General features: G+C 43.3%; 10 protein-coding genes, 1 long non-coding RNA gene and 1 pseudogene across 18 annotated transcripts in view; 7 read left to right on the top strand and 5 right to left on the bottom strand.

Annotated features, from left to right (window-relative positions):
- nefma (neurofilament medium chain a) overlaps positions 1-4,725 on the top strand; it is a 5,610-nt gene extending 885 nt beyond the window's left edge. Inside the window, exons 1-3 of the mRNA XM_086135707.1 lie at positions 1-266; positions 822-946; positions 2,238-4,725. The exon at positions 1-266 is cut by the window's left edge and continues 885 nt beyond it. Coding sequence (XP_085991833.1) covers positions 1-266; positions 822-946; positions 2,238-3,903 — 2,057 coding nt within the window. The 3' untranslated portion in view covers positions 3,904-4,725. The remainder of the gene's footprint in view (positions 267-821; positions 947-2,237) is intronic.
- Positions 4,726-6,610: 1,885 nt separating this feature from the next.
- pgam2 (phosphoglycerate mutase 2 (muscle)) lies at positions 6,611-9,424 on the top strand. The gene is made up of 3 exons (XM_086135264.1): positions 6,611-7,568; positions 7,656-7,836; positions 8,965-9,424. Exons 1-3 carry the CDS (start codon positions 7,152-7,154, stop codon positions 9,132-9,134), a joined length of 768 nt encoding a protein of 255 aa, XP_085991390.1. The 5' UTR covers positions 6,611-7,151; the 3' UTR covers positions 9,135-9,424.
- A 1,003-nt stretch (positions 9,425-10,427) lies between these two features.
- On the bottom strand, positions 10,428-14,191 carry LOC147192052 (syntaxin-2-like). 2 transcript variants are annotated; one of them, XM_086135261.1, is made up of 8 exons: positions 13,857-14,187; positions 13,687-13,786; positions 13,340-13,414; positions 12,112-12,185; positions 11,850-11,958; positions 11,534-11,607; positions 11,299-11,439; positions 10,428-11,193 (listed from the first exon to the last, which is right to left on the bottom strand). In XM_086135261.1, the coding sequence occupies exons 1-8, from the start codon at positions 13,905-13,907 to the stop codon at positions 10,969-10,971; spliced, it is 849 nt and encodes a 282-aa protein (XP_085991387.1). In that variant the 5' UTR covers positions 13,908-14,187; the 3' UTR covers positions 10,428-10,968. The 2 variants fall into 2 exon arrangements, with proteins under 2 accessions (XP_085991387.1, XP_085991388.1); XM_086135262.1 differs by lacking the exon at positions 13,340-13,414 and having other exon boundaries at positions 13,857-14,191.
- An 8,450-nt stretch (positions 14,192-22,641) lies between these two features.
- On the top strand, positions 22,642-25,100 carry LOC147192051 (neoverrucotoxin subunit beta-like). The gene is made up of 3 exons (XM_086135118.1): positions 22,642-22,729; positions 22,800-24,269; positions 24,565-25,100. Exons 1-3 carry the CDS (start codon positions 22,642-22,644, stop codon positions 25,098-25,100), a joined length of 2,094 nt encoding a protein of 697 aa, XP_085991244.1.
- Positions 25,101-26,468: 1,368 nt separating this feature from the next.
- LOC147192050 (dynein axonemal intermediate chain 2-like) lies at positions 26,469-35,687 on the top strand. 4 transcript variants are annotated; one of them, XM_086135605.1, is made up of 13 exons: positions 26,579-26,710; positions 29,605-29,687; positions 30,692-30,853; positions 30,938-31,059; positions 31,158-31,300; positions 31,380-31,493; positions 31,649-31,788; positions 31,857-31,979; positions 32,064-32,287; positions 32,525-32,660; positions 32,742-32,888; positions 34,052-34,282; positions 34,497-35,685. In XM_086135605.1, exons 2-13 carry the CDS (start codon positions 29,616-29,618, stop codon positions 34,734-34,736), a joined length of 1,854 nt encoding a protein of 617 aa, XP_085991731.1. In that variant the 5' UTR covers positions 26,579-26,710; positions 29,605-29,615; the 3' UTR covers positions 34,737-35,685. The 4 variants fall into 4 exon arrangements, with proteins under 4 accessions (XP_085991729.1, XP_085991728.1, XP_085991732.1 ...); XM_086135603.1 differs by lacking the exon at positions 29,605-29,687 and having other exon boundaries at positions 26,469-26,710; XM_086135602.1 differs by lacking the exon at positions 29,605-29,687 and having other exon boundaries at positions 26,469-26,710; positions 30,692-31,059; positions 34,497-35,687.
- Positions 35,688-52,845: 17,158 nt separating this feature from the next.
- LOC147192049 (D-aspartate oxidase pseudogene) lies at positions 52,846-53,403 on the top strand (annotated as a pseudogene).
- A 1,069-nt stretch (positions 53,404-54,472) lies between these two features.
- On the top strand, positions 54,473-97,168 carry LOC147192048 (matrix metalloproteinase-17-like). The gene is made up of 10 exons (XM_086135585.1): positions 54,473-55,336; positions 73,264-73,396; positions 73,497-73,632; positions 77,556-77,842; positions 87,889-88,065; positions 88,423-88,525; positions 89,733-89,815; positions 91,683-91,835; positions 93,560-93,817; positions 95,046-97,168. Exons 1-10 carry the CDS (start codon positions 55,187-55,189, stop codon positions 95,369-95,371), a joined length of 1,806 nt encoding a protein of 601 aa, XP_085991711.1. The 5' UTR covers positions 54,473-55,186; the 3' UTR covers positions 95,372-97,168.
- Positions 97,169-106,194: 9,026 nt separating this feature from the next.
- crkl (CRK like proto-oncogene, adaptor protein) lies at positions 106,195-112,973 on the bottom strand. Of its 2 annotated transcripts, XM_086135535.1 has the most exons (4): positions 111,836-112,973; positions 109,528-110,002; positions 107,701-107,872; positions 106,195-107,560 (listed from the first exon to the last, which is right to left on the bottom strand). In XM_086135535.1, exons 1-3 carry the CDS (start codon positions 112,144-112,146, stop codon positions 107,738-107,740), a joined length of 921 nt encoding a protein of 306 aa, XP_085991661.1. In that variant the 5' UTR covers positions 112,147-112,973; the 3' UTR covers positions 106,195-107,560; positions 107,701-107,737. The 2 variants fall into 2 exon arrangements, with proteins under 2 accessions (XP_085991661.1, XP_085991660.1); XM_086135534.1 differs by having other exon boundaries at positions 106,195-107,872.
- A 2,351-nt stretch (positions 112,974-115,324) lies between these two features.
- LOC147192046 (coiled-coil domain-containing protein 74A-like) lies at positions 115,325-118,710 on the bottom strand. Of its 3 annotated transcripts, none has more exons than XM_086135257.1 (8): positions 118,186-118,710; positions 117,464-117,511; positions 117,164-117,236; positions 116,843-117,032; positions 116,666-116,766; positions 116,518-116,568; positions 115,936-116,043; positions 115,325-115,834 (listed from the first exon to the last, which is right to left on the bottom strand). In XM_086135257.1, the coding sequence occupies exons 1-8, from the start codon at positions 118,475-118,477 to the stop codon at positions 115,825-115,827; spliced, it is 873 nt and encodes a 290-aa protein (XP_085991383.1). In that variant the 5' UTR covers positions 118,478-118,710; the 3' UTR covers positions 115,325-115,824. The 3 variants fall into 3 exon arrangements, with proteins under 3 accessions (XP_085991383.1, XP_085991385.1, XP_085991384.1); XM_086135259.1 differs by having other exon boundaries at positions 116,843-116,993; XM_086135258.1 differs by having other exon boundaries at positions 115,325-116,043.
- An 840-nt stretch (positions 118,711-119,550) lies between these two features.
- ulk1b (unc-51 like autophagy activating kinase 1) lies at positions 119,551-138,668 on the bottom strand. Its single transcript, XM_086134664.1, has 27 exons — positions 138,478-138,668; positions 136,620-136,712; positions 136,320-136,361; positions 133,490-133,522; positions 132,708-132,744; positions 132,438-132,611; positions 132,268-132,341; positions 132,061-132,162; positions 131,529-131,587; positions 131,243-131,325; positions 130,302-130,355; positions 130,082-130,176; positions 129,761-129,926; positions 129,586-129,640; positions 129,383-129,466; positions 128,090-128,233; positions 127,856-127,998; positions 126,908-127,170; positions 126,597-126,802; positions 125,482-125,594; positions 125,267-125,392; positions 124,588-124,772; positions 124,127-124,311; positions 123,174-123,292; positions 122,927-123,084; positions 122,381-122,516; positions 119,551-122,295 (listed from the first exon to the last, which is right to left on the bottom strand). The coding sequence occupies exons 1-27, from the start codon at positions 138,565-138,567 to the stop codon at positions 122,240-122,242; spliced, it is 3,075 nt and encodes a 1,024-aa protein (XP_085990790.1). The 5' UTR covers positions 138,568-138,668; the 3' UTR covers positions 119,551-122,239.
- Positions 137,832-139,277, top strand: LOC147192044 (uncharacterized). The gene is made up of 2 exons (XR_015103462.1): positions 137,832-138,066; positions 138,666-139,277. It is a non-coding gene; the product is annotated as an uncharacterized LOC147192044 (long non-coding RNA).
- Positions 139,278-148,137: 8,860 nt separating this feature from the next.
- LOC147192043 (matrix metalloproteinase-17-like) lies at positions 148,138-200,413 on the bottom strand. The gene is made up of 10 exons (XM_086135648.1): positions 199,965-200,413; positions 174,104-174,236; positions 173,389-173,524; positions 163,792-164,078; positions 157,685-157,861; positions 157,376-157,475; positions 155,704-155,786; positions 154,344-154,496; positions 153,955-154,212; positions 148,138-150,546 (listed from the first exon to the last, which is right to left on the bottom strand). Exons 1-10 carry the CDS (start codon positions 200,046-200,048, stop codon positions 150,221-150,223), a joined length of 1,737 nt encoding a protein of 578 aa, XP_085991774.1. The 5' UTR covers positions 200,049-200,413; the 3' UTR covers positions 148,138-150,220.
- Positions 200,414-202,594: the final 2,181 nt, after the last annotated feature.

Genomic DNA, 202,594 nt, shown 5'->3' with positions numbered 1-202,594 from the left:
AGATCCGCAGCGAGCTTGAGGGCCACTCGGACAAGAACCTGGAGCAGGTGGAGAGCTGGTTCATGTGCCACTACGCCAAGTTGAACGAGGCGTCCGAGCAAAACAAAGATGCCATCAAGAGCGCTCGCGACGAGATCAGCGATTACCGGCGCCAGCTGCAGTCCAAGACTGTGGAGTTGGAGTCGGTGCGCGGCACCAGAGAATCCCTGGAGAGGCAGCTGGGCGACATCGAGGACCGCCACAACAGCGACCTTGCCAGCCTGCAGGTAATGAAAGCACCGCGACGTGCGCTTCCACAAAACGCAATTCCTCTAAAGTAACGAACGCCTTGACTGCACTTATGCCTGCGCACAAATTCACTTGAAAACAATGTAGTCCTTGTGCTTACTGTGACGGGTAAATAGTATTGCCCCGTGTACAACGCTTGTGTAATTTTATTCCATTCCTGTCATTAAAAAAAAAAAGGAAATTATAAATAGGTTAATGCCTTAAGGAACGTTGCAGTGACTCCTTTTAAAGTCTAGCGAAAGAGTTAAAAGGAAGGACTGCAACAGAATCAATCTCTCGGCCTCACTCTCGCGCTGGAAATTTTTTGCTGAGTAAGAATCATGGCGCAATGTCCTCACTGGCCACGTCCTTGCGTCACACCACCTCTCCTCCAGGGTGGGGTGCATATATTGAAAAGAGGAGACATTGGGAGTATTTAAATATCTGCGTCAGAATTTATTCAATTCAAAGTCACGTTCTTTCATTCTTTCTCTAATCCTGAAACAGAAGCATACAATTTTCCATGAAATCCAATGTTTGTGTATGTTTTCCAGGAGACCATCCACCAGCTGGACAATGAGCTCAAGAGCACCAAATGGGAGATGGCGCGTCATTTACGCGAGTACCAGGATCTGCTCAATGTCAAGATGGCCCTGGACATTGAGATCGCTGCATACAGGTGAAACATTCGCGGCTGCACGTTTAGCACATTTGAAGTGAGAAAAGGCAATCACGAGATGTTTGTTTTGGCAAAAACTGTCATTTTTCAATTGCAATCGACCCGCGACTAGTCCTGGTGGTACTCCAAAATTTGCCTCTATTCAGCTGGGGTTTATGGTCCAACTCACCCGTGATTCAAACAAAAAAGGACAAATTAATCTAAATCGAAGGAGGACTAACACTACAACAAAATCCAATATGCAAACACATATATTTCCTCATAATGGAACTAAGTGTGTTTATTTACTTAACTGCAGAGAGTACCAGGCATTTCTTAGCAACAAGGCCAATATAAAAAGAGACAAACATTTTTTTTTTTTAAAGTAACTTAGTGAGCTGGAGCCTTTCCAAATTTAGAGACTTCAAGTAAATATCAGGGAGACCACGCAAACTCAATAAACGATGAGTTAAAATGATGCACAAGGTGCTATGAGCTACATCAATTCAGATAAAGAAGACTGTTGCACCTTGTAGCTGCAATAAAACTCACATTCATCCATTTTTCAGCCTAAAAATCATTATTCAAGCTGAACTCCGAACTTTTTGACGTTATATTTGTTACACTGTTTGTAGAACGCATGATTTGCCTAGCTTCGCGTCTCCTTTCACATGAAGTGATTCAGGTCAGTGTATCATAAGAAGTGCAATGCGCACCCATGGCCCTTTTTAAGACAAGAAACTAGAGAGGAAAACTTTTTTTTAAATGAAGACGAACAAAAAAGGAGACACTGGGAGAAAAAAAATCCTTATTTGAACCCTTTCATGCACCCTGTAACCTGATAACATGATAAGCAGTCCCTGAAAGGGTTAACAAACAATGTCGCAAAATGTGACAAAGTTAGAAAAAGTAATGCTGTCGTATAATTACAGTATTGGATTTCGAGACTCTGAACTATGAATTAAGGATTTCAAAGAGTGAGGCAAAAAAAAAGTTATATGTAAAGCTTTTTGGTTACATTTTATTTTGTATTAATGCAGTGCTCACTGTATGTAATTTATACACATACATACCAGACACGAGTGTTTATTATTTTGTGCGTATAATCCACTAGTGAGCAGGTAAAAGAATTCTGCCGGCAAGGCGGAATCAACTGAAAAAGAAGTGAATGCACTTGGCCGCAACCAACAGAGGCACTGTTGATTCAGTCTAAATTAATTAGCCTTGAGATTATAATGATTCTCACATCGTCAACGAAAGACAATTCGACAAATGGTAATCCTTGTAACGCACTCATTCACAATCCCGTCAGGAAACTCCTGGAGGGCGAGGAGACCCACTTCAGCACCTTCGCCCATCGGCCAGCCGTTTCATCCGGCAGAATCTCAATTACCAAATCAGAACCTCCCAGGATGAAGGTGCAACACAAGTTTGTGGAGGAGATCATCGAGGAGACCAGGGTGGAGGATGACAAGGCCGACATGGAGGACGCCCTGGATCAAATAGCCCAGAAGCTCTCGGCCACACTCGACGGCAGCGGAGGCGAGGAGGACGAAGAGGAAGGTGAAGAGGACGGCGAGGTGGAGGAAGAGGAAGTCGTAGCTGCAACTGGTGCGAAAGTGAGTTTGAAGGCGCCGGCGAAAGAGGAAGAGGGGGATGATGAAGAGGATGGGGAGGAGGAAGAAGAGGCAGGTGAAGGTGATGAGGAGCAAAATGAAGAAGAGGAGGATGAGGACAATAAAGAAGAGGAGGAGGCGGGCGATGAGGAGGACGGGGTAGAGGAAACTGTCCTGTGCTCCAAATCTCAAGAGTCCAAGACCATTCCTGGGAAAGTGAAGACCGGAGAGGAGGAAGAGGCCAGTGAAGAGGAAGCTGATGCCGCCGAGGACGGAGACAGAGCATCCAAAGATGGAGACGACGAGGAAGAAAAGGCAGATGCAGACCAGGGGAAGAAAGAGGATGAGAAGGTTGCCGTTGAAGACATTGTGACAGAAACAATTGTAGCCAAAGTCCACGTTCAGAAAACAGAAGCTGCAAAACCTGAAGAACTGACAAAACCAGCATCTCTTAAACCAGAATCTCCAAAAGCTGGTTCCCCAAAGTCTGAATCCCCAAAAGCTGGTTCTCCAAAGTCTGAATCCCCAAAAGCTGGTTCCCCAAAGTCTGAATCATTAAAAGCTGCTTCCCCAAAATCTGAATCCCCAAAAGCTGGCTCCCCCAAAACAGAATCCCCCAAAGCTCCTTCCCCTAAGACAGAATCTCCAAAAGCTGGTTCCCCCAAGACAGAATCCCCAAAGCCAGAATCACCTAAGGCAGAGTCCCCTAAATCAGAATCTCCCAAGCCTGGATCCCCCAAAGAAACCTCTCCTAAAACTACTCCCCCAAAAGCAGAGTCCCCAAAACCGGAAGCCACCAAGGCTGCATCCCCGACAAAAGACTCACCGAAGGCTGGCTCCCCAAAAGAGGAGTCCCCTAAATCTGAATCTCCCAAGCCCGGATCCCCCAAGGAAGACTCACCAAAGGCTGGCTCCCCAAACGCAGAGTCCCCTAAATCTGAATCAGCAAAACCGGACTCGCCAAAGACTGAATCGACTCAACCTGATACCTCCAAACCTGCCGAAGACATAAAGAGTGACACCACAGACGACAAGAAGACGAAAGACGCCGCCATGAATGGTGACGTGGACAAGAGCAGCCCGAAGGAAGAGGAGAAAAAGCGGGTCGAGGGGACCGACGTGATCATCAACGGTGTGGACGAGAGCCCCGTCAAGGACGACGGCAGCCAGAAGGTGGTGATCACCAAAACGGTAGAGACCATCACCACGGGGGGCGACGGCTTGCAGCAGGTCACTAAGTCCGTCACGGTTACCGAGACGGTGAAGGAAGTTGAGGACGTGCTGCAGGAGAAGTTCGTCTCCACCATCAAGACGGAGAAGCACTCCAGCCAGTCCATCAAGCAGGTGACGGAAGGCGATTGAGGAGGCGGGGCTCAACGTGGACGGACGGCGGCGGTCGGCGTGACGAACAAGCAATCAAGCAGAACTAACATAAGAGAACACCATACAGCTAGAGCGACTTAATAAAACATACACAAACCTTAGAGAGAAGCCAAACGCTACAAATGTTAGAAGTGCATGTTTGCAGACGCAGCGGGGGCAGGGGGCATCTTTCTCTTTTTCCGTTCCTGCCGCAGTTCAACTGATGGGATTGCGGTTTTCGGGGGTGGGTGGGGCTTTGCATGCTGGAGCTCAGGGGCCGGGAAGGAGGGCGCTTTCCTCTCCTATGTATGTATGGTCAAGAGAGAAGATGCTGTATGCTTGAGGATTCACTATTATGGGATGACTTTTTTTTTTTTGGAGCGTAAGTAAATGAGGGAAGGATGATGTCGGTGGGGGCGGATGGGGGTGGGTGGGGCTCCTTTCCACGCACGCACATGCCGTGCTGAAGTAGCCTTATTCCTAACGTGAACATAGCAACTCAGCCAAAAAAGAAACGGCAAAGCTGCCGCGGCGAATGACAACAGGACGCTCAAACGACCACATGCAGTTCCCAACGAAGCCGGACAAAGCGCTAGCCTTAAAATCATGCTTTTGAATCCGTTATTTTTAACCCGGGTGCAAACGCAGAAAAATACTGTGCTCGTGCTTCGGGTCTTGCACTCTTGTGTATGCATAGGAACCCGACTTGAAATGAAAGATGGAAACTATATGAGGTGCTACTCGTTTGCAGTCCCATCACCTTACTCATCACCGACGATTTCCCAGCCGCATTTGCTCAATAAACGTCATCATGAAGTTAAACACCACCTTTTCCTGTCTTTTTTTTTGTACTGCTGTGTCAGCATTTGAACAAACATTGAACAGAACAAAAATTGATTTTGCTAGAACAGCTAAAGTATATTTGGGGTTTATCAGACGCACTTTAAATGATGGCAGGTGCATTGCTGATTCCTGTCATATATGAATTTGATTATGATTGGTTCATTCCAAACAGACAGTTCGGAAATGGGAAGAAAGAAAACATTGAAGTGAAATACAACTGAACTGTAGAGGGAGCCAGCAAGGCACATTTTGAAAATCACTTCAAAAGATGAAAAGGTTTAGAAAACAGCACCTCGTGTGTCATGACCAGGCTATTTTTTTCCTTTCTTTCTCATCGTGTTATTTTTTATTTTATTTATTTTTTGCCTGCTTGTGCTATAGCTACAACTATACAACTCCAGATGCATTGCGCGATATGTTTTCGGCATGCCTCTTTCTCCCCCTATAGGATTTCGTTTTTCTTAATAGTGGTCACAAACACATGAAGGATTTTATTGCAATAATTATAAGAAGGTGCACTGCCCCCGCCCCTCTCACCTCTTTTTGCTTCTCTTCACTTCCCTGCTGCTCTTTCGTGACCTTGTTTGCCCTTCACCACCTCTTCATCCCTGGACGAGTGGGGAGAGGGGACGGCCTCTGTTTACTGGGTGTGGCTGCAACGGGGCGATAGTGACTTTGATTCTGAAAAATGCCATTGTTCATTGTAATTGACAGATGTGACATTTCAGGGAGAAAAAAAAACGTTCACCCGTTGCTGAACCTAACCCTTAATTCATAAATATTACGAAATGTATTCCAAATGATTCTTATCGTGAAAACCTGACACGCTAGAGAAGAAATGAGGGCACATTTGGAATCCATGAAAAAATGTACTTGCCTCTCTGATTTTAAAAAATGTAGTAAAAAAAACGATCCATTATACTGCTTTTGCATCACCTGCATCCTGCAATCTCAATTTCCAGAGCCATCACGATAATGAGATGGTCCTGTTTTCCCTTCAGGTGGTGCCGTTTCCTGTCTGGTCTGGACCAGATGCCGCTCTGACTTTTGCAGTGGCATCCTAAATTGAATTTGAAAAAAAAATCACACACGAACAACATTGCCAGGACGTACAAGTCGACATGGAGCATTTCAATTGTAAACGTGGCAATGCGGCTTTCTTTGAAGTGTGCTTCTCAACGAGTTCGTGCACTTGATTCGCCTGCAGTCAACGATGACTCTGCATTCAGCAGCCTGCAGCAAGCAGGGCAGGAGCAGCCTGCGGCACTCTCCCGCTGCTTTCATCCTTTGTGCTTTTTCTGCCCTCTCCCTACAACTCAGTCAGCAACTAATCCTCACAGAGATCCTGCAAGGTACCGTCGTGGTTTTTTCTACATTACATCAAAGCAGGGTATACACATGCAGATTCTTAACATCTCAATTTATTTTTGGGGGGGGGGGGGGGGGGGGGGTTGGGAGGTGAAAGACAGCAGAAAAAAAAGTGCATCGAATTTGGCGTTAACCGCTAAAAATACAACTGGTCATAATATAGGATTCACTTTGACACCCAAGGATAACGTAATAATAAATAACGCGCGTCAAATCATCTGTCAGTGCACAAACTGAGCTATGATGATTGTAGTTGTAATGTTACAGCGGTGTCGAGCTGCACTTGCATCAATATCATATCTCTAAACGAGACAACCTGCAATGCAGCAAGTGTCACCGCTGCAAATGATAAAAGTGTCATTCACTTTGATGAATGTATACGTCTCGATCTGTGTCAAATCTTCGCATAACTATCCTCGTAAGAACATGAGCAATTTTATTTCAGAATATGTGATTGCAATATTGTATCACTTGCATATGAGACGTGAATGAAGCATCCGGTCCGATGCCGTGACACGTTTCCGCGACATTCTGCATCTCTCCACGATTCAAAGTATATGTCGTGTCATCCACGGAATCCCAACCTTGTACACGCTCTGTCCTGCACGCTGAAACTTTACGCTGGAACTTAACAGACTCCCGTTGCAGCATAAAGCTGACCAAATATCACAGCAATCTCGGTCACTTTTCACCAGAGTTCAACTATCTGAAGCCAAGAGCGTCGTGTCCGATCTTTACACTTTTGTTCGGCAGACCTCACTTGAAAAGTCATGTTGCTATTTTGGCTCAATAGCTAACCCCTGGCCTTCCTAAGCAGCACATTGAAGCGTCTACTCCTATTGGCCGAGTGGGTGTGTCCATCGCGGTCGGGAAAAGTCTCCCACAGGTGGAACATGAAGGGGGCTTGCCAGTCACTTGGGGCCTGCCCTCGCGCTGCTATAAAAGCCAAGTGGAATGTCAGGCGGGCCTCACTTTGGGTCAGCCGGAGTGTGTGCACAACTTAGAAGGACTGAGGGTCACGTCAAGTCGCTTCGAACATGGCCGCTGTTCATCGCCTGGTGATCGTCCGCCACGGGGAGAGCGCCTGGAACCAGGAGAACCGCTTCTGCGGCTGGTTCGACGCCGATCTCAGCGAGAAGGGCGTGGAGGAGGCGACGCGAGGAGCCAAGGCAATCAAAGACGCCGGCATGAAGTTCGACATCTGCTACACCTCTGTGCTCAAACGTGCAGTCAAGACCTTGTGGACCATCATGGAGGGCACGGACCAGATGTGGCTGCCCGTGATCCGTACGTGGCGCCTCAATGAGCGCCACTACGGGGGCCTCACCGGTCTCAACAAGGCCGAGACAGCCGCCAAACATGGCGAGGAGCAGGTGAAGATCTGGCGTCGTTCCTTCGACATCCCACCTCCACCCATGGAGAAGGACCACCCTTACCACTCCATCATCAGCGAGGTGAGCCAACAGAAAATTCAAGTATAAAATTAGGTGCTTGCTTGAAATGTGCGCTAAATCGTGGCGCGCCGTGGACTCGACCTCCAGTCCAGACGCTACAAGAACCTGAAGCCTGGCGAGCTGCCGACGTGCGAGTCGCTGAAGGACACCATCGCCCGTGCGCTGCCTTTCTGGAACGACGTCATCGTGCCTGAAATCAAAGCCGGAAAAAACGTTATCATCGCCGCCCATGGCAACAGCTTGCGGGGAATCGTCAAGCACCTTGAAGGTGAGCACAAAACAAGGACAAAATAAATTGACGGTTACGTGTAGATGTCAAAGAGTCTTGCGCCATCATGGATAAAGTCATTCTGGCAAACGCACTCACAGACACAAGGACACAAAAAGACAGTCTCACACACACACACACACACACACACACACATACAGTATATAAATAGCAGCCGTGGGCTCTGGGGACAAGAGAGGGGGTCACAAGCCTGGTTCCCATTACAGTCGTGACCTTTATGTCGAAAGGTTTTCAGGAGCGATTGGAAAGACTTACACATGCGGAAAGCTACAACGGCAAAATGAAATGTCGCTCAAGGCAGACAAAAATAAGGGACAGTAAGAGTCCATTTATGTCCCTCAAGGCACAAGCATTAAAGTACATTTGAAGTCTAAATAGCATTGGACTTTGTCTTCCTGCTAACTATTTCTATTGTTTAAAGTGGCAGAATTAAGCCTTATAAATGGTCAGATTGACAGTTAGACTGATGACTTCCATCCAGCCATTTTGCAAAGCGCTTGTCCTCATGAGGGTCACGGGTGAGCTGGAGCCTGTGTCAGCTGACTCTGGGCAAGTGGCGGGGTACACCCTGGACTTGTTGCCAGCCCATAACTATTTCAACTCACATTCACACCTATGGACAATTTCGAGAACCTAGCATGCAAGTGAAAGCCACACCAAAAAAAAAAAAAAAAAGAGAGCGAGAGAGAAAAATTGCAAAGTCACATTTGCCTGAGTTGGGATTCAAACCCAGAACCTCTCAACAATGAGGCAGACATGCTACCCTCTACACTAGCGTTCCAACAACTTTGGTTTAAAATAATTAAATAAATAAATAAACATTGCTAACTTTGTGCTTTTATAGAATGTTTATAAGTGTCACACCCCAATCTTAAATTCATATGCCATTTTTCTGGAATTGTATATGACCGCTTTCCAGCAAGCTAAAGTGTACTGTAAAAGAACGCCTTCCAGATACATTTACTTCTACTGAGTGACTTCTAATGAGTGCAATAGGATCCCAAGCACACATTAACATTAAAAGATGTTTGAATGGAAATTGCTGTAGACTGTGCACAACGCATATTTTGAGGACGCTCACTTGACCCCGTGCGTGCGTTTTCTCAGGTATGTCTGATGCCGCCATCATGGAGCTCAACCTTCCCACGGGAATTCCCATCGTGTACGAGCTGGATGCTAACCTGAAGCCCGTGAAGCCCATGTCCTTCTTGGGCGACGAGGAGACCGTGAGGAAGGCCATGGAGGCCGTGGCTGCCCAGGGCAAAGTGAAGAAGTGAGAGCTTTGCTGAGAGTGAGAGGCAGACAAACAGAGACGGTCCTTAGCTCCCATTTGAACATCCATCCCTCTTTGTAGTCCATTTCAACATGGGGACACTTGGGTCTTGATAAGGACGACCTGTCAACTTAAAAACAGGCCTACAATATACACGACCATCTCAAGCAGTGCACATCGCTCAGTTGTTTTAAGTTGTCACCACCAATAAAGAAACCGAGTTTTATACAGAAAAAAAAAAAGTCAGTTTCCTTTTGGAAGTCCAATACAATTAAATGCCTCTTTCCAGGTTACCGGTATATTATTCCTGTTACCGTATTGGCCCGAATACAAGACGGTGTTTTTTGTATTGAAATAAGACTGAAAAAGTGGGGGTTGTCTTATATTCGGGTTCTAAACATTATACCCATTCACGACGCTAGATGGCGCCAGATATCATTGAAGCGAATGCTGAACTTGACTCCCAAGGCCAAAGTGAACCTGTCACGAAGAATAAAAATAAAAATAGCGGTAACACGAAGAATAAAAAAAAAGCGGTAAAAAAGAAAAGAGAAGAAAATAATAGAAGAGATATCAGAAAATGGAGAAACGTAGCGACAATCTGGAGAAAAGTGGGTCGAAGATTGGCCAGGTTAACCAGCAGCTGAGAAGTTATGATGTAATTTACATTTCAAAAACCAGAAGCCATTCATTTACGAATGTGATCGCATTTTAGTTTACATATTTAAATGTTCAGATATTAAGATTTGAATGAGGCAAAATAACATGCTTCTTCTCTCAAATATATCGTTATAATGATTTGTTTCAGATGTACTGTAATTATTTTCTGTATAAAAATGTATTTGGTGTTCAAAAAGTCTTTTTTCAAACTTGAGTCTTAAAAAAGAGGGGGTCGTCTTATAATCAGGGCCGTCTTATATTCGAGCCAGTACAGTACATCGTCCACCTCATATTTTGCTTCATTTGCTCCCCATTTAAAACAGGAGCCTTCAGCAAACTGCTGTGAAATCTTAGCCAGGGCGCTTTGAGATGAGAAGGGAGAGGAGTCACTCGGTTCAACCTGGCAGCATTCCCACGATGCAGGGACAAGGCTGATCGCTGCCATGAAACTGAGTTACTGCAGTGCTGGTCTTACATCAAGGAGCGGAGGCAGACAATGGCTGGACACGGTAGAACTATTGTAACGGGACACTGCAAAGGAATAATAATTTCACTCTTGGTGGGATGACATCTCCTGTATTACGAGTTGAACGTTTCAGGTAACGACACGCTCAAGAAGCAAGTGTTTTATTTGCCCCCCCCCCCCCCAATTAAAGTACATGCATTCCATCATGACTGAAATTAAAATGTAACAGGTCACAAACGGAATTAGGAGCTGATTTGTAGACCTGAATGACAGGCTATATAATTATATTTAGGGACCACAGGGAGCAACCCATATGCGTTGCAAAAAAACACTTGCGGAAGGTGACGTGGCCTCGCCTCGCTGTGCTTGTGTTCTTCCGCCACCTATTGGCCAGACAGTGGTATCACAGACCTCCAGGTTGATTTTTTTTTTTGCAGCTTGCGGGTCTCACTCACAGCGACGGCGCATAAATCCACATCCTCCCTAAAATTTGACCTTGGTGGAGGCCAATGGTCTCCAACGGCTCTTGTTTTGAAATGGGAAAGGAGCGTTTTGTATTCTTAAACAACATATATATTTTTGTTGTTTTCTAAACTTGGCCTTAACCACCTTGATTCATGCGTCTTTCAATAGGACTACGGTGACTATTTAATTTCAAAAGGAGTATTTTGACCGGTGTGGTTGAACGTGTGAGTCATGGTGTTGTCAGGGTTTAGTCAGCATTGTTTCTGTCATTGTGGTTTTGGTCTGAGCTGTTTGGCCCTGTGACTGTGTTGGCTTCCCTTTTCCTCCTGAAGGACTTGAAGAATCTCGGCAGGGACACTATCTTGTAAGGGTTCTTCTTGTACGTCACTGCTTTGAGCGTCTCTTCTCGCGACTCTTCCACATATTCTGCGGCACTTGCCACATTCTTTTCTATGCTGTTCACCAACTCCCCCTGGTGGAAGGTAAAAAAAACCCACAACTAACGGCTTAACTGAACGCCCATGATCCTTTTGAGATCTTATCGCAAGAGATAACCAGTTTATGATGTCCATCACACCTGACTCTCCAGAAGCATGGCGGTGTCAGCCAGGATGTCGTGCAGCAGTCGGATGGTTGCCTCCAGGTGAATTATGTCCTCGTGACGAGACTTGATCTCGCTCAGGGCCTTGCTCGAGAGAGAAGCGCCAGAGTCGACGACCTGGAAAGCAAGAAGAGAGAATTTTTTTTTTAACATTTCATCCTTTTGACATTTGAGATGGTAACGTCTCAGATGTTCCAAGTGTGCAGCTCACATCAGATATGAAGATGGTCACGCTGTGGCAGTTCAGCATCTCCTCCAACTCCTCATCTGTGGTCACTTTGTCCACTGAGCAGGAGACAAAAACACATTCAACTCAAGGCATTTATGATTGTTGCCTATAAACGCCATAAAATGGCAGCAAAGCACTCCCGTCGTAAACACGGCGATGGCCTGAATGAATTAAGCGACGTCCCTCACTTCCACTTAGTGGGTTGGCACCCAGATGCCAAAGCAATACTTTTATACGGCGCTAGACTTTGGCCGGAAAAATGAACCCCCCCCCCCCCCCCACACCCACACACACTCACCAATCTGCAGTTGTCTCTGAATACGGGCTTTGCATTTCTCTCTGAAGGTCACTTGTGCGTTGTGGTGACTCGTCATGAGCTCGGCAAAGCAGCGAGTCAGGTGTGCATGCTGGCATCAAGGACGACAGCAGTTAAGAAGACATAACTGGGTTGGGGAGGGCTCACCAAAGCGCATCACCTGTTGTCCATTGGTGCTCGTGACTTTAACCGTGCACCTGGCTCATGTGCGATCAATACATCAATTAAAAAAACAAAAAAGAACCTGATTGCTGTTCATGCGTTGCATCACGGAGGCACCGTTGCCACTGCAGTCCGCTGGGAAATCATCTTGCAGTGCTAAGAGAAACACATTCATTCTGTAACTTTGGCTGGTTTTAACTTGAAACATTCACAAAGTTGCGGTGCTTTGCAGGCAGGGCACGGACAAATGATGAGCTACGAGCTCGTTTTCCTTGTCTGGCTGCACTATTTGCAAAACAAATATTGGCACCAAGAATATGCGCAAGTGCAAAGCAACGTTGGTTACGGTCGTAAACAATGACGCCTTGCAAGCACATGCGCATTTTTGAACAAACGGCCCATTTGCTGCATTACGTAAGGCCATGACGCAACGAGTATATTTACTAATAATGTGAATCCTGAGTGTTAGCATTGTAGCAGTCAGCATATCCCACCCTGAGAAATCTACAGGTGCATCTCAAATGAATATTTTCAAACATTTTATTCATTTTGGGACACTACACAACCTGGAATATTTAATTTTATTTACATTTTTTTAAAGACAGATTTTTCTTACAATTACGATGATTATAATTTACAGCAAAGGAAAATGCAAAATTCACCATCCCAAGAGAATATTAGTTTATTTTTAAAAAAATACACGCGTTTCAATTTTTGAATCAAACTAATGAAATTAATGACCATTTAAATATTCATTCATTCATTCATCTTCCGAACCGCTTCATCCTCATTAGGGTGGCGGGGGGTGCTGGAGCCTATCCCAGCTGTCTTCGGGCAGTAGGCGGGGGACACCCCGAATTGGTTGCCAGCCAATCGCAGGGCACACAGAGACAAACAACCATGCACGCCCGCACTCACATCTAAGGACAATTTAGAGTGTTCAATCAGCCTGCCATGCATGTTTTTGGAATGTGGGAGGAAACCGGAGCACCCGGAGAAAACCCACGCAGGCCCGGGGAGAACATGCAAACTCCACACAGGGAGGCCGTAGCTGGAATCGAACCCGGTACCTCTGCACTGTGAAGTCGACGTGCTAACCACTGGACTACCGGGCCGCCCCCATTTAAATATGCACCTGTTATTAGTGCTAAAGCAAGCTAGTTATTGTTTAGTTGCTTTGTGACTGACCATATGTCAAATACAACACATGTTTACTGCACCAAAATGTACCATTCCAAGTCACCGCTGCAGGATATACTGAAATTGACACCAACCACTTGAAGTCTACTGAAAGCAAAAATGGCACCCACTCTTTAACTTGGCTTGGAACAATTTTGCATCTGTCTTGATTTTGGTGTTTAGTAGCTCCAGCTCTTCTCTGCATCCTGTCAGAGCACAACAGTGATGACAGTACAAGCCAGTGGACTCAATGCTTCGAGTTTGTTTTCATGTAGTCTCTACGTGCAATTAAGCATCAACAAGGTAAGTGCAAACAAGCGTTGACGAAGAAGAAAAAGACGAATGAATATTTTTTTTTGTAACCAACACACAAGCTCTTAACTTCAGTTGACGTCATTCAACAAGTCTGTGGCTGTTGGTTGAATCATTTCTTGGAGCGTCAATGTGAGGAAAACATACACAAAAACACATCACTTACTCTTGTCTGCGTTTGAGGAGGCAAGAAGGGAACTTTGTCTTTTCTCCACTTCGTCGACTTGGCAGGATATCTTCTGTATGAGGCTCCTCAATTCCTCAACCTGTACACACATAAATGTCAAGACAGCTGAAGAGACAAAAGAGGAAAAACACGAACAGCTGCAGACGAACCGTTTTGAAAAACTCATCCATGACGACTTTGCCTCTGGCTGCATGTGCCATAATCACCGAATCCTGTCTTCGTTGCAGCTGGAAAGGAGCAAATACAGCCGTAGTCTAAATAGCACCACCTGTTACACCAGACAGGGAAGCCAGATGCGACCCTCTTTTGACGACGCTTTCTTCGGCGTACCAAAAAAAAACAACTTAGCTGTCGTTATAACAGAGCCCTACAGAGTCAATAAGACATTAAAATGTGGATTCCCGTCACCTGCACACGAGCGCGTTCATGTGAGCGTGCGGCCGCGATAAAAGGCAAACAAAGGACACGACTTCCGTAAACTTGTTGCCTTCACAGTGAAAAATGTAGAAAATGAACACCAATTTTTTGACCAGTGTGAAGCATATCAAACATAATTGCGTCAGAAAGAAGTTATGGAAACTCAAGCCTTTTTTAAAATTTGGTTTTGTTTCATAATTTTCACCTGTGAGCGGATCGAGTAAGGGGCGGGGTTAGCGGTAGATGACGTCAGAACAACTCACGTTTGCAATGCCTTTTTCATGCACGGCACCAACATCTGTTTCTTGTGAACAATTATTTAGAAAGGACGAAAGTGGTCTTTTTAAAATTATTTTAAAACTCTGTAGCCTTGTGTGAAACACGAGTGTCTTTTCACAATCTTTAAACTGCGACAGTAGCCTGTTGCTGTAAAATGAAATGTTGCTGCCGTTATGGACAGTGGATAATATATATAATATACAGTATATAGAAATGAAGCTTTTGTGAATAACCGAACCCACCGAACCATCTTCTGATCTGCTTATTCTCACCAGTGCCGCGGGTGTGCTTGACCCTACCCCATTTGTCTCCAGGCAGTCGGCGAGGTACACTCTGAACTGGTTGCCAGCCAATCGCAGAAGTACCGAACCATTTTGCATCATTTGATTTAAAATTATACTGTAGTTCATTTTGCCAGTTACAGCGACCCCCTCTGGCGAAAGTTAAGACTGCATTATTATTTTCACAATGAGCTGGAGAGTAATTTCGTTTTCTGATAAGGCATTTTTGCCTTTATCACCGACTCCCACTCTCACTTTAAACGTGAGAGACGACAGAATGAGGACCAACAGCGAGAGCAAAAAGCAGATTTATTGTCCATGCAACCTCAAAAGAATTAAGTGACATAGAGTCTAGACTAGAGCAGTGGTTCTTAAACTTATTAGAGGTACGGAACCCAACCAGCTCATATGCACATTCATCGAACCCCTTCATTACTGAAAAATAAAAATCGGAATCAAGAAGTGTTCCTTCAGTTTTGCCGGTGCGGGACTAGAGTTGCTCAACTTGGCATGACAAATCATGCGGATAGGATGCTGAGTCCCATTATGTTCAGTGATGCATGTGAATCCACGTTGTAATCATTTAAAATAATGTTTACATGATTCTGAATTCCCGCTGCTACTGCAAGAAGTGAACATTTAAACAGCTGTAGTGAAATTTCAGCAGTACGTGTCCTATAGATGGTGGTAGTGTTTGACTGTTTTTCATGGATGAGCGGTTCAGAAAAGTAAAGTCGAGTAGTAATGCGAATTCCAAAGTGGTGCCAGCTGCTTAATACGCGGTACGGTATTCATTTTTGCCACAGAGTTGAAAATAGAGAGGGAAACGGTTTTGTTGTGCTCATATGTCAGATAAGCATAACTTTTTTTTTTGTCATAATGGGCAACACGTGCGTAAAGGGCCGCGTCGAAATGTTTCTCTATAGTTTGCAAGTGTTTCATCTTGTTTCCTGAGACACCGTAGAAGGAAATGGCAGTTCCGGTAATGTCGAGAAACATTCCTAGCATGCCATTGCAGGAAGTTGACCACAACGGAATTGAAACAAAGCATGTTTCTGAAACTACTTCAAATTTATGGCTTGTCTGTACGTATTCCCCCAGAAATGAACAAATCCATGAATTGTCGATTATGACTCTCTGTCTTTTTCGTCGTCGTCATTTCCCTCTTGCAGGGGCGGTTCTGGATCAATTTCACTGAGGGGGCCGGGCTGGGGCCAGGGGTTTTGATGGGGGGGCACATTCAACCCAGGGCTAAAAAGACAGATTCGAAATCTTATTTGACTTTTTATTTCTTCAGACTTTGAAATTGTAGTCATAACATTACAGTGATGAGAAAAAAACAGTATTAGGAGGGCTAAAATGTCTGCAAGCGTAACAATACGTCTGTTGAGAATATTCAAGCCAGGGGATGATATGGTACCAGCCTGCCGGGGACAAAAATTGCAAATACACTGAAGCTAGATGTTTTACATGCATATAATTATCCAAATTTTAAAAGGCAATGTCTTATATATTGATCCTGTTAAATAAAAATTAAAATAAAAAGGGAGACTAAAAAAGTTACACACACACACACACACGCGCGCGCGCACACACATGCACACACAAACACGCGCGCGCACACACACACACACGCACACACACACGCGCGCACGCACACGCACGCAAATAGCACTGTGTCGTGGTAATTTCCTTCTCTGCGGACTGCTTCTCATTTTCCCGCTCATTTTTAAGTGGCGCAGCGCACTAAAGGGTCCGACTAGAATGTTAAATCACGCACTTTGTTTCCACCTTTCGCGTCGGCGACTCGGCACGACTGCGTAATCTGCGCTCGGAGGGGGGGCCACAGGGGGGGCCAAAATCGGTGCTACAGGGGCACTGGCCCCCGTTGCCCCCCCCCCCCCCAGAACCGCCACTGCCCTCTTGTCCTCTGACAGAGTGAGGTTTTTGTTGGCAGTATTTTTCGTCCACTGTAAGCTCAGTAGCATCTGATGGAAAAATAAAAGACCATCATGCTACAGATCACAGTTGGCGTAGATTGATTCGGAAGTGAAAAATGAACAAACCGTGAAGTTGTGTAGAAGGCCGTCTTTGTAATGGTAGACGGAAGATCTCTTGTATTTCATATTAGACATAGCAGTTATAGGGGAACTTGATACTGCTGCTATGCTTCAGGGGTTTGGCATATTTAATGAACCCTTGAGCAGATTCTTTCATTTTCATGACGACATCATTTTATTCATAATTTCGTAGCGGCGAGAACTGTTTCAATGTGATGTCAGTTTGAGTGAAAAGCAAATGGCAAAATGGCCATCCCCCTGTGTGGAAATTGGGACTGAGCCAAAAGTGAAACAAAAAAAAAAGTTTGTTTCTTTGATGATGAACAGCGTGACCTTACCTTTTCGAACAAAGTCAAAGTCAATTGCGAGGCATTGGAGTAGCCGTAACCAAAATGACAGTGAGTGGACATCGATGTTCATTCCAAAATAGGTAATAAACGGGAACCTGTCTGATTATGCAAATTCTGCCCTCACCCCCATGATCATGTCTTAAAATGCTGTTTTGTGTGAGAAATACCAGTTGAAAATGTACATCAGATGCTGTCACCTTGTTATCAATTTGAATATGATAGATATCATTTGGGCATGTAAAAAAGGATGTTCATGGAAATTTGTGCCGTCGGACAACAATTGGCTTGATTTGGGTTTCACCAAGCAAAGCAGCTTTACGTTTTTTTTTCTATTTTGTGTCTAGCGCAAGTCTAGTGCAAAAGTACAGTGTAACTGAGCACATGGGTAGAGTTAGAAAGGGGCAGTTGGGCCACTTTTGGGCATGAACACACCCAAATAGCGTGCGGGCTCATGGAAGTAGCTCCCATCACTCCCTTTAAATTCAAGGCAGGAGAGGCACACTCAGTCTTTGACGTTGCAGAAGCAGAAATAGACTCACTGGAGTCCATGACGAAAATCAAAGAGCACAAATTACATTAATAAACAGCAGTTAGCAGACCTCCATGGGTGGATAGCCCAAATTTGGCCAGGGCAATCAATCACACATCACTGCTGTGAAGTGGGCACTTGGAGACCGTCTTCCACCCTGATCGTTTGTCTTCGTGTGTGACACCGTGCGAAAGAAAATGCTCATCCAGAACATCCAACTTGACTTTCACCATGATGAACATCAAAATATGGCAGTCCTAATGCCAAACACGTATGCATTTTCCATGAAAATAGAGCCCCAAATATTTTAAAACTTCAGCGTTCGATGTCACACTGTACTGTAACTTTTGGTGCAGGGGAAGACTTTTAGTGTTATCATCTTGTCTTTCTACATGTGTTGCTTCTCCCTTTGTGCTCAGATACATTCTTTAAAGAGCTATAAAACCTTAACACCGATGCTATTCATTAGCCCATCCATGGCCGTTTTGCATTGTTTGTCAATTGAGCGAAACAGACTTTATTTTGGCAAAGCCGTGTGACTGTTTTTAAATATGTAACATGGAATTGTCTTATGCGGAGTGTAAATTCTCTGTGAAATGACATGTTGTGTATGGATAAAAAGTGAACATGAAAAATGAAGCATAACTAAAAGAAAGATTTTATGTGTGAACCCCCGTCAACGTGAGGAGCTTTTCGTATGTATTTTTTAAAGTTGCTTCAAGTATCCCCCTTACTGTGCAAGCGACTCAAAACTGAGAGTATTGGCAACATAAACACAGAACAGCTCTCAAAAGTTGCATTAGTGCCGCGCTGGGGGGAGGGCGAGCGCTGGCATCAGCAGCATCCACAAATGCAAACAGCTGTGAAAATAACCTCCACCAAACAAATAAGACTTCCACCAGCGAATCCATCCACCCTCAGTCTATCGAGCCATTTTTCTGTTTTGTTTTTTAAATGAATGTGGTGTGCACAGAAACCTCACTCAATACTGTTTCTTTGTTTAAATGTCATTCGGTGTCACTATTTTTCGGAGACACGTCAATATGTGGGTATGGTGACATTTTTGCGGATGATGCGAGCTACTTCAGTCCTGCGTTTCATAGTTTTATAGTTAGTTTGGAGGTCAATCAAAAATGTGCAAACTCTTGACCATGCATTTTGCCATTTCAGTCTTATCTCCCCCCTTCATTTCTGTTATTTCTATTCCCCGTTTCCTGTCAGGAACTGTCTGTCTTGTTTCCCCAATCGAACCGTAATAAAGATAAGCACGTTTTGTAGGGTGGTTACATTAAGAAGTGGGAGCAAAGCGTGCATGCTGTAAGGCCCAGGGGTGGCCAACCCGCGGCTCGCGAGCCGCATCTGGCTCTTTGGCTGGTTGAATGCGGCTCCCGGGCTTTCACACGACAAGCGTTGAAAACGCCTCGGCAGTGGCAATGCCATTCAAACAACGGCGCTAAATACACAGAACGTAATACGTCAACCTATCATCAATCCCGTGACTTGATTGACATAGAGGGCAGAGGGCAACCAATCAGATGACTGAATCACCACACATGCGCCAACAACGGCGCCAAACGCTAAACTCGTCAGCGAATTACCTCTGATGTCAAGGCAGGGGTGCCTAATACGTTGATCGTAATTGACCAGGAGCCAGCGAACTGGTCGCAAATCGACCGCAAGGGGTGGGGGGGGATTTGTGTGTTTGTGTCTTATGCTTTTGGCCGTTCTGGCTGTTGCTCATCGTGGTGTGCGTGTATATGTGCACGAGTGCATGGTTGGCTCTTTGCAGTAACACATTTTAAAAAATGGCTCTTTGTCTCCGACTGGTTGGCCACCCCTGCCATCTGTGAACCTCCTTTCCGGATGGAATGCTTAAAGTCCCCCCCCCCCAACACACACGTAATTGATCACAATTATCATTCATTAGTTGCATTGAAAAAAAAGCTTGTGTTAATTTGTATGCGCTTTCTCTCAGCGGCATCCCTGTCACTTCTGCCTTCTGCTCATGGCCTGGAAGAAAGATGATGTGATTTAACAAGAGTTGTCATTAGTCGCACACAAATTTGTTATAGACTGACGGCACAAGTTGCTCCGCTGTGCGGTTGTTACGACCCCTCCACCTGACGTCAGATGGCAAAGGTCTATGGAATTTCTCGATGTCTCAGTAACAAATGTGTTGCTTGGTCATCGCATTCGGAGGACACCATTACTGCCTGACAAAGTAGCAGATGTCAAATAACCCAAATTTCAGCATCAAACAATCCATTCGCAAAAGCAAGAAAAATCAAGAAAGAAATATAAGTGTTGAGTCCACAGTTTAAGATACTATCATAGCACAAAGTATACATCAGCCAAGAACTCTTGATGAATTATTCATTTGTTCCTCTCACTAAAAGGAAGATAAAATATTCACATTTCCCCTCTGTCTTAATCCAATTCTTTAGCCTTTCTTCCACCTCAGCCTTAATTTATTATTCCCGTGTTGTTCCGCAATTTCCCCGGTTTTTTAAATACATTTTCATCTTCATCAGGAAGCAAATGATATTAAAATGTACTGTAGGTGTTAACAAATTATTGCTCTGCCATTCACTCGTCAAAATGAATGAAAAAAAAAAAGTCAAACCAAGACTTGTCATCAGGAAATCACCTAAAATTTGTATGATTGAAATGATTGAAACCAAGCAAAAGTCATTCGAGATCAATTAAAAGATAATGTGCACACTGGGATTAAAACAAGAGACTAAAGGGGCGGATTCACGAGAATGCTGCAGGAAACAATCAGGTTTTCAGGCCTGATCTAAAACTGTTTGAGCGGACCAAAGGTAATCGAGGAGTTTGTTCCACAGGTGAGGAGCATAGTAACTCAATGCTGCTTCACTTCGTTTGGTTCTGGGAACACGTGAGAAACTCGTCCCTGAAGACCTGAGGGGTCTGGAAGCCACATCTTGCATGCATTTTGGTCCGAGACCCTTTAGAGCAGGGTGTCAAACATACGGCCCGTGGGCCGGAACCAGCCCCAAAGGAGGTTGAATCTGGCCCGCAGGATAATTTAAAAGTGAAAAAATGCATTAAAGACAGAATTAATATTTTTAATAAAATGCAATTCATGGATTATCCGCTAGGGGCAGACCGTTTTGATCAGAGTAGAAGACAACATTGTTTTGATCAGAGAAGAAAACAGCAGTCTCAATCTGTCCCTGAAACAGACCCAACACAGCAGACAGTATCAATGCGCCAATGCTTCTTTATACTGTACCAAAACGAAGGAAAGACATGATATTTTGGTTCTTTATAGCACAGTATGGTATACTGTAATGTTAATGGTCCGGCCCACTTGTCATTCACCGAGTCCGTATGTGGCCCACAATGGGAAATGAGTTTGACACCCCTGCTTTAGAGACTCATAGACCAACAGCAAGATTTGAAAATCTATTCTTTGACTTCACAGGAAGCCATCGTATTGATTTAATTACAGCTGTGATGTGGTTCAGTTTCTTCTTGTTTGTAAGGACTCTGGTGGTAGCAATTTGGAGCATCTGCAGCTGCCTGATTGATTTTTTATTTTTTTTAAAAGATCTCATAGGTCACCATTCGAGTAATCTAGCCTATTGAAAATAAAAGCATTATATGTTGTTTTTCTGTGTGTTGTTGAGACAAAAAAATATAATTAATTAGAGGTGCTCTATGTTTTTCGGACGCACTGTATGTTTTTCGGCGGGTAATAGGCGGACTGCAATCGGAAAGTGACACGAGAATATTGCTAAATTGCCCGTGGCTGCTGGTCCAATCTGTTGAACGCGGCGTGAATGAACGCATCAGTCTACCCAGTGTCAGCAGCACCAGCTTGATTCGGCGCGATGCACGACACATACGCCGTGCTTCTCGTTAAGCCCTCAAGCGGAATGCAAGCACGTGAAAGATCGTTTCTGAAGTAGGCTCCCCACGACTCGACAAGAACACTGCTCCTCCATTTTAAGGCCCCTCGGCTCAGTGGAAGGAGCACCTGCTGGAGATAAATGTGGAATCGGATGTGCGGGGCATAAAAGTACTGCTGAGATTTCAGAGGCGAGTTGTGCTATTCTGTCATACGAACAAGCAAGCCCATGGTGGAGCGGGGGTGAGGTGATTTGTGCTACCTTTAGCATTGAAGTCACCCAGTAGAACGAGGGAGTGCCCAGAGCAGCCAACCAACTCCAAGGACTCCAAAAAAAAAGGGGGGCGGGGGGTACTCTGAGCTACTGCTCGGTGATTCGGAAGAAAAAAAAAACCAAAACCAAAGGCGCAGTGAGGCAACCCTCTCGTCCACTAGTGTGAACCCCAACGTACAGGCACCGAGCTGGGGGGGGGTGAAAGAGACTCCAACCCCTCTCCTGGTTATCAGAGCCCAAGCTGTAAGCTAAAAGCTTGTGTAGCCACAGATCAAATTCTTATTTACATTGTAGCTATCGATAAATGCATTGTCCATATATTTGTAACTGGTGTTGCCAATGTTGTAGAGAAGAAAGTTGAGAGTTTTGTCCGAAGGAAGGTCATCACACATGTCCAGCCGTGTGAGCTGAAAAACGAGATTCTGCTTGTTGATTGCATTTCTGACAGACCAAAATGTCAGACTGCAGGACGAGGCGTTTCTCCTATTCTTCTTCCTTGCAGCTATTGACGGTTGCGTGCGTTCATTTAAAGTAAAATAATCAAATTATTGAAATGATGCAACCTGGGAAAATATAGAGAACATGCAAAATACCGGTGGATTTCAAATATAAATAGGACTGCGAACCGAACTGACGATCACACCCGACTAGGCTCTCCCTGGCTAGACGTCAAGAAGACCATCAAACAGCTCGGTTGCTCATCCCAGGTGAGTGATGATCAGTAAGCAGTGGTACGAGTTGCGCGTTGACTACATGCTGAATCTGATTGTCGGAAGTGTGACTTCACTGCCTCTTTTGTTTTTTGTTGTTGCTGTTGTTTTTTGTTGTTTTTTTTAAACTCCTTGTCAGCTACTCCATATATCCGCAAACATGCCCGACACCATGAAAATTGCTGCTCTGGGTCAGCCCTTCACCATGGGGATGCTGTATGATGCCCGCTCAGATGAACTCATCCCAGGTAGAACAACTTGAAGCGCGGTGTTTATTTTGGCATTTATTGCACTCATATCACGTGTCTGTTCCTGCAGGTTTCTCTCTGTGGGATAAATCAGTTCTGGAGAGCCAGACCAGTGAAACGTCTCAAAAAAGCAGTTCCTTTAAGATTTCAGCCTCAGATACCATTGAATCGAGGTCTTCTCTGATGGATATCGAAGCTTCTCTGAATATGAGTTTCTTGGGTGGCTTGGTTGAAGTCGGAGGATCTGCCAAGTACCTGAATAGTCAGAAGAAATTTAAGAATCAGAGCAGGGTCACTTTTCAGTACAAAGCGACGACCACCTTTAAGGAGCTGTCTCTTCCCGCCCTCGGGCCACTAAACAGCACCCAAAAACAAGTGATCGAGAACTGCAAGGCGACGCATTTGGTCACGGGTATCCTTTACGGGGCAAATGCAGTCTTTGTCTTTGACAGTGAGAAGTTAGAGGCCAGCGATGTTCAAGATATCCAGGGTAACATGCAAGCGGTGATCAAGAAGATTCCGACGTTTAAAATTGAAGGAAGCGCGCAGATAAAGATGAGCGAAGAAGAGCAAAACCTGACCAACAAGTTCACCTGTACATTTTTTGGAGATCTCATCCTTGAAAAAAACCCTGCCACCTTCGTCCAAGCAGTGGAAACCTACTGCGAGCTTCCGACACTGTTGGCAGATGCGGACAATAACGCTCCGCTGTTCGTCTGGCTGTATCCTCTGCAGGCGTTGTACAGCAACGCTGCCGTGCTGGTCCAGGACCTCAGCGTCTCGCTGTCGAGGGAAATTCAACAGGCTATGGAAGATGAAAACCAAGTGAAAATGAGGTGTAACGATAGCCTGTTTAGCAGCGCGGCGCAACATTTCCCCTTGATTCGCAAAAACCTGAGCAGTTTCCAAAAACTTTGCTCTTTTTACAAAGATTCACTCCAATCGGCAATCGCCCAAAAGCTTCCTTCCATTCGCGATGGCATAGAAGATGAGAGCGCGTTGGCAAAAATCTTTCACAATCGTCAAAACTCTCCATTCCAGCAAACCTACCTTAACAACTGGTTGGAGAATAAAGAACGCATCATCAATGTCATCGAGTCCTGCGTTAACATGATACTGAAGGATACAAACGCTCGCGTCGTGCGCACGACGACAGAATTGGATCGAGTGGTGCTCTCTCCGGGTGTCACAAATGTTCTTTGCTACGTATTCACCGACTTGGACGTAAACGACCCCTTCATTGATAGCATGGCCAATTACTTGGACACATCCAAGACCGGAAGACCGGATGAAGGATATCAATCTTTCGCAAACGAGGTCATCATCAAAATGAGAGAAACCGCCCAAGAGTTCATTAAATATGCCAAGCCTCTGAAGCGCAGCAGCAGTGTCAAGTTCCTTATCACCGCGATGCCTAATAACAAATACAAGGGAGCTTCCATCTACCATTACAAAAACGGCCTGCTACACAGTGAAAAATTCACCGTGCCATCCGTCCCACCAGTGAAGACGATCACAGACAGAAACGATTTAATCTGGCGTAAGTTCCCTTTTTTTTTCTTTTTCTTTTTTTTTTTGTGCTGCTGTAAATTGAGGGGTTCGTAGGTTTTGAATGGATGGGAATGGGCAAAAAGGAGAGATGGACTCCGTTTGAACGCAGCTTTTATTTATTTATTTTTAAACGTCTGCTGCGCCACTCCCGAACGAACGGGACCACACCTTTTTTCGGCGACTTAAACACTTCCTGGTTTACTTCAGCCAATCAGATAATATCAGTATAAACCTGTTTAAGCAATTATTAACCCTAACGTGTTTGTTTTTTGTCTTTCCATCAGGTGCCGTGGAACTCAAACTGAACCCAAGTACCGTCCACAAAAATCTCACCCTGTCAGAAGAAAACACCAAAGTGACATACGGCAGTACCAGGTCGTATCCTGCTAACTCGGATAGGTTTCTGGATTTTCAGCAAGTTCTATGCCATGAGGGGCTATCGGGTCGTCATTATTGGGAGGTGGAGTGGAGGGGCCACATTTGTGCGGTGGTTGCGTACAATGAAACTCCTAGGAAGTCTGGCGATGGCAGGCGCCTACCCTTCACCGACATGTTCAGTTCTTGGGGAATGCATGCAGACAATGATTTTCAAGTCATTGTAAAAACCAGCAATATGAAAATCTGGTTGTGGTTTGCGCCTACGAATGGCGTGGATAAATTTGGGGTGTATCTTGACTCTCCCGGGTGCACTTTGTCCTTCTATGGTGTCTCCGGAAGCAAATTGACTCACATCTATACTTACAACAGGCCTTTTGAGGAGGAGGTCTACCCCGGTTTTGCCGTTTATTCCAAACAAGGCTATGCGGCCCTGACGTTTTAGCACGGCTAAAACGCATAAGCCCACGTGATTGTAATCAGCTCTGCAACACTTTTGCGCCATTATTTTAAACAGCTTTTCAAGGCAGTGGGCACCGCTTCATAATTCACATCATCGCTCCCCTCATGATCGAGCTTTGCACATCATTTCCTTAGAGGACACTCTTCAAATGATGAAATTACACAACGATTTGAATGTTAACTTTGAGGCACTTGGGTAAAACATCCTTTCTAATTCAACAATAGACAAATGGAGATAATGGACAGTTTATTTGATTTGGGTGAAAGCGATTTGGTTAGTGTGTTGCTTATGGCTTTATGTCGGTTTGTTGTTAAAGTTGAGAAAACTCATGGAACGAATCAAAGTTGTTGTATTTTTCAGGAAAATATTACCAATTTTTTTTTTGGGCTGTTGTTGTCAGCCACATATCGAAACCAGGTCTGCCTCTCCAAACAATTCATCTCACTGAAAATCCATTCCCAATTGATGTAACAAGGGAACGTATTGACATATGTGAATGGTGAAAAACAAGAATATTCAACTTTTACGTCATCGGCCTGTTTTTTTGGGGGGTTTCTTTTCTTTTGCTTGTTCGTTTTGGTGTAGTGGCAACAGTTTGCTTGATGATTGTCTTTCGGTAGCCTTGCAATAATCATAGCATCTGCTCTCAAAAAAATTGTGACTTTGAATAAACTTTTATTGTCACTGCAAAAACGTCTTTCTCTGATCTGTTGGTCATCATTCTGTCTCCTCTGTGATTAAAATGAGAGCGGGAGTGGATAATGGAGAATGGCTCGGAAACAAACACAAATCATATCACACTCCAGCTACTTGTGTTACCACTGAGGTTCACGCAAAACACCAACACACAAATAGTTAAATTTAATTCAGAACATTTCGGAAATGCTTCTCCTGCATTTTACATGCATCCAATGTGTCAGATTACCCATTCGTCATCTATCCGAACTGGATCTGATTTCAGTTGGACTAGAGCTGGTGGCCAGTCAAAAAAAAACTAAACAAAACAAAACAAAAAACGGATAAATATTTAGTATTTTTCTGAAAACAGGGTGGAAATTAAGGGGGGGGGGGAATTCCACATCAAAAATATTAGATTTTTTTTTCTTTAATTGAGAGCCATCCACTGTATTTCGAAGAGGCCACTGGAACGTTGACCAAAAGAAGAAAAAAATAGAATTCTCATCATTTCCTCATTCCATTTATTGGCACCAACAAGAATCTTTGAAATATTTGCGTCTGGTTTGCTGTGAGTGTAACGTTAAATCAAGCTTGAATCTCGTCGCTAAGAGACTGAACCTACTTCCGTGTTCGCGGCGTTGCTAGGAGACGACAGCGCCATTGCTTCTCTATTTTTTTTTCCTCCCCCTTTTTTGAGTTTCGCTGGGTGTTTTTCGGCAGGATTGAGCGCCATGGAGATTGTTCATGAGTACTCGAAGCCTCGCAGGGATTTTGGCCGCCAATGTCTCTTCTCTGACCGTTCGGCGGAGCTTGTTGCGGACGTGCCTCCTAACCCGGACCTGGCGCTGCAGTTCATGCCGAGTGGGAGCAGCGGTCAGGCGCTTCAGTGTTCTCAGGACATGTCCGAGCATCAGGTGGTCTTCCAGCTTCATCATGTTTACTTTGAACGCGTACTTACCGTGCTAAATACAGTTCCCGATTGAAGTCCTTAATTTCAGTACTTGAATTGAGAAAGTGAAACTCATGCAATTCTCTTGGTTTTGTTTTCTTTAGTATCGTCGCTTTATTGTACGCAACCCACAGCTTGTGAAAACACAAAAATCACAATCTCACACGGATATTACATCAATATTTTTGATCATAAAAATTAGGTAGGAATTAGATATCTGCAAAGTATTTAAGTCAAGTCAAGTCAAGTCAAGTCAACAGTATTTATAGAGCACTTTCAAACAGCCATCGCTGCATACAAAGTGCTGTACATGGAGCAATTTAACATGCACAATAAACAGTAAGACAAATCGGTAATAAAGGCGGTAGAAAGCACCAAACAGTAAAACCAAGAACAAATCTAAGTCATGCTGAGTCGAATGCCAAAGAATACAAGTGAGTTTTGAGGAGGGTTTTGAAGATGGGCAGCGAGGCGGCTTGCCGAATGTTCAGTGGGAGGTCATTCCAGAGAGAGGGACCAGCAACAGAAAAGGCTCGATCCCTTCTGAGCCTCAGTTTAGTTCTTGGTACTTCTAATAAGGTCTGGTCCGCAGACCTGAGGCGCCGGGCAGGTGTGTAGGGGCGGATGAGCTCAGAGAGGTAAGGTGGCGCGAGATTATTCAGAGATTTGAAAACAAATAAGAGGATCTTGAAAATAACTCTAAAATGAATGGGGAGCCAGTGAAGGGATGCCAGAGTAGGAGTTATGTGCTCCCTCTTACGAGTACCAGTCAAGAGGCGAGCAGCGGCATTCTGGACCAGCTGAAGGCGCTTAATGGAGGACTGGCTGACTCCAAAGTAAAGGGCATTGCAGTAATCGAGCCGGGATGTTACAAAGGCATGAATTACTGTCTCAAAGTGTTCATGTGAGAGGAGAGGTTTTATTTTGGCCAGCTGTCTAAGGTGAAAGAAGCTGGATTTAACAACGGCACCAATTTGCCGATCGAGTTTGAAATCACTGTCCAGTTTAAGGCCCAAGTTTGAGACTGTTGACTTAAGATAAGGAGACAGGGGCCCAAGTCTACAGGATGGAATGTACAAGGGCCACTGGGACCAAACAATATCACCTCTGTCTTCTTTTCATTGAATCTCAAGAAATTTTGTGCCATCCAGGTTTTGATTTCTTCCAGACAGGATAGGAGTGGCCTTAATGAGAAGGCGTCTTTCTTGCTCAGTGGGACATAGATCTGGCAGTCATCTGCATAGCAGTGGAAGGGAATACCATGTTTCCTTAAGATGGAACCCAATGGGAGCAGATACAGAGAGAACAGCAGATGCCCCAGAATTGAGCCCTGTGGAACACCACATGACAGGGGAGCAGTGCGTGACTCAGAGCAGCCAAGGCTGACACAGAAGGTTCTGTCAGCTAAATAGGACCTAAACCACTCAAGAGCACTGCCACCAATGCCCACCAAGTGCTGCAAACGAGTCAGCAGAATACTGTGATCCACTGTATCAAATGCTGCAGTTAAGTCCAATAAAACTAGACACACGTGGTCTCCAGAGTCATTTGCCAGGAGGATGTCATTAGAAACGCGTAACAGGGCTGACTCCGTGCTATGCATCGTCTTGAAACCTGACTGGAAGACCTCCAAGATGTTATGTTCATCCAAGAAAAATTTCAACTGCATGTGCACCACTTTTTCCAGAATTTTGGAAATGAAAGGCAGTTTGGAAATGGGCCTGAAACTTGACAGCACATCTGGATCAAGACCAGGTTTCTTGATCAAGGGTTGGACCACAGCATGTTTAAACTGTTGGGGAACTACACCAGAAGAGAGGCTGCTGTTGATGATATCCAAGACTGATGCGCCAACACTCGGGAGAACCTCCTGAAAGAAGTGCGGGGGAAGAGAGTCGCAAGGGGAGCCAGATGGCTTCGTCTGGCGAACTACATCCTCCAAAAGCGCCAAGGACACAGTTTCAAAAGAATTTAGCACAGCTGAACATGGAACATGGACAGAGGGGTCAGATGCGGTATTTGAGACTGGAGTCCTAGCTGTAGAGACCTTATCAATGAAAAACTGAAGGAATCTGTTGCACATCTCGGGTGAAGAATCCGAGCAAGTAGGCAGAGGGGGTTTGAGTACAGAATCTATCGTTTTAAATAGTGCGCGTGGGTTGTGACGGTTAGCTTGAATAAGGTCCGACAGATATGCTTTTTTGGCCTCTTTCACTGTGAGCTGGTAGTTACGCCAGCAGTCTTTCCAAATTTGATAAGAGACATGCAATTTGTCATTTTTCCACTTGCGTTCGGCTTTGCGACACCCCTGCCTAGCTGCGCGGGTAATGTCGTTAAACCATGGCTCGGGTTTAGGTTTTGGGAGCACAGTTTTTGAAGGAGCCACCAAATCCAGGATGGCACGGCATGATGAGTTGAACCAAGAGGTGAGTTCCTCTGTGTTAGACGAGGGTACGCAAAGGTTATTAAAGGCATTAGAGAAACGACTAGCAGTGCGAGGGTTAAAAATTCGGCATTTAAAACTAGGAGCGGCAGATTTCACAGCAGCATGCGATAAGACTATGTCAAATAAAACTGCCATGTGATCAGAAATCCCATTTTCAAGGACTTCCAGATTTGACACCGGTAGACCATAAGCAAGGACAAGGTCTAAAATATGTCCTTGTTCATGTGTCGGGCTGGTCACATACTGCACGAAATTAAAAGAGTCGATAAGGCTTAAGAAGTCCTTTGCTAGCGTTTTTTCCGGACAGCACACATGGATATTAAAATCCCCCATTAGGAGGATATGATCATATCTCAGCCTGATTTCTGCAAGAAAGGTTGAAAAGTCGCTTAAAAAGTCTTTGTTGTATTTAGGAGGACGGTAAATGACAGCACAGAGCACCGGGAAAACACGACCGACTTCAAAGAAGGTTGCTTCAAAGCTGGTGGCCGATGTGGTGAATGTGCACCTTTTACATTTAAAATTGTTCTTAAAGATGCTCACCGTTCCTCCACCACGGCCTGATGTCCTCGGGGTATCGAGGAAACCACAGTCAGGTGGCAACAATTCAAGCAAAGCGTTGTACTCACCAGTACCTGCCCAAGTCTCCGTCAGACACAGGAAATCCAAGTCATTAGAAAGGAAATACTCCCTCAGAATATGGGTCTTGTTCGTCAGCGACCGGGCGTTTAACAACGCGATCCTTGTGGGAGTAGCAACGGGAGGGATTGCCTCTTCCGATCGCCGAGCCCGGGGAATTCCCTCAAAAGCTTTCGCTGGATTCCTCCCCGAGAAAGGCGTGGGGGGTAGAAATGCCGTGGCGCGATGGGAGAGCCAACGACTGTTAGCAAGCACGAGGCGACGGGGTCGAGGGCACACCACGCCGGAGCGATCGAAGTGTGTCTCAGATCCCGTTTTAGCTTCACGAGCTGACCGCTACGTTTGCCGCGGCGGCGGCGGCGGCGGCGGCGCTTCTGTGAAGGGGGCGAGCGAACGCGGAAGAGATTAGCCGGCAGGTTAGCCAAGAACGGAGGTAGCGTCTTTTCACCACCGTTTTGCCAAAACGCGGCCGAATCTCCGACGTGTTGTTGAATCAATAACAACGATCGGCGATCATAAACCAACCGAGACGCTGTCAGGGAGGTAACAAGCATTGTGAAAAGTAAAAAAACCCGAAATGGCAGGAGCGTCGTCGAACACACTGGCGCACAAGCGGCCATCTTGGGCATCATATCTTTAATGGGTATAATGATTAACTTATTTTTGTCAAAATTGAAATGAGTTAAATTTTAGATCATGTTCTAATTAGAATGAAATAACAATACCATTAATGCAGACTCACTACCGCCCACTCTCTTGATTTTCTAAAAAAAATTGTATTTATTCATTTTTAAATCATTGTTCAAATGTCATTGAGCATGACCCACGTTTGTGTTGACACCGGTTTAATTATGTTTCCAGATAAACACAGAGAGGTTTGACTCAGAAAGCCGTGGAATAAACCACGTGGAAGGGGGCTGGCCTAAAGACATTAACCCCCAAGAGGTGGAGCAAACCATTCGTTTCAGGAAGAAGGTTGAGAAGGATGAGAGTTACTTGAACAGCATCGCGCAACTCGGCACCGTAAGACCCTCTGTTGTCCCACACTGCCTCGATTTAACCCTGAAATCATCCTGCACTCTATTATGTCATCTGTCTGGGATCCAGGTTATAGAGCACTGCGTTGAACAGAACACCGCCGTTGACATCTACCAGAAGTACTTTGAGGATGAAGATCTACTGGACGAAATTCAGGATCCGCCATTGGCTAATACTATCTATGTTTTCCGGTATCTGATGACAAAACCTATCCTGCAGGAGCTCCTGTACCGATTTTGAGATGTCAAACTTCCACTTGTCGATGTCACACTTTGGATTGTTTCAATAGAGATCCAAACCGGGTGAAGCGAACCGTTAGCTCTCTATCCTGGCACCCCGACGGAGGCAGGAAACTGGCCGCTGCCTACTCATGCCTGGACTTCCAGAAAGCTTCCGCAGACATGAGCCCCGATGCATACATCTGGGACCTTGGTAAGCGCGACAAACACAAAGACAGGCCAAGGGGCCAAAATATGACACAGTCCCGATTGGATATTTCTCTCTTTTCCAGAGAATCCCAACAAACCTGAGTTAACTCTGAAGCCGGCGTCTCCTCTTGTCTGTTTGGACTACAACCCAAAAGACTCGCACACTCTCGTCGGCGGGAGCTACAATGGCCAGATTGGTGGGTTTGTGTCAAAGATGGATCAATACTTCTCACGTGTCGCATAATTATTGAGAAGTTAGCACAGTCCGGCAGACCAGGATAAATTAAGCTGTCCATGCAACGGTCCATCGGACTTCTTGTGTTTATGTTCAATAAGTCTTGGTGTGTTTTAGTGTTCTGGGACACCCGTAAAAGCGGTCAGTCCATGGATGTTTCCTCTCTGGAGCAGAGTCACAGGGATCCGGTCTACAAAACCATTTGGTTACAATCCAAGACCGGGACAGAAGCCTTCTCTGCATCCACCGATGGACAAGTCTGTTAATTTAAATCGACCTTGAGGGGCTGCTGTTTGACGAATCTGAACGCTGCGTTTGGTGCCAGGTTCTGTGGTGGGACGTCCGTCGGCTGAGCGAGCCCACGGAGCAGTTAATTTTGGACCTGGGTCGGGAAGGGAACCTGGACCGGGCTTTGGGAGCTATCTCGCTGGAGTTTGAAGCCACCATGGTGTGTTTTGTTCCAGCTATTCAACGCTGAATGAAAGTAAGCGTCTCTCAGTCCGTCCCTTAAAATGTCCTCTTGTCTCTCCAGCCAACCAAGTTCATGGTGGGGACCGAGCAGGGTGTTGTTGTGTCCTGTAACAGGAAGGCAAAGTCTCCGGCCGAGAAGATCGTGGGTACCTACGAATGTCACCATGGACCTGTCTATGCCCTGCAAAGAAATCCCTTCTTCCCCAAAAACTTCCTCACTGTGGGTGACTGGAGGGCTCGAATTTGGTCCGAGGACATAAAGGACACATCCATCATGTGGACTAAGTAGGCTCCCGGTTTATTTCCTCCAACAAGGATGTGGATTGTAATTCTGACAAGATTGTTTGAAAACAACTCAACCACATTTCCAAGAACACATCTCTTACATTTTAGCCGCATTTTTGCCTCTTCTGTGTGTATTCTTGTTGTACAAGATTGTGCCATTATTACGTATGCTCACTGCTTTTTCTTTTTTTTTTTTCTTGGCCATGTCCCATGTCGATATAATTTGACTTTGATCAGATACCAGATGTCATGCCTGACAGATGCCTGCTGGAGTCCGATTAGACCCTCCGTCTTTTTCACCGTGAAGATGGATGGCGTGCTGGACATCTGGGACGTCTTGTTTAAGCAGAACGACCCCACGCTGAGTGTAAAGGTAAAGTCATCCCTTCTGCGTGCGCCTCAAGCCAAACAGCATTTTCCTGTGAGCGGCTCAAACCAAGTGTTGTTTTTTCAGGTCTGTGATGAAGCTCTGTTTAGCCTGCGGCTGCACGAGAACGGTCGCCTGTTGGCTTGCGGATCTCAGCAGGGTGCGGCTACAATACTGGAGGTCTGCTCGGGACTGTCCAACCTCCAGAAGAATGAAAAGAGTCTTATGGCCGAGGTGAGACCCTCAAAGTCAAACATTTTCTTTGCAATAATACGTCGTCGGGAGTACCCTGACAAGTTTAAACACGGTGTTCTGATGAAGGTTGTATTTTATGGAATAAGAATCGAGAAGCTACCTGTTGCTCTGCGGGCACTATGTTGGTGATCTTTGAGTTAAACACACATGCTGACTTCCTCCACTTCAATTAGCAACAAACTAATTTGGCTGAGTTCAGCAGAGACTCAGATTGTAGTCGTGAATGAGAACAGGGGTCCCCAACCACCGGGCCGCGGACCGGTACTGGTCCGTGGGACATTTGGTACCCGGCCACACAGAAAGAATAAAAAACTTACATGACTTCCGTTTTATATATTTAAAATCTGCAAGATGTTTTATTTTGAAAAATGACCGGAATCTCTTTTACATCCGTCTACAGTACGCCACTCTTGATGCACTTCTCGGTCACGCGATAGGTTAGCACTAAAATGAAACCCAGGAGCTAGCAAAATGAGTAAAAAAACAAAACAAACGTCTTTGGAAAGTTTCTTTGGGAATGGGAAAAGGCCCAGCCAGGAGACAGAAGAGGAGCCTACGACTTTCAAGCAAAAGAAGGCTACATTTAATAGACAGTATCAGGAGTCTGACTTAAAATACGGATTTATCGCAACGGGAGATTCCCACACACCAAGCCCACTCCGCATCATATGCGGCGATGGTGAGTCGTATTTTTCATGCACTTTGTATTTGCGGTCTATCTTATTTTGAAGTCACGTTTAAACATTACCATAGCAACCACAGAGCCTTGCGGCCAGCTAGGACATTCCTTGTGTCATGATTCGTGTTTATTATTATGTTTCGAAAATACCACAGTTTTCATGCAGTTCACATCATATTATTTTGTTGTATTTTTCTGTCACATTAAAAGCCGGTCCCTGAAAATATTGTCTCACATTAAACCGGTCCATAGGGGGGTTGGAGACCGCTGATCTAGAATACAGAGCAAAAGTCTCCACTAGATTTGGAAGCTTTATTTAATGTATATGGTTGCTCACACGCTCCATGTTCAAACCATCCACGATTGGCGATCCACACGTATCACCACAATTGTCCGGTGCCCTTCCCGGTTGAGATTCCAGAAACTTAAGGAGCTTCCTTGTGTCAATTGTGTGCACGTGCAGATGTTGGAGCGCGAGGCGAAGCGCGAGAAGATCCTGGAGGCTCGTCAGAAGGAGCTGCGGCTGAAGGAAAGGAGTCGCTCTGAGCAGAGCCGAGAGGACGAGGCGGGACGAGTCGCGGCCGAGCGAGAGGAGTCTCCCGAGCAACTGATCGCCAGAGCTGAACAAGACTTCTTCAGCATGGTGGAAGCAGAGAAGAGGAGGAGGAAGGAAAAGGAGGAAGAAAAAAAGCAGGTAAGGACTGATGGCCATCAATTCATCGTAAGCCATATTGTGGATTTATTCACAAAATAACACTTTACCAACACATCCAAGAGCAATGTTGGTGCTTTCTCCTCTTCTTATAATGCGACACCGAGGATCTTATTAAAATCTAATCTTAAACCATCTATTCTCACTTTCATTTATATGTATGGTTTTTTTCGTCTGTCCCCTTATCTTAGATTAGCTCGTAGACAGGAGGCGGACAACAAGAGTGGACCAGAAGAGCTCGGCTGGGTGGGAAGCGCAGTTTGTCCTAAATCAGTCTAACCAATGGGACGTAGCGTCACCATCCATATTTTTTCTTTCGTGTTTGACCACACATATCAATCAGCCAGCAGTCACTTTCCATCATTGCAGTACCCGCAATTTTGAACATGCATCGTTACTGTACGATTGCAGGAGTTGTGTGTCTGCCATGCAGTGACAAGGCAGCAGAACCTTTTCTTGTAATGGGCTCAGAAAAAAAACAAAACATCCTACTATTACAGGCGGCATCAGAGGCACAAATCATCTCACCTGGGCAATTTCCTCATCCATTTGCGTCAAACACGTTCTCTGGCATCTGAGTCAGAGAAGAAAGCACAATAGAAAAGTAAATTTTTCCATGTTCTTGTGAGAGCTAGTGCTGCTGATTGCAGAAGCTACGTCATCAGTACTGTTTGTCTAACATATTTTTTTTTTTTGACAGTTCAGCCTTGACTCTACTCAATGACATTCTACTTGTGGGATTGTTCTTTATAACCTTGTACAACTTGGACAGGGTGGGCAAACTCCTGTGCTCAAGCGCCACAGATACCTCTATAGTTTTGTCCTTATTTGGGTTGTGTGTATGCCAGGAGACTTTGTGTTAGAATTGGGGTACACTTTTGAATAAGTCACCATGCAGTCATTCATTGGGCCCACGCGTAAAAAAAACAACCACCATGTTGGCCATGTTCCAACTGCTTCCAGCAGATGGCGCTTTAGTTTAAACAAAAAAAAGTATGCACTGCATTATGATTGATTTCACATATGATGAATCATTTAGGGCCGAAAGAAAACGAATATTGTAAAAAGACTGCACATTGGCCTGGTGGTTAGCATGTTTGGCTAGTAGTTCTGATGCACCATGCACACAAAGTATGTTCCAGGCCAAGAATGTCCTCATAATAATTGTCTGTTTCCAAGTATGGACGACAAATATTTTCAAAATGTATTGATAGCCTCTCTGAATAAATGGGCAAGTAATCGGACAGCCGCTCGTGTCTTGTCCAGGTGTTCCTTGTTGTCTTGTTGGTCTGCATCAGTTCATTGTTTCTGTTGCCGGCACACATCATATAGCCTTGGCCTGGGTGGTGAGCTGGAGAATGATTTCGTTTTTAGTGTTACTCTTGATTTTTGATTTGGTGGACTTGGATCACGTTGTATTTTGATTGGTCCCAGTATCTGGTTTGCCTTTTTTTTCTCCTTCTTCTTTCTTCCCATCATCTGCTGCAATGTGATGCTGAGGAAACCTCACGATGACTGCTGTAAAAGGTGGCCCCCCCCCACCATCGCATCTATTATTCACAAAAGCATGCGAGAGCAGCTGTTTCCAGCCTCATTAGACGAAGATCACACCAAGACGTGTGAGACAATTGTCCATCTGATTGCGCTTTTTACGTACTTGCCGGGAAGATCAAGCAATTTGCAGTATAGCTCCGAGCACGACATCAAGAAGGAATAAATGATTAGAAACAAGAATATTTCTCATATGGCTTGGAAAGCAAATAACTTGAGGAGACACTTTCCAAAGATCTGTCCCAGCGGATTTGAGCGTTGCAAATGCGTCCTTATCGAGCTGGCAATTCCCTTAACTGCCCTGGCCTGTCACTCACTTAGATTTGGCCACTAATTAAGAAAATTGCAACAGAAGGGGCTTCTCGGTTCACATCCATACCACACAAATCAATGAGGTTGTCTATTGAGGCTACACAGTAGTCAATATTTAAGAAATATCCTCTGATTTAAATAGGGATGCGGGGTGCTTTTTTTTTCTCCCTCCACTTCCATTTCATGTGCGTCGAGTTGGATTCTGCTCATTGACGTCTTTATTGCATCTCAGCGTTGATTGTTAGTGCAGATTTGTGGCCTCATTTCTGCTGCTCCAGTGCGCAACAGCCACATGCTTGTGAGTGAGATTCATTTCGAAAAGTGGATGAAGATGGAAAACTGGAAGTTGGACGGAAGTGGTGAGCATGACGGAAAAGAGGGAGAAAGGAACGACAGAGCATCATCCTACGGCTGCGTTCTCGTCTCCACAGAGAGTTGGTGCAAACTGAGGCAATTCTTTACACAGCTGAAAAAGAGTTGTGATAATCCAATTAAATGAAAATGGAAACGCCAGATGATCCCCACCCCAGTTCCCTCATATTCTTATAAATCCTCTCTAACACCGACGCAGCCACATACACACTAAATGTTGCGGATATCATTAATACTCAGTGGGAATAATAACTTACTTAGTTCTGCAAATTTGAAATATTCTGTTGGGGGATAGGAATGATGTTGTGTGGAGGAATTATTATTATAATTATTATTATTATTTTCACATTTTCATTCATTGATTTCTGTGTGTATGTGGAATTAGAAGGTAATACAAAAATGTGGAAAAAGTCAAGCATTTTGATTACTTAATGGATGGGATCTATGGAAAATATGCAAAACGGACCATTTCCTATGCTATAATATTGTATTTCATAAAAACATATGGTTATGACAAAGAATGTAAAGCTGCCCCTCCCCATTTTAGACATACGGATAGACTGCACATGGAAACGGGCTATGCTCTTCAGTATTGGAATAAATGTAAACATTCTTCACAGAGGATAAAGGATATATGCCATTGAATACTGTTCTATTAACTGTTAACATGTGTTGCTCCACCGTTTGTGTCAAATATGCATTGCTGAAACATTGATGCTCTTCGTAAATCCGTCTATGACCTTTCCTATTATGTGTTGAGATAAGGTTAGTGGACTTAAAGGCAAAGTTAGGAGGTTATTTTGAATAATAAGTATGTCTATTTATGTTTAGCTTGACAGTAAACTTGAAATCGGAGTGAACTGAGTTCACTGCCAAGATGCAGTACTTTTATTTTGTAAGTTTTTACCAGCAGTTCACTCATATCTTAAGGCACCACTGTCTTTTCTTTTCCTATTTTTTTAATCTAATTCACTTATGCACAGGAATGAATGGAATTTTTTTAAATAACTGTCTCAGAGAGTTCTACAACAATGCGCGTGTTTAATTGTCGGTAATATATCGCGAGATTAATACCTCTCTGCCAGTGTCACTTCTGCTCACGTAACGGACCTCATTAGTTTGTGCGGGAGTACCTAATAAAGTGTCCCATAGGTGATTAAGGGGAGCCCCCCCCCCCCCCCCCCCACACACACATACGTCTGTACACGTTAGCGTGTTGGCCAATTTACGATGAAACCAAGGCGATGGGTTATCGCTGCAACTACAGTTTTATGAATTGAGAATGTTTTGACGGAGTAACTGGTTTCGAATTTAGAGGCACAAACAGTACGGTTGCCTGTCCGCCTTGTTCTCCGTGTCTACTTCAGGGTTATCGGAAATTCAAGACTTTTATGGCAGTTGAAGGAACTGAATTTGCACCCAGTCATTACACTGTCAAAGTATTTATGCTTGATTTCTTTCCGTTTGAGCTTCTGGAGCCGGTGTTCGTGCGTGTGAGCGCGTGTTTGAAAGGGGGCTGCAATACTTTTCTCCTGTCAATGTTTCTGTACAGCACCGTCCTCAAAAAAAATCGCCATGATTTAAAGGTTTGCGGGATTAGTGGTGACATTTTTATACCAGCAATAAAAGCAGGGATGGAGGGCCTTGCTCTTTTGCTTTGGGACATCCGCTGAGGCCAGTGAATGAGTGACGGATGTGCACCAGCGTGTCTGGCAGACCTTAGTGCAATTACTGAGAAAAGTTAGTGATCCTTTTTCCCTCCAACAGTGCGAAATCAACTCAAGACTTCATCAAGACAAATCAATGGAAGGATCGTGTGTGTGTGTGTGTGTGTGTGTGTGTGTGTGTGTGTATACGTATATGTGTTGTGTGGTTTTCTAAGAGAGAAAAAATTACCAAATGCACAAGTGAACTCAAACATACACTGGAAAATAGAGTGTGTTTAATTTTTTCAAGTGGTTACGCACACCAAAAAAAAAACATCTGGCTCCAGATGCATTTTTTAAGTAGACTGCACATCGACTTCAAAATAATTAGTAGTACATATTTGAGTGTAACTGTAACAATAGTAAAAATAATGATGAGACAGGGTTGAAATAAAAGACTAAGCAGCTCCCGACACTGTTACTCAGTCGTCACTATAATCACAACGCTTCCCCAAATTATGACTTTATGATGGTGAAGCAGTTCACTTGACTGACTTGGTGGATTTTTAAAAAGCCATCACATAGTCATAGTGTCCACGGAATGGACATATAAATGCCGCTGATGTTAGGCAGCTGCGGCAAGAGCCAGATGGCTTCTGTCAAAGCTTTTTCGGATGTATTCTGCCCCTGCCAAGAGAAGCCGAGCAGCTCCACTCCGCCTGCCAGTCACGGTGAAGCTCAGCCAGGTTGCGACCTCACTGGCGGGCTCCGGTGTGCAGACGAGGGGAGCGGCTCCGTCGACTTGGACTGACACGCGAAGACGGCTGATGAATGAGAGGAGAGAATGTGATCACGAGGGTATCGATTTAAGAGACATGCTTGGTGTCTCCCTAATGTCCTCTGGCAGCAAGCGAACGGGGGGAGAGGAGAAAGATGTCGGCTCGTGGGTCACGCTAACAAGAGTTTTTCATCTCAAAATTCTCCACGGCGTTGCAGATAGAACAGTTGAAGATAGGTTCAAACTATTTCCTTGCACTTGCTCGAGTTAGGCACTGCAAATGACAGAACTTTGTATAGTTTATTGGGATGTGTCAGTCATTAAAATGTACAAATGATTTCATGTTTGTGTTATTTTTCACTTGATGGCTGGGCAAGCAGTACTCTTTCTCTTCAACTGTTGGACATGTGGAGAATTTTCACAGCTCTGGAATGTACTAATAATAAGTCTAAAAGACACATGGCAGTTCTTGAGTTGACAACAATTCAATTAAAAATTGTAAAACGTAAACACAGCCAAGTTAAAATAATGAGACAGAGCCCTGCAAATGTTGTCAGCTCAAAGTACAGTTTGAAATCATATTCTCGTGATAGCATTTTGTTAATAATGAACATATTTTGTGCATGTGGTTGCTTGATGCAAAATAAATACAGTATTTGTCAATGACTGTTGTTTATGATTGTGTCGAGAACAGGTGTGTTTAACCAGTCGGAATGGTCCAAATCGATCAAGGGGGGGGGGGGGGTGGTAAGAAAAAAATAGATGTGATTCCGTGTGCGTGTTATTAATATTATATATTTTTCTGATAGTGTATACTGGAGCCTAAGTGCTATCCGTTTCACTTTCCCCAAAAAGCATTAAAAAATCAAAGATAATAAAAAACAACAACTCCCCTTTAACCTACAGTGGCGCTTGACCAGCATCACCGGAAGTAGCTCGGCTTCAGCACTCGGCAATTGCAGTTTGCGAACAGAGCTGCCGAAATATATCTTTTGTTTGTTATTACGGAATTCCGATTCAAAGTTTGTTTCATCTGCAATTGAATGGGAATCTGGAGTGACAGGAGAATCGTTTAAAAATGGTTGTTCGTGCCATTAACACGCTGCAAAAGTGCGTCCCATGTCGCCGAGTCAGGTCTCCACTCCACTAAGGTAGGCAGGAATTTCCTTTTCACAAACTATTGCACTTTTGTATTTATTTGAAAATGTTGCTTTAGGTGTGAAATATCTTATTTAAATGACATGTTCTGAACGGAAAGAAATGAATTATAAAGCTTCTAATTAATCTGACATAACTTGAAATGGAGTTCCATGCCTTGCTTTTATCCCTAATAAAATAAGTTAATCACAAAATGAATATGGAATAAGTCAAAAGAGCAGGACGCTGCAGAGAAAGCACTGCTTAAAACTAAGATTCAAGCAAAGTGGACATATGTGATCACATCATGTATTTGTTTTGACTTGATGAAGCAGCATGAGGCTCACGGTTATACCTGATTGTTATGTTCCAAGTAACTGCCAACAATTATTTTTGTTTGGGTTTTATCACAAGCTGGTCAAAACAGATCTGGAAGACAGCAATGTCAATGTCTTGACATAAAGACGTCTCTTGACATAAAGATGTCTCTTGTTATAGTGACAAGTTATTGAAATACTGAAAGACATATTGGCCAATTTTTTTTCAGCTTAAGGGAACAAGTTTTGGGTCTACTTCTTGAAATAAAACAGTGGTTCTAGAGAACTCCAGGGCGATGTTACGGAATAAAATCACCAGGACACGCCCAAGCCCCGGCGCTCCTCTTTTGTGTTCAGTCGCAGTCGGACTGACTGCGTTGAAATTCGTCGCATGCGCGGAGCTGCGCAAATGCTCTCCTAAAACCAACACGGCAGCATCAAGCCCACACACTATCACATTCAGTAGCTAGTTGGAGCACCTGAATCCTCCTTTTTCTCTCCACCATCTGTGACCCGGTCTATCCACTGTCACCTAACTCTAAACGGCTCTGTTTTTTCCCCATCCAAGAGAAATAGTCCTTAGAACAACGAATCAACCATTTACCAAAACTTGCTCTGCCATATATACGAAGCACACTTATTTTACCTTGTTGCTATACCAGCAGGAGCAACACGAAAGAACAGGGACAGTTTGTAGACCTGCACACAGCTGAAATGGGTTCCAAAAAAAAAACATCAGTCAAATGCTTTGTGGAACTATTGGACTATTTTTTTCTCAAGTGGAAGACACAAAATGTTTGGAGTTCCATGTAAGTGAAGTGAAAATGAAATCTTGGCAGTACCTGCAAGGCCCCATTGCTCAAAAAGGCGCACATAGAGATTTGCCATAAATTTGCCAGTGAACATCGAAATGACTCGCAGAATGCTTTGAAGCGCGTGTTGTAGTCAGATGAAAGCAAAGCTGAGCTTCGGTGCAAAGAATCCCGCACATTGGCTAATTAGGCAACCTGTATTGCAGTCCTCTTTCTTATTTTTTTCCCGCACCTCTGACCCCAAATTTCCAAAAAATGTTTACTTTTCTCTTAACTGCCTCGATTTTTCACGGCAAAGGCAAAAAGTCCTTCCCTGCAACAGTGCAAAGGAGTTATTCACATAGTGCAGCAGAATTAGAAAGGAGCTTGAAATAGAAAAAAAGGTACCGTATTTTCACGACCATTCGGCGCACCGTATGGTTGGGCGCAGTCTCATTAATGGGTGCTATTTCTGTATTTTACACATAGACAAAACGCACTGTATTATTGGGCGCAATTTTAAAGTGGTAAAACATACGCCAGCTTAAACATACGGCATGCATGCGCGCACGCTAAAAACACGTTAGCTTGAAGCATACGTTAGCATGCCAAGACATACAGATACAAGCTAAAAACATGTTTTTAAAAAGGCAACGGAACTAAAACTGAGTTCCGTTGTATTTTATTTAGCCATCGTACAATGTACTCACGTTTTTCGATCAATCATCACCCAGAAATCCATCAAAGTCCTCATCCTCTGTATCAGAATTGAACAATTGTGCAAGTACCGGTAATCCATCAAAAACGCCGTGTTCCCTCTCGTTGTCAGTCACTCTCATTGCCATGTGGCTCCACAGAAATGATGCCGGCTTTGCCAAAAACTCGAACAACAGTGCAAGCAGACACGTTCGTCCAAGCAGCCACAATCCATTCGCAAATTGTGGCGTAACTCGCCCGGCGCTGCCTCTCACTCTTTGTAAAGTTGTGTTTGCCATCGATCATCCATTGTTCCCATGCCGTTCGCAACTTTACTTTGAACGCCCGGTTGATGCCGATGTCCAGCGGTTGGAGTTCTTTAGTCAAGCCTCCGGGAATAACGGCAAGCTCAGAGTTCATTTGCTTGACTTGGTTTTTCACCGCTGCTGTGAGATGGGCACGCATGCCAAAAGCATAACCGATGGCTTGAAGTTTGAACTGAGCTTCGTAGGCGTGTCTCTTTGTAGAATTTATTTTCGGGGGTTCTTAGAATCCAAAACCGAAGTTGTTTTGCAACAATGCACATAGCCACACTCTATACAGGTGTTGGTACCTGCTTGTAGCGTCCCTTTAGCGTCCACTTACACGCCCACCCTTCACTCATTGGCGGACCGCTTCCCCGCATGCCTGTCACTCACGTCTGCCTTTTCTCGCTCTTTCTCTCCATATATGTGTATATATACACGCCCACCCTTCACTGATTGGCCGACTTCTTTGCCGCATGCCTGTCCACAGTCACTTCTGCCTTTTCTCTATATAAACAGCGTGTCGGCTGTCAGTCAGGTTTTGGAACTCAGCGCATACACAAGACGCTCCGCATCATAAGGCGTCCTGTCCATTTTGGAGAAAATTTAAGACTTTTAATGGCGCCTTATAGTCGTGAAAATACGGTATATAATAGCATCAGGAAGCACCTGGCACAAAATATTCCCAATGCATCACTCTGCAGAAAAACAAAAAGCACAATACTTGAAGTTATTCCATTTTTTATATTTAATGTTTAAAGTCCAAATGGTAGCTTTTAGACCCATTTGTGAAACTCAGAAGTACCTCTTTTTTTCTGATCGATTCAGCTTCTACTCGTACATCAAAATAATAAAGTGCTATTTAAATTGCTCTTGGTGTCTCTTTGTATGTTTGGAACACTTGGTGTTTTTGTTGCTGCCTGTCTTGGCCAGGTTTCTCTTGAAAAACAGGTTCTTAATCTCTTGTGGAGCAACCAGAGTCACCAATTTCCAATTGATATATTGGAAATTCTACTGATTTACCGCACATCAAGATAACATGCACCCTAACATTCGAGGTCAAAGTGGAGACACAAACAGGAAGCAATTTCCCTTTTCATCCGTCTCTGCGAATTATAACATCGACACGGGTCGTCAAACAAATGTCCCGGTCGTAAATGTAGTTCAATTGATGGAAAAATCCAGTTTCGTTAGCAGATCATATGAAAGGCGCGGTTTCTGGTGGTCGATTGAAAGAGCTGAGGAGCAGAGCGGCGAAGAGAACAGCTGAGACACGCAGGGAAAATAAAACGGGTCATCCTGGGAAGCCGCAAAGGTGTTGAAGGGAGACAGCTGGGAGAAGGGATGAGGGGGGCAGGGGGAAGTGAGTGCAAAAAAACAACAACAAAAGGGAAGCCCCCTGGCCGGGATTCTGCAAAATGTACTATTTCTACATTGCTCTTTTTTTTCGGCCAACAAAATGCAATATCATGAATTATTTAAGCCCCTTTCAAATTCCCGGCTTCAAAACATGTGTCAACCGGGAGGAAACATGACACTTTTCATGTGCACTCGTGAGGTGAGCTCTTTTGAAATTCCGACATCCGCGGTGGAAACGTAAACACATACATGACAACGATATACCAGACGGGAGCAAACTTCGATGGAGAAAGCAACGCGCTTTGTTCCTCGACGACTTGACTATATTACCCGTGCCAAGCATGTAATTGCGGAGATGACAAGTGTCATCAACTTGCAAAAACTGATGCCCTGTGTATGGTCATTACGGTAATATTTCAACCCCAAAATGGCTCCTTGCTCGAGGCATGCTGACAACGCAGAGTTCAAACTTAAGGTGATTGGTTACGCTGTTGAACACGGAAATGGAGCAGCAGCAAGAGAGTTCAACGTTAACGAGTCAATGTTGTAACTTGCTGTTGGTTAAGTGAACTGTGTCGCTGCTTTATTAACTCATTCAGTACCAGCCAATTCTAGACCAAGTCTGATAAAACGTTTAAAAACGTCTTTGGGAGTGAATGAGTTTTAAATAAGTTTTACTGACATCTAATGGTTCTGTTGGTGTTTCCTTGAGCGTAGCTCCATCTAGTGGATGCATTGTAGATTGCGTCTTATAATGCGGTGCACACAATGTATGAAAAACAAATTGGCAAAATAGGCCATTCGTTGAAGGTGCGGCTCATAATCCAGTGCACCTTTTAGTGTGGAAAATAAGGTATAATCCTTTGCAAATGCCTGGTAGCTCTGCCCCGTTAAAAGGCACCCAGCGGCGTTGCGTTTTCGACTCTCAAGAAGCATTGTCTGTTATAATGGATCGATTGAAAAACAAGTCAGGGTGGTGACACGGGGGCATTTTCTTTCACGAGTCGATTCCAGCAAAAAAAAAAGTGCTTTGTTCGGCGCTCGAGCCTTTCATGATCATTTTGATCGACGGTGTCCGGCTCGTATTAATTGAACAAAATGCTTCTTATTACGCTGGTAGTTTACAGCGGTATGAAACGTACACCTGCTATTGGCTGGTAACCAGTTCAGGGTGTTTACCCGCCTCCTGCCCGAAGACAGCTGGGAAAGCCCCCCGGCAGCCCCGCGACTCTCGTGAGGATATACGGATTCGAAAATAGATGGATGGATGGATGAAACGTTGACATAAAAAATCTCATCAAAATAGCAGACCCAGCGCTCTGTATGATAATCTGTCGGTAAATTGCAAACATCGTTTATATTTCCGATCCACCTCTTGTGATTTGCATGCAGAGAAACACCCGTTCGGCGGTCATGTTTATACGGCGGCGGTGAACATTTTTCATGAAAAATACACCGACGTGTATCATGTGAGGAACGCGCATGACTTCAAGGAAAACAGAAAACTCTCTAAAAGGTTACGTTTGATTCTTCGGGGGTTGTGTGGGGCGTACGGCAGAACGTATCAGATCTATCTGATTTACAACTTCGCGGCAAAGATCCCGCCAGCTTCAATCTCGGATTCAATCTGTTGCTGCGCGTGAATTTGTACGAGACACAGCTCTGCCTGTCGGCACTGTGCGAGTACGACGGGAAACTCCAATATGCCTTCAACGGTTTCTATCATGTGGAAAAACACACGAGACCCAGCGTGTTACACACATTTTTTTTTAATCTTAATAGCCTCACATTCTTGTACAATATAATGCAAATACTATTAATTGGAACATCCCGAATTCAGGTTTTCCTGGAATCCATTTTTTTTTTTTTACTGGAACTGATGAATAAATTTAATGTGTGAGCCAAGTACGACACATTTCACCAGGAACATCATTCATATTCAAACATGCATATGAATAGGAGGAGTAGAAGCGAGTTCAAACGGAATCAGGAGTTTATTCACGGATGGGTGGATGGAATAGATTGATCGATGGCTAGATGGATGAGTCAACCGTTTCGCCCACATAGAATGAACAATTTCGGGTAAATTGCCTGCGCTTGCCAGAAATTCCTGCAGCCCTTTTCATGTTTTTTTTGTCGCCTCGTTGACAGCCCCCCTTGACCACTTTTATTCTTTCTTCCATCCACCCGCCCGTCTTCACTTGGGTGATCAGGAGCCTCAATTCCAGCTGACCTTATGCAAGGTAAGGTACACCCAGGACTAGTCGCCACCCCTCCACAGGGTGATGAATGTTCACTAAACCTAATTGGCATCTCCTCTCCCCCAACCAAAAAAAAAAAAAGAAGTGAAGTTTAGTAATTGCCTTAGCATGACACACGTCAGTACTATATTTGACGCACGAGCTAAGTCGTGACAAGTAACGATACTTTCGTGTATTTGACATCGTAATCACATCAGGCTGCTCTCTGCAAAACGGGGGGGGGGGGGGGTGGGGGGGGGGAGATGATGGTGGACAAGAGGTCCCCCAAGGATGAATCATCTGCAAAGAACATTACATGCTGTATTAGCTTTTTCTGATTCCTACATCGGCATTCGTATAAGAGGATTTCTGAAGACTGTTCACCTTTGATAAACGGGTTGAATCAAAAATGCGACGATGGAGGTGTTTCGAATTCCAAGTCGTGCTCTTATGACAGCCACGAGAATCCTACTGAGCAAGTTATGACGAGGTGAGTGCGTAAAAGATCATGGTTGAGACATTGTGCCTTCCCTCAAAGACAGTTCATAGCGTGGCCTCCACCGGTAATGTTTGAACAGTAAGAAATCCGCTTTTCTCTGAGGGAGAGCTGTCAACGGTGAAAGCCATTGAAAACACTTCTGACTGAAACCGATTTAACTGGTATTTGTCGACGTCGAAACAGTGCTTGTTGAGATCCTTAGCGTGGCTTTGCAGGGCAGAAGTCGCACAGCAGGTGCTGCAGGGAGGACTTACCATTCCTTCGGGCTTGTTAAAGGAACTGATTGAAGGCCTGGCCCAAGCACTGATGAGAAAAAAAAGATTAATTAAAAAAAAACCTTGCTGACTATTGAACTGCTTGTGTGCGGGGAACACAGCGTCCTCATACGCAATTACACCGTCGCATGACATGAGGCGGCACGGTGATCGAAATTGTCCCTCGGTGTCATTGTGAGCACGGCTGGTTGTTGGTCTGCGTGTGCCCTGCGATTGGCTGGCAACCGGTTCAGGGCGTCGCCCGCCTACTGCCCGAAGACAGCTGGGATAGGCTCCAGCGGAGTTGATGACGCTATTCGACTGTATGTGTTCTTCTCAAACAAGACTTCTTCAGGAAATAAAATAAAGGAAGATGCTTAGTTGCAATCTCCACCGTGAGGGATATGCGGCAAATGAGCTGTGAAGTGTGTCTGCTTCGGAAACAGCGGGGAAATGCTGTGAAGTTTGTTTACTTCCGCTCGGATGGTTCCATTAATGGTAATTTAATAGAGGATTCAAAGGGAGAGTTGAATATTTTTAAATCTCAAAGCCGAGCACATCCATCTGATGTACGTTCCTATGAATTAGTAATCGCAAATAAAAAGAAAAAAATATCTTTCAAAGGGAACCGACTCTATTGTGCTCTGGTTTTTCTCTTCAAATCCTCTTTTCAATTAAAAATGTGGCTTATAAAACATGGGTTAACATTCAATACGTACAAATCAAGATGTGTTTTTCCCGATGGCAGTTTTTTTTTTCAAGTCGCAAAGTATTTCTGATTTCTTTTCCATCTATAATGCAAATGTTGCCTGTTTAATTCCCATAGGAAGGAGAATGAATCCGTTCTAGGGCGGCGGCATAAAGTCCAGTTCTGAAGTTGGGGTTTTGAATCTGGCGTAGAGTTTGCACATTCCAAGGGCTGAGGCACGCTGAGCAAAACTTGAATTGCAGTTGCACGATGTAGCGCAATTCCGAAGCCGTCAAAATGCATATCAGAAGCTTTCACACAGGCAAAAAATCAATTTCTGGGCCAACCACGCGCCGCCAAGTGCTAAAAAATACAGTATATGCCGTGTACATTTTTTTTTGACAACAATACTGAACCATATTCATAATTTCATATCTACCCGTGGATGAAATAGTGAATCTTGTGGTAAAAATAGACGTGAGTGGCCTACATGCCGTGCCGTTTACTTTGGGACCGAGCACCGCCTTTTCATTATCGCCCCATTTTTTCACCTTGATCCCCACCCATTTCCTTCCTGTGGCAACTTGCGTCTTCCAAGGTCAAGGTCAAGGTCATCTTTATTGTCAAATATGCTTTGTGTATGACATGCAGCATAGACTGACATTCCATATTCTTATGGATTAAAAAAGTGATACGTTATAACATTGTATTTGGGGTTTCGGAACGCAATAAGGCCTCACGCAGTTCACATTGCAAGGAGTCCATCCATCCATTTTGGGATCTGCTTATCCTCACATGGGTCGCGGTGTGTGTTGGATCCTCTCCCAGCTGTCTTTGGCCAGTAGGCGGGGGACACCCTGAACTGGTTGCCAGCCAATAGATAAACAACCATTCGCGCTCACACTCACACCTAGGGAAAATTTGGAGTGTTCCATTAACCTGCCACGCATGTTTTTGGAACGTGGGAGGAAACCGGAATACCCGGAGAAAACCTACGGCGGCACCGGGAGAACATCCAAACTCCACACAGGCAGGCCAGAGCTGGAATCGAACTGTGAACTCTGCACTGTGAGTCCAACGTGTTAACCAGTCCAGCACTGGGCCGCCTTGCAATGAGTTTAGTGCTAAAGTTCACATGCTATCTTAAGGCACCTTTTCATTGCGCTGGCAACCCTGTCACTTCCCTTTGCAAACGATGCCTCGTTTGCAAAGAACGTACATTTGTGGGATGTACAGCGCAACACAGGATATAAAAGCTGGTGTTTTCAGTGGCATCCAGAAACACTGCTTGCTTTTTACTGTATACACAAGGAGTTAGAATTGAGAGCGAGCCGGTAGACTGATCCAAACAGTACATTCATTCATGATGCACGACTTGGCAGCAACCCCTGCGGTGCACCAATTTGTTTTCTGTCACGGCCACATCACAACTGGACTGCACAAGTAGCCTTACATATACAAGGATGTAAAAAAAAAAATTCTGCTGACCAAAGGTAGCATCATGACGAGTTCTTTTTCATTTATTTATACATTCGGACATTGTGTGTGACTGTGGGATGTGGACTTGAGGCTGAAAGTTCAAAGATGACATCTCGGAAGATTGTTCATGTGCCTCGGGCGAAGTTTGAGGGGATCACTTCCGATGAAGGATTCTCACTGAGACCAAAGAGGATCAGGTTTGTCCTCCAATCAGATTGCCCTGCAATCGGAGAATTCGTGTTGGTCAACTCAGTAAAAGGAGGAAGAAATGAAGAATTCCAACGCAAACACATTTTTATTTTACATGCAATGTCACCAATGCAACGCCTAAAACATGCAGCCTTGAGATGTACCATTTTCGAGGTTTTCATGATCGCAATACAATTATGCTGCCTAATTTAATGGGGAATGCTAATCTCTCTGCGTGGAACTCTGTTACATTAAGCATGGAGAATCCAATAGGAATCAAAATGCAGCGAGATATTGTGCTGTCAGAGTAACATCCGCGCCCTGAGTTGAAAACAGACAAGCAAAAAACAAAAAAACAACCTGTCAACCAAATCAGCATACTTGCAAGCTAGCAAACTCAGACTGCTTCTTTCCGCATTCCAAACACATCCTGTGTCGTGAACTGAACGCTCCAAATCATGCACGGCGACCAGTACAAAGACTAGCCCACTTCTCTCCCGAACGTCACTTGGGAATCGGCTCCAGCTCAACCGCGATCCAAATGGGGACAGCCGATAGAGAACAAAGTTCATACAGTATCGCTAAAACTTGAACTGAACCCCCCCCCCCCCCCCCGATATACTCTCAATAAATTGCACTGCATCATAATAGACTTTGACTAATTACAAAGCCTCTTATAAATTGGATTCAATCAAGTCCCTAATCATTTCCTAACCAAAAGGGGACGTGTCGGGAAAATGCATAACATTAAAAAAAATAATAATTAAACATCTCCTTTATTGGTTTGTGCTGCTATATAGTACTCACTATAAAGAGTGCACTTTATTGTCTGGAATTAAGCAAATTGCATTTTGACTATGTAGTGTTGCGAGGAGTACTTAACCAGGATTGGCATTATTCATAAACTGGAGCTTCTGATGTGTGTACTCGTTGGATGCTATTTACCTCAAGGGTGACTCACCGTTGTCCCATTTTAATGGAAAAATAATATGCGATGATATCATTGAAATGAATTGCAAACATTTCATACGTGCCTCTCGTTTTGAGGTGAATGTGTGTGTGTGCGGGGGGTCTCAATGGATCATTCACACGGTTACGCCACAGAACAAGTTTGAATTTCAGATATAATGTCAAATTGTTGTACAGCGCTACAAACACAAAGAAACTACAGAATCTGATTTAACCACTTTTCACCAAGAAATCATCGGTGCCATCTTCATACCAAAACCCACCGTCAAAGACCCTCTTGACCTCAGCTTCTGCTTTTGTCCTCTCAGGTCTCTACGGCACATGTCCGCGTTGCTTCTGGCCGGCTTTAAAAAACATCTTTATGGATGTCTCCGGCGGATTTTCATTGGTGGTACACGGGTCTTCATTCTTTGTCTCTTCCTGCTACCTCCTTTTTCTCAACTCCGTCCATTTTTTTTCCTTAATGTATTGTCCTCTCTCCTTTGTTTGCCTACGCTATAGATTTTCTCTTCGCTACTCTCCTAGTAAGGCTCCATATCTTCTTTTTCTACTTCTAAGCTAAAGCCCCTGGAGATTTTGTTTCATGGCTGCTCGGTGCTTTAAGTCGATTAAGTCCCTTCGGGGATGCTGTAATACCTGTGATTCGGGAACAGGGGGGCTCCGAGGTGCCTCCTTCGAACAGCGGGTGTCCAGGAGAAGTTCTGAAGTGACTCCGGTCTTTTGAGAAGTGACATTTTGCTTACCAGACTGTCGATTTAGGGCACTGAGCACATCTTGTGAATATACCGTATTGGCCCGAATATAAGACGGTGTTTTTTGCATTGAAATAAGACTGAAAAAGTGGGGGTTGTCTTATATTCGGGGTCTAAACATTATACCCGTTTGCGACGCTAGATGGCGCCAGATATCATTGAAGCGAATGCTGAACTTGACTCCCCAGGCCAAAGTGAACTCCTGTCACGAAGAATAAAAATAAAAATAGCGATAGCATGAAGAAGAGAAATAAAAAATAGCGGTAAGAAAGAAAAGAGAAGAAAATAATAGAAGAGATAACAGAAAATGGAGAAACGTAACGACAATCTGGAGAAAAGTGGGTCGAAGATCGGCCAGGTTAAGCGGCAGCTGAGAAGTTATGATGTAATTTACATTTCAAAAACCAGAAATCATTCATTTACAAATGTGATTGCACTTTAGTTTACATATTTAAATGTTCAGATATTAAGATTTAAATGAGGCAAAATAGCATGCTTTTTCTCTCAAATATATTGTCATAATCATTTTTTTCAGATATACTGGAATTATTTTCTGTATAAAAATTTATTTGGTGTTCAAGAAGTCTTTTTTCAAACTTGAGTCTTGAAAAAGAGGGTGTCGTCTTATAATCAGGGCCGTCTTATGCAGGTATTCGGGCCAATATGGTATCTCATGCCGAGTGCAAAAAGGGTGATTCACCTGAAATTCAAATGGATTTAAACAATTTAATTCAGGGGACAGATGATAAAACAGCTGCTTTTGAAGACGGTCTGATACGCTTTCCTGCTGGGGTAGCTTCAAGTGGAGGACAGCTGACTGATGCAGTGTATTTATCCAGGGAATGTTCATTCATCCCTGAACTCAACTCCCTCATCCCTGAACTCATCCCCAACTCATCCCCAACTTTGGAGAACTTGTTGGATGATTTCGGTTTTTGGAAGACACAGGGGGGCCCAGGGTCCTCCTCAGCAAGAGAGAGGTATGTGTCCAGATAAAGCCGTTCTGGCTAGATCACTTTCAGAGTGCGGAGAACTTCCTGAGCTATTGACAACAGAATGTGGACTTACTACACTTGATTTGTCTTGCTTGGTGCTTGTGCTGAGGACCAGAACGATTGTCGCCACGGGCGCCGAAAAAACTGCCTCTGCCATATGACTCTGTAGTGTTTCCCAGCTGGCGGAGTGTGGAGTGGAGAGGACATGATTGACAAAAAGTAGGCTTAAGAGTTCAGCTGATGAAAAGTGATTATAATTTGCGGCCATGACACAGGACTGGTTGTGATCTTGTGGAAAAACTTTCTTTGCTCAGCAGTAGGGAGAGTTGTTCTGGTGTCTCTGGAAGTTTCAGGAGAGAACGTCCACTCAGAATCTCAGGATGGCCGGCCTGTTAAGGGCATGGGAGTTCTTCTTTTTGTATATTTTACAAATCTCATCTCATTTTCCTGCTGCCTCAGTGATTCCATTTTCTTTGGCAACGCTTGTTGCGAGGACATTGTGATTGTTTTTCTAATATGTCTATTGTTTTGTTTTCCTTGGCATTCAACACCTCCGTCTTAATTCCACATTTAATATCCAGTTCTTGTCTCACTTCATTACAATTTCTTTTGAAGCTTTCACCTTTATTTCCATCTTCAACTTGGCAATTTCAACGTCTCCGGGACACCGCATTTTGACATCGACTTCGATCTGTGTCCGCGTTTCAATTTCTTCTCTAAATGCCTCCAATTTGAACTGGGTCAAAAAGTGTTCATGCTCACTGCCACAATCATATTCCTTTTCAGTCATTTTCATCTTCTCAGAAGGAAACTCACACACACACACACCCTCACCCCCCGCCCCCATTTGTGACACCGGCTGTCTGAGTTGAAGTGGCTTGTGAAGACAAGGTATATGATACTGCACCACGTGTTACAATTTGGATTAAAAATCCTTGATTATTGGCGTCTTCATCCACGAGCAGAGATCTGGAAATGAGTGAAGACTAATTTCAAGAAGCTCAAGAATGTCTTTGCTCCCCCAAAGCTTTAATTTTAGGATAGTGCACAGAAAAAGGGTAGTCATACCCTGACGTATGAAGATGATTAGCAACAATGCTTTTACCCAAAGGAAAGTGTGATTTGACCGGCACTGGCCTACGGGCCGTTTTTTTATTTTTTTATTTTTTGATACATTGAGTGTCCAGTGTGATTTGGGGCATTTCCTATATTTATCCTTAAAGCCGGCGGTAAACTGGAGGAGAAGAAAGTGTCCAGTCTCGAGGAGTTGAGCCCGGACTACCACGTCATTGTCAACTGCTCGGGCCTGGGCTCCAAGGAGCTGGTGGGAGACGTCGGGCTCGTCCCGGTCCGGGGCCAGGTCTTGAAGGTGGACGCCCCTTGGCTGAAGCACTTCATCCGTCAAGAGGGAGGGAAGTCATACATCTACCCCGGCTCCAGCTACGTCACTGTGGGCGGCACCCGACAGGAGGGAGATTGGCGCCTGGCGGTCGACCCCGGGGACACCGAGGCCATCTTGGAGCGCTGCACCAGGCTGGAGCCATCCCTGTGTCGGGGTAGAGTGCTGGGGCAGTGGGTCGGGCTCAGGCCCTCCAGGAGGAATCCAAGGGTGGAGAGGGCGGGACAGCGGCTGGGCGGCGGCCGCGGGGCCCATGTGGTGCATAACTACGGCCACGGGGGCTACGGCGTCTCTCTGGCCTGGGGGACGGCCGTCGACGCCACCAGGCTGGTCAGGAGCTGCCTTCAAGAAATGCATCTACAAGCCAAACTGTGATCTCCCGATGCCATTGAACGCATCATCGCGGACGAACCAGTGGGGCTAAACGATTTATATAATCTCATTGTGAGTTTCAAAAAATATTTATTATGTAGGTTTGTTTTAAAGAGGTACCGCTACTCTTTTTCCGCATATTTTAAGAAACAAGCCATGAATTAATCAGTAGTACAATGTACAATATCCGATTTATTATACATCATTGTTTTGGTAGGCGGCCCGGTAGTCCAGTGGTTAGCACGTCGGCTTCACAGTGCAGAGGTACCGGGTTCGATTCCAGCTCCGGCCTCCCTGTGTGGAGTTTGCATGTTCTCCCCGGGCCTGCGTGGGTTTTCTCCGGGTGCTCCGGTTTCCTCCCACATTCCAAAAAAACATGCATGGCAGGTTGATTGGACGCTCTAAATTGTCCCTGGGTGTGAGTGTGGGCGTGGATGGTTGTTCGTCTCTGTGTGCCCTGCGATTGGCTGGCAACTGATTCAGGGTGTCCCCCGCCTACTGCCCGAAGACGGCTGGGATAGGCTCCAGCACCCCCCGCGACCCTAGTGAGGATCAAGCGGTTCGGAAAATGGATGGATGGATGGATCCTTAAATCTTTTTGTGGGGAGTGGACATCGCACAATTGAGGTGAGATTTTACTTTTTACTTTTGGGAAATATTTAATATTAAAAGTCCTTTTTACTTTTGGGAAATATTTAAGTGTCCACTATTGCCATTAACAATGCACTGAGGGGGCATGCGAAGTAATTCCGATTCAAAAATCCATGTTTTTATTTTTTAAAAGACAAGATATAAAATACCATTCACACAGGGAATATGAAATCAGGAAAACCAATGGGAGAGAGCCAAAGTACCGGTAATGAGCTCTGTCAGCTCACCCTGCTGCATTTTAAAGAGCCTGTCCCTAAGCTCACTGGGAAGATCAAGCATCTTCCCTGGTTGACAACATTTTTATTGTCAAGTGTGATGGGTCCCCAAAGTATACCTTTTGATTTTATAAATGTCAACCAAAAGGATTTTCATTAAAAATGGCAATAGGAATAAGCCCGGGAGCCTTCCAGTTGTTTTGATCAGTGACCTCAAAGAGATTAAATGTGAAGTGCATCACAAAGTCCAACTTCAAATCAATTTGATGCCACACTGATTTGAAGTTGCATGACTATCCTTGCCATTTTCTTGATCAAAAAATATTGAGTGGAAAATGGGCAGTTGTGTCCTCCAAGATACCTTTTAAGTAGAAAATAACAGTACTCTTTTGTCATTATAAATCATGTTACAAATTTTGAGGTTTGACATTTTATGGCGACTGGAACTGATTAATGGCATTTCCACTCATTCCGGTGGTGAAGGACGATTTGAGATAGACCCTATGTTGCTGTTGTGTGTTTTTTGTTAGTTTTTGATCTTAACCCACAACCATCTCGCATTACTCAAGCATCCCCCCGCCCACTCCCCCCTAGTTCTCCTCTTGCTCCCCCCTCGTCGAATCCAACCTCTCCAGTCCACTCGTGTGACTTCGAAACGTGTATGAGGCACAAAAAGCCCACGCAGCGCAGCTGCTTCCATTTGCTGCTCGGGAGACGGAAAGCAACCGAGCCCGCTGCAAGTCGCTCACGATGGCCACTTAGCTCCTCCTCACCCGGAAAGCAAACTTCCTCGGCCACCTGTTTTTATGTGTTTTATGTGTTTGCGCTCCACAGTGAGGTAGCCGGTGAAGTCTTTCTAAATCTTTTTTTTTTTTTCGGTTTGTACGCGCGTGACGCCGGAGCACTATCCCGCGACGTGGATGGTGCTTCGGGGACCAGCCTGGCTCCGGTTATTTTCCGAGTGGACGAGGAATATATGCGCGGAGATGCTGCTTCTGGTGCCCCTACTGTGGCTTCTGCATCTGGGCCGAGCGGCTCCCCCGCAAACCGTGCGGGAGGACACCGGGGTGGTAAGAAGTTTGTCCCTTCTTTTTGACGTTCAAGTAGATCCGGAGGCTTTTTACTTTTTTTTTTTTTTTTTTTTGGAATGGATGTTAGGTGGCAAAACTCTCTGAATATTAAGCAGCCCGGATGTTGATGAGAGGAGGAATCAAAAGGGCGCTCCAAAGCAAGTGATGGAGAGCCGTGATGTGAGGTCGCGCAATAAATTGGATCTGAAGCTCGGAGTAAATAAATCCACGCACACACGTATGATGTCTTCTATTTGGCTGTCGCGCAGCCCGCTGACACGAAACGAGGCGCATTTCCAGCTCTGTGACAGCGCGAGACAATGCGACTTTATTGGATATGCCATTTTCTCTCAGTCATGCTTCGGAAATGTGTCACGAAGACACTTTGTGTGCGCGCGCGCGCGTGTGTGTGTATGTCCATTTTATCGCGGATCTTAGCGGCAGCCCATGACATTATGTTGATGAGCATGTTCTCAATATTAGTGAAATTGGATTAAATCGTGTTATGTATGCGTAAATTGGGATCCAAAAGTTGTGATATAAAATCATTTTGTGAATGCATTGCTGATTCGAACTGTACAAAGGAGCGTTTGAAACATCCTGGGGGGGAAAAAAACGAACGCCATAATAGGGAACTTGTAATTTTATGAAAATAAAACTATACTGAGAAGACTGTTCTAGATTTACAAAAACAGCTGTACATTTTGTAATGTACATTGCTTGTTAGACTCAATCAAAACATTTGGATCCATCATGATTTTGTAAATGCTGAAATTCAAACATTCAAAGTCGTTTACATTACTCCGAAAACAAAACTCGACATTAAAGTCATAATTTGTGAGATTAAAAATGTGTATGTAAGTGGTATACAGCGTTCCATCGCTACTTTGCGGTTCGGTTATTGCGGCTTCACTCAATCGCAGGTTTTCATTTGTGACCAGAACTTAATCTGCTGCTGTTTTGTCTCGCTATTTTGTATGTTTTCTTGCTATTTTTCCATTCTTCTAAATCAGGCTAGTCATTTTTTTAAGCGGAATTGTGTTTTACAAAGATCGAGAGCATGAACATGAGATAGCTCTTCATTGCGTTCAAAAATGGGAGCTCCGCCTCCGCAGGACACAAGGAAGACAAAGCACCTACATACTAACCACATGAAAGTATTCCTTTTTAGCTTAAAATGGCTTACTTTAACCAGAATCTCGCATCACATTGCAGCCAAAGCTACAATCCTGATGGATTAACATGCCTTGTGAATCCTTGTGGAACTCGAAAACCAAGTTGCCATGACTACTGTTCTGTACTTTTCTGTCCTGTACGTTTGCGTCTTCTTCGTCTGCTTTAGAAGAAGCCGGAGAAGAATAAGTCGAAGCGTAGCGCGTGTTTTTATTTTGCATGCAAATGCGATTTTTGCCGTTTTGACCGAACTCTACGTTTAACGCACTCCCATTTTGCTTCAAATGCCTCAAGATGTGATTTGTCGCCAATCATTACATATTCCCACACCAACCTGGCATTTATAAACCCAATCAAATGTTTGACTTCTCCTGCAAGAACATGTCGACAGAAAAGGGATAACGGGCAGTTATGCCTTCGTATCGACGCCCTATAAATACCATTTTGAAAATTGCGTTGCGGGAAACCAGATCGAACGTTTGAGCTGCTTACACTCGGATGGTCCGACTGACTACGATCCGAGCGCTCACACTGTGCGTTGGAGTTCTTCAGTCACGCATTTGTCAACAGTCGCTGCAAACAAAATATGAAGACGATGCCAAGCGCTCTCAAAGCGGCATGCTTCACTTAACACGTCTGCCTTGATATGTGATGTGACTCCAAAGAGACACAGACCCATGTAGGATGTGTATAGACGCTTTGTGTTGTAATTCAAAGATGTCATATTTTAACAGGAGTTATATCATCCGTTCACTTCTTCCGTTGATGGTTTCAGCAAATCAACAGCATTTATAGACGATACCCGAGTCCACTGACATTTCGAAATCGTGTCAGGTCATAAGTTTAATAAGGGGACAAAATGTTACGGACTGAACTACTGCAGACATCGTACTTTTCCGAGTCATGGCTTTTGTAGCAGATGCTTTTGTCGAACAAAATCACGCCTCGAGCCACTAGAACGCTCGCCCAGACGCTCTTAAGCATCTGGCGGGGTCTCAGTGTCCCTCCGGTGTCCATCTTTTGTTCCGCCTGCAACCACATTTTGATTACGGACATTGTCTTGGCTCTTTTGCATTGTTTCCAATTCCCAGGGAACTCCTGCCCTGAGATTTTATGTCTGTTGCAAAGTTGGCCGAGCCCCAATCACGAGGCAATTGTGTTCAATTTAGTCGTGTTCAAATCAGGGGGTGGGGGGGGGGGGGCGATTGGGGGTCACTGGACCAGGAATTTTGCTTTGAGTAACTCCAGCATAGCTACAACTACTTGTCCTATATTTACGTGGACGCCGTCTCCACAAAGACACGAAGAGATTTACACAAAGCTAGATGCAGCAGGGTTTCGAATACAAATGCCAGCAGTTATGATGGGGACACATAATTTACCCTGAATTGCTCTCATTTTATGAGTCATGCAGACTCCACATTGCACCAGGTCTCAGCTTTTTCTTCCCCGTTTGAACTGTTTGATTATCCTCTTTCCAAATATTACTGTAGGAAAGAGAAAAACAAATTGTATCAAGACGCGGCTGCGTGATGCCTCGTGTAAGACATCTCTGCCTTACTGTTTTATGGTTTGGGGGATCGGATATCAGAGTTGTGGATTTTGCATGGTCTGTCTTTCTGTTTTTGCCCATATTCCAAAAACACGTGTTGGGTTAATTGACGACTCAGAACTGTTCGCAGGTATCAATGTCATTTGTTTAATTTGCTAATATGTTTCCTGTGATTGATTGGTGGCCAATCTCGGGGTTCGGCTAACCAGGGCTAGCGCATTAGAAAATGGATGGATGGATGAATTGGACTTGGGGAGGGCATGTTTCAACAAAGGCAATTTGTAAATAACAGAAGGGGGATTTTAAGAGCCAGATGGGCCACAGACACCATCCCTCCCACCAGTGACCTTCTTGATGGATTGATTAAAAAAACAAAGACTCCTCCCCACCGATCAAGCTAGCCTCAGCTGGTGGGAGCAAGTGGATTCAATTTTCATCGAAGCTTTTAAGGGGTGTTCCTTCATCTCGGCCTAGTGGTGCTCATAACTGTTGTCCATTTGAGACACGGTCCACAAAACTACCACCCGCCCAGAGAAGCGTGTCGTCCTCCACCTCTTCTGAACCCCCCGCCATTATGATGCATCGCTTCGCTGTTAGCGAAGCTTGTGCGCCGCTGCGCCGCTATCTTTGAAACTAATTAACTGAACCACAAACTTTAAGCACAGCACTGAGCCATGCATGCTTTGCGCTTATCGCCGCGCACCGCTCCGAAGTGTTTATCATCCTTGTGTCAGGCGGGGGTTTCAACATAACAGCCCGTATGCTGTATGATCTAAACTAGGTTTTTTTTTTTTTTCATCTTATCATATTTCGTTCGGGATGATTCTTTTTGATGGTTCGTTTTACGGCAAGTTCAGTGGTGTACTGTATTTATCAGCTGCAGACGGAAAAAACCCCAACAAAAAGGAGCTTTATGGCTTCATTAAATCACTTGGTACATGTGTTTTAATTAACAGTATCTGCGTAGTCGTCGGCAGCTTTTACTTGAAGGTCTGTTAGATGCCTGCTGGGAAAATCATCCCAATCTTCCTGACCAGGACATTTCTGGTCCCTCTATCTGATCGCATGTCCACCGACGTGAAGGAACATGCTGGGCTTTCCCACGAGTCTCGCGTCATATGTCTTCTCAGAACTCGCGCCAGTGCCTCTCATTAGCTTTGCTGTTCGTGATCGTGCAATTTCAAAAGAATCGCATTCTGTTGCCCGACTTCCTTGAGGTTAGTTCTTCCAATTGTGGCTTCCTTATACCAACATATTGCAAGTCTTGTGATTACATCTAATATAGACAACAAAGAATTTACTGTTGGGGTTTTCCTAGATCTAAAAAAAGCTTTTGACACAATAGATCACAGTATATTATTGAAAAAACTAGAAAGATATGGCATTAGAGGTGTAGCTTATAAATGGATAAAAAGTTATTTAGAAAACAGATATCAGTACGTGCAACTCAACAATAAAAAAACGAATCAACTAAAAATCACTCACGGAGTTCCTCAGGGGTCAGTGCTTGGTCCAAAACTATTCATCTTATATATAAATGATATCTGCAAGGTCTCAAAACAATTTAAATGTGTCCTATTTGCTGATGATACAACTTTCTACTGTTCTGGAATAAATCTGAAACAGCTCCTGACAACCGTAGAAAACGAATTAAACAAATTAAAAAACTGGTTCGACAGAAATAAATTGTCACTTAACCTGAAAAAATTGAAGTTAATTGTTTTTGGCACAAGACCAATCAAACACCAAGCTAAAATTATGGTAAACTCAATTGAGATAGAAAGAGCGTATGAAACCAAGTTTCTCGGATTAGTAATAGACTCAAAACTATGTTGGAAGCCACATATCGATAACGTAAAAAGAAAAATAGCCAAAACCGTAGGGATCCTCTACAAAACCAAGGAAGTGCTAAATAAGAGATCTTTGTACACATTATACACTTCATTATTATTACCATATATGACCTACTGTGTGGAAATATGGGGAAATGCCTGCAAAACAAACACACTCCCTATTCTCAACCTACAAAAAAAAGCAATAGATCAAAATATACGGAACCCACAAATCCACTATTTATCAAATTAAATACGATGAAATTTTATGACCTGGTTGACTTTAAAATCGCCCAATTAATGTACAAAGCACACAATAACCTGCTCTGCCAAAACATTCAGAAGTTTTTCGAAATTTGAGAAAGCAGCTATGATTTAAGAGGTACCAACTTATTCAAAAAACTCAAAACAAGAACAAACATCAAGCAAAGAAGTGTATCTATCAAAGGTGTTAATCTGTGGAATAATCTCGAAACGGACCTGAAAATGAGTAAATCGCTTGCTGAGTTCAAAAACAAATTCAAAAAAATAGTACAAACAACCTACATCAATCAGAGTTAAAATGATAAATTCAAAACATTAAATATAATGATAAATCAGAACTAAGTTGATAAATAGAGAAAGGTATATAAATATCCATTATGAATACAAGAGAAAATTGACACAAGAGTGTCAGGGTGTGGAAGTATATAATCCCGATACAAACCAAAAGTTGTAAAAATATCACGGTTAAGGGTAAAGTATGAGCCTTAATGGAGACTTCTTTCTTCTTACTTTTTTCTTTTCTGATTGATATAAAAATGATTCATTAGATACAATCACATAACGGGGTAGGACTAGATAAGTTTTTTACTTCTTCCTACTCCCTTGAACATAATAACTGTGTTGTATGAAGATTGATTTCTTTCTTTTTTTATCTACCTTATTTTCTGTCAAATTATTACTGTATATATGTTTTATGTTCAATAAACAAAGATTCATTCATTCATTCATTCATTCATTCATTCATTCACATCCGAAAGCTGAATAAAGCAATAAGGTTGAAGAGGAGAGTCGGCGATGTCAAGCTATAACAGAATGGAGAAACGTTTGCGTTGAAATTCATCAGCCAGACGGGGTCAAGAAAGTCATTTGACTGCCGTAATGAAGAATTCGAGCAATTACTTTCTTGTGTTGCTCGAAGGTAGCCCTGTTCAAATGTTAGGATGCTGTCACACCAACAGAGCTTTTTCAACAGGTCCGCAATACGATATTTCGAAGCGTTTAGTTTGTCACTTGAAAGAAAAGGTGAAACGTGATATTTAATCAACGTATGACGTTAAAGGGGGTAGTCTGCAGTACTAAAGCTACCTAGCTAGCTAGATTTAAATGTACCAAATTTTCACGAACATGCGATACACCGTATTAAAAGGCGTAGTGTTAGTTACGGCTGCTATTTCGGCATTGAGCACATACACAAGCACATTGTATTATTCGCTAGCAGGGTAAAACGTACGCTAGCTTAAAAAAAAAAGCGGTAGCATGCATGTGTAACCCGTGGTGTCAGACTGCGTTGTGTTTAAGAATATTGATGAAGCACTGCATGATTTCTAGTGTTGGTTTGAAGTTTTTAATGGTCTCGTGGAACTGAGAAACTTTTATTTTGAAAAATAACCGTACTGGAAAATGCACTTATGAAAAAACGAATCAATACATCACATACTAGTCCAAATGCATCGTTCTGAAGAAGTAGGAGACTTTTCCTCTGCCGACATGTTTTTTTCTCAAGGAATGTGACCTTTTCTGTGTGCGGTCTTGTGCTATGGTCTGGTTAATGAGGGCACTTTTGTTGAAAAAGTTCTCAGTCACAGCTTCTTACTGTGCACCGATTGACAGTAATGAGTGACAGTTTGGTGTGTAACAAATTCACATTTTCCAGTGAAGAGTGCAGAGGAAGCCAAATAGTTAACACGCTGCTATCCAACTCGTCACAGCTTTGTTAAATGTGAAACTACTGCCGGGGCTTGTTTTTTTTTTGTAATGAGAATGACAGAATTTAGCATATCTTAAAAGAACAATTCGACAAGCATCTGATGTTTAACTGGCTGCCGTTGAAGCGTGGCTGATATTTCCGACTGAATATAAATCACTTCTTTTGGTTTGGTTGTTCAGATTTGTTTCAGGTATCATTTCTTCAAATCCCCATTTAAGAATCCTCTCTGGCACAAGGGTTCTAAAGGTGCATGGTGAAGGGAAATGTTGGGTCACACGGGTCGCGGGTCGTGTTGGAACCTATCCCAACTCTCTTCGGGCAGTAGGTGGGGTACACCCTGAACCGGTTGCCAACCAATCGCAGGGCACAAAGAGGAAAAACAACCATCCGCACTCACACTTACACCTAGGGACAATTTAAAAGTGTTCAATCAGCCTGTCATGCATGTTTTTGGAATGTGGGAGAAAACCGGAGTACCAGGACAAAACCCACGCAGGCCTGGGGAGAACATGCAAACTCCACACAGGAAGGCCGGAGCCGGGATCGAACCTACGACCTCTGCACTGTGAGTTCAACGCGCTAACCACTCGCAGCCGGCAATATAGCAAAAAAAAAAAAAACTGATCATGAAGAATTCTGCCAGTTGTATGGGTTCACTAGTTCAGGCACAAGTGAAGAGCAATGCCTGATTGAAACCAGCAGAGGTGCTGGTGCTTGCAATTTTTCAATCAGTTTGCGGTTGAAAGAACATCAGCTGAGGGAAGTTGAGTTGAATCAAGACAAGTCTGCCATGTTGCAACTCCTCAGGGCGCCAATACTCTTATCGCTACGACACTGGCAGGGTAAACAGGAGATCAGAACATTCTCTCTCTCCTCCCATTTAACAGGATATTTCCAAGAAATAATTGGTGGTTTCTTCACACAGTGCAGGATCGCCGGCATCCTGGATGCATTTCATATACAAGTTCTACTGATTCTTTCTGGGTTGTTTTAACCAGCACTGTGATGACACTACCTCATGGAATATTGCGGGTTCCCTAGTCGAGTTTATTTCAAAGTAAAAATCTAAATAAAACTTTCTTTTGAGTCACAAGCTCAGTTTGGCTTTGACTATTTTCGTTTGATTTGTTTCCCCAATTCTGTCGCATTTTCATATCGCGAGTGGGGCTTCTCCTTCGGAACTGAGGCTCACGCAAAAGCTTTTTCCATGGCGACTCCATTACAAGTTGACCCCACTGCAGAGCGGCCCGTATAGGGAAACCTCAAATCAGCTCCATGTGGACGGTTCTATTTTAACTACTGTGGCACCGCCCCGCTTCCTCTTTGACAAGATCAAAGTTAGGCTCTGCTGCTGCTTTTCAAAAGATTGTCCGGATCGTATAAATATGGGGGTTTGTGGTGTTTGTGCTGGCTTCGGTGCGGACGCCCAGAATAATCTATAGCTTTTGCCATCCAAGCTGCCAAATAGCCCGCTTTAATAACACGATCAAGAAAAGCCGAAGGAACAGCAGCGCCGCTCTCAAATTACTCGCAGAAACTGGCAGAGCTATCATAGAAGTGGTTTGTCTGTGTGCAAAAACATTTCTGTTTTCCACGTGTCTTTGATATTTGTTCACGTTTGTTTGACCGAGTGCTGCCACATGATCTCAACCGGTCTTTCCCTAACGTGTCTCAGGTGCGTGCATGCAGGGGGGTCGGTCAGGGGAGGTGCTTCTCTGGCAAGCACACGAAGTATATACACTTCTCAAATCTATCGGAAGTACTCGTACATGTTTGATAAAACAATTCTGAAATTTGTTTTGTGCTCAATAAGAAACCGATCAAAATCGTACTTTTTGAAGGAGCTGTCCTCATTTATGTTGAACACCAATTGGACAGGACACCATGATGTCACATGTATAAATACGGCGGTATTTCCACCTGTAAACCAATGGCATTTCACCAAAAGCTGAGACGTTGCGAAAATAGAGGAAATGGCTCAAATAATTATAAAAAAAAACTTTCTTCATTCCCACCATAGTCTGTGAAGTGTCAGTTGGGAAAAAAGATTCAGACAGACCTGATATTTATGTCTAAGGTCAGTAATTACAGGCAAACCTCGGTTTTCGAACGTCTCTGTTCTCGACCAAATCGGTTTTTGACCAGAAAATTCGAGATTTTTCACCTCGGATTATTAAGTAATGCTTACTCGTGTAGCGTTCATTGTGAGCAGGTGTGTTTGTTGTGATTTACGCAAAGCTGACTGTTTTTATATTATTTCTGCAGAGTGTATTAGCCGCTAATCATCTGCGAATAAAATGGTTTCGGATTTCGAACAAATCGCTTTTCGAACAGCCTTCTGGAACGGATTATGGTCGAAAACCGAGGTATGACTCTATTTGACTTCACCAGGGGCAGGATGGCCATCGTGAATTTTGGGAAAATATTGAAGTTGTTCCGAACTGCAAGCGTATTTACAGGCCGGTCGTGGGCTTCATGCTCCTCTTCGAGGATGATTTTTGGGCACGTTCCAACTGCGGCCGTCGCCGATTACGTTACAGCGTGTGATGGCCCCGTCGATGACTTTTCAATGCATGACGGCCGCATCCAAATCGACCAAATTTTGTTCCCAGTATGTGGACTTGACTGTTGCTTGGATTGATGGCACCAAAGAGAAATGTATTGTGTGACATCACATACTTTGGACATTTTTGGGTTAGGGTTCGAAGAGGCTTACAATCTCTGTCGTTCATGCCAAAGGCGTTTGATGGTCAGAGCTTGAATGATTCAAATATATTTTCCTCCGATTTTTGTTCATGTGGCGTCGGGTTCGGTGGGTTAACGGAGCAGCACAAAATGTAGCGCACCCCATGGCTGTGGCCAGCGGGGGCGCTGTTAAGTCAGCATCAACATCTTTGTGGTCTGAAGAGAACAACACAAACAGCCGCCATGTCCATGATCACCTCCGCTACAGTGGTCGCACAACTCCGAGCCTCGAAACAAGAGACCAAAGCATTCATGGCAGCGCTTATCCGAGCCGTAACTTGCAAGACTGAGTAAGCTCTAAAAATAAATCCAAACATATATAGACATACGCCCTTGTGCACGTGCGTTGGCGTATATATGTGTAAGGGTACGTAACAGCTGTTGTAATTCCTGAGCTGACACCAGAAGGATGTGCCTCACGGCGAGGATCACAATGGTCGAACGCATCGTGTGGCCGTACGCAAGGGCAAGGACGCACGATTGTCGCATTCTTAAGCCGCGCGTGCTGGTTCAAGTTCCAGACTTTGCTAGGCCCTTGCGACAATTTGCTTCAAGATGATGGCGACGATGTTGAGCCTTTCCCGAAACCTTTGAGAAAGTTACGCAGTGAAAGACAATTCAGCTTCAAGAGAAAATGGAAACGCTTGCCAAAGTTGGTTCCCAAAAGATTCGATCGATATTTTGAGAATGCTTTGACATTTATGAAGACGACGCTTGACATGATGACGGCTCAGAAAAGTCTATGCAGAAAGAAAGTGGCCGCAATTCCATCAAAGCAGTCATGATTGGAGGAACATTTTTCAACATACCATACATTGGCCAGGCGATCATATCAAGTTGTCTCAGCAGAAACGGGATGTGGTGAAAAGAAAATGCAGAAAAGTTTATAAATGCGAGAGGGGCAAGCGCTCGCCGAGCTTCATATACATAACCACATTCCACTTATAAAACGTTAGCCACGAATGCGTTTATCGGTTTTCTATCAAATGCAATGAAAATTCAAGGCGAGGTTTTCAAAAATAACACGCCCCAAAAAAAAAAAACGGAAGGAAGGAATGGATCTACCAGCAGCAGATGGCATCAATGTCCTCTTGTAACTCCAAATTTAGTTGGAGGCCCTTGAAATAAATGCACCTTTATTACTTTTGTCCAGCTGTGGATTTAGGACAGAATGAAATGGTTACACAGATGGGACTAGATGAGTAATTCTTTTTCCATATGAAAATGTTGAGGAAACGCCATTCACAAACTCTGCACGGAACGGCAGAGTGAGCACATTTTTTTATTTTCAAAACCTTCCACATCCTTTTCTCCAAATCAGACTGGTGTCTCATTATATGCACTTTGGTACCGCAGCGCAGCCAAATACTTCCTGGGGTGAAGCGACGGAGTGCTCGGGCAAAAGATGGAGATCGCATTCGGCACACAACATGCACGGAGCAGAAATCTAAACTCACGGCTGCTTCAGAGTCCATCTTCTTTCTCTTTCAGTTCACTTCATATGGTCCAATTAATTCTCATTGATCCTAATGACCAATAAAGTCTCGGTCTAGATTAAAATGGGATGAGATTTGGCCTCAAGCACTGCTCGTGAAAAAGTCTTTCCGAGAGCATTTGATAAATGGAGCTGTCTGCTGGGTATGTGTGGAGAGTCCCAATTCTACCCGTGTCTTCCTGTTCTTGATTTGTATGCATTATTGCTCGTGTGTATCGCCAAGTGCATGTTTGTAGATGCGTGAATGCTTTTAGAAATCAATAAATGTATAACGTGATACATTCCGACACGCCTTTAGTCACTAATAACAGTTCTATGTCAAACTCGTTGTGCTTAAATGTTTTTAAATCTACAATCCATACACCTAAAAGAGTTTTTTTTCGAATGTACTCAATTTGTATTTTGTCAAGCACGAAATAAAATCATCCGGATACAAATGCGTTTTTTTTTTTAAAGTAGATTATATGACTACCTTATTTTTCGCACTGTAAGGCGCACCTAGAAGCATTCAATGTTCTCAAAAACCGACGGTGCGTGCGCCTTATAATCCGACGCGCCTTCTATATGGATTAATATACTAATTTCATGGTTGCAGTATTTTAAATGTTCTGTAAAGCGCTTTCTTACAGCTGCAGCGATTGTAAAAACTCGACATAAATAAAGTTGTATTGTATCGTATTGTATTCCATTTAGCGTAGCTCCATCTAGTGGATGCATAATGTATTGCCACTATTGTAGATTCTATTCTATGCACCTTATAAAGCGGTACGCCCTATAAATGAAAACAGTTTTAAAATAGGCCATTCATTGAAGGTGTGCCTTATCATCCAAAGTGCCTTATCGTGCGGAAAATACAGTACTGAATAAAGGTGTCTGTATCCTGATGGTTTTATTTTGTGCAACCACGTGATGAAATAAAATTGAGTACATTCAACCCATTGTTTTTTCAGTGTAGGTAATGCAACGGACACAATAAACGTGGATGAATTTCCTTTGAAAATTGTGCAAAGAGTTTTACCAATCTCTACTGCTTATACACAATACCCTAAGTCAGTGTTGTTGACTGTCGATGAATTTAATTTCCTGAATGTTGTCTCACTCCAAGTAATCGAATGATTCGGTTAATTTGCCTTCCTTAAACCTGCAGTCAGGTCTAAATTGTAAAATGTCACATCCACTGGAAAACAAAATGAAACAAAACAAAACAATATTTTGTCTATTCTGGTGTAGGCCAGTAACATTTCAAAGTGGCTGCGATCGCTTGGAACAATATCAACACATTGATCGACTATGTGGCTCCATGACCCTCTGAGAGTCATCAAGTTCAAAAGGTGAAATTTCTCTGACTGGGTCATTTCCTGTCAGTGAGGACAAACATGAAGGGAGCCAGCAGCTGTGCATCAGGCTTAAACAGGGAGGGGTTTAGGGGCCGGGGAGGTCACATGCAAGAGAGGATGCTTCACAGAGTAGTTGCCGTGGTGACACCATAGCTACGGAACTTGTTTTTTGCGTGAGTGAGACAGCCATTCATTAAAGGCTATGATGTCAGTGTCACAAACAAAGGTATGAATGTCTGTGTGGTCTGATTCAGTTAGCGCGAACAGAAAAGCCATTATCGAAAGGAATTCATGTTTGGGGTGGGTGGAAGGGGTTCTGTTCATTTTTTAACATATTATTTTACTTTGTTGCTAATTCATTTTCTGCTTGTTCTTTCGAGATGTATTTAAAATTGAGTCTGTAGTTGAATAGATAATACATTTTGATATCAATTAAAAATCACGTTTATTCATTGTGATTTGAATAAGAACCCCCCCCCCCCCTCAAAAAAAAAAGTCGCCCAGCCCTAGAGATTACATAAGATAATTTTAGGTGATTTTCTGAGCCGATATACAATTTTAAAAAAATAGTAGAAACAAACCTTACAGCAGGGGTGTCAAACTCATTTTTGTCGCGGGCCACATTGGAGTCACCGGTTCCGTTTCCCTTGGACGGCCATTACGGCTGTCAAACCATATGAAGAAGTCAAGAACAATGGTTTATTCAACGATTATTGAAGTGACTGTCATGAGGGCTTTGGTCACAAGAAAATGCTTACAATATATGTTATTTATTACATGTGAGAATTTGAAATTTTGCAAGGTTTTAGCAAGCATCAATCACGGAAGGTGACATGTTTGATTTGTTTTCGCGGGCCACATAAAATGATGTGGCTGGCCAGATTTGGCCCCCGGGCCTTGAGTTTGACGCAATTGCCCTACAGTATGTACCTTCATTAAAATCCATTTTCCTTCCTGAATAGAGCCGAGAACTCTGGTCAAAGGAAGTAGCCGGTACCACCTTTATATCGACCCGTGACTACCCCGCTGTGCGAAGCATATATGAAGGGATCACTTGCAGATTTCCACTAACTCTCTGGAATTGCTTTTCCCTGCTGCCATAGATTCACAGGGTCGAATAACTTTGGCACTCATTAGACCTTTTCACGGCCAGCCTTCCTTCCAGCGATTCAGCTGTTTTCGAGGGCAAGCCAAATTTCGGATAGCAGTCCCTCAGTTAAAGTCAGGACAAAAAAAAAAAAAAAATCAAAATCCTACTTTCCTCCGAGGTTTCAAACGTGACATTGATGCTCAATTTCAGCACCACACCCGCGTGAATCGACATCTCTCTATTTTGCGCACAAAGCGTGGGTTTGTTCTTCGGATGCGTTTGCGCTGAACAAGCAGATGTCTCGGCGAAGGAAATGTGATTCACCCTCAGCTGCATATCAATAAACACGTAATGTCGGGGAGAGGATTTCCTTCGGTTTCGTATGGGCGATGTCAGGCACCACCGCCTCATGGACTAAAAGCTCTTGCGACGTACGTAAATGCGTTTGTACCATAAAATTGCTCTCCCCCATTTTAAGATACATGAATGCATCTGCAATTAGAGTATAGATCGTAATACCGTGAGTTTCAACACTCAATGAAGTGTAAGATATACACCTCCATGAGTTCAATGCTAAAAGCTTGCTGCATACTATTTACACGCGTAGGCACTTTGCTCCGTGATTCATCATTTCACTCTGTATGTGAATGTCCTTTTTTTTTTCTTGCTTTGGATTTGAAGCTTTTCGCTGATGCCAAACGTTTTTTGGAATTAAAGGATTACAGGTTCCTGTGTCCAAGATTACCGAGGTGCAAACATCCTCCTATCCGAGTACAGTGGCGAAGAATGGGAGTGTGTCAAAGCTTGCAGAGAAGCTGCTTAAGCCTAAATGAGGTGTGCATGTGGAGGAGAGTGCAAGACCGAATATATTTGTGCCGTGTGCGTGTGTGTTTGTGTCGCCGAGTTGATTTTATTGTTGTCGTATTACTCCTACTACGACTAGTACTATTGTTATGTTATGTTGTTTGTGCAGAGAGGAAGTATATTATCATGCAATGAAATATAGATTAAAACACACACACACACACCAAAAGCAATGCATGTTTTATTTGAAATGAAAGCAGTATATCATCAGCAATTCAGTTCTTTTGGCACTTGGGAAATGAATTTTCATGTATGTAATACTCCAAGAAATTCTTTCAAAATGGCGAACAGGCAACTTGTCTTCTTGTTAAATTTTTCGCCCTATTTGTAAAAGAAGATCATGTAAAAATGTCCCTTCACATTGCCACCTGTAACATTCCATTTTTTTTTAAATGGCATTTTAGGAGGTACTCACCACTCATTTGGTATTTTTAAAACTGTACTTGAGCAAGGCAGCCCGGTGGTCCAGTGGTTAGCGCGTCTACCTCACAATTACAGCTCCGGGCTCCCTGTGTGTAGTTTGCATGTTCTCCCCCTGCCTGCGTGGGTTTTCTCCGGGTACTCCGATTTCCTCCCACATTCCAAAAACATGCATTGCTGGCTGATTGAACACTCTAAATTGTCCCTCGGTGTGAGCGTGAGTGTCTGTGTGCCCTGCGATTGGCTGGCAACCGGTTCAGGGTATCCCCCGCCTACAGCCCGAAGACAGCTGGGATGTCTCTAACACCCCCCACCTACCCTTGTGAGGATAAAGCGGATCGGAAAATGGATGGATGGATGTACTTGAGCATTTTTGGGGGGGGGTCTCAGGAATGTATTCAGTATTTTGTATATGGACTATTAAAAATGTGATGGGTGCGACATAAAATGTCCTCCAATTCTGGAATCACCCACATATTAAATCACAGGTTTGAATGGGGGGGGGGGGTAATTTCACTATTTTTCAAAGTTGTTGAGCCCTGCATGTTGGGCATATTTGCAAATGTCACAGTATGACATCTCATAAGATTTTTATTTTTTTTTTAAGACAAGATTCCTCTACCCTGAAGCCAACCAGCCCTAGGAAAGAATAACACGAAACGAAACACCACCCACCTTCACATGTGACCTTCCATTAAAGAAATCGACCAATCAGCAGCCGATGAGAGGCGAGGATCAATCTTGTGGATGCTTCGCTAGACCTTCCCGTGAAATTGTGAGGCTTAATACAATTAAAGTCTGAGGAGAAATCAATGAAGATTAGCGGCTCAAAAGTGTCTGCACCCTTCAAGTGCACAAAAAAAAACATATTGAATAGGGCGTGTGTTGTGTCATCCGCACCCTTGTCTGACCTGTATATAAATCGCAAACGGCTCACATTTGACTGGTTTATGTTCTGAAATCTGTCCGCCGTAATTTCATTCCTTCACAATCTCGATTCACTGACCCTTCTGAGATAGGCGCGCATGACTGTCGTCACTGGATGTCATTCAAGTATTATTGCTTGGTGCAGGCACAACGATGCTATCGCTCCACGGATAGGAAAACTCGACTTCAATTTCCATGTTACCATCACCTCTGGGAGGTACACAGAAGGTTCGATCTTCCGCTGAATTTGTATTTGTATTGTATTTGAATTGTTTACGGTGTTTCATCACAGTTGTTCAGAGTTCAGGTCATGACCAATCACGGCTGAGCTTGCCAACGGCACATGCCCAAAAGCAGAAAATAGCTGTGCCGTGATTGGTCATTAACTGAGTCCTGAGCAACTGTGATGTCATTTTCAACTGACATCAAGTGGGCTAAATGGCCACAGTCTGAGGTGGATTTTGATGTTTAATTCATATTCCACAAACGCGATATGTCGTGATTAGCCAGTCGCAACAGGACCACTAGCAGCTCTTTTCGATGTGACCACCTGTCAAGCAGCTTTCTTTCTCTCTTTTTTTAAAATATTACAAAGTCAGCATTTTTTTCTTCTTTTTGTACTGTATATCACATATCTTTACTTTGACTTGAAACAGTCTTTACCCAACACACACACACACACACACACACACATGCAAGTCTTGAGTCCAGTTGCAAATGTTTTTTTATTATGTGGCTGTCTGTGCTGAGATTCTTTTCCGGGTTCATACTGTGCCCCCCCCCCCCCCCCCCCCCCACTTTAAAAGAGCAAAGCTCGATCCTTATTTTTTTTCTCCTCCCCTTTATTGTGTTTTCCTTTTTCAACGGGGGCACTGACTTGAGCAGCTCTCCGGGGTTCCTATTCACTTTCATTCATTATGAGTGTCTGTAACATACCTGTACTTGGCGGCACGGTTGTTGACTGCATAGCACGTCGGCCTCACAATGCAGAGGTACAGGGTTCGATTCCGGCTCTGGCCTTCCTGTGTGGAGTTTGCATGTTCTCCCCGGGCCTGCGTGGGTTTTCTCCGGGTACTCCGGTTTCCTCCCACATTCCAAAAACATGCATGGCAGCCTGATTGAACACTCTAAATTGTCCCTCGGTGTGATTGTCAGCGCGAATGGTTTTTGGTCTATGTGTGCCCTGCGATTATCTCGCAACCAGTTCAGGGTGTCCCCCCGACTTCTGCCCAAAGACAGCTGGGATAGGCTCCAGCATGCCTGTTACCCTTGTGAGAAAAAATAGATTCGAAAATGGATAGATGTAACATATTTCCCCCCCTGGTGGCTAAGACCTGCACACACGAAGAAGCAGGTTCACTTGCCATATAAAATCATGACACAGAAGCTGTTTGATTCTTTACATTCTGTTAAATTAATATTTCCATTTGTTTTTATAAAAGGTACAATTCCCGAAAGTGATATTTTTTTTAGAATACATTTTTGTTACTATTTTCATGGGGTCAAATTTATTGGCGGTAACACTGTTTTGTGTGACTAGTATGGTCACAAAGGGAACTAAACTCGTAAATCAAGGTACTTTTGGATTAGCTTGGTGAAAAAGTGCCATTTCAGTATGTGACTATCCCTTTTATTTGCAGGCAAATTGATCAATTACAAGCATGCCAGATTGTATTACCGAGAAGAGTTTTTTTTTTCACTGATTACACCTGAACTCAAGTGTGACGTTCCCGTTTGCGAGCCATCTCTTTTTAATATCGCTTTGATTTAGGAGAATACTTTCAGACGTCTTCTGGTAGAACATCATCTTTTTGAACCAAAAAATATATATATAATAATAATTCCTCTCCCGAGGCAAGCCATTTATAGATGTTATTGTGTAACTCAGTGTGTCGACCCCTGCCGGGGCAAGCCAAAAGCCGCAACAAAGTGAAGTGCTTAAAAGCGTATTTAAGGCAAAAAAAAAAAAAAAAAGCCTCCAAAAGGGGACATCTGTGAGTGCGCTTGTCAGGTCATTTTCTGTTTTATATGGTGGGATTTGGTCCTGTTGACAATATTTTGCGAGGAATAGTAATTATTATTGCTCTGTTTTCATCCTACATACAACTGTACTGTATATATTCTCATATTATGAACAAGTGATTATACATTCTATTTAGTTCATCATCATTATTTAAGATCCAGGAAGTGTTCATTGCAACGTGACACAAGTTATGAGCTCACTGGCCAGTAGCCAGTGACATTTTCTTTTCTATGGTTCTGTAGGTGCCATTAACGTGCACTTAGCGGCGATAGGGCAAAGTTTACAAGCAATTCATTGGAAACTGTGGCCGACCTTATGATTGGAACCTGTTCAGTAACTGTAGGGTACATAAAAAGGATCATAAATAGTTGGGTGGATTTATTTTTTTTTTTTTAAATAAAGATGCCATAATGTGCTCAGGTCAGGTCCGGTGTTGCACTATATCTGGAGATTGCCGGGTCCAATTTATGAGTGAATCTTATCGTTTTCGCCTTCAGGACTGGCTGAGCAAGTTTGGTTACCTCCCACCGCCTGACCCAGTAACCGGCCAACTTCAGACCAAGGAGGCCCTGACCAAAGCCATCAAAGCCATGCAGAAGTTTGGAGGACTCAAGGAAACTGGAGTTTTTGGCAAGTGGCTGAGTTTTAGCCTTCAGAACACCTCCCCCCCCCCCCCAAAAAAAATCTCAATTATCTTAAAATCTATCACACAATCATTTTTTCTTTCCAGATCAAGCTACATTGGGGCTCATGAAAACACCCAGATGTTCTCTGCCCGATGTCGCTGAAACCGAAGTGACAGTGGGTCGCAGAAAACGAAGTCTGAGTCCTCCCAACAAATGGAAAAAAAGGCATTTATCTTGGAGGTGAGAAACCAAAACACTTTCCTAACACAACTAACAGGTATGTTCAACGAAATGTTTTCATTTTAGAAGGATTTTTAAAAGCCCTCGTGCCTTTTAAATCACGTTGCAACCCGTACAATTATCACAGGCTGTATTATGGCTGTATGAATGGATCCACCGGTGGGTTCCAGTTGTTTGGTGTCAGTGATGGTGTAGCGGTTCAATCGGCGTCGGTGCAGGCTGCAATGCTTTCTTTTCCCGCTTTGGGACGGCGAGGCTCTAAGAGTGAATGATTGATGATGATGTCTGTCTCTATAATTTCACTGTGTTATAACCGAAACTGCATGCAGGGTGTACCCGCCTTTTGCCTCAACTGGGCTTGGCAGTCCCGAAAAAGGAAATGGACGGATGTCAATTTGGGTGGGTAATTGGATAGCCAGTTTGTTGGGAAAAACAAACAAACAAAAAACATTGTGTGAAATGTCCTGCATTTAACTTTGTTGGTCATCACTGCAATAAGCAACATTTTTATTTTTACCGCAGCTGCTCCAGCTGCGCTTGGACCCAAATTACACAGTTCTTCCATTTGTCTTATCCATAGTGAGCCTTGTGTGTGTGTGTGTGTGTGTGTGTGTGTGTGTGTGTGTGTGTGTGTGTGTGTGTGTGTGTGTGTGTGTGTGTGTGTGCGTGTGCGTGTGCGTGTGTGTGTGCGTTTCCTGATCTCCTCCCACAAGGCCAGTTCCTTGCAGGTGAGCCACTGTAGCATTAGCTTTTGATGTGTGAGTGACTTGGCTGCAACAAGCAGAGGCGCTTGTCATCGAATCGTCACGCGCATGACGTCCGCTCTGCAAAAAGCTGCGCGACAGACCACCGCCTTGCCCATTACGACACTGGCATGAAAACTGGACTTCAGAGGACAAAGATCCCATTTTAAAAACCTTTACAAAAAAACTAATAAATAAATACTGTACCGTATTGGCCCGAATATAAGACGGCCCTGATTATAAGACGACCCCCTCTTTTTCAAGACTCAAGTTTGAAAAAAGACTTTTTGAACACCAAATTAATTTTTATACAGAAAATAATTACATTTACATCTGAAACAAATGATTATAACAATATATTTGAGAGAAAAAGCATGCTATTTTGCCTCATTCAAATCTTAATATCTGAACATTTAAATATGTAAATTAAAGTGCGATCACATTCGTAAATGAATGGCTTCTGGTTTTTGAAATGTAAATGACATCATAACTTCTCCTCAGCTGCCGATTAACCTGGCCGATCTTCAACCCACTTTTCTCCAGGTTGTCGCTACGTTCTCCATTTTCTGTTATCTCTTCTTTCTTCGCTTTTCTTTCTTACCGCTATTTTTTATTTTTCTTCTTCGTGCTACCGCTATTTTTATTCTTCGTGACAGGGGTTCACTTTGGCCTGTGGAGTCAAGTTCAGCATTCGCTTCAATGATTTCTGGCGCCATCTAGCGTCGTGAATGGGTATAACATCTACACCCCGAATATAAGACGACACCCACTTTTTCAGTCTTATTTGAATGTGAAAAAAATACCGTCTTATATTCGGGCCAACACGGTACCATTCATTTTCTCCATCATCAAGCAAGAAAATTTAGCTCAATGCCATTCCAGAGTAAAAACGGAGCAGGACTTGCCAATTTACTTTAGTTCTGCATTAGCCTACTTTCCTGGCCAAACCTTGTTTGAATATTTTTTTTCCTCGAGGTTGGTTTCTTTGGATCCAAGACTGTTATGTGGGGGAGCTGAATGAGAGTGTGAAGACAGACAGACAGAAAGAAAATCTATTTGATTCTCCCTTTGCGTCCGCTAAAGCCTCCCTTGCATGCCTCAGATTTATAACATCCCAAATTCAATTCAATTATTACCCTCTGCAAGAGCTTAATGGGAGGAACATTCATTTCAATCAAATGTGGTGACACCAACAAGCTCCCCCACCCCACACACCCACACCAGGACCACGATTCAGATCCCAAATCCGACTGCGCGCGCTTGCCTCTTTAGTCACGCATTCATTTTCTTAATGAAGCGAATGGGCGGTGCTCCCAGAACATTCGGTCAAGAGAAGGTGGGGGGGGGATACACGGGCTGTCGGTCCACGGCGATATCGCTGTTTACCTCATTAATGACAGTTCAAGTCGCTCAGGCAAGGACAATTTAAAAAGAAGTCAGACCCGACTGAAAGTCAAAAGTAGTCGCTAATGAGGGAAGGGTAACCACAGTCATAAGTCAGCAGCAGGGGTCCGTCATCATGCTAATTATAGCCATAGCTCACAGCTGTTAGTGACTGTCAGGAAAAGCCACAGCTGTATCCAAAGGGGCCGCTGATATGCCGTCTATGCAACCCTCTCTGACTATTTCAGATAATAACGTGACACCGCTTGCAGTAAGAACCAACACCGGAGCATACAGACATCACTTTCTTCCCTTTGGAACCTGTGCAACATTTAAATGCATATTATCGACGCGGTCGTTATTTTGGGACTGTGTCGGAGCGAGTCAGGGATTTTGTTGGCCTCCAATTGCCGCAAAAATAAAATGGCGTTGAGTTTGTCACTCTACACCTTGCCAATTTTCAAATGATACCCAACACACACCACAAGCCAATCTTTTTGAGACATGTTGTGGATAATGAGGCTTGACTTAAAATTCAGCTTGATTATTAGTCTGTGTGCGCAGCCCAGGAGAAAAAGCCATCATTTTTTTTCCCCCCGAAGTGTCAACTTTGAATTTGACTTCACGTTGCGCATGACACATCAGACAAAACAACACAAAAAATGGCCTTATGTTATTCTCGTTCATCTGCCTGCTGCTCATCACGAGTGACATTTGTGATGGAGATTTAAAAAAAAAAAAACGTAATGTTTTTATCTCGCATACCCATCTCCGTTGGTGATGAATAGTGGTGATGGGCGAGGAAACAGCAAAGAGTCAGAAGCAAAAAAAAAGCGAGAGACATGACAAGTGGGAAGATCCATGCGGAGCCTTTAATTTTCGAAACCTTCATCCTCAACCCGAATGATGAGACTTGTGGCTGTGTGTGTGCATGTGAAACAGGAATGTGCTGACTCTTTGGTAATACACAGTACAGAGTCGCATCGCTGTCAGCGGAAGAGTTTCAAATGTGTGAGCGAGAGTGTCATGAGTGGGTGTGGCCTTGCTGTCGCGCTCTCTCCGTCGAGCTGCACAGCCACAGGAAATAAAAGGATCCTGATTAGGTGAAGGCCCCTACCCGAGTGTCTCCTGTTCCACTCAGACACTCAAAAGATGAAATGGGAAATTGCATGAAGGAAGTTAGCGCCTCCTGTTTAAAAAAAAAAAAAAATCATAAAAAATGATGAGCAACAACTTCTGGAGATTCTCAGACTCCCACAGGAGCAGATGTTCACCACTCTGCAAAAACATTTTTAAAAATGGCCGCTGGCTAATTCAACCATATTCGTCATCATATAGCGTGCAGTCATGCGGATTTGATTGTGTTTTCACTTGTGGAGGCAGCGCTTTGTCACCAAGCCACTGAATTAAACTCCGTTAAGTAGTTTGCAGATGCGGCACATTCGGGAGACGCAGCGGCAGGCGCGAACCTCCACATTGAAATCTGAGTATGTGCTGGTTATCAGAAGTCAATGGTGGCAACGCTGTTAGCTAAAAGCTGATCTGTGTGTGCTGACACTGCAGCTCCTGCTGCTTCGTATTGGCGACTGCGTCCCATCGACAATGGCTGATCTAAGATAGCTGCAGAGTCATGTGCGGAGAAAATTAGTGTGGGGTGTGGTTCATATGTAAACAGGACGATCAGAGACATCCCTAATTTGCAATATTCAAAACAGCTCACTCACAGACACACTTTCAGTAATAGGCAGAATCTGACGACTTTCTCTGTATATCTTTGTTTCCGTTCTCTTGTCTCAGAGTGAGGACATTCCCCAAGGACTCGGCATTACTGGGCAGAGACACCGTTCGAGCACTCATGCATTACGCCCTGAAGGTTTGGAGTGACATCGCGCCGCTGAACTTCCACGAGGTGGCAGGAAACGACGCCGACATGCAGATTGACTTCACGAAGGCCGACCACGATGATGGATATCCCTTTGATGGGCCAGGGGGCGCCGTGGCCCATGCCTTTTTCCCTGGGGAGAGGTTCACCGCTGGGGATACGCATTTCGATGATGATGAGGCGTGGACCTTCAGATCACCAGGTGAGAGAGACAGAGGTCATTTCCCAAGCTGTGCTTCTAAAACTTATCACACCAATTGTCACCTCAAATAATTCTTAGCTCTCCAAAAGCCTCTCCAAGAATCTGTCTAAGAGCGTACAGTCAAACCTCGGTTTTCGAACATCTCTGTTCACGACCAAAAATTTCAAGTTTTTTATGCCTCGGATTATGACTGAAAATCAGTTCTCGACCAAACTGAGCGCACTTGAATGCGCCACTTGACTCCTCTCACCTTCCTTACACGAGGAAGTGACGCTTCCTTGTGTAGTGTTCCATTGTGAGCAGACATGTTCAATAAAGATTTTTTTTTTTTTAAATAGAGCGTGGTTTCGGTTTTCGAACAATTTCGGTTTTCGAACAGCCTTCTGGAATGTATTATGGTCAAAAACCGAGGTATGACTGTTTTTTGTTCCGGAGATGACTGAATTCTAGCTAGCTTTTTGCACATGCAATAGCGATTGTTCTGGATATGTAAAAACCAAAAAATGATGGGGTCACACTGTTCAAACAGGATCAAAACCAGCAAAGATACTTAATTGTAAATAGTTGCGACATATATGTTTGACGACTCGCTAATTGGTGTTGTAGTACTCCACTAAACTCATTTGAATAACTCATTATGCATTTCCACTGAACTCTCTTGGAAATATGTGTAGCTGTCTTCCGTAAATGATCATCAAATGTATTCATGTTAATCATATCTTGATTGATTCATCGATTTACAGAAAGACAAATGTTGATGGCCATTTCAAATGTTTTCAGGACATGGACTACGGGCAAATGCCACATGTTAGCGCACTGTCTATAATTACAGCATCAATGCTTTTATTTTTAGAACCGGATTATATTTCTCTTGACACAAGTTGATTGTGTGGTTCTGTTCTGAGCATTTATCTTGATTGATCAAGCCAAACTTGTTTCATCCAACACTGCTCGTTTGGAGGAGTGACGACAAAGATGCAAAAGCTTCCCGAAATGGGAGCCTGCCTATTTGTGGTCTGATCTGGAAAGCGCAATATGCTCTTTAAATGTTTTGAGCTTACAATGTTCTCTTATCCCTCCGTCATTCGCACTACTTTTGGAATTTGCTATCCCCCTGATGAATTTTTGGCATTTTTCCTGATGTCAAGCACAGAGGCAAAATTTCAGCAGCTTTGGAAAAATATTGTTAGTGACAGGGAGGAAGTGTTTTCCTTTGTTTATTTATTCATTTTTTAAAATCAATAGATAACGTCTCACCTGTCACTTCCAGTGTTCCTCATTTTCCTGTCATGAGCCTTTATGTAAAAGAAGAAAAATGAAGGTGCACTATGAGTCCACTCATCCAGATGAAATGAGGCGATGGAGTGATCTGTAATCGTTGCCCTGACTGAACTTGTCATGTGGCAACGTCTCGGCGCGGTCACACAAATGACAGCTATACCCTTTCCTTTCCTTTCCTTTCCTCTGAATTTGCTATTTTTAGTGTCCTGTTTAGTGAACTTCACTCTGACCTTCAACGTTGGCACCGTCCTCCTTATTGCTCCTGATAAATGATGGAAGGAGAGGCGGCAGAAACAAGAACGCTTAGGAAAGTCTGAGAGCAGGCTGTCAAAATTTCCTTCTTGAACTCAACAGTGCGCGTTTTAAGAAGACAAAAATTCGACTCTTTGTTCTTTCTTGAGTAGAAGTAACACCACAACAAATTCTAAGGGTCCTTTTGGCTTGTTTTTCGGCTTGTTTGTCGGTTTTCAGGTCAAATTTGTTAGACACGTGCAAGGTAGGCTTAATGGTAACTTCAGGGTATTTTCAATGATTCTGTAGGCTTTTAAATCACACCGGGTTGTTCTGCGCAAAATTATCTTGATTTATCAAGCACAACATGTTTCATCCGAGATTGCCTGCTGCGGGAGAGCTGCTGATTTGAAATGAGGACATGATGCTAGGCGCCTTCTAAACGCAACGCAGCCTGCCAAATCCCGGTCAGTGCTGGAAAACACGACATGTTGTCTTGACGCTTGGAGCTCGGCACCGTTTTATATGATTCCAAAGCATTTATGCTGACAGCCTCGCAGGGCGATGGGAATTTTGCTGTGTTTCGTATGACTGGCTCGTTATGAACATGACAAACAGAACATTTTCAAAAATGTTTCAAAAGTTTGCCTGTTTGTACTCTCACATTGTATCCACTCTCGCCCACTGGATTTGTGAAGCAAACACTTTTTCCAAACAAACCATCTGGCGTGTGATGCTGCAAGGGTTGGGCCGGTGTACAAAAAAACGGAGAGTTGCTAACCCAATGATGGAGGTTGCTCATTAGAGGGGGACAAAACATGTTGGAGACTGACATCAAATGGTCTTGAGTCAAACATCAAATTGAGGAAGCTGGCCTGGCCAACGCAAGTCCTTGAGCTCTTGATCGTCACTATTATACCAATCGAAGCTGTCGGAAGGTCGCAGCACCACCTGGACGTTTCGTATCCGGCTTTGAAGACATATTGACGGAACTAAGAACCTTACGCTTGCAAGATTAACACTCCTCACCAGAACTATGTCTACTTTCATGCGGTTTACTCCCTGTTTTGGTTTCTTTTCACGCAGTAAAAATAAATCCCAAATATATCACACCAGATGTTCTTTTATTGGTCACAAAAATGCAAACAGTAATCGCATCGTATGGATGCGAGAAACTGCACAAATAAAACATTTCAACATTTGTCGACAACGATGACAATCTGCCAAGCTAATGCGCTCTAAGGCAGTGGTCCCCAACCCCGGGCCGCGGACCGGTACCGGTCCGTGGGTCATTCGGTATCGGGCCACACAGAAAAAATGCATAACTTACATTATTTCCTTTTCATTCATTTTGGAATCTGTTTTATTTTGAAAAATTACTGGATTTTCTGTTACATCCGTCGACAGTATGTCACTCTTGATGAAGGTCAAGGTGCGCTTCTCGGTCATGTGATAGGTTACAGTTAAAATGAAACCGAGTAGCTAGCAAAATGAGTACAAACCAAACGTCTTTAGAAATTTACTTTGGGAAGGGGAAAAGACCCAGCCAGGAGACAGAAAAGGAGCCGACGACTTTTAAAAAAAAGAAGGCGACATTTAATACACACTATCAGGATTTCCTACTGAAAATACGGACTTATCTCAATGGGAGATTCCCCCGCACCAAGCTCACTCTGCATAATGTGCGATGATGGTGAATCGTATTTTTCATGCACTTTGTATTTGCGGTGTATCTTATTTTGAAGGTACGTTTAAACGTTACCATAGTGACCACAGAGTGTTGCGGCCAGATAGGAATTTCCTTGTGTCGTGATTCGTGTTTATTATTGTTTAAAAAAATACCACAGTTTTCATGCAGGTCATATCAAATTAATTTGTTGTATTTATCCGCCACACTTAAAGGCCGGTCCCTGAAAATATTGTCTGACATTAAACCGGTCTGTGGGGCAAAAAAGATTGGGGACCGCTGCTCTAAGGTGTCATTTTGAGCAAATGATCCTTTTTCACGGCGCGAAAACTAGATAAGCTGCCATCAAACAAGATGCGAACCGCACACATGATAAATCAAAGATGTGTTTCGTAGGTCATTAGCCTGTAGTTAGCGCGCCGCCATAAAGCAGGTAAGGAAGTTTGCTTCCTTGACAATTGAATCAGATGAATGTCCAAAACCTCTGGCAACAGAACATCGTTTTGCCTCTGTCGTCGCCCACGTTTGATCGTTACCACAGAACCTGCGGTCGAGCTAAATTTGATCAATGGTCAGGTGCCAATGTGAAAGCATCATGAGACAGCTTCGTAACTCGTCTCACAACGCCCCATGCGTCCTTATCAGTCATTTCATTTGGCACTGAGAGTGAATTGATCCCGCGCCAGCTGCACCAAAGTCAGCTATGTAAACAACCACACTGCCAATGACTCCTGGGCAGGATTTTACCGAGTGGTTCATCCCTCTTTTGTCACATTTCTCATGCGACACTTTGTATGCTAGAAACAATTCAGCCAGTGATCCTTCTCCAAGATCAAAACTCAGGCTGAAACCATCAGGATGTTGTACGGCTGTGTCTCTGCTGAGAGACATTTGATGAGGAAAACAGTCCTTGAAAGGTGGAGCTACGCTGTCAAAGCACGTGTGTGTGATGAATCCGACTGTACCCAAGGTCGGTGGAGTGCAATGATACAAAGAGCGCTCATTATTTCCTCGTTTCTTATTTCTGTCCTGCACTTACTGTATATTCTGGGTTACTGCGGATTCCCACCATGGATGGCTTCATGTCTGACCAGTTCAGTGTGTGGGCGCATCCTCGCCAGCTGCACAAATGGGGGAGGGGGCGGAGTAATGAGTGGAATGAAGTGAAGAGTCCAGGGGTCATCGGTGTCCATGTGACTCTATTCAATTGTTGTCCGACCACTTTGATTTCACCACCGCCTCCTGCAAATGAATGACTTCAGCATGGTCGAAGAAGAAAAGATGATCCGAAGATGATCTTAGTCAAAGTGCCCCAGTTGCAGCTTTTTCCTCATTCAATTGTGATGGAATTGTTATCGGTGTAGCATTTGGCTCCGGTCCACTGAGTCCATAGAGGTCCCTTTTATCAGGAGTCATTTGAGAAAACAAGGTCCTATTGATTTTTCAATAAAATCGGACACAAAATGGCACAAGAGGCAGCTAAGGGCAGATTGGTCGCCTGTGGACGTTTTTCAAGGCTTTGTTATCGCATCTAAAAGACCGTAGTTGATGTTTGAGCAAGTTAAAAATGAAGGTCAAAACCGTATTTTTCTCTCCCCGTACTATTAAAAAGGCACCTTTGTTTTGAATCATTCCCCCACAAATGACAGTTGTTATTTCATGTAAATTTCCGCACACACCGGAACATTGGAATGGTTGCTTCGTCTGTGACTGTTTTCTTGTTAAAGGAACTGAATTGAATGTGAAATAAAAACACAGCGGGCCACAAACCTCCCAAAATGCAGCGCAGCTTCTGCGTTGCATCGTGGCATTAAATGGTGATTTTAGGCAAAAAAAAACAAAACAAAAACAAAGATGCCTGAAGTGGCTCAGTAGCACAAAAGTATTTTTGCCATATCGGTAAACTGAGTCGATGGAAAAATGAGGCTTCACGGTACAGGGGAAACTCGCTTTTCATATGTCCTCTTTGTCCCGCAAGGATACGTCCTTGGACCAATTCTGTTTTCATTGTCAATGCACCCACTGGGTCCGCTGTTCAGCCCCTTTCATGCTCTGACGATGACACAGAGAACTGTTATCCCTGCCAAACCCAGTAACTCAAATTGATCTCCCTTCTTGAATGTTTAGCTAACAAAGAGTGGAGGACTCAACATTTTCTTGATATTTACCCGCACAAAACCAACGTTATTTTGATTGAAACCTTTTTCATTGCTGCTACTCCGCATCAAGATGTCACACATTACTGCTGTTCTCGCGTCCTCTGTTGGCTTCTGGGGAATTGAGAATAAAATAAATAAATCGGGGGTGCCTCACTGGCAACCCGTAAATCTTCCCGCTCTTGTCTCGGAAGATCCTGTGGATTGCTTAGGAAGCACGACCTGATCTCACACCTAACTCAATTTTGGAGCTGCTGGTTCCTTTTGTCCCTTCCTCCCGTTTTCTTTTCTTTTATTCTGGTTCATTTCTGTGTGCCATGTTTACTACCTTTGTCAACATGCTCGTGTGTTGTCATTTAAATTAAACCTTACTTGCCAGCAAAAAAAGCAAAACAACAGAATGTGCGCGGCGTCACGAAAAGAAGTGTGTACTTGAACTGAGATGACGCTGCGATGTTTGACAATTTTAAGTGCCGTGAGCTCAAAAGTTGATGTTATCCTCATCAGCCTTTAACTATTTAGTGAGAGTCAGTGGAGGTAGGAAGTAAAATTCAAGTGGCCTTCACTTTGTGCACGCGCGTGTGGGTGTGCTTGCGTATGAATCATCGAGCTGTGCAAGTGGTTCCCGCTTTTAAGCCTAACCCCCCCGCTGTGTTGGAGCCCCCTCAAGGGTGAAATTTGCATCCGAGTGCATCAGACCTTTCAATCTAAAAAGCAAACACACATCTACGCATGGGTTACGCACTAGTTGGGAAAAAAAAACACCTCCTGAAGTCAGCGTATTGTTTGACTTCAGAAGGTGCCATTTTCACCACACTTGGGCTGTAGCTGGAAATATAGAAACTTAACAATAAAAATCTTCAGTCATTCAAGCACTGTATCATTTGGACACATTATATGACATTCTAAAACAGTGCGAAAGACTGTTCCACTTTGAAGGCCCCTTCAAAAGTTGGCTTCTTTCGTTTTTGTTTTTTTAATTAAGGGAATACACTGCTGCTTAACTCCTTATTTGCCTGCTGCCGCTCATTCACAGAAATATTTCAATATTTACAATACAATACAAGTGGCCGTTATGACGGTGAATTTTGTGAAAATAAAGATGTTGAATCACCTCCACATATGACATAAAGTATACAGTACACAACACATTAATGGATTTAAAATCAAAAGTCAAGAATAATGCTTTGTTTAAACATTGTTTACGTTAATGTAAAAAGGGGTTTGGTAATGAGAAAATGCTTACAATATCATATGTTATTATGGATTACATGTGATAATTTGAAATTTTGGTTCAGACTTTGGCAAGGATCATGGAACTTGACATGCTTGATTTGCTTTCATGGGGCACATAAAATGATGTGGCGGGCCAGATCTGGCCCCCGGCCCTTGACTTAGACACCTGTGGAATAGAGAAAAAAACAGTTCGAACTCACATGCACACCAGTGGACAATCTCCACATCCTGAGGTTTGGACACTTAACTTTTTGAGGTCTTTTGGCTACATTGAGCGCAGCGGCTCTGTCCTCGAAATGTTGCAGCCGCTCAATTGGGGCGTAGCTAATGACTTCAAGTCACACGCATATTGCAGTCGCATATTCGCTTGCGATCCCACAACGCCCTCCTCCACCGTCACCAGACGTGTTTATCACGGTGTCTGCGGATCCGTCCAGACAACAGATGCGAAACTCAGCTGTGCCGCCGCCGAGCTATCTGAGCCGTAAATTGTTCAACTTTCACAAAAGGCAAGCCGGTGCCTTGAAAAACTTGTTAGGTCATCTGAATGTTAGCGCCTCAGCTCTCTAATCATCTCGAGAGAAATGGACCTTATCGGATAAAATCCAACGCTGAGTAATTGCCTTTGCTAATTCCCTTCCACCCTCTCCCAGTACATTGTTCTCAGCGGGACATTAAATCTTTGGTCCGCTAAGACCAACTCCTAATGTGTGTGATGATGCTGAATAGTGGAATATTAAGCAACGCATTCACTGGACCAATTCACCACTGCTGCTGTATCTGACTCCCATTAAGTCCGGCGAGTAACATCAAATAAGACGAGATCCAAGACGTGGTCTTTTTGCTCTGATGGGCAACCCATGAAGCAAACTGCCGCCGACTGCTAATTATCTCGAGTGAAATAAAGGTCTCGTTAATAAATAAGCAGATGAATTGTTCTACTGCGGTGTACCTGCATAGAAACTAAAAAAGAAAAACCGAGCGGTCATTTCAGTGTGTTATTTATTACTCACCTTCCAACGTCTTTTCACTGGAATCCCGTTGCGATGAGACCATTGATCCAAAGTGGTAAAAATGTCGTAATTGTGCCAGCGTCGGGGACAAACACTTGGTTTATTTTTTAATTTATTGCATTCATCCTTTTTTTTCCCCGCAGAAAGTCATCTCATGTTTTGATGATTCTATACAAGGCTTAGAAAGTTCTGGCGTCATTTCTGCACAATAAAAGCATTCGGGCTGATGTAAGAGCTACTTAATGACTCACTCGTGAATCTTGTCAGCGCAAAGCTTTTGACTGCTAAATATGAAAGAACTTTGATTGCCTGAAGAACTTTTCAAAGCTCACTCTGCTGTTACGTGCCAAATTCTCTCGGCTTCCACGCTGTCCGCCGGCGTGCGCTCCATTCGTTTAGCCTCACATGGGTCCAAAACACGAAGCCCGGTACACGATGAGTTCAAAGCCCTTGTTCTCTCTCAATCCCTTCTTTTGTTCCCTTTTCCTGTCTGCTCCCATAGATTACAGGTGCTATTTGTCTTGCCATGGTCCCAAGTGGGACCCGGAAGGATGAAAGTGTGTCCCCTTGTAGTGCCAAACGAAGGTTACAGTCTTCAGGGGCTACGCGCGAGGTTAGCTTTGCTTAGCTTGAAATGCAAGTGATCCGCATTTCTGACGAACTTGAGTCGTGTATAATGTGGAATTTGCGAGGCTTTTTCTTTGGAATGGTCGGAAGCCGCTCCCGAGGTGTCTCCCTGCTCTCTGGTTCTGACTGGCAACCCCGAGAGTCAGGCAGGCTTAGCGAAGTTATCTCTCTTCTGCACACTCTGCAGTGCTAGAATCCTCCTGATTCTACCTGCCATGCCTCTTCATTTATTCAGTAAGCAGATGAACGTCCATGACATTTAACACCTGAACTGGGTTTGAAACACGTCAATCTAGGCCACCATCCACAGGAAAAGGTCACATTGTCGGTAACATTCGCACCAAAACTAAGGATATGCTGAAGCGCTTAGTCTATGGTTCATTTCAGTCGAATGTGAGATGCATTTTTTTGGTGTGCCCAAAGTTAAGATTTCCAAAAATATCCGACTTGTACCTGTATTTTGTTTGGAATACCCACCACAGTTTTACAGTACAGTAGTTTGCTGGTTTGTTTGAGAAGCGATTGTACGAAAGGAATTGGAATTGGAATTTTTTTATTCTCATCTATACATGTCCTGTAAATTGACTGGCAGCAAGCCCACGGCATAATTAGGCATGAGCTAATTGTGACAGTATGATAACCATGAGAAAAAAAATTCACAGTCTTAAAATTACAGCTCGAAAATGTCGTCTTTGGAAATATTTGCGTAAATAAAAACAGACGTGCTAGAGCCTATCCCAGCTGTCTTCGGGCAGTAGGCGGCACCCTGAACTGGTTGCCAGCCAATCGCAGGGCCTTATTTATTTTGTTCAGATGGAAAGGAATACATTTCGGAATTAACGTATTTTTCGCACTATAGAGCGCCTCAGAGTATAAGGCGCACCTTCAATGAATGGCCGATTTTAAAGCTGTTTTCATATATAGGGCGCACCGAGCGCATAGAATAGAAGCTACAACAGTGGCTTTCGGTATTCATCAACTAGATGGGGAATATTATACAATACAATAGAGCTTTATTTATATAGACCCCTAGCTGCCGTTTTGTTATGCATCCACTAGATGGAGCCAGGCTAAATGGAATACAATACAATACAGCTTTATTTATATAGAGCTTTCACAACCGCTGCAGCTGGAACAAAGCGCTTTACAGAACATTTCAAATACAACGTCCAAGAAATCAGAATATTGATCCATATCTCATTCACTCCCAAAGACGTTTTGAAACATCTTTTCAGACTTGGTCTAGGAATTGGCTGGAACTGAATGAGGTATGTAAGGCACGTCGGATTATTAGGCGCACTGTCGGCTTTTGAGAAAATTAAATATTTTTAGGTGCCCTTTATAGTGCCAAAAATATGGTAGATGGATGTTCTACTTGGAGCAGATGCGTGCACATTTTCAGCATGGTGTCTCTGATCCACTGGTGAAAGAAGACTTTGATCCTCTCTTCTTTCATCTAGAACTGCTTGAAACAACAAAGAGTATGCAGAAAAGGGGTTAAGATTGCATGACTGTCTGTGTTTTATGTGTTGTGTTGTATTATTTTGTTATTATAAGTTCAAGATGGTGCCGCGAGAGTGGCTGCCTTTACAGCAGCTCCTATACTTTTTCTTCTTCTACTTTGTTCCTTTCATAACTTTGCTGCTGTAAATTGGGAATTTCTCCATTGTGAGACGAATAAAGGTTTTCTTATTCTTATTCTTAAAAAAGTATTCGATTTGATCTTTGATGCTCTGAACATGAGATTTTAATCAGGGTTCAAGTCTTTTCCAGTGATTCCAATCATCAGTCACCCATCCGCTCTGCTTTCCTCAGACTCTCACGGGATGGACCTGTTTGCGGTCGCCGTCCACGAGTTTGGTCACGCCATTGGCCTTGTCCACACCTCGGCCATGGAGTCCATCATGAGACCGTACTACCAGGGTCCTGTCGGAGACCCTCTGAAGTACAACTTACCCTATGAAGACAAGGTCCGCGTCTGGCAGCTCTATGGTATGATGGACGATGCTCGCTTTCATCATGAATGTTTTAGTCCACAGTCTTCACTAGGCCGCGGGTGATTTGTTGTCTTGCTCCTCGTCTCGAATAAAATTCCTCACCGTGAACAACAACCACGTCAAGAAGTCAATAGAGGAGCGCTTGTTTTCCTCCATTCTTATCCTTTGTCGGCGTGTGACTGACTGCGTTCAATGCAGTGTGGTTTTCTGCATTTTTCGCACCCGTGTCGGGTCTGAGCACTGGGGGGGAAAAAGCCGCGTTAGGCAGTCTTTTGCTTTATGGAGTTCTTTCTATTGAATAGAACATTCCAGCTGCACAAAGATTAACTCAGACTCATTCACCTTAACCTAGGTGTCCGTGATTCAGTTTCACACACAAATCAGCCAAGCAACCCTTCCCAAACGGCCGAGCCACCTGTCCTGATGGACGTTCCAGAAAACAAATCCATTCTACAGTAAGTACAACTTTTTTTTTTGTTCCCGATTTTAATCTTTGAAGGGAATTGGGGGGAAAAAAACATGGTGTCTCAGCCTACACTCGAGAATATTCACCTCGCAAGCAGTTTAGATTAGATCACATCCCATTAGGATAATGACTTTTGATGTAGTCTGCGATGTCACAGTTTACTGTAAGTTGATTTCGACTTTCGACAAATTTGCAGAGCGGCAGAATCGCGCCTGATGAAGCCAATCATACAACTTCACAAACATTGCACTCATAATGGGCTGCTCACGAGGCGAAAAAGTTCGACTTCATTAAAGGGGAATTCACATTTTTATGGCTTTCTGTACTCGGGTTTCCTTTAATTTTATTTTATTTTTTATTTTTTGCCACCACTCATGCTGAGAAACAGATGTAATGAAGCCATGCAGGAATACTCAACATGGCCTGCAAAATCAGGGTTTGCATCCTAATGCGGAATAATGATATACGGAGAGTGCACTGGTAAGCGCGCTTGGGATCCAGCTTACCTAATTAAGAGATTCCCCGAAGAAAGTGGAGCTTCTTTCCGACGGTATCTTCTTTATTATTAAGGATAATTAGGCTTAAGTTGATCCGTTTATGAATCGCATACACTCCTGAGTCCTAACGTGTGAGTAGGGCAACCACATGCAATCATGTCAAACTTGTGGGGCCCTTGGATAGATCCGTCAATGGCAGTTTCGAGACATGTCATATTCAAAGAATGTCAAAGGTTCCACTCTAGTTCTTTTGGTGTTTCGGATAAATTTCCATTCATTGAGTCTGGCTCCACGAGGGCAGTCGAAGTCCTCAAGATGGATTAGTTCAGACAAGCGTGCCGATAGCTACGTTAATTGAGAGCTGACCGCAGACCCTGCTTCGTTAGTCGAGGGCCTTTTATTTTCGGCCTTGACAATCGCTGTCGAGGACGTGAGCCACGTCATAAACCCTCTGGTGAAATTCCCCTCGTCAGCCTGATGGCGACCACTCGTTCTTTTAGGTCTGATCGGTCTCCTTCATGCACAATATGAATAAATCAGGATGGAGAATGAGATCTTGAAAGGGATGAGATGATTCGACCGGAGAAAGGAGCATACGTGTTAAACCTCTGAAAGAGCTGATAAACGTCCACTTTTAGCTGTTGTTTTTTTCCCCCTATTTTTAACAGTCTCTCTGTTCTTTCCTCTCATCTATCTCAGACTGGCGCGAGATGCCCCAGACAGATGCACCAGCTACTTTGATGCAGTGGCCCAGATTCGAGGGGAGGCCTTTTTTTTCAAAGGTAGCCAAGCACAAAAAAAGACAGAAATGACGGCTGCAGAAGCCGCACCGGGCGGGGCAAATAAATGAGCAGAATGAGCTTAAAAGATGTGGGAGATGGGGTTAAAAAAAGGGGGGGGGGGTTGAGGGAGAGCGCCGGACGAAAATGGCTGAGATAGCTTTTGCATTGGATGCCCAACTGAGACGCGCTGGGAAGCGTCAGGCTTTCATGTTGGCCCTCTTGAGTGGGCGCAGCCTCCTGCTGACAACAGCAACAGGGAACAACTTTTGTCTCCTCACAAGCACGATGTTTACTTGAGTTGGCATTTCAGCAAACCTTCAAACTGATCCCTGTTACAAATGCGCTCCTACCTTTTAAATCTCTGATCAAAGTGGAGTTTTCGTTCCAGTTCGTTAAAACGATTCATCTTTAAACAGTCCGTGAAAATCGTTTTAAAAACAAAAATGCACGTATTCATTTTCCACTATCGCCTGTTGTAATTTGAAATCAAAAGCGTCAAAGACGAACGGCTTAAACGGTTGGGTGTGTTCCGGAGCAATTTCAAGTGTGTTGTGAAAAAAAAAGGATGCTAGCTTTTCTCATATTGTTGTCTTCCGAAAATAATTACTAAAGTCACTTCTTTAGGGTGGTCCAGTGGTGAGCACGTCGACCTCACGGTGCAGAGGTGATGGGTTCCTGTGTGGAGTTTGCATGTTGTCCCCGGGCCTGCGTGGGTTTTCTCCGGGTACTCCGGTTTCCTCCCATATTCCATAAACATGCATGGCAGGCTGATTGAACACTCTAAATTGTCTCGAGGTGTGAGTGTGATTGTGGATGGGTGTTCATCTCTGTATGCCCTGCAATTGACTGGCAACCGCTTCAGGGATAGGCTGCAGCACCCCCACCCCCACACACACCCTTGTGAGGATAAAGCGGATCGGAAAATGGATGGATGGAAGTCACTTACTTACTCACTTATGTGTTTATTTTTGCGTCATTTGTCTCCTGCTGATGCTGGCCAGTGCCACCTCTGCTAAAATTCCGGATATCCTCGTTTCACCATGATACCCCTGAAATTAAATTGTGATGAAATATTCAGTTTTTTTTCATCACCAATTTATGATGAATAAAATGCTTGAGTGAGATATTTGAAATCTATTGTCTTCATTGAGAAGGTGATTCACTCGTCCCATGAGTAATAAGGTTTGGGGAAGGCGGGAAAAAAAACGATTGAGTGTTATTCTTCCTTAAGGAAATCTAGTGAAACGCCCATTCTTAATATTATTCTTACTGATGAATTTTTTCAGTCCCATAATTATTAAAGATTGAAGAGGGAAGAGAGTTCTTAGTGTGGACGTGTGAAAAAATTGAGTTGAAATGATGACTTCGAGCTACTGTAACACCGAAAACGAATCACTCTGGGTATAAGACTGTAGAGCAGTCAAACTCATTTTTGTTACGGGCCACATTTTAGTTACCGTTATGGCTGAAACCAAATTTGAAAAGGGCAATGATAACAGTTTATTCAACTCTTGTTTAAGTTTCTGTAATGAAGGGTTTGGTTACAAGAAAATGTTACAATTTGTCTCTTATTTATTACATACGAGAATTTTAAATTTTGGTCGAGATTTTAGCAAGCATCATGGAAAGTGACATGTTTGATTTGCTTTCGCGGGCCACATAAAATGATGTGGCGGGCCAGATCTGGCCTCCGGGCTTTGAGTTTGACACCTGTGCTGTAGAGACATCCCATAATCAGGCCTTTGTTGAATTTGACCAGAAGAGAGGAAAATTAGGCCAGATTAGACATTCGACATTTGTTCATGTTGATTGTTGGGAAATTAACGAAGCTTCTATTTTTTTGTTTGTTTTCTTTTTGTCCTTGTAGGAAAATACTTTTGGCGGCTCACTCGAGAGAAGCACCTGGTTTCTTTGCGTCCCGCTCAGATCCACTGGTTCTGGAGGGGCCTGCCCGCTAGTCTGGACAGCGTGGACGCCGTCTATGAGAGACCGGGCGACCATAAAATCATCTTTTTTAAAGGTGCACTTGCCAAACTCTTCAACACCTCCTTTGAGTGCGAGTAAAATATCAATACTTCACATCGTCACACTCCCGTACAAGAATCAATTCTCTTTTTTGTGACAATGACTGTAATTACCGGTATGTTATAGCTGAGTAAAATGAATCAATGCTACCAGCTAGCTTGCTGAAATCTCTGTGAGGGAAGACACAAAGTAGAAGTGCACAGATCTGACTTACTCACGGGAAAATGCAAATTTCTAGACAGCCAGTTTCAAGTGTGTTGCAACTTCTGTCTTAGCTGGCATCAAATTGTACATTGCCGTTTTTCCATGTCTTCCGGGAGCTCTAAAGAAAAATGCTCGCTAGCACTGCTGAAACACTCAAACAGAAACTACTTCATAAAAGTTTGTACACCAGTCTTTTTTTTTTTTTGGTTTTGTTTATGGACCACTTTTGGTGTGAAACGTTGGAAAAGCCTCTCTTGGTTTGACTGAAAGCCAGTTGGATCCGTAAAACTTGCCAAGCTAACAGTGAACACCTGCTAGTCGCGTGGGAAAGGAATCGAGCCCAACCGCAACTTGTGAATTTCCACAAATTATATTTGCTCCCCTTAAAAGCGAATATCAATTGCTTCTATTCACAATTACCGGTACCATAAATAACATCCATAAATGTACCACTAACTAAAGCACTCCAATGGCATTTTTGAAAGTTTATAGATGGCTTACTTATAATTGTTGCTACCTCCTTAACAATGCACTCCATTAAACCATTTACAGCTCAGCACGCGTAAATATGAATGTGCAGTACCAAGCACGTACATGCTAACAATTCCGATGACGATTTTAACTGGCGCTACACTGATCAGTTGACTGCACAACTAAGCGCACGAGTTAACATCGGTTGTGCCAGTACTCTGGGAAGGTTTAGCTAGCTACAAGCGACCCAAAAAATGGTTAGCATTTCAGCAGTGACAACATCAACTGTAGGTAAATAGGTTTAGCGATGGGCCACTGAGCTGTTGTTACGGTTTCCAATGTTTTAGATGCTGTGTTTAGTCCTACTTTGGCCCTCGACGAATGCTGTGTTTAGTCCTACTTTTATGTATCTACTCCTTCTGCCTTTTGTCAAGGAAAGTTTAGTTCAGCGGACGGCTAGGTTTTTACGTTACATTTTTTTTTTGTGTCAACTAAAACAATGAGAAAATAACAGACAGACGTTTAGGCAGAAATTTGCCAGAAAAATACTTTTAAAAATACAGTAATCCCTCGTTTATCGCGGTTAATGGGGACCAAAACCACCCGCGATAAACGAAAATCCGCGAAGTAGCGTCCAATTAACATAAACAGGTTTTTTTAAAAAAGTGTTTTTTTTTTAAAAGTCCGCAAACGGTCCGCGAGAAGCAAAACAACAGCGAGTCACATAGAGCAACATATACAGTACTATACTCATATATATATATATATATAGATATATATATATATATATATTTTTTTTTTTATATGTTTGAAAAAATCCGCGATGCACTTAACCCGCGATAAACGAACCGCGAAGTAGCGAGGGATCACTGTAATTGACATTAGGCGATAGACAAGTTTTGCCACAATGAGCGGAGGAGAGGTTCCGGTCGGGGTACAACCTATTTTAGATAGCACGCTCATGTTTCCTATTAGCTTAAAGTATTAGCTCAGTGCTAGTGAAAGAATAAACATTTGTTTCATTCTCTTCGCTTGCCCATTCAGGACTCAAGTACTGGGTGTTTAAAGACAACGTCATGGAGGAGGGCTTCCCGCGTCCAATCAGTGACTTCGGCCTACCTTTGGAAGGCGTGGACGCGGCCTTTGTGTGGCTCCACAACGAGAAGACTTACTTCTTCAAAGACAGCCGCTACTGGCGCTACGACGACCACCTGAGACAGATGGATCTGGGCTACCCGAAGGACAGCACGCTGTGGAAGGGGCTGCCCCCTCATCTGGATGACGCCATGAGGTGGTCTGATGGTCGGTAGTCCACCATGTGAATTTTAAGAATGTTGACCGTAAATGTGCGGGTGTTCACTGTCTTTGTAACGCTGATTTTTATTATTTTGAACACATTTATGCAAATGTAACATTAGCTTGTACATTTTTTTTCATTCTATTTTCATTCTTTTCTTTTGCAAAGGCCAATTTTTTGATACAATTATACCAAATGGTGTGGCTGCTGAGTGCATTCGCAGTCCAGAGTATATGACGCGACTTGGGTTACTTCGTCAACTAAAAAGATAGCTCATTTACTTCTTACGTAAAAGCATGTAGTTTAACTTTTTGCACGCATTTACATGGGCTATATTAAATAGTTTTTGGGGGGGGGGGGGTTCATTTCGAAGAACTCCAGAAATGAATGAAATTCGTCTTTCTAGATCCAATATTTGCTGAACCATCTAAAATGAATTAAATGCTTCTCAACGCGAGTGAGCGTCTTCCTTTCAAACGACCCGTGGCCAAATAGACATTTGAAATGAAACCTTCACATTTGCTCCGAGAAAAAAAATCAAAAACCTCAAACCCTTGTGAAACTTAAAACATTGACATTCAGCCAGCCCGGTGATTCATGTCGAGTCAAACAAAGACGTCACGTCGCATCTTGTATGCTGACAGCACCTGCAGCAGCAGCACAAATGCTTTTCTCTTCGCGGTCACCAACTTCGATGTTTTCACTATACTCTAGCAAATTAGTAGTCTTTGTCTTGTTAGAAACTTTAGGGAATAAACCGTGCCACTCAGCCTCCTATTGGGCTCACTCGTCCCTGAATAGCAATGCCAAACTATCTATCTATCCATCCATCTATCTATCTATATCTATATATATGGATATATATCTGCATCCACACCCGACCCCCTGTGTATATTTCGTAATCTGCCCATGTCGCATACGAATCCAGCCGTATCTGTAACATAAGGCGCACCACAGGCTGGAGTAATGAGAACGAAAATGTAAACAGTTTGAACGCCGGATCAGTGATTCATGAAATTAAGCCCTTGATGATATGTGTACTGTTTTTGTTGCGAACGCTTTAATGAGAGCAACAGACGACTCAGCATATCTGGCATGCAAATTTTTTTTGTCGTCTTTTCATTCTGTTGCGCAAGAAACAGAAACACGATCAAGTTCACCTCAACGTATCCCTCCCTACGCCCTCAGTTAACGTGTGAGTGAAAAAAAACCTACTCCTCTCTCCCCACGCAGGTTCGTCTTACTTCTTCAAGGGGAAGGAGTACTGGCGCGTGCCGAACAGCGACATGGAGGCGCAGGCGGACTACCCACGCCTCATCGCCAAGGACTGGCTGCTGTGCACAGACATGCAGTCGGACTCGCCGGGCGCGGAGGCCAAGAGCACCGAGAGCCGGGTCAACGTACACCCTCGCCCGGATCACGCCGAGAACGGCTACGAGGTCTGCTCATGTACGTCGGACGGCGCCTCGCCTTTCGGGGCCAGGCCCTCCCCGTCACCCTTGTGGCTGCTGTCGCCTCTTTGGACCCTCTCACTGGCCCTCTGCCCTCTAACGCTATGATGCCAAATAAGACCAAATCAGACTTTGGTTGTTATTTATTGCTCAATCCTGAGAGCAACTTCTTGACATTTGGGGCATTTGAATGAAGAAGCGCTACGATCACTCTAGCTTCATATATTTGCTCCCCAACATAAAATGTTCTTTTATTGCATCCAGGATGGAAGGAAAGATATGAGAACTTTCTTGGATGTATTGAGACTGAGCTTCAACAGTGACTTACATTCAAATAAGTTTTAAAATCCTTTTAAGGAATGCGTCGTTTTAATTTAAAGTACATATGAAGTACTGTATAGCGATGGCGTTGAGTAGTCACCGTTGAGTTGTCATGGGATTTCAAGAGCTAAGAACAACACCGGTTGGTGTTGCCTTTCGTGTTATCTGTGTCAACAATTTTGTGATTTTTTTTTTTAATGTTCATATGAAAAGACAATAACTGATTAGCAGCACACGAAAACGTTCATCACATTTTTACATACAGTGGAACACTTTAAGATTCAGCACAGTCCAACTGATTTTTAGTTGGGACTGCAATCCGTTTTAGAATGCTTGTAGCATGTTCATTCCCTCGACTGGTCACCAGACAATCACACATTTCTGCCACAATTTCATTTATTTTTTTAATGTGTGTTAAAATAGTAATCATCACTTTTAATCATAAAAGTTAAAAACCAAACACTTTCCCTTAAAAACTCATTCACTCCCAAAGACGTTTTTAAACGTCTTTTCAGACTTGGTCTAGAATTGGCTGGTACTGAATGAGTTTTAAAGGAGGAGATTGCCGTCAAAAGAAAACCACACTTATTGTCATATTTGCTTAAAACGGTCATTATGACTTGACAATAATGCACGATAAAGAGGATCTTTTGCCTCTAATTTGTTGAACAACAAACCACTACACCTGAGGAAAAACAACCAATCAGACGACAGACGACGTGACATCTCAGAAAATTGCAAACCCCTTTTTTAACTTGATGTGTATGGTGACGCTAGTCTCTTACTGCTTTGAGTTTTATGCGACTTCTGCTGTAAATTCTCACCACGTGAACCTTGTCGCGGCCCCTTCCTTCTTGTAGGATGGAGCCGAAGATAAAAGCGATTCAAGCGAATCCTTCCACGCTTGAAGTCCCGTGCATTAAATTCAAATCCGATGACATTTAGATATTCTACTGTGGACTTGAATTTCATGTGACAGTGTCGATATGCTAATTCCGATGCATTGACACCCACCCCCCAAAAAAACAACCTATTAGTTGAATGAGGATTATTATTTCCATCTAAAAAATAACACAGTGAGCCAGTGCGAAATCAAATCATGCAATGCTGAATGAATGGACGGTCTGTGTCAACAAGAGCAAAGGATTGTTTTTCCATTGCATTTCGTATGAGTGCGAGAACTCAATCCACAGTAGCAGTGTGTGCCAGAACATCTGCCTTCTGCTTTTTGCAGCCGGCCATCAACTTCCAAATGGTGGCGAAGGGAAAAGCGCTGTCGCTAACAGATCCCTTGCTAAAAGCCCCTCAACTTCTCCCCTGTTTGGTATTTCCAGCCGTTGATCATTTTCACATCTGCTTCAGCTTTTTTTGTTTTTTTTTTGGGGGGGGGGGTGATTATTCCCATCCGCCGAGGTGACAGCACTGCGCCTGTAAAGTTCTATTTCTCTATTAGACTGATATACAGTACCGTGAATGACTTGAAGAGTTGAAAAAAAAATCAATTGTATATTTTAAGTTGCATTTTGTAATGTAAGATATTTTTGTAGAAAAAAAAGTAAAATGTACGTGAACGACCTCGGTCGACTGAGACGATTTTTTTTTCTTCGTCAAGGCACATGAGCGATGGTGTGGCATCTTGTGGACGCCAAATGGTGGGAGAGGTGGTGGTGGTGGAGGGGGTGGGGGGGGGGTTGTACTTCTCTGTCACAGTCTGTGCTGTGTGTCTTCATCTTGCATGCAGATCTTGTCAATCAGCGCGCGCACACCCACACACACACACGCACACACACAGAAGAAGCTTTAGTAGCAGACTTGCTGGCAGAGGATCACACGCAAGTGCATCAGAGTGTTTCTTAAGGGAAACAAATCAGACGCTGTCACTGTCACACATCTGAGTTCAGTTGCTCTTGTTTCTAACAAAGTTATAGTTATATACAGTATATATATATTTTTTTTTTCTGTGATATCACGCACACTGAAGGTTTCAAGTTTTGGATTTGCTTTTGAGGCCTAATTTTCCCGAAAGAATTTACACGCAAACTAAAGCGAAGCAGAGACAAATGATGGACTCATAGCAATGAAAAATTAGGCCAAGATAAACAGGGGGAAGCAAACATTTGAGGAAAATGACAAGTCAAGGAAATTAAATGGGTTTTTTTTTCAGGAGAGACAACTGACGGATGAGGAAGTAATTAATAAGCTCGAAGTTTACTGATTTTTATTTTTATTTTTTTTACTCAGCCATTGTAATGCATTGTTGGTGGTCCCGTTAACTGCTCTTTGCCATTCTTATCGAGTTATTCGGTGAAATGCCTCGGCGCTGGACACATTCAGGGAAACAATATTTCAGTGGCCAAAAGAAAAGAATAACTTATTCATGAGTTTACGGCAAGATGACTGACTTGTGCTCGATATACGTAAACGGTGGACTTTTTTTCTTCAAATCAAATGACACCAAAATCATTCACATGCGAGCATGTCATCATCATCATCGTTGGCAGAGCTGCTGTGGGCTGAGCGAAACCAATTAATCAGCTTGATAAGAAATAGACAGCAAACACTGAGCATCAAATTGGAAAAAGGATATTGGCCATGTCAAATATGTCAAATGTTCATCCTTTTGGTCAAACAAATGAATGATCCTGCCGTCGATACCGAGACTCGTGATGTGTTTGTGGTGTCATAAACAAAATCGAAATTACATGAACGCTGTGTTCAGCATAAAGATGAAGTGGTACAGCCAGACTCTTATTACAGGCAGACATTTTAAGCGACTATCTGTTCAAAGTGTGTACATTTTACAAATCAATGTGCAGTCATTTGCAATGGTGAGAGAAGCACGACCGTATATCATGCATGTGCAGGCTCAGATCCACGTGTGGTTTTCTTCCTTTTTCTCAGTGTGTGAGCTTCTCCGTAAAATTTCAGGGCTCCACGAAACCAAACGCAAGTGAGCCTTGTTTGGGGTTTTTCCTACAATTGTACAATCATGAGTCACATGCGGCGTAGCTCGTTTCAAAATGTCACTGTGTTGTCGTTCATTCATTCAGGGAAAAAGAACATGTTTTTCGATTGTCTTAATTTCTACACGTCTTAAAGAAACATTAATACTGAATGTGAATTGAACACTTGGAGAAGAAAACATCGTGTGTATTTCGTGTCTTTTGTCTCCATCTAGTGGACATTTAGCAAATTCATTTTTGCACAACGTGTCAAAGAAAGATGGCCGTATGACCGACCAGTTATGGATTACTCGAGTGTGGAGACCATCTGATAAACATTGGTCTTTCATCTGCGATTTGGAAGTCCAGAGGCTCTCGTCCTGGAGAGATTGCGAGTGTAGAAAATAAATAAAAATGAGTGGACAAAACTTAAGAAGTTTACAAAGAAAATTCCTGCACGTATTGATGGGAAGACCGCAGTTGTGTGTGAAATACATTTTGCACAGGGAAGGAGTGGCCAGTTCCAAAGGATCCCACGCTGGGGTGAGAGGTTGTCCCGGCTGGTCGTTTTTTTTTTTTTTGCAGGGGGGGGGGGGGGGGCTAAAAAGGCCTTGCGATACATGGTCGTTTTTTTCTGCAAAAAAAACGCCTGACGAAACTGGTCGTCTTTTTGGTTGAAAACGCCTTGATATACAGTACATAGTCGTTTTTTTCCAGCAAAATACACCTTTGTATACATTGTCGGTTTATTTTCAGCTGAAAATGCCTTACTATACAAAGTCGGGGGGGGGGGGGGGGGTTTCGGCAAAAAACGCCTGACTATAGATGGTCGTTTTGTTTTCCAGCTAAAAACTTATGATACATGGTCAATTTTTTTCAGCGAAATACGCCTGAGTATACATGGTCGTTTTTTTCAGCGAAAACGCTTTAGTATACATGGTCGGGGTTTTTTTCGGCAAAAAACGCCTTTCTATCCATGGTCGTTTTTTCAGCTAAATACGCCTTAGGATACATGGTCATATTTTTTCAGCGAAAAACGCCTTACTATAACAAAGTTGGGGTTTTTTCAGCTAAAAATGCATTAGTTTAGATTGTCAGGGGTTTTTTCAACTAAAAACCCCATACTATACATGGTCGTTTTTTCAGCTAAATACACCTTAGTATACATGTTCGTTTTTTTCAGCTAAAAACGCCTTACTATACATGGTCGTTTTTTTTCAGCGAAAAACGCCTTAGTATACATGGTCAGGTCTTTTTTTGCGGCAAAAAACGCCTTACTATACATGGTTGTTTTTTTCAGCAAAAAACGCCTTACTATACATGGACGTTTTTTTCAGCTAAAAATGCCTTACTATACATGGACGTTTTTTTCAGCTAAAAACGCCTTACTATACATGGTCGTTTTTTTCGGCAAAAAATGCCTTACTGTACATGGTCGTTTTTTTCAACAAAAAAAGCCTTACTATACATGGTCGTTTTTTTCAACAAAAAACGCCTTACTATACATGGTCGTTTTTTTCGGCAAAAAAAGCCTTACTATACATGGTCGTTTTTTTCGGCAAAAAACGCCTTACTATACATGGTCGTTTTTTTTCAGCGAAAAACGCCTTAGTATACATGGTCAGGTCTTTTTTTGCGGCAAAAAACGCCTTACTATACATGGTTGTTTTTTTCAGCAAAAAACGCCTTACTATACATGGACGTTTTTTTCAGCTAAAAATGCCTTACTATACATGGACGTTTTTTTCAGCTAAAAACGCCTTACTATACATGGTCGTTTTTTTCGGCAAAAAATGCCTTACTGTACATGGTCGTTTTTTTCAACAAAAAAAGCCTTACTATACATGGTCGTTTTTTTCAACAAAAAACGCCTTACTATACATGGTCGTTTTTTTCGGCAAAAAAAGCCTTACTATACATGGTCGTTTTTTTCGGCAAAAAACGCCTTACTATACATGGTCGTTTTTTTCAGCTAAAAACGCCTTACTATACATGGACGTTTTTTTCGTCTAAAAACGCCTTACTATACATGGTGGTTTTTTTCGGCAAAAAACGCCTTACTATACATGGCCGTTTTTTTCGGGCTAAAAACGCCCTACTATACATGGTCGTTTTTTTTTCGGCAAAAAACGCCTTACTATATATACATGGTCGTTTTTTTTCGGCAAAAAACGCCTTCCTATACATGGTTGGTTTTTTTGGGCTAAAAACGCCTTACTATACATGAACGTTTTTTTCAGCTAAAAACGCCTTACTATATACATGGTCGTTTTTTTTCGGCAAAAAACGCCTTCCTATACATGGTCGTTTTTTGGGGCTAAAAACGCCTTACTACACATGGTCGTTTTTTTCGTCAAAAAACGCCTTACTATACATAGTCGTTTTTTTCGGCTAAAAACGCCTTACTATACATGGACGTTTTTTTCAGCTAAAAACGCCTTACTATATACATGGTCGTTTTTCTCGGCAAAAAACGCCTTACTATACATGGTCGTTTTTTTCGGCTAAAAACGCCTTACTATACATGGTCGGTTTTTTCGGCAAAAAACGCCTTACTATACGTGATCGTTTTTTTCTGCAAAAAAAGCCTTACTATACATGGTGGTTTTTTTCGGCAAAAAACGCCTTACTATACCATGGTCGTTTTTTTCAACAAAAAACGCCTTACTATACATGGACGTTTTTTTCGGCAGATAAACGCCTTACTATACATGGTCATTTTTTTCGGCCAAAAAATGCCTTACGATACATGGTCGTTTTTTTCAGCTAAAAACGCCTTACTATACATGGACGTTTTTTTCGTCTAAAAACGCCTTACTATACATGGTGGTTTTTTTCGGCAAAAAACGCCTTACTATACATGGCCGTTTTTTTCGGGCTAAAAACGCCCTACTATACATGGTCGTTTTTTTCGGCAAAAAACGCCTTACTATATATACATGGTTGTTTTTTTTTCGGCAAAAAACGCCTTCCTATACATGGTTGGTTTTTTTGGGCTAAAAACGCCTTACTATACATGAACGTTTTTTTCAGCTAAAAACGCCTTACTATACATGGTGGTTTTTTTTCGGCAAAAAACGCCTTCTATACATGGTCGTTTTTTGGGGCTAAAAACGCCTTACTACACATGGTCGTTTTTTTCGTCAAAAAACGCCTTACTGTACATAGTCGTTTTTTTCGGCTAAAAACGCCTTACTATACATGGACGTTTTTTTCAGCTAAAAACGCCTTACTATATACATGGTCGTTTTTTTCGGCAAAAAACGCCTCACTATACATGGTCGTTTTTTTCAGCTAAAAACGCCTTACTATACATGGTCGTTTTTCTCGGCAAAAAACGCCTTACTATACATGGTCGTTTTTTTCGGCTAAAAACGCCTTACTATACATGGTCGTTTTTCTCGGCAAAAAACGCCTTACTATACATGGTCGTTTTTTTCGGCTAAAAACGCCTTACTATACATGGTCGGTTTTTTCGGCAAAAAACGCATTACTATACGTGGTCGTTTTTTTCTGCAAAAAAAGCCTTACTATACATGGTCGTTTTTTTCAACAAAAAACGCCTTACTATACATGGACGTTTTTTTCGGCAGATAAACGCCTTACTATACATGGTCATTTTTTTCGGCCAAAAAATGCCTTACGATACATGGTCGGTTTTTTCAGCTAAAAACGCCTTACTATACACGGTCGTTTTTTTTCGGCCAAAAACGCCTTAGTATACATGGTCGTTTTTTTTTCGGCAAAAAACGCCTTCCTATACATGGTTGGTTTTTTTGGGCTAAAAACGCCTTACTATACATGGACGTTTTTTTCAGCTAAAAACGCCTTACTATACACGGTCGTTTTTTTTCGGCCAAAAACGCCTTACTATACATGGTCGTTTTTTTTGGCAAAAAACGCCTTCCTATACATGGTCGGTTTTTTTGGGCTAAAAACGCCTTACTATACATGGTCGTTTTTTTCTGCGAAATACGCCTGAGTATATATTGATGGGTTTTTTTCCAGCTAAAAACACCTTACTATATATACATAGTCATAGTGACATGGTTAGGGTTTTTTTCGGCTAAAACCGCCTGACTGTACAAGGTCGTTCGTTTTTTTCAGCTAAATACGCCTCAGTATACATGGTCGTTTTTTTATCGGCAAAAAATGCCTTCCTATACATGGTCGTTTTTTTCAGCTAAAAACGCCTCAGTATACATGGTGGGGGGGTTTTCGGCAAAAAATGCCTTCCTATAGATGGTCGTTTTTTTGGGCTAAAAACGCCTTGCTATATCTATATACATGGTCATTTTTTGGGGCTAAAAACGGCTTAGTATACATGGTTGTTTTTTCGGCAAAAAACGCCTGACAAAACATGGTTGTTTTGTTCGGCTAGAAACGCCTTACTAAAATATATTTATATATAGTAAGCTGAAGTCAGCTGGAGCCTATCCCACATGAGTTCAGTAGGCAGGGTACACCCTGAACTGGTTGCCAGCTAACTGCAGGGCACACATTGAACAGACAAAAAAAACAATTACATTCCACAGTGGCCTCATACGTCTTCTGTACATAAATACAAATTCTTCTCAGATGACCAAACTACTCCATGAATACAGAATTGGTTGTTTCAAAATTCCTAAAAGTTTTAGGTTTTTTCATTTATAGGTGGCCCAATACTTTAGTACAGATCGTGAATTTATGCTCACTCAAGAAAAACGACATGTTTTTTTTCTTATTTGGGGAGGTGGGGCCGTCGGAGGGGGGGGGGGGGCACAATCAAAAGCCATTGACTTCAGCAGTGTGAGATCAAGCATCATGAAATCTTCCTTGGGCAGATGCTGAAGTGTCAAAGCAGAATGTGATCATTAGCTTTTACACGGAGCTGCAGTTGAAGTCGCCCCCGGGCGCGAACATTCTGGATTCCACCTTCACATGTCTGGTTGGTTAAAGCAGAGGTGCAATGTTTCAACATGCCTGCAGTCCTTCCTGAGCACTCATAAAATATTGAATCCTTTCAATCAACTGTTGGGAAAAAAAAACAAAAAACGTTTCAAACCATGGAAACGTTTCCAATGAGGCCTTTGTGCTTATTGTCTGACTGACACACTCTTTCATGTGAATGAGGTGCCAAGTGCTCCGTCCAGGAGCACCCTTTCTCGTCCCAGGCTGTTGAGTAGTTACAATGAGGGAGGGGCGGAGGATGGGGGGCGGTGCTTGCAGGGTCAACTGGCCTCATGGGATGTGCGTTTTGTGAGTGAAGATCAAAATCATGATCATCGCTTTTATTGCCATCCACATACATCATTCATTGGGAACACTGCACACGACATTTCATTTCAGGTATCATTCGGACAGACATGAGGCCACCAGTATTCGACAGCGTCGGCTTTGCAGTTTTTCTAAACACAATCATTCTTAGGCTGGCCTCGCCACTTCATGCGGGAATTATAAAAATAATAATTGTATCTACCATTAGATAAGAAGGTGCCGTTTTGTCCCATTATGATATGCCAGTGACTGTTCAAACACAAAGTGAATGCCAATGGCATACAGTTATCGGTTGTGTAACATGTAACGACATGTTGCTAAATGTCACAGGAACACGACGCGCGGCATGAAGAGCTGTATTTAAAATCCTAGCAGCGCACATATTCTAGCAGCGTCTGTAAGATGGAGAAGTGTCAGACAGATTGAGCACTGGCAGTCTGGCACAGTTTCTCCCGGCAGAAGGCACAAGCATCTGGACCGTAAATATTTTACATCACATGTATCTGGGACATTTAGGAACCTCCCGGCAGAACAATAGCCAAGTGACATATATCTTCAGCAAGAGGTTTTAACAAACAGTGAAAGGTGCATTAGCTCATATCTCATCCTGTGGAGTCCATCATCTCTTTTCTACAGCGGTGTCTTTCGGCTTTGGAGGGTGGGGGGGCTAGCTAACCCAGCTAGCTAACCCTGAGGCCCACTGGCAACCAAATTGGTGACCCCAGAGCTCAAAGAATAGGAGCTAAAACAAGCTGAGAGAATGAGTTAAATGTTAAGACCATTCTACGTACTGGAAAAAATTATTTCAAAGCTTCCGTGTTCAGTGGAAACAAAATAACGGACATCCAGTCAAAATAGTCCTTTCAAAGCCTGTTCGTTCCAGAATTGGACGCAATTCATCACAGCGCCAGTAAACGTGCTGTGGTGCCATCAACAGACATGTTTCCAGCTTGAGCTGCTTTCCTTGTCATAGATACAGTCTATACACCTACAGTCGACTAGTGCAAGCCAAAACGCGCGACACCGTGTCGGCCATTTCCCATCAAAAGCATGTGCATATGTGGCGGCCATGTTAGCAGAGGCAACCGGACCATAAGAGGTTATGGAAAGCATGGACGCTAGCTTAGCATTGCTATAAGCACTCAGCTTAAAAGGGGCATGTCACAGCTACCTATTCATATCCGCAGCTGTTTTTTTACTCAGGCACAAATCATGTACATGTCTCTCAAACATTCCATTTTTGTTGCAGTACTTGTTTTATCATCAAATCGTAACACAGGTGACAAGAGAAAGCGTGAACATCAAAGCTCATGAACACAACCAGACACACGCCCGTTATCTTTCACCCAAGCAGCAACAAGGTAAGTTTGGATAAACTAAAAACAGTTTCAAGCTTTTTTTTTCACATTTATTTGCAATAAATTTGTCCCGTAGTGGGCTTTTTTTTTAGGCTAGGAATTTTTGCCCTGTAATGGGTGTTTTTAGGCCAGGAAAAGTGGACAATCAGCTCAACTTACATTCACACCTATTGACAATTCATTGTTCAGTGAACCAAACAGGGATGTTTTTGGAATGTGGGCGGGAGCTGCAGCACAAAGAAAACCCACACAAGCACTGAAACCATGCTAGCATGTTCGGATACAACGTCATAAATGATGACAAACTAGCTAAATGAGAGGGATGGGAAAAGGGTGCAGTGCTTAATGGCTTGCATCGACTGCGCTGTACTCACTCACAAAGTACCCTGAGGAGAGGTCAGATTTGCTTGAATCAAAGTGGGGTCACGTGACCGCAGAAGCAACCAATCACTGAATGGCACTAAATCGATTTGATGGCAAATTAGAGCTTCTGTCCCCTTTCTTTGAGAATGATCTCAAAGAACAGGTGTCAGTCAGCAGTGTACAATCAACAAGATATAATTCCTGACTGAATGTTATTCCAGTTGCTTTACCTGAAACTTTGAGACACGGGACCCAAAATTGTGCATTCTACAATCAGATATTAGTTGGGTGACAATGTTAGGACCACGCAAATTGTTTTCAACACAACAGTGCAGGAAAAGCTCGTGTTTAGTATAAACTAGACACTCCCATCCCGGCTTTCCCTCAAAGGCATAATCATGCCACTGTGCTGAAGTTTTGAGAGCCATTCCTGTTGGTTAGAGGTGATGGGGGGGAAAAAAAAGAAAAGGAAAAAAACTCCAAACATGCGTGTGACACTGCCCTTGAAAAGTTTTCCATCTGGCATGTCTGGGTCAGCTGACTTTCTTTTATTAGCACCTCATTAAAATTCATTAATTGCTTCCTTTCTCCGGGGCACAGCCACAAAAAAAAAAAAAAAAAAGTGGAACTGTCATGTATTCGTGCACAATTGGCCATGTTGCGCTCTGAAGAACACACCAAAAGCTGCAAGTAGTAGATGTCAATTTTATTTATTTGTTCTGTACATAAAGGGTCAATACCGGCACAGGTGTTAACCATGGGAAATATGAACACGTGTCAATGGTTGAAGAAAATAAAAGGCACAATTCTTAATCCTTAAGTAAAACACAGGCTTTCCTAGGAGTCTGGGGACACAGTAATACTGTTAATGCCATTAAAAACAGCTCAGAAGCACGAGAGGTTCACCTCGGGGAGGGTCATTGACAATCGGGTTGTATTGCTTAATTCGTAGACTTGATCAAGTGTGAACGCCGCTAGGCTGTAAAAGGGAAAAAAAATAAAATAACAGTGAAGATATAAACGACAAAGCGGCATGTGGCCACAAGCGTCTCCTTGTTTCCCTTTTATTTAACAGCATCACTCAATCAGTCACAGCAACTCATCTGACCAAAAAACAAAACAAAAAAAAAAAGATGTTTTGGGGGGAAGCTAGTAGCTGACTTTAAAAAGGCAGGTCATCATTATTTTTACAGCAGATATGTCAAGTGTGCGGGGCCTCCTCCAGTTAAAATAGAATGAACAAAACTGACATGAGGCAGCTTGCATAAAGAGATCAACCGCTGCGCAGGCCCACGATTAAAAAAAAAACAACAAAAAACAGCTCATTAAAATCCTAGACCAGGAGGCGTAACATTAAAAAAACAACAACAAAAAACACTGAATGCAACAATTGAGGCATTTATCATGCTCTCACAGAAACAAGGCATTTACGGGCTCTTATAGAAACTTGGGGGGGGGGGGGTGTTTCTCACCTGCACATCATGTCACACTTGAAAGGGGGAGGGAAACGTTTTAGTTTCTAGTCCTCTGAAGGCCGTATTCAATTCATGACAAAATATGACACAGCAAGCTGATGTCTGTTATATATTATGAGCAAAGTTTGGTTTGGGGCGGTTCCCCAGTCACAAAGCTTGGCGGCGTTAGCTTGCGGGGCTCATCCCGAACGCATAAAACGTGCGCTCGGAGACAAGCCAAGAGACCCCCGCCAACATACATCATGTCCATCGCAAATGAGACAGAAATGTTGCGCAAGTCATACAAATTGATGTCGATTGGGATTAGCAATGGATACACATGAACTCTTTAGGCAGCCGTGTGGGTGCTTAATTAAGGTTAAGAAGGACTCAACTTGCGTTGAGAAAAGATTCCATTGCTTCACTGCCCCCCCCCCCCGCACTTTGTACAAATAAATCACAACAAACACACATTCAAAACATGTCATGTGCTGAATATACACTGGAGGTGGGGAAATGAAATGGGACCCGGTGTACGAACACTGCTTGTCAGGGAGGTCCGGGGTGAGATTGGATGGATCCGAGGATGGAAACAGTCAAAGCCTTGCAGCAGTTGGCAACAGCAGTGGCAAAAGGAGAAAAAGAGGAGGGGGGCCCGGGGGGTAGTTTTCATGATACAGCTCCAAGCAGGAAAACCACACGGTGACACTAGCGGGTGGTAGACGGGGGGGAGACTCACGTACAGCTCAGCCCAGGCCAGGAGCTCGACTCTTAGCTCAGTCAGTCACTCTCATCCGGGTTCTGGGGGTCTAGGATTTTCACGTGGGTGAATGGGAAGAGCCCCCTACGTCCGTTCACCTCACCCTCCCACTGACCGTTGATGTTCATCCGCGTCACCTTGACTAAGTCGCCCACCTGAGGAGGGAGACGGGAGGGGGCAGTTAAAGGAGGAAAAACGGCCACCCGCAACATGATATGCAACATATGTCTTCTGTGATCTAGTGCTACTGTTAAAAAAATATATATAAAAAAAATACATCTTGAATGTTGTCAGCCGTGTGACCGCGTGAGTTCGAACCAATCAAAACAGACTTTTTGAAGAGAGAATCGGTTTTACGGAGTTGACGGCGGGCTGCCGCTCAAGATGCGTTTGTGACACCAAAGCGACCCCGCTCTGGTTGCACCAGATGGTCTTTCGCAGGATTACGGTGAGCGAAAAGCCACACAGAAGCGCATGCGAAGGCACGCCATTTGGAAACTTTGCCTTGAATGACATTTCAAGGACATCGCCTCTTACAAGTCTGTCACGGCACAAGGAAATGACGAGAATGCTGATCATTGAACTTGCAACTTCAAGCTCATGATTTTGCCTTGAGAGGTATTGATAGGATTGATCATTTTTTGTACCGGAAGGTTTTCATCCAAATTTCAACCGTGAGGCCTTGTACACTTCATTTCCTTCACCATTGTAAAGCCGCCACCATCATTATAGTCTCTCCGAAGCGACGTCTCACGAGTACAAGCGACAATATGCCAGGTGTCATTTTCACTTGAATCCAATTTGCCAGTTGGAGTCACCGTCAATTTTTGTCCGGCCCAAATCTATCACAGCATCTAATCGAGTACGTACTCAACTGGCAGCCGGCCGCCCACCGGGTGGCGAACGCATGGTTAAATCTTCTCTAAGCTGCCTAAATGACACGCAAGATACGAGCATAATTACTCAGGCAGCCCGTGGTAAGTTTCTAATTGTCGTGTAAATGTTATTTTTAAGAATCATTTAAACAATATGATCATCCATTCATTCATGACGTTTCATTTTGCACTCATTTTGTTTGTTGAAAAGTAGTGCAAGAAAAATAAAGATGCTTCCCTAATGCTAGGAAATAGGAATGTATTATTGTTTTAACTTTTGGGGGGTGGAGTTGTATGGTTCCTTGTTTTACACAAGAACAAAGGCCTCCTAAAACAAACACACACTTAAGTACATAGCCAAACTTCACTGAATCACGAGGCCCAGGGCTATGTTTATTTGTGTAATTAGCAAGTTATTAAGTTTCAACTGTGGCTCCTTGAACGCGACGCAAAACAAATCCACAAACTCTCGTCATCCAAATTCCAAGTTATCCCTCGCCATGACTTTCTATTTACAGGCAGGGTTAATCGCATCGTTCAGTTTTATGTCCAATATCCTTCGATGTAGGATTAACGTTGACATGGATGCCAGCAAAGGTAGGAGAGCTCCACGTGTCGGGGAATAGAATGAAACCAAGCACCTTGGAGCCCCCCCCCCCCAACCCCCATGCATGCGATCTGTGCACATTATGCATCATATAACACGTTTCGACATGTAAGCAGCAGTGGAAGCCGCTCTGAAAATGACGAACCCTTTCCTGTGAAACACAACAGCGCTCATGACTACCAATGACGTCTTTTGACTTGATTTTCTTACTTTTCTTTTCGCAATACTGTAAGAGCTATGATAGCGTGGGTCACTATAACCGTTCATTGGAAATTTCCGTAACGTTTCATCGCTATTCACCACACACGGAAATGATTTTCTCTATTACCTCCAAAGCAAGAGCCATCTTGTCATAGGCGCAGGGCACTCGCTTCTGGATGGCTTTGGCCATGACGGGTCCATTCTGCAAGGACGACAGCGGCATGTTGACGGCTCCAGGAGTGCCCGGAGGCAGTGGCGACGGGGTCTGGGGCTGGGCGTAGGCGTGGACGAGGGTATGCGAGGGCTCGGGGATGCCGTAGCTGTTGGAATTGCGGGAGCCCATGGTTGGCTGGCCCGGGTGGGGCGAGGGTCGTACCAATTTCTCCACGTAGGGAACGGGGATCATGCCGACGCGACCGTCTTTGCTTTTGGCACTCCACCACTGCTCCTCAGGCTTCTCGAGGATGATGAGAATCTCGCCCTTCTTGAATGGAAGGTCCTCGGCGTCGCTGCCAGTAAAGTCATATAGAGTCCGAACATACTCCAGGTTGTCTTCTTGGCCGCCCAAGGGCTGGATCGGACCACTCACTGTGCTTGGGTACCTTGGGAGATGATGAGACAAAGGCGTTGATTGCATTCAAAATGTTGACAACTACTTGGGCTGATTGCAACGTCAGGTATATGCTGAAAAACGTATTTGGGTATTGTCGTACGTAAAAAAAAAAATGTCTTCGATGCTGCTCAGGAACGACAGATGGAATGCTACCCACTAAGCTAACTTGCTCCGTACCAGCTATGAGCTGTAGCTGGCTAATCAGACGACACACCGAGCAAGAAGAGACGTAGCATCCCTGCTAACGGTTAACTCATTCAGTACCAGCCAATTCTAGACCAAGTCTGAAAAGACGTTTAAAAACGTCTTTGGGAGTGAATGAGTTAAGCTAAGAGAACATGCAGTGTTATGAATCAATTAGCAGGGACATTGAATGCGTGTCTCGAGAGAATGCCTGTCTTCGTTATAACGAAGCGGGGAAAACTAACCGCCGCCACCACCTTCCTTATGAACATCGCGGGATCCCCCACCGTTGCTTAGCCACGCTACTGATCGACCCGTACATTGTTGTACTTCCAGAGGCACGGCGCGATCCTCTGGAAACATGTCTGGTAAACGGAAGCAAATCTCGCTGCCTGCGAAGGCTGAAATTGTCTCTCACTTTGGAGAGAAAAAGGGAGTCTCCCAGACAAAAGCTCAGCCGAGACGAAGAATTGGCAAAGTCAAGGATTTCGACAATCATCCGTAACGGCAACAAAATCAGAGTTTGAGGACAACTGATTGAAAGATGATCGGAAACGGCTTTGGGGCACGGCACATCCTGAGTTAATGGAGGCACTTTTCATTTGCGGACTGACCGTTTTTCGAGATGAAGTAGGAACATTACAGTTGTTTGTTTCACGTCTTTATAAAATCATTTTTGCTTCATATTGTTTACATGTAATTGACATGCTTATACATTGCAACATTTTCATTGCGATATGTACCATTTAGTGTGAAGGGATTTAATGTATACCATATGAATTTTGGGCCATATTGCCCAGACCTGACGACCACAATGCGCAAGGGGTCCCTGGGTTACGATGAAAGTCCATTCCCAGCGACATATTCTTACTAAAATTTGGATCGTCTTTCAAAAGTACTTCAAAACATGTCTTAGACTTAAAACCATTTATTGCGATCCAATTTTTGGTTCATGCTGATTTGGACCCTCAGAACTTGACAAGGTGGGAGCGACACATTGTTCAAATTGTAAGGCTCGAGATAATGTTATCAGTGGTAAGACAAAGAGGAAATTTAAAATAATGATAACACGAAAACAGGAACTTCTCGCCAAAAGCAGTTCTCCGAAGTAAGGTTTGCTCCACGTTTGAATGTGTTTCATTTGCCACGACTAGTTATGAGTATGAGTTCGTGACAATTGACTCATGTGGCCCAAAAAAATGACCCGCGCTTCATTTCAAAGGTTTATTTTGATGGGATGTTAAGGATAGTGAAAACAAGCCACATGCACTTGTTAACCCTTTGATACCGAGTTTTTCCAATCGTCGCTCAGGTCCCACTCAGCATCCTGATGGCACACAAGTGACGGCAATCGCAAGCTTTTGAGGCATGATCGATCACAAACATTTCGGGCTTTGATGAAAAACAGTGACAGGTTAAATGGGCCAATAAATTATTGGATTTCCATTCATCTTGGAGCACCACATGTGTAGTTGTAGTGCAGCCATGTGCACCAGTTTCAGATCTGTCTTGATCCTTCATGACATAACAGTCTGCAGCCTAAGTGAAAGTAGGTTACTTCTGATAAAAATAGCCAACCCAGATAAAATGGATCTGCAGGCAATCTTACATGGCAGCATGTATTTTGTGACTGTCCTACCTGGGAGCTGGTTCGATCAGCGTGGTCGTGTCCAGGTAGTGGATTTTGTAGAACTCCAAGAGGGCGGCCAGGTGCTCAAACTCCTGGTCTCCGATCTTAAACCTCTTGCTGGGCAAAGAGTTGATGATATAGTGAGACACTTTGGAGTTCTCAGAAACCGACAGCACATAGTCCCCAGGACAGGTGGACGAGTCTCGGACCAGGAACATGCCATGTCTTTGTCCTTGTAACCTATTCTGTGCCTCTTGGCGGGACACAGGTCCAAAATACCAGGCTGAACGATCAGATGAGTCAAAGCGAGCAGTGGACATCTCTGTCTAAAAATAAGTTAAATTCAGTCTCCACGTAAGAAAGCAACAAACTGGGCTCTGTAGGAAGACAACTGATCACTGCAAATTGGGAGGTTGCAGGGCAGGTGGTTCGAGCCTCCCTCCACCTTTGGAGGGTGTCGCTCTTCAGAGAAACCCCCCTGCCCCTTACCACCAGCAGCAAACTAGCGTACCAGACGAGCTCACAAACAGGCTGGTCCGAGCCAACTTTGGACCATGCTGTGGTTCCTGTAGTTAGCAGGCTCGGTCGAATTGGTCAAGAAAGACAAAAACAACAAAAAACTAACACCAAACCAACAAACAATGAATGAAGATTCCCCTTTTGCTTCCTCCTTCCGAGAAGACACCGGAAGATTCTCGTCTGGTAATTTATCTCCTTCGGTCAGTGTCGGTTCTGAGAAGAGGCGGAGGGGGTTGGAGAAGTGGCCTCAGTTGTTCCTCTGATAATTCCTCATGTCGGCTGAACGTCGCCGCTGGGAAAATGACTTAGCAGAAGCTCCTCGGCACACGCGTCGCGGAAAGGCCTACTCGAAGCCCCCGTCTCGAGTCGGAGCGGACTTTGGAGGCGGCGGAGCAGAAAAATGGCGGCCCGCCACACGTCGTCTTCACACCACAGACGATTTCACAACAGCGGCTCGACTCGTGCGCGTGCATGTCATCACGTGACACCGGAGTGGTGGCGCGCGCGTCGCTAGTATTCCACGGGGACGTATTTCTGCACTACTTTGCTCTTCTTCGCGCTCGACGCGGCCGCCGACGGGTGACAGTACGAGACGAAAAAATGGCGACGGGAGGGCAGGTCCCGCTCTCGAAGTGCACGTCACTGACGCCCGGAGGGGGAGGTGGGAGTAGGAGGGGGTAGGAGAGGAAGAAAGCAAGGAGGGAGGGAGGGACGGAGAGGAGAGGGTGGGCGGGTGACGAGGCTGAGCCGGTGTGAGCTGTCAATCATAATGGCATGACACAGCGATGACGTTTCAAAGTCCCCCCCCCCCCCCCAAGTCCCACATATTAGTATTTCACTCACCCCAAAAAAAACTTAATTCCAGTATGGTGGTAACTTAACTGTGTAAAGTGAATTCAGAGATTTGTTTCTAAATACACTAAAAATATTTGAAGATAATTGCTGAAAGCATGCAGACGGACGGCCGTGTCGCACTCAGTTGAGGAGAATACCCTCACTACTGTACTTAGTGGTTCCGTTATTGAGATTTCAGTCTGGCTGGGACTTATTTCATTTGTGGCCAAAACTTCACCCATTGAAGGTTTACTGGTACAGTACTGTATATTTTCATGGCTCAAATACAGTATGTTGTTCTCACATACTCACCTCACTTTACTCCTTTAAATTGCCTCCAAAAGAGGCAAAGTGTTGTCATTTGGATGGAAACCCCATGATTGGCATCACTCACCATTATTAATAGCCGCAAGACGCGGGCCCCCAGACCTAGCGAATCGTGTAAAAGCTGAGGAAGGGGTCACCTGTCGGTAACTGCACCTCATGCGGTGATTGAGGAGCATCAAATATTGACATAATATGCATTTTAAGCACACATAGTCCGAGGCAACTTACAAGCTTAAAATTGAGGGGAAAAAAAGCAAAAGCATAACTCAAATTCATTGTTTTCATATTTTAGAATACGGTTTGGCACGATCTACTCTAAGTAATGACAGTCAGTCAGAACGAGAAGTTTGAATTATCTTCTGCGGTGCAGCAAAATTTGACGATGATGTGAAATTTGGGTGTATGGGTTGCGCAGTACGCTGTTGACTGAAGGGTGCACCAAAAATACGGGCCCTTTGGCACTATTTTGTCAAGGCCCCCAAATGACCTGCACATACAGACATTTGTACTTTAGCCATGACTTTAGATGTTTTTGCCGGGGCAATTTTTGACAGACGAGTTGGCGAATAACGAAAATATTTATCACGCCACTCCCCATTTCGTCATCGGTGGCGTGGCGAATAGGGAGCACCCCCCCTGCTTATACTCACAGGTACTAAGGGGCATACTTGGCCAATAAAGATGATTCTGATATTTGATACTCTACTGACCTGAATTTATTATTATTGCACAGCAGTCACGCTATTTCTAGTTTTCTTCCAGTTCTATCTGAGGCAGGGTTTAGCTGCATTACATTATGCTGTGGGGAACCCATTTAAAAGGCAACAACTTCATGTAAGATAATCATAGTTGAATTTACATTCAAGTAAAAGCTGGTGGGAATTGGGCATAAAGCTGTGAAATCCAAGCAAATTTGCAATTTAATATGCTGAAGGGAGGCAAAAATGAAGAAATGCGGTTCCTCTGGTTTTGAGGTTTCAGTCATCATTTCGGTGGTGGCTGCAGCTGCCACAGAGCAGCTCTCAGCAATGCAACACGATGTGCATGTTAATAAACTTGCGCTGACTGGCTAATGCCAATGCAAAGGCCGCGACGCCGCTACAAACTGGGTGAAAGAGAAGAAAAACAGATCACAACGCCTCCACGGATAAAGGTCAAGCCTGACTTGTTTCATTGATTTGACTATCAAGAGTTAATAAAGTGGTTTCTTGAAAAGGATGTTCTTCAGAAACAACACCTCCTCATGGAAACACCGACCGACATCACACTTTTTGTGTCATTTCCCGCTCTCGTAAAGCTTTGTCGTAAGAAAGGAGAAAGGCCAAAATGGCGATCCAACTGATAAGTCTGTTTGAAAGATGACAGGATCCCGTCTATGACGGGTAAACGGGCGCCTTCGTGGCGAGTCGTGGGTGACAAAGTCCAAAGGACAATATCAGAACAATATGATTGGCACAATTACATCTTACAGCAATGCACGGACGCAGAAAAATTAATTCGACTGGAGTTACACAGCATGGCTGAAGTGGCATATTTCCATTTTGGGGCGCATCATCTGGAGATGCGTGGGGGGTAAAAAAACAAAACAAAACCCAGACATAAATATCTTTCATCAGAATCAGGTGTCTTTACAAATATATCAGACACCGATTAATGGTTCCACACCTATGTCTGCACAAACAGAAACAAGAGTTAAAAAAAAAGAATCAAGATAGCAGCATTAACTTGGTGCTAGGTACTTGGACGTGCAGTGTAAAGCCAGCCCTTGACACGTGCTATCTTAAGTGTGTAAAGTACGGCTAAAATAAGAGGTGCGTATGAAAATCAAGCAAGACCAACTTTAATAAAAACATGTTTTACAACATCTGCAATGAATTTCTAGATTTGAGACGGTACTCCTGTTGAAAACGGAAAGCGCGCTTTGAAGACAAAAGTATTTGGACGACTGACATGGAGTGAAAATGGAAGAAAAGACCACAGGTGGCTGCACTCTACTGGGAAGATGTTCTCCAAGATTTTGGAGTGGATCTGGGATTTTTATTTTTATTTTTTGTCCATTCATCCAAAAGAACATTATTGACCCATTGGGTCTGGGTGGCCCAAGGTCTGGGGTTCATGTTAGTTTATCCAAAGACAACTAAGTGTCAACAAAGTATAAAACTAGCACTGATCTGGCCAGCCCGATCCCTAATTCATTCACTTGGTGACGTACCAAGAACTTTGTTTATGGTACTAATCCTTTGGGACATCCCCAACAAGGTAACACTGAAATACCTCCATCAGTCTGCGGCTGGAAACACCTTCCAGATTGTATTTCATCATCTGTGACTTTACATGTCCAGGGACACAAAAAAAAAAGAAAAATATATATAACAGTTGCTTTCCTGACAATGGATGGTGCTGGGAGATGATAATCTGAATCTTCTCACCGTACTGTCGTTTTGACATGGCCTCTGTGCACAGCACGACTCCTTCGCGGGCGCTCCGCCACGGAGGAGCTGAGGCTCTGCGTGAGCGCGGGCAGGGTCACGCCGGTCCTGGTAGGAAAAAAAAAAGAAGAGCATTCGTCAATGCTATGTCATGGAAAACATCTGTTGTCATCTACACAGACTGTTTCAGGGGCACTCGGAAATCCGACTCACATTTTTTTTTTTTTGGTAAAAAAAACCCTGGAACAGACTTCTAGGAAAAGTCCAACCGGCGCGGCTACTTTGCCCAAACCAAATTGATCGACTTTTTGTCATATATTTTCCCAGTCATTATGCTTCTTAGATCTGATTTAAACAAATAAGCCGTTGACCGTCAGTGACAATTGATCCCTCAGACTGGCTGTTAGCTAGCGAATAAGTGCATGAGATAAAAAGTGACAAACACGGTAAAGAAAAACAAAGTGGGTTGTGAAAGGAAAAAAAAATTGCAGAACCGCACGCAGTGTGTGCTGTGACTAATAAATTGTCCACTCATTTTTTTCGTCAAACATGACACACAGTGAGGGAGACACAATGACATACGTTTTTCCTGTTTGCAGGTCCAGATTAGGAAACGTGTTGTCAGAGGATTTGCTGAAAACAAAACAAAACAAAAAAGATGCTTCCAATAAAAACAATGCTTGTCATTTCCATGTTAGGAAGAACACAACAATGTTCTCGAGTGCTTCACCAGATATCATCCACAAGGTAGGCTTTGGTCAGATTGTAGTTTTCTGGGGTGATTCTCTTGTGGAGCACAATATCTCTCAGCAATTCCTTGTAGCGCACAATCTAGAAGACATAAATGTCGGCGTGAGAGTTGAGACACGCATATGGATGGCAAACACTTTGGACTGCGACCCCTCACTTCCTGAGACTGTAAACTGTTGGTATTGTACAGCTGGCGGATGATAAGCTCGCATTCCCTCAACGTGGACGCACGTGGTGGGTGAGACAGACCGTTGTGGATGTGGAGAGGCTGCAGCGAGGTGGCTAACTGCTCCGACCTTCGATTTGCTCTGTAGGGTCCATGAATGTCAACACAGTCTCCCATGCTTCTACGCCAGACATAACATTCTCACGTTATTTCACATACATTTGTTGATTTTTAAAAAAAGCAGACAATTGCCTTCTGTGGCGTCATATGTCAAGATGTTCTCATTTTAAACCATTTAAACCAGATATTCACCTTAGCATTTGGTTCTGTGTGGGTTCTCTCCCCCGAACGACAGGTCCAACACCCACTTGGCTATGTTTCAGAACTAGAAGAACACAGTGTAGGCATATCACAAAGAGATTTACTTGGGTGCTTGATTTCACACTTGATAGTTGGCCAGGTCCTCTAGCTAGCCAATGATTTATATCCAAACAATTTAAAAAAAAGGCAATTTTCCATAATATGCTCCCTTTAAAATGAAGACGAATTATTACAATGTGCATTGTTGTTACGTTTCCATTTTTGCATTTGCTGTGTGATTCTTCATCTTACCTTTCCTATTTGGCTTTGGAGACTCCATAATCATCTTATACTTCAACTCTGCAACAGACAAAATAAGAGGTCAGGGTTCATTATGGAGAAACAAGACACCGGGTTAGTATAAATGACACCAGTCAGATGTCCACCTCCAACAGAGAACATCACGCACTCACCTTTCACTTAACTCAATTGAAACCATGGCGTTGCTATGAGACTAACATACCATGTTTGTAGTTCTTTCCATATTATCAAAATCCAAAAGCCTTTACTGTCACTGTAATACACAACAAATTTGGAGACAGCAGAATTGGCAGAAGTAGTGTAAAAATAAAATCTTCCCTTCGTGTTCTGGCGTGGCCGCTTTAGAGTGCCTCATTGTAGACGGAGAGTGTGCAAACTTCACGCAGAGAAAAACAGCATAGTGAGGTTTGATCGATTTACTTTTTAACTGAGACATTTGACAGCCAGCGGGCTGCGTGTGGACTGGGGCTTGCGTTGCCAATTCAGAGTGCCTCATTGTTGCCACGCATGTTGCAGAGAAGGTGAGTGAGGCAAAAAAAAAAAGCTTCTCTGCACGACAGAATCTGAGTAGAGAGTAGCATTTGTTTTCAAATGTAGGAAATCAAACGAAAAGAAACACACAAAGCACAGATACATGAAAAATCTACTTGATGTGTTTCCCCAATTTGATTATAAAAGGTAAAATGATTTACTCAGATTGGATAATTGGTCACCTTTATTCTCCCTTCTGAGAATATCCACTTCTTGGTGAAGTTTGTGCAGCGTTTCTTGGTGTTGGTATTGCAGAAACTCGATGTTCCTCTGCAGTGATGCGACGCGGGCGTCAGCGTCGACAGGACCCGAGCCCGTCGTCGCCCTCGGGCCCCCTCGGTCCCCCGCGGGGAGGACAGGCAGCGGCTGCAGGCGGTTCGCCGGTAAACGTCGAGGCGAGCACGGCACTCCGAGACGCCCGACTCGGCTCCACTGTGGCAGGTGGCGTACCGGCGGGAGGTTTTTGCTGGACATAGCCGTGCTTCATTCAGCTAGCTTCGCTTCGCTTTGCCCTTTCCTCGAGAAAGTGAACGACAACTTGGTCAAAGTAGCAGCAATATTTTCCGTGATACCATTGTAATAATAATTTTTAAAAAACATGCAGTTACAGTCCGTGTTCTTCAGCAAAACAACGTCTGGCAAAAGCTTTAATACTCCAAGCAATCCGACAATTGATACTGCCCCACTGGTCCTACGCCAGTTACTATGGCGACAGCCCAACTTTTTTTCCGATGCCTTCCAGTTGCCTCGAATTAACGACGACTCCCCTTGCTCTCGTAACAAAGAATAAACGTACGGTTCACGACACAAACATTAAATACGAAAGAGTGCCCCACATTTTATACATAGAAACACGACAACAACTCGTCCATAAGGGATATGCCGGACTGTAATTACTTAGTGACACTTGATTTTGCTTTTTTTTTTTACTCAGAATTGAGACGAGTAATTAAAAATAGGATGACTTATACTATTGAATCATAACTTGTGGAAATTGAAAACAACAGTTAAGGATCATGTCCGACTTTACTCGTTATAATTCGATAAACTAGCTACAATTCAGACTTTTGTGACATTACGCCTCTTAGCCGTACACGTCACCTCGAGTCGGAACTCTTGACAGATGCAAACACCAATCAAGTGAGGCAAAACATGTCAATAGATCATTCTGATTGGTACATTATGTTGGAGGGCGGAGCAAAAGTGTGGGACAACAGAAATATTACAGGTGTATATATCACGACAATATTACAAATGGTACTGTACAAAATCTTTGAGCCCCGCCCCTCCCTCCAAAAAAACCTGAAATAACATCAAGTAATTCTACATTTATAATTTTAAAACGGCCATCCAATTAATAGATGCTGTGCTAATTTAATTCACATCGCATTACTAATATCGGCATATCAGCATGTAGGGGTGTAAAAATTGGGGTTTGGACTTCACAGTAAGCAAGAAGCCTAGTCTGTCTGTGCCACTTTTAAAATGCATAAGAGTGATGTGGGAAAACAAAGTTTGAACAGTAAAAAACACAGCGTCACTACAACTCCATTCCTTTAACTTTATTCATGTTGCAACCAACAGTAAGGGTTATGTTACACACAGGGACATTGAGATAGTGTCTTGCCATACATGACAATGTGAAAATGCCTTGCTGGTAGTTCAGCAGAAAGCCTTTTCTTTGGAAAAACAAACAACAAACATTATTAAATGGTAGGGTAATCTTCCCTCTGCACCCGCAGAGCCATAAATACAATGACAACAATAACTTAATTTACAATTCCTAGAGGTGATGCTAAACACAAATAAATGATGACATTCGGGCATGTTTTTACACACAATTTAAAACTCTTGACTCCTTGCAGGAGATTGTGAACCTTCGCGATGGTTGCACTTCATTTTAGCTTCATGGAAATGCTCGGAACAGCAACCACGAAAATGGCAGCAAGTCAACATCCTGCTCAGGGACATTACAACAGAACACAATACATGCCCTCCCGCCCCCACCCCAAAGTTATCTCAATGCACGCACACATTCTTTTCATGGTGACCCAAATTGATAATTGGGATGGCCAGTAGCAATGATTGTAGGGGGGGTTAATTAAAAAAAAAAAAGATACATGCATCACAGGTGCTAGCCATTGTACAGTGAGTGAGTAGGACAAAAGCCAGGATGAGTCGATATTAGGAATGTACAACTCAACCATAAAAAAATGTATATTTGAGAATAAAATGCCTCAAAGCAAATTAAGTATCTTTAAAGGGGGGAGGGGCTCTTTCATTCTGCTCTACTAACAGTGCTACTATACTGGATCTCTTTGTAAACGATCTTCAGCTTTTTCAAACATGAACACGAACTTAAGACGAGGAAAAAACAGTGTAGAGTTATGAATGAGCATCGTGGCCACACTGGGTGGGTGGGGGCATTATTCAATAAGAATTCAGGATAAAGTAGGAATGTTAGGATAAATAAGTCAGAATGTTAGGACAATTATTTTTTGATATTATGAGTAAAAAGTAACAATAAGTTGTCATATTATGTGGAAAAAAAACTAATGCTCAAAGGTTTGTTGTAATATCACACTTGATTGCAATTTTCAGTTTCATTCTCAGATTTTTTTTTTTGAGGGGGCGGGGGTATCCCTCCTTTGCACACGGAGGAATCCCTTGAAAGTGGACCTTTCCACTTCAAAAGCAGACGTGAGACTGTGTCTGGGTCATAATGAATCCCTTTCTCTCCACAGCCATCAGTCAAATTGCAAACTAGCCTCTCCACACATGCGAACATGCACATAACACTGTACACCTTTGAATGCAGGCAACACAGACATCGACCATCTGCGGCTCACTACTGAGAATTATTAAAGGAATCGGTTTGGGATTCAGAATTATATTTCAATTAAAAAAAAAAAAAAAAAAAAGAATCAGAGGAAAAACACCAGCACTCCAAATTAAACATTTCAAAATCATGACAGAATCGCCACCTACTGACTACTCTCAAGCAGAACACAATATATATGTATTTTTTTTTTAAACCTAACCCTCCTCACCGTAAAGCTTTTACCGTATTTTTCTTTTCCGCGTTCACAGCATCCCTCTGTTAATGAACACTCTCACACCAAACACACAGTAACTACGATACAACTGCACTCCATGAAAAGGAAGTGGAAATAGAAAGGAGCTCATCAGTCAAAGTATATCCAAACAAACAAAACAATACGTGACACGTGTAGCATGTTCCACTCTGTACAGTACTTCAACAGTGCAAAAAAACATTCGGGCACATGCCGCCGAGCAGCCCCCAACATTGACGCGGCTTCTCTCCCATCCTATACATTCGCATTAGCGCCGACGATGATTGATTAAAATACAATGATGTAAAGAAGGAAGAAGGAACCACGTGGGGTGGGGATGGTGGTCAAGGACTGTACACAAGACAAACATCCTCCAGTTAGTGTGGCATCGCCAGCGCAGTTCTAATCAGAAACTGCGAATCGTGCCTCTTCCGCCTGTTTGGACCCACGCGACACACTGTTGGAAAACATTGTTCTCCACCAGTTGTCGCCTTCCTTATGAAAAGCAAGTCCGTAAAGTGTCAAACCAACCTACTTACTTATTATAGAGCTAAAATCAAACGCATTATAAAAAGGCTTTGTATCGTCTTGGCAGAAGTTGTCATCCACTTGTAGCAATGTTATGTACACTATAGCAAGCAACTCATGAACTGCTTTGAAACACACACACACACGAGGAAGTGGCATAATGTGCACAAAGATAATATGAGAATGATATTTGACTTCCTCCAGCTTTCTTCAACATGTCTACTGTAACTGTACCTCCAATGTAGGCGGACAGCTCAAAGTACCTCCATAAAGATGAACCACAAAGGCTTGTTCGGTTGTCCACTGCAGTAGACTGGTCCGTCTTCAAAATATGTCATGGTGAGTACTGCGCGTGGGGATATATGACTACTTGGCCGTACGTGCTCCTGCAGGTTGCCTCAAATGGGGGTGGGCTGGCGGGGAATCTTAATTGGCCAAACGGTCTCTCACATGAGTCAGAATGCAGCAAGGTGCATCACGACCAACATCAGTTTCACTTTAGGGAAATGGAGGCCGTAATCCAAAGCTTAAGTTGTCAACTTTAGGAGAGTTTGTGATTTTTGACGCGACCTGAGGTGATGGGATGAAGTTTGTTGGTAATGAGCCGATAGGTGACATCATGTAGGAGGGGCTCTCAAACGCAGAGCCCGGACTGCAAGGCTGTGAGGCGCCGCTCAATACACTCTTTACCTGTACGCAGAGAGAAGAGAGATGGACTACAGTGAACTGGGATGAAGGTACTGGGTAACAATTTGGGATTGGTCTCTTGACTTACATTTGCTCACACTGAGAATGTCTTCCTGTTCGGTGAGAAGCAGAGAGAGGCCCTCCATCAGCAGGAGGGCTTTGTGGTAACGATGGACGGATGCCTCCCCCTGGTGGAACATCTCATCCAGAGCAGCAGACTGAACCTACAAAGAATTTCCTGCATGTTTTTTATCCATCGTCCAACCGTTTTCTAGTTCTCAATCGCTTGACTTCATTCGGATTTCGTCATGTGTGCAAGGTGCCGTACAGGGAACGCAAAACTGGATTCAGTGGAGTCATATTAAACTCATTCAGTACCAGCCAATTCTGGACCAAGTCTGAAAAGACGTTTAAAAACGTCTTTGGGAGTGAATGAGTTATGGACTGACGCCTCAAAAGTTACGGTGACACTACGGGCACGCAACTGGAAAAGCGCAAATAAATAGCTGTGCCCAAACCTGGTATGGTACGCTCCCTTTATTTTGCTGCGCCTTTACAACCTTTCACAATGAAAACAAATGAAACGGCAACAACGATCAATTTGGCAGAAACGGGGTTCCTTTTTCCGGCTTACCATCTGCACGGTGTGGCTGAAGAGCAGCCTCTCAGCCGTTATGGAGGTGATTTTGTCCATGAGTCGGTGCTTTTTGGAAAAGAAGCGCTCCAGACGTGTGCTGAGAGAGCGACACGATGCCACGCTGGATTTGTACAAGTCATTCAGCCTCCTCACAACTAGGAATGGAAGACCATTTCATTCAGGCGGTGATCGTTTGGGCCAATAATCACATTGGAGGTCTTTCCTGAAGCGAACGCCGCGTTACCTTGCTTGACTGTAGCCGACGGGTAAAGTTTGCCGTGTTTCACTTGCTCCATGGCTGTTTGTATGGCGGTAGACAAGAGTTCTGCAGTCTTGAGGTACAGAACCAGCTGTTCTGCGTGGCTGGTGAGACAATAACATTACAAAAGGTGAACACGAATATGAGTGGGAAAATTAAAAATGCATTCACTTTTGATCACAGTCAAATTGCCGTGAACGCAACCGATTCATTCAGGTTTGCTAGAATTTCCGTCTTGTTTCCATACTAAAGTGCTGTCAATTCATTTTCATTATTATTATTTTATTCTTGGCATTGCCGTAGTGCAAAAAGCAAGCATAAAGGAATTCAGTGCATTCATACAGATGCATTCTTATGAATTAGCATGTCATATAAATGTTCCTTCACTGCACAAGCGAATTCAAAAAGCAAAACATTCATTCAAAACGGGAAAATACTTTTCAGGAGGCCTATTCTTTCCTAATTTTTATTCACAGAAGCGTTTTTGATAGTTCCTGGCGTCAACTTGAATTGTAATTTCTTAAAATGGCGAATTTGGAGTCTTCCTTAGCCGCAAGCTATACATCCATCCAAAATATAAGAAACTTAATCAGAAAATATCTCACAATTATGTGTATAGTGAATCTGTAAGAGCTGCTGAAATCAAGTCAGTTTTCAAGCATATTGAAATGTATTGAGGTGCGCTTGTGTGCCCTTGCATCCATTTGACTTGAGAAGTTCCATGTGAAAATGACTTATAGGTCATTCAGACACAATTTGACTGCTAAAGAATAAAAATGTATCGTGGTTCGGTGCGTCAACCTTGTCATTGAGTCATGACTAGAATTGCGTCTGCCTCGGCAGCAAACCGCTTGCTATAAATAGGCACCAAGCCGACACCAGAAAAACGGTTTTGCCTCCTACAAAAGAGGTAAGTAGCACGGATGATGTGGCCTTACGTCCACTCTCGGCTCAGGGAGCTTATCTGATCCGCCACCAGGCTCTGCTGCTGTAAGGAGTGAGGGTGAGCGGGATCAACCGGGACCCCCATCAATGTGATGCCGCGGGCCCCGGCCACCTCCATCAGACAGCAAGCGAAATCCAGCGTGAAGCGCAGGCTCTGCACGGTGTCTGTGTGCTCCTGCTGCACTCCCAGAGACGGCACACGCGCGCGCACACACACACACACGAGGACAAAAGGGGGTGAGCACTTTAAACTGAGGACACGCGGTGCCATTTTAGCACTTTGTGGGCTGACCACAGCATCAAGTTCACTCTTATCATTCAGTAACTCCTTCAGCTGTTCCTCTTAGTCTCTCCACTTTTTGGTTGGAATTGATCTGTCGCTGCACCAGTACTAAGAGCAGACTCCTCTTTTCTGCCACCTTTTGTGACTTGTCTAAGAAAGCCTTTATCTCACCTCCATCAGGGTCTCTTCAGGAAGCTCAGGGGCCTCGAAGGTGATACGACCGCCCATGTTGGCCGTGATGGGATCAAAAAAATTGTAACGAGGGCTGGAAGAGGCCTCAAAGCCGTCGCCGTAGGTGGCCGCCTGGGGATAGCGGCTGGTGAAGGAGCCCGCAGGGCTGACTGATGCAAAGGAGCCTGCGGAGGGAATACACAGAGATAAGAGTTAGAAACGCTACTTGCCAAGAACATAGACCACTTGAAAAATCGGGCATAGTCGCGAAAATGCATCAATTGACAATATTTAAACTAATATCGATGGACGCTGCTGCGTTTTACCCAAAGCTGTGACATACACTGTATTCATATGTAGAATTCTGGATCATTGAGGTTTTTTGGAGAAAGCGTGTCAGATACTATTAGGACCCCTGTTCTCTATTTTCACGCGTGCAAAAAATGCTTAAAGAGGAACCCGCGCTGCAATAATGGCCCCACTCGTGTAAACATAGTATGCCGATTAATATTGAGTACATAGTATACTGTTTTGAGCCTTGACATTTTATGCAGCTGTCGACTGAAACTGGCATCAAAGTGCCCTTGAAACTGGGCTGCAACATGATCACGTCTTAAAGCCAGAGAGAGGAGTCATGTGTCATTCGCGTTCATTCAACAGGTTTACAAGTTGGCGTTACCGGAGTATTTCCTCTGTCTGGAGGCCTGAGGTGGGGTGCCGCCACTGGGAGGCGAGCCGATGGTGAAGACCACCTGCGCTGGGCTGCACGAGCCCGGTGCCGGACATAGGACACCACCGGAGGGCACTAAAACCAGAATTTTAAAGTATTATTGGGGTGACCCCAGAACGAAGACCAACAAATGAAAAAGGAATTAAGGGCCATGAAAGACATACCTGCTATGTCCATAGCTTTTTCACAGGCCAGATTCTCTGTGCTGCCTCGGTCACTCACTGTTCCAAAGGCTGCCATCAGCAACATGTCGGACAGGAGGCCGGCGCTCTGAGATCTGTACCACACAACACTCAAGCTTTTAGATTTGATTCCTGAAAGTATATTTGTTGAAGTTTCATATATATTATATATATATCATATAGAAACTGAGGTCTTTTGGGGTTCAGGGGTCGCTCCTTAAGACTTTCTATAACTCGGTGGTGGCCTCGGCCATCCATTATGGCATTGTCTGTTGGTCAGGCAGCATCTCAGCCCGGGACAGAAAGAGACTGGAGCGACTGGTCAGGAAGGCCAGTTCTGTCCTGGGCTGCTCCCTTGACACTCTGGAGGAGGTGGGCAACAGAAGGATGCTAACTAAGCTAAAAGCTATGATGGACAGTCCCTCCCACCCCCTCCAGCCCGCCCTGACAGCACTAGGTAGCTCCTTCAGCCAGAGACTGTTACACCCGCGCTGCAGGAAGGAGAGATACCGACGCTCGTTCCTACCAACTGCTGTCAGGCTGCTGAATAAAAAATAGCAACAATAATATTAATAATAATTACATGATGTGGAAAACAACTGTAAATAGCACTGTGATTTATCCATTTGTATTTATATTGCACTTAATTGAACGGTGTTTGTTTTTTCTTCTTCTTTCTGCCTACATTCTTGCTGCTGGAGGCTGTAAATTTCTCCAGTGTGGGACAGATAAAGATATCTTATCTTATCTTATATCAGGACTGTTAAGTACAGCTTAAGTTCAAAGTTTGTCTGGTCTGCCAGCGTAGGGAAAAAAAATAAGATAGTCATAAAATATTTTTTCTGTGACAACAGACAAAGGTGTTACATAATTGCCTTGCCCGTTTTATGTTTTCACACTCTGAATTGTCACACCAGTAGAAACGAATAGCACAACAAAACAATAACACCCCCCCTCCCCCATATGAATGCATGCCAATGCGCATACCACTGGTTTGACAGTTTGTTTATGTCACATAACTTCTTTGGCATCTTGCTTTTTTTCCTCAAAAACATGCTCTCATAATTACTTGCACCTAGTGCCGTTGCAGCGCTCACCTTCCAAATCCCCTGGTATCATCATTCATCCTGTGGATGCAGTGAGAAGGCTGAGGGCACTGCGTGGGCGTTGGCTGTCCAGCGTCTCGGGGCTCGATTTGCATAGGCCTGCTGCTGGGAGAGCCCACCACTAAACCCTGCTGTGTCAGGAAGTTGACAAGGTTTGGAGAGCTTGGGGGTTTGGGGAATTCAAACGGGGGCATAGTCTGCAAACAGAAGAAACAACGGAGCCACGACAGTGAAACGGTTACTATTCATATGCCGTAAATAAATAGTACATTGAGCCCAAAAAAAAAAAAAGAAAGACTCACCCTCGAGGGGGAGCCCAGGATGGTGGGCAGTGGGCTTCGCTGCATCAGCTCACTGAGGCGGGGGGACGAGTGCAGGGGGCGAACCGTCATCAAGCCAGCTGTGGGGACCACCACCGGGTCTGAGTGCTGCTTTCGGATCTTCTGTCTGCCACCGCCAGTGGTACACTCTAAAAGACAGGGGGCGCTGTGGAGGCGTGTCCCCAATCCTGTTGCCACTGGGGAGTGTTTCTGAGTCGTCGGCCTGGATTCAGCATGCTGAGCTGCTGCAATGGGTGGTGAAGAAGGTCAGAGGATTTCTAAGAATGGACGGTTGACGGTAGAGCACCAAAATATCATTCAGGACAAATAGAACACATCTATAATTCCTGTTTGGAAAGCGTGTCGACGTCACGTGGCAGATGACAACTGGGAGGAAGAGGGGGAAACTGCTCGTACTTGCCGATTTCATCGTACAATGAGTCGAAATGTGAAAACACCGGCACAACTACAACATGGAACTCGCACCTTGGTCTGCAGTGAATGCTGACATACTAAGAGTAAAGGGTCTTGCCGAGGACCCAACTGGGTGCTACCCTTCATTCACCCTGACCAGGATTTGATACCCAGTCATCACTAACCGAAGTCAGGGGTGCTTCAGGGTGACCCACCTAGCCGAGATTCTCAATTATCTTAAATTGATGTTTTTAATATCGCTTTATGATTTTTTTTCTTTTCCTCATGAGACATTTCATAGCTCTTTTATAGCAACGGAAAAAAACACATCTTTGAATAAGTACCTCATTAGCAATAAAAAATAAATCAGGCAGAGAACACTTATCTGCAATTAGACCCTAAAAAAGACAAGCAGGTGCCTCTCAGAAGGTAATAAATCATGCAATAATCATCCATTCAGGGAGTAGTTTCGGTGAAGGAAGGGCGTCTGCAAGAGCATAAGAGCCTCTTAGCTACCTTGAGGGGAGAGCTGAAAGGGTCTTGCTCCTCCCAGTGAGAGCCTTCGGGTGGCGGTCACTGTTCCGTAAGGTGGAGAAGGCCCGGTCCTCGCAAAGCCCAGCGGACTTCCACTGCTGCAACGGTGCACCGGAGTGGACAGCCTAATGATGTGTGTTGATTGAAGTGAAAACTTGTCGATAGCGACAAACAAATTCAGGTGTTTGTACAACATGCAAGCGAGTAGACACATACCGGGGCGAGCCTTCCTGTTTGGTGGTATAAATATGCTGCTCCAAGCGCTGGTAGTTGTGCACCTGAGTGGGAACTGGGATTGGCAGGGAGTGGCCGTGATTTCCACCGGGGCCGGCATAGTTACTCCCCGAGGACTCATTGGGCCTGCCAGGAACAGAAAAAGATTGCCCCCGAAGAATCATTAGATCGGATTTTGTGTGCATACGTGACAACAAGAAAACACAACTATCACTGCATGGTTATTGACGACCACAATGCATCCCACCAGGATATGTCGCGGACTCATAAAAAACATGCCATCCATTTTTTATATTGTTTATCCAGTTCAGGATCACGGGAAACTGGAGACTACCCAAGCTGACCTCGGGCAAGATGCGCAGTACGCCCTTGACTCCCCGTCACAAAATCAGCCTTTCACACTGAACAGTGTCATAGTGCAAACAAAACATTTGAATGTGCGCAGATAAAAAAATATAATAAATAAATGACTACCGTATTGGCCCGAATATAAGACGGCCCTGATTATAAGACGACCCCCTCTTTTTCAAGACTCAAGTTTGAAAAAAGAATTTTTGAACCCCAAATAAATTTTTATACAGAAAATAATTACAGTATATCTGAAACAAATAATTATAACAATATATTTGAGAGAAAAAGCATGTTATTTTGCCTCAATCAAATCTAAAGTGCAATCACATTCGTAAATGAATGGCTTCTGGTTTTTGAAATGTAAATTACATCATAACTTCTCCTCAGCTGCCGGTTAACCTGGCCGATCTTCGACCCACTTTTCTCCAGATTGTCACTATGTTTCTCCATTTTCTGTTATCTCCTCTATTATTTTCTTCTCTTTTCCTTCTTACTGCTATTTTTTATTTTTCTTCTTTGTGCTGCCGCGTATTTTTATTTTTATTCTTCGTGACAGGGGTTCACTTTGGCCTGGTGAGTCAAGTTCAGCATTCGCTTCAATGATATCTGGCGCCATCTAGCGTTGTGAATGAGTATCATGTCTAGAGCCCGAAGACGACCCCCACTTTTTCAGTCTTATTTCAATGCAAAAAAACACCGTCTTATATTCGGGCCAATACGGTATTATCAATCCTTTGTCCGTGTTGTACACATACTAGGACCATATTCCGTAAGCAACAGGACACTGTTTTTAACAGGGTGAATATTGTCAATTTCTCTTCTTGGGATTTTTCAGGATGATTTTGCATGCTAATGTGCACAGTTTAACTGGGTGCTAAATAATGAAATTAATTTACTCAAGACAATCCAGCTCTGTGCTGTTACCTGACACGACTGGGGGAGCCACTGTAGGAGGGCGAGTGTGGTGGCGATTTGGCTTGGACACACAAACCAGATGTCAGGAGGGAGCTGAACAGAGGAAATGAGAAGAAAAGTATTTACTATGCATAAAAGACATCCGTACTTTGCAAGCATTTCACTTCAGTGTTGTTGTTGTCTATCAAGACAAGTACTGAGCTTTTTCTTACCCGCTGTTCATGAGACTGTCCTGCAGCACTTTACTCTCACTCGTCAGCTCACCCGCTGCAGCAGATAACCACATATCTTATACATTTATGACCTTTTATATTGGACTTATATATTATTGGTACAATTCTACCGCTTGGGGGAATCATCGAAAAGAAAAACAAGTCTCTCGCTTACCATTGAAGTGAGCAGGCACAATGACAAAGTCGTCCGTGTCACAGGAGGAGGAGTTCTTGCTGCTGCCGCCTCCTCCGGATGAATCCTTGAGGAGAAACCCGGCGGCCTCTTGGGTGGGGGAGGCCAGCGCTTTGGCACGTAAATGCTGCGCATCACCAAGAGATTGCTGCGGAGGCAGGTGAGAAAGTGCAAATGAGAGGGGTGATTAATTAGGTATGCACTGGGGTGGCCTCTTGGGGTCACAAAGACCTTTGGTTAATCATTTACACACGGGGGAGGGGCGGGGCATACATATACATTGAAGATATGCTAAACACAGACCGGTGGAGAGGCCAGGTGCGAGGTGGAAGAACTGCTGCAAGAGCTGGCTGAAGCGGAACTTGGGAAGCAGGTCATGGTCACTGCTGGGGGAGTTGCTGCAAGGAAAACAAGTGTGTGAAATGACATACAATATTTTTGTTTTTGAACACAGCTTTCATCTAGCACGTATTTCATTATCCAAACATTGACAGCACCACGTTCGGCAAAAATTGGAACTTACTCTTTTTTATGGATGAGCTGGTGGCCTCCAAGAAGGGATGAGAAAAAAACTCATCTGTAGAAAGCACAGGTTATCAGATTTATTTTGTACTTTATGTAGTGGTTGTATTTTGTAGGATTTTGTCTTGAACCAGCTCTGGATGTGCAAGGTGACTTAGGAGAGAAAGCCGTTTTCTCCGCAAACGATCAATAAAGTACTATTAACTGCCCTGTTTGAATAAGAACTGGAAAAAAAACGGAAAGGTGAAACACAAAGGCAAACAAAGCCTGAGGCTCAGAGCTAAACCGCACTGCACTGAAATCCAGTCCCAGTCAACTGATTCTCGGTGGGGCTTGGAAAAGCTGCCATCTTCAGATATTTGTCGTCTCGATATTAACACTACTATGCAAAGAAGACAGAAGCCAGGAAGGGGGCAAATACTTTTTTCACGGCATTGTACTGAATATGTGGATTTATATTTTTTCGGAAACATCATAGCTGTAAATTATAATGCACTACAAAATCCGTATTGTGCAAGCTTTGATAGATCACACCTAAAAACAATGAAAATATCTCAAAAACCCGATGTACTCGGAAAAAAGTAGACATATAAAATTGAAATACATTTAGGACACAGGGATCCAAAATTCACTGTTGGCTAGTGTTATGGTTGCTCACCAAATTTGCCATTTTCCTGTTCTCATTTAATTTCGAGGCAGCCGGTTCATAAAGTCAGCAAGCTAATTGCGCCGGAATTAAAAAGGGCCCTTTGCTATATGCTGCCAAGTAGCGAAATCCATCGTGCCACCATTGATTTCAATGCAAACCGACTGAATAGGCGAGTGAATTCCACACTTATCAAAAAGTCATACAGATTGATTGCGCAAGAATTCCATGACTGTTGCCGTACCTCCAGTATGTCACCCTTCTACGTGCAGTTTTGCGTCAAGACTCCCACTCACCGAAGTCCATGCGGTCCTTGTGATTGCGCTGGAGCAGGCCCCGTAACAGATGCCTCAAATGGCTGGAAGTCTCTCTGGGAATGCTGCAAAATGACAACATGATCATCACTGTGGTGTGGAGGAACCGAAGCGACGGATCTTGACAAATAATGTCAACATGCCGCAGGTATTGTCGTCTTGCCTCAAAACTCTAACCCCATTTATCCCAAACCTGTTACCAACACAACTTTTATTACATGCAAAGAATGGACAAGAATAATGTGGTTATCTCATTGCAACGACTCACTTGGGGCTGAGATTCTTGTTTTTCTCGTAAAACATCCTAAGATCCTGGGGACTGCTGGCCTAAAGGTGACAGAAAGACAATTTCGTGTCAGCGCGACTCTCCCCATTGTAAACCACGGCAATGAATTTCAGCGCGGTTGTCAAGAGAGGTGAAAACAGAGACAAAAAGGAAAAAAAAAATCAACTACGAGAAACAACAACTTTGCTATGGGAGCAGTTCCCGGAAAATGTTTGATATGATTGTCAATACACCAACTAAACAGCATTGAGCGTATTTTACCATTTGTTGAACTGACATTTCATTTCCTTCAAAGTTGACATGTCAAACACGCTTGCAAAAATGAGCTGCAGCTACCAACGATGAACATGCAGCAGGAGTCCAGCACATGCGCCCTCTGGTGAAGTCCAATATTTGCTCTCTAGTCAATCCGCTTTTTGGCACGCTTATGATTTTAGAGTACATGCGCTTCAGTTATTTTGTCCCAAGCCGAGAATGACGGCGCACAGTTTTACCACATCGGCCTTGTGTGTACCTGGAAAGGAGCCTTGCCAGTTAGGCACTGGAACACGATGGTCCCGATGCTCCACAAGTCAGCCTTGGCGTCGTAGTTTTGGGACATAATGACCTCGGGTGCCTTGCGAGGGAATAGAAGAGGGGAGGGTTGTTTTTGAGAGTAATATTTTTATGGCGACTGCTTGCTTTTTGAAAACCTTGATGATGTGCATGTGTCCTCATTTACCATGTACATCGGTGACCCGCAGAGAGTTGCTGCCATCATGTTGTTCTGAAGGTACCTGGCAAAACCAAAGTCGGCTGCGGGAAGAGTTTAAAGTGATGAGAAACAGATGAGTGCGTTGCTCAGGATTCGCGAGTCTTTCTGGTTGCGGTCAAAAAGTTCACTCTGCCTACCAATTTTGATGCAGGTGTTGGTGGAGTGGGATTTCCGTCCGGGTGGGTAGGAGAGCAGAATGTTCTGTGGTTTGAGGTCCCGATGGATGATGCCTTTCGCCTGCAGGACCCGCATGGCACCCGCTATCTGCTGCAGGAAAACTCGAATCGTGTCCTCGCTCAGCGTGCCTTTTGCTGTGAAGGGGGAAACGTTAAACAACGCCGACAGCCGTTGGGCATTCATTCGCTCTTGTCAGTCACGTCGGTCGGCCTTTGAAACGCTTCACTTACCGTGCAGGTAGTCGGCCAGGTCACCGCCGTTACAATACTGCAAAGTGAGGAGAAGAAACAGAATTAGGAGAAATGGGCGCCCCCCCCCCCCCCCCCCCGAGTTCAATTCAATTTGGTATTAGCCTAAAAAAACCAAAAGTCATTTGTTGTATCTAAACTGTACAGTGATGAGCTAATGGGATTGTACTTGTCGGCGAAGTGTAACCATGGTGAGTAAGTGTGTCTGAAGCTACAAAAGAGCATCAGCTGATCAAGATATTGACGTGCTGTGGAGGAAATTGCGATTCCTGATGCACGGCCTTGCTCCTATTTGGGGGATTAATATGAATGAACACAGGAAATTGTCTCCTCCAAATCACTTCTTACGACCCCAAAATAGCCTGAAATGTTAGGATCAGATGTCCCCTCGTCACTGGAAGTGGGCAATTTGATTTGGGCGTGAAAGACAAAATTATACAAACAAGACAACGGGGTTTACAAAGAGCTACACAATGAAGACTTTGGGTCAAAAAAAGTGCCGCAATTATAAACTGATGATCTATTTATGTGGATGTTCTTAATGAGCCTTCCTCTAATGATAGCATTCTTTCACCGCAGCCAATTCTGCGTCCACGTACGAGATAAACATACAAGCACAATCAGCTGGATTGTGCAGCAGACGGCAGCGTGTGGGACGAGCGCTGCCCCCACCCTTGGTGCCTGAGGACTGGCCTAATTTTAGCTCAAATGCTGACATGGCACAGCAATGAGCAAACAAAGGCCAAAGGCCGCGGCAGGCTTACCTCCATCACTAGGTACACCGAGCTTGCAGTTTCCTGAGAGGGGGGTGGGGGGGGGGGGGGATGGGGAAAAAAGAAAACATGTCAGAAACAGACAAAAGACAGGAACAGGTGGTTCTTGAGCAGACAGATCGTGGCTAAGTGATTGAGAAAACACGCCGCTTGATTGAGACAAAAACAGGAAATATTTCAAGTTTTACGCACGCTAACAAATAATATTGTCAACTGATGTTTTGGTGTGACGTCACATGGAAAGGTACCCCATATTTTTTGTCAGGAACAGATTTGTATATTTTTGCCATGGACAGTACCTTCGTCCAGTGAGCATGGGTCACGTGACGGTGCCTACCCCACCCCCCAAAAAATAAAAAAATAAAAAATGATGATGAGATGTATTCATTATCGAGCTTCCCGGCTTGGAATATACTCCCACCTAATGTTTGAAACACCAGCAGCAAATCATCTTTTAAAAAGTTATTAAAACAGAAATGAATCAGTTCTATATGATTCGGTTGGCTGTCATGGAATTGGATTTATTATTTAACCCCTTCAGGGATTGTTTGCTTGCTTTCATACTATTTGTTGACTATTGTATGTTTTGTGTTTTTACTTTTTATTGTATAGATGAGTTTTAATCTTTGTATGTCTTCGCTGTGTTAACTTTCGACCCCGAGAAGACTAGCGATTACTTTGGGGAACCTAATAAGGACTCAAGAATAGACATATACCGATGCATACACTTGCAATTGAAACAAAACAGGCTAATTGCGAGAGTGCCTTGGCAACATGAATAATGAATCAAAATGTCACCAGGTGGCTCCACTGGGAGAGGAGCGAATAGTATCCAGTAATCATCATTATACCAACAGTGCCAAACAAAGAACCTCCATGTTCACACAGTGACGGCAGACAGCAAAAATAAAATATAGCACAACTTTGACCACTAACGAGAACTGGAAGTTCCTTGAAAATTGACAGGGGGGGGGGGGGGGGGGCTGCTCAGGGTGGCTGTCACGGAGAATTTCTGTTCAGTACACGTGACAACAATCTCACATCTTCTTCACTTGTCTGACAAAGAAAAAAAATTCAAGCCTAGCTAGGTTTTGCTAAACCACACTTGACGTCTCTCCCATCTGCTAACGCCATTCCCCCCCCCACAGTGTCGTAGAGGTTGTAGGGCACATTCAAGGGGGGAAAAGTTTTGACATGGTTTATCTCGGTCTCTTCTTTAAATCACAAAAAAGCGGACATTGGAACGAGGGTATGTCAGCTTTTTATAGCTACTGGGAGACGAAATGAGTGCCGCCCTCATCGAGACAACATTGCGTCTTGGTAAAAACAAACTCTTATCACATGGCAACAGATGACTTGGTCTGGAAGTGTCACGCTCCTGAGGTTGTTTTTTTTTCTTTTTTCTTTTTACATGACAGCTCAGGTGGAATCACAGAACCCAAAATTTAGAGTTTATTCTATTCAATATAGATAGATAGATAGATAGATAGATAGATAGATAGATAGATAGATAGATAGATAGATAGATAGATAGATAGATAGATGTGTATTGTCCTCCCACCACACAAACACAGTTTAGGTTGGAGTCACATTCTCAGAAACCCATTTCATATCAGATTTTTAATTATCTTTGAAAGAGATTCAACTCCAAGTTTAGAAAATCCAGTTTTGTGCGGTTTATTTTTATCTCGGCGCCGCCATGACGCATACCGAAGCTGTGAGAAAACAAAATGGTGTCAATTTTAGCGTGTAGTGTAAAATCCAAACGAAGAATAATGATTCATCTTCCGGAAAGTATGGGAAAAAATAAATAAAAAAAACAATGTGTCAGTGGTCACGACCTTCTTGATGCCTCATTTGCATGATGAGTACCGATCAAAATAAGGTCACGAAAGACCAATGCAATAAATCTCCTGCTCCTACTAGCATTGGAACATGTCAGACAAGTATAATACATTACAATCTCTTCGGAGCCTAATCTGGAAACAGTCGCGGTGCACACAAGAGCACCTTTGTACGTTTCAAAGTGGGCGGACGCACTGTATTGCCGTGTGACAGCATCCACATTCCTGCTAAACTTGCACCCGCTACAAGGTTCAAAAGTGTAAACAAAGTCATGTGCTCCCCAACGGATCGCATACGTGATAAGATTCAGTGACAATTTTGTCTTGGAGGGGTGGGTGGGGGGGGGGGGGGGGATCAACGTTGACAACCTGACCGTTGTGTTCCAAAAGGTCAACTCCCTGCATAAGGTGAGATGAGTAGACCATGTCAGGTTGTCTCGACGTCGTGTCACGTATGTGTGTGTGTGTGTGTGTGTCCAGGCCACAGTGAATGCCAATGCGCGTTGCTAAGCTGCAAGCACCCGCGACTATCGAGTCCTAAGCACTACCTCTCTGCAAGCCTAAGACCTTAATGCTGCTAATTTTTAAATACACGCACATACACATTGACACGAAGCAGCACATCTAGAATCACAAAAAGTTGCAAAACAAAAAATGCGTCATGGCGAGGTGAGCCACCAAAGTACTGACGGAGCAAACCCTGAAGGTAGACACAAGATAAACAGCGTCGGAGTTCAGCAGGGCAAAAATCCGGAAGTGAAACGTTTCAAAACAAAAGGCGGTGTTTTGCTGCAACGTCTCATTGAAAAAAGAAAAAAAAAGAAAACCAAAATGGTCATGTTGCATGAGACCGAAATGGGTCATGTGGCCAACCGTCCTTCTGCTCAATCTGGTGTGCACAGACTGAGAGCAAATTGGGACAGCGTGCAGCGACATAATTAGGTGTGCAAACAGCATGCAAGCATATTATTTCATACCTGAAAGTCCAGTAATGCAACTATGTTTTCGTGCTTGAGTTCCTGCAAACGAGAGCATTTAATTTTTTGAGTTCATCTTTACTTTCAAAAATACGTGCTAAATTTGACTTCTGCAGCCAACTTTAAACTTCATCTTCATCTATTCTGAAGAAAGACCTCAACGCTAGCACATGAATAGAAAAAATGAATAATTGGGCAGCAAATTATTGAGGGACACGTTATTGAGTCTAAAACATTTGTATTTTTGTCTCACATGGAAATGCTTTGGATATAATGCATCATGATCGTTATAATAGTTACCTTGAGTATTTTGATCTCCTTTCCCAGCAGTGTCTGGGATTTGGCCAGGTTCTTCTTATTGATACATTTGACTGCCACTTCCCAATCATGTTTCTGACAAGAAGACAACACACAAATGAACACATAATCATTACCTCACACAATGATTTGGGAAAGGATCAGAAATGATGTGAGAAAATGCTTCTCATCGAATAGTCGCCTCAGCTCTAATTGACACGGCGCCCCAATTAGTTAGCGTACCACATGATGGGTGACGTTAGTGAGTAATTTGACAGAGACGCAAGACAAACATTTTCAAGCAACTGAATAAGACATACAATTATGTACTTTTGGGGGTGGATGCAGTATTACCATTTTGAAAAACAATACAACACAACTTTATTTATAAAGTGCATTTCACAACAGCTGCAGCTGTAACGCAACACCAGATACAAAACAAACCCCACCCACCCCACACTTTTTTGTAATCCGTTTACCCTCACAAGAGTTGCGGGTGTGCTGGGGCCTATTCCAGCTGTCTTTGGGCAGTAGGCGGGGGACACCCTGGAACTGGTTGCCAGCCAATCACAGGGCACACACGAGGCGAACAAACATTTGCGGTGCCAAATCACACCTCAGGACAATTCGGAGTGTTCTATCAACCTGCCTTGCATGTTTTTAGAATATGGGAGGAAACTGTAGGAAAACCCACGCAGGCACGGGGAGAACATGCAAACTCCACACAGGGAGACCGGAGTCAGAATCAAGCCCTGCACCTCAGCACTGTGAGGCGGACGCCCTAACCATTGCAACACCATGCCGCCACAAACAAAACAACATAACGATAATACAACAACAACTGTGAAAACTGTCAATTACAACACGAATGATACTAACACATACACAATAGACACTTATATAGCTTGGCTCTCTCCGAAGCCAAAATATATTTTTTACAGGGTGCGTCCTATGCAAAGTACATAGCCCGCTTTACCAATTACTGTACTAGGTTTTGAAACTCAGCCATTATGTGTTTGCAAACGAATCATACCCTTAGGTCGAGAAACACTGTTAAAACTGTGACATTAACCACAAACCAGCATATATGGTCGCACCTCCCCCTTCTGGCGGGGGTTTGGGGGAAGGAGGGGGGGGGGGGGGTCCCACGTGAAAGTTGGTCCCCAGAACACATTACATAATCGCTTGCCAAGTGGAATAAACGTGAACGTTTTCAACTTCATCTTTTACAACATTTCCTGTGCTCTGATGCAATGTGCTCGTGATGGGCAGTGAAAAAAAACCGAACTGTACAGGCAGGCACGTTATGTGTAAAGTGAAAAAAACTGGGCAATCATGCGATTGTTATGTCGTTGTCTTAATCTATGCACCGATGTGAAAGGAAAATACTGGAGCAGACCTCTTCGGATCAGATTAAGATGACACCTGTCTTCACAAGGGAATATTACCGGTTTGTGTCTGAATCATAGTCTTTATCATGGCAGTTGCAGAACATGTTTCAACATGTTTAATAATAAACGCCTCGCTCATCATGTCAGCCAACAGAGGCAAAAACGTCTCAAATTAGGTAAATGTGTGACCACCTTAAGCGGGTAGCTGATATTCGATCACATTCCAAATGGTGACAACCATTCGATTTGATGTCCGTATTTCTGTTTACCATATTATTTATGCTCAGGAACATCCCGTTCGAGTAGCTAGGCCTCTTAAGGTCGCACCACGACAACAAACGACGAATGGCCAATTGCTCGTTTTCTTTTTAGTCCAACACATAAAATGCGATTGCAAACGTTCTCGACCCAAACCGCAGAAGTCGTGGCGACGCTGAAAACGCGTAACCGTCCGATAAACGAACACTCACCTCCCGGTTTCGGCCTTTAAAGACGACCGCAAATGCGCCATGTCCGATCAGGTCCTTCCGACTGAACTCGAATCTGCCCACCGTCTCCATGCTGCACCTCAGTCCGCTTAAGCACTATTTGGACCGGGTCAGAGAACCGGGGGGCCTGCGGTCACCCTTTTCGCTAACAAGCTCGCCTCTCTCCTCAGTCAAGCGGGGACAGCAGCAGGGACGGTCACCCCCTCTTTCAGTCGCCAGGAGCTGCCGTCCAGACAACAAACGACCCTCCTCGCTCATGTTCGCTCGTTACGGAGTTTCACTCCAGACGAGGCCGAGCGAAGACTTCCATTTTCTGGACACCGAGCTCCTCCGCGTCGAGCTCGCCGAAGGACCAAGCTGGCCTGGGAGCCTGCTCTCGTTGTTCCAGCTGTCGCCGATGACGTGCCACCTTAAAAGCAGCTCGCGCTGTGTTTTGTTTATATACAGGAGATCCTCGCCTCTGTCGTCTCCGGCGTCAAAGACAAAAAAAAACTGTGCTCGCTACTACCTTAAATCACAAATAGGATGTTGAATAAGTAGCTAACGCTTGACGCTACTCCATCGCCGGTCAACAATAAAAGCGCAGTCGCTGAGAGTCCCAGCAGCATCAATGGTCCCAACAAAGCAGACGGTGTAGTCGGGGCTATAACGCGCATGCGCAAATCGAGCACAGCTGTAGCTTTGACGTCACAGGAGTTCTTGGTAGTCGAGTGACATTATGGGCTCCTGATGTCAGGAACTTGCTAAATAAACATGTTAGTTCATACAAGGCGAGACACAAACGCACGTCTCTTTTTGTTCGTTCTTGATATCGTTCATATTGTGAGACTTTGAGGTTTGCAAAATGCTTCAGAGTGTACAGGAAGCTGTTGCAAAATTTGCTTCTATGTAGAACTACGCAGCCCGGCGGGCCAGTGGTTAGCACATCAACCAAACAGCACAGAGATACCGGGTTCAATTCCAGCTCCGGCCTCCCTGTGTGGAGTTTTCATGTTCTCCCTGGGCCTGCGTGGGTTTTCTCCGGGTACTCCGGTTTCTTCCTACATTCCAAAAACATGCTTGGCGGGTTGATGGAACACTGGATGGAATTGTCCCTAGGTGTGAGGTTATTCGTCTGTGTGCCCTGCGATTGGCTGGCAAGCGGTTTAGGGTGTCCCCCCGCCTACTGACGAAGACACCTGGAATAGGCTCCAGCACACCCCGCGACCTTTGGATGTAGAAGGACTGAATTTTTTTTTAAGTGTGATAAAAGTAGAAACACTGCTTCAAATCTTGTACTGTACTGAAGTAAAAGTTGAAGTACAGACTCTGAAACGTAATTAAGTACAAAAGTAAACAAAATACAGTCAGTAATATACAATACGCATTTCGATGAAGTGCCATAATGAAAAACCAAACTTCTCAAAATTCACAGAATAGTTTCTGTCTGATTTTAACTATATAGTGCTCACACTGAGAAGAAAACGAACATATTTCGAGGGATGTTATTTAACATTTATTGAGTCTAATTAAGTTTGAGTATTCGTTGTGGTAAACTTAGGCGGTTAAGCTCACAAGGGTCGTAGGAATTGTTTATCTAGGGCTATTGTTTGAATAAATCTTGAAAGTATAAAGTAGCAAGAGCTATAGCCAGCTGTAAGAGAACGGTGTTACTCAGAAACACTAATGCGATGAAACAATGAAAAGGTACATTTTCCTTCACAAATCATGATGTAGAAAACGGATAAGAGTCATAAATATTTATATTTCATGAAATTGTTATTGAAGATAAGAACTGTGTACGCCGTGAATGAATCGAGAACCAAGAAAACAAATCCACACCACTTGAGCTCTGCAAGTATTCTCTCAGGAAGGGATTATGGATCTTTTTAATCATGGCAGAAACATTCAGACGTATTTTGTTGCATCTTTTCATAATTATCATACAGCTTTTCCTCCCAGGAAAATAACAAGTGAGGCCACAGAGGAGCAGGAGATGGAAATCATGTTGTGTATGAGGCCGATCTAGACGTGCAACAAAAAGAAAAAGCAGAATTGAGAACATGAGGGGAGGGGCTGCGGAGTGAGGACAAGTGGTAAAAGGCACTTGAAAGTTTTCAACAGGAAAGAATGTCAGGCGAGAGAAGCTTGGATGTGTGGTAGGAAACGAAATCGGGACAGTTCCACACCCATAGCACCAGAGAAGACACTGGCAACAACATTTTGAGAGGATCGTGAAATGGCATGTCAGCCATAAACCGTTCACCAGGCTGTAATTACGTCAATCCTGCATCTCTCGAAAGGTTGATATTTGGAATGAGAAGTCACTATAATGCTTCAAAGTGGAGCACAATTGAACAAAAACAGACTAAAATGTTGTGAATGAACAACTATTCATTGTACACATATTCATTGTGTCACATAATTAAATTTCCTGTTTAATCCACCAGTAATTTTCCTGTTTTGGCATCAGACACGTTACCGTCTCCCCCTAAACTAGATGTCTGTTGTAGTACCGATACTGACCTTTGAGCGACAGCATGGTTGGCAAATACGAAGAAGACGACATTGAAGAAACGAGGCTAACTGTTAGCTCTTACAGTAAAAACATTACAGTTGTAAACTCTTATTGGTTTTGGCGAATGACTTGCGAGAAAAGATACACAAACACTCAGCACAACCAGTTATTTCTTTATTTGCGTCTGGCAAAAGGTGTGAGCCTTAGCAAATTTCCAAATTGGCCTTTCACGTCACGCACAGAGTCCGTGGAACACTCCATTCCTGAACGCTGGTCAACCCTGCATTTGATCGGACTTTTAAAGCTATTTTTGCAATAGGATATACATTCGTTATTTCCTCAAATCGTGACTTGTCCTTCACATAAGGCTATGTCGCAATTTATTGCTATGTGCATCACCAGCTTCAAACAAATAAATGCCTTCACCTCAAATCTCCTTTTCTTTTAGTACTAACTGTAATTACAACCATTGTTCACACGTGGATATTGGAGAGTTAACTGCTGGGCCCATTTCAACTTGATTGTGAATCAAAACGGCAACATATCACCACTTCCTGAAATTAATTGTCAGCCCATTATTATATGTGCTGTTCCTTTTTGTTGCAATGCTGTCACTGTCAATGATAATTAGCTTGCCAGTATACTTACAGGCAGTCCTTCCACAATGTTGTGCTATGTTCCACTAAGCAACTTATTACTGTAGTTCCATTAAGTCTGCCTTGGTTCTTGTCATTTATTTGCATTTCTCCATAATAGCCTTTTTAATTTTTTTTTAAATTTGTGGCCCTTCCCCTGTAAAAAAAAACAAAACAAACAAAAAAACTCTGAATATATCCATCCATCCATTTTAAATCATGCTTTTACTCACCAGGGCAGAGGATGAGCTGGAGCCTATCCCAACCGACATTTGGGTAAGAAGTTGACTACACCCTGGAATGGTCTGCAAGAGTTTTAACTCATTCACTCCCAAAGACGTTATTAAACGTCTTTTCAGACTTGGTCCAGAATTGGCTGGTACTGAATGAGTTAATACTGTACAAAAAAAAAAACTCAATTCTCTGCCAGAGGAGGGCGTTGGACGACAAAGTTCTAAAAACCTTCGTAAAGCTGAAAAAAAAAATCAGTAATCATCTTGAGTCGTTGTGACATGCTGCCATTTATCATGTTTCCTCTGCAACTAATGGAGTACTTGGATATAAGAATACAGCATCAGGGTAGCAGGCAGAATGTCTTTTGGGATGTCGAATGGTTCCGGAAACAGCACGCAGGGCGCGGGAGGACCGCTTCTAACAGCTAACCTAATGTGACATCAACAAGCTATGTTACCGCGGCTGACGGGACATCAGATAGCAGCCAGTCAACATCAGCCAGCAAACACTTGCACACACATCGAAGTTCCTGACATTCCCTGGTCGGCGCACTATTAGACTGGTGCTGTGATGCATACAGAAAGGCTGTATTGTGTTTCACTGTGTAAGGGAGGTTGGTGTGTTCCGCTCAAAGTGCACCTTCTCTCCTTTTTCGCAAACGTTGACTCTGCAGGGGTTTTCAGCCGTTTTTAAATATTTTAGTCGTTTTGTGCCTCGCTCACTCAATGATTGATTGCGTTTGGTGCTCTAATCCGACTATCTGTTAGTGGCAGGTGGCGCAAAGGGCCTCAGGTGTTCACCGCCGGAGATGCTGTCATCGTTATGCCACTGGCATTTTTGGATAGAAGTAGTACACTACGTCGTCGGAAAATTACAGTAGGTGCGCTCATTGTCTGATATGTTCTTTTTATTTTTTATCTAATTGAGCAAGCTGTGGTGTGTGTATTTAGCGAAACTAATCAGAGGGGTGAACATATCATACAACAGATAGCCGATCAGAGGACGGAAAATTGCCGATGTCACCCTCAGCATTCATGAAGGCGCAGAACAGTGAATCTTAAATCCAATTGGTTTAATAAGGAAACAGCCATTTCACAGTTTTGCGTATGTGTGTGCTCAACACCAGCACTTAGGCAGATTGTATTTACAGGAAATGAAATCTGAATGATTGGGTAAAAGGAAAAAAAATCTACATACTGTATTCTGCGCACATCTGCAAGCTGGGCGGCCCAGAGACGCGCTATGAAATGAAGATTATCGATTGTTGAATGAATTGAATAGTTCATCTTCAAGTTGCAAATGGAGGTTCGTGCTTCTGAATGAATACGATGAATTGAACATTTTTCAAAGAAGTCTTCTTCAAGTTGTAAATGTAGGTCAGTGCTTCTGACTGTTTGTGCCAGCAGAGAAGACTGACTATATTTTCCTCATTGCTTTTTTGTTTTTGAACCAGTGCGAAATCCTTTTCATGTATTTATATTTCTAGTAACGTTCAGAAACAAGTTGACCTTGGAGTAGAGTTCATGCACTCTTCACATCACCAACACCTCTTTACTCAATCATACGTTGTGGATGAGTCACGCCCCTGGGCTGAATGTTAGCCAGCGATTGCCTGCCACCGTGAAGGTCACCGCCTCTTACAAAAACCGTCTCGGTGCCGAAATGAACTTTCGAAACTTGATCAGCATTATGGTTTTGTCTGCCGTCTCGTATTGCGAGTTGTAGCGTCTTCGCCAATAAGGTCAATGGCAGATAATTAAAGTGAGAAGACACGGAAGGAAACTCGATAGCCCGTTTACAACCGGGAAGGAGCCTCTGACTCAGGGCTCTTCAAAGGATAATGCTGGGAAATACATGGTGTTAACTACTGTATGCCACACTCTATAAAATAGATACCCGGCGATTGCACTCAAAACTATTGTGCGTTTGTTTCACCATTTCAAACATTCTATAGGTCAGCCTCTTTGATTGATGGCGAGCCTGTAAACACTCCCACATCGGCGCAGCCTCCCCACCCGCAGATCAAGCAGGCTGCACTTGTCCCCGATATTGCCAACAAAGCTCTCACCAACCCCCGGCTCACAGTTGTGCCACCCGCCGGATTTACATCTGTCACGAAAATAGAGCCCAATATGTCCCCTTAATGTGAATTGATGAGTTAATTAGACCACGTTAATTAGACTGTTTTGGTGTTCCTTGACTGCAATGAATAAGACAGAAAGAAAAGTGCAAGAAGACCAGACGGCTGCTGAGGCAAAGTGGAAGCTACAATATAATACTTGTGAACTCCCGCCATCTCAAGTGATGAGGACGGAGCTCTGCTGGAGTACATACAAATCAGCGAATAATAGAGACAGCCTCTAAAATGGTTTGTAATTGCCTAATATGTGGAGGTTCACTGAACTGCATCATCCAGCATTGAGGCACAGCAACAGAGTGTGCTAATTTAAGCATATCTTTTTTTTTTTTTTAAGATATGGAATGAGCCACCATTTAGTATATGCGAAGGTGACAAACGACCTTTCGACCGTTCAATGAATTGAAAGGTGCCAGTTGTAATCTGTACTTGTGCTATAGACGTACTTGCACATCGGATGCATTTGAGCCGAGGTAGACTTCCCACATAAGAAGAATAACAAGCAGCGGGCATATGTGCAGCTGCTACAATGTTTGATCTGTGCTACTTTAAAGGGGTTGTTGGGAGGTCTCGTCACTCCATGATAAGATGTGTCAAGATGCTTACTGGAGAAGCTTCAAGTATTCCTATCCGAGTGGTGGTTTTAGCGAGCAAAACAACCACATTTCATATGAGGAAAAACAGCAGAACATCTGATGAGTGTGTGTGTTTTTAAATTCCAGTTTATCCCAGATGAATCATACTTGATTCATTGTAAAATTGCACAACGGAAGTCATATCTGAGTGATCCGGCAGACGTCATAAATGTGATTGGATTGTAAATTGGTTAAATTGGTTCTCTAGCTTTTGACTATTCCATCTTATTGTTTTATTGACACAAATATACATTTATAGATTTTTTTTTAAGGAAAATGGGGATCGTCTAGCTCAAAAAATTTTTAAAAACGGAGATAATTTTTGGAATCTGCATCCAAAAATGTGTTAACTGTCATAGCTAACTCCAAAAAAAATGTGTACCCCGGCGTAATTCATTCCGCATAACTGACTAAATTCTTAACGATCGAGTATTATTACTGTGCGATGATTTCTCAATTGAATGGCTGCTATGTATTAAGTATAAAATACACATTAGAACAAAAGGAATCAGCAGCATCTGAGACGACCCCTAATACAGTGTCTCCATGGCCTCTTCGAATAATCATTTAATTCTCGACTCTCAGTCCAAGCGTGGCAAGATTTCAAGACAGGGGGTCGTCCTTGAGTTCAAACACGTCTGGACTGACAGGAAATGAACGGGTGCGCCTTTCCTTCCTCCACAGATTGTGTGGGCTACAATCGGATTGAATTTCTTAGAATGCGGCCGCCGAGGATTGTCAGAACGGAGCACGAACGACTCCGACATGTGTGTCAAATGATCGTTTGCTTCAGGAAACCCTGTCACGCTGTACATCTCCTTGGGGATGGACGACACTTTCCACCACCGCTGAGCTCCATCGGTCAACTTTTCCACAGGCTACTGCAATTGGAATCAGCTTGTAAAAATGCATGAGTGGGGAAAGGATCATTAATCACATTTGGACTTCAGAATAATATGAATAAATCTTTGGAAAAAAAACGGGTTTGCAGACAACACTCCGAGTGTGACGATATGTGCAAAAGCCTTCAGTGGGGTCCACACATCATAATAATTGAGCATTTTCCAACGCTTTTGATCAAAGTCAGCAAAGGGACCGTGTGGCAGTCTCAAACAGATTATCCTGATGAGGGCCGGACTGATTAGAATTTTTTTTTTTTTGGGAGACAGATGGCGAGTCGGATATTTTGCAGAACACACAATTGTCTAATTCTTCTTTGGCCCCTTAATGCTGACAACAACAAAGATATGAAGTTCAGCCAGAGCATAAACTGTTTTACAACACTCTGTCCTTGAGTATTTGTTTTGTACAACTGAGAGGACATTTCAAGTACAAAAACGCACAGAGAAGTGACGTTAGTGGCAAAATATTATCTATGCAACCCTCTGATGTCCTTTCAACATTAAATCCACATCTCCTATTCGCTGAAAAACTCGGCTATTGCTACTTTTGGTCCTCAGGCTAAAGCCCTGACTAATATGAAAGTATTGTTTTGATGAAATCTTGTGGCATCCTGGTCCAAAGGAACACTGTTGAAGTGACAGAGTGAGCTTCTTTTAAAGCTCTGCGAAGACACACTTCTTTTTCCTTTAAATTATCAGAAAATCTGAAACCCCTGTGGCAACATGCTGCCTCCTACAGGGCAACTGTGGTACAACAACAGGCATCTGGTTTGTGGGTAATGAAAACCCTTGATTGTCGGTAAGGATCGTGGTACGTCGCGTTGGTCATATCGAGTGCACCACATGTGTCCCCCCAATGTGTGTGCGGTCTCTCATATTTAAAGAGCTAACAGTTGTCAGCCGTCTGGTATCATTCCAAACATGGGATAGTAATGCCGAAAGGTGTTTTTTGTGTTTTTGCTTAACGACTCAGTTTATCATCTGGGGCAACAGATGTTGGCTAAAATCAATTGGGATGCTTTTATGACAGAAAACAATCACCCCTCAAGGTATAATGCTGGATTTGGCACCAGCTAGAGAAAACAGCGTTCGCTGTTCTGCATGAAGTACAACTAATGGCTTCAAAAAACACAGACGGAAAGGGAACAGATTGTAACTATTTTGACTTGTGAGCACACATAAGGTGAAACAATTAAAATTCAGAGACTAATGAAATGATTTGGTAGTTCTGCTCCTGTCAGGGAAGACACATAGTTTTGATTCTTGCAATTATTTTCAATTCAATTAGCTGCCAAAAACACAGAAATCCAATATTGGAACTGACCTGGAAGTATCCAGCTGCTTTTTCAACCTTCAAATTTCATCCCGGCTGCTGCAACCTCTGAGTCCGACTTCTTAATTAACCGTAGTCAAGTGTGTCGAGAGGGGAGCTGAAATTGATGATCTGACACAGTCGTGGTATCACAGCTTGGTTTTGGAAGGCGTGACAGAAGGGAGAATGTTGAGCTGCCTTATTATATTTCTGACAGCTCGTAGGTGGCTTTGTCATGTTTTTCAACACTGCCTCAGAGTGGAAGTCAAATCAAAAGTTCTGATTAACGTTGCGTTTGTGTGGTACCATCTCAAGGCAGTGGCCATTTTGTCACTTGCTGCCAAGCGAAAATGAAATGGCAGTGCCCACGGGCTCAGGTAATGATGGTCACGGCCCACCTGTTTTCGAGGTCTGGTCATGTGACATTTGTCAGATGAGCCCTTTGGTGCTGTGATGTCATCTTTCGTCAGCAAGTGGCAATAAAAAGCAAAATGGCCGCCACCAGAGGTGGGTAAAAACAGGTGCGGCCTTCTGATTCAGTCATTTTCTATAAATCCAATAATAATGAGAACACAATTTTTAGACTAGTGGGGCCACATAGGACTTCCCCTTCAAATATTGTATTGGTCATATTTGAATTTCTAACAATAGCTGTTAATAGCGAAATTTGTGTTGTTGACCTTACTAAATGTCGTTGTCATTACCATGTTCTTTGTGAAAGTGTTTATATAGAGTGAACCACCACATAGTCGCGCTTCCTTATGAGCTATTTTGCTGATTCATATTTCTTTGGGGAACCCATCCGCCGTAATTAGCTAAAAAGAAATGACCTATTCACTGTTTTTGTGTTTCTTGCCTTTAAGTGCTGAAATGAGTTGATGAGTTTCTTTTGCTGCCATTTTGTGGCATCTATAGACAATTACAGTACACTGTAAACCTTTTTTTTGAGGAACGTCACTTTTGAAAATTAGAGATTTTTGCATACAAGAATGAAAAACGAAAGAACAAATAAAATATATGGACTACGAGGCAAAGGTGAGATTTGCGATCTTGTCCACTTGCCTTCAATCAGATTCTGGACTTGTGTTCTACTTTCATGAGAATTTGTTGTCAGTTTGCAAGTTGTTTTGACTGCTGTACTGAAAGCTAAAAGATTATCCTGAAGTGTGGTGTGTTGTTAACAGTAATTTTTTTTTGTGGTCTGCAATCACAAATTCAAAACTCACGGTTTACAGCTCAGCTTGTTGGCATTTTGAAAATGCTGCTCAAAAACAAAAAAAGTTCCAACAATAATGCTCCAAACAGCGTGAGATTTATTTTCTTACAAAAATATCTGACATTATAAAAAACACCTTGAAATATACACTCCACTAGGAACGATTGAAATATACTTGTTTCTTGCTTTCAAATTGCAGCTCGTTTGACCGAAATGGGTGAGGAAAAAAAAATAAATCCAGTTGCAAGCTTGTCGCCTTAAAAAGAGTTCAGTGGTGGAGGGAAAGAAAGCTTTGTCAACAGAAAGCATTGAACCAAGCTTCTTCGACTTTTTTTGTGTTTACGGTGCGGCTGAAAATGATCCATTGAACAAAAAGTTCTCAGCGCTAACAAGCGAGAGGAACAATGACACACCAAAGTCTCAGACTGGATCTGTCGGAATGAAAAAAAAAAAGAAGTCATTTGTTTGGCTCCAGCATGAGTCTACCCGGGGACACCTGTAAAGCTAACCATCTCACCGGAACATGGCAGGATTGCATTCACCTGTCAGATACATGTCAGGGTGTCAGTCAGTCAGCAAAAATATTCATGCATGCCACCACGTTGCCCGGGTTTCATGCTTTCTGAAAGCGTCTCCTGTCACGTGGGGATAAATGTCTTTTGCCAAAACCAAATCACTCGCCATGATCATTATTTTTAATTTATTTATTTATTTCCCCTCCACCAGCTAATGTGGGCAAACGAAAGGACTTTTCATGTCCTTATATAGGCACACGGCGGCTTGAAATGTATTTATTGGGAAGCCTATAAAGTCCTATATGGGCATCCTGACTTTTTTTCATTTCCTTGAAAGGGCAACTGAGAACTTTTGATTTCCTTATATGGCAGGAAGGCCTTTTCATGTACTTGTATGAGCAACAGGAAGACCTTTATTGTCCATACATGCGAGACTGAGGGCTGGCAATGTTCTTTTATGGCAGGGGGGAGGCTTTAATGAAAAATGTTAATGTCGCCCGTAGCAAGGGAGGTGCGACAACAACAACTAAGATCACAGAAGTGAATTATGCGCATTATCCTTTTGTTTTTCTTCTCATAGACGTTCACTACTATACATTATTTCTCTTGCCTAAGATTAAACTCATCGATCATGAAATTAACTGATCATTTTGGGGAATGATGGATGCGGCCTTTGGATCCATTTTTAAAATCAATGCTTGAAATTTCAGCTTCTCGACAGTAAATTCCATCTGCTTTCTGTAGTCCTCCATGAAAACAGACTGATTATTTGTGTTGAGTCAACGACAAAACGTTTGCTTGTACTCGTGCTATGGATCAAATCAGTAACTGAATCAAAAGGCATTTGTATGTGCAATTTCTTCAGGGTCAATTTGAAATCATGTTGTGTTTTTGAATAAAAAATGGATTGGAAAGAAGATTTTCTTGTCTGAGTCATTGATTAATCTGTTATTAGAATAATTGTTGATATCATCATATTTTAGAATCAACGGAAATCGCATAGGCACAGGTGGTCCCTGTTGAACATTGAATTGAAACATGGATGTGTTACAGTCTTAACACTTTGTCCACTATCAATATATTAGGAACGTTATTATAACATTTGAATTCGTGGAGGCGTTGTAGAGGTGGTTGTACCTCGAGGAGAATAACATTTTTCATAGAGATCTTAAGTGAAACCGGTGTGGCAGCCCAAAGTCCAATATAATTTCCTGTCTTGAGCCCTGTTGCCTTTTTATTAATTGGATTTAGCAATCGCACATTGCGTCTTTTGAAAAAGGTCAAACTGCCAGCTGCCGTGTCTGCATTCTAAATGTCCCTCCTCACTCTGAATTTGTTTCATGTACCGGTAATTAAATTCTTTACGTCGCTGCTCCAAGACTTCATATAGTCTCATTTTTTAAAGCATTAACTATGTTTGCCTGTATGAGGAATGGATTACAGTCCACCAGGATGGTAACTGTATCGTATGTACAATATATACTGCAACGCTTTGAGAAACATCACATGGCTTGAGAAATAAATAAGAGAGAAACAAGAGCAAAAAGTACAGCAATGAGTACTCATATAAAGAGAATGTTCCGTGTTTGAACGGAAGCTGGATGTCTACCAGTCAGTCAGAAGTACTTCCTGTGTTTTGGCATCATAGCAGTATAGGGCAGCGGGCCAACGAGAGCGTCCAAAGAGGCGGCAGCAGCCACAAGGGTAATGGGGAGGGCCGGGCCCCTAAAGGCGAGGCGCCGTCCGAGGTACAGGAGCAGACCTCGTAGCCGTTCTCGGCGTGATCCGGGCGAGGGTGTACGTTGACCCGGCTCTCGGTGCTCTTGGCCTCCGCGCCCGGCGAGTCCGACTGCATGTCTGTGCACAGCAGCCAGTCCTTGGCGATGAGGCGTGGGTAGTCCGCCTCCGCCTCCATGTCGCTGTTCGGCACGCGCCAGTACTCCTTCCCTTTGAAGAAGTAAGACGAACCTGAGCAGGGATATAGAATGCCAGATTCAGTTGAAATTCCTTCAAAACAGCCTTCGGGCATACAAAGCACAAAAGTGCAAGTGCTGGAACTAATACATGACTGCAAAGCAGTGGTTCTCAAACTTTTTCCAGCAATTGCCACCTCCAAAATACTCGATTGGCCAAGTAACCATCAGAATAACCAACACAGCTACACAGAAAGCCAAAAAAGACTGACCGTATTGGCCCGAATATAAGACGGCCCTGACTATAAGACGACCCCCTCTTTTCAAGACTCAACTTTGAAAAAATACTTTTTGAACACAAAATTAATTTTTATACAGAAAATAATTACAGTACATCTGTAACAAATGATTATAACAATATATTTGAGAGAAAAAGCATCTCGAAGTTGACACCATAACTTCTCCTCAGCTGCCGGTTAACCTGGCCGATCTTTGACCCACTTTTCTCCAGATTGTTGCTATGTTTCTCCATTTTCTGTTATCTCTCTTCTATTATTTTCTTCTCTTTTCTTTCTTACTGCTATTTTTTATTTTTCTTCTTCGTGCTACCGCTATTTTTATTTTTATTCTTCGTGACAGGGGCTTGCTTTGGCCTGGGGAGTCAAGTTCAGCATTCGCTTCAATGGTATCTGGCGCCATCGAGCATCGGGAATGGGTATGTCTAGACCCTGAATATAAGACGACCCCCACTTTTTCAGTCTTATTTCAATGCAAAAAACCACCGTCTTATATTCGGGCCAATACGATAGTTTCTAGGAAATTGTGCTAGCTTAATGCTAACCCGCAAAGCAAAACACAATAGACGGGCTCACAAATAGCATTGATGCTGTGTCATTCTAAATTCTGACTATAAAAGTACGCACAGGCATATATTGTATATTACATCCTCAGCAAAAAAACAACTATTTCTTCAGCTTACTGAGCAGTTGTGAGTCTCGTTCGTGCTTATCTGCATGCCCGTTTCCTACTGCCCTGTGCTGGCCACCAGATACATGGCACATCCATTCATTTCATTACGAGTGCTCTGAGTTAAGAGCCTTATCACGGAAGTCATTCAACATATAGTTCGAGGCACCACTGTACTGTAATTAACGTGCACGCTCTCACGATGATGCTCCCTTTACCTCCATATTAGTGCCTCTTCGCTGCCTTATTTATCGCTTTAGCCCGTGCCCATGTATCAACCTGAAGGCAGATTAACACCTTCATTGGCCTCAAATTCCCTTTAGCAGTATAAATAAATGTGCGCTTATGTTGATAAACTCTAAGTCGGTGAGTCCCCAAACAGTGTGGCATTAAAGATCACCAAGAGTGCTTTTGGAAAGTATCCGATTTCACAAAAGTGGTTCGAAAATGACATCTTTGCTCCAAATAATCTGTGTTCATCTATCTATGCCAGTGGTACATGCCGACTGACAGAATACCGGTAATTAAATGCTCTCCCACTTGCCAGCCAAAAGCGCGTAATTAACCTTTGTACCCCCCCGCCCCCCCTTTTAAAAATTTTTTTTCATTTGCAGGTGTGCGGGCGATTTTTAAAAAATGAAAAACACATGCCTTAAATCACTAAGTGCTTTCATTCATTGTAGAAATGTCTGTGGAAATCCTGGCGTGTCAAAGGTCACATTGTGTTTCCAGGGGTCAACTATCTTGATTTTTAATACCACACCTTGGAAGGCTGAGCACGACAAGACATTCAGCGATTTCACGATGCATTTTCCTTGTAGTCATGAATATCAAGTGAATTCCTTGATTTTCAGGGTCAAACTGCAAATATGCTCAAATCTTTATGAGCTGAACAGGCAATGCTTTAAGTAGCATTTTGGAAGGTTACGCGGCAGGCAAATGACCTGAAGTTAAATGCGGAGTGGAGCGCACGGAGCTCATTTCCATCTGTAGTCCATCATACATGTACCAGAAATGACAAGAACACAGATGTTTTGTACAAATGCATGATTCCATACACGTCACTGTGAAAAAGTCCAAGTACGCTGTACTTAACCATTTTTAATATGCTTATGCTTATGTTTATAATTTATATGTATATGTATATATTTTTTGTCTTGTACCTTCTCTCTCTCATAATTCTGCTGCTGTAAATTGGGAATTTCTCCATTGTGAGACAAATAAAGGTTTTCTTATCTTATTATAATTACGACAGTGATCCAAGCCATGATAAACTGTTGGCAACATACGCCCCCAGGCCCCCATTTACACCGCAGGCGTCTAATCCCTTTTCCTTTTCTTCTGGTCCACTCCCCTTGACAAAAGCATCAGCAAACTGGAGCCGGCAAACATTCCGACACAACATGCACCGACGAACACCTGAGCTGCACTTCAGATGCGGTACAGCGCCATTCCAAAGTAAGCCGAAGAGCCCGAGAGCACCTCCTGTTAATTAGTTGTTTGGGTGCCGCAAGCGCCTTCTCAAAAGGTTCATCTTGTTAGACGAATCAATCACATTCACAGAACGCAAAGGTTGTTGGCTCGCTAAATGCTATACGTCTGGACATTTGGAAGCTTTGTATTTGCGACTGATGCTACATGAGCCACATGGACAAAAGAAGTGAAGCGCAAATCAATACAAACCCGAATCGCTCAGAATATAACTCGAAAAAATCACAGGGCGACCCAACTTCTTTGAACATCCGTATGTATGGGCTGGAATATTGAATTTATTTTGCCCCCAGTACTGTAATTGTATAACAGTGCAGTGCCCCTAGTGATGGAAGTATTGTATTACAGTTCAGTACAACGCCCCTAGTGGTGGAAGTAGTTAGAACATCGCTGTCTACGCCGTGCTCTCGTGTCAAATGCATGGTTAGGGCAGAAGAGAATCATTTATATTTCTATTTGAATGACGGCATTGAAAAAACTGAATTTACATCACATAAATTTAATTAGTGTTCTTTAATTTCAATCGTTGCATTGAAAAACTGAATCTGAATTCTACAATTTGAATTTGAATTGTATCGGTTTGAAGCTGAAGTCCAGGAAACTTGACGCTGAATGTAAAATGATGACATGTAGTACATTAGTTTCTCTGGAACCGTTTTCGATCCTCACTGAAAATGGAACTCGATGTCATTACCCTTTCAGTTCTCGCTAAGCAAATTCAGTTCTCGAAATTCACATTCAAATGAGCTTTGGCAATAGCAAGGGATCGCAGATACAAGATCTCCTCATCGACCGAGAGAAGTGGCTTTGCGATCATCTATATTCGATGGACAGCACCGTACAGGTGTTAGAACACAAGCATTGACGAGGGCAGGGTGAAGTACTCGCCTGCTCTCTTGAGATGTCATTTCCAAAACGTTACAATCTGAGAGAGGCACCCAGCCGCCGATTGAGGTGGCTATTAGAGTGAGTTATCTGCGAATCGGAGTCCCTCTTTACGACTCACCGTCTGACCACCTCATGGCATCATCCAAGTACGGCGGGAGCCCCTTCCACAGCGTGCTGTCCTTCGGGTAGCCCTGATCCATACGTCTCAGGTGGTCGTCGTAGCGCCAGTAGCGGCTGTCCTTGAAGAAGTAGGTCTTCTCGTTGTGGAGCCACACAAAGGCCGCGTCCACGCTCTCCAAAGGCAGGCCGAAGTCGCTGATCGGACGCGGGTAACCCTCCTCCACAATATTGTCTTTAAATACCCAGTATTTAAGCCCTAGAAAGGATGGATGAAGTTTGGTTAGTTTATGACTCAGCATAAAAACAAACAAAAGGGCGTCGATGGTGTGAATGCGAGTGCGACTTGGTGACAAGTCCAGGGCGCACTCCAATATTTCAGCGCCGCACCTTTAAGGAAAACGATTTTGTGATCGGTGGGCCTCTCGTAAACGGCGTCCACGCTGTCGACGTTGGCCGGAAGGCCTCTCCAGAATCGATGGATCTGAGCCGGACGCAGAGACACCAGGTTCTTCTCTCGTGTTAGGCGCCAGAAGTATTTTCCTGCGGCAGAAAGCGACAGAACTCGTCAGCGTTTGCTTCGAATGTCATAATGTGACGACGCGGCAATTGTAAACGTCTAGATGGTATTATTATTACTGTGTGGGAACAGGGTTTGTGTCAATCAAACATCAGTAACAGACATCAGTACAGACTTCCAATGACTAAGCAGGCGCAGTTCCTATGCGTGAGCATTTGAGTATCAATGCCGCTGATCTGAATGACCGATTAAATAATATATATGGTCTTTATGACAGGCAGCTCCGCACAAACAGGATCAAATTCCGATAACCTATTCATCGTCCGATTCATGAAAATTCCATATCATGAATGAAATAACCTCTCTTTTTTTGATCCCTAAATGCCGACAACAATAAAGATATGAATTAAAGGCACAACGTTTGACTGTTTTACATGACTTCGTAGTTTAATATTTGTTTAAACTCATAGCTTTTTTTGGGGGGGGGGGGGTTCGGGAGATGTTTGGATGAGACAAAATAAGGCAACTTTGTCTTATTTTATAAATGTGTTCATTTGTCAAAAAAAAAAAAAAAAAGACTGGCAAAATTCAGCCAAAAATAAGATGATTATTAGCCAATTATTAAATCGGATTAAGTCGGTTGGCCAATTATTCGGTCAGGCCCTAGTTGGGATCCATTAAAAATAATTGTTCACATGAATTCATAGAATAGGCTTCACGTTGGCCTTAATATAGGAAGTGAATCTTTCATACATTCCACAGGCTTGACATTGCGACTTACGCTGCGATTCCGGCTCCCAATTTGTACTCGGCATCAGCACTGTTGTATATTAGCATCCGGGTAAACTTCAGTTAATAAATGCAGGATGACCTTATTAAACACTTTTTGGAGAGCTATTGTGCAGATGGATTAGTCACACGAGCTAATGAGCAAGAAAAGACACATTGGGCATTAAACAGATAATACGTCGAGGCAGCCTTGGGCCTGGCGGAGCGTTTTGTTTACAGCGTTCAATTCAGTGATGGTGAGTGAGAAGCGTGCTGGGAGCAACACATCACTTGGCTTTCTATTGATCGCCGGATCGCCCACTCTGTGCCCACAACCATGTCTCTTCCTTTCAATTCATCTCCTTTCACCTCATTTTTGTCTTTCTCTCACATTCATCTGCAATCCTTCATCGATCTGCCTGTCTTGTATACACAAGCTCGCTCCTCCTGAGGTTGAAGTACCTTTGAAAAAGAAGGCCTCCCCTCGAATTTGGGCAACGGCATCAAAGTGACCAGCGCATCTGTCTGGGGAATCTCGCACCAGCCTGTATGAGATGGACAATGGAAGAAGGAAACAAAAAAAACGGGCGGCGGGGGGCACTGAATAAATAGAAGCCACAATTTGATTCAAAATAAAATAATTGCAGTCACCTAGTGAGTGGATGAGTGCGCTTCAATTCAATAGGCTAAGCACTGAGCGAGCTGCTCTCAGGCTGACAGGCTCGAACCTCGGCCCCCCTCCCAAAAGTGCATTTCTCCACTGGGATAAGTGATTTCAAGTAGCGACGTGGTCGGCCTGCCAATGACGACGGCTTTCGACCCACAGGCTTGCCACTGTGAGTGGGAGCCAGTCAGCTCTCCGATTACAAACAAACATGTCCTTTTGCATGCTATTGACACAACACTGCTGCCGAGTGATCAAATACTGAGACCTTGGTCACGAAAGAGGCAGCTTTCCCGGCTTCAGGCGACATGGGGAGGAAAAAGCTCATAAAGAGACAAAAAAGTCTGATAGATTCCTCGTGACTCCGCATTGTTTGCATCTTACCGTATTTTCCGTATTATAAGTTGCACCAATTTTCTCCACAGCCGACCGTGTGCCTTATAATCTGACGTGCCTTATATATGGATCAATATTCTGATTGATGTAGTATTTTAAATGGTCTGTGAAACGCTTTGTTATAGCTGCAGCGATTATGAAAGCACTACATGAATAAAGCTGTATTGTATTGCATTCCCTTTAGCGTAGCTCCAGCTATTGGATACATAACGCAACCACAGCCTCTATTGTAGCTTCTATTCTATTAGCCTTATAATGCGGTGTGCCATATCTCTAAAAACAATTTTAAAATAGGCCATTGATTGAAGGTGCACCTTATAATCCGAAGTGCCTTTTCGTGCAGAAAATACGGTACACCAACAACAAAAAAGGCTGTTTACAGCATTAATGCAAGAGCAGCATGACAATTTTAAAGGATTTGTTCATATGATAATGGACGCCTTATACACCGAAGTGCCTTATAGTGCGGAAAATACAGTACTTAAAACGGAGTCGTGTGAATACATCAATCAGCCCTCCAGTAGCACCCGTGTGTGCTCTTTACCTCGCCTCTCTCATTAGTTTTCTAAAGCGTACTAACAGCGGCCACATGACGGGTTAAAATTAATAAGTGTCCTGCACATATTCACTGATTATATATTTATACCTTGCCAACTATTGAGCGACCTGCCACTGGTTTGGATTTGACATAAAGGAAATAGCGTGCATGTAATCCAGGGTTGAAAATTGGCTTTATAAAACCTTTGTTTACTACAGAGCATGCTTGGAAGTCAGGCGAAGGTCCCATTACATGGTGGCAGTTGCTGTTCGTCAAGCATTATACTTGCACACAGTTGGCATTCCCCCATCGGCCTTTCCCCCCGGACATCTTTCACAAAGGCCGCTGGCAAGAGCGTAAGGTCTGAGGGTGTTTGAAAGAAAATAGAGCAGGAGTGCGTACGTTTATGTGGTTTTCACAACGCCAGAAAGGTTAAGGGGTAATAAAAAGAGGATTATTGATGGAAAGGTCGAGGTCCTTTCATGAGGAGGTCAATCGTCAGAATTGCATTCAAGTCAGGTGCATTGTCTACTTACAAGACAGATCTGTTTTCTGGGAGGTCCAGCAGAACTGGAGGTTCTGCTGTCTGGGAGGGATTGCCGGGTTGAGTGGTGTGGGACACCGAGTCTCTGACACCTGAGAAGACCGCAGGCCACGAAAAGGTGGAGTAATTGAGTCTGGCAATCACTAACACCAATTGGACAATGTTTGGAGACACCTTGAAGAACTATCACCAAAGGGTGTGATAAGGTCAAATGCCCAAAAGACGGTCAGTTTACTTCATCCACGTTTTCACTCATCAGTGGCTTGTCACGTTTCGGCTTTTTCATGTAAAGCGGTCATACCATAGAGCTGCCAGACGCGGACCTTGTCTTCATAGGGTAAGTCGTATTTCAGAGGGTCTCCAACAGGACCCTGGTAGTAAGGTCTCATGATGGACTCCATGGCTGAGGTGTGGACAAGGCCGATGGCGTGACCAAACTCGTGGACGGCGACCGCAAACAGGTCCATTCCGTGAGAGTCTGAAGGTGACACGAACAAAAGCATGGAAATTGGTACAACTTGAAGTTCAAACAAAATTTCGGTGGGGGGGCTCCTCAAGCCTCAAGGGCGTTTTGCTTTTATTTTGGTGTTTCATGATATTTCTGCAAAAGGATACCGGTGGTCCAATCTTAAATGACAAATTACATTGACAGCATAATGGCTGCCGCTGACCAATAAAAATGACCAGAGCATCACATTTCTTTACCGCCTGTCAACATCACGGGTGAGCCTATCCCAGTTGACGAGAGCTGTGGTACAAACCTCAAATTAAGACTAGAAAATCAGAGGGAGCATACGAGCAAACGCAAGCACTGGATGGGTATGCAAACAGGACGGCCGGAAATTCAAGATTAGAACCCAGGAGCTCTCAACTGAGAGACATGTTGCCTCTATGCCAAACAAAACGCCACTTTCTCCATGGTTTTACTCGTTTTAGTTCCCAATGTCTCTGTAATTATGAATAAAGCAACATACCGCTGACAGCTGGCGCACAAATGTAATGCTTTGTGTAATGTTCAGGAAAACATTCGCTTTGAAATTAGAATGACGTAAAAGTCTACCCCACAGAAACAGACTGCGGGTGTTCCACTATGAGTATACTGGGTCTCTTTTATTTACCGGAGACCACCTTCTTCTTTAACTGTGTGACTTTTTGAGAACTACTACGAGGTTAAGTGAAGCCTATAGGTTGAGAGGCACGGGAGACAGCTTTGGCGGCTGTGAGTGCTGTCGGCCATGTGGTGGAGTGAGATAACTATGGTAATACTGCACCCACCCCGGGCTGCCAATCAAAAGGAAAGAAAAGAAAGACAAGAAAAGAAAAAAAAACACTGCAGGCGATTAAAGTGCATTTCCCCCTTATGCTCAAATATATATGAAAAAAAAAAGACTGCCTTAAAAACATCCTTGTCAGGCTCCACTGAACAAGACAATACCTCAGTCTACAAATTCAGATGCAAAAATGTGAGCATTAACCAGCTCATTCCGCGGATATTTTTATGCCGTAACGAAAAAAAAAAAACCCACACAAATATATGGCCTGAACATGAGCCTGCGACAACACCGGGGGATGCAAAGATGCCGAATTCGAGAAGCCAAAAGTGCACACAGAGGAGGGAGGACACAAGAGGATGGAGAGGAAGAGAACACAAAGTAGGAATCGTGCCATCATACTCCCAGTCGTTCCAAGGTTGAGGAAAAAAACCCCGCAAACAATCTTTTCACAGTATGTGTACAGATGAAAAAATGGCAGCGAAGGTGGTAAAAAGGTTACAGTCAACAGCCAGACAATATCACCGAATCACACAGCAAGCTAACCAAGCTTTTGAAGGCCAGATACGTTATCGTGAAAAGTAATTATCGTGATGCACGGTAAACACGCTGTGTAAACTCTGGATTTAGCGCAGAATGCTATAAAACATAGCCCGCAGCCCAGATGGCTAGTTTAATGAGATTGTTGTGTAGCATGCGCAGGATGGAAATAAGAAGGGAGCCAGCTAGCCGAGGGCTACCTTCTTTAATGGGATTTGATTCTTATACTATTGTGACATTCCAACACTTTCCGTTCCTCATTCCAGTAGCGGTGTGGGACCGGATTGGAACCTCTAAAGTCCCGGAAGTCATACAATTTGGAATTCAAATATTTTTAGGAAAAATATCCTCAAATATCCATTAATAGTTTATTGGCCAAGTTGAAGTTGACTGTCAAACTAAACTTAAATCACTGAGAACAACAAACTGTGTACATTATTTAAAACAGCCACATCATTTAGCCTTTAAATGTGCTAGCTTCATGCTAACACATTATGGGAACATCATACAATTTGGAATTCAAATATTTTTAGGAAAAATAACCTCAAATATCTATTAATAGTTTATTGGCAAAGTTGAAGTTTACTGTCAAACTAAACTTAAACCACCGAGAACAACACATTACATTTAAATACAACCACATAATTTAGCCTTTCAGTCTGCTAGCTTCATGCGAACATAATTTATGGGAACATCATAGATAGGCTAACGATTACCATTGGTGTTGCAGTGTTGTAAACCTTAAGCAACGGCTATTTGAACACAAATAGTGGGTTCAACAAACAAACAAACAAAATGCCGGCACTCAGGGGCATATATTTTTTTATTATCTGTGAAGAAAGACGAATATTATACAGTGGCTTAGTGAGGAGTGGACATCGACTCCATGTACAATATATCTGATGTCTGGATCATACTGGCCCCAGGTGACCAACAGTTTCATTTCTTGGGTTTTATGTGAGCAAGTACAATATTATACAGCACAATTATTTTTCTTTTAGAAAATATATGACGAACATTACTGCTGATGTTTTTGAGGAGGCTGGAACATATTAACACCTCTCATCAACCCTAATATGAACAATGCTATTTAAAAAAAATGGAGCAATGGTTAATTTCATTTTAATTTGTTACAAGTGAGGCAAAAAGACAGATGTTCTCCATATTAAGCTCATGCCATTAAAATCAAGAGAGTTTATTTATCCCTTTTAAAAATTTACAAGGGTTAACCTATTTTTGCAATTGTATTCAGAATTTCAACACATCGGTTGATTATTAAGAATTCATTCATTATGTTTCTCACCCATCCTATTAAATGTAAAAATAATGCCATGATTTGATGTCCATTTTCCGCATTGTTGATCAAAATATTTTGTGAAATGTTCATCTCCAGGACGGAAAAATTGCCAGTTTAAGGTTTTCTGATGGTTTTACCCTGGAACAGACAATCTTTTCCAAAGAAAAGGTCAAAAAGCACCCTGGAACCAATTTGTGTTCAACATTCAAGATTTCACTGTGCACAGTTTGAAGTGCTTGTATTCTATTTGGGATTGCAGATAAAATTGAATTGGGGGGAGGGCGGGGAAACACCTGATTGGTTCATCAGGGTGATGTTGATTCAAGAAAATGAAAAGCAAACATCCAAGATCAGGACACAGCAGCGCTTCCATCAGCCTCAAACTAGTAAAAAAAAACAAAAGGCTAGACTTGACCTGCTTCGTTGTAATGACATATTTATTCTTTGTCCATCACGGTTTGCTCTTCCACCTCCCCTGACAGGAAAATCTACAGTCGAAGTGAGTAGAATAAGATAGCGTGCCTTTGCTCTTTTGGAGTGTGGACATCAAGGGTCAAGTTGGCAGCTGCTCTGAAACACGCTGCTTTAATTTAAGGAACAAATTGAGTGGCTGCAGGATGTAACAAGACACATGGGATGTATCGGAGGGGCTTTGCTTGCTTAGTTTGCAACAATGACAAAGACAGTATGCAATTTGGATCTGTCAATCCGAACAGAATCGCAGGCTAAATGGGGGAGAGCAAGAAAGAACTTACAGCAAAAGAAGTTCAAAAAAAGTATCTCACCTCACACTTTTGGGAATGACACGACTTTGCAGTTTGCTCTGAGTGCTCTTATCAGTATTATTTGCTGTTTGCAAATACAGTAATGCTTTTCGCCATCCCTCTAATGCAGACAGGTAAACAGATAAGCTAGCTGCTAGCCAAGCAATAGACTGAACATAATGAGAGAGATAAAGGCTCGCATTTGTCAGACGGCCAGTTACACAGCTCATGAATGCGCTTGCAAATGCAAATAAGAAAGGGTTTGTAATCACTGATCAGCATACAGTATATTCATTACATTGTAATAGAGCGACATTGGGGGATTCGTTTGCTACTGTAAAGCAGAGTTATTTGCTAAGTGCAATTATATTCCATTGGCCAAACGCAAAAGCCCGAGGAAGAAAAGCGTTGTTTTGATCGAGAGGGAGAGGATTTATTTGAACTTTACGCAGTTGATACTCCACTTGCACTAGGGGTGAAATGGTGTGGTGCCCAACAAGATCCACCAGATGGCGCACCAACGACCGAAATGGAAGAGTACGGCTTTGCATGGCAGACAGGCTTTAAAAAACTAAAAAAGAAGATATGTTTAGCTTAGCTCGGCCTTGGTGGAGGTTAGCCCTCCACAGAATGTTATTCTTGTATGCTTTCATGACCTAAATCCATTTCGGCAACATGTGACTATCCCCTCTCCACAGTATAAACACTGAACTGTGTAAGTAATATCCTTTCAAGTGTTGTACAAAGAAATAGATTTCAAAGGCCATAATTAGTAAGGAGCATGAAAAGATAGCGTCTTGATTGTTAAATCCTTGGGGCAGACCGTCGGAAACTTTGAGCGGCTTTGGAAGGACAGAAGGCACTTTCAGGTGCAAGATTTATCTCCTTTTTTGCGAGGTGGGGGGAGGGGGGGGAAATAATGTTTTTATATTGCACATTATCTGCCTTGACAAGAAAAAAAAAAGTCAAATTGTCAGATTTGAAGATGAAAAGAAGGTTTGAAGATGATACACTGGCCATTCAAGTCCATATGGAATATACCTTACCTTATGCAATTCTTGGGAAAGTTTGATTTCGGCAAAAGGGACACATTTTTCAGTTTGAAAGGTTCTCATGGCAAGTGAAATTTCAAGAACTCTTTTTTGGGGGGGGGGGCAGCATAATTGAACTACTTGTTCACACAAACTGTAGTTGGCAGAGGAGCGTGTGGAATGGGCCAAAATTAGATGCACTCAATTTTAAAAAAATGTTATAAAATGAAGGACATATATTTTAAAAGCCTTGTCATCGTTCAGCTATGCGTGGAAATGTTTGGCCACTTATAATGAGACCTCAGCATTTCATTTTAATGACGATTGAGTGATTTTGATGAGGAAACCAAAGGCACTTCATCGTGACATATTGACTCACCGGATGTAAATGAAAATGAGAAAATTACTCTTTGGGACTTAATAAGTAGACGTTATTATCCAACCATCCATCTGCTTTCTGTACCGCTTATCCTCACGATTTTGATAAATATTTAATTGGACATATTAGTCAGTTGGCATGAAAAAAGAAGAAGAGGATTGAGGCTTTTAGGCTGCTAATACTTCTAAACTACTGGTTGGCACATGCTGCATCTCCTGCTCTCCGCAGGGGGTTGAAGCAATGCATCACATTCTGGAATATGCCATCTATCTTCATCCAGGCTCTATTTTGACAAAATATTGGAGGGCCAACAGCTGCTCAGTGGAATACGCGCGGGATAATCATTGTGTTGTTTCAGTCAATAACAGTTTGATGAAAATATCAAAATGTGGCTTATTTGTTGGGTGTCAGCCTCTGCCCCGTCCGTCATTTTGTGCCAACACCTTTTATTGATTGTTTTTCGCTCTGCACTGAAGCAACACACAAAAACTGTCTGATGGAAATGAAAAAAGAGGTTCTTGATTTTCTCATTCGTTCTTAATCATCCGAAAAATCACTGGATTCTGATTTTTGAACATATTTCTTTGAACGACGTTGCTTTAACAGGGGTGGCGTATGTTTTTAACATTTGGAGGAACTAACACACCTCCTCAGAAAGCTTTGGGCGAGGGGGGGTAAAAAAAACTATTTTAGTCATTCCTCTGCTCTCCAGTATGAGAAACTATTTAAATTTTAAATTCACATTATAATGATAAATAAATATTAACTAAAGGAGACTGGGGCATGAAGGGGCCTAAAGGGAATGCTTGAATCCTTAATAAGGCCTTGTCGAGTTTTGGCGAGAGAAGATTTAAGTCGCTATGGATCCGTGGAACACGACAAAAAGGGCATTATCATATTTCATACAGACACACGGACAAAACCGTGGTACCCTCCATACTAGGAAAGGAAACCCCAGAAATTCAGGTCTGAAGGAGCCTTTTGGATTAACTCATTCACTCCCAAAGACATTTTTAAACGTCTTTTCAGACTTGGTCCAGAACTGGCTGGTACTGAATGAGTTAAAGGCAAAACGTATTCAACTAACAAGCAGATATAGTCGTCTCTCCCCCCCCCCATCTCCTACCTGGCGATCGGAAGGTCCACGCCTCATCATCATCGAAGTGCGTATCTCCGGCTGTGAATCTCTCTCCAGGAAAAAAAGCGTGGGCCACTGTGCCTCCGGGCCCGTCAAAGGGATAGCCGTCATTGTGGTCGGCCTTAGTGAAATCGATCTGAATGTCGGCGTCGCTTCCTGCCACCTCGTGGAAGTTGAGAGGTGCGATGTCACTCCAGACCTTCAAGGCATAATGCATGAGGGCGCGAACCGTGTCCCTTCCCAGTAAAGCCGAGTCCTTTGGGAACGTCCTCACTCTGAGTCAAGAGAAGGGGACAAAGAGGGAGCACATTATTCGGCTGAAGCAAAGCAACTCCGTGGACCAAAGTCACATTCAGTCAGACTCTTCACGTTAAATAATGCATAGTCTTCTATTATGTAGTAGCGGGAATCCACCTATCATCATTTTCCATGTCCCTTTCGACCTCCGCGAATGCCGGTATCAAAGTGTTAATAGCGACTTTCACCCGAGCTTCAAGACAGACCTTTCATTCCTCGTGAGGTTGAGCAGCTGGTCCCTCATCTGAGATCGCTGGTGAAGGTGACCAGAGCGTTTTTTTTTTTTTAATGCGTCCAAGTCGCACTTTGAAACACCTGCCAGACGTGATTCAGATCACTTCTTGAATAATACTTTTGTCCTTTCTTGCACATGAGACTACAGTGGTACCTCTACTTACGAACGTCTCTTCATACGAAATTAGTGACGAAACGCCTCAATGGGAAAAGATTGCCTCTTGTTACGAAATAAATTTCAAGATACGAAAGGTAAAAATACAGTACGGGCTGCTACCCGCATAGCTGCTCTGCCATTGGCTATTACCTAGCATCTTCCTGGCATCCCATTGGCTAAGAGGGACCTCTACCGCATGTGTCTGTGTGTAGATAGATAGACAGACAGACAGATAGATAGATCTGTGTCTATGCACGATAGTACAACGTGAATCACCCACAAAAAGTCGGGCACTCGCTCACTATGCTGATGTTTGCCTTGGACATTTTTGAAGGATTGTTAAAAGCCGACAAAAGCAAACATCCTTGGATCAGTTCTTGACAAAACGCCAGGCAAAAAACACTTCTGCGAGAGAACGTGAACTAAAGAGGGGCAAAAAACGATGAGGACGCAGTTAAGTTAAATGACCTTCATTTTTATTTTTTTACTCCATTCTTTATTTTTTACATTATGGACAACTCTCATTTATTGTGCAATAATCTAATTCTACCATATATTTGTTACATATTTTGATGCGTTTATATGCTTTGGCAAACATTTATGTCAGAATTGGGGGGGGGGGGGGATTTGGAACAGATTAGGGCATTTACATGGAAAACGCGTCTCTACTTACAACATTTTCTAGTGACGAAATTTCTTCGGGAACCAATTATTTTCGTCAGTAGAGGTCCCACTGTATTATACTGTACTACTCTAATCATGTGTCACTAGCTTTTCCTTGTAATATTGTCTCGCCACTAACAAATAACAAAACAAACAAACACAGCCTCTTTCGTTCGGCCTTGATGAGCCTTCACGACCAATTGTTCCAACTGCCTGGGACATTAATGAGGGTGATTCAACCCAAACAATGTCAGTGGTTAGTCGGGGGCTCTCTCCATTACAGTTTAATGACTGTCCTTTTGCAGGATGCATGAAACCGCTCTTGCCTCAAACATAAGGCCTAAATATTTGCGATCCCGCAGCTAGGCTCAGAGTAAGGATGTCACGTTGCTGCCCTTTTCCTCTTGCCACGCGTTCCAACCTCCAGAGTCACCCGGTGATCGAGCTAATCTTTGGAGTCAGGAGTATTTCCCCGAATAAGGCGATTTTCAGTTGCTACTTTGTTTTCTTGGATATACAGTATGAGTTTTCTTTTTTGAATTTAGTAAGACCCTACTTTGGACAAAATATATTTTTTTGCATTTTTGGTGCCTCAAGATCTCTTCCGGTTTGCCTCACGGCTCATAACAGTCCCTTTCGTTTGATTTTTAAGAAACCATCGGGCCAGAGGAAAAACAACCAATCAGAGACAGAAAGCGTCACCGGTGTTACTTACTCTTGTGCACTTGCGTGCACACTCACAAGGGTTTGATCGATATGTTTATTTATTAGTAAGTTTATTTGGAGTTCATGAAGTGAGGCGACACTCGAATCTTGCTTGCTAGCGGTGTTAAAACCCGCTAACTCTCCCTTTGATCTCACGCTTGATGGGGGGGCAGGCTATTCAATCGCTATTGGGAGGGGGTTGGGGGGGGACAACAAAATAAGCTGAAGATGAAGCGAAATACTCCTTTGATACTCGCTCAACTGAGGTCTCGTGTTACATCATGCTTGATAGTTGTTCTGCCTTATAAGCACCACCATTTTGCTTCATCCACATCATATCACATCATTCTAATAAAATCCTTCCATACTCTCTCGAATCTTTCACCCACTGTTGTTCACTTGCCGGTGTTTTCAGCCCACTCAGTGATGCGAATGAGTTGATAAGTCCAACTAATTCATATGCTCAATTTGCACATTTGTCAACCTGTGAAAAAAAATTAAAAAAGCACACCGGCGGTATTAGTTACTCAAGCTCAACGACGCGAGGGTGGTTTGAAAATGAGCTGCACCTCAGCGGTATGCATGCATAAAGACACCTCGAAACATCATCAGAATCCCCGGCGCAATAACTTTTCTTGCCCTGATTTCCATACGCAGATGTGCCCACACAGTGCATTTATTCACATGGAGAGCAGAAGCGCCCCTGACTGCTGCTCCACACTTTACCAAGGTCGTTGCAAATTGCGTGTCCTCCGCTGACAATTCACCTGCTTATTAAAGCTAATTCGGACGAACGAGGGCGGGTGATTGCGTTTGGAGTGAAAATAAAAGGATACGTGTATCCAAATTGTGCGTGTGGAGCGCGCGGGGCAACGGCCAAGGTCAGAGCCCTGCTGTCCTGTTTCTGGGATGATGCGCAGAGTCCCATGGAAAATGCGTTTACATTCACTGACTGTGGGCGCATAACAAATGAGCCAGGTGTTATTTCCCTGCGGCACCTTGCAGAAATTGGATTTATTTGATGGCCCGACGTGAGGGTGGGATCAGGTTTCCCCCCACCCCACATTTTCAATTAATAATAATTTTTTAATCTCGGATGTCTCCTCTAGATTTTGTGTCCCCTCCCGACCCTGAAATAAGACTGTCCTAATTAAGTTACTGCGTCCATTTATTTTTCTTATTCCTTAAAAAATAAAAATAAAAAAAGAGAGAAATTACACAGAACAGAACAGAAAGTAAATAAATTTCCTCTCTGTTCCCAGCATAAAAGAACTTTTGCCTTAACTGCTCTAAATTAGTGTTTGATTTGTTTTCCTATCGACGCAGCAAAACAACACGTTTTCTTTTCTTTTGGTGTGTACTGTTTGTACTCGAGTACTTTAACACAGCGGCCCCCCAACCTTTTTTGCCCGGTTTAATGTCAGCCATTATTTTCAGGGATCGGCCTTGAAGGTGTGACGGATAAATACAACAACATAATATGATTTGACCTGCATGAAAACTGTGGCATTTTCTAAAAATAATAATAAACACGAATCACACAGTGTCAAACTCATTTTTGGGCGCAGGCCACATTTTAGTTACCGTTTCACTTGGAGGGCTGTTATGAAGTTGAAGAAAGAAGTTGAGAATAACTGTTGATTCAACTATTGTTTAAGTTACGATCATGAGGGGTTTGGTAAAAAGAAAATGCTTACAATATATCTTATTTATTCCATATGAGAATTTAAAAGTTTGGTAGACATTTTAGAAAGGATTATGGAAGTTGACATGAGCTGCTTTCGCGGGCCACATAAAATGATGTGGCGGGCCAGATCTGGCCCACGGGCCTTGAGTTTGACACCTGTGCTATAAACCATGAACAATGGCCAAAAGGACTATCGGTGCTAATGTGACACAGGAGACAAATCCTGATCATGAGTCCAACACAAGCATGGGTGAAAATGGTGGCGCTCAGAGCTAGTTTTCAGGATGACATGTAGTAAAATCAAAATGCATATACACGGTGCCTGAACATCAAGCTTAACTCATTAAATCCCAGCCATTTTCACTGGAGCAGCCCCCTAAATCCCTGCGTTTTACTGCATTTTGACTGATCTTGCAAGGCCTACAGAATATTTGGTTATAATGCTATATAAACATGGAGCCCACCAAAAGTAAATAAATCATTTTCCATTCTTCAGCAATCGGCATTACAAAATGGCTAAGTTTCATGAAAATGGCGATTCCTGGGCTAAAAACGAAGAAAAAGAGCTTTTTGTAAAAGCATGCATTTCAAGTACGTGATATACCACTGCCACCTACTGGTCGCTTTTTTACATGATTTACAATGCAAACGGCTTATTTTCATTCACAGATTGCATCAGACTGTCCTCCTCTCTATGCCGCAAAAAAGACTTAGACGTACAAGTACGTCCTTAGTAGGCGGGGCCTCATTTTAAAAAGACGTACAAGTGCGTCTTGTGGAATTAAATAGTTAAACTTTTGACTCTATTAAAAAAAACACCAAAAAGCACCTAAAGCTGCAACACATATTTAAAGCCTGTGAATAAACGGCCAAATTCCGGTGCCTGATCAAGCTGTTGGCTGTGTGATCCCAACATGAATGTTTACTTTCTTGAAATTTGACCGTGACAAGCAAGCAGCTGGAAGAAAATAAGCCGGGCAAGTTTCAGGGTGAACCGAAAGTGCATGTGTAAGTTGTGTATGTGTAGTTTTGCTGTTCGACGGTTTAAAAAACAAAAAGCCCAGTGGCTGTTTCCCAAAAACACAGCTCACTTCAAGTGCATCATGGTCTCACCGATAAATACCTGAGAACACAACGTGCTGTCTGACTAGTCCACATCAATCCAATACAATACAGACATCAAGAAGTGCTTCGGTCAACAAACACAGTCCAGCAGAGACAGTGAATCTTTTTGCTTTGATAAATGAGATGTGCATTTTTTTTGCTACCGGATGAGAAGGAAAGCGGGCAGAGTCCGTAAACAACAAGAGGCTTAGTGTCACAAGCATTCATTCTGCTTGCCGACTTCAAACAAGAATGATCTTTTCCACGTTTAAATCTTGTCACAACAGTCTTATTCATGTTGCTAGATTGGTCGAAAACAGCATCAAATTGTATTCATGCTCGTGCTAAATGTGATGAAATTCCTTGCATTCAGTCACGAGAAACGGATGCACCTAAGAATGCCCAAGAACATTCATCATCAAAAATGGTTTTCTATTTTTCCCCCCTTCGGCACTGTTTCTGATGATCACCCCCCCCCCCTCCCCACACACACACACACACATTTTCACAGAAAACAAAAGCTACATGTCCATGTACAACTTAGCATATACGCTCCAGCTCAACGTCCAGTCGAATGCAATCCGTTCTAAGATGCTGATTGTGGTCATCTTGAAATCATTTTCCCTATGGGAAATACCTGAAAAAAGAAGTTATTTCTTCCATGCTAAAGTTGATAGCCTCATACGTTTATTAACTACCGGTACACACGTAGCATGGAAGCAAATGGAATACGACAAGGCTATGTTTTGTGGCACGTTCCCCCCCCCCCCCCCCTAAAATTCTAAATATGATAGAAACAAATGGTTTTTAAGAGTTAGTAAGGCACGTCCCCCCCCCCCCCTAAAATTCTAAATATGACAGGAACAAATGGTTTTTAAGAGTTAGTAAGTGAGCAAGCCGGAGTTGTGCAAATATAAAAGACAGTAGGCTGAAAATCCAGCCAGACCCGATGTCAACTTGCTCCCTGCACCTCAGAGAAAAGAAAAGAGTTTCGCCCTGTTCACAATTAACTTGGCAATTAACCCTGTAGCAGTCATTTGCATCTCCCCAGCGACCCTGAGGCTAATAGGCCGGAAATGCAAACACGATTCAAAACAGAAAATGGACTTTCTTCATTGTGCAGCCCTTTTCTCGAACGCCGGTCTTCATTGAGGTCAAGGGTGAGCTGGATGGAGCCTGTCCCGCCTGACTCTGGGTGAGGGGCGGGCTACACTGTGGATTGGTTGGTTGCCAGCCAATCACAGGGCACATATAGACCAGGAAAAAAAAAATGACAATCACATTTACAGCTATGGACAATTTAGAGTCTTAATTGAAACCAACATGCATGTTTTGCGAATATCAGAGAAAGCTGGAGCATCAGGAGGAAAAGCTACGCGGACATAAATGTGCCATCCAAGAAGGAGAGTCTGGTCGCTGGTTCCTACCGACTGCTGTCAGGCTGCTGAATAAACATGAGTGAAAACTTGTAACCATTGTAAATAGCACAGCCACCTTATGTATGCATAAGATGCAAATATGCAACTTATATTTCAACTGTTTACAGTTTTCTGAAACATTTATTTTGTGCATGCAATACTTTTTTTTCCTTCTCTACCACCCCCCCCCCCCCCCCAATTTTGCTGCTGGAGACTGCAAATTCCCGCTATGTGGGACAAATAAAGGTTATCTTATTCACATATTCCACATGACCTAAAAATTACTGAAATGTGTCCAATGGAAAAGTGTGAGGTCAGAATTGCTAAAATGACACCACAGCCTCTTTTTTTTTTTTTTTTTACATGTCTGGCTTTATCCAAGATATTTAATGAGATTTTGAAGTAGATGGTAGTTTCTCTACACGACTAGCATTCCAGAAGGCTGACAGACATATCTTCAAATCATAACCTACACGTTGCTGCTTGTCAGAAATCTCCAAATTAAAACCAAGTATGGAAATGTAACAATTTTGTTGTCGTCAAAGTCAGCAGTGGTGAAGGTCTCAGATACAGTTGAGTATTTCAAAATGACCTCCATAGCTAGGCTCTAGAACATAGATGTCAAACTCGGGTCCTGGAGGGCCGCTTTCCTGCATGTTTTCCAAGTCTCCCTGTTGCAACACACCTGATTCAAATGATCAGATCATCAGCAAGCTCTGCAGAGGCCTGACATTGAACCTGTTCATTTGAATCAGGTGTGTTGCAACAGGGAGACTTGGAAAACATGCAGGACAGCGGCCCTCCAGGACCTGAGTTTGACACCTATGCTCTAGAACCTTAGTTTTGGCTTGCTTTTTCAAACACACCTTGATGCATTTGCTTTGTCCTAACATGCAGCTGATTGATTAGATTTCTTTAGACTTCTATCTTTATCCTTCCACCTGGAGATTACCTTGGCCCCTCTGGGCTGCATCCCCACTGCAGACACGCTCAAAGAGTCGCGATACCATCATTAAAAATAAAAACCTACATTGCATGTTGCTGCTTGCATTTGAACCCTTTTCAGGGACAGCGGTTACTACAGTAGACAGCTGATCAGGTTCTTAGTTTACGGGTTATCAATATTTGTGCATGAAAGGGTTCAAATACACCCTCATGCATTCTGTTAACAATTAAGCACACACTACAAATTATTCTAAGATTATTCAAACGAGTGAATAGAAAGCCCTGGAAGTCATTCCAGAAGTAGTAGCAAAAGTATGATTTCTACACCAAACTTGTTTTCCGCAAGCAGGTCCCTACTGCAGCCTGAGGCAATACCACTGAACTAAGATGACCTGTCAGCTGCACTTCAAAATTCAAGCAATAGGACCCCAAACAAAGCGGACTAGTTCAATAATTGTGTTTTTTAAGACAACCATGTAAGAGGAATATAATTGGAACTAGTCAAATCAATATTTTTTTCACTGAAGCAATGCTACAGATGACAAAATCAGTCAGGCAAAAACTCTAAGGGCTTTTGAAGGCCATCCTCAGTCATGGCAACAAGACTTCGGAACCATGTGGCAAATCACATTATGCATTCACAAAATACCTCAACTACAGTCGGTGCAACATGAAAGAAGAACGGCGACGTGTGAATAAGCGCGCAGTCAATGCTGGATGACTTCTGAAATCAAGAAAAGGAGGTAAACAAAAGAGATGACAAGAGGGAGGCTTGAAAAGTGATTACCGTGCATCCTTCTGTCACTGAGATATCGCGACCGAAATTCAGAGCAATGATTGCAATTGTTGTAGAGACGTTTTAGAACAAGAGACAACCTGGTAACATGAGGACACATCATGTCAACATGATCAGCTCTTCCACGTCTTCCATTGTCAGGGAAATGTCAGTTCAAATATTCCACTTTAGATCCAAGTGCTCATACATGCTGAGCGCACCTCTGTTAAAGTCCCGGTGAAAAATAAAAGAAATCAGTTTTGACACATGCCCAAAAATTCGGACACATTTTTATGATTAGAAAAATCACCAAGTTAAAAAAATAAAATAAAGGTCTCAATATCATACAAAATCTAGCTGTTCTCTCCGCTCTTGAAGACTGAAAAACGCGCTCCCGATTACTAGTAACTCAATAACCGAGAAACATGGATGCTGCTTCATCTAGCATCTTTCTTTCAACTACACATAGCTACAGTGTTTGAGTCGTGAAAAAATATCATCTTGAAGCCGCTTGTGGCTGGAATATATCCAATTAGGTCATCTCGGGGCTGTTTCACGCTACAACAATGAGGCACTCTATAGCAGCCAAACCAGTGCAAACCCCCTGTCCACATGCTGACTATCACATCAGGATTTTATATTGGCTTCACCTCATTCTTACACCTTTTTTTCTGTCATATTTTTGCACTCATGTCCAACAACGAGGCACTCTAAAGTGGTCAGTACCCCCCCCCCCCCCCTCCAACTCAGATTGAACCTCTTTTCCAAATCTTCCTGCGCCAGACGAGGAACAGATTCTGCAGTGCCTTTTACACAGAAACCAGAAAAAGCAGGATGATATTGCCGCGACTCTGTGTTCCTGGCGCGAAACGTGTTGGACAGCAAAAAGTGCTTTCAACAGATCCGGATGTTACAATTCACCAGCTGCCCGTAAAATTTTCCAAATTGGCTTCATCGCCCTCCTCTTTCTGCTTTGGTGCTGGTTATACAGAACAACGGTATGCAGGGAAAAGCAAGGAAAATGCAGACTTTTAGAGGCAGTGTGAAACAGGCTAATAAGGCCCAAAGCACCACAAAGGCAACTTGTAACTGAGAGAAATATAAAGAAGAATCAATGGCCTCGGGATAGTTTTTTTTTCTTTTTTTCCAAACAGCAGCTGTTTCTTAGCGCCCGAGACTTTGGAAAAAGTTCAGCTATTAGAATCAAAACTTTACAGAATTTCATTGACATGTTTCACTTGTTAAGGAGCTTGTTGTAACCGGCAAGAAGTGGGGCGATGATTGAGGCACAGCCATTGGCAACCACCAGTCTGACGGCCACAAATGGATTGATGGCCTGTTGTGGTTCAGCTGACACGCTCATCCGTGACCTCATCAACCCACAGAACTGCTAGACCAGTGCTTTTGAGCAGGACACAGAATAACATGGATTCTATGAGGCGAGAGGTCTATGCCGCCTTCACAAATTGAGACTTATGCTCAGAGTGAAGCAAAAAGAGCGTCGCTTCATGCATCGTGACGAGACCACCAGCAAAATGCAAAAGTTTGACAAACCCTGATACACAAAGCCCTTCACTTTACATTGTTAAGAGTTCTGTACCTCCAAGATAGATGCCTCTTTGTCCATTTGTTTGGAGTGTTCAGGCTGCGTCTCATGCGGCCCACTGTCCCCTCAGCCGCAGGCACATCTGGCAGAGAACATCTGGGGGTTTTCATGAGTCCCAATGTGGCTTCATCTGAGCAGAGACAAAGGTGTGAACCAGACACATAAAAGTATTTTACATTAAAGCGCCTGTAAAGACAAAATAAATGTTCTGGATTTCACCCAAAGCACAGAGAAGAGGGGAAAAAAAAACCCAATTTGAATGATTGAAAAGAAAAAAAAAACTAAAATGGACTTCGAAATGATGAAAAATAAAACCGTTGTCGGCGTTCATGATGTGCTGTATACAGCTTGATCACTTGATTCCATTACAAATTGATACAGTACACTACATCTGAGCATCCAAGTACAGTCTTTGAATGATTAGTTTACGGATTGGCTAGCTCCCTTGTGCCTCCACTCATGCATGTGAGATGGGAAAGCGTGCGTGCGTGTTTGAGTCCGTAAGTGGTAAGTGCGCTGGGTCTGAAGATTTATGGTGTAATGTTTGTGAGAGAGAGAGAGCGGGATGTTCGCTTATCATTCTTAGACTGTCACAATGTTTTATTCACCTCAGTGCAATCTCAAGAGAGATTATAAATTTGCACTCGCATCCAACACCCGTTGACACATGGTGCAGTCATGTATAAAACACACACGAACGTGCACATACCAAATACTCCAGTCTCCTTGAGTCCTCCGAACCTCTGCATGGCTTTGATGGCCTTAGTCAGGGCCTCCTTGGTCTGAAGCTGGCCAGTCACAGGGTCTGGGGGTGGTAGGTAACCAAACTTGCTCAGCCAGTCCTGAAGGAGAAAAGTGAGGAACAAAGGTCAGTATCTATCCGTCTATCCATTCATCCAGCTAGCTAGTAAGCGAGCCAGCTAGCCTGAGCTTGCTAGCTATCTAAATGTGACCTATAACTTCACAACTAACTGGAAATTTGAAACAATCTGTTCATAGTTGTGCAATTGAATCTACACTTTTATAATCGGGAGTGTTGCTGTGTTCAGAATTAACCAGTCAGTTTTAAACTCATGTCCTCACACACTTATCATCGGTCTCAGAATAACACCAAATAAAGTTCAATATTTTTTAGGAGGCTTTTCCTGACCGTTTTTTTTTTCCCCAGCGGGGGCTTGAATGCTTTGTGCTAACCCTGACTGGTGTTTGGAACAGGTTATCATTCCATCCACTTTGACCAAGGCCACAAATTCAATTGAAGAAAAATAACCTCGAAGCACTAACCATGATTCAAAGTAGGTGCGGTGTTCTTTCGGTGATGAACAGTGACATATTTGCACTAAACATACTTTTTGGAATCATGACTAAAAAGTTGAACTTTGTTTTCCCTTCTTTGAGAGGTACTGGGTACATGCTGCTGCCGCAGCCACAAAAACTATGCCAAACAAATCACACGAGTGACGTTCAGTGGCAGCAAGCCTGAATGGGAACAGCTGAAATCACGACTGTGCACCATCAACAACAACAACCGCAGAGAACAGAACCACGAGAACTGCTATTGTTACACCAGTCCTTTTTCAGTGACGGGTTCGGGAAAGGGAAGCAGTGCATCATCAGGAGCCGCCGTAACTGTGCTGAGGCATGAGATGCAGTTAGATGGATCTAACTATGAACCATAGTAAAAATCATTAAAATGATTAAAAGGTACAAAACCTTGCACCAGAAAAGCATCGGATCAAAAGTGGAATGTGTAGTTCTGGCACAAAGAATAACAGAGTGCATGATAACAACCAATCCTGGTTGGATGATGATGTAACAAGTTCAATATGGAGGCGACATTCACTGGCAATGCAACGCCAGTGGAAAAGCAAACTGCAATTTGTCACCGGATATGTTTTTGTGCTTAGTTAGTTCTTCCCTTGGTTTTAAATGTTTGTGGGAGGAGAGGTACCGCTGAGGCTGTGTTTATGCTGATGAGCCGCCGCACTGATATTTCTGTACTCATTTTGCCATGAAATTGCATTTGTGTTCAAACCTGCCCAAGCCCCTTATCGTAATTTATCACTGGGCAATTTAGTTTTGTTGTTGTTGTTGTTGTTGTTGTTTGGTAGAAGCGCACGTGCAAAGACATTTCCGGATTGACAAATCACCTTCCTAGTTATGCTTGGCCTCTTTCATTTTGGCAAACAGTTTTCATCTACTGCAGGTATGCCGGCTATTACGGATTGCAATAAATCAGCTTCCTGTTTATTCTGCCACTGACAGCAGAATGCCTAATCTTAAATTAATATTCAGGGTTGAGTATATTAGCAGGTTTAACCTTGGGCTACCTCGACATCTCTAGGCCACTCTCCGTGCTTTTGCTTACGTCGGTGCCAAAAAGTTGTACTGTTTGACAGCTGACAGGAAACCGTTTTCCCCATTTTAAGGGTTGCGATATTAGGATTCCATCCAAATCAGGTGGGTGGGTAACACTATCGATTTGTCTTCTCTTAATGCCACTTCAGCACTCTGGTCCTCATTTTGGACTTGGCGCCATCAAAAGCCAAAGAAAATCACCAAACCTACACCCAGAGTTTGTGATTTACTGTATGTAAAACTGTCAAACGTTTCTATGTTAAACCGATCCGAGGCGTAATGAAGGTTGGGGACCCCTGATCGAGCAAAATCAAGCGAGACGCAGTACAACATAAGCAACCTTGGGCAATACTCAGATACAAGCAACTCTTGGAAGATTGTGAACACCCTGAACGGACCTTTGTCGTAGCCTGATGGAAGTGAGGTGAATGAAGCTACCGTCAATTAAGGCAAAGGGATTCCGAAAAACCAAAGAAAAAAAGACTATTTCTGTTCATTGTTCCCAGTTAGCCATGGCAGCCCTCCAGTCAGATGACATGCACAAGAAGCCCTTGGGACAAAAGTAGCGACAGTAAATGGAATCCTTCAGGGCCTGCTCCTGTGACATGTCGGAATTAAAAAAAAAATAATTGGATTCCTTCTGGTTCTTTTCCTATCACACTGCTGCTGTAGTTGTACGCGACGAATAAAATCATGAACGGGATTTTTGTCACACAACCCATTAAATTCTGCACGATACAATTGCTACAGCAAGGCATGGTCATCACGACTGATCCTTCAAAATTCAGCAAATTTTGTGGAACGGAGCTAGATCCATGCGGACCTCCACTTGCAACCAAAACAAGAAAATAAGTATTTTGAATAAGCAAAGTAGAACTCCATAATACTTTACAAAAAAAATATTGTATTTGATGTGGTGTCAGGGTAAAAACGGGGTCGTGCGACCTAAGCGCCCACACTTATCTGCTGACACAGAAAACGTATCTGGCAATGAAGGGAACCCGAGCTTGCCTGCGCAAGTTTGTGCTCTTAATCTGTGATTAAGTGTGGCATGAGTGGGTGACGCAGATGGCTGAGGCTTGGGTCTTCTTTAATCATGCATTATTTAGATGTACAGAAGCAGAGACGCAACACCGCCAAATGGTGTCAAAGTCATCGGTCTTGTTCTTGAGGAAACGTCACAGGAGGAGTCTTTGTCTGAACAAATCATGTTGTGAATATGCGCGCCTCGTTTCCAAAACATCATGGGGCATAACAGAAAGCTAATGAGTTGACTAACATGCAAGCCGAGAGTCTTCAATACTGCATTCAAAGTGTTATATGGAAGAAAGGAAAGAACACACGTCCACAGTGGGAATTGTAACGCACTATGTTGACCTCCCCCATTCAATGCTTCACGAGAAGGTAGCCACTTTTTAATTAAGCAACGCTGTTTACGATGCCGCTGTAAAACACTGCAGCAACCGAAGCACACTCACTCAAGTGCTATGAAGAGCTCCCCAGCTCTGGGATACGCTGTGTTGTGTAACGGCGACTTGAAAAACGTCCCTGTTTTGAGCTAGGCTCGGTGAGTAAACTGCATTTGACACAAATCCTTTTCCAAGGCAAACGAGCTTCCAACATTGACAATGAGCAACTCCGAGTGCGTCTCCGCGGTTCGAAATGGGAAACTGCAATCAGTGACTCACTCGAGTCCTTCAACCCCACTTCCCAAATATTGAGCTGCAATGAGAGTTCAGAATGACTTCATTAACCTCGTGTTTTTCCAGTGTACCATTTTAAGTGTGAACACAACGACGGGTTTTCACCAACAACGCTGCACGGACAAGAGGCGACAAAAAAAAGAAAATGGGATTCACTACATGAGGCATTTGATTTGTCAAGCAGCAAACATTACTGGTGTGTGCTGCATAATATCAAATCTGTCAAATCTCAAGTCCCGGAAGACAAAAAAAAATAAATCAATTTGATTTGATCCCAAGATACCAGCGCACATTTGCGATGCATTTCGAGCCGCTCTCTGATTCATTCGGAATAAATGGAGAATCCAGTAGGCCAGTTATTTGTATATTCCATTTCATGCTACATTATCTTTCAGATAAAAACAGCTGCCTTGAAAATGCTGTGATCCTGACAGTTTCTAGGTATATGCTTGACAGCCGTTCGAGTGTAGCTTTGCCCATTTTATCTTCCCATCACTCGTTTTTAAATCGAATGACAAATCCCAAAGAAGAGCCGCCTAGCGTGTGTGGCGGCCATCTTGTAACGGTAACAGTGAAGGACTCTAAACCAAAAGTGGGTTTGAGAGAACAAAGAAGGGTTAAGAAACAGAATTTGGTATTTGACTCAGTCCTTGTTCATCATCCAACATCGTGTAAACACATCCTGTCAGAAGTTAAAAAGAAATAATAATCTCCTCCCTGTTTCCGTTCAAAGGTCAAAGTTCAGCCTGCCTCTCGAGAAACTCGGCTTGTTTTGTCCCCCCTTTTGTGTGTGTGAGATGTTCCCGTCTGACAAAACCGCTGTTTTCTTCAGTGAACAGCTGTGAGGGCCTTTAAACTCGCTCTTATTGACATGACGCAAGTCACCGGGAAACGGGGGACACCGCGACTTCACTCTCACTAATAAGGATGGGTGGTGCTTTTTTTTGTTTGTTGGTGTCTTGGGGAGATTTACTTGCCACCTGTTCAAAGGTTATTAGCCAACGTACAATATGGAGTAGAATACTCACAAAAGCACTCTTTCTTGAAATACCGGCTGATTTAATTGACTCAAGATTAAGATCATCTTCCTGTAAAAGACATTGCGTTCCCCTTCTTAGGGCAATAAACAGCGACTCGGATGTCCTCGGCAAAGTGCTTCGCCACATTTGCATCAACACCTTCAAGACACGACCAATCAAAAATCAATCGCCGGAATCATAGATTGAACATGTCAAATGGCAGTTTCCATGTTAACATTTAAAATTAGACGGCCGATGCTCATTGTGGAAATGGAAATCGGAACTTGATCCCGAAAAGGGAAAGCTCATTCAGTCAAAAGAAATCCAAGTGATCTACATGTTGAAAAAGCCGGTTTTCAACGCCGACCGGCACATTTACAAACGTACGATGTCAAAATACATCAGGTTTAAGACCAGCAACTAAGCGACTAAACCCTTGGAAAAAGCCATCTCGAAACCTCTGCCATCCGTTTCATCGTCACCTTCGAAGCGGATGCAGCGGCAGCAGCGCCTCGATCAATATTTCAAGCCGCCTGAATGGTTTTTCCATTTTATCCCGGCGGTTCATTCCGAAGAACTGTTTACGTGAACACATGCCACGAGGATGATATACCCCGTGATGACAGCTTGCCTGCGTGTTTAAACGAGGAGTTCACGAGACATAAAAATGAGCGAGCGAGCAGACCACTAGGGAAGATGGCAATTGCCCGTGGAGGGTTTTGGTTCTACTACTCAGGTTGAGGAGAAGAAAGCGAATGACACAAAAGAGTGACAGCGAGCAAGGGGCTCCGATCCACAGCATGACAAACATGTTTGATTGCACCCAAAAGCAGTCCGAGCAGAACTTAACCAGTCTCTTCGATGTGACGCAAATTATTCAAAGTAGGACAAGATTTCAATTCTGAGTCCAAGTCTTGAATGTGCAGATATTGAGCGGCATTTCCCGTGATCCACAAAAAGTGATACTGACCGCAAAGGAAGAGAGTTTGGCAAAATGTTTACACCGTGCAAGCATTTAGGGATCCACTGTATCCGTATCGGCGCCGATGCTGCACGTTTTGTATTCTGACTTGTTAAAATGCTCCGAAACTACACATCGATACCATCTCGTCAACTTGCAGTATTCTCAAGAAGCGGCGAAAACATGTAGTTGGATGTTAAAATGCCAGTCGTGACAAGTTGTTACGATCAAAAGGGTTTTTTGCCCGACTGAAATGGATGCCATTCTCAAGCAAAATTTGATGAAGATAAATTCAAATGTCAGGAAATGTCAATATCAAGTATCAGCAGTTGGCATCAGTGGGTACTCAAATGTAAGTACATTTACTTGCACTTGGTCTGGAAATAGTTTCCAACATTGGGAAATCCATTCAAACCACTGATTTAGTTGTCCAAGATGATTAGGATGGCATCATCATCTAAACGTAAAACCTTTCCAGCCCAAAAAGACACCCCCCAAAAAAGTAAGTTGTTGTATAAGGGCACCCTGTACATGAAGTTCTTTCTTAACGTTAAAAGTACATTTTACCTTCAAACACATTACGGCTGTGCTCCACTTTATCAAACAATTTCTGCTTATTATAAGTTGTCCTTGGTCGTGGAAAAGGCACATTTAAGCGCCACACTTGCAATGAGATGACCTACACCTGAACTTTAAACACAATCTTTCTTTCCTCACAAAGGAGCCGACTTCATTTTGAGTGCGAACCCAGAAAGTAAATGTCAACAACTCTTGAGGCGTACCGTGCAGTTATTAGACTGCTGCTAAAAGAAATTTGGTATTTCTCCTATATAGTGATGCTCGAATAATTTCAGCCGTATACGCTGAAAAACGATGTGAGAAGAGGGAGACAACCACGCTCACAATTATATGACAAGTGTCGGTGGACAGTACAAGTCAACTGGAAACAAGGAGGAAAAAAAACAAGTTTCTAATCAAAGTGAGTTTCGATTTCAGCCAGAATACAAGTGCAAAAAAATAGAAATAAAATGCAACCACGATACATCGAAGACATCCATCCATCCATTTTCAAGACGGCCTTTCCCGAACAGGGTCGCGGGGAGTTTCTGGGAGCCTATCCCAGCTGACTTGGGGCAGAAGGCAAATGCCCTTGAACGATGCTAATTTGTTGCTGTGTACATGATTTCTCTCTTGCCATGATATTTATTTTTTCATCGTATTTCAACATCTCACTTCATAAACTTAATGACAGTACATGCCAAGCAAAGAAAGAAGACAACATTTTGGACCAAACTAAATGTTTGTTTTGTTTGTTTGTTTGTTTTTGGGGGGCTTTTTTCCCCTGGGAGACTGCATCAATGAGTTGAGAAAGACATGTTGAGAGACTTGACTAATTTGGTGATTAACATTCATCCCATGGCTGTGAACAACCTACCAAAAGGAATGGCAAAATACCTCTGCGTCTGCTGCATGTGAAAATGTGCAAATATTTGCAAATACCGCTGCGTCATATGCAGAGCCGTATGTTGTTCATTCGTGCCCAGAAGGCCAGCAGCAATCTTCTTGGCCTGTGTTTACTCAGCTATTCACTTTATTTGTAAATCTTTGTCTCACTTTCTTGTTGTTTTGGTCCAATCATCAGTCGCTACTGAGGAATCAAAGCAAAGATGTTAAAGCGTGGGCTGATTAGAAGATCGAATTAGCTCATTTGCTCCCCCTACGGAGAGCATACTGTAATACAAATTCATAAAATAAAGTAAATGAACGGTCAGAAGGAAGAGACAATGTGTTTTTCTTGGATTTTGTGGCTGTTTATTGCACAATATACTTGCTATGAAACCATCCACGATGACGATTGACTCAAGAGTGTCTCTGCTGGTCACAGATGGGTAATACAATACATTTTGAAACAATTGCTTGATTCCCCTCCAGTCGTCATTTCTTAAATAGCAAGCTTTTTAGTGAAGAGCCTGGCCTGTTTTTCTTTTAATTCTCTCATTAAGACATGAGTCCGTTTGTCAGCAGTGCCATTTTTTTCTGAGTCACACGTGTCAGTTTCAGGGTTTAAAAAAAAAAAAATAACGCCCGTTATTTAAAGTGGTGCAGTTGATTGCGAGGGAAAGACGAAATGAGGAGTCTTACTGTTATGTGGAGTGCTTTTCGTGGTCCTTAGCCTTTTAACAGTGCACCACAAGGCCTTCCATCTGAAAGGCCGCAGCGCTTTCTTTCATCTTCGCAGACTTCATATACACGAGAATTACCCTGTGGTGGGGCAACGCCGGCTGCCGCTTGCTATATGTGGCTTGCGAGCATGTGGCCCCGAGGACCACATAAAAGTAAGATTTCTTCCTGTGGTGAAAAGAGCCATCATTCTTCCCCCACCGCCTCCACCTTTGTTCTATAAAGCCATGAAGTGGCCTTGGGATAGCGGCGGGCCACACAAGATGGCGCATAACAGTTAAACCCAACAGAAATAAAGAAAAAACATTTTTTTTAGCAAACAACCCCGGCATTTTTTTTTTGTGATTATTGATATGATGACACAAAGTTAAAATGGTGACGGTAATTATGCTCTCAGGCGAAGCATTTGATTTGACGGTCCGTCCCCTGATATGCAATAAGTCCATCCGCACTATTTGAAAGGCACTACACTTCAAGCAGATGGCACGGCCCACGCCTGCTGCGTCACTCAATCTCCTCATCAGACGAGCACTTCCATAAAACGAGCCGACAATGGAAACGCATGACTGCCTTGTTGTAAAGTCAGTGGCTGCGCTCGCTTTCACGCCAAGGTTCCGCTGGGCCGTTTTTTTTTTTTTAATCGCACGTACATCCGCCATCATTGAATTTTGTGAGCCCACGTGAAGCAACCGAGCGCGTGCGCGCGTGTCTCAGTGTCTCAGAGCAAGTGTGCGACACAGGGGATTAAAATGCGGCTGGTAAATGAATCATTTAATCCCCCGGTTTAGAGACAGCTGGTTCTACAGAGAGCTGAGACACAGCTCCTGTCTGTGGGCGCTGCGGGAGACAACAAGAGACGGGCGAAGGCGGGAAGAATTGAGAAAGGCGGGCTTTCTCTCCTTGATCTTCAACCCGAAGTAACCCGCAGGTGTTTGCGGAACGGTTGCAGGGCAATTGTTCACTGCCATTTTGGGGAGCGCAAGAGGTTCGCGGAGGGAGCTGACATAATAGAAATAAACACGCCGCATTGTGATCGAATCCATGCAATGCCATGAGGCGAGAGTGCCGTTTCACGCTTGAAGTTGAGGCAACGCTCATCTCATCATCGGCAAAAATATGCAAGTCTACCGTCGAATACAATAAAAGCACAAATACAATGCAAAATGAAACGAAGTCTGGCTGCCTTATTCCGTCTTACAATACAATACATTTTGGAAGCCAGGGCGAGAATGGACAACTCGTTGCAAAGAGACATTCAGGAGCAGTCGATTAATCAACTTGCACCAGGTCCAAATAATTCACAAAGAGGAGGATCTTAATGGCTTAAAGAATTGACTTGCGTATATGTTAAAAAAGCAAAACAAATTACAACCTGATGAAATTTCCACTACACATACCCTCATAGGAACGTGTTCACTGGGAATTTCATTTCAAAATTGACATTTGAATTCCGGAAAAAATGTGCAACCTTCGTTACTTTTGGAAGAAACTTGATTTGACATTCTGTATCTTGAGCCTCCATGAAATACTATCGAGGTTCGACCGTATACTAAAAATGGCATCCGGAAAGCTGCCCGCAACAAGAAAACCGCAAAGTGACAAAATAAGGATTTGAGCCCACTAATTCAAAACCTGTTGTCATATCCACCGGGTGTCACACAGTTTCCATTCCAAGTGAAGGACATTTTGACCTTGTGCCAAAGCCCCAGCTGCCCAAGGAAGCTCACCCCCCTTCCACCCTTGCTCATATTCGGCCCTCACTGGTCCTTCATTGAAAGGCAGAAGACACTCTGAAAGATCAGCGTCTAATGCTGTGATAATTTTACAGTTTGAGCCCTGCGAGTCCAAGGGACTCGCTGATCAGAAAAGTATGAGTCCCATTATGCATTTAGAGAGTCACAAATTTCGAATTCTGAAATGGTCAACTTATTCAATTGCATATATTAATAACACAAACAACAACAATATACTGTACATTGATAATAGGTTTATTTCTTATAAACAAATGCTGCAAAAATTTAAATAATTCAGGCATCCAAATAGGTTCTTATTTCATCCCATGGTTCAATCTTTGAGTTCATATCTTTGCAATAAACTTTCGCTACACTTGTTGGCAACACTTGTTTTAACGTTACACAACTTAGCAATCGTAAAAATCGACGATTTTCGGCAATCTCGTTTTGTGAGAACGGAAATCTCGTCACGCGAGATTACTTAACGCGAGATCAAAGCAACAATGGCAGCGATTGTCAAACTGCGTTCGTTGCTGGAAAAAAAATTACCATCGTTTTATTTTTTGTGGGGTGGGGGGGGGGGGGGGTTTGACTGAAAAATTTCCTTGCATCCCAAAAACGCACATTATTTGGAACTGCGTGTCTGGCGGGAAAATTATGCGTCTAGGACGCGGGACGCAGAGATAATGAGATGGCTGGTCTAATGACATCATTGATTTGCAGGCTGGTCTTTGGCCATTGTTTTCATGGTCCGACTGCATTATCACGATCCCCTAAAATGCTAAAAGTGCCAAAGGAACCTCACTGCCGGCACTAATAAAATAATACAAAACCCCCCCAAAAAACCCAACATCAATCACACATCATTTAAAGATGAAGAAACTGACCGCTCGCGGATGAAATTGGGCTTTGCGCATGTAACTGGAGTTGATTTTTAAAACATTCAGTGGCTCCACTCAGGGAATCCGCGCCTTAATGTTCTTTGAAGTTCCTCCTCTCCGTGGGTGGGACCGTGGCACGGCACCGGGCCACTGCCACAAAGGATTAAGTAACGGCTGCCTCACGCACGCACACGGGGACACACACACGCACACGGACACACACACACGCACACACACACGGATCCAGTGCTGCGTGACAGTTCTGCAGTGCTATCACATATGCAATCCTCTGCCAGAAATAATCCTTAGGTTTTAAGTGTATGTCCGAGTGGGTGTTTTCTTCTTTTTACTTTTTTTTTTTTTTTTTTTAAATACAGCTGATCATGAAAATAAATACCGTAATCAGAGTCCCACCGTCTTTTGTTTCCAATGAAGGGGCTCAGTGATTTGAGATGACTGTGTGAGAAAAGGAAACCCTGTTTTTACAGCCTCGACTTCAAAACGTACCACAGAAATATACGGTATTGGCCCGAATATAAGACGGCTCTTTTCAAGACTCAAGTTTGAAAAAAGACTTTTTGAACACCAAATTAATTTTTATACAGAAAATAATTACAGTACATCTGAAACAAATGATTATAACAATATATTTGAGAGAAAAAGCATGTTATTTTGTTATATTATATATGTTATATGTTATATATATATGTTATATTTTTATGTTATTTCTCATTCAAATCTCAATATTTGAATATTTAAATATGTAAACTAAAGTGCAATCACATTCGTAAATGAATGGCTTCTGGTTTTTGAAATGTAAATTACATCATAACTTCTCGTCAGCTGCCGCTTAACCTAGCCCATCTTCGACCCACTTTTCTCCAGATTGTCGCTACATTTCTCCATTTTCTGTTATCTCTTCTATTATTTTCTTCTCTTTTCTTTCTTACCGCTTTTTTAAAATTGTTCTTCTTCGTGCTACCGCTATTTTTATTTTTATTCTTCGTGACAAGGGTTCACTTTGGCCTGGGGAGTCAAGTTCAGCATTCACTTCAATGATATCTGGCGCCATCTAGCGTCGTAAATGGGTATAATGTCTAGACCCCGAATATAAGATGACCCCCACTTTTTCAGTCTTATTTCAATGCAAAAAACATCGTCTTCTATTCGGGCCAATATGGTACATCCAGTGTTGGTATCAATGGCTCGCGAGTGTTATTTTTAGGGACGCGGAAGTCAGGCAAAGGGGCTTGTATGTGTCAACGCACTGTGTAGCCAGTGCACCACTCACTGGTTTTAATGACGATACTTGTACGTATCAACTCTACTGAGGCTGATTCCTGAATTGAGTTAAAAAAAAAAAGACTGGCAGAAATTAGACCATAAACCCAACACCAAAGTTGTATTTATAGAAGCTTACTCTTGTTTAACGCTGCATTGGGGTTATTTTCGATACTGTACCGTAGAGCGTTTCAAGGGGGATCACGAAAACAGCAAAAGCACGGCACACTTTGAAATGTCAAAGCTTTTTGGTATTCAGCCGTCACTCGGCATTATAACAACGGCGGCCCACCTGACATTTCTACTTTGAGCTCCGGCGAGCGTCACAACCTTACGGTTTCTCGACTCCTTCATGTCACAAGAACATAATCCCTTCCAAGGCAAAGGCAGTCTTATCCTGCTGTTCACATTGAATTATTAATTACACTAAGACACTCTCGCAGTAGTTCAGTGGAAGTTCTTCTTTCTAATACAACCTGCTTCGAAATGTTGCTTTTTTTATTTTTTTAAATTATTTAACAAGAAATAATAAAAAGAGCACAACGTAAAAGAGTTCCGAGTACATTGATGAGGTACAAAGCAGGACACAAACGGAGTCAAAAGAAATACAGGATTGCTTCATGAGACATGACAAGACATTTATCACTTGTAATTACACGACATGCCGTCGGGTTCCAACAGAAGCGAAACGCTGTTATCTGCATCGGTGCATCACTCTGTTGAACCCTTTCAGGGACAGCGATTACTACAGTGGACAGTTTATCAGGTTATCATTATTTGTGCATGAGAGGGTTAAATAATGCTTTGGGTGCTCACTGAGTTGACAACTCACATGATCCTGAAATTCATCCATCCATCCATTTTCTGTTCCGCTTTATCCTCACAAGGGTCGCGGGGGGTGCTGGAGCCTATCCCAGCTGTCTTCGGGCAGTAGGCAGAGGACACCCTGAACTGGTTGCCGGCCAATCGCCGGCCACACAGAGACGAACAACCATCCGTGCTCACACTCACACCTCGGGACAATTTGGAGTGTTCATTCAGCCTGCCATGCATGTTTTTGGAATATGGGAGGAAACCGGAGTACCCGGAGAAAACCCACGCAGGCCCGGGGAGAACATGCAAACTCCACACAGGTAGGCCGGAGCTGGAATTGAACCCGATAACTCCGCACTGTGAGGTTGACGCGCTAACCACTGGATCACCGGGCCGCCCTGATCCTGAAATTGCAGGTTCAAAATCGCAAATGTCTGACATTGGGAGTGTTCGATTTTAGATATTGCCCAGAATCTCAACACGAACTATTCAGCAGGTTTGAACGCCACTTTTTAACCCTTTGGGGGACAGCGGTTACTACAGTGGGCGGCTTGTCATTTTATCAGGTCACAGGGTGCATGAAAGGGTTAAAATGTCTGTACAGTATTGCGTAACGCAGAGATTGTTATTTCGAAAGACTCCAAATGTCAAGAACCCCAAAACCTATCCAAAAAACCCCCCCCCCAAAAAAACGAGAAGTGATCACCATCACTGCAAGGCTTTCAAACCCGACTCAGCTTACTTGTTTGTCTTCAAACAGTTCCAGCCTCGGGCACAGCAAAACTTTTATCAACTGCTCAAGAAAAGTGTTACTATAAAAAATAAAAAAAAGGCCATCAAAACAAAACAGAAGTTTTATTTGGAGTCACCAAGAGCTGCGGGCTGAAAAAAAAAAAGAACCCAAACCGTAGTTGAGGTGCAGCCATCGTGACATCAGTGAGGAGTTCTCTGACAAAGACGAGAAGCAAAAGAGGTGACCACAATGAAGGAAAGATCAGATAAGATTGTCTCACAATGGAGAAATTCCCAATTTCAACACAAGCTGTCAAGAAATATGCAATTTAATTAGCAAGGAAAGGTGAGAGAAGCTTCACTGGACCTACAGCAAGAGCAGCAGTGCAAGAAAACGACACCCTCGCTGTGGCTCAGGTGATTGTCGAGCAGCCTTCAAGCACACCTGGCAAATGCGAGCCTTGGAGCAGGAGAACTCCTGACTTGGAGGGTAACGAATGGAGAGTTAAATCGGACAAAATGAGCTGGAGAGGGAGTTTGCTTGCCTCGCGATCCGACACGGCGGCGGCCCGGGAAATTGGGGTCAGAGTTCAAATTTAGCAGTCCTTTTGAAGGAAATGGTTGTTGTGAGACACACAAACACACCGACGAGCTGATGGACGATCGATATGTCCATCAGCTAGTAAAGGCATTTAAGACGTTGCCTTCATTGGTAATCTGGAAATGCAATTTTACGTTAATTGGCAGAAAATGTGATTGCCCACAATGAAATTTAGAGCACGAAAAAAACCCACGATCCCACTATTTCTTATTGAGATTTATGGCCGTGTCACATTCAAAGGGACCCTAGTGATTCTCTTTAAAGGTTCACGAGAAGCAGGGCACATCCTGGAACTGGAAGCCAGTCAATCACAGAAAGGAAAACAAAACCAAAAAAAGTCCAACTCTCAATCGCACTTATGGCCAATCATTTGTGAGTGAATATGAGAAAACCCAGACAAGCACAGGGAAAAACATGCATGGGTCACAAAGGGAGGCAGAGATTAGAAACCAGACTGCCGAGGAGGGTGCCTGGTCTTGTACGATGACATCATCAACTTTTATCCAGCAATACTCTTTTTTTTTTTTTTTACCTTAAGAAAAGCAATGCAAGCTGAGGCGCTGAGATAACGTCTTGACATTCAGCTGCAATAAAATGAAGAAACTCCACCAGACTGGTCCACGCAGAGATTTATGAACATGTTGATTTGAAAAAGATGAAGGGTTTAAGGGATGCAACTCCAAACAAACTTGCGTATAGTATACTCGTGAGACATATCACAAATGGATTTTATTGGGTTCCGTATTCAGACTTGACTCTTAATCAACAACGATATGGCACATTTGGTGTACTGGGCAAAAAAGGCAAACGCTTGGACACCTGAAGCACTTCGTAATTGCATTGATTGTAAAATGAAAGACCGTTTTCATGAAATACTCATGAAAACTCGATAAAGCCCTGCCTGCGGCCTTTTGAAACAATCACCGTTTGGTATCACACCGACAAAATCTAATAAGATCACACTAGATGGCGATTTGAAAAAAGGAAAATGATTAAGTGTTTTTGTTCACCTCAGCAGCCCTTTGAACAATCGAGACTCATTGGCTAATCCTAATAATAAGATAATTGCAGCTCCTACACGGCACTCTCACACATCCAGATGGTGAGGCGAGTGCATTGTATTATTGTAAAACAAATTGGTTAACTGTACAATGAGATGATCGAAGGGAGACCGTTTTCGATCGCGTGATCGTAATTTGATTATTGGGTGTTGGACGCTGAGATTGGGAACGAGGCTTAAAATCGGAATGATGAGCAGACAATGGCTTGTTCATTTTCAGTCCTTCTGGGATTTTTTTTTTTTACTTTCTTTGGAATTTCCAGTCTCCTCAGAAGTGCTAAATAGTTTCCGGAGTGTGGAAAAATGTGGCTGCAGGGGCAAAGATGTGACAAGATGACAAATCGATCGTCATAGACAATAACGATCTCTAAAACGATTCATAGATCTCTAATTGTGTGCGAAGATAAATGGAATACCTGACGAGTTTGGCTAACGTTAGCTAAAGCAGCACTAACTTTGCCTAGCATTAGCTTCCAGGCGAGGAAACGTTAGCATGGAGATAGTTGCCATTCCTGTAATAAAATCATCCTACAATTCTGAAAATATTCAACGTATTGAGTTTTTCATTTCCCATTTTTTTAAAACAAATGTATTTATTCGAACACTCAAGAAGTGGCAGACCAAAGCAGTGCGCCAACCTCCAACATGGTAGCCGCGGGGCATATCTTGATTGAAGTTGCGTGATTGCTACGGTATTGAATAAAAATGATCTCTGACTTTAATTTCACATTAACTATCACAATGATTTGCAAAATGAGCCAGGTTTGAGAAAGCATTAGAGTAAAAATTACGTCTTTACCCCCCCCTCAGACCCAGCGAGAGAATTCTAAAGTTACAATGTTCCTACAAATGTTAACAGCTGCTGTTCTTGTCAATTCTCCTGTCTCCTACAGACCACGTTCCCTGAACAGACGGACGGAGCCCATTCCGGTACAGGTTCTGCTCGAACACCCACGATGACACCAGCACTCTGTCCCTAATAATTAATGTGTCAAAGCAGCCGTCAATAACACATGGGCTGTCAGAGCCACGGATTTGTTTTGCAAAAAAAAATAAAAAATAAATGCCAGCACCGAAAATAAAATCAGTTCACAGTCCTGGCCACCTACATTTGAATTTATTTTGAGTTGTCTGAGACAGTGAAGTACATTTTCTCTTTCTGTGTGAATCTCCGGCCTAGTAAAACGGAAATATTGATTTCATTCTAGCTTGATAAACTTCTCGAATATTTTTATGACTTTGTGTCAACAGGAAGCCCATATTTACCGAGAACGTTGATGAAATAAACCTACTGGTAGCTTATTTTCAAATATGCATATCATTGCAGAGTGACGGCGTAAGAAGGTCAAATATTGGCAAGAACATGAACATTGCAAAAGAAAACTGTCCCGACTTCAGACATGCTTGATGGTTGACCGTGTGGTGCAGAAAATCTCCAGGTGGAACTGTGAAGTGGATTGTAAGTGTGGCGCAGAAATATTTGATGTTACTATGACCTAGTTTGGTCACCATGTAAAAAAACAACAACAAGAAAAAGGTTGGCTTGGCTAGGATTATTTAAAAAAAATAGTTGTAAATGCAGTCTGATTGTTTGTGATCAGTGAGGCAGCTCAAATTTAGTTCTGAAACATTCCTCAAAATGTTAAGAGTCCAGAGTTCGCTGAAATTGAAATACAGTGAAACTCCCCTACAACGAAACCTACATGGGCGAAAATACCCCCTAGGGTGAAAAAATCCTCATGCATTAACAGCAATCCCACTCTCCTGCCCCCATACAACGAACCCCCTCCCCCCAAACTTATGCACTATTGGAATAAAAATAAAGAGTACACATCCGCTTGTGTGTGTGTGTGTGTGTGTGTGTGTGTGTGTGTGTGTTTACATCTGAAATCAAATTTGCTACAGTAAAAAAAAAACCCTGTTGTGAAAAATGTCTTGCTGCAAACATGATTTCGTTGTAGAGGAGTTTCACTGTAGTCCACATTAAAGCACTCGTGATGCCGAATGGTATTTGCTTGCGAGCATTACAGGCGGTTCTAATGCGTTTGTTTAGCCCTGTGTCGTCAAATACATCAAATAACGAATGAAAATTGTCTCAATAAATCACAAAGGAACACAAATGCAAATCAATCGCATGCAATTAGAACGCGCATGAAGTGCACGAAAATGTTTAGGGTCAAAAGGAATCGAAGCGGTTCTTTGCAGAAGGACATTTGGAGAAAAAAAGAAAAATGAAGCAGATTTGGCTGTTAATCATCAGTTAATAACTGTGTCAGAAGACCCCCCGCCCCCTCAACCCCCAACACCATTTCACACCGCTTTATCACGGCGCAGAAGATAAATCGACACAGAGATGTATAGACTTGGGTTTGGCTGGCAGCTGGTGCTTTGGGAGGTCTCTGATCTATGTTATTCATCGATTTATTTTATTTTTGTGCGGCCCCCAACCCACAAATCAATTTCAATTAAAAACAAAAAAGATTATGATTGGTTTTCTTTTAAATGTTCCCCCATTGTTGTGAATCCAGCCAGGGCCAGATTATCAACCTTCTAAGCAATTCTCTATGGGGAAGAAACATATTGGCATTTATGAACGAAAATTTGTTCTTTGTCTGTTGCTTCAATTGTGACAATAATGAAATGAGCCATGCACAAAAGAAAACTAGCATCAGATTGCCCCGCGTGTTCGATTTCACCGACAACCACAATTGAGTCGAGGATAAAGAGATGCCAATAAATCCTCGCATTAACTCATTCACTCCCAAAGACGTTTTTAAACGTCTTTTCAGACTTGGTCTAAAATTAGCTGGTCCTGAATGAGTTTTAAACATGCTTTCCACTGGCAGTTTTAACTGCGCTGCATCGACAAGCAAGAGAAACTTGGACGTTCGCACGACGTTCAAAAGTCACAACGCATCTACACATATGGGTTAATGCGAGGAGTTGACGCGACGTGAACAGGCTTGAGGTTGTGTGAGGTAACCGCTCCAGACACGATTTAGCTTTTGAAATATGCAACCCAAGCCAAGGCGAAGGCCTCGAGAGAAACCAGCTAGCAACAAGTTAGCGAGGGTTTGCTCCCTGCGGCGAGAACGTTCTCCTAAAAATAGAGGGAAACTCTGACAGGATGAAAGGAGACATTCATTTCTGGCCTCTTCAAGGCCGTTGGTTGTTGATGTGACATCATTAAGTTCTTCCTGTAGTGGGCGATAACTCTTTTGACGCTTCCAAAAAACACCAAATTAGCCAACACATAAGACACGCACATAAAAATCTAAAGAGAGTCTAAAAAGTCGTCGGTGTGGTTTGTGACTGCTACAATGTTTTCCTGACGACAGACTTTCATGATGATTTCGTATAATGTCATCCGTCAAAAAAAAAAAGTCCGTTGCAATTTAAAACCAGTGTCACGGTCAATGCAAAGATAAGAATCAATCTGGGAGAGAGAAAAAAAAAAGGCCCTGCCCCATTTTCAGTCAAGATCATCACCATCTCATTAAGAGACAAACAGCAAACAGCTCCTGAATGCCAATTATTCCCCCCCCCCCACCAACTTTCTCCTGCTTTCTTCCTTTTAGCTACAAACACAAACATATCCACATTGTGAGAGCATCCCAAAATGTCAATTATTTCTCAAAGTTCTCCCGCTTTTCTTCTTTTCAGCTCAAAACAGAAACACGTCCGCGTTCTGAGAGCAAACTCAATTCCCAAAATTGGAGGTAGCTGGGTGTCCGTGTCTTAATTTGAGTTAAGAAGCGAGCGGCATGCCCGAGGTGACCGTCTCTCCGACAACAACAACAAACGTCAGAGATGGAATCAGCTATGCATGTTCCTCCAGGCAACGGTGCTCGTCTTTATCCTTACAAGCAAACACGCGTGCTTTGAATCGACTACAATTCAACGCGTCTCCAAAGGCAAAGTTAAAAAAAAGAGCCTTGTTTCCGCTTTGTGATTTCATTCGCTTCGCTCTGTGTGGGCCGTCGGACTCGGAAGGTGAATACGCAAGGCAGCAGACCTCAAGCAACGAATGCAATTCCAAGATCGGGTTCTCATAATGGCATCCGTCGCCTTCATCTTGCGTGTGACTGTCGAGAGGTGGGCCTCACTTCAAATACGACGGCCACATGGAGTTGATTTGGGGGCTTATTACCGAGGGAGGCTGAGAGCGTGCCAGCTTGTTTCCAACCCGCAATTGCCATAAGTCATGAAATGACTACGAACGAATGAGCGAGTTGGGAAATCATGTGCAGTTGAGAGGGGACCCTTCCTGCTCCATCGCTCCCCCTCCCTCCCCCTTCCCCTTTTACAACCTGGTGAACTCAGAAGCTGCATTTACACCACAGGTGCCCAATTCCTATTCCCTGCCTCTACCCGATTCTATTCCCATCTACTTTCAAAAGATCCAAATGACAATTGTTACACATACCGAACCACAGAAACCACATGCAGGCATACATGATCAAAACATAGGTAAGATACGAGTCATTCGCTGCAAGTAAACAATAGTAAATCAATGTATATTTTTTCCCTTCCTGGTTCCATGGTGACACACTTTATTGAGACTTCCACGTCCACTGTAGTGGCAATTGTCAAACATGCGATATATCATATTTTCACTCACATTTGTAAGATGCCCGATTGCAATCTGATGACTTTCAAATTCGCGTATTATTTTCTCCTCCCGCTGTCATCACACATCTCTCAATTGGGCTACGTAGAAAGACGGGAAAAACCAGCTCAACTTCCGTTCAGGGCAAAACTGGATGTCCATTACATGACATACACGACACAGCCAAAGAAATCCTATTAGAAAATAAGCCAAGAGTTGTCTGAGTATTATGCATTGTGATGACTTCATCTACTATTTCTCTCAATCAGAAATTGCAGAGACCTTCTTAATTTGACAAAGCTTAACTAAGTAGTGTTGCAATTCGTTTCCCATTGTAAGATGCCCGATTGCTCTGTCACTTGCCTCAATTCTGCTTCCATTATGTCCTTCTTGCACAACTGTCTAGACCGGAGCCAGTGTCTGACAATGCGCTCCAAAAATACAGATGGTTTTTTATTCAGTGAAAGATGAACTTTCACTGTGTGAACTGAGACACACGTAAGCCCGGTTAAAGCCCCTGACTCACTTTTGAATCAGGGCTGGCGACGAGGAATGACGGGCCAACACTTAATGCTTTACCAACATGAAGTACCGTATTTTCCGTACGATAAGGCGCTTCGAAGTATAAGGTGCACCTTCAATGAATGGCGTATTTTAATACCGTTTTCATATGCAGGGCGCATCACATTATAAGGCGCATAGAATAGAAGCTACAATAGTGGCTGCGGTTGTGTTATGCATCCACTAGATGGAGCTAGGCTAAAGGGAATACAATACAATACAGCTTTATTTATATCGAGCCCTCGCTGCGGTTTTGTTATGCATCCACTCGATGAGGCTACGCTACAGGGAATACAATACAATCCAATTTATGTCGAGCTTTCACAACTGCTTTAAAATACGGCATCCAAGAAATCTGAATATTGATCCGCATATAAGGCGCATCGGATTATAAGGCGCATGGTCGGCTTTTGAGAAAATTGAAGGCTTTTAGGTGCACCTTATAGTACGGAAAATGTGGCATTTAAATCAGTAAAATGTTCCACAGTACCACAATGACACTTTTGAAAACACTTCAAGAAGATCCTAAATCTTATGAATGCTTTCAAAGTCATAAATGTCTCTGGAGGATATGACCAAGATAGCAACGTGAAGAGTGTGACTTGTGAGTGTGTGTTATGAGTTCTGAGGTGTGTCAGAAAGGTTCCAGGACTGGTGTCACAAATGATACCTTTCAAACGCAAACTGTTGGCAGGCCGAATGATCAAGCAGCACGTCAACAAAGAGATCCTGCAATGTTTGCTTCGTTCAATGCGTGAGAAGAGGCGAGAGTTGAGGCAAGACGGTTTGTGGCTGCTTCACCACGACAACACGCCTGTTTACATCGGCCAGAGCATCTGACCGTTCCTAGCCGAGGAAAACATCATCGTGCTGGCGCAAACTCCCTACTTCCCCAACCTGACTCTGTGTGACTTTATTTCTTGATATTTGCTAATTATATGAAGCATTCAATGAATGATAGGCAATTTTGTGGATTCACCACTTCTTTGATGGCACTTTTTCTCCTTCTTCATTTTGCATTAGGCATTTTTTTTTCTTGACCCTTTGTTATTGCAGAACACCAATCCCTCCTTGGTACTTCCCCTGGACTTTCAGTGCATCCAATTTTCTCGCTGAGCCCCCCTCTATCCTGGGGCCTTTGGGTGTAATCAGACAGACCATGATGGGCTGGTATAAGAACGCCTCCTACGTAAAGAGCAGGAGCTTGAAGGGATGGAACGGTTAAAAAAAAAAAAGGGAATAAAAAAATCGATCTTCAAAACTGGTGATTTGCACCACAATACTGACAAGCACTGCAAGGGAGATAACAGCGGTTGAAAAACAACATATTTGATTTTGCGCACAAGCTACGCACATCCGGTTGAAGCATTACTGGACGAATATTGGGTGAATATAACGAAGCCTGACCTGGCATGACTTGCAGATGAATCCCATGAATCAGAGATACTCATTGGCTCTGAAGCCTCTTTCCATGTAATGAGTCACCTGACGGCATAAAATAGTTGCGGTGTGAGAGAGCGGGATGTTTTGCTTCCAACCAATTTAGCTTACATAATCAAAATGTTCATTCTATTCACCTGTTGCGCGTTACGTCAAAGCCTTGGTAGGAAGGCCAAACTAACCGTTTGCGCCTGTTGAAGGTCCTATCAAGCGTATAGTCCTGCATCCCTTTATATAAGTGATTCTCTTCTAGAGTGGGCATATCTTGCTGTGCTGGGAATGTACTCATAGACGAGGATTGTAAACCAAACTGGGCTTTTTATCACATACCTGCTGATGACGATAAAAGACAGCGATGGATAACGGCAATCAACCGAAAGGACTGGCAGCCCTCTAAGTATTCGAGGATGGGCAGCCATCATTATTTTACAGGGTGGGTAGATCACTGTTCATATAGTTTCCTCATAATCATTAAATTACTGCATATTGCTTTGTGCAAAAACATAAGACGGAGTGTGGAAAAAGAATTCTTTTTTAAGTTAACATTATGAGCAAGTTACAAGGTATCCTGTTCCCCCAAGTGCGAGCTGGGGGGGAACAGGATAAAGGATAAAGTCTGGACGACCTGGTATGCGTTCAGACTTTGATATTAGCTCCAGTGTAAGGGGAAACGGCATTGAAAACGTCATGATAAAGGTCGTGCGCTGTGAATTCCGGCAAAGTCGGCCATTTGGTGGATGTCATGGCGAGATGGGCAAAAATAAGTCATTCAGTCGCTAAGTCGCTCCGTTTTCCGTCCGCTTCGATTCGGCAGGTATTAACTTTTGCCGTGCGTCAAGGCGCACTCGCGTTATCACGTGATGCAGCTGCAACGGGTCAATAAGAACTCGCCTTGCGTAGCCAGGGGGAACAAATATTTCAACTTAGCTGGTCGTCAGAAAGATGCAATCCTGTTCCGAAGCAGGGTGGTGGTGGTGAGCTTGAACAAGGCACCAAATCCCCAACGCTATCACTGAATACAAACTCTCTGAAAGTTGCAAGTTTCCACTTCAAACCAAAATACGTGTTTATACTGCAGCATGGCCATCATTTAACTTTAAAATGTCAACTGTCTTTCGTGAACAAGCTTCCATTGCGAGCAGAATGTGTTGGTGGAGAGAATTTAGAAAACTACTACTGGCTGACTATTGGCAAACAAGTCAGTTTTTGTTTTTCCTCTCTCTCTCCACAGCTTGAAACATGACCGAGTATAGCTGAAGAAAGAGCCGCAGATTGAGATTTGAGGTGAAGAGCTTCCACATGACAGACTGCATGCTAACTTCTCAGCGAAGTGGCCAGCTCACATCTCCAGAGGCCTAAAAAAAATTGCGCATCTTTTTTTTTTTTTCATTCAAGGGCTTCATCAAGCAAAAGTGAAAAATGAGTAAATGGAACAAACAGTGAAACTCCTCTACAATGAAATCATGTTTGCAGCAAGAAATTTTTCACAACAGGGGGTTTTTCACTGTAGCAAATTTGATCTCATATGTAAACACACACACACACCTATGTGTACACACCCACACAAACATATGTGTACTCTATTTTTATTCCAATAGTGCATAAGTATGAGCATACACTTATTTGACACTTTATATAGTCAGTGTAGAAAGAAAAAAAGGGAAAGAAATTGCAGAATGTACGATCAACATCCACTTTCACACACGGGGTGGGGGGTACGTATTGAAGAAGAAGAACTAAGAGTTTGTTGGGAATTTATTCAATAGTGTGGAACTGATTGCGAATGGAAGCCGTTGTGACAAAAATGGAGGGAGCTACTTTGTTGCAACTCGCAGAGGCACCGGTGACCCAAGAAGAACATGACAGCAGCTATGGATGCTATGAGTGCGATACTCCATCCACACACACAGTCATTACAGCAAAACTAATCATAATAACTCATCATAAATCTGCTCAGTATTCAGAAAGAGACTCTCCCATTGTATTCAAAATAACACTTCATTCAATGAATTGATTGCACATTCCCCCTCGTCACTGATAAATGAAATGGGTGTGAAAGTTTTTTCGGAAAACTACCACAAACGTGTCCGAGGGTTGTCTTCTGAATTCATAAGTTTCCAGCCGCATAAAATGTCATTTCGCCCCCTTCATCATGGTTGTGTCACTCTTGCACGTCAACAGGAAAGCGCTCCTCATTCAGGTGTACGGATGCTTTGGGAAGCTCATCGGTTACTGTAGACTTCAGCGGGAGGGGGGCCGGGGGGGGGGGGGGTGTGAGGAAAAAGTCCTCCTGGGGAAAATAAACCGATGAGCGCAAAGCAAAAGCGTATTGTGTTTTCAATGTTATGACTCAAGTGCTGAAGGTGCACATCGGCGCGGTGCAGCTGCACAGTATATCACGGCGGATCGGAGCAGAGCAATAATCCCGCCGACGGGCGCTGTGGAGTGCGCGGCGTGTGGTTGTTATGAACGCTAAGATTAGAACGGAGGTGTGGGCAAAGCTCTGAAAAAGGGAGTCATGATACAAATGACGGAATGGTGATTTGGCGATGGAAGTGCTTTTCATCTTCTCGGCTTGGTGGGCTGCGCCGACCCAACGAGTGCATCCAATGTGATCGGATCATATCAGTGGGGCTGCGTGGTAAAGTACGGCAATGTCGTCCGACTCCCTCATGCAGCGCTGTGACATGCGAGCTTGAAATTGCAGTCGTGAGCAAATGCTGAGAGATGCCATTGCCAAGCACACAAGCCAGGGAGATAAATTGCGCGGCAGACTAAAAGGTAGACCCATACACTCGATAGAAGCTCCCAAGTCGGAAGCACCTCCACACAATTTGAAAATCAACCAAAACCTGACTGAAATCTGATCACATCTTTAATTATCCGTCTGGAAAAATCCCAAATTTGGAACAAGATTGTTATGAGTTGATGAAAAGTAATGACATTACAAAAACTAAAAAATTTAGAAAAAAAACCGTCATAACGAAAATCAATACGGATTGCTCTAGTCAAACAAGAATAGAAAAATGGGGTTGATTAACGCTCAATAATTTGACTGTTGCCAATACTGCTGCCTATAATAAGTCCACCCTTTCATTTTCTGGAGTCTGTGCCAGTAGATTTCAGGCGGAAGGTTGTCAACAGCCTGGAATGGACGCCGAGTCATTAATGGGCACGACAACTGCCGAGACAGACACCCATTCACACTCCCAATTATACAATTCCTTGTTGGGGAACAAAACCCTGCATGCTGCCAGCATAGAAGAGAACAGACTGCCCCGCCACACGATCAGAAACTCTAGGAATATATTCGTTCGCCAATTTACATGCAGAAAAAGTTGCAATAAATGACAACGTATCGTACAACCAAAAGAGAGAGTTGAAAACAGTGAATAGAATCTTAAATACAATAGAATCAGATGTGACTGGTTACTCTCATGAGGATAAGCGCTGAAAATGAATGTATGGATTTGGCTGCAGCCAGACACAAACTCTCATTGTCGTATCGACAACAATGGGCAATGGTGTTATCAATCAAATTAACATGCATGTTTCTAAAAAATGTACGGGGGAACCTTAAGTACCCGTAGAAAAGCCATGAAAGCACAGAGAGAACATATTATAGGGCTCGGCTAGCAAACCTGTACAGAAAAACGAGCAGGGATGAGAAGCGTGGAGCGTAAATTATGCTGTGTTTCAAGATTCGCGAGTTAAAACTCTTACTTGTCAAAGCTATTCTCCGCTGTCGGTATTTACGGATTTAAATGCCATTCGCTTTATACAGCGGATAAGTCATTCACTTGACGTTTAGCTTCACCGGCAGTGAAACGGGAACTTCCCCTTTGCAATTTGCAGGAGTGAGAAAAGCTTTAATAATCTCATGCCTGGTGGGCTAAACGCCCGTCAAAGTCTTTGAATATGTCTGTATGTTACGCAACTGTACTTAAAAATAAATAAATCAGAATTATCATAATAATGACACCCGTGACAGCGAGTTCGCTCCCCGCAGTTATCAGCACCGGAAGCTGTCGGGAAAGCTGGACAAATCCATTCGCATCTATTGATTGATCAAACTAACTGCTCGTGCGGCACGGGGGGCATGCGAGGGTCGTCGACTCACAGTTCTGGGCTTCTGGGTTTGAATCTGTGGCTTCCTTGCACATGCCCCCCCCCCCCAGCCAAAAAAAAAAAACGCGTTTGAGGAGGGAAACATCGAAAACATGAAAGTGGCCCTCGAGAACCGGAGTTTGACATTTGTGACTTATCGAACCGCTGTGAATGTGAGGGCGAAGGTTTGTTTTATTTTTATTTATTTTTTTGTCTACATGTACCATGCGAGTGACCGGCGACCAATTCAGATTTGCAACCTGCCTCCTCAGCAAAACCTGCTGATTAAGTGCGAGAGAAGATTGATGAATTGTTCTCACTGTATCTTTTTCCAAAAAAAAAAAAAAAAAAAAATCGATATGTTTTACAGCACAAGCACCGGTCTGCTCTAACATCCACAGCAAGAACAATATTTGAAGAAACAGTCCCTGGATATTTTAAGAGGTGTTCACGAATTCACTAAGGATGCTAGCAGATTTGGGGGCGGGGGGTGGAGGGAGAGAAAAAGTCATCCGTAATAAGTAACTTACCACCCCGGTGTCCTCCCGACCGGCCCGCGGGGGAGCCGCTCGGCTCAGAGGCAGCAGCCACAGCATGTGCACCAGAAGCAGCATCTCCGCACATATATTCCACGTCCACTTGGTCAAAGCCACAGAAAGGAATTCACGCCCTTCAAAGCCGGTTGCTACTGCAGAGCGCGAGCGACAACCCGGGAGGAAGCATCCAGTGAGATGAAGAAAAAAAAAACAACAACAACAAAAACAAAGTCCCGCAACTAGAGGGTAAAAATGTCCCAAAACAAAACAGTCTACCTCACTGTGGAAAGCAAACACATACAAGACATGAAACAGGTGCCATGCATCACACCTGTTCGTGGGGTCCAAACTCGGCGCTTTAATGAGCGATAACTGATGATACAAAGAAGAAAAAAAATATTCCGGACGGGGTAACGATCCAACGAGAGACGTGCTGTCGTGCTCTCCTCATCACCGGAGTGGTCCCAGGCAGGCATAGGCAGCTCTGCTCCAAGTAAGCAAGCAGCTGCACAATACACGCCGATTAGCACACTCACGCTCTGCTTCCGGGAGAGACTGTCAAAATAAAGCTACTGCACGGAATACACTGTGGAAAGGAATGGCTGGAAAGCAATACTAGGGTCAAAATTCTGTAGGAGTATCTTAACAGAAACGTTGGTAAAACTAAAACATGCGGTTTCTTCGTACATTAACTTGTCCTGAGACCAAAAAAAACTAAGAGAAAACAGCGTTCAAAAATTGTTTAAAAAATTCCGAATAAGTCTGTAGTACCCTCTAAAAATTTTCTCTTCTCTCCCTTCCATCCATTGTCCAATCCACTCATCCTCACAAGCGCAAAGGTGCAGAGTTAAATTCCGGCTCCGGTCTTCCTATGTGGAGTTTGCATGTTCTCCACGTGGCTGCGTTGCTGTTGTTGTTTTTTTTTCTCCCAGAGGTACTGTGATTTCTTCGCATGTTCCAAAATATGAATGGCAAGTTAATGGAACACTCTAAATTGTCCCTAGGTGTGATTGTGAGCGCGAATGGTTGTTCGTCTACGGCAGGGGTGTCAAACTCATTTTAGTCGTCGGCCAATTTGGAGTTACGTCTTTCCTCGGAGGGCCGTTATGACCGTGAAACCACAAAATGATCACTTGTACAGAACAAATGAATAGATTACTAGTTTTGAGATCAGTCATGCCAATGATAATAGTTTGTTCAAGTGAGTTTAAACAGGGTAACAAAATAATTGCAAAATGTCAATATTTTTTACACATGACGGTACAGATTTCAGCAAGTTGACACATGATTTGCTTTCGCGGGCCACATAAAATGACCTGGCGGGCCAGATCTGGCCCCCGGGCCTTGAGTTTGAGAACTGTGGTGTATGGCATGTGTGCTGTGTGATTGAAACAGATAACACTATTTGTTGCAGAATTATAGAGGAATGAAAACAAACACATTAACGTTGTGCTGATGGAGACAATTTGAGTCGTTCATCGGGTTTACGATTCGACTCGTCACCTTCTTCAGAACGTTTTGGGGAGTTTTCTTGTCCGTGTCTCACAAACAAGCGCGATCCTGTGTGCTTGGTCCTCAGTTAAAAGAAGCGACATTAGCTTTGGAGTCAATTAAAAATCTATTGTTAGAAGTACCTGCATTTCATTTCCTTATTTGAAAATAAAGTCGTGGCGGGAGCTTAATGGCAAACAAAGTCACTCAAGTGAAAATAAAATGAAGCTCAAGCCCTCAATGTGGCAATTATCCACCTTACGGAAATACAATCTCACATTCAAATGAAGAATCTTTATGTAGATGCCGCGCAACAGCTTTATTATTTGCTCATCCAATTATGGGCACACCTCCGACGTGCCACATTGCGTCCATATTTGTCTGAGAATTTCTCAGAAATTCAGATTTATAGTCGTCATTATTGAATGTGTTCATTTCAATCCACGAGTGTGTTCGCTTGTATTATATGGTATCAAGCTTGCACTGACGCACATCCGATACGTGTCGTGATTTTTATTCCACAGTCGGAAGAGGCCCGATTCTAATCTCAAGATATCCGTTTCCCCATCTGTGTTTTGCTATTTACGCTGCATTAGAAACGATCCGAATGGGGTCACTTGAGAACAAAAACACGGAGATAATACGTGCCCACTTGAACTCCAGTATGCTAAATCCAGCATTTGTGTTGAGAGGATTTCTTCTCATTTTTTTTTCCATTTTGCTCAATGACAACAAAGGGCTCAGGTAACTTTTTTCATTTTATCATCTTCAGATCATTTGTTTGAATTTACTGCCTCACCCAGTCAAAAAAAAAAAAAAAAAAAAAAAAGAGAAAATGAACACATATTGTGATCATCACATTGAAATCCCAGTTAAGACCACAGTCGAGAGTCAATAACACCCGGGAATCAATTTTACCCACTGCTGACTAGTTCTGCACATTCTGTTGTCCTTGCCTCGAGTAGAAGAAGAAGAAGAAACGATATCTGCAACCCGCATACATTCCACCGCTCGTACAATCGCTCCTCTTGAGCACCTCCAAAAGCGCCACGGCCAGAAGGTTAACAGTATCCACCTGCACGTTTTTCAAGAGTGTGGAATGAAATAATAAATACCAGGCCCTGTAGGTCAGG

The sequence above is a fragment of the Hippocampus guttulatus genome, chromosome 17, assembly GCF_054856545.1.
Source record: "Hippocampus guttulatus isolate MCC_2025c chromosome 17, RoL_Hgut_1.0, whole genome shotgun sequence".
Classification (NCBI taxonomy): Eukaryota; Metazoa; Chordata; class Actinopteri; order Syngnathiformes; family Syngnathidae; genus Hippocampus; species Hippocampus guttulatus.
This window is presented reverse-complemented; position numbering and strand designations above follow the sequence as displayed.

Coding starts and splice junctions, on each gene's coding strand:
- LOC147192046 (XM_086135257.1), bottom strand. CDS start 118,477: ATGTCCAGCAAAAACCTCCCGCCGGTACGCCACCTGCCACAGTGGAGC. Junction 117,512..118,185: donor TCTCAGAAGGGAGAATAAAG/GTGACCAATTAT, acceptor TGTCTGTTGCAG/AGTTGAAGTATAAGATGATT. Junction 117,033..117,163: donor ACACAGAACCAAATGCTAAG/GTGAATATCTGG, acceptor TGTCTGGCGTAG/AAGCATGGGAGACTGTGTTG.
- LOC147192043 (XM_086135648.1), bottom strand. CDS start 200,048: ATGCTGCTTCTGGTGCACATGCTGTGGCTGCTGCCTCTGAGCCGAGCG. Junction 173,525..174,103: donor CAAGGAGACTGGAGTATTTG/GTATGTGCACGT, acceptor GTCTCTGCTCAG/ATGAAGCCACATTGGGACTC. Junction 155,787..157,375: donor CCAGAAAACAGATCTGTCTT/GTAAGTAGACAA, acceptor CATCTCATACAG/GCTGGTGCGAGATTCCCCAG.
- LOC147192050 (XM_086135602.1), top strand. CDS start 26,528: ATGGAGATTGTTCATGAGTACTCGAAGCCTCGCAGGGATTTTGGCCGC. Junction 31,060..31,157: donor AATACTATCTATGTTTTCCG/GTATCTGATGAC, acceptor TTGTTTCAATAG/AGATCCAAACCGGGTGAAGC. Junction 31,789..31,856: donor CTGCATCCACCGATGGACAA/GTCTGTTAATTT, acceptor GTTTGGTGCCAG/GTTCTGTGGTGGGACGTCCG.
- LOC147192051 (XM_086135118.1), top strand. CDS start 22,642: ATGCCCGACACCATGAAAATTGCTGCTCTGGGTCAGCCCTTCACCATG. Junction 22,730..22,799: donor CTCAGATGAACTCATCCCAG/GTAGAACAACTT, acceptor CTGTTCCTGCAG/GTTTCTCTCTGTGGGATAAA. Junction 24,270..24,564: donor CAGAAACGATTTAATCTGGC/GTAAGTTCCCTT, acceptor TCTTTCCATCAG/GTGCCGTGGAACTCAAACTG.
- LOC147192048 (XM_086135585.1), top strand. CDS start 55,187: ATGGTGCTTCGGGGACCAGCCTGGCTCCGGTTATTTTCCGAGTGGACG. Junction 77,843..87,888: donor GTGGACCTTCAGATCACCAG/GTGAGAGAGACA, acceptor TGCTTTCCTCAG/ACTCTCACGGGATGGACCTG. Junction 89,816..91,682: donor GGAGGCCTTTTTTTTCAAAG/GTAGCCAAGCAC, acceptor TTGTCCTTGTAG/GAAAATACTTTTGGCGGCTC.
- ulk1b (XM_086134664.1), bottom strand. CDS start 138,567: ATGGAGACGGTGGGCAGATTCGAGTTCAGTCGGAAGGACCTGATCGGA. Junction 136,713..138,477: donor TTAAAGGCCGAAACCGGGAG/GTGAGTGTTCGT, acceptor TCTTCTTGTCAG/AAACATGATTGGGAAGTGGC. Junction 132,612..132,707: donor CCTGGCCGACTACCTGCACG/GTAAGTGAAGCG, acceptor CCCCCTTCACAG/CAAAAGGCACGCTGAGCGAG.
- pgam2 (XM_086135264.1), top strand. CDS start 7,152: ATGGCCGCTGTTCATCGCCTGGTGATCGTCCGCCACGGGGAGAGCGCC. Junction 7,569..7,655: donor ACCACTCCATCATCAGCGAG/GTGAGCCAACAG, acceptor CTCGACCTCCAG/TCCAGACGCTACAAGAACCT. Junction 7,837..8,964: donor AATCGTCAAGCACCTTGAAG/GTGAGCACAAAA, acceptor GCGTTTTCTCAG/GTATGTCTGATGCCGCCATC.
- LOC147192052 (XM_086135261.1), bottom strand. CDS start 13,907: ATGGCACATGCAGCCAGAGGCAAAGTCGTCATGGATGAGTTTTTCAAA. Junction 11,608..11,849: donor TCAGAGACAACTGCAGATTG/GTGAGTGTGTGT, acceptor TCTCCTGCTCAG/TGGACAAAGTGACCACAGAT. Junction 11,440..11,533: donor TGACCATCTTCATATCTGAT/GTGAGCTGCACA, acceptor CTTGCTTTCCAG/GTCGTCGACTCTGGCGCTTC.
- crkl (XM_086135534.1), bottom strand. CDS start 112,146: ATGTCCACTGCTCGCTTTGACTCATCTGATCGTTCAGCCTGGTATTTT. Junction 110,003..111,835: donor CTGATCGAACCAGCTCCCAG/GTAGGACAGTCA, acceptor TCATCTCCCAAG/GTACCCAAGCACAGTGAGTG. Junction 107,873..109,527: donor AGATGGCTCTTGCTTTGGAG/GTAATAGAGAAA, acceptor CTCCCTCCTCAG/GTGGGCGACTTAGTCAAGGT.